The 288358-nt window shown below is 45.7% G+C and overlaps 1 protein-coding gene across 1 annotated transcript; it reads left to right on the top strand.

Annotated features, from left to right (window-relative positions):
• On the top strand, positions 47587–279216 carry GALNT10 (polypeptide N-acetylgalactosaminyltransferase 10). Its single transcript, XM_018050128.1, has 12 exons — positions 47587–47838; positions 151318–151420; positions 154582–154720; positions 180251–180417; positions 233037–233222; positions 237848–238031; positions 242682–242799; positions 259915–260022; positions 266317–266538; positions 269491–269607; positions 274563–274712; positions 275204–279216. Exons 1-12 carry the CDS (start codon positions 47680–47682, stop codon positions 275360–275362), a joined length of 1812 nt encoding a protein of 603 aa, XP_017905617.1. The 5' UTR covers positions 47587–47679; the 3' UTR covers positions 275363–279216.

The following is a 288358-nucleotide window of genomic DNA, read 5'->3' as shown; positions in this document are numbered from 1 at the left end:
AATAAGAGAAGACAGCAGGTTTCCCTTCAAGTGACTTAGGAAACTTCTCTCTTTACAGTACCAACAGGTGTACTTGACAGGAGGGCATCTCCTGGGGCTGCCTGGAGGGAGACTTGTCACCTCTTAGGGACCTACCATCATGTAGGGTGCTTCCCTTCCCTCTCTCTCTCTCTCTCTCACACACACACACACACATACACACATACATTCAATCAAACCCCTCCATTAGCTGTGTATAACCTCAATTCTAAACCAGAATAATATCATGGGGAATGTTCAGGCTCCAAGTAAATGGCCCAGGGCAGAAACCCCAGCCCTGCTGTTTCCCAGCTGGGCAGCCTTGGGCAAGGTCTTCAACCCTCTATGAGCTTCAGGCTTCTCATCTGTAACAAGGGAAATTCAGAGTACCTACATGATAAGGTTGTCAGTGAGGATTAAATGAAATGAGACACGTCAATAAAGCACATGTCAGTGCTCTTTAAATAGAAGTCACCACTATTATTGCTGTTGTTGTGTTATTATCCAGGAAAAAGTGGCTCTTGTGAAGACAAAGTCATAGCCTGCCTTATTTACCACTCTATCCCCATCACCTAGGACAATGTTTGGGATACAGTCAGTGCTCGGCAAACACGAGGAGAACCAAGTCACAATTACACTTCTTCTTGGAATTGTGGCTATTCTCTCCCTGTGTGATCTCAAGAGCAAACCCCCACCCCCCCGCCAGGCTCCCGAAGCACCTGGACACAAGAATTATCACAAGAGCTTCCTATGTGCCAGGCAACCAGGCTAAGGGTCTTATCCTACATTGATTTTCTTGTCTCCGCTCCCCTCACCTTCTGAATTCCTTGAGGAGAAAGACTAGGAGATCTAGCCCAGAACAGGTGCTTGACAAGCATTCTCTGAAAAAGAGGATGGTCGAGTAGCCCATTTTACATGTGGGAAAACTGAACCTCAAAGGGTTAACACGCTCATCTAGATCTGGAGGGGAGTCCTGAGACGGCCAGACCAGCACTGTGGGCCCCCCAACACTGATGACTCAGTGTGGACGGATCTGATGACTCAGTGTGGATGTGTCCACTGACACCCACCGATAGTGAGCTAATTTAGCCAGAGGAGGAGAGAGCTGAGTGCTCCTGCCTTAATTCCACAGACACTGCCTGATGGAGTGGGAGATTATCTGTGTCACCATGATGTGCTTTTCATTAAAGCTGGGCTCTGTCACAGGTAGTCTTTGAAATGTCAATTTTAATTAAAAGCCCAATCCTAATAAACACACCATAGATTAAACCCAGCCAGAACAGCTTACTGCTGGGTGAACCTCTCACGCTTCAGTAGACAAACTTGTCTCCAGTGAGATGGCTTGTTTGGGAACATCCAGTCCATCAGGCAGCTTCACTCAGAGAAGGGCCTTGGCCTTAGTCCTCAGCATCACTGACTCCAGGCTTCCAAAAACACAGCCTAGAGTGGAGCCAGCCGGATGCCGGTCCCAGATCAGCTGCTGATAGGGAGCTGATGCTCAGCCAAGTAGAATCAATCTTCTTACGTATGGTTTTCTTTTATTTAAAAGATCATTCACAAAATACCATATTCATAGATTTACTTTCTGTCATATAGCTGAATGTGTTAAGTGTTTGGAATTCCATTCTTACATTTAAAAGTCAACTGGATTGCCCAGAAGTTTAGATGAATTTGTTTTGTTCTTAATCTTTTCCACATTGAAGATGTAAGTAGGTCATCTGAAAGCATCAGGTTTGATTACAACCACATAATGCATGTCTTTCTTTAGGTAAGTATTGGTGTTACACAAATGGTTCTTATCTCAGAAGCAAAGATGACAGGTGGAAGGAAGGACAGGAGGCAGAGTTCTGTGAATTGCTGAGACCTGGGGACAAAGACAGAGAAGCTGAGGGTGGCTGCTAATGAGGAGCTATTTCCTAAGCACACTGCATAGGCCAGGCTGCCCCCAGCCCTCCAGTCTTGCTGGTAAGGGTCTCTCTTTTCCGGGGCTCTAGCCGAGCCCAAACTGCTCCCAGTGGGAAGAACTGGGACTCGGGTGCTGAAAATTTTGTTCTCACATAGGTCTCTGAGTTCAAAAACTGCTGCCTAGCTGCCCGGCCCTGGGTGAGAGCTGAACACTCTATGTGGGTGTGAACGTCCTGAAGCTGAGACCTGGTGACCTTGGGCCACCTACCTGTCACCTGACAGCTCTGCATAGTCAAATTCTCAATTCATCAAGTGAGAGAGTAAAGCGCCAGATTCTAGGCCCATTTTCATTCCAAAATTAAGGGACGGTGGGAAGCACAGTATCTCATTGTGACGTAACACTGGGGAACAGCTAAGCACAGAGAGTGAGGCAGGACCCACAGTGGGGTCCGAGAGGAAGCCATCGCACAGAGTCGAGCCCAGCACAGCACCACCCTCTGCGGCCCCCAAAGCACCTCTGTGCCCAGCAGAGAGGAAGCTAGACGGCAGTTCACTACATCCAGCCACAGAGGGGCCTCTAACACGGCTGGTGCCCGAGGGAGACCAGCTTGGACACAGCGCTGGAAGAGTGATAAAAACACGTGAGCATAGCGGGGCACTCAGCCTACCTCCTACATGCACTCCCCACCGACAGTTTACATCATTCTCTCAGGTTCTGCTGTTTGAAACGTGAGCCTGTTCCGCGTGAACAGACCATCTGGGAAGCGGGTAGTGGTAGTCAGGACTACCTATGAATAGTTATAGGAAGGAATAGTTATAGGAAGGAATCTGTAGAGATCAACAGATACTTTATCCTTGTTTTGAAAGCATGGTGTCCCAAACTCTGTGTGTTGATCACAGCTGACTAAAAACAAGGCGCTATCCAGCGTGGGACTTGCTTTCTTCCTTGGAAGCCACAGCAATACAGAACTTGACATGCAGGTCAGAAGAGAAGCACTGAGAAAAGGCAAAGGAAAAGGCCGGTGTGGCTGAAGTAAAAGGAGGAAGCAATGGAGAGAAATGAAGCAGCACTTCAACCCAGCGAACTCCCGCACGGCGGCCGCCTCTGTCCTTCTAGAGAAACACGTGTGCTGGAAGGAGACAGGAGTGAGAAGGAAAAAGGACAGAAGGAAAAGGGGAAAGGAGTGGCAGGGGGAGAAAAAGCACAAAACAGGCACTAGGTGGATGCAGCAAAGCCAAGAATGTACTAAAAGCCCCTTGTTAACTGCTGACATGCTCCGTGTCTCCGTTGTAAGAAAAGAGGACCAAGGTCAGGCACAGGAATGGTAGCTGCAGGACTGCTGGTCTGGGGGGCTAGCCAGGCTGTGGTCTCGCTCGAACGCCCCCCACGCCCTATTCCCTCTCCACCGCAAGCTCATTCTTGCTCCTTTGAAGGGACTCTGGGGATCATCCATCCAGCCCCTCTCATCCTACAGATGGGGAAGCCTAGTCCTAGAGAGAGGAATGGACAGAGTCCTGTTTGTAGCAGGAAACCAACCTCCCAGCTCCATGCCCTCCCCACTCATCACTAAGACATGGCCGACTGGTAGCTCTGCAACCTTGACCATCTCCATTTCCTTCTGAGCTTCAAGTTCCTTATCTATAAAATTGAAGGGGTTGGAATAGCAATGGTCCCAACCTTGACTGCACATTAGAATCACCGAGGGAGGTTTTAAAAATCTCAGTTCCTAGTTCACCTGAGACTAATTCATCAGAGCCTCTGGTGTGGGACTTGGACACTAGTGGTTTATAAAACTCTTCCAGTGATTCCAAAGTGTGTCCAGAACTGAGAACCAGTAGACTAGATAATCACTAAGTCTCTCTTTAGCGCCAACATTTTTATATGTTTAGAATTCCTCAGCCTGAAATCATCTGAGCATCACACACTCCCATGCTCTCCCCATATATCTACCCCACAACTGATTTGAGCAATTCCTTCTTATACTTCATGGGAGAGCTTAAATATGCCTTCGTTAGACAGGTGAGGAAGACGTTACTTGGGTTCTCCCCCTCTTATAGTCTGAACTGCACTTCATAGTAATTACATTTTGTGACTATCTTCTCCAAAAGCTGAGCCACGGCAGAATCTGTACAGTGTACAAACCTTAAGATTGTCCCTAATTATCCTCATCTCCTAGACCCACACCACCCCCTTGAGTCTGGTCAGAACCTGTGACAGACAATATGGCAAAGGTGATCAGCTATCAATTCTATCACATAACGTTATGTAAAATTGTCAAGTCTGACATGCTAGGAAACTGCCTCTCTTGCTGGCTTTGATGAAGTAAGTGCTTTGGGGAGGCCTACAACTTGCCAGGAACTGTGGCTCTTAGTCTTAGCCTACAGGGACCTGAGCCCTACCAGCAGCTATACGAGCTTGGAGATGGATTCTTGCCTAGTCAAACCTTTAGATGAGATCCCAATCCTGACTGACATCTTTATTGTAACCTTATAGATGATCCAGTTAACCTGTACCCAGGTTGCTGACCTCCAGAAACTCTTGAGACCACAAATGTGTTTTTTCCTTTTTTTTTAATTGTTAAAATTGTTGGCTGCTCTGGGTCTTCATTGAGGTGCACCATCTTCTCTTGTAGTGGAGCACAGGCTGTAGGGTAGTTGTGGCATGCAGGCTTAGTTGCCCTGTGACATGTGGGATCTTAGTACCCTGACTAGGAATCAAACTTATACCCCCTGCATTGGAAGGTAGAACCATTGGACCACCAAGGAAGTCCCAAATGTGTGTTATTTTAAGCTGCTAAGGTGGGGAAACAGTGGAAACAGTGACAGATGTTATTTTGAGGGGCTCCAAAATCACTGCAGATGGCGACTGCAGCTATCAAATTAAAAGACACGTGCTCCTTGGAAGAAAAGTTATGACCAACCTAGACAGCTTGTTAAAAACAGAGACGTTACTTTGCCAACAAAGGTCCACCTAGTCATGAAGTGAAGTGAAGTGAAGTCGCTCAGTCGTGTCTGACTCTTTGCGACCCCACGGATTGTAGCCTACCAGGCTTCTCAGTCCATGGGATTTTCTAGGCAAGAGTACTGGAGTGGGTTGCCATTTCCTTCTCCAGGGGATATTCCCAACTCAGGGATCGATCCCGGGTCTCCCGCATTGGAGGCAGACACTTTTAGCTATGGTTTTTCCAGTAGTCATGTATGGATGTGAGAGTTGGACTATAAAGTAAGCTGAGCACTGAAGAATGATGCTTTTGAACTGTGGTGCTGGAGAAGACTCTTGCAAGCCCCTTGGACTGCAAGGAGGTCCAACCAGTCCATCCTAAAGGAAATCAGTTCTGAATATTCATTGGAAGGACTGATGCTGAAGCTGAAACTCCAATACTTTAGCCACCTGATGGGAGGAGCTGACTCATTTGAGAAGACACTGATGCTGGGAAAGATTGCGGGCAGGAGGAGAAGGGGATGACAGAGGATGAGATGGTTGGCATCACCAACTCAATGGACATGAGTTTGAGTAAACTCCAGGAGTTGGTGATGGACAGGGAGGCCTGGCGTGCTGCAATCCGTGCTGCAAATCCATGGCATTCTGCAGAAAGTTGGACACAACTGAGAGACTGAACTGAACTGAAGTTGGTGGCATTATTGTTACGCAGTAGTAGATAATGTAGACACTGAGCCTAGTTGCCAACTATTCAATACTATGCCTTCGGCATCTAGCACAGCAGCTGATACATCTTGCTGTGCTTAGTCACTCAGTCATGTCTCATTCTTTGCGACCCCAGGGACTGTAGCCCACCAGGCTCCTCTGTCCATGGGATTCTCCAGGCAAGAATACTGGAGTGGATTGCCATGACTTCCTTCAGGGGATCTTCCCAACCCAGGGATGAAACCCAGGTCTCCTGCATTGCAGGCAGATTCCTTACTGTCTGAGCCACTAGGGAAGACTTACAAATATTTGACTAAGTAATTAATTAATCAGAATAATGACATTAAGTCTTTGAATCCAACGTTTGCCCAATCCTTTCTTCCTCCTGTGTGTGTGCCAAGTCGTGTCCAACTCTTTGCAACCCCATGGACTGTAGACTGCCAGGCTCCTCTGTCCATGGGATTCTCCAGGCAAGAATACTGGAGTGGCTTGCCATCTCCTCCTCTAGGGAATCTTCCCAACCCAGGGATCAAACCCAAGTCTGTTACTGTCTCCAGCACTGGCAGGCAGGTTCTTTACCACTAGCATCATCTGGGAAGCCCTTCCTCCTAGTAAGGAGCTAATAGCTCAAAATTCAAGGTCAGTGCCCCAGACAAGGGCTGAGCTCTCAAACCTTTCACTCTTAGGCAGGAGAGTGGGAAGCAAAGACTGTTATTATGATGATAACTGTGATCCAGACTTAATGAAATCAACATGTGGTTAAATAACTGTTTGCTGAGTGCAAATTGTTATTGATGGACCATTTCCTTTACCTGATAAATGCAGTATAGCACTCAAGCAAGGGAGCAATCATGGCTTTATTGATCCATAATCACTCCAAAGATACACAGGATGCCACTGGCTACAGTGGGCTGGCCTTTGGACCAAACTGGCCCTCAGTTACTGCCACACCAGGACCCTCCCACACAGCCTCAGCTTTCAGGCCTGCTCAGGTCAGCCTCTGAAAGTGGACTCCCAGAAGGCACAGTTCTGCCTGGGCATTGCCTGCTGCTTCTCCTGGTCTCAGCAGCAGAGACTTCTGAGAATGAAAAAGCAGAGAGCACAGCCATTTTCCCTGCTCAGGCTACCACCAGTCTCATGATGCTCTGGCCAGTCCCCCGACTTGGGCCAAACTCCATAGGCTCAGGCGTGGCTCTGTGGGGTTATCAGACTTCCTAGGGTCACTTGGGGAATCACTAATAGAGAATGAGACCGCATCACCAGGCGAGATCTCACTGGCCTCTGCTTGATTTCAGAGTGGCTTATCAGGAACACGGCTGGCTGGTACCTGATAAATTTTCAGTAAAGTGAATGTAACTAGGTCTTGAGAATTAGCTCAGGTACTCCACGGAGACACCTGGAAGCATGTTGCAGGTCCCCAGGGAAAGGGTAGAGGGAATTTCTTAGAGATGTTTTTTTCTTAGACTGGGGAGACAGTGATTGGTCAGAGGTCCCAGGCAGTGAAGGTTGTCAGGGCCTCTTCCCTCACCCTCACTTTTTGGTGTGGCTTTTCTCTCTCTTCCTGAGTGTCAATTTCCTCACCTACCTCTGATGATATCTCAGGTTGGTCCTTGTTCCCACCCACCCACCCAGAGTTCACAGCCCAAGTGCTGCGGATCCAAGTGACTATGTCCTTCCTCCTAACGACTGAACTTGCTGCAGGAGTCCTCCAACTGGGACAGGGCCCACCAGTAACGACAATAACAGCCTTAACAGAAGTTCTCATTTTACAGCCACTTAGCATATGCATTGTGCTTGACCCTTATGCTTGTGATCTCACTTCACACAACAATCAAAGAAACAACCCATTCCTATTTTATATTTCAGGAAACCGGGCTTTCCAAAGAGGTCTCAGGACTCCCCTGGTGGGTCCGCCTGTTAAAACTCCTCGCTTCCAATGCAGGGGACACAGGTTCAATCCCTGGTCAGGGAACTAAGAGCCCACATGCTGCATGGCACGGCCAAATAAATAATTTTTTTCTTTAAGTTGTCAAACTCTGCTCATGTCACACAACACACAGAAAAAGGACACTTCATGTCTCTCTATGGCTGACATTAATTTAAAACTTTCCAGTGTTCCCATGTCTTCACCTATAAAGTAAGTCTGGTTCACCAAGATCAAGGTGTAGGTTCTAGAAAAGCAAAAGGATGAAGACCAGGAAGGCAGATGCCTGCTTTTGTATTAAAACTGCCTTGCTGCGGTGACGCTGACAGGCCCAGAAAGCAAAAAGGAAAAAGCAAGTCCTTTCTCCCTCCTTCAGGCCTGCTAGTCTCCTTCTAGTGCCCTTTCTTGGTAGCTTCTAAGAGGGATCGAGGTGATGGAGAGGAAAGTAGCTTGCAGGGCCCCAGCCTTTGTATCACAAAATTGAGATTAGAGTCTGGGTTTAAACCATTGAGACAACAGCTTAATAAGCAGCACAGATGGGATTACCAAAAGATCAAGGTAGGGGTTACCTTACAGAAGGGAGATGGGGTATGCCTTGGATGACCTATTTAGGGATGGAGGAGAGCATCTTTCTAGGATGAATGCGATACGTTATTTCTTAATAGGGTTGATAACCAGCCACCATACTGTAACCTATATTCTTATACTTTGCTGTGGGTATGTTATTTTTCACCACTTGAAGTGCTGTAGAATTTTTTCTGCGGGTAACTTGGGGAGAAGAGTGTTGCTGTAGACTGGCAGGTCAGAACATGCCTTCCTGAAGAGGGGATATTTGAGCCTAGCTTGAATAATCAGAGGGAGCAGTCATGCCCAGAGCCATGCACAGCCTTCCAGGCAAAGGCAAGGAGATGCACCCTGCCGCTCAGAACACATCCCTGCTCAGTCCCAGCCTCCTGGAAAATGTCTCTAAGTGCAGAGAGGTGATTCTGGGACAGAGAAGCCAGCAGATGGACTGGCTCCAGAGAGTGTCCCTGAGGTTTCTGAACCAATTCCAGTCTGCGTTCCTGGAGCTGGCAGAGGCTTCCAGAAAGAACTGCAAGATCTCATCTCCACTGTCTGGTTTCCCTCTTTCCTTCCTAATTTCCTTCTTCCAGCCTTTCCGTTCTCACTGATGGCTTACTCTTCCATCCTTTCTCCCTTCGTCTCACACGTTCACTAAACACACAATCAGACACACCACCCATGTGTATAAATATACACACCCACACATCCACCTTCTATACCCACATTATTCATATCCACCCCCCCATACACACACACAACTGAAATACACATAACATATGCAGGTTCGTTCATACACATCTCAGACATATTCTTAGGCCTGCAGAGCGCTTTAAAGTTCAGCTGTCAAGTTCATTCACTCTGCGAGTCATAGTAGCTCCATTTTATTGGTGAAGAACTTGAGGCTCAGAGAGGTTCCAAAACATTTTTGAGGTCATGGAGCTGGGAAATAACAGAGTCTGGACTTGCACTCAGGTCTGCCTGACTCTGATTGAACTTCATCTTCACTCTGCTATCCCCATACGTGCAAACACACACACACACAGATGCATACTGCAAACATGTCCATGTTCATGCCTACCCGCACACCCAAACATGGAAAGAAAGTTCACTGACATGTTGCCAGTGGGTCTAAGGAAGGATCTGTCTTTTTGAAACGTTTCTGGCTTGTTTGGTGCCAAGGCTTTTAAATTGTATACAGCAGCTTCTCAGAGATACCCAGATGACTTGATTCCATATATTTGCTCTGACAGGTAGAAAGCAAAAGGTAGAGGTGAACATTGGTATTATGCGTTTGATTTTTGCAGCCCTTCCTGCCTTGCCTCAGATCGTCCTCCACAATAACCCTGTAGGTGGTCATGGGAGAAACTATTGTATGCTTTTTACAGGTGGGGAAACTGGGAATCAGAGTGTTTGAAGATAATCCAGGTGCCTCCAGCTCCTTAATAGTCAGAGGCCCCGTTTCCCTTTGATGCCCAGTAACCACAGTCCAAGCTCCCTTCTACCTTGCCTTCAGAAAGTCCACAGCGTATCTTCCCAGGTGATGTTGTGGATGCCCAGGAAGAATGCGCAAGCATTCTAGCCACCTCTCCTGGCTGTCCCATGTCACGTCCTACCTTGAGCAATTCTTTCCTCTGCTACATATCTCTGACTGCTCATAACCTTTGCTTTGGTTTTTTTAATTTTCTTATTTCTAAAGTAAGGACGCCAACCCTCCATTTATTCTCGAAGCACATCTCTTTGGATGCTTTTATGGCTATAAATAACAGAACACCCAACTCAAATAGGCTTAAACAATAAAGAACACTTTTTATCAGTTTTATAACCAGAAGTTCCAAAGGAGGGTAGTTCCAGGGTGAGTTAATTGGTGGCCCAGCAATATTATCAAGGTCCCAGGTTCTTCCCCCTTTCCCCATCTGCTATCCTTACGTATTTTGGTTTTGTTCCAGAGGGAACTGCGTTTTCCCCTGGGTCACATGTTGGCTGACACTATTCCAGGCATCCAGCAAAGTAGAGGTCTTTTATTCCTATGTCTCTTTGCGTCATTGGACAGAATTTTGTCACATGCAGCCATGAAATTGAAAGACGTTTACTCCTTGGAAGGAAAGTTATGACCAACCTAGATAGCATATTCAAAAGCAGGGACATTATTTTGCCAACTAAGGTCCATCTAGTCAAGGCTATGGTTTTTCCTGTGGTCCTGTATGGATATGAGAGTTGGACTGTGAAGAAGGCTGAGCACCGAAGAATTGATGCGTTTGAACTGTGGTGTTGGAGAAGACTCCTGAGAGTCCCTTGGACTACAAGGAGATCCAACCAGTCTGTTCTGAAGGAGATCAACCCTGGGATTTCTTTGGAAGGAATGATGCTAAAGCTGAAGCTCCAGTACTTTGGCCACCTCATGCGAAGAGTTGACTCATTGGAAAAGACTCTGATGCTGGGAGGGATTGGGGGCAGGAGGAGAAGGGGACGACCCAGGATGAGATGGCTGGATGGCATCACGGACTCGATGGACGTGAATCTGAGTGAACTCCAGGAGTTGGTGATGGACAGGGAGGCCTGGCGTGCTGCGATTCCTGCGGTCGCAGAGAGTTGGACACGACTGAGCGACTGAACTAGAACTAGAACTAGAACACACTCATAATTTGGATTATGATGATGGTTTCACACACTTGCACATGTACCGAAATTATCAAATTAACTATGAGCAATTTATCATATGACAATTATGCCTCAGAGTAGCTATTTCAGGGCTTCCCTGGTGGCTCAGATGGTAAAGAAGCTGCCTTCAAAAAAAAAAAATAAGAAGAAGAAGCTGCCCGCAATGCAGGAGACCGGGGTTCAGTCCCTGGGTTGGGAAGATCCCCTGGAGAAGGGAATGGCAATCCACTCCAGTATTCTTGCCTGGAGAATTCAATGGACATAGGAGCTTGGCAGGCTACAATCCATGGAGTCACAAAGTCAGACATGACTGAGTGACTAACACACATAGTTATTTCAAAACTATCTACTTAACTAATGAATCTATATTGCAATGAACTGAATGTTTGTGTCCCCCCACAGTTTATATGTTGGAATCCTAATTCTAATGTGATGGTATTTAGATGTGAGATATTTGAGAAATAGTTAGGTTAGCATGAGGGTGGAACCCTCATGAATGGAATTAGTGCCTTTGTAAGAAGAGGCCAGAGAGGCAGCTAGCTCCTTCTGCCAAGTGAAAATGCAATGAGAAATGGGCAGACTGCAACCTGGAAGAGAGCTCTCACCAGAATTCAAACATGCTGGCACCCTGATCTCACACTTTGAGCCTCCAGAGCTGTGAGAAATAAATTTTGTTATTTACAAGATACCCATTCTATGCTATTTTGTTATAGCAGCCTGAATTAAGACTTAGTTCCTATTGGTAAAAAAGTTAAAACGTAACATATAAAGCTAAAATATCCTTTTTCACTATCCCCCAGTCCTTCTAGGTATCAGACAAGTATGTATCTTCCCAGACCTTTTTCTTTGTATTTATAAACATAATGATATCCATCAGATCTGTATAGTCTCGCCTACTTCTTTGTTGTTATTGTTTTTACATAAAAGTCACATTGTTTAAGTATGTTGCAGCTTGTCTTTTTTTTTAACTTTTGTTTTATGTTGAAGTACTGTTGCTGTTGTTCAGTCACCAAGTCATGTCCAGCTCTCTGAGATCCCATGGACTGCAGCACACCATGCTCCCCTATCCTTCACTATCTCCTGGAGTTTGCACAGATTCATGTCCATCCATGAGTTGGTGATGCTATCTAACCATCCCATCCTCTGTTGCCCCCTTCTCCTCTTGCCCTCAATCTTTCCCAGCATCACGGTCTTTTCCAGTAAGTCAGCTCTTCACATCATGTGGCCAAAATATTGGAGCTTCAGCGTCAGCATCAGTCCTTCCAATGAATATTCAGGGTTGATTTCCTTTAGGTTTGACTGGTTTGATCTCCTTGAAGTCCAAGGAACTCTCAGGAGTCTTGTGATATTTATGGACATACAGTGAAGGGACTCAGCCATACATATGCATGTATCCATTCTCCCCCAAACCCCCCTCCCATCCAGGCTGCCACACAACACCAAGCAGAGTCCCCTGTGCTGTACAGCATGACCTTGTTGGTGATCTGTTTTAAATATTGCAGCTTTGTTGTTGTTGTTGTTGTTGTTTTTGACATAGTACTTCTTGGAGGTCTTTCTCAATCAGTATTTAGAGATTCACTTCATTCTTATTAACTTGCAAGATCCAAGTCTATCATAGATTATTCAGACATACCTCTTTGATGGACTTTAGTTAGTTCTCAACTTTTCACTACTTGAAACAATCCTGCAACAAGCATCCTTGGACCCCACTCTTTACACAGAGTCCCATGACATGGATCCCAGGGCAACCAGCTTTATACAATCTGAATTGCCTTCCAAAGTAGCTGCACCTACCAGCCGTGGTTAGAGCACACATTTCCCCATACACTCACCAACATTTGACATTATCAAAAAAATTTTTTTGCCATCAAACAGATAGAAAAAGATAAGTCCTTGTTTTGATTTGCATTTTGGGAGGAATTTTCTCAGAAAGATTCCTGAGTCCCATTCTTGGGAATTCTGACCTGAGGGTCAGGAATCTGTGGGACTTTCACCCTTCCCAGGTGATGCACAGAGAGGTTTGGGAAATAGTCCCTGAGGGCCAACAACATCCCTTTCAGCTCTGTTGTTGTCTGATGTTCAGACTCCTGCCTTCTCCTAAGCCCTTGGCATGTTTAGGCCCAGCGTCTACATTGCCTCTGCCACTTATGATGTTATTTTCTCCACAAGGGAAGATTTCTTAAGGCAGAGGAAGTTCTGTCAACTATGGCCATTTAGTGAGTTGGCTCTTGGAGCCATATTTCATATGTCCTCAGAGGAAATCCTACCTCTCAGAGAGAAGGAGCTGACATGTGCTAAGAATCTAATGGTTTCTGGGTAGACTAATTGGGCTTACTGGACACTTAACTTCCATGGGGTTATTTAAATCTCACAACAACCTTGGGAAGTATTACTGTCCCCATTTTACACAGGAGGGACCTAAAGTTCAGAGAGACTTAGTCATTTTCCAAAGGTCAGACAGCTACCAAGGGGCCCATGTCCCCGCTCTGCCGGGCTGCAGAGCCCGTGCTCTTTTCATCGTATTGCTTGCCTGCAAAGTGGGGCATCCTCGTTTATAGGACGCCCTAGGAGAAAGAGACCGTAAGTAGTCCGTGCCTCCTACCCACAGGTGCTCAGGATGCTGCTTACTTTGGTTCTCAGTTCTCACACCCTTCCTGCCTGAGCTACCCACGTTCCTTAACTTCTGGAGGTCTTGGGAAGGTGCAGATATTTCATGGAACAAGTATTATTTTCTCTTACTTAGCATGAAGTAGCTTGTTTGATCCGATCCTGGATAATTTGTTCCAGAAAACATGGACTGGAAAGAGATTGATTAAGTTTTACCTGAAATCACCCCTGGTGTTTTCATCTTCTGGGACTAACGTGGAAGAATGAAAATAGAAAAGTGACTTGTATCACTGGATTAAAATCGATCATTCAATTTCTTGAACATTTTTTTTTTAACACTGAGAAATTTTAAAAGAATATCATATACCAAATAGCCAAGTATCCACCATCTAAAAGTGACAAATTCAAAAAAATATTTGTCAAATTTCTTAAAAATAACATAAACAACTTATTGCTCATCTAAAGACAATTTAACTTCCTCCCCACCTCATCCTACCAGAAATTTGGATTGTTCCTGCCAAATCTATTTAACATTTTTAGCTGCAACATGTGTTAAGTCCGTGTATCATAAGCAAATTAAAAATAGAGTATACAAATGGTCTTATACTGCACCTTTTATTCTGCTCCATGCTTTTCTTCTTTTTCTGCTATACCACTGAGAACTCTTTAAAAGTTAAGAATCATGTCTTACTTAATTTCTGCATCCCTAGTGGCCTTTTACATTGTGGAGGCTCCATAAATCAGAAAGGAAAGAGGGAAGGAAGGAGGGAATGGAGGGAGAGGGAGAGGGAGGGAGGAAGGAAAGAAGGGTGGGTCAGACTCTTGAGTCAAAACCTCCTGTGTGGCTCCCAGTTAAATGTGAGGGTAATTAAAGAGGCATTCTAAGTCCTCTATACTGTGGTTTCCTGGCCCCTGAGAACAGTTCATGTCCCATTAGAGCTGGCCCCTCCTCCATCCTTTAAGCTGCTCATCATCTTATTCTCCCAGGAAGTCCCAGGCATGGCTTTGAGAAGCTCCAGGTCACACAGCCACCTCACATGCTCAGCTCCAGTGTGGTCCAACTCTTGCTGGTCATAAATCAACCAGCCAAGGCTGAAACCTGCATTGCTCTCTATCTCTCGAAAACCCTCAAGGATTTGCAGAATTAGCTGCCAGTTCAAACACTTGTCTTCCCTCCTTTCCTTCTCCTACTCTATCTTTGTCTCTGTCAACAACGGAGGGCCTTTCTGGATGAATGTCTCTGCCTCTCTGAGTGTCTTCCTCTATTTCTGATTCAAAATTATGCTGTGCTTCCTTTCTTGAGCTCCTGCCTCCACCTTCTTGCCCTTCCCCGTTCCATCCCCCAAGTCTAGCTGCAGTCATAGATCCAGGAGCCCAGCTGGGCCATAGATCTCTCCGTTACTGCTGTTCTCTCCCTCTGGCTTTTAAGAATGGTTTTTTATGGTGGCTTCTAGCACAAGCAGCTGTTGGAGCTTGTTTGAGAATACCTCCTGGAGCAGATGCTGTGGCAGTTCTTCAGATTCCTCTTTCTTCTGCAATCTGAGATGGATTGGGAAAGAACTCATTCATTCATTCATTAACCCATTAAACAAACATTTATTGAGCTCCTATTCTACACCAGCTCACTGGGGTAGACAATGGGAATATAATAGTAGGTAAAACAGCCCTGGTGTGCTACAGTTCATGGGGTTGCAAAGAATCGGACACAACTTAGCGACTGAACAACAACAAAAACAGCCCTATGGAATTTACAGTCTAATAGGAGAGGCAGGCATAAATTGAATAGCCATTTAAACACATAAATAATTTATACTAAATGGTGATCAATACTTTGAAAAAATAGCCCACAGTGTTCTAATAGTAGTTCATGTCTATCTGATGTTTATTATGAAACAGCCACTATTGTAAACATTTCACATACGTTTATCCTAACAAAAACATAGTCCTACTTTACATCTAATCAAACTGAGAACAAGGAGCTTAAACAGCTTGCTCATGGGCACACATGAGGATGTGTGACCATTCAAACATAACATGGGGATTGGGAAGCAAGAGGAGGAAAGCCTTCCCTGGCTCAGTTTCCCTCTGTAGAGGATTAGAATCTCCCTGGTGGCTCAAACAGTTAAGCGTCTGTCTACAATGCAGGAGACCTGGGTTCGATCCCTGGGTTAGGAAAATCCCCTGGAGAAGGAAATGGCAATCCACTCCAGTACTATTGTCTGGAAAATCCCATGGACAGAGGAGCCTGGTAGGCTACAGTCCATGGGGTTGCAAAGAGTCGGACACAACTGAGCGACTTCACTTTCACTTTTCCCAAGATCACATAGATGGTAGGAAGCAGAGAAAGGACTAGATTCTGGCCTCCTGAATCTCGGCCTAATCAGTTCTAAGGTCAAATAGGTTGGAATGTGAAAGTTAACTCTGTTGCTAAACTCTTAAGCCCCATGGGACTTCCCGGAAAAGTAAAGAGGAGTATGGGGGTGGGAAAGCTGTCGGGAATGCACTCCTTCTGCTAAGATGGACAGGTGGGGGCTTGAGCCTCTGACCCTGGGATGTACTTGTGGATGGTAAGCTCCTTGAAGGAAGGGCTGCCTTACTTTCTGCATTGTATCCCTGGAGCTTAACACATGCCTCAATCATTATTTATTGAAAAAACAAGTTGAATCAAATGTAATGAATTACATGAAAAAGATACAATAGATGGATGCTCCATATTTCTTCCAAGCTAGAGGTTTATAATTCCAACAACTTCATTTCTTTCTTCTCTCACTAATACCAGCCATCAGTGTAGAGATATTCTGCCAGGTATGTGGGTCAGTTTCTACCCTTTCCTTTCAATCTGCATATCCAAAATATATCCTCCTATTTAATAAAACTCCCTTTTTATTATTTTTTCAGTTTTTGGCTGATTCAATTAAGAGCTGAGTTTGATCTAGAAACCTTACCTCTCAAGTCCATTTTGAGAAAACAGCCCCCAGAATATTCATCTCTTTGAAGACATTTTATGAGTTTTGGAGCTGAGTAAAATGCTGACCACTTTCAGGATAATTACACTGGAGCAGACACATTGTCCCTGGAATCTGTTTCCCAGTCTGAGTAAACAGAGCCTGGTCCTTTTTATGCTCTTATAACATGCATTGCCTTGTTCTTCATTTTCCTCTCTGTCTGGAGTGCTGCCTGTGGGTTATTTAATTTCTGGACCAGAGAAAAGGGAAGGATTTATTTGGGAAAACATCTTTGCAGGACATTTGGCTCTGAGTGAGCCTTTGGCTGGGGGGCTGCACTTGGCTGATGCTCCCACCTTCAGCAGCTCTCTCTATTCCACAGGGAGGATGGGAAAGCCAAGAACTGCTCAGCAACCTCTTGAAACAGTGAAGAACCAAACAAACCCACCAACTCAAGGCTCCTTGCACATGTGTGCACATGCTCAGTTCAGTTCAGTCGCTCAGTCGTGTCTGACTCTTTGCGACCCCATGAATCGCAGCACGCCAGGCCTCCCTGTCCATCATCAACTCCCAGAGTTCATTCAGACTCACGTCCATCGAGTCCGTGATGCCATCCAGCCATCTCATCCTCTGTTGTCCCCTTCTCCTCCTGCCCCCAATCCATCCCAGCATCAGAGTCTTTTCCAATGAGTCAACTCTTCGCATGAGGTGGCCAAAGTATTGGAGTTTCAGTTTTTGCATCATTCCTTTCAAAGAAATCCCAGGGTTGATCTCCTTCAGAATGGACTGATTGGATCTCCTTGCAGTCCAAGGGACTCTCAAGAGTCTTCTCCAACACCACAGTTCAAAAGCATCAATTTTTAGGTGCTCAGCTTTCTTCACAGTCCAACTCTCACATCCATACATGACCATTGGAAAAACCATAGCCTTGACTAGACAGACCTTTGTTAGCAAAGTAATGTCTCTGCTTTAGAATATGCTATCTAGGTTGGTCATAACTTTTCTTCCAAGGAGTAAGCCTCTTTTAATTTCATGGCTGCAGTCACCATCTGCAGTGATTTTGGAGCCCAAAAAAATAAAGTCTGACACGGTTTCCACTGTACTGTTTCCACTGTTTCCCCATCTATTTCCCATGAAGTGATGGGACCAGATGCCATGGTCTTCGTTTTCTGAATGTTGAGCTTTAAGCCAACTTTTTCACTCTCCTCTTTCACTTTCATCAAGAGGCTTTTGAGTTCCTCTTCACTTTCTGCCATAAGGGTGGTGTCATCTGCATATCTGAGGTTATTGATATTTCTCCCAGCAATCTTGATTCCAGCCTGTGCTTCTTCCAGCCCAGCGTTTCTCATGATGTACTCTGCATATAAGTACTCTGTGCGATCCCATAGACGGCAGCCCACCAGGCTCCTCCGTCCACATCCAATTCTTCGACACCCCATGGCCTGCAGCAAGCCAGGCTCCTCTGTCCATGGGATTTTCCAGGCAAGAATACTGGGGTGGGTTGCCATTTCCTCCTCCAGGGGATCGTCCCAGCCCAGGGATCAAACACACGTCTTCTGCACTACAGGCAGTTTCTTTACCACTGAGCCACTGGGGAAGCACCAAGAGTCTTTAGCCTGAATCAATTAAAGCAATGCCCGCCATCGCATATTTCTTGTACGTGAAGTGTTGGACAAGGACATACATGTGGGATGCACAGTAATTTAAGTGGCAGAATCAGAACTAGAATACACATCCCCACTCTGCCACTTAAATTACCCAGTACTTGAGCTCTGGTGGCATCAGTTCTCTCATCTGTGAAATGTGAATAAAAATAGTATTTCTCTCAAATGCTTATATAAGAATAAAATCAGATAATACCTTCAGTGCCTACAATAAGTGTCTGACAGATAATGATGGAGATCTGTGACATGCAAAGTACTTTCACATTCATGCTTGCCCTTGACTACGTTTTTCTTGCTCTCCTAGTAGACGATCTTCATCAAAACCATGTTCTTCTCCTTTTTTTTAATTAGAATATAATTGCTTTTCAATGTTGTGTTCGTTTCTGCTGTACAATGAAGTGAATCAGCTACATGTATACGTATGTCCCCTTCCTCTGGGATCTCCGTCCCACCGCCCCCACCCCCATTCCACCACTCAAGTCATTGCAGAGCACTAAGCTAAACTCCCCATAATGTATAGCAGCTTCCCACTAGCTATCTGTTTTATACCTTGTAGTGTATACATGTCAATCCCAACTCACCCAATTGGGGTGTCACCCAATTCTCCCCACTCTCCCCTTCCTCCCATCATACAGAGTGAGGTAAGTCAGAGAGGGAAAAACAAATGTTGTATAGCAACATACATATGTGGAATCTAGAAAAATAGAACAGATGGACTTATTTTAAGAGCAGGAACAGAGATACAGATGTAGAGAACAGACAGGAAAACCGTGTTCTTCTGACCTTCAGTGTCTGTGTTCTTTTATTCTGGGCCACTCCAATGTTTGACTTGTTCTCTGTGACTCTCAGGACAAGGAGGTGGAAGCTACAGGAAGACAGCTTGGACTCAAAATAGGGATATTTATTTTTAATGGTCAGAGTATCTTGGAAAAAAAAAAATGACTGCCTCAAAAAAGGAGTGTGTTTCCTGTCTCTGGTGGCACCCAGGCAGAGGCGGTCCAGCCACCTGGAGAGGATGTTGTAAAGAGAATGGAGAAGTTAGACTTGGTGGCTTTCCAAGTCTGAGAGTCTGAGAGTCTCATCAGAACGGGAAGTGTCTACTTCTGCCAGCTCTCCACCCCCATCCTCCTCATTATTTTTCTGGGAACTCCCAGGAGGCTTGAGAGTTTTATTTGCAGATACAGCCCTCACACTTTAGTCTGTTTGACTTAAGATCCAGGTTTCAGACCTCTCTGGTGGTCCACTGGTTAAGACTCTGCACTTTCACTGCAGAGGGCACAGTTCAGTCCCTGGGTGGGGAAGGGAAAGTTCTACATGTTATGCAGTTTGGCCAAAAAAGAAAAAACAGATTTCTCTGAAATTTAAAAGGCTGAATTTTAGTACTATTTCTGCCTCCTATTCTCTCCATGATCTTGGGGTGGCGGGGGCGGGGGGCGGGTGGAAGTTCTGCAGTTTGTACCTGCCTAGCATCAACTCCCATTCTCTGGTTCCTCCACTTCCCTTTGGGGACCATACCTCCCTTACTCTTAGTCCATGGACTAAGTGAGATTGGACTCTAGTGAGATTATCTCATCTCCATGGTCAGCACATGACCCAAGTCTAACCGTGCAGTATTCCAGTTCCTCTTTGGCTATACTAATTAGCTAAGAATGGGCATCTTATTCAATTTGGAGCAATCCGAATCCATCTCAAGACTTCTGCTAGAATTGTTGAGAAATACTCTTTCCCTGGAGGTTGCTAAACTGGTAGCATGCAAGCCTGGATGTCTGGAGTCTCCACAGGGGCAGAGCCTGCCTGAAAATGCTGCTGCTGCTGCTGCTGCTAAGTCGCTTCAGTCGTGTCCGACTCTGTGTGACCCTATAGACGGCAGCCCACCAGGCTCCCCCGTCCCTGGGATTCTCCAGGCAAGAACACTGGAATGGGTTGCCATTTCCTTCTCCAATGCATGAAAGTGAAAGGTGAAAGTGAAGTCGTGTCCTACTCTTCGTAACCCCATGGACTGCAGCCTACCAGGCTCCTCCATCCCTGGGATTTTCCAGGCAAGAGTACTGGAGTGGGGTGCCTTTGCCTTCTCCACCTGAAAATGAACTCAACGCAAAGGAAAGCAAAGCTGGAAGGTAGTGAGAACAAATCCTGATGACATCGTTTGCATGCCTATATCTAGCAGTACCTACTTCGAGAGTTTTTCAGTTATGCTAGCCAATATATTTAGGTTATGCTTGGTTTTTAAATTTTTGGCTGCTGAGTTTGTTTATTTCTCAGGTACATTTGACTTGGATTCCTACCACCTGTAACCAAGAGTTCTAATGAGCACCAATCATAATGCACTGGGGTGAGGACGGAAGACTTCCTATAGAACGTGAGTCTGGAGCTACACTCTTCTCTTCGTCAAGGTAGACCTGGAAAAGTCCTTGGTGGTGGTGGTTGTTCAGTCTCCAAGTCGTGTCTGACACTTGTGACCCCATGGACTATATTCCACCATGTTCCTCTGTCCATGGATTTCCCAGGGAAGAATACTGGAGTGGGTTGCCATTTCCTTCTCCAGGGGATCTTCCCAACCCAAGGATCAAATCTGCATCTCCTGCTTGGCAAGTGGATTCTTTACCACTGAGCTACCTTGGAAGCCCAAAATCCTTGGTTAAGACCGCTAATTATTTCATGTATCACTCTATGCAGAGAGCCATCAGAATTTTAACCAAAGCCGTTAATACCTTAACTAGAGTGAAATCTGGGACCACTTCAATCACTGTGGACTGATGCTGAAGCCAAAACTCCAATAGTTTGGCCACCTGATGCGAAGAGCTGACTCGTTTGAAAAGACCCTGATTCTGGGAAAGGTTAAAAGCAGGAGGAGAAGGAGATGACAGAGGATAAGATGGTTGGATGGCATCACCGACTCAATGGACATGAGTTTGAGTAAACTCCAAGAGTTGGCAATGGACAGGGCGGCCTGGCGTGCTGCTGTCCATGGGGTTGCAGAGAGTCAGACACAACTAAGCGACTGAACTGAACTCAATCACTGTCAGTTATCTCTTATACTCCATATGCATAATTATCTCATATATGCATGCAAATATCCCTTCCCTCTTGAGCCCCCCTTTCCCCTCCTTCCCCATCCCACTGCTCTAGGTCATCACAGAGCCTTGAGCAGAGCTCCCTGAGCTGTACAGAAGCTTCTGGGGCGAATAGTTTTATGTTTAGGAACAGCTGAGGCTATGCACGTGGAACTCTGCAATGTTTATGGCACATAGTAGGTGCCCAATGTGTGGTCATCATTCCTAAAAACTGTTTTTCAAGATGGAAAGATGTAAGGGCCTAAAGAGACAGATTTAGGGCCCTCGAATTGGGGGAGGGGTCCTGTCCTAGCAGGAAACACTCCCCTTTGGCTCAGAGGTGTTGTGTCTCCAAGGACACCTGCGGAGCTCAGGTAGGAGGAATGCTTTCTGCTGGCTTCTGGAAAATAGGTGGGAAGACAGCTAGGCATGTTTAGATACCTGGAGAGCAAGTCTAGGCCCAGATGACACAGCTGGGGTGGGGGCTTTCATGGTGAATTGTCAGATGAGCAGATAAAGAAACTTGCTGCCCTCCCGTTCTCCCCGACTCCTCTTTCAGCTCCTTAACCACTGACATGTCAACACATCTGCTCAAACAAAGGACTGCCTGGGCCCCACTTTGAGGGGATGTACTTGGGGAGTGACCACATGCCCCAGGCCCCCAGAACCTGGCTGCCAAGGGTAACTTCTCCCCTTGTCCCCAGCTTAGCTGCTTTGCTGCTGGGGGCATCTGAAAATGGAGGGACAGCAGAATTTATCACTGTCCTAACTTGTCCATCTGTCTTCCGCTCAGAGGGTCCTGATGGGGGAGTTTCCCTGGGCCATGCTGAAGTGCACACGCATTCTTGACAGAGACACATGGCAGCGATTACACGCGGCGTTAGGCACAAGTCACTGCAGCTCAGCAGCTCCAAGTCCTCTCCTGAGCCCAGTCTCAAACTGCCTCCACAAACTTCTTGGCTTCTGACTTCTTTTCTAAACCACGTGTGGGGATGGGGAAGTGGGAGAGGCAGGAGTCAGGGGGTACAAGAGGCCTGAGACAGGGCTCTTCTTCCCAGAAAATTACATGGGATTTCCCTCTGTTGTCTCAGTTGAGTGGGACAGCCTAGAATGATCTTCCTCACCAGCTTTCTGTCTGAGGACACAAACAGATTCCTGCCATTCTCAAGCAGAAGACTTAAACCCAGATCACCCCGGGAAAGGGAGCATAGGGATACAGTATGAAGGACTAACAGAGCACTTCCTGATCTGAAAAAGAAGATGGACTCTCAGCGATTTTCATGGTCACAGAACCCCCTGTGCTAAGGTTTGAGTCCTTGCCTATTTCTGTCAGGTATTTATCCTGCTTTTTCTTGCACATTTTCCTTGATGGGGGCTGCTTCCCTGGTGGCTCAGAGGTTAAAGCGTCTGCCTGCAATGCAGGAGACCTGGGTTCGATCCCTGGGTTGGGAAGATCCCCTGGAGAAGGAAATGGCAATCCACTCCAGTATTCTTGCCCGGAGAATCCCACGGACAGAGGAGCCTGGTGGGCTACAGTCCATGGGGTTGCAAAGAGTCAGACATGACTGAGCAACTTCACTTCACTTCTCTTGCACATCTTCCTTGATGGGGGCTCACTATGTCTTAGGGTAGCTGATTCCGTTCTTGGGTAGCTTGGCTCTTAGAAAAGTGCTTATGATTAAAAAGGAACCTGTCTCCCAGAGGCTGCTCTTGCTTTGGGCTTTCTGTCTACTTTCTCAACCATGGTGTTTCTCCAAGAGTTGCCTCTTTTCTGAGACTCATCTGGGGAGCCCATTAAAATGCAGAAACCTGGGCCAACCCCTGACCTAGTGAATCAGAATCTCTGAGGCAGGAACCTAGGAACCTGCATTGATAAGAACAAGCCTGAGCTGTAAGATGAGCATCATGGGCCCTGAAATGAGTCGGAAGGGTACCCACATACACAGGATGTCCAAAGGGCAAGCTGGGAACCCAGAAGATAAACTTCTTCAACTTGTTGCACTTTGCCAAATGTGGGGTCAACTCGGGAGGAAGCCATACCAAAGGGGGATGAGCTAACCCAGGAAATCAGAAATAGCAGCTAACATTGAGCACCCACCTATACTAAAGGCTTTGGTGTAATCCCTCTGTGTGCAGGCATTCCAGGTACCTCCATTTAACAAGTAAGAAAGCTGAGGTTTAGAGAAGCGGCTTACCCAAGGAAACACAGGGAAGTGGCAGCATTGAGGTTTGTCTGATTCTGCAGCCCTGCCGACCATCTGACAACTTGATTGGGAACACCAGATCTAAACCTCCCAGGTCCGGGCCTCCTCCTTGATCTCAATGAGCAGACAAAGTTGTTGTCATTTAACTGTGGAACCTATTTTCACTCTCACCCCCTAGGAGGAGAAAAATCTCTCTAGGTGCTTTTGAGAGTTACTGGCCAGTCCTCAAAAAGGCAGGACTACCTGTGACTTCTAGGTTTTGATGCTGAACTTGGGGAAACAGCGCAGACCCTCAGGAGCAGTCCTGAGTCCTGGGGAGCTCACTTCACCCAGTCACTCCTACAGTCAAGCGCACCCCAAACATTTGCAGGGCCTGAGCAAGGGTCTAGATGAAGGCCCTCATAGCACGTCTGAATAATCAGAAGTTAGAAATTAAGGCAACAAATTAAAAAAAAAAAAGACGTGTTCTAACTTCCTGTCAGGACGAATATTTTTTCATTGTGGCCTAGAAGGCCAGGTTCAGACTTAGCATTTGAAGGAGATCCGCCCTGGAACTAGACCTCAGCCCTGCCTCCTGGAACAGTCCCCTTTCTCTTCCACACTTGATTCTGCCCCATGACCCAAAGGCCTCATATACATGTACGAAAACCACAGCCTGCACATCCCAGCTCTGTCCATGTGCCCTGCAAACAGCTGCACCTTGACCCGCTTTAGGCTGGGTAGAGTCATTGCGGGCAGCCTGCTCTAGTCCTGGCCCCTATTGGCTATCTCTGCTCCCTGAATCTATTTGCAGTAGGAGCCAATCATGGGGGCTGAGAAGGGAGGGGTCCCCTGCATTGGTGTGCCAGTCAGCCACCCGTGGGGCTGCAGTCCTTGCTCTCAGCCTGGCACCAGGCCTGGCAGAAGGGGCTGGAAGGCAGCCCCTCCCACAACAAATGAAGCCCAGGGCAAGGAAATGAAGCCTTGAGCTGTCACTCCAGCCTGCAAAGGACAGAGAAGGAGAGGGAGAGAGAAAAAGAGAATCTTACACTTTAGGCAGAGAAGGAGGTCACCTGGATCATGAGATCATATCTGCTTCACGCCTCACCTAAAATTTGCTTATTTCATCCTCTTATCTTTGGATTTTAAAAAGAATGTGTGAATCTCACTTGGGGATGATATCAGCTCCACTCCTATAGGTCAGTGCCCAGCAGCAGCTTCACCTGTCGTTAGACATGCCAGTCCAACCTACTGAATCAGAAACTCTGGAGGGGGACCCAACACTCTGTGCTTAATAAACCCTCCTGATGATTCTGATGCTCACTGAAGGCTGAAAACTACTGATGCAGGCCAAGAGAGTCAGTGATTGTTTCTGAGCAGAACAGTGATCCATGAGATCCTGTTCATCAAGCCGTATTCATTCAACAAACATTTATTGAGGTTCAAACAGTGTTAGGCACTGGGGATTCAAATACAGTCTCTGCCCTCAAATTGCTCACAGTCAAACTCAGGAGCAGGCTAGTAAACAGGTAGATACACTTGGATGTAATAAGTGCTAACCTAGGACAGATGGAGGAGGGTCAGATAAGACTTCTCAGAGGCACCTCTGTGGAAACTTGGGGAAGCAGGTACTGTCAGAGGCAGAGCAGAGCACAGTGAAGGGTTGCTGGCAACAAAGGCGCTCTCCTTGACAAAACTTTCTTCAGGCTCCTCTTAGCCCTCTTCTTGACCAGGCCATGACCTTGCCCCTCCCCCCGCACCTGTCTTTGGGCCACACAGCTCAGTCTTAGCAAAGGATCCCACTAAGTCATCCTCACACCCTTGAGATCTGATCAAATTCCTTATCCTTCACCGTTGATGTCTAAGCCCTCAGCCCGACTTTAGCAAGAATCTGGTTAGGCCAGTTTAGCCCTTTCCCTTGGTGTCTCCTCTTGGTAATTTTCCATCTATTGATCCCTTTGCTCTGCTTATTGTCTATAAATTTCCAGCTGTCTGTTGTATCATGAGTTGAACCCCAGCTCTCTCTCCTACTGCAACAGTCCTGAATAAAGTCTTCCTTATTAATTTAACAAGTGTCAGAATAAATTTTTCTTTGACCTTGGACAGGGCAGCAGAGACTCAGAGGAAGGAAAGAACATGACCCAGCTGTTCAGGCCCTCAGGATCCCACCATGTTAGAGCAGAGTGTGAGTGAGGAGGCCAAGGACCAACAAGGAGATGAGCCCAGGGAAGGAAACAGGGCCTTGGAAGGCTCTCCGAGAATTTGAGGTTTGTCCTGAAGGCAGTGGGAGGCAGGGGGAAGTTACACCCAGGAACGTGGCATGATTAGGCTTGCATTCTAGAAAGATGTCTCTGGCAGCTGCTTCATGGTTTGGGGAATGGTTTGGGGACCCCAAGCCTGGAACCCTGAGAGATCAGTGAGGAGACTGCTTACTGTCCTTGAATCAGAAACTCAGGCATCTGTATGTTTACAGATATGTGGTTGGTTAGCTACAGCCAGGGCTGAGAATCTCTGAGGTGGGAGGTGAAGAGAGCAGCCTTGGTGACAGATTGACAGGAGAGGGCAGAAGCAATGAAGAGGAAGGATGTGGAGCGGGTGAGTGGGATGTCCCCCAAAGTCAGTGGGAATCATCAGAGGTCACTCCACTTTCAGTAGGCAAATCATGAGCCTGAACAAGAGTGTTTAGGGTCTGAAATTCCAACCTCCTTTTCCCAGGTGCAAAAATAGTGCAGTGTTTTGAGGAGGCTAAACTTCCCATACGTGGACTGTTTGTTTTAAGGAGTTTGATTAAGATTCATTCTTTCACTCTTTCATTCATTCAAGAGATGCTTACTGAGTACCTACTCTGTGCTGGGTGCTGGGCTAGGTGCTGCGGATACAGCAGTGAGAAGGGATGGGCTCAATCTAGTGGGTGAAGCTGACCTCATACAAGTAATGACTCTAGTACAGGTAAAATCACAACTGTACTGAGTGCTATAGAGAGAAAGTCTTACAGAATCTACGATAGGGCATGTGACCCAGTCTGAGGGAATTGGAAGTCTTCCCTAAGACTGTGTGCTCTGTCCTGAGGTGCAAAAGATAAGTAAGAATTAGCCAGGCCAAGACTTCCCTGGTAGTCCAGGGACTAGGGCGCCATGCTCCTGGTGCAGGGGGCCCGGGTTCAGTCCCTGGCCAGGGCACCCCATCCTACATGCCACAGGAAAGATGAAAGACCTCGAGTGCCACAGCGAAGACCTGGTGCAGCCAAATAAATAAAAGAACTACCTAGGCCCATGGGGAGGGGGTGTTACAGGAAGAAGGACGGCATCAAAGGCCCGTGACAGGTGCTCTTTGGCTTCACCTGCTGGACTCTTCACAGGTATGCCGGCCCAGCTTCTCCAGTCTGTGCGAGAAGGTTCCCCAGGATGTAGCCCTTAACACCCCTTTCGGAAAGCCCACTATGGAACCGGTGCTAGCATAAAACTCCACGTTTCCCACAAGACGGGAGGATGGCCAGAGGCCTGCGTGAGTGCCCTGGTGGTCTCCAGCAAGCCAGCAGGACAGACCCAGCTGTGTCAGCCCAGACAAAGTTGCAGTGAGGTCATCCCTGTCTCAGCCGAGCTAGGGGAGGGGTGCTTCCTGACAGCTGCTCTGAAGACTGTTTCCCTCAATTTCCATTTTATAGCTCCTTGTTCCCTTGGTGGCTGGAGGCTGTGTCTCGAAAGAAGTCAGGCTGACATTGCCAGCTGTCATTATCATGCCCTTCCCCTGGCTGAGATTGTCTGGTCACTTTCCACTTTTGGTACTGAGTCTCTCTGTGTTTATTCACTGCACAGATACTTATCAAGCACCTGCTGGGTGCTACGGTGGATGAGACTGAATCAGAAGAAAATCTGGGATGGTCTTTCCATCACCCAACTCATAGATGACCCCACACAGCCCATCAACAAATGTTTGTAGAGTAGGGACAGGGGATTGAGGTTAATGAATATTATCAAAACCCCAAATTTACCCACAACAGAACTGAATATGGCAACATGTTCTATCCAAGATTTGTAGACAGAAGGAATAAGTGAGCTAAATTCTCATTAATCACACTAAGAAATCAATAAATACTGTCTAGAGTTGATAAATCAAGGAGCACAGGTAACAAAGCTTTGACAGGAACCGTCAGGGGATGATGAGTAAGAGCTTTCAGATGTCTGGAGCCCAACGTCCAGAGATGAAATTCCATTTCCATTGCTTCCCAGCTGTGTGACTTGGACAGATGACTTCTCTACACCTTACTTTTCCCACTCGTAAATTGGGCATAAGGTTGGTGCTTACCACACTGGGCTGTGGTAAGCACTTAGGGAAGCAATGTATATAAAATGTTTAGCACAGGGGCTTGGCACGTGGCAAGCACCCAATAAATGTTGCTGCTGCTGCTGCTGCTAAGTCGCTTCAGTCGTGTCCGACTCTGCAACCCCATAGAGGATGGCCCACCAGGCTCCCCCGTCCCTGGGATTCTCCAGGCAAGAACACTGGAGTGGGTTGCCATTTCCTTCTCCAATGCATGAAAGTGAAAAGTGAAAGTGAAGTCACTCAGCTGTGTCCAACTCTTTGTGACCCCGTGGACTGCAGCCTACCAGGCTCCTCCGTCCATGGGATTTTCCAGGCAAGAGTACTGGAGTGGGCAATAAATGTTAGCCAAAGCTAAAAGCAGAAAGAGTTTCAAAAACGTTGGTCTGTAGGGAATAGGACAAAGGTGGTAGTTGGTGCTGAGGGAGAGGGCAGTTAATGTTTATTATAAGTTCTCTGAAATTAAATTTTGTGACCATATGTGTACACCTCCTCAATGAATATAAAACTTTAAAATATTCATACAAACCAATACAGTATTGTAAAGTAAAATAAAGTAAAAAAAAAAATTAAAAAAATATTCATACAAACTGGGTGATTACTGTAGAAAGCTGGTCATTGACTGAACTTTTCTGCCTTGATTATCTGCTCATTCAAGCTCCTCCCACTCCTCCACCCAATTTTCAGCATCAGTTTCCCTCATCCCCACCCTTCCATGTTCCCTTGGTTTCTGTTTTTTCTCTGTTATCAGACTGTCACCCAATCTTTTTTTCCTTTTCTGAAAATTTATTTATTTTTAATTGAAGGCTAATTGCTTTATAATACTGTGTTGTTTTTGCCATACATCAACACAAATCAGCCTATCACCCACTCCTAACTGCTTTCCATAGCACTTGGTGTCAGTATTTGCTTGTGGCAGCTGCCATAACAAAATACCACAGAGTGGGTAGTTTAAACACAAAAGGTTCTTTTCTCATAGATCTGGAGATCTATGGCGCTGGTAGGTTTTGTTTCTGCTGAGGCCTCCCTCCTTCGCTTGCTTCTCTCTGTGTCCTCACATAGCCTTTCCTCTGCGCACATATCCTGGGTGTCTCTCTGAAGGTCCATGTTTTCTCTTCTAAGAAGGATACCCATCACATTGGATTTGGACTCACTCTAACAGCCTCATTTTAACTTAATTACCTCTTAAAAGGCCCTGTCTCCGAATACAGATTCTGAAGTACTGGGGAGTGAAGGCTTCAACTTGTGACTTTGGGGAGCATGCGATTCAGTCCATAACAATGTCTTCGAGCTCTTTGGCCCCCTGGGGCCCAGGAGCCTGATGCAATGCTATTATGAGGCCCAGAGCCAAATACTAGGTATATGTCTGGGATAGACAGACCCACCTGGGCTTGCAGACTGTGGCATCTACCACAAGGTGAATGATCCCAGGGGTTCCTAGAAATGTCCACATCCCTCTCCAAGCCCTTCACACCTATTCAGATGTGTGACCGCTCATCATGTGAAGGTCCTAGGACTCAAGGCACCGGGACTTCTCCTAGACTCTTTCACGACTGCTCTGTGACTGTGGACAAGTCACAGTCTTCCCTTTTCTGAGCCTGTGGACTTCCTTTTTCGGAGCCTGAATTCTCTCCTCAAGAAAATGAAGAAGTCGTTTGTCCTAAAACTCGAATTCTAACTCCTGCTCCTCCTTCCTCAATCTTCACAGTCTAGGAAGCCTGAGCACTTGTCTTCTGGTCTCTGAGACAGTGGTGTGTGTCCAACTCCACTGTCTAGAGACTCCTCTGCTCTTGGTGAGACAGGTGCCCTCCCAACCCCCCATTGCTGCAAGATCTGGAGGTTGCACCCAGCCTGCCTCTGTCTATCCTTCCTCTGGTTTTCCTCTGGGGGATGGGTGAGTGAGTGACCCAAACCTAACCAATGAGTCTCAGTCCTGGGATTTTTAATGAAGTTATTGAAAAAAAGAAGTCAGCTTCTCCTGGCATTGCTAGTTGTCAGGATAATATAAACTTAGAGCTCCCAGCAGGCACCCAGTCACCTGGAGAGAGTGAGTTGCCTGAGGGCAAAGAACCTATAAAGAAGAAGTGGAGTTGAGAAAATTTCTGTAGCTTCATGACACCCTTTAGACACCTGGATCTTGCTATATCTGAAGGCGAACTACCCTTGACTTTGAAACTAAATAAGGCAGCAAATTTCTTTCCTTCTTTTTAAAAAAATGTATTTATTTTTATTGAAGTATGCATGTATGTGTGCTAATTCACTTCAGTCATGTCTGATTTTTTGCAACCCTATGGACAGTAGCCCCCCAGGCTCTTCTGTCCGTGGGATTCTCCAGGCAAGAATACTGGAGCAGGTTACCACGCCCTCCTCCAAGGGATCTTCCCAACCCAACGATCAAACCTGAGTCTCTTATATCTCCTACATTGGTAGGTGTGTTTGGCCCCTGGGAAGCTGTGTTGAAGTATAGTTGATTTACAATGCTGTGTTAGTTTTAGGTGTATAGTAAAGTGATTCAGTTTATATACATATATAAATACACAGACACACACTTTTTCAGATTGTTTTTCATTATCAGTTATTAAAAGATACTGAGTAGAGTTCCCTGTGCTATACAGTAGATCCTTGCTGTTTATCTATTTTATTTTAATTTTTATATATAGTAGTGAAAAGGGAAAGTTTAGTCACTCAGTCGTGTCTGACTCTTTGCCACCCCATGGACTGTAGCCTACCAGGCTCCTCTGTCCATGGGATTTTCCAGGCAAGAGTACTGGAGTGGGTTGCCATTGCCTTCTCCAGAGGATCTTCCCACATTGTAGGCAGACGCTTTATCATGTGAGCCGCCAGGGAAGTCCTATATATAGTAGTACGTATATGTTAATCCCAAACTCCTAATTTATCCCTCCCTCTCCTTCCCCCTTCCCCTTTGGAGACCATAAGTTTGTTTACTATGTCTGTGAGTCTTTTTCTCTTTTGTAAATAAGTTCATTTATATCGTTTTGGGGGACTCCACATAAGTGATTTCTTATGATATTTGTCTTTGTCTGACTTACTTCATTCAGTATGACAATCTCTAGGTCAATCCATGTTGCTCCAAATGATATTATATCCCTCTTTTTTATGGCTATAATATTCCATAATAATATGACCACCATATTATGGTCATAATATTCCTTTAAGGGCTTCCCAAGTGGCTTAGTGGTAAAGAATCTGCCTGCCAATGCAGGAGACTCAGGGGATGAGGGTTCGATTCCTGCCTTGGGAAGATGCCCTGAAGTAGGAAATGGCAACCCATTCCAGTATTCTTGCCTGGAGAATTCCATGGACAGAGTAGCCTGGTGAGCTGCAGTCTATGGGGTCACAAAGAGTTGGACATGACTGAGCAACTGAGTGAAAACAATATTCCACGTCTTCTTTATCCATTCATCTGTCAATGGATATTTAGGTTGTTGCCATGTCTTGGCTATTATAAGTAGTGCTGCAATGAACTCTAGGGTACATGTATGTTTTCAAATTAGAGTTTTCATTTTTTCTGGATATATATCTTGCCTTCTTTTTCTTGTTATTTATTTGTTTATTGCCCATATCTTTTTTGAACTAATTTTTTGCCACTTTCTGAGGAAGAATCTTGTTCTTAAACATTGTTTACCTTCAAGAAAATTTTTCCCATGTTCTTTATTTTTCTTACCAAACTCTTACACAGCCTTCAGGATCCACTCAAAAATCACGTCCCTATGACCTCTGCTATGGCCACCAAGAAAAATGAGAGTTTCCCTCCTTTGCACCCTCACAGCAGCATGTACATTCCTCCAATAAAGCACCAATTTACATCAAGTTTTTGCATATTCAGATCCCTCTGTTTAAATGCTTGTTCGTCTTTGAACCCTCAGTGCCTGGATCCAGGGATGGCACACAGTTTGCATTTGATGAATGAGGGAATGAATGAGTGTGTAACCTGAATCCTTCTGCTGTGACATCAGCCTTCATTTTGGTTGCTCAGAAGAAATAGAAACCAATTTGTCACTCTGCTTTGCTCGGATTAGTCACAGTTTAATCAACTACAGAGTGGCGTGATGTATTTACTGAGTTAAGTAAATGTTTGGAAAAAAAAAAAACAATTCCAATTTTAATGCTGAATTGTCAATGCTTTTATACACTTACCCACCCACTCCCCTTGCTACTCACGTGTCTTGTACTTACTCTGGAGGCCACACAGTATAGTAGACTCGGAGGTCGGAGAGCTGCATTCTTGCGCCCAGTTTTCTCCAGGAATGTGTGGAACTCATTTTCGCCCTGAAGGAGCTGGACTAAATCAGGACTTGAAACTTCCAAGACTCACAAGAACTATAGTGTCGTCTTGGCCTCAGTGACCACTCAGCCCGTTTGTTATGGCCATATAGAAAGACAGGCCAAGTGATGCCAGAGCTTACAATTTTTCAGAGAAGTTGGGAGTCTAAGGTTTTTATATGAAATGAGTGCTTTAAAAATATGATGTAGACATAGGCTATGAAGATTCAGGTACTCTCAAACATTGCTGTTGGGAGTGCAAAAAGATTTGACCCCATATGGTGAGGAATTTGGCAATATCTTAGAAAACTACAGCTGCATTTACCCTTTGACCCAGCAAATCCTAATTCTAAGGATTTCCTCTGAAGATCCACCTCCACACTGCAGAATAAGGTAGACACATGGTTACTTATTATGATATTATTTTAATAGCCCCAAATTGAAAACAACTTCAAATCTCTTTTTGAGATTTGGGGACCTGTTGAACTTTGGCTTATTCACACGTACTGTGGAGTACTTTACAACTGGAAAAAAAGAATGGAATCTCTCTCTGTATTTACACAGCTAGACCTCCAGGATCATTTACATAATAAAAGCAAAGTGTAGCACCCTGTATAGAAAAGTGCTCTTCAAACTCAAATCCCCAGCTGAGGGAGAGAGTTTTTGCAAAACCCGCTGTACTGATTCTCTTCTAGCTCTCCCTGCACCTAGGGGTATGGGCTGTGTGTGTGTTTCTGCACTTGCGTGTGCCCCCATGGTAAGTGGCTGGGACCTGTTTACTGCAGATCCCCTACAGGGACAAGCACTGTCCAGAGGGCCACTGGCCAGACCAACGTTCCATTAGAGCAGCCTAGAGGAGTCATACAAGTGTAACGTTGCAGAAAGACTATTGGACTGGATTTCAACAGTATTAAGTTCTAATATCAATTTTGCCCCGAACCGCCATGAAGATCTTTCTCCTTCCTTCCACCAAATACAGTTGCTATTTGTATGTTCGTTTTTATAATGCCCTTTCTACCACATGCCTTGAGAACCCCATGAACAGTATGAAAAAGCAAAAAGATGGGACACTGAAAGACGAACTTCCCAGGTTGGTAGGTGCCGAAAATGCTACTGGAGATCAGTGGAGAAATAACTCCAGAAAGAAGGACGAGACAGAGCCAAAGCAAAAACAACACCCAGCTGTGGAGGTGATTGGTAATAGAAGCAAAGTCCGATGCTGTAAAGAGCAATATTGCATAGGAACCTGGAATGTTAGGTCCATGAATCAAGGCAAATTGAAAGTGGTCAAACAGGAGATGGCAAGAGTGAACATCGATATTCTATGAATCCGTGAACCGAAATGGACTGGAATGGGTGGATTTAACTCAGATGACCATTATACCTACTACTGCGGGCAAGAATCCCTTAGAAGAAATGGAGTAGCCATCATAGTCAACAAAAGAGTCTGAAATGCAGTACTTGGATGCAATCTCAAAAACAACAGAATGATCTCTGTTCATTTCCAAGGCAAACCATTCAATATCATGGTAACCCAAGTCTATGCCCTGACCAGTAATGCTGAAGAAGCTGAAATTGAATGGTTTTATGAAGAGCTACAAGACCTTCTAGAAATAACACCCCAAAAAAGATGTCCTTTTCATTATAGGGGACTGGAATGCAAAAGTAGGAAGTCAAGAAACATCTGGAGTAACAGGCAAATTTGGCCTTGGAATACGGAATGAAGCAGGGCAAAGGCTAATAGAGTTGCCAAGAGAAGGCACTGGTCATAGCAAACACCCTCTTCCAACATCACAAGAGAAGACTCTATACGTGGACATCACCAGAAGGTCAATACCAAAATCAGATTGTTATATTCTTTGCAGCCAAAGATGGAGAAGCTCTCTACAGTCAGCAAAAACAAGACTGGGAGCTGACTATGGCTCAGATCATGAACTCCTTATTGCCAAATTCAGACTTAAAGAAAGCAGGGAAAACCACTAGACCATTTAGGTGTGATCTAAATCAAATCCCTTACAATTATACAGTGGAAGTGACAAATAGATTCAAGGGAGTAGATCTGATAGAGTGCCTAAAGAAATATGAACAGAAGTTTGTGACATAGTATAGGAGGCAGTGATCAAGACCATCCCCAAGAAAAAGAAAGGCAAAAAGGCCTTACAAATAGCTGAGAAAAGAAGTGAAAAGCAAAGGAGAAAAGGAAAGATATACCTATTTGAGTTCAGAGTTCCAAAGAATAGCAAGGAGAGATAAGAAAGCCTTCCTCAGTGATCAGTGCAAAGAAATAGAGGAAAACAATAGAATGGGAAAGACATGGGATCTTGTCAAGAAAATAAGAGATGCCAAGGAAACTTTTCATGCAAACATGGGCACAATAAAGGACAGAAATGGTATGCACCTAGCCAAAGCAGAAGATATTAAGAAGAGGTGGCAAGAATACACAGAAGAACTGTACAGAAAAGATCTTCATGACCCAGATAATCACGATGGTGTGATCATTCACCTAGAGCCAGACATCCTGGAATGTGAAGTCAAGTGGGCCTTAGGAAGCATCACTATGAACAAAGCTAGTGGAGGTGATGGAATTCCAGTTGAGTTATTTCAAATCTAAAAGGTGGTGCTGTGAAAGTGCTGCACTCAATATGCCAGCAAATTTGGAAAACTCAGCAGTGGCCACAGGACAGGAAAAGGTCAGTTTTCATTCCAATCCCAAAGAAAGGCAATGCCAAAGAATGCTCAAACTACTGCACAATTGCACTCATCTCACACGCTAGTAAAGTAATGTTCAAAATTCTCCAAGCCAGGCTTCAACAGTACATGAACTGTGAACTTCCAGATGTTCAAGCTGGATTTGGAAAAGGCAGAGGAACCAGGGATCAAATTGCCAATATCCATTGGATTATCGAAAAAGCAAGAGAGTTCCAGAAAAACATCTATTTCTGCTTTATTGACTATACCAAAGCCTTTGATAGTGTGGATCACCACAAACTGTGGAAAATTCTGAAAGAGATGGGAATACCAGACCACCTAATCTGCCTTTTGAGAAATCTGTATGTAGGTCAGGAAGCAACAATTAGAACTGGACAGGGAACAACAGACTGATTCTAAATCAGGAAAGGAGTACATCAAGTCTGTATATTGTCACCCTGCTTATTTAACTTATATGCAGAGTACACCAAAGAAATGCTGGGCTGGAGGAACACAAGCTGGAATCAAGATTGCCAGGAGAAATATCAATAACCTCAGATATGCAGATGGCACCACCCTTATGGCAGAAAGTGAAGAGGAGCTAAAAAGTCTCTTGATGAAAGTGAAAGAGGAGAATGAAAAGGTTGGCTTAAAGCTCAACATTCAGAAAACTAAGATCATGGCATCTGGTCCCAACACTTCATGGCAAATAAATGAGAAACAGTGGAAACACTGTCAGACTTCATTTTGGGGGGCTCCAAAATCACTGCAAATGGTGACTACAACCACGAAATTAAAAGACGTTTGCTCCTTGGGAGAAAAGTTATGTCCAACCTAGACAGCATATTAAAAAGCAGAGACATTACTTTGTCAACAAAGGTCCATCTAGTCAAGGCTATGGTTTCTCCAGTAGTCATGTATGGATGTGGGAGTTGGACCATAAAGAAAGCTGAGCACTGAAGAATTGATGCTTTTGAACTGTGGTGTTGGAGAGGCTATTGAGAGTCCCTTTAACTGCAAGGAGATCCAACCAGTCCATCCTAAAGGAAATCAATCCTAAATATTCATTTGAAGGACTGATATTGAAGCTGAAACTCCAATACTTTGGCCACCTGATGTGAATAACTGACTCACTGGAAAAGACCTTGATTCTGGGAAAGATTGAAGGCAGGAGGATAAGGGGATGACAGAGGATGAGATGGTTGGATGGCATCACCAACTCAGTGGACATGAGTTTGAGTAGGCTCCGGGAGTTGGTGATGGACAGGGAGGCCTGGCACGCTGCAGTCCATGGGGTCACAAAGAGTCTTATATTACTGAGTGACTGAACTAAACCGAACTTCTACCACTAGACCATGAGTCCTGGGAGACCATGAATAATCTGTTTGCTCGCTTGTCAGAGTGCCTGGCATGTAGTAGGTTCTCAATAGTATCTACTGAATGAATGACTAAATAACAAAATGGATGATGGACGTAAAGAACTTAGCATAGTGCCCAGGCGTGGTTGTCTTTGATTACAGGCGGTGGCAGCTTACTTAATGTTAGAATAGTGATGCCTGTAAGTTGTATGACTTTAGGCAGGTTGGTTAAATCCCAAGTTGGTTTTCTCGTCTGTGTTATGGATACAGTGTTGTTTTGAGTATTAATAAGATAACATAGGCAAATCACTCAGGATATGGTTTGGCACATAAAAGATAATTAGCAATGGTTATTACTAGAGAGAAACAGTGCAAAATAAATTGAAGAGTCAGGCAAATCCCTAGATTAATGTTGAGATGCTTTAAAAGGCATTGTGCAGCCTTTCTTTGCAGCTTCCGCTGTCTTCTTACGTAGGCAGCCATTCATTCATTAAAATGTGCTGGTTGAACAGATACTATGCTGGGCACCATGCCAGCTGCTAAGAGTAGTAGCAAAAAAATGAGTAATTAACGAGTCTGAGTTTCTTTGGGGGTGATGAAAATATTCTAAAACTGATTATGGTGGTGGTTACACACAGCTCTATGAATATACTAAAATTCATTGAATTGGATACTTGAAGTGGGTAAATGAATTGAATGGCATGTGAATAATATCTCTGTAAAGCTGTTGTTGAAAAGACATGAACAGTAGATCTGTGTCTACCCTTTCCTATTTGGGCAGGTTATGTCACCTCTCTACTTCAAAATGGTAAAGAACCTGCCTGCAGTGCAGGAAAGGTGAAAGATAATGGGTTTAATCCCTGGGTCAGAAAGATCCCCTGGAGGAGGAAATGGCAATCCACTCCAGTATTCTTGCCTGGGAAATCCCATGGGTAGAGGAGCCTGGGGCTATACTCCATGAGGTCGCAAAGAGTCAGACATGACTGAGCATGCAGGGTGGAGGTCTGGAAAACAGGAATAATAAGTGAACCTAACTTGGAGAGTTTTGGTGAGAATTAAAAGAAAGAATGTAAAGTGCAAACTTAGAGTTGGGTATGTAACAAGAGAGCTCTGTCAATGTTAGCTAACAGGATACCCATCATCTTTATTAATATGTAAATACTGAAATAGAAATTACATGAGTAGAGTGGGGAAAATTACCCTAGTAGTATGGGCTCTTAGCTTTACTGCATGGCCTGGAGGTGAGAGGGTGGGGGGGGGGGAGGCTGGGGAGAGGGGGAGGCTGGTGGGGGGAGGGGTGGAGTCAGCGAGAAGGTAAGGGAGGAGCAGATAACATCTAATCTGGGGAAGAATCCATCCACACAAAAAGATGTAAAGGGCAGCCCTGGAAGAGGGAACAGCGTGAGCAAGGGCATGGGGGTGAGAGACCACAAAGTGAAGGTAAGGAACTACTAGCAGTTTTACACAGAGTTCAAGGCCAGCAGCTTGAACTTCACTGTGAAGACAATGGGGAGATCACCAGTGGCAAGCAACGTGACAAGCCTGTGTACCAGTATAATCACTACACTGGGAGTATGGACTTTTAAGAGATGCTGGACTGAAGTGGTGGTGGAGTTAGGCGACTACTGCAACCATTCAAGTGAGAGATGATAAGTGCTTTAACTTGGACTCTAAGATCACGGTATCAAGGCCTAGGCCCTTTTGATCATAAGGGACAGAGACTCACTCATAAATCCAAGGAAAGGCTATATATACATCAGGCAACCCCACAGAAGCCCTAGAGCAGGGATCTGGATCTGGGCAGGCATCCCAGAAACCTGGACTTGAACTAGGAAACCAGGAGCCAAGGCGGTTATCTTTCAAAATTAACTCTTCCAGCATCTCTGCTCCTCTGTCTTCCCTTTTAAAATTAATACACTTCTTGTGTTATTGATGGTTTCTGCTTTCCCATAACTTCTCATTGTGCCTGCCCCAATAGTAGTCTCCACCCCAGCGCCACCTGAACTTCCATCTTCAGGGACCATGACCAGCTGCCTTCTTCTCTTGTACCACTTGGTTTCAATTTCTAAGACTAAATCTGAAGGGCTATGCTCATCCTTTTGATTCAAGTCAGTCAAATCATGGTCCAAGGACCTGCCAATAAGTGAGGCTGGTGCACAAGGTAGAGAATTTGGCCATTTGAGATAGCAAAGCTCTGATCACAGATTCTTGCAGTCACCTGAAATATGTCTTATATAGTAGGCCTAGAGGGGAGGGGATACATTTAAAATTTATTAGGCAATAAAATCAGTGTTATTAGGTAATTGTTCGAATGTGGGAGGTGAGCTGGAGTGGAGGCAGGGACGAATGACATCAGGAGTTGGCCTGGGTAACTGGGTGATCTCTCAGCCCCACCTTCCTCTCTGGTGGTGGTGTCCTCAGGGTCTCAGGAAGCTTCTCCACTTGACTCAAAATCTCAGCAGAGAACGGATGATTATTCCAGGCTGGGAAATGTGAGGCACGTTTACCACGAGGACACTGGGAAGGGTATAGGGTAACAAGCGGAACAGTGCAATACTCTGTGACTAGAAACAGTGGTGTGCTGTCCGGGGCGGGGGGTGGGGGTGGGGGCGCGGGGTCGTTCTCAGAACCCAGAGAGGAGGCCTGCTGGACAAGTGTTGTGGCCTTTAGCGGTTTACACAGCCAGCCTCTGACATAATTCCAATAAGGAAGCTGGGGAAAGAAACACCCTTACCTGACTCCTCTCACTCCCTTAGGTATCCTGCCCTGGCTCCGCAAGGGTTGACCTAACAGAAAGATAGAGAGCAAGGAAGCCCACTCAGGTATGTTATATAGCCTCCTTGTGGTGGGGAGGAACAAGGGTAAGACATCCAGTCCACTCTTCATCATGGGTCAGGTAGGAACCACTACTTCTTGATAAAAGTCACAAAATCTAAACGGGATTGTTCTGCTTTGCCTTGGGTAGGTCAGGAATCCCTTCCTGGACCAATCACTGCAGTAGGAGCAGAGAGCATACTCTGATTGGCTAAGCCAGAAGCTAGGGGTGGAGTCAGCTCTGATTCAACCTCCCAGCTGAGTGGCAGAAAGGCAAATCCCCCAAGAATAATCAGGATGTTGTTAACTGACCAGATAAAAAGAACAGATGTTCACTTACTGCCCGTAACAACTCATTGAGGACTTCTGATCAAGGGTGGGAGGTGGGGGTGGGATGCGGAGAGCGGTAGTGTTCCTGTTGGACAGATTAGGGGAAGAGACCAGTGTGCCCTGCTGAATGAGTGAGCCTGGCACTAAGGGATGGAGCTGCCCCTCTCCATGTCCCAGTTCCCTAGCGGGAGCAAAAGCTAACATTCTGTGGCTCCAGGGCTCACCAGCAAGTTGTTAAGTATCAGGTTCAGCCTCTCATCAAGAGTGCAGATGTCACCGGTGAAGACCATCAAGTCTCCAAATACTTTTTTGACACGCACACACTGCGGCATGTATTTGTTTTTGGCGGTTCTGGGTCTCCTTTGCTGCGTGTGGGCTTTCTCTAGTTGCAGAGAGGGGGCTGCCCTCTAGTTGCAGTGCACAGGCTTCTCGTTGCCGGGGCTTCTCTTGTTGCAGAGCACCGGCTCTAGGTGCACGGGCTTCGGTGGTTGCAGCATGTGGGTTTAGCTGTTCTATGGCGTGTGGGATCTTCCTGCACCAGGGATCGAGCCCATGGCTCCTGCATTGACAGGTGGGTTCCTATCCACTGTGCCACCAGGGAAGTCCACGACCACCAAGTCTTGTCTTCTGAAATCATTCCTTGCAGTTAAAGACCTCTCTGGACTCACTGAAGTTTGCTGGAAGGTGCCACCTAGTGGAACATCCTATGACGTGCCACTTAGACCAAAGGAAACCTCTGAAGAGTTTTAGAGCCAAAAGTCAGGAGCACTGGTTTGCTCAAACTTGGTCACAGATTGGAATCACCTAGGAATAACTGAGTCCTACCCTCAGAGGTCCTGACTTAATCGGTCTGGGGTGCATGGTGGGCATCCAGAGTTTACAAACATCCCCAGATGATTTTATGTACAGCCAAAGTTAAGACCACTGGGTTATAGAATAGCCAATCTTTTATTTTAGAAACACCCACAGACAATGACACTTCTCCAAGAGCCTCAGACTTCTGGGAAGCCCCTTCCCACTGCATCCCACCACATCTCTGTAACTTGTGCAACTTTTTTCTTTTATGCAGAAATGAAAAGCAACTATAGAGGAAGCCCTGATATTTATTTTAGTGGCAGTGCTAGGAGGAGGATGGCTTCTTCCGCATCTGATATTTGCACCTGACCCTTCTGACTAATACTGTAAGATGTACCCCACAATGACGTAGGATATTTGCTCTTGATATGTATGGCCTTCTATTCTCTTTCTGATAATTGTATTATGTTATACTTGAGGCGCCTTCTACATCCACTGTCTTGATCCAATAGCATTCCTTTATAGTTGGCAGAATAGGTTTAATTGGCATCTCAGTGTGGAAATGACAAAGTAGGCTCCAAGCGAGAGACAGGCAATTTTCTGTCTAGAGGTCATTTCAAATAGGCTTCCTACAAACTCTTTCTTTTTATTCAAACCAGGAGCTGAAATGCCGCTAAATGCACACACTGAACTGAAGCACCATGTCTGGCTTCCCTTCTCCCATCCTTCCTTGCAAGACTGAATCCCAGAATTTTAGAATTGAAAAACACCTTAACAAGCATCTGGTTCAAGTGCTTTATTTAATGCAATCATATTCCGTATTTATTGAGACTGCTCTAATTCCTGCTACTACGCACACTCCTAGATCCATTCATGATAAACATGATGCTCAGAGGATTTGAGTGACAGTTCTGAAGCTGTAATGAGGGTAAGGGCAAAATCTGGACTGATCCAGGCTTATCAGAGCCATGTGGGGAAATTTCAACTGCAGGACTTGGGTTCTCTTGCTCTATATTTAGAAGTTTGAATTTGTTAAATGACCAGCCTGGTAGAGAGAGCAATTTGGGTTACTGACATCAGTGTTAATAAATTTTCTGAGTGCAGGTTTTAAAGAGGTGAATGTTTGATTGATGAATTGATTCATTTCCCAAATGTTTGTGGAGAACCTATTTGGGGTCAGGTACTGCATTAGGCATTGAGGGTAAGCTGGAGAGCAAAACAAACACAAGATGCTCCCTGTCCTCATGGGGCTCACAGTCCTGTGGAGGAGACAGATATCACCCTGTAACTGGAAACACTGACTGTTAAGGAAAGGCATTGCTAAGAGGTCACAGAACTGGGGAGCTTAGGCAGGTTTCTCTGAGAGTGTATGATGACCTTGACCATCTCACAGAAGAGGAGGGGCAAGAAGTCTTCAGATTTGCACACACGAGAAGTCCAACAATCAGAATTTCCTGTGTTTTTCTTAGAGTCAAGGAGACCTCTCTCTCACCAGTTTGGAAATTACATTATGGCGTCATGATTATCCTCATTTCACCTACGAGGAAACTGAGGCTCAGAGTAGCTAAGGCACTTGGCCAAGGTCAAACAGTATTAGAGGTAGACTGGTTATCACACTAACACCTCCTGACTTGCTGATCCATTCCATTTTCACACACCCGTAGCTCAGCCTAGGCCAGACGAACCTGAGGGTAGAATCCTTGACAAATGGGGTCAACCACATTAAGAAAGCCAAGGTGAGGCTGTCGAGAAGGAAAGGTTTTTGTATCCTCATAAGGAAGGCTGATGGCCTGCACCTATCTTGTCATCTCTCTTCCAACTGACCCTTTTTGCTGAAAGATGTCTGGGTATACTAAAAATCTACCTGTTGCTGATGACAAGTGGAAAACTGAAGAGTGAGCAAGACAATAAGCAAATCATAAAAATAAAGGAAAAAAAAAAGAAAAGGAAGTTAAGATGGGAAGATAGGAGGAAAGAGGAGACACTAACCACTCATCAGATGTGTGCGTTCAACCCTTTCTATGTGCCAGGCATGCAGGATGTGGGGATAGAGCAAGAATGAGCCATTGAAATCTCAGCCCCATGCAGCTGACATTCTATTTGGAGAAGCTCAGTAATAAACAAGTCAACAAGCAAATACATAAAACTATCACTCAGTGGGATATGCACAATGAAGAGAACGCAGCAAGATGTAAAGTGGAAGAGAACCATGTGCAGATTGATGGTGAGGGAGGGTCTCTGTGAGGAGGGAGGTCTTTAAGCTGAGATCTGAAAGCTGAGAGAGCGCAACGATGGGTGGAAGATCCAGGGAAAGAAAGGCAAAGGCTAGTTCAAAACCTTTGCAGCTGGAATGAGAATAAAGCTTTCAAGGACCAGAAGGAAGGTGGGTGTGGCTTGTTTGGAGTGAGTGGCAAGGAGCATGATGGATGAGGCGGGAAAGGCTAGGCCTGGAGGTGGAGGTTTTTGCCATGTAGCCAAAATTCTGTTCATTCTTCCTCAGTGTACCTCTGGATGCTGAACTTTTACTTTAACCACAGCTACTAGTCACATTAGACCAGGGTCTGTGGTAAGCCCTTTGTGCAAATTATCTCATTTAGTGCCTGTAATAGCACAGGAAAATCTGCTTGGTGTTATGTGGCAGCCTGGATAAGGGGGAAGTTTGAGAGAGAATGGATACATGTACGTGTATGGCTGAGTGCCTATGCTGCCCTCCTGAAACTATCTCAGCATTGTTAATCGTTTACACTAAAATATGAAATTAAAAGTTTAAAAAAATTAAGTTTTATTTTAAAAATTTTATTGAAATACAGTTGATTTACAATGTGTTAATTTCTGCTGTAAGCAAAGTGACTCAGTTATACATATATATACTTCTTTTCATATTCTTTCCATTTCGGTTTATCACAAGATACTGAATATATAATAGTCCCCTTTGCTATACAGTAGGATCTCTTTGTTTATCCATCCTATATATACCAGTTTGCATCTGTTAATCCCAAACTCCCGAGCCTTCCTTCTCCCACTCCACCTCCCCCTCAGCAACCATAAGTCTGTTCTCTTTGTGAGTCTGTTTCTGCTTTGAAAATATGTTCATTTGTGCTGTATTTTAGATTCCACATATAAGTGATATCATATGGTATCTGTCTCTTTCTTATTTCTCTTCGTATGATAATCTCTAGGTCCACCCACATTGCTGCAAATGGCATTATTTTGTTCTTTTTATGGCTGAGTAATATTCCATTGTATACCTGTATCACATCTTCCTTACCCATTCATCTGTCAATGGACATTTAGATTGTTTCCATGTCTTGGCTATTGTAAATAGTGCTGCTATGAACATAGGGGTGCATGTATCTCTTCAAATTATAGTTTTGTCTGGGTATGAAAGCAACATTTCTTGTTCAGTTTCAGTTGATGACTTGATCAGTTTCCCCAGGAAAACAGCCTTAGCTCATGTGCTGGTCAGATGTCTCCAATGGTATTGTCTTGGTGAGTATGATAAGGCCCTGAGAGGATCACTACCCTCACCCCCAGGCCCACCACCCATGCCTGGCACATCTTACATTGTGCTCAAAGAGTCCTGAAATTAGAGCTGGGTTTGTGGGCTAGAGTTTCTAATGAGGGCTGATCCAGCTGATGTGAAGCTTTGATCAACAAGTCACTCAGATAAGACGTAAGAAACAGCTCAAATCCAATTTTGTGCAGACTCCTTCTGGGAGCTAAAAGGGATGGGGAAGAGAGAGACACTGAAGATTTTCCCATCCATGACCTCAGGTGCTATACTTCACTCAGCTGGTGATTACTTACACCTACTGTGTTGCAGGCCTGAAGGAGCCACAGCTCAGCTCCCTGTGGTTGAACAGGAGTAAGAGCTGAAATCCAGGTGCCCTGGCTCTGCTAGCTCTGCTATGACCTGGGCAGAGGTGGGCACCCTTTGGGCAAATTCCTCTACTTGGCAGGAGCACTCATTTTCTGATTCACAAAAAGAGAAGTATGTGCTAATAGAGGCAGGGCATAACATAGAAGGACAAAAACTTACGAAGTTCCTTCTTGCTTGAAGCTTACATTCTAGTGAGGGAAATGAAAAATGATACCTGTTCTAAAGAAAAATCAAGCAAAAGGAGATGATGGAGGCACTTTCTGATATTTTAGATCAGCTAGTAAGGGAAGCGCTCTCTAAAGAACATTTGATTTATTCCCTGAGATGGGAGGGAGAAAACCATGTGCGAAGGTTTAGAGGAAAAGAAGCAATGGCCCAGCAATTTTGCAAAGGTCCTGAGACCATTATCAGCTTGGTGCATTTGAGGAATACAGTGATAAGACCAGTGTAACTAGAAGGGAAAGAGAGAGGGCAAAACCTAAAAATCAGGCCAAATCACGGAGAGCCTCATGGGATTCTAGCACTGTGCTGGGTGCTGTAGAGGTGTTTAAGTGTTGCAACATTGTGTTTCCCTCAATGGAAAAAACACAAAAATTTCCTTTTGTTTCCCAAAAGGAAATTCCACTTTTGTCAGAGAGGATGGAAATCCAATTACAGAAACATTGAACATCAGCTGCAGTGTAAAACCTATAGGGCTATTCAGAGCAGTATTGTTCACCATTGCCCACCCTTAGATGAATAGAAAAGCAAAATATGTGTATACATACAATAGGATATTATTCAAACTAAAAAGAAGGGTGAAATTCTGACACATGCTACAGCATGGATGAATCTTGAAAACATTATGATAAGTGAAATAAGCCAGACACGAAAGGTCAAATATGCTATGATTCCACTTATATGGAGTACCTAGAACAGGCAAATTCATAAAGACAGAAAGTAGAGTGGTGGGTGGTTACCAGGGGTTGAGGGGAGCAGGGTGAAGGATGGAAATTGGGGAGTTAGTATTCAGTAGATACAGAGTATCATGTTGGGAAGATGAAAATGGATGGAAGTGATGGCTGCAAAACAATGTGAATGTATTTAATGCCACCGAACGGTTAAAATGGTAAATTCTAAATTTTGTATATTTTTACCACAATAAACAAGGGCAGTAAATATTAAAAATCACCAGGTAGCTTAAAAAATATATAAATACTATTAAAATATAATCTTCCCTTTAAAAATTTCTTGAAGGATTGTAAACCTTGCCTGTGACAATGCCTGGGTTTGGTACCTTTCCTCTTCTTTGGAAGAAGGGCTGGGGATGGTTTTTCATTATCTGTTTAGTTTTTCTTTTTAATAGTTATTGTGTTATTCAAGATTCCTCTTTCTTCTTGATTTGTGTTTGCTAATGTATGTTTCCTGAGAAAAATATTGTCATCTAAGTTTTCATAGTTATTTGGCATAAATGTAATTTGTAACATTTTCTTACTATTTTACAATTACAATTGTGATTATTTTCATTTGGAAAAAAAAGAAAGTCACAGGGCTAGGATCTAGGGAAGGAAGAGTGGGTATTCCAGACAGAGGCAACAGCAAGTGCAAAAGCCTAGTGGCAGGAATGTGCCTGAGGCACTCTGAGGAACAGCAAGAAGCTCCATGGGCTGGGGCACAAGGAAGAGTAGAGGGTGGGGGCTGTTCATATGGCCTTGTAGGACGTTATAGCTCCTTCCAGAAATCCAGTGGAAGATGGGAAGCCATTAGAAGGATCTGAGCAGAGTATTGATCTATCTACCTGATCTTTATTAAATCAGGATCATTCTGGCTGCAGCCTTCTTTAATCTGAATCTCACTTGCAAACAACAATAAGAAAAGCACTTACCTCACAGAGTAACTGTGAGCAGTAAAGGCGGTAATGTTTGCTGAGGGTTTAACATGGTGACTGGAATAGAGTAAGCATTTCAGCATAAAGTAAGCACTACTGTGACAAGACCAAAGACAGCAGCCCCCTGAGGAGAAGTTTTGGAGGACTTCATGGAGGAGGTGGCTGTTCAACTAAACACAGGAGGGACAAGGTTTCCACCGACATAGATGGAGAAGAGGAGCAGGCTTTCTGGGTGGAAGCAACTGTGTGGGCCACAACACATGAAGGAAAGTAGCCAGCAGCTGGAAGGGCAGGACAGAGAGGAGAGAATGTTTGATGAGCTCTAGCAGATCAGAGCGGAGAAGGCAACGGCACCCCACTCTGGTGCTCTTGCCTGTAAAATCCCATGGACGGAGGAGCCTGGTAGGCTGCAGTTCACGGGGCTGCTAAGAGTCGGACACGACTGAGCGACTTCACTTTCACTTTTCACTTTCATGCATTGAAGAAGGAAATGGCAACCCACTCCAGTGTTCTTGCCTGGAGAATCCCTGGGACGGGGGAGCCTGGTGGGCTGCCGTCCATGGGGTCGCACAGAGTCGGACACGACTGAAGCGACTTAGCAGCAGCAGCAAGTCAGAGAGGCATGTGGCTCTACAGCCTAGGTGATGGGAGTTTTGAAGGTTTCCCAGCAAGTGTCAAGATCTGAGCTATGACTGCAGAAAACTGAATCCCCATCGCCCAGCCTGGAGCTGGAAGAACCGAGAGGCAGTCGTCAGGACGCCGGTCCAAGGCCGGGCCGGGGGAAGGGGCGTTGCTAGCAACTAACTAGGCACAAGGGTCTGCGACTGGGCTGGCGACCCGGAGGATCAACAGAACGCGTGTACCGGGGTGAGCGGGGGCGGGGGGGGGGCGGGAATGTTAAAAAGGAAGGCAACCAAGAGGGCGCGTCGTCCCTGGGCAGCAGAGAGGAAGCAATTTATTAAACGAAGAGCATTCTAGGAGCCACAGGCATCACCGTCGGAGTCCCGCTCCTCGGCCGGCCGGCTGCAGCGCCGAGGCGGCCCGACTTCCTCAGAGTACTTACCACAGCTATAGGCACATTCGCTCATCTAATGAAGTTACGTGTTTAATGTTTTAGCCCCCAGAAGTCAAGTCTACAGAATCTGTTTTCATTTCATCCCCGTGCCTGGCACAGTTTGCCGAGGAGCTGAACAGGAGATAGGAACCCACAAGAGGTTTGGAGAAAGGGCTCACTCGGTGAGCTGACAGCCCAGAGTGCGACTGGAGGGCATTCCAAGTCAAAGGAGGCTGATTTCGCGTGAGGAGAGGTCCTGCAGAGACGCTGCGGTCACACTTCCCCGCCGGTGTGCAGGGACCACAGACAGGTGGCGGGGTGGGTGAGGCTGCACTCCCCAGTCTACAGATGGCGTTCACACCTACCACCGGGAACTCGGGGGGAAGAAAACCAGGGTGCACAGAACCGTGCGCGTACAGAGCAGCGGCGGCCCCATTTCCCGCCTGGGAATACCGAGGCCGGGGGCAAAGGAGGTCCGCAGGTCCTCCTGGCCGAGCCTCGGGGTGGGACGCCACAGCTTGACTTCCAGAAGTGGAGTGTCCGGACTCCAGTACCATTCGCATATCCCCCGGGGAGCCCGAAAACTCTCGGCTGGAGTCCGGAGCTGAGGTGGCCGGGCGGGACTTTGGGGGTCCCCAGGAGCGCGTCCCACAGCGCGCACCAGTTAGCGCGCAACTCGCCAACTCCGGGACTTTTGCAAAGCTCCTGCGGGCGGGGGAGCCGCCGAGGAGCGGGCCGCACCATCGCGGTCCGAGAGGGGGGGGAGCGGGCCGCCTGGGCCTGTCGCACCCGGGCGGAACGGAAAGAGCAGCGAGAAGCCGCGGCCCAGGGCTCACGACTTTCGGCAGCAGACACTGAAGAGGTCGAGACGGGACACGCGGCTCGGCGAGGCTCGCGGGCGGCGGTGTCGGCGGAGCACCCCCTCCCCCCGGCGGCGACGCGGTGGCGGAGCCCGGCTCCCCGGCCGGCGAGCGGCGGAAGTGCCGCGGAGTTGGAGCGGGGCCGGCGCCGCGGTCGCTTCTCTTCGTAGAGCTGCTGCCGCCGCCGGGCGGACGGGCGGACGCGCGGAGCTGGGGGCGGCGCGGCGGGGCCGGCGGGGCGCGGCGGGGCTGACCGGCCCCGATGAGGCGGAAGGAGAAGCGGCTTCTGCAGGCGGTGGCGCTGGTCCTGGCGGCCCTGGTCCTTCTGCCCAACGTGGGGCTCTGGGCGCTGTACCGCGAGCGGCAGCCCGACGGCACCCCCGGGGGATCCGGAGCAGCGGCGGCCGCGGCCGCTGGACAGGTGAGTCCCCAGTTGCCATGGAGTTGGGAACACGCTCTCCTCTATTTCCCTTCCAGCCTTCGGTTGGTTCCTTCCTTCGCCGTCCGCTGTCTCCTCAGAGTCAGCGCCAGAGACTCCTCTGTTCTTCCCATTGTTTTAGATGGGAAAATTGAGGCTCAGAGAAGGGCAGGGATTGTCCCCGCTATTCAGAAACCGAACCAGAACTACAAACCAGGACTCCTGATGCCCACAGGTCACCATCCTCTTTTCTGTTCCATTTCTCAGCTCTTCCAGGATCTCTCCCTTTTGGAAGATCCTGTCTGCATCCCCGTATCCCAGATCTTTTCTGCCCCCCGCCCCCCACCTGCTGATCCAAGTGTTTCCTACTCCGGTCAGCTCCTTTCTTGTTTACTCATGTGCCCAAAGAGACCTCTGGACCTCCTTCCTCTCCACAGTATTCACCCTCCCAGCCTCCTTTCTTTCCCAGATCCTGTGGATTCCTTGGAAGATGCAAAGATCATGCTCTCCTTGGAGCTTCTGGCCCTGGAGGATGGGGGTGTTTGAGCTCCTGCTCTTTGAGGGACCTGCTGCCTTTGACTTTCTGGGCGTCCAGAAGTGGGAGCTGTGGTGGGAGGACCCCCCCGCACACACCAAATTCCTCAGAAGCTATTTGTGCCCAGGGCCCTGAGCATGGAACGTCAGATGCTTTCCCTGTCCCTTCTCAAAGTACTACCTGTGACCCCTTCTGAACTTGTCCAGGCTGATAGGTGTGGTGTTTTTTGTAGCCAAGACTGGGATTTTAATTATTTTTGCCTCCTCTGAACTCAGTTATGTACGTGTGTGTGTGTGTGTGTGAGAGAGAGAGAGAGACGAGTACATATAGACTGATAGCAAAAACTCTATCACATTACTCCTACTCTCCCAGCTCCTGGCTCAGTAGGTGCCAGTCAGGATATATATGCGTGAACTGTTTCCCACAGTGGGACATTGCAGTTTTTCTTGTGGGATTTGTTTTGTCCCATGGCAAGTAGATAATTTTGCATCAGGGTTGAACTTGACTGATGGTTGGCAGACAGGGGAAGAGACTGACTTTGGATGGTTTGCCCTTATCCTCCCAGGTTCAGGCTGCTGTCTTATGTACAGAGGGCTCTTTATGATAGGGCTGACCAATTTGAGGGCAGCCTATCATTTTGGTAATTGTTGCAAACCATCCTGGAGGACCTGGTTACTCCTTCTGGGAGATCTTCCTGTTTGGAAGCCAAAGCCCCAACTCCCTTCCTAAACCCCCAGTTCAAACCCTGACAGCTGACTTAGACCCCTCTCTCTTACCCATCTCCCTACCTGGGCTCCCCTTTCTCCATCTGTGAAATGTGGTCTCTGGTCCAGTGATACCATAAGTGAGTCAGTGTGGAGGACAACAGCCACTTCTGTTTTCCTTTCCTGAGGCAGGAGCCCTTTGTAGCATCCCTAGCTGTGAGGGCTCCATCCTGGACACAGCCCCAGATCAAGGGGGCATTGTCCTGCCCAAGTGCAAACTCTCCTTTGGAATAGCTGTAACCAGTTCTAAAATAGCTTCTGACATTCTGCCTCTGCCTGGAGAAAGCCCTCGTATTTCATCTGCTGTGGATGCCGGAGACGTCCTGATTTTCATTTTCTATAGACCCAGATGTGTAGAGAGAAGGTCAAGGTTAACTGCTGGTTTGGCCTGAGCTTTCAAAGTAAATTACTCTCTTGCACAAGAGGGGATTGATGGAGTAAGGCAGCCTTTGGGACAGAGAGAGGGGAGCAACAGCTGGGCGCTGCTTGGAGCCCGTAACTGAAATGGACAGAAAGGCTTATCTAGGAAGGTCTAGTTCTTGTTCGTTTCTTTTGCTTTAGAATATCATGAAGCGGGAGAGGAGCCAGAAGTGGAAAAGGGGTTTGGTGGTGATGGTACGTGATTATCTTTGCTTTAGAGGAAATACTGTGTCTCCTGGGAGCAGCAGAATGGAGCTGTTTCCCGAATGACCAGCTCTTCTAGGTGCTATAGGATTCGGCATTCGTCTGCTGCCTTTCAGGAACATTCTGCCAAGTTTCCACACAGCCCCTTTGTGTTTCACTCTCCTGCAGATGCACAGTGCTCGGCTTGGCCCCCAGTCCCTTTAAATGTCAGCTGGCCTGGAGAGAGGAGGCTGACTTCTCAGAGCACTGAGGTTCCATCTCACATCCCAGAAGGCTGGAACGTGCACAGACCACGTCAGGCTGCTATCTGAGGAATCTGGCATCTGGAGCACACACAGTTCTTTTGACAGAGCTGACCAGTTCTGAGCTCAGCTTGTCACTCTTATAATTGCTGAGAATCATCCCAGAGCACCTCACTGATCTTTCAGGTAGAAATAACTACAGAGGCTGTGGAGGGAAGTTGGACAACGGACTTTACCTGAATGAAAACTGTATTCCTTGTGGGTTTGGGGGAAATTTCTCTGATAGTAACATACATACTGTTTTAGTCATTTAACTCCTTGATTTCTCCACTGGATTAAAGAATACAGGATTTTGAACTCAGAGGGTTTATCATCTGCTAGAATGTAAGTCTACGTAACTCATACTTGCTTATGCTGGGTGTACCACTGGAGCCGGGTAGGGCAGTGAATTTGTAAAGGACACAAAATGCTTTAAGGATTTGAGCATTCCTTTGGTCAGACAGCTGGCTTCTTGGAAAGTTGCAAAACCAAGCAAGAAAAGTCAGTCTTGAAGCCATCTTCATTTTAATTTTGGGGGTGCCTCTCCTTCCTAGTCCCAGTCTGTTTAACATCTTGGTTTAATTCTCTGGTCTGTTTCACATTCCAGGCTTGGGAGCTGGCTATTAAAAACCTGTGTTAAAGAAATATGATGCAGTCCCTCCCCATTTCTGAGCCTTAATCTCTTATGAAAATGACTTCATTGGATAATAGCAGCTTGCAGTAGAAGTTGGGATAATGGAATACCAATGGGATAAGAAGGTGGGATAATGGAATACCAATGACTTTAATATTCAAATATCAAGAGTTTTTCCTTATTGTGTCAGAGCTGAACTTTATTCTTAGAACATTGAGAAATCAAAACTTCTCTCCTCCCCCTGCCTCCTTTTTTTGGCTTCCTGGTGGCAGAGCCTTACCCATCAGGAAGTGAAGGACCCTAGAAAGGTCACCAGGGAGTGATTTATTTCCCACAGAAGGGCTGGGATCCTTTAGATTGCTAATCCCTTCTCAGTCTGCTTGCCCAGCTGAAATCTGATGCTGCTGGGGAAGGGTTGTTGATTTACCTGAGCACATCTGACTTCCTGCATTCCTTTATCACCCTAGGCTTGCAGGTTCCCAAGGAGCCCAGCGGAGGAAGGTCTGGGAACAGAGGCCTGGGTTTTACTTCACTTTCTTGCCCTAAACTCTCTATGTGATCTCAGGAAAGTGGTTTAACCTCTCTGGGCCTTAGATTCTCCATCTGTGAAGTGAGGGTTTAGTTTCAGAAGGGGAAAGGTCAGTGTGTGCCAGAAGAGCATTTCCCCTTCCCTGGCCAGGGCAGACATTGCTAATCAGTCTCTTTTCCTCAAAGCCCAGACTTCGCCTCAACTGTTTCTAAATGCTGCAACTTAAGTGGAGTTAATGGCATGCTGAATCTCATCTGCAGTGGAAGGGATAGATACTTTGTTAGGTCTTTCCCAACTTCAGCATCCTGGCATTCTGTGAGTTTGTTTGGAAGCTTGTATTGGAAAGACCTGGTTAGTAGAAGTGTGTTTAAATAGGCCACTGTATCTAACTTGTGATGAGGTCACTGCTTTAGGGACATGTTCATACTCTAATGCCTTCTCTCAGATTGTGTTCAGCCTTTAATCTGTTGGCTCCAGTGACACGATAACAAATAATGAAATCAGGAATGAAAAAGCAGAGGCCCATTTAAAGGATAACCATCTTGCTTGCTAATTGTACCTTGTCCACGGTCAGCTCTTACACAGAGATGGCAGCAGGATCTCATCACTGAAAAAATGCCCTGAGGCAAACTTGGCAGCCAGAAGTATGTCCCATGGCAGCTGAGTGCTCATGAGGGTGTTTGCAGTGGGCTCTGAACTTTGCATATATCTGACTGTATGCCATATATGGGGCTTCCCAGGTGGTGCAGTGGTACAGACTCTGCCTGCCAATGCGGGAGACACAGAAGACTCGGATTTGATTCCTGGGTCAGGAAGATCCCCTGGAGGAGGAAATGGCAACCCACTCCAGTATCCTTGCCTGGAAAATTCCACAGATGGAAGAGCCTGGCAGGCTGCAGTCCATGGAGTTGCAATGAGTCGAACATCACTGAGCACACACACACACAGGCCATATACATGTCAGAGTCAGCAAGGGAAGAGCCGACGCCCCCAGGAGTCCTTCCTGCTTCACAGAGAACCTCTGTCCTCATGCCCAGGGAAGGAGGTAGCCTATACGTCCCTGAGTTCCTGTGGCTAAGGAGTGCTTCATGACCTCCCCTCCCAGAAATGTCTTAGAGTAGAAACCACATCCTCTTCTCGCACATAGCTAAAGCCTTGGCACATGAAAAATAGTCAGAACGTGTTTGCTAAATGATGTATGCATGTCAGAGCAGGAAGGGTGCTACAGAAGTTACCTAGTCCAAGCCCCGCCTATTGTAGGTACGGAAACTGAGGCCTGGGAGAGGGGCTGTCAGTTGCGAGAGGGAGGGATGCAGACAGCCCAGTTCTTCTCCGAGTTCTTTTCTAGTTCACCACGCTTATTTTTCCCCTTGACAAGGAAAAATTATTTTCTTAATACTTGATCCTTCTCTACGATTATATCCCTCTTGAGCCAAGATTATCAGTCTCAGTTTTGGAGGCCAGTACTTATTGAGACCAATTATCTGCTGGAACTTACTGGGTTGTAAGTATTTGTTTGGCTTTTTTGTTTTTTTGGAAATCTACTTTTGTAAATTTTCTTCCCAGATTTTTACAGTTTTAAAGTAAGTGAAATATATTAAATTTGAGGGTGGCAGTGGAGTCCAGCAGGGCAATAGAGGAGTTAAAAGGATGCGTAGCATGTGGCACCATTAGTGCTCCCATGGCAGACAGAGCCAGTCTTGTTTAAGAGCCATGCCAGGCTCTGTCAGTTGAAGGTAACAGAATGAATTAAGTCATGTGGGCTGAACCAAGTAAGGACCTATACTGCTTGTGTGCAGTCATGTCAACTCTGCAACCCTGTGGACTGTAGTCCTCCAGGCTCCTCCGTCCATGGGATTCTCCAGGCAGGAATACTGGAGTCGTTGCCATTTCCTCCTCCAGGGGATCTTCCCAACCCAGGGGTGGAACCCACGTCTCCAGTGTCTCCTGCATTGGCAGGCGGGTGGGTTCTTTACCACTAGCGCCACTTAATGGGATATATTAATTCCTGTCTTTGCAGTGGACTTCAGGTGTGGTGTGATCTAGAGGTTCACATTCTAGACTGAGCCCCCAAGGTAGCAAAGAAATGGTTGTAGCTCTATCTGACCTCATGTCCACACCTAGATCCTAGAAGAGAGTCTGTCTCTTCTGGTATCTTCTTTATAAGAGAGTAGAAACTTGTTTCCTGTACACTCTAGCAAGACTTCTTAGGTGTTATTGGCTCAATTTGGATGTAACCATGCATACTTGTCAGGAGGAAGGGCTCTGTTGAAGGACCTAACCTACTCTGGAGCTAGGGGTGGGGTCAGGCCACTCCAGTCACAGGAGGAGCAGTTTCTGGGGACAAGAATCTGGGTGTTCTTGTGGGGAGGAGGGGAAATAAAATCTAGGGATGAAGCCAACAATTGTCAACTCCAGAATCCTGCTGACACAGTGTCCCAGGCAGTCACTACTGGGGCATCAGATTTGGGCAGAACCTCGAGGCAGAGCCTCTTTGCCCTCTTGGACTCAGTTCTGACTACTGAACCTGCAGTCTGGAGGTCCCTGTTCTCATCCCAGCCCTGCCACCCCGGCTGAGACATTCCCTCTGCGGGTCTCAGTGTCCTCCTGGGAAAAGCTCCGGCGCAAATGCTTCCAGCATAATGTAAGTAGAGGGTTAAGACGAGGAGCAGTTAAAAGCTGCCTTTATTTAATCTTATGAGTTCTGCAGCCGCCTGCCTTTCCCCTCACAGAGCTGTCCTTCTCCCTCATCCCCCTGCCCCCCATTAAAAGGCAGTTCATTGAAAATTTCTCTCAAGCTGTAAAAGAACTTCTGTCTCTTCAGCTTCCACTTTTTTTTTCTCCTGGCCCTTCTTAGCTGGAGGAGGCGGAGTGTTCATACTTTGAAAGCTAGAGGAAGCTAAACAATTCCGCTTGCTGTGATGGGTGGGTGTGTATTTATGACTGTGTAGCTTTCTCTCCATGTGTCTCTCTCCTCTCTTATCTTTGGATGGTTCCTGTTTGCTGCCCTCTGCTGAGTATAGATAGTAGAGAGAAGGGGAAAAGCAGGCCCATTTTTTCCTTCCCTTGGGTTCTGAGAGAATTCTGAGCTTCAGATGCTAAATTGTCTTCAGATTTCTCAGATGGTAGAAACCACAGTATGAAATGACACCGACAACACGGTGATGATGTGGATGATAAAGAAGATAATAATGTTAATGATAATGATTAACAGCAGCTACTGTTTGTTTAGCACTTATTCTGCTAGATGTTAGACTAATAAACTCTTTACCTGTACATCTTGTTAAGTACTCACAGTTATAAACAGGTGGGAACCAGTGAAGGCATGGAGGCTCACAGAGGTGCAGATATTTGTCCAAGTATGCACAGCCTGTGGTTGTTGAACTGGTACTTGAGCCCATGAGTCTGTAACCCAGAGCTGAGGCCAATCAAATGCCCTGCTTTCCATGCCACCCCTCCACCCTGAGATCTGTGTAGAGGGGAGAGACCATGGCTCTCAGACTGAACTTCCTTGGTGGTGGAGGATGAGCCCACAAGGTCACTTGGTGACCTTGAAGAGGAGCCTTCACCCTACCCTGCTGAAGCCCCACTGGCAAAGTGACTTCCGAGTCCCCCTAGATTGAGATTCTGTGGGGCAATGGGTAGGGCTCTAGTTTTGGAGCTGCACTTCCTGATTCAGATCCCTACCCTTGGGCAAATCACTGGACCTCCATGCCAGGGATTCTTGGCCTGTACAGTGGGCATCATGTTAACTGTATAGGGGTGGGCATTCTGAGGGTTGGATGCATCACCGCAGGTGGAGCCCTGAGCACCAGGCCTGGTACAGAAAGCACTCAGTCAACGTGCTGCTGCTGCTACTTGTGGGCAGTGCCTGGTTCAGAGCAGGGGTCCATTCTTCGTGGCCTCCCTGTGGCAGAAGTAGGGAGGGATGCTTACATTATCATTGTGCGGAAGGTGGATAGGTGGTCGGCCTCATGGCACAGACTTCACCAGTGGAGCAGGGCCAGATGTGTCTCTAATTATTTAGGCGTGGGAGGAGGTCGTGCATGCACAGGCTGCTCTGTGTACCCCACTGCCTGACTCTTTGGAATCTGAAGTAATCATTGGCTGTGCCCACCTACTTCCTCATTTGGGAGAGAATACAGATCCTCTGCATCTATCTAGGTAATATTAGCCACTTCTAGGAAGCATTCTTTGGTTACTCCAGCCGCCAGGAGTTGCTCACCCTGCCTTAGTTCCTCTGAGCCTTGGCATTCTTTGCGCACTTAGACCAGAGGCCCTTCAAGGAAGGCATGGTCTTGTCTGTCTATCTGCTTCTCCCTCCCTGCCCCTATCCATGTGTTCCATGAGCCTCTGGACCTCCATGTACCTGCTCCCTTGCCTGTGACACCCTTCTTCCGTGCCACCTGGCCCCTAAACCTGCCTCACCCCTGCTGGGACAACTTTAGGAAGCAAGTCTCTCCTCTGAGCAAGTGTACCATGCAGCGCAGTCAGTGTTTTTGATCTGTCCAAACCATCTGCTTCTGAAAGCAGGAGCGAACCTCCATTCTAGTCACCCTCTCTTGATTGCCCTAAGTATTTGCTGAGGGACTGAGGAGCAGGCAGGTGAGTGAGTGATGTGTGCATGCTAGGTGACTGCTCGCCAGGTCCAGGAAGCCTGACCTCGGAGAACGGGTCTTTTGGAATTGCAGGGCGCTTCAGCATCCCCTAGGAGCCTGTTAACAGTGGAGGCTCCAGGGCCCATGCCCAAGGAGCCTGCTTGAGCCTGTCTGAGGTGGGCCAAGGAGCCTGTATTCACTAGGTCCTGCTGAGATACAGCAGGGAAATCTCTCCACCCACATCCCCAGCTTGTCAGCACCCCCAGAAGGTGGACCTTGCCTTCCTTCCCAGGTGCTCACTCCTCTCCTCCCAGGAACGCTTTGAACAGCTATTCCTGGGGAGTGCATTTATCTGCACTTTCTCTGAGTTGCCAGCCAGTTCTCCCTGAGGGACTCGGGTGTCTGTTAATAGAGGCACAGTGTCAAAGGCAGACAGCTTAGAGTCCGGGATTGGCATCTGGGATGAGCCATGCGCTTTGCAAATCACTTTGCAGTGAGGGGCAAGGACTCTCTGGGGGCACTAATGCTCCACTTTCCGTTAGTGCCTGTGATCTGCTGCCCTTCCAGGATGGGTGCTCTGCCATCCTGCTGTGGGGATGGGGTGAGATGCCCACAAAGGAGGCAGGTACTAAACTCAGGCCCTTCTGGGGAAGAGTCGCATCATGGAGACCCTCAGGGCCTCTCCCTTGATCTGGAGAGAGCATGCAATTGTGAACCAGCCCCCTGATCCCCAGGCCCAGCTCTCCTTGCTCTTAAAATGAGCACAACCAGCACCGCTTCCTCATGTCATGGTTATGATTAAATTACCTTAAAGATGAGAATATGAGCAGAGAGGTTCCGTGACACATCCGGGGCAGCAGAGCTGGGAAGTGATGGAAACAGGATTCCAGACCAGGTGTCTCCCCAGAGCAGAGCAGAGCGCACAGCCCGAGGCTTCTTCCTGCTGCCTCGCCACCCAGTGGACCTCTGATCCTGGGTGACTCCATCCTCTTCTCCAGACAGGAGGAGACCACAGAGGCAGGTTATCGTGAGAGCCCCACGAGCCTGGTTCTTGGGTCTCATGTTGGCTCTGGAGTGCTCTTCCATGAGCTGGATGCCTCCACGCAGGGTTGCAGCAGGTCCCACAGCCACCTGGGAGCCTCACTCCTGGGCAGCTTCCCCAAAAGCCTAGTTAACCAGAGTTGTGTGTTTGGGCTGGTCCACCTCCTGGAGGAGGAGAGGCCAGGGCCGCAGAGCAGAGGGGCCTGGCGGGGCTTTGGAGGAAGGGGTTTTTTAAAGGGAACAGGTTGGAAACATCTGGTGGCAGAGTGTGTGTGAAAATTACTTCCTGCTGCTGAAGCACATTGTATGCGTTCAACTGAAAACTGTAATTTTTGCATGTCTCCTCCTGAGTATTGATCAGTCCGCTGCTGACAGTTAAAATGTGTACGTGTATGCACGTCTATTTGTGAAATAACCAGTTTCTAAATTTGGCACCTAACTTTGGTGAAAAGTTAGTGACTCTGTGTTTTTGGGACACCAGGGGCTGTAGTTTGAATTCCTAGTTATTTTATTGGTAATAAACCTTAATGGCTGTCTCCTTCAGAGAACTTTTTACTTATTACTTTAGAATATAAAGTAATTATAAACTTATTACTTTATGTCACCTTTGTATTATATTACTTAAATAAAAAAGAAACACCTTACGTGGTGCTTTATTGGAGATTGCAAACTGGTGGCCTGTGGGCCACACGTAGCCTAAAGGTGTGTTTTGTGTGGTTAACCCAATGCTGGCCCATATATGGCTGTGTATCTCTATTTTTAAATGTTAGTAAGTTGTCAGTACCTAAAACATTGAAATACTTCACATTTTAAAAAATCTTCTTTTCGTGCTCTTAGGAAAGAACGGAAGAGTCTAGCATCACAAAAAGTGGCTGCATCTGGGTAGCAGCTGCCGCTCTAGACAGGCTCCAGCTCTTGAGTTGACTGCCGCCCCCACCACACTTTGTGATCTCAAACCTGGCTTCTTCACCTTTTCATGTAACTGCACTGGCCTCTGGGGGCATTTGAGTTTGGGAGCCCTGCTTTATAAAACTTGTGTTCAGTTTGTTCTCTGTCTCATGGTAGAGGCAGGATGGAGTTTATGGTACCCACTTGACAGATGAGACAGCTGCAGTTCAAAGAGCATAAGTGAGCAAGTAAGCTGAGGTTGGTCCTTCTGAGTGTAAACCTAATGCCCTTTCCAGAGGAGTGAAAATGTGGTTACTTGGAAATGTAAAATATAAGCCTTAGGCTCTTGAACAGACTCAGTTAAGCTTCTACCCGAATGACTCCAGCTCTGTGTGAGCCTATGAACCGCTTGCCTTGCCTCTGTCTCTCTAGCGGTTCTGAATTTGAGGTCCACCTGTCTAACGTAGTTCGTTCCAGCTGTGTCAGGGGCTGCCACTGGTTCATTAGAACTAATGTGAACACAGAGTCTACTGTGTTCTCTGCCTGTGTTTCTTGGCATGTTAGGGAACCCCAGTATGTACATTCCTGTTATAGGGGGTGTGTTAGGAGTTTGTGAAATGAGAGGAAAGACGCCTTTCCCAGCAGAAACAGCCTTTGGGAGGGGGGCCCTCAAAGGCATCCAGGGGCATTTCTGGAAAAGAGAGCCTATGTGAGGGCAGTTCACTGAATGCAGCCACCTGGGTCTCTGAGTAAAGAGGCCTCTACCCCAGAGGAGTGGCTGCAGCTCCGTCCAGTCTCTCCCTGCCCCGGCCCCTTTCAGGAACCTCCCTTAGTGGTTCTAGGTGGCTGCTGGTGGGGCGGTGGAGGGTGGAGGTTGGGGCCAGTCTGTGTGGTGGCCAGTCCTGGGCCGAGAGTTCGCTCTCTTTCTGCCCTGGCTCCACAGCGGTACTGGTAACCCCCATTAATCATTAGTCTCGCTGCCTGCTGTGCCCTGTGCCCGTCTTATCTCTCCACTGTACTGAGTGCTCTTCTTGTTGTTCAGTCAGGTGGATTCTTTACCACTGTGCCACCTGGGAAGCCGCTAAGTGCTCTTACTGTGGCCATTTTGCAGATGGCTAAACAGGGGCTCAGGAAGCATAAGTAACCTCTCAGGTATGCAGAGGAAACACATGGTGGGACCCAGACTCAGACTTCTGACTCTCAAACCTTGCTTAACTGCCTCTTAACTACCCCGTTTTATTGACGCCCGTGGCAAGTCATTTGACCTCTCTTGGCCCCCATTTCCTCACCTGTAAAGTGGGGATAATAGCTTCCTGGCAGGTGAGCCAAGGACAGGTACAAGAGCCTTGTCAGCTTTCATACCTGGAACTCTTCCTGTGCCTTTCCCTTTGGGCCATTGCCAGATCTTGCCATCTGCTGGGTTAGCTTTCCTGCTGGGAAGGCCAGAGTCAGCCCCACACATCTGGGGTGCACCTCCGCTGACCTCCCTGTCCCCAGCCTGGATTCTGGCTGGGCCACTGCTCTTCCCCTCCCCTGGCAGTGGGAGAGGCGGTGGAGCCCTGCCAGGAAATAGGGCACATTAAGAAGGCTGGCAGGTGCCAAGAGATATTAAAGGGACATTTGATTGTTTTCACCCTGTCAGGCTTTTGCTCTCTCTCTTTTCTTTGTAGCAGATAAGGGGACCACAAACCTGGGTGTGGATTTCTTCCCTTTGTGGTTGATGGGGGCTCTCTTTGACTTTGGGTGTGATACACCTCTTTCAGCCCCTCTGATTCTCAGCCCTCTCTTCTCTCTGTGTGTCTCTCTTCCTCTTCCCCTGCCCCCTCCCCAGCTGACCCCCTCTGCTTGTGTGGCTCTCTGAGCAAATACGATGAGATGAGACTGCAGAAGCCATCTGCCTACCACTGTGGAATCCACGATCCTAAGGGGGTCTGTTTTCATCTTGCTCCATCTCCCTCAACTGCATCCCTGCCAAATGGTCAGCCATCATTGGCTTGAACACCCCCAGTGATGGGAGCTCACTTCCTTTAGCTGAGCAGAGTCCTAGGTAATCTATTGCTGCTCAGGGTGGCCTCAGAGAATTTCTCGAGTGTCCACTACCCATCTTCGCAGGCGTCTCTCAAATCTTTCCTTTCCCAGAAAGTCTTCTCTGACCTTCCTGTTAGAATTAATCTCTGTCTCTTGGAAATGCGTATAGAATTTAATTTATACAACTTTAGCAGCATGGATGTTGTCGTGCTGTTTTGCCATTTCCCTAGGCAGAGGGAAGTTATACTGAAGGAGCTTTCCCAGCAGGACAGCCGAGAGGGCTTCCACTGGAAAGAACAGGTCCCAGAGAGCTGCCATGTGGGCCTAGGCCCCCTCCTGTCTCTAGAAGTTCCACCCCCAACTGTGGCCAGCGCATTTTATGTATTCTTGCAGTCCAGAGAATATTTTAGGCTTTACAGGCCATACAGTCTCTGCCACGTCTCCCCAGCCCTGTCATTTTAGTGTGAAAGCAGCTGAAGACAATATGTAAAGGAATGGACATACCAATAAAACTTTATTTGCAAAACCAGACAGCAGACTGGTTGGCAGGCCCTGGTTTGTTGACCCCTGTTCTGTTCTCTTTGTAGTGGAGGAAATGCCTTCAATTGCTGTGTGACCTTGGGCAGATCTTTTTCCAAGGACCCCCATCTCCCATTAAATGGATGAATGGACTCCTATGGGTTGAATCGTGTCCCCCACAAAAGACATGTTGGAACTCCAACCCCCAGACCCTCAGTATGTGACCTGCTTGGAAATAAGGTCATAGCAGATGTATTTGATTAAGATGAGGACATGCTGGAGCAGCATGGTCTAGTGTGACTATCTTGTGCAACTGACTGGTGTCCTGCTGTGAGGAGAGACACAGAGAGGGAAGACGGCTGTGTGGAGTCAGGGGCAGAGATGGGAGCTGTGCTGCCCTAAACCAAGGAGGCCTGGAGCTACCAGCAGTGGATGAGGCAGAGGCGCATCCACCCCTGGAGGCTTTGGAGGGAGTGTGGCCTTGCCAACACCTTGCTTTTGAGTTTGTAGCCTCATACTGACTGTATGAGACAGTCAGTTTCTTTTTTAAGCCACATAGTTTGAGGGAGTTCTTTATGGCAGCCCTGGGAGGACCATTTTCTCATCGGATTGTTTTATATGTGCCATGAGTGTGTTTGTGTGAAGATGGACAAAACACTGTTAGCAAAGGCAGAGATGACTGTCCTAATCTATTCCAGCTATTTCAACTCCTCTTTAGTTTATGAGGAAAACCCTTACTTCCTATGGAGGGTTAGCTTATTACCCTGTACATATGTATTCTTTAGCTAAAGCCATTCTCCTTGTTAAGAGATCAGCCTTTTTTTTTTTTTTAAGGGAAAAAAAACCCCACTTAGTCGTTAGCCTTGAATACCAATGAGTAAACATGTGTTACATTCTGCCTTTTACTTAACCGTATTCTTTCTTTTTTTTTTTTTTTTAGTTCCAACTACCCTGGTTTCAACAATTTATTTCTGTTTCTGGGCCCCCATTCTGTTGATTTGGGGGTGGGGGGCAGTATTACTATATGATAGGTACAGAAAACAGCCCCTGCCTGCAGAGCTCCTGGTCCGTAGGGAACACAGTTGGGTTCCCAGTGACGTGGTGCACAAGGTGGAGGAGCCTAAGCGCAGTGGGCGGAAGGGGTCAGCCTGGCATTGTGTGGTGCCAGGAGAAGGTCAGGAAGGATTTCTGAAAGGAGGTGACTTTTAGGGTGGCCCTGAGGAAGGCTAGGAATTTGGTGAAAGCACCCATGTTGGAATTGAAGTCTGTCAGGCGGCAGAGTCACCGACTCACCAGTAGAGAGTAACTGCAGGGAGTGACGGCTGAGTCACAGGGGCTCTGACTGGAAGGCAGGGCCTCAGGACGCGGGGAAGCTGGGGATAGAGTTTGCACAGACCACCTTGGCTGGATCCGAGGTGTGCCTCACAACGGTGAATGTGGCAATGGCAGAAGGCACCAGAGCCCAGAGCAGCAGGTGGAACTCTAATGGGAGTGGAGGGAGAATGAGTCCATTCACTCATCCACTACACCCTGCTGTGGGCCAGCCCCTGTGCCAGGAAGCGAGACCACTAACATGCATGACTCACAGCCCCCGAGCTGCAGACACTCATGATGATGACTCCTCTGCAGGCTGCTTTGGTAAGACACTGCCCCAAGCATTTTACATACATGATTGTTCTTAATCTCCACAGCAACTCAATGGCCAACATACTATAAACATCCCCATGTTATAGATGGGGACACTCAGCATCAAGGACGTGAAATGTTACACCCCAATCATACAGCTGGTCACTGACGGAGCTGTGGTTGGCCTGCAGGGTCCTGCACTTTCACCACTGTACCAGCTGCATCACTCAGGATCCAGTGGGATCTCGCTCTGGTAGCGCAGGTGCAGGGTTCTATGTGAGCACACAGGAAAGCCAGTTAACCCGGATGGGCAGGGGGGTCGAACAGGGAAGACTTCCTGCAGGAGGGCCTCATGACCTAAGTCTTTGAAGGCAGAGCGGGGCTGGGGAGGAGTGAGGAGCATGGGGGTTCCCAGCAGAGGGGAAACACAGCCAGAGCCTGGAGTGGGGAAAACCACGTGGTGTGTACAGGGTCTCCTGAGTTCAGTGTTGTTGGCCCCTAAAAATAAACCCAGGAATGGGCCTGGGAGAGGCTGGGATGCTTTTGGGGCCAGGTCCATAGGCTAGATTCCAAACAGTGGTTCCCAGAGATGTAAAAGGTGTTAGGCAGAGAAATCAGATAACCAGATTTGCTCTCTGATGAGTCCTGGAGATCTAGAGTTGAAAAAGACCGAGAAGTCATTTATGTCAGCCATTGTCAGATGTCTGCACGTGAGGCCAGGTGGGACAGGGAGCTCCCAGGATAGCACTGCAGGGCCAGAGCGCTCCAAGCACGGGACGAGACCCAGAAGGCTCATTCTGTGGTTCAGCTGGCTTTGGGGTCTTCATCCAACATGTCATGATCCAGCAGATTCTGACTGAATCCTGGAATATGCCCAGGCTGACTCTGTGCTAAACGCTTGACATTCCAGGAGGAAGGGTCAGAGTCTCTGCTCTGTGCCCCAGGACCTGTTGGGCCTCTGGCGGGTGGTTTCGGGGCTGGGTGGGGAGAGGATGCACAGTAGCCTTTGAGCTGATCTGTGTGATGTCCCCTCTCACCTCACTCCCTCCCCACCTCATCCACAGAATTATGAGGTCACAGATTTACCTGGGTTTGAATCCCAACTCTGCCCTTTACTACTTGTGAGACTTTGGGAAAGTTATTGAATCTCTTTGTTTTCCCTCCGTTAAAATTTTTATGTAAGTCCAGAATCTCTTAGCCTAACCTCTCTAAATGAGATGAATTTTAGAATTCACAACTATGTTAGCCAAGGTTCACTGAGAAGAGAGAGAACCCACCTGGTGATCTGCACACAGAACTTTAGTATAAAGAACTGTTCACTGAGACAGGAGACTGGAGTAGTGAAGGATAGGCTGTTGCGAAGTAAAGCAAGCTCTAAATGTGTTCTGAAGAATATGGGAGTAGCAGGTATAAGAGCATTCTCTAGCCTTGGCAGAGATAGAGTTCCCAAGGAAGCGCTCTCTCCTGGGCTGAGACAGAGCATTAAGGAAGGTCCTCCCCTTCCCTCACCCAACTTCCCCCTCTGCTGAGATCCTGACTTTGGGAGGGAACAGGTGTGCTTACTGAATTGCTGAGAAGGAGCTCTGGTGCCACACCGGTGAACTGTGCTGGGGGAGGCTCTTGGTGGTGGGGTAAGCAATTCATGGTGCGGTAAGCTGTTCTTGGTGAGGTGTCTCGTGGAGCACATTCAGCTACCAAACTGCCCAAGGGAGCAGGTGTTAAGGGGAAGCTGCTGGTCACTGAAGCTGGGTGATGGAGAACGTGTGCTTGCTACCGGAGCCTGGACAGAGGTCATCTGTCCAGTGGCCTGCCTCGCAAACACACCAAAACCAGGATGAAAACAAAAACAAAAAAGCCTTCCTCTTGCAATGTCTTTCTAGCCTCTACTGATCACTGTTAACAACATGTTATCTGCAAGGGAAAAATGTTTTTTTAAGGGTCCAGATCCTTTTTCACACAGCTGTCAAAGAAGGTAGATTTGAAGTCAAGAGGCAATAAATTGACCAGTGGCACAAGAATCTTTCTGAATTGGGACAGTTAATACAGTGCACACATTGGATTCTGTAATAGCCCCAGCAGGGTCTCTGGTTGCTCCTTATAATCATGATGTAATCCACCACCACCACCCCCGCCCCCCGCCCGCCACTGCCCCCAACCTCATCCCCTGCTGAGGCAAAAATGTAAGAATATTCACACTAAGTGAATAAATGAAGATTATTAAGTAGCCTCATGTCCATTCAGGTCAGGTTTTGTCATTAAACGAGTTACTAAAAAAGCTTTTGGATTCCGAAATCGAGGCTAAGGGATTGTTGACCCATATTATTTTCATTACCTTTCTCCACATAGCAGTCAGAGTGGTCTTTTGGAAATGTGAATTGTGCTACTTGCTCTCCTGGGACGTCAGTGGCTTCCTGTTCTGAGATACAGATTCTGGGCCCCTCTCCACCCTGCCACCTCCGCCCTCCGTTCTGCTGACCTTGAACAAGCCACACGTTCTCTTGCATAGAGCCTTTCCACACATCGTTCTCATTGCGTGTCTTTCGGTTAAACTACCCCACCACACACACGTACGCGCAAACGGCTTGGTTAACACGGCCCCACTTTGATATCTCAGCTTCACGTGTCCCAGCCTCAGGGGAGCTTTCTGATCCAAAACCCCCACCGCCACCTGCACACCCACCAACTCTCACTCTGCTGCTGCCGCTGCTAAGTCGCTTCAGTCGTGTCCGACTCTGTGCGACCCCATAGACGGCAGCCCACCAGGCTCCCCCGTCCCTAGGATTCTCCAGGCAAGAACACTGGAGTGGGTTGCCATTTCCTTCTCCAGTGCATGAAAGTGAAAAGTGAAAGTGAAGTCGCTCAGTCGTGTCTGACTCTTAGTGACCCCATGGACTGCAGGCTAGGCTCCTCCATCCATGGGATTTTCCAGGCAAGAGTACTGGAGTGGGGTGCAATTGCCTTATCCGGACTCTCACCCTACTCAAGAATTTTTTCCTTTAAAGCGTCTTAGTTTGTGATGATGAAAATAATGATTAGTGATTAACTAATATGTCTCCCTACTACACCACCTCATCCACCGTCTCCCTACTACTGTTACAATCTTGGACATGAGTTTGAGTAAACTCTGGGAGTTGGTGATGAACAGGGAGGCCTGGCACGCTGCAGCTCATGGGGGCACAAAGAGTCGGACACGACTGAGCCACTGAACTGACTGACTACACCATTAGCACCCTGAGGACAGTGGCTGTGTCTGTTTTCTCCCTCATTATTTTATCCCCTGTACTTTCACACAGTGCCTGACGTGACATGCGTGATCAGTGAGAAAATTAACAAGCAATCTTGGATTGGATCCTGAACTAGACAAAAATTGGCGTAAAGGGTATTATTTAGAATCAGTTGGCAAAATTTGGATATTGACAGTAGACAGTCCTGTTGTGTCAGTGTTAGATTTCCTGCTTTTGATGTCGTAAGTCATAGGATATACACACCAAAGAATTTAGGAATCAAGCATTCTTGTGTCTTCAAGTTTCTCTCAGATGTTTCAGGAAAAAATTATAGCTATGGATAGATGGGAAGAGGGGGAAAGCAAGGTAAGAGGAGGTGGGAAAGAGTGACCGCAAACATGGATGAAAGGTTCGTCGTGCATTTCCTCTCTGTGAATTGGAAAGTATTTGACAACAAAACGTTTTTTAAAATGTGGTGAATAGAAATTAACGAACATAAGGGCAAAGGGATGCTAGGAGGAGGACCCCCCCTCCCCGCAAGTGTGAAGGCCAGAGGGCAGGAGTGGGACTTGATCCCTTTAGGGAACTTTGAGGAGGATTTGTAGCTGGAGTGTGTGCTGGGGCTGAGGAAAGACCAGGTAGGGAGGGAGCTGGAGCTCTCATCTGGTCAGCCTGAGGGACTAGAGTGCTCAGCCCATCAGCCAGCCTTCCGTTGAGTGTCCACACCTTCCCCTCACCTCCCCCTTGACTTCCACGTGGTGATTACCGAGCAAAAGCCCGAAAGCATGAAACCTGGGTCTCCTATCTGATTTTTCTTTCAGTTTAGTAACAGTGAAGCTCTCATCCAAGTATGAGGATGATTCCTTCTCCCCTGAAACTGTGACTTTCCTGCTGTCTGCCTGTGTTGAACTCACCATGTGGTTCCTGTTTTGGTTTTATATTACCATATAAAGTGCGGTGGCTTAACACAACATTGATTACCTCACAGCCTCTGGGGTTCAGGAGTTTGGGCTTAGCTGAGTGGCTCTGGCTCACCAGGTTGCTGTCGAGATGACAGATGGGGCTGCAGTCCCATGAAGTCTTGACCGGGATTGAGAGGTTTGCTTCTGAGATGGCTCATTCACTGGCTGTTGAGGGGAGCCCTCAGTTCCTCCATGCCTGTACCTCTCCATAAGGAAGCTTGGGTATACTCTCTACATGTAAGCTTGCTTTTCCCAGAGCAGGTGATCTGAAAGAGAGAGAGCAAGCTGGAAGCCACGAACCTTCTATGACTTAGTCTGTGAAGTCACACGTTGTCACTGACACTTTATTCTCTTAGTGAGAGTGAGTCACTAAGTTCAGCCTACTTGCAAAGACAGGAGAATTAGTCCCCGCCTTTTGAGGGGAGGAGTGTGAAAGAAAACTATTGAACAGTTCCTGAAGGCCCTACTGTGTGCTTGGCATTGTAGGTGGTTGAAGGGATCCAAGGCATGGGTCATTCTGTCCTCTGGAAGATGTGCTCTGAAACTGGTGATAAGAACCAAGATATCCATGGCAGACCAAGTCAGAATTGATAGCAAAAGAGGGCCCTGGCGTGCTGCAATTCATGGGGTCGCAAAGAGTTGGACACAACTGAGCGACTGAACTGAGCTGAGCTGAACTGAGAGTCCGTTATAGCAGGTGACACCAGGCCTGGGCTTTCAGGGTGAACAGTCATTCCCTTGGTTCTTGACCCTGATGGTTGGCACCATTGTACGTGACAAAGAATACTGATGTGGCATTTGGTATTTTCACTATGATGGGCACTGGGCCAAGCAGGCCTGCCTTATAGCACATCTCCATTTGTGAACAGCATTCCTTGGAACTGTGAAAGGAGGCAGCCCTGATGCTGAGTGCTTCATTTATGTTATCTCATTTATTGCTGTGAACATTCTTACACCTTTACTGTTATTATTCCCATGTTACAGATGACAAGGGTAAAGTTTAGAGAGATTAAATGTCTGACTCTTTGCGACCCCATGGACTGTAGCCTACCAGGCTCCTCCATTCGTGGGATTTTCCAGGCAAGAATACTGGAGGGGGTTGCCGTTGCCTTTTCCAGGAGATCTTCCCCACCCAGGGATTGAACCCAGGTCTACAGCATTGCAGGCAGATGCTTTACCATCTGAGCCACCAGGGAAGTCTTCTCTAAGATCACACAGCTGTAAATGGCAGGGGGTTAAGACCACAGGCCCTGTAGGCTTAAATTCCAGCTCCCTTACTGTATAGCTTTAGAGCCTTAAGCAAAGGACTTTAACCTTCCCGTGTCTCAGTTACCTCATCTGTAATATGCATATAAAACTATTTAATGTCCTCCACTCAGTGCCTGGCGTGGGGTCAGTATTAGCTATCGCTGCTCTCATTATCAGCTCAGATAGGCAGCTGTGCTGTCCTCAAGTTCTCCCCATTAGTTTGTTATAAAGGGTTGAGATGAGAACCGCAAGTGGTAGCTACAGCCACCCCATCTTGTGCAGAGACGTGAATTTGAATGGAAAAACAACTTGTCCAGGCTGAACATGCCAGCAGGGCTTAAGTGACTGTTTCCAATTTCTGCTGTATTTCCAGGAGAAAGTGAATGCTTCAAGAGGGATACCTGCCCGTTGACTCCTCTGTGTCAGAGGAGGGCCAAGGGGTGGCCAAGCTGGGTTTAGAGGCTAAGCTAGAGTTGGCAACTTTCTTGGGAAGTGCTTTCCCTATTGAGAAGCAAGGAGCACTGTACTGGATCTGCTGCTGCCGCTGTGCGACCCCAGAGACGGCAGCCCACCAGGCTCCCCCGTCTCAGAGATTCTCCAGGCAAGAACACTGGAGTGGGTTGCCATTTCCTTCTCCAGTGCATGAAAATGAAAAGTGAAAGGGAAGTCGCTCAGTCGTGTCTTGACTCTTAGTGACCCCATGGACTGCAGGCTAGGCTCCTCCATCCGTGGGATTTTCCAGGCAAGAGTAGCGGAGTGGGGTGCCATTCCCTTCTCCGTATTGGATCTAGGGCAGGATAAAAGTCTGTGCTATGTGTCCATGAGCCATAATTGGCTAACCTAAACCTTTCTGGGGTCCAAGGGCCTCTTTTTCTAGATGAGCTTGGCAACCTCTCCCCTCCAGGGTTCTCTGTCAGCAAGAAGATGGAGAGGGTGTTTTGAAACCCTCCATACAACTCAGGTGCTAGCCTTTGGGACTCTTCATTCTCTTCCAAATGAGTCTGGAGGAACTGTGGCTACCCTAAGTACTTGGAATACAGAAAGGCTGTTTGATGGGAGTCACTCCCCCTACTACCCACAGCCTCTTTGCTAAAACATTCTGGAGAAAAATCAGTTTCAGTCTTAATTCTGAGGATCAAAACAGCTTCCAAACAAAATCAAGAACCAGGTGGATCTCTTTTTGAAAATCCAAACCTGATACTCAACCTAGGGGACATATCTTTTAGAATTAACCTTTTTTTCCTTCTTTAATGAATTGGCATTTGTCTTCTGTGCCAGTTCATTATGGAATTCATCCGAATGTTTCATTCACTGTGATCTCAGAAGCAGTGTGCACTCATGCAACACGCCCCTCCACCCACCCCGCCCCTTGGGAACAGCAGAACCTTTGAAAAAAAATCTTCCTCCTTTCATTGTCTCACTTTGGACTAAAGTGCTTCCTTTTTTGTAAACTTTAAAAAAGAGGCTAATTTTTTTCTTTTTAAAATTTGGATGTGCGTGAACCGATTTTTAGAAAGATTATTGCGCATCTCAGTGTATCCATCACCCCCCGGAGGCTCTGAGTGAGTCTCCTCTGAATCATCTGGTGGCGCAAAGTGATGGGCCGGGCGTCTGGAGGCTCCTCAGTGTCTCTCCATTTTCTCCTTGTTAAATTGTACTGCCGGTGAGATGAAAGGGGGAGAGGCTGAGGGAAGAGGAGGAGGAGGAAGGGAAATGTCAGCCAGGAGCCTGGGGCTGTCAGTGATTTCTGCTCCCCAGCTGTCTGACCGAGGAGCAATTACCTAAGCTCAGAGCCCCCATCCCATCTCTGAAATGGGGATAATGGGAGCAGTTGCTGTGTCTCAGGGCTGTGGCCATGATTACCTGAGAAAATGTATGTGAGGAAAATGGGTGATAAATGCCGTTATACTCCTGTTGATGCTGAAATAGGATTGTGTACATGTGTAACTTGTGTGGTTTAAAAATATATATATTTTAAGGGTTGGGTTTATTTGTAGAAGCAGAGTTTGAGTCGGAAGGGAACCTTAGGAGTCTTTCAGTAGGACGTCTCACCCTGGGGAGGCGTCCTCTCTGCAGCAGCCTTCGAAGGTAGTCATCTGGGCTTTGCGTGAATAGCTCCAGGGGCGTGGAGGCCACCACCTCTCGCTTTTCTTCGTTCTCTTCGTCACCCCAGTGCTTTCATTCTTCCAGATACAGGACAGACAAGTGATTCTTCTTTTCCCCTAGATAGACAGCAAAAGAATAATGTCACGGTTAAAAATGAATGAGCGTGCCGTGGCATGCATTATGCAGATCTGCCGTCTGTACATATGGCTGCTGCAGGTATATTCGCTGCTCTCTAAACCATTTGAATTGCTTGTTTGGGGGGATCTGGTGTTCTCTACCAGAAGCTTCTAAGTTATGAGGACTAAGCCTTGCAGCAGGGGGAGGAGCGAGCAAGGCCCCCTTTGCTTTGAATTCCATTCTTTTTTTCAGCTGGGGGTTCTTCTAGCTCTAGGGAGACGCAGGTTTATCTGAGGAGTACAGTGTGTGGCACTGACTGTTACCTTCTCTCCTTTCCCTCTTCACTTTTCCCTCTGAAATAGGAAGACAGGGAACACTTGGTGGATAGCCCCTTGGTCTCAGGCCTGCTTTTGGCATGAGTGTTTTCAGACCTTTCTGTTTAGGATGTAATGGTGAGGACGCAGGGGCCGAAGCTGGGACCACCTCAGAGCATCTCCAGCCAGCACTTTGCAAACTGTGGAAGTCCACCTGGGTGCTTCAGGGATTCGGTAAACATTGTTTCAAATTGTGTTGATTCTTTTTAAAGCTATGAAATATGGAAAAAAAATTAAAACCACTGATTTTTGTTTTATACTACCCTTTTTCATGTACAAGGTTACCAGCTTATTCTTCTAACATCTGTTTAATCAAAGAGAATCCTGACATTGTAGGGCAGATTGTGTTAAAAAAAAAAAAGTCATCTACTATCCATTACATCAGAAAAGTTTTCTCAACATTGGGCAACTAAAGTGAAACAAAAATGGTTCTTTGAGGCAGGTGTAAGCTGCAAGCTGTTGCCTCTTAACTCCTGAGGTCAAATTATTTGTATTGATCGAAACAACCTCATTTGTCCTCACTGATTAACTTCACAGTAAAAAAATGTTGTTAACTTAAAATTTTTTAATTTATGATAATAAAATGTAAATTCCTGCTGCTGCTGCTAAGTCGCTTCAGTCGTGTCCAATTCTGTGTGACCCCATAGACGGTAGCCCATCAGGCTCCCCCGTCTCTGGGATTCTCCAGGCAAGAACACTGGAGTGGGTTGCCGTTTCCTTCTCCAATGCATAAAAGTGAAAAGTGAAAGTGAAGTTGCTCAGTTGTGTCCGACTCTTAGCAATCCCATGGACTGCAGCCTACCAGGCTCCTCCGTCCATGGGATTTTCCAGGCAAGAGTACTGGAGTGGGGTGCCATTGCCTTCTCCGGTAAATTCCTGGCTTAGACTTTACTCACTGAAAACCCACCACCCTTTCAAAAAACATAGAACTGGCATCCTTTAGTATAGTTTGGGTTATCTTTTAGTCCATCATCACTTACTCATTAAATTGTGTCCCAGGTAGGTTGGATAACTACATGATACTTGCATTAGAAGACCTGCCTGTTGGCAGCTACATTTATATTTTCATGTTCATGTCCAGGCTACTCATTTTCACTTGTGTGTGGACCCTGGCAGATTTTTCCCTTCTAAATTTTGTTGACCTCTGAAAGAGAAAAATTCCCCTCTCCTGTCCTCATGGGTGAGAAATTCTTTCCTCTGTCCAGCACCAGGTGGTGAGGCTTTAGTTATAAGGATGTAACCTTTTACCTCCTATCTAGTTTCTTTCCCATGCACTCAGAGGCCTGTTGGGCAGTTTGCCCTTAAAAGTCACTCCAGCAGCCGTGGAGCCCCTAGGATGAGGACTAGATCCAGGCCTCCTGGAGGCTGAGCAGCCCCATTTCCTCCCTCTCCCTTCTCTCACCGGGTCACTTTCCCCACCTATCGGTCTGTGAGACCACCCTACTCTCACTCCTCTCCTTCCCAACCTTCGTGAACTACAGTGGCTCAGCATCCCGATGATGCTGACAGAGCCCACGGTTTGTCTGTTCTGAGGAAAATGAGGTTATCACCCAGCCTTCCTGCTCATGGGGTATGTGGCAGGGGCAGTGGGGGTAGAGGGCCTGCCACCTCTCCCCTTGGGGTTGGTATCTGTGCTCTTTAACCTTTCAGCACCCCAGCCCTGCTGATGGCATATCTGTCCCCCTCCTTTCTCATCCCAGAAAAGCAGGTAGGAGATGGAGAGAGTTCCAACTTGCCTTCTAAATAAATAAAATCAGTGAAAGTTCCCACCGCCCCACAGTCAGCGCATCCCTCCTTCCTCCCCCCACCCGGCCCCCGAAAACAGATCTGGTTAGGGGGCCTCTCCCTCCAATATCACCCGCTCCTCAAGCAAAACACAGCTCAGCAGGCATAAGAGCCTGGATGTGAATTTTGGCTCTGTCGTTTGTTACGGCTGTGTGAAACCTCAGGTAAGTTGCTTGATCTTTTTGAGCCTCAGTTTTCTCACTTGTGAAATGGAAATAGTTACCACCATCATAGACATGCTGAAGATCATTGTGAGACTATATAGTCAGGAGGGCTGTGCCTGGCCCTTTGTAAGGGCTCAAAAACAGCTGTTAACTTTTTGGTGATAGTTGGCCTCTGGAGCCTGTTTTCCTTTCTACTAACAAACTGCCCAGTTTTAATTTCCGTTTCACCCTGGATAGTAATGTTGTGGGTGAGGCTGGAAGAAAGGGAAGCATGCCATGGGCTTTGTCTCCTCTGCTCCTCCTGCTACCTCGCTTCCCTGTCCTGGCCGGGCCATCCTGTTCGATCAGGAGCAAGGCTGTCCCACCTCCCACAAGCAGAGAAGGATCTTTGGCTGTGCGCTGGCTGTGCATTCAGCCCTCTTGGAACAGGCGTTTTCAGCCAGTGTTTCCTAGCAGGCTCTGGATATCTTCTCCCTCCCCACCTTGTAGGTCCCGCTCTCATTTCAAAAGCCCTCCCAGGACTTCACGATGAAACACTTCCACCCTGGGCAAATCGTTTTCATTGAATTCTCCAGTTCACTGTCTCCAGCGCTGAAGAGAGACATTTTAATTAATTACAGTCCCCGTGGGCTCAGGGATCAATAGCATTAAAGAGCCGTGGGATGAATTCCTAGCCTCTGCTCTGTTTCCAGCTCTCTCACTGACCTTGCACCAATTGTTCCAGTCCTCTGGGTCTCCGTTTACACCCTTCTAAAATGGGAGTGCTTTTTCTCCTGGAGCACCGGGAGCCTCCAAAAAGGTGTGCTGAACGGAGGCTAGTAAACTGTAGAGTGCAGGCCACAAATAAATGATTACTGAGATTGTATGTATAGTTGTATCAAGGATGATTCTCTTCTGAGCCATTTCTAGAACTTTTTGGCTTTTGCTTCTTGATACCTCAAGCCCAGTTGGCAGTTTTCTGAGCCAGAGAGAAGCAAGAATCCCAGGCAGAATAAGGCAGGCAGGTGTGTAGAGAGGGTCCTGCTCTCCCAGCCCTAAGTTTCTCCTACAGGGAAGAGCTATCCTACTAGTGGGACCTGGGATAAGAAGCCAAAGTCTGGGATTTTCTGGAGTCCTGGTCCCTGACCATTCTGACAGTCACTGCTCTGGCCACTTCTGGCACCGAGCTGTCACAGTCACCAGCAAAAGCCTTGTTTATTCCAGCCTCTTCTTCCTGCACTGTATTCTACACACAGCAGCCAGGGTGATCTTTCTGACGACGTTCAAGTCTGGTCCTGTCCCTAACCCTGCTCTGAGCACTCCCACGGCTTCCCACAGTCTTCAGGATAAAATCCCCAGTTCTTGTTGTGGCGGCCCAGGCCCTGCCTCACCTGGCCCTGTCAGCTTCTCCCGTCACCATCTGCTCTCCCTCCTCCGACTCCCTGGGATCCAGCATAGCCCACCCAGTTCCCAGACACAAGTCCCCACCTGGCCCCCAGGCCTTGGACATGCTACTGATTGGAAATTCCGCTGAGATGTCACTTCTCCCAGCAGACTTCCCTGACCTCCCTGTTTTCTTCAGTCTGGGTAGGTTCCCCTGACACCCTGTGCTGGTAGATGTTGTGGCCCCATCTGTATCCCAGGACAGTCATCCCTTTCCTTGACAGTTTCCTTTCCCCTTGCCTACCCGCTCCTACCAGTGCATGAGTCCCTTGAGAGTTGTGCCTGTGTGACTTGCTGACTGCCATGACCCCGGCCCCTGGTATGCCTCCTGCCACAGAGTGCATGCCAAACGATAGAGTCAAGAGTCGACTTAGAATGTGACCATTGGATGAGAAATCTGGAGGAATGGGATCCCCTGGCCACTTGTCAGGCTCCATCTTCCTCACCCACCCCAGCCCAGATGTGGAATTTCTGTGGGTGTGCCAGAAATCTGCATGTTTAACAAAGCACACCCAGGTGCTTCGGATGCAAGTTTGAGGTCCTCCCAGTGATCTGGTCCAAGCCTTGCATTTTGCAAAACAGGAAAGTGAGATCCAGAGACAGATAGTGACTTCGACAAGATCTCAGTCCCCACCCCAGCCCTCCCTTGTCTCTCTCAGTTTCTCTCTCTCTCTCACACACACACAATTTCTAGGAGCTGAAGTAGGTCCAATACGTTTTTCACTCCCAAAATGCTGATCTTCAGGAAAGCCATGGGAAGCACACGAGAGGGAATTTTCATCTTTTGTCCCTGTTCTTGCCTTAGATCTAAACTAAGAAAACTTGGCATGTTTTTATTTTCTTTCCATAAAAAGTACTTACCTCAGAATATGGGCTACTTATTTTTAAAATTTGAAACAATTACTTTCACTCAAAGATGTGTGTAATTTTTTTAAAACATAGGAAATCCCTGAGGTTTCGTTTTTCCTTTTCAGAAGTGATTTGTAAGAGAGTACAGATTATCCTGCCTGATGCCATGACGTCTATTTTTATCCACGTGGGCATGCTGAGAGTGAACTGGAAGGACATATTTACTGTTGCTTAGAGTACCCGGTGACGCTGCCTCTCTTTAAAGCTCACTAGAGAGAAGCTGTGTAGCAGCAACATGTGTTTGTAATTCATTCGACCAGCTCATTAGGACAAAACGGGGAGGATGACTCCATCACGTGGGACAGATAAAGTGGAGTGTGTTCAGAGGAAAGCCCTGGAGACACCAGGGAATGAGGAAGGGCTAAAGAAGCTGGGCTTTCAGATTTTCATAGAAGAAACTGAGGCTGTCAATGCCTGAAGGGCTGGGATGGAGGGAGAGGGCATGAAAGAAAGCAGAACCCTGGCCGAGGGTGGGAAATCCTTCCACTGAGGATCGGGAAGGACTTTCCAGTAGTGAAATCCTGCCAGCTAGTGTCCTCAAAAGTAATGAGTTTTCACATCAAGAGAAATTTTCCAGGCTGGGGCTGTCTTACAGGCCTGTCACAGAGTATCTTGGCTGAGGGCTGGTCTGGACTAGATTAAGTCCAAGTCTCCTTCTTGCTGACTCAAGAGCAGATCCACTGCACACAGATCCACGCAGAGAGCCCAGTGAGGGAATGGTTCCCAGGTGGAGGCTGTGGGCAAGTGAGCAGGGGGCTCATTCTTCAGCTCTAGCTGCTTGCTTGGGAATGTGAGCCCCATGAGGCCAGATCTTCAGGTTTTTCAGGAAAAGACAGACATCTAGATTTTTTAGATGGACTCTCCTAAGTTTTAAATATCATGTGAGCCAAATAAAGCTATCTGTGCCTGCTGGGTCTGGGCCATGCCTTGTCAGTGTGACCCCTCTCTTCCAGGATTCTCAGAGTTGCATGAAGTTCAGTCTTTGGGGAACAGGTGGGTGTGAATTGAATGAGGAGAATAGGGTAAGGACTGTCTCTCCAGCCAGCAGATGGGGAAACCTGGACACCTGGAGTTTAAGGGGCTTCCAGAGAGAAGGCAATGGCACCCCACTCCAGTACTCTTGCCTGGAAAATCGCATGGACTGAGGAGCCTGTTAGGCTGCAGTCCATGGGATCGCTAAGAGTCGGACACGACTGAGCGAGTTCACTTTCACTTTTCACTTTCATGCATTGGCGAAGGAAATGGCAACCCACTCCAGTGTTCTTGCCTGGAGAATCCCAGGGATGGGGGAGCCTGGTGGGCTGCTGTCTCTGGGGTCGCACAGAGTGGGATACGACTGAAGCGACTTAGCAGCAGCAGCAGAGAGACCTAGGGCAGGGTAGTAAACGTGAGGACTAGAATTGGGTGAGGCAGGGTGAATGGGCACAGTGAGGAGTGCAGTTTCCTGTCTTGCCTATTCTGACGTTTCACTTCTAAGCTTTTCTCTTACAATAACATTTGATGAAGGGAGTGCTGGGAAAGTGACTGCTTCCTGAGGATAGAGCTGGAGCAGGGAATCCAGCCTCCCGGTGGCCCTTTCCTTCTTCCTGCATCCTCCACCGGCACCACACGCTTTAAGCTGACGGGAGTGGCGCCCCCTGGCGCCCCCTGGGGTTGTGCTGTGCTCAGTCTGCACATCTGTGCCTGGAGCCACCCGCAAACTGTGCTTCTCCTCTCCCTGGAGGTCTTTAGGCCTCCAGCCAGGGCTAAAATCTCCATTATAACTGCTTTGGGGTGAAGGCATCGGGGTACCCAGATATCTCTTTCGAAACACACAGGAAAAGAAGAAGGGCCACAGGAATGCACCCTGACATCTGTCTCAGGTTTGGAGTGCTGGACTGCCAGGGACTTGGGCACCGAATAAATTGGCTTTGCCATGAAGCCAACCTCAAAAAGCCAGTCGTATCCAAGCCACATTTATGGTGCTCCCCACTGCAATCCAAGGCCTGTCTGCCTCGCTTCCTGCCTCTCTTTATGCTGAGACAGCACTTTCAGGGGCCGCTTTCAGACCACCTTCAGGCTTTGCTCACTTGGCCAGTGAGTGACTGGCTTGCTTTATTTTGTTGTTGTTGTTGTCTTTCTTTTAATTAAAGTGTTTTAAGTATCGGTACTTTTTTCATACAAGTTTGTTGTATGAAGCACAGTAAACTGCCCACTTTAAAAGTGTATCACTTGATCAGTTTTAACATACATATATATCTATGAAACAATCACCACAATCATAATAAACATTTCTATCATCCCCCAACAGCTTCTCTGTGCCTCTTTTTAACCTGTCTCTCCCCCGTCTCCACGCAATCACTGACCTGTTTTCTTTCTCTCCAGATGAGCCTGCTTTTTCTAGAAATTTATGGAGAAGGACTTATACAGTTTGTGTTCCTTTTGCCTGGTGTTTTTTTTTTTTCCTTTCCTTTTTATTAAGCATGATGATACGGAAATTCATCCATGTTCTTGTGTGTATCCATGGCTTGTTCCTTTGTATTAATTACTGAGTAGTATTCCAGTGCATATTGTCATTTGTTTAATCCATTCACCTGTAGAGAGACGTTTGAGTTGTTTCTAGCTTTTGACTATTATAAATCTAGCTCTTTTTGTTTTGGGGGGGAGGGGCTTGTTTTTTTTTGCTTTAATTAATTTTTATTAGAGTACAGTTGCTTTACAGTGTTGTATTAGTCTCGACTGTACAGCAAAGTGAAGCAGCTACATGTATACATATATCCCCTCTTTTTTGACTTCCTTCCCATTCAGGTCACTACAGAACATTGAGTAGCATTCCCTCAGCTGTATAATAGGTTCTCATTAGTTACCTATTTTATGCAAAATATCAATAATGTATAAATGTCAATCTCAATCTCCCCATTCATCCCATTCCCTCCCAAATCTAGCTCTTTTGAACATTTGTGTACTTTGTGTGGATATGTAGTTTGTTTTCTTGAGTAAATACCTACAAAAGCAATAGAATGACTGTGTGGTGTGGCAGGTGTATGTTTAATTTGTTAAAAAAAAAACAACAAAAACAAAACTACCAAATAGTTTTCCAAAGTAGTTGTCCCATTTTCCATTCCCACATCACTGTATGAGAGTTCTAGTTGCTCAGCATCCTTGACAGCACCTGGAATGGTAGGTCTTTAATTTGAGCTCTTCTCGTGGTTGTGAAGAAATGAAATATGCTTTTCTCATGTGTAATTGGCTTGCTTTCATGAAGAACTTTTCTTCATGTGTTTTTCTGGCCATTTTGTGTCTTTTGTGAAATGTCTATTAAAATCTTTTGCCAGTTTTTAATTGGGTTGTCGAGTTTTAAGAGGGTTTTTAAAAAATATATATTCTGTAATACCAGTCTTTTATCTGATATATGTTTTGTGGATATATTCTCCCAGTCCTTGACTATGCCTTTTGCTTTCCTAATAAATGAAATTATCATCTAGTAAAATCTGGAGTATGTGAAGTTTCCAGGGATAAGAAAGACATTGAATTGTTAACAAATGCAGTAAATCCTAACAATTCTGCAGAACCTTAATGTGGTCCCAACATGAATGACAGCTTATTTAATATCACATCTGTTCTTTTCTTTTTAATAATTTTATTTATTTTTGGCTGTGCTGGGTCTTTGTTGCTGGGCGGGCTTTTCTCTAGTTGTGGTAAGGAGGGTGCTAATTTCTAGCTGAGGTGCATCAGCTTCTCATTGCACTGGTTCCTTTTGTTACAGAGCACAAGGCTTTAGAGCGTGGGCTCTGTAGTTGTGGCATGGGGGGCTTAATTACTCTGTGGCAAGTGGGATTTTCCCGGATCGAGGATCGAACCCATGTCTCCTGCATCGGCAGGCAGATTCTTTACCATTGAGCCACCAGGGAGCCCTATCATATCAATTCTTGATTTGGAAATTATTTTGCATAATTTGAAAAACTCTACCATACAAGGTACTAGAAGAGAGCAAAGGAAGGGCAGAAACTTCAAACATGGATACTCTTCTCAGGAGACGTATATCCATGGCAGAGGGGTATAACATGTGTTCTGATAATAATTATTGCTATATGCTATGTGCTTTAGGGGCATGGAAAATACACGTTAATGTTGGCAGTGATCAGGCGTGTTTTTTTTGTGGGTGTGAAAGTCTTAGCTAAACACAGATCCTCGGGCTCAGCCTGGCAGGGAAGTTACAGCTTAGCCACTACCAGCCACAAGAGGAAGTTGTGAGAATGTCATGGCTTTTTCCTTCATGTTTGTCACTAATCAGGTCCGTCATCTGCGTGGTTTTGTCTTTTGTCAGGCACACCTATAAACTAAACACCAAAACAGGAAAAAGAAAAAGAGCAAAGCTTAGTATGTTAGACTAAGAGACCCAGGTTCTATCCCTGGTTTGGGAAGATACCTTGGAGAAGGAAATGGCAACCCAGTCCAGTACTCTTGCCTAGAAAATTCCATGGATGGAGGAGCCTGGTAGGCTACAGTCCATGGGGTCTCAAAGAGTCAGACACGACTGAGTGACTTCACTTTCTTTCACTTTCATTTTAGTGGCATGCTCTCACTCAATCTTGAGAACAGTCCTCTGATACAGATTTTCCCCACTTTGCAGACAAAGAAACTGAAGCTTAGGAAAGTTAAGTAACTTAGCTAGTTCATACAGCTAGGATATGGCAGACCTGGATTTAATCCCAAGTCTATCTGACTCAAAAGTCTGTGTTCCTAACCTTAGGCTAATTTGCTTCCCAAATGGAGCGTAAGATAGGATGTGTTAAGAATCATCAGAGAGTTGTAAATAGAGTGTCGTAGAATAAGAAGTGAAAAATCTTCCTTTTGGCTCTGCACCAGAAAGCACCTTGGAACAGTTCACATTTGATTTGGGTCTTGAATAATGTCCCCAGCCTCTGTAACAAAGATGGTAGAATGACACTTGAAGGGAACAGTGTAAGACAAGACTCAAGAGGTGAGAACTGTCCTGGGATATGTTGACCAAAGCCTGCTAAGTCACTTCAGTCGTGTCCGACTCTGTGCGACCCTTGTAGAACACTGGAGTGGGTTGCCATTTCCTTCTCCAGTGCATGGAAGTGAAAAGTGAAAGTGAAGTTGCTCAGTCGTGTCCGACTCTTAGCAACCCCATGGACTGCAGCCTACCAGGCTCCTCCATCCATAGGATTTTCCAGGCAAGAGTACTGGAGTGGGGTGCCATTTCCTTCTCCAACTAAAGCCTAGTATTCTTCAAGAAGAATGTTGAGAGAAAGGTTTATAAACATCAGTCCGTAAAAGGCCTTGAAAATCAGGCTAAGGTGTTTTGAATTTGATTCTGAAGGCAGTTGTGACCATTGAATCATTTGAGCAGTAGGGTGGCAGGTAGTCTTTGCACGGCAGCCATGTATCACGATGGGATGACGTCTAGATGGACAAGGATGTAGAAGAAGGACTGAGAGCGGCTGAGGACCTTGTAGTCTCTACTGTAGGTACTGAGGGCTGCAACTAGGGGATTAGCAATAGAAATGGACAGGAAGGTATAATTACACAATTCCATACATGATCTTTATTCTATTAACTTTTCTATAAATCTGGGATTAATCTGACTCAGTCCCTCCTCCTTCTTCTTTGCCCATCTGTATCTTGGTACTTCATTGCTCCCAGACAGTGGCCAGGGAAAAGAGAGAAACTCGATTTGTCTTGTCTATAATTTGTTGGCTAATCTGATAAATGAAGTGGTGCCTGAGTGCCTAGAGAAGGCTGAAACTTTTGACCAAAGTGAAGTTTTATGTTGTTCATACATTCCTTTATTCATTCAGCTAACCGTGTTCATTCATTCACCATTCCAGTGTGTTTTGTCCTAAATCAAGTAGTTCTCCAGTTTTTAATGGCACTGACTGAGTGTCCTACGAATTTAACTCAATTCTGATACTTTTCTACCCAGAGTTAGTGTCGGATACCACAGGTTAAGGACTCAGTCCCACAACACTACCCCACTTCAGATGCCAATCACAAATCCAGGTTGTCATCTGTGCTTCTGGCTGGGTGTAAATCAGAGGTTCCCACAGCTCCTTGCTCTCATTCAATTAGTTTGCTAGAGCAGCTCACAGAACTCAGAGAAATGTTTACTTATATTTACCTTGATTATAAAGGATATTATAAAGGATACAGATGAATAGCCAGATGAAGAGGTATATAGGGTGAGGTCCAGAAGGGTCCTGAGAGGAACTAGGGTGAACCACCTTCCTCATGTCTGCCAACCCCTAGAAGCTCATCAAATCTTATTTAAAAGTTTTTGTAGACATTAATCTGTTGCACCCCTCTTCTCCTTCCCAGAGGTCCTTATGACCAGTCCCATCCTAGGACCATCTGGGGTGAGGGTGGGGGGTCACCTTATTAGCATAAACTCAAGTGTACTCAAAAGAGCTTCTTAGGAATGACGAACAGTCCTCTGACTCTGGAGAAATTCCAAAGGTTTTAAGAGCTTTGTGCCAGGAATCTGAAACAAAGACCAAATATACTTCTTATTATACCACAATCATACATTCATCCAAACATTTACTCATTTAGCAAACTCTCAGTCATTTGAGATATATATATATATAATTGGAGTATATTTGCTTTACAACGTGTTAGTTTCTGCTGCACAATGAAGTGAATCAGTTATATGTATACATACATCCCCTTCCTTTTGAACCTTCCTCCCACCTCCACTGTCAATCCCACCTCTCTAGGTCATCACAGAGCACTGAGCTGGGCCTCCTGTGCTTAACAGTGGGTTCCCACTAGCTACCTGGCTTCCCTGGTGGCTCAGATGGTAAAGAATCTGCCTGCAATATGGGAGACCTGGGTCCAGTCGCTGGGTTGGGAAGATCCCCTGGAGGAGGGTAGAGCAACCCACTCCAGTATTCCTGCCTGGAGAATCCCAGGGACGGGGGAGCCTGGTAGACTATAGTCCACGGGGTTGTGCAGAGTCACACACTACTGAGCAACTAAGCGCAGCACAGCACTGGCTGTTCTATACGGGTAGTGTATATATGTCAATCCTAATTTTTCAGTTCGTCCCCCCTCCCCTTCCTTACTGTGTCCGCGTATCTGTTCTCTATGTCTGTGTCTTATTCCTGCCCTGGAAATCAGCCATCTGATGTTTATTAAAGTGTCTAATATGAGCCAGATGCTATGATAGGTGGTGAAGATACAGTGGACAACACAGCCTCTGTCCACAAGAAGTCCATATTTTAGTGGAAAATTATTTCTGCCATCTTCCTCTGGGCTTTGTTATTATCTCACCTTTACATGTATTTCCCGCCTTCACCCCCATCTTTTCTTACCTTCTTTTGAATTTTTTTTTCTCAATTGTCTCACCTTTTCATGTTTTTTTTCTTCCCTGTGTTTTGTCTTGCCTTCTTTTGAATTTTTTTCTCATTTTATTTTGTTCTTCTCTTCTACCAAGAAAGTTCAGTGTTCTGTTTCCACACTTTGGTTAGTAAACCAAAAAATTTTAACCTGTATTTTGAGTCTAAAATTAATTGATATACTTACCCTACTTCCAGTCAATACAGGGATCTTAGTGAACCCAACTTTGATCACTGCCTTCTCTGACTTACCTGCTATGGGTGTCATTATTATTTTTAATTCTATAAGACTGTAATCTTATTGTTTATGCAAAACCTTCAAAATGGAATCCGTTTCCTTCTACCTGAAGCATATTCTTTTATTTTTTATTTATTTTTGTGGTTTTATTTATTTATTTTACTTTATTTTACTTTACAATACTGTATTGGTTTTGCCATACATCAACATGAATCCACCACAGGTGTACATGAGTTCCCAATCCTGAACCCCCCTCCCACCTCCCTCCCCATACCATCTCTCTGGGTCATCCCAGTGCACCAGCCCCAAGCATCCTGTATCCTGCATCGAACCTAGACTGGTGATTTGTTTCTTACATGATATTATACATGTTTCAATGCCATTCTCCCAAATAATCCCACCTTCTCCCCTCCTATAGAGTCCAAAAGTCTGTTCTATACATCTGTGTCTCTTTTGCTGTCTCGCATACAGGGTTATCGTTACCATCTTTCTAAATTCCATATATATGTGTTAGTATATTGTATTGGTATTTTTCTTTCTGGCTCACTTCACTCTGTATAATAGGCTCCAGTTTCATCCACCTCATTAGAATTGATTCAAATGTATTCTTTTTAATGGCTGAGTAATACTCCATTGTGTATATGTACCACAGCTTTCTTATCCATTCATCTGCTGATGGACATCTAGGTTGCTTCCATGTCCTGGCTATTATAAACAGTGCTGCGATGAACATTGGGGTACACGTGTCTCTTTCAGTTCTGGTTTCCTCCGTGTGTATGCCCAGCAGTGGGATTGCTGGGTCATAAGGCATATTCTTTTAAATTTAAATGAGGGTGTCTTGGTAGCAAATTCTAGGCTTTGCTTGGGAACATCTTTATTTTGCTCCTGTCCTTGCTGGGTATGTAATTCTGTTTGATAGTTGTTTACCCTCATGTATTTAAAACATATACTGACTTCTAGATTCTTTTACAGCTGTTGAGAAGTCAGGGGTCATATAATGATTATCCCTTTACATTAAAACTATCTTTTTCTGGCTGCTTTTCAGATTTTTGTCTCTTTTTGAGGTTCTGCAGTTCTGTATGATGTAGATTTTTAGAAACAGCTTTATTAAGATATAATTGGCATAGAGTAAATTGCACATGTTTAAAGTATATAATTTGGTAAGTTTTGACATGTGTATATACTTGTGAAACCATTACCACGTCAAGATAATGAACACATCCATCATTCCCCAAAGTTTCCTCTGTCCCCTTGTGTTTGTAAACCTTCCATCCTGTCCTTTTTCATCCTCTTCTGTTCCCCAGGCAACCACTGATCTGCTTCCTATCACTATAGACTAGTTTGTATTTTATACAATTTTGCACAAATGGAGTCATACAGTATATACTCCTTTTTAGTTTTTTGTTTTAAGCTGGCTTCTCTCACTGAGTATAATTATTTTGAGATTCATCCTGGTAGCATATATAATAGTTTTTTTTTCCCTTTTTATTTGATTGGTGATATTCCTTTGCATGTAAATGCTGCTGTTTATTTATCCATCTGTCTGTTAGTGGATAGTTGTGTTATTTCCACTTTGGGACTAGTACAGAGTTTTTGTGAACATTGATGTTCAAATCTTTGTGTAGGCATATGCTTTTATTTCTCTTAGATAAATATGTAGGAGTGGAATGGTTGGATTATATGTCAGTTGTATACTTTTGGCTCCCCCATATCCAAGGGTTCCACATCTGTGGATTTGATTCAACCAACTGGATTGAAAACAATTTTTAAAAAAAAATATTAGTAAGTTCTGAAAAGCATAACTTGAATTTGCCACAGGCCAGCAACTATTTATATAACATTTACATTGTTTTCAATATTAGGTATTATAAGTAATCTAGAGATAATTTAAAGTATAGGGGAGGATACTGTGCTATTTTGTATACAGAACTTGAGCATCCATGGATTTTGGTATCCTTAGGGAATCCTGGAACCAATTCCCCACAGATCCTGATGCTCTACTTTATTTAGTTTCATAAAAACTGTGGTGGTTGCATTTTAAGTTTCTAGCAGCCGTGTTTGAGAGTTTCAGATCAGTCTTTTCAATTTTCACGATTGTAATAGGTGAGTAATAGTATCTCATTGTGGTTTTAGTTTGTATTTCTTGGATAACTGGTGATGTTGAGGATCTTTTCATGTGCTTATCTGCCCTGTGTAGATCTTTTTGGTAATGTGTCTGTTTAAATCTTTTGCACATTCTTTTAAAAATGGGTTGTTTGATCTCTCATTATTGATCTTTGAGAGTTCTTTATATTTTGGATACGAGTTCTTTATCAGATATATAGTTTGCAGTATTTACTCCAATCTGTGGAAGGAGTGGTAGAAGTTTTAAATTTTTATCCAGTTAATCAGTTTTTTCCTTTGTAAATCATATTTTTATCATATCTAAGAAATATTTGCCTAACCCAAAGTCACAAAAGTTTTTTTTCTTAGATTTCCTTCTGGAAGATTTTTTTTTCCTAAATTTTAGGTTTTAAATTTAGAGCTGTGATCTATTTTGAGTTAATTTTTATATGTACTGTGAATATGAATCAGTCTTCCTCATCCTCCCCCCGAACCCTGCCCTGGCCCTCTCCCGGCCTCTCCTTTTACATATTGATGTCCAGTTGTTGGACTGTCATTTATTCACTTAATCACTTTTGCACTTTTGTCAAAAATTAGTGTTTCATATATGTGTAGGTCTGTGTCTGTACCTTCTATTCTGTTTCATTCATTCATTGTCTCTTTGTTTTTCTTTATGCCAGTACCACACTGCCTCGATTCTTGTCACTTTATAGTCTGTCTTGAAATCAGGTGTTAGTTTCCAACTTTGTTCTTTTTTAAAGTTTTTTTTATTTTTTATTTTGGCTATTCTAGGTACTTTGCATTTCTAGATGTGCTTTTTTTTTTAATGATAAATTCTCATTTATTGAAAGACATTCATTTGAGAAATAGAGAAGTAATTGTTAGGTAAGCATATATGGCACATGATTATGATTGAGGTCCACTAATTCGCATTTCTGAATTATACTTTCTGCTAGTTCCAGAGCATTGTATCATGCAGCAGTGGTAGGAAGCACTAAATTTTTAAAATGTCCTCCTCTTGATAAAGTACTGTAATGTCAGGAGCGGTTAGTAGTCATTGTCTACCATTTGAGGATGTGATACTCTGTAGTGTTAAGAAGTCAAGTCTAAGTCTAGGATATTTAGACTGATTATTTGTGATATACAAAACCTAGTTGTATAAATCCGGTGGTTGTACCTGGTTTGTGCCGTTGTGTTCAAATTATCCATCATTAATGGCTTGTCTTAAGCACAAAATCCTGAGCAACGGGACACCAGGTAATGAAGTAACATGGCAGCAGCACAGTCTGCTTCTGCACACTGCTCAGGAGGCCACGGGCTTCTCTGACGGCTCTTCTCTTGCTCCTGCAGCATCATTCCCTGTGTTGTCAGGTGCTTTAGCTGTGGTCAGTGTAGTCTGGGGGGTCACAGTGTGTCCAAACCCTTGATAGTGGCCCACGGGTGAGGGCGGCACTGAAGAGGCAACCAAGAGTGCATCTTGTGATGATGAGGATAACAAGCTTGTGTGTTCATTTTGATCTTGATCCTCAGGAAAAAACTTTTTCCTAGGATGTCCCATGACTGTCCTTCCAACATGTCTTACTTGTTCAGAAATATCATCCCTAATGTCTGAAACATCCCACATAGCAAGAAAGGAATCAAAGCATGAGCCCTCTTCTGCTTCTTGGACATACGGTTTATATGAGAAAGTGTAGTGATGAGTGATAGCAGCAAGGAACATCTCAATACAGATAATAAAGTCCTGGAGTCCTGTGGCCACAGCTTCTACCATTTGCCATTCCCATATATGCTTTTCAGAAATAACGCCAACTTTTACCAACAAAGCAATAACTACTGCTTGCCAAAAAGAAACAAACACTACCAGCTTTACACAAAGAAATTTGCCAACAGGTTGGATTGGAGTCAGCTCTTCCTTCAGCACTTTATAAAAGAGCAGGAGACAGTACATGGCGAACAACTGAGACATATTGTTTATGATAACCAAGTAAGTCCAAGCATTTGAAAAGCTAAAGTTCCCTTCATTATATATACCAAGTAAAGCAATGATGGTGGTGAATGGTCTGACAACTGTATATTGTAACACACCTAGTTTACATCTAAACAGCAGTACTTCTCCCATAGTCCATGGTGGACAGCAACACAAAGGAGGGAAATGTTTCTGCTGATCTTTGGCTTCAATGATTAATACCAGATTCGGATAGCAGTTAGTTAGATAATTGGTAAGGAATCCCATGAAGTTGTAAATGACATAAGCTTCATAACATTCTCTGCAGGTTTCCACATATATTGCAATGCTGGGATATTTCAAAGCTATCCAACTATCCAAACTGTATATGGGTACCATCCAAAGAATCCTTATTATGGGTTTCTGGAGTTCAGGTTGTGTATAATGCACTAAGTGTTGCAGTATCACCCAAAGCGAGATAGGTATAGTCAACAGCAAAAAGATCCCAGCAATAAACCAAGCCTTGGTGTGTATTCAACCTCCAGTTTCTGTAGTTCCCACACGCAGAGGGGAACCGCAACCACTATGGACAACAGGTAGAGAACCACCGCTAAAGGTCGAATCCACTGTCTCCAGTTCCTCCAGGTACAAGTGCAAGGCATGTTTCCGCATAAATCAGCTCCGAGTAGGAAGGAAAAGAAGCTCGAAGTAGATGGTAACACGGAGCCCTGTTCTTGGGCTGTTTTTTTGTCTCGCATATTACGGAAAAAGAGCCGACAAGCGACTCTACCAGCAGCTTGAACCGCCTCCTCGGCCCACGCTGCGCTTACTGTTGCTGCTGCCACAAACGCGGCCGCTCGCGGGGCTACCGGGGAGCAGTGCGGGCAACATTCTTTCTTCCCCACAAAGCATCGACCCAGTTCTTCCGCGGTGGAATCCCCGGCAGAGCCGCTGCCCTCACCTGGGGATTGCCCCGAACTCCGCCGGCACCATGGCCTCAAGGGGAGCGGCGCCGAAAGGGACCAGCCTGTAAAGACCCTGCACTCAGTTCCTTTCTGCCCCTAGATGTGCTTTAAAATCAGTTTTTGAATTAACTGTATAAGAGCATGCTGGGATTTTTATTGGGATTACATTGAATCCATTGGTCAGTTTTAGAAAAATGAACATTTTATCAATAGTTATTATTTTGCATATGTATAACTTTTTGAATTGAGTTTTATTTCCCTTAGCAACGTTTTATTGTGTCTTTACATCTTTTCAAATTTGTCCATAGAATTTAATAACTTTTGATATTCTCGTGAGTATTGTTTTAAAAATTTCAGTTCATTGCCAATATTTTGAAATACAATGTTTTTAATATATAGTCTCCTGCAAACTTGCTAAACTTACTTATTAGTTCTTACAGCTTTTTATGTAGGTTATATTAGATTTTCTACATACATAGTCATGTCCTTTGCAAGTCTTGTCAATCTAGGTGACTTTTATTTCTTTTTCTTATGTTATTACACTGGCTAGAATCTCCAGTACAGTTCTGAATGAAAGTTGTGAGAGTGAATATCATTATCTTGTTTCTGATCTTTGGCTGAAAGTATTTAGTCTTAATAGTGACATTATATATGACTTTAACTGTAGGTATTTTTGTAAATGCCATTTGTAAGATTTAGGAAATTCCTTTCCATTTCTAATTTCTAAAAAGTTTTTTTTTTTTTTTTTAATCAAGAAGCAGTATTGGATTTCTCAGAAACTTTTTCTGAGATGATTGAGATGATTATTTGTCATTTCTTTTTAAATTTGCTAATATATGAATTATATTTATAGATTTTGAATGCCAGCTTTGCATTCCTAGGATAAACTCCACTGGTCGTGATTTATTATACTTGTTATATATTGTTGGATTTGATTTGCTAAAATTATATTTCAAATTTTGATATCTTCTTTTAATGTCTTTTTTTCTGGCTTTGGTGTTAGTATATTTTTTAAAATCCTGCTTGGGCTTAGTCTTTCCGAATCTTGGATTATTGTCTTTTATCAGTTCAGGGAACTTCGCAACCATCATCTCTTCATTATTTCTATTGTCCCATTTTTCCTTTTCTCTTCTACTAGACCTGTAGACATTTTAAAGACTTTTCCACTCTATCTATCTTCCTTCTCTCATAACTCCTTCCATGTCTTCTTTTTTTTTTTTTCCTTTTTTCTCCCTCATTGCTCTATTCTGAAAAATTATCTTGGAGTTCTCTTCTAGTTAATCAGCTATTTAAACTAGTTAGGCTATTGTTTTACCTACCCATTTTTTTTTTAATTAAAAAAAATTTTTTTTCCTATTAGTATAGTTCTAACAGTTGTATTTGGATTTTTTTCAAATCTATTTATTCCTTTTTATAGTCTTTTGTTGTTTTTTCATATTTTAAATCCTTTTTATTTATTAAAGCATGTTAAATACATTCTCTGTCTGATAATTGATGGACTTTTTTGGTGGGTCTAATTTTGCTGTGTGTTTTTCTCACTGCTTTTCTGGTACTTCACTTCTTTGTGAGGTACTTTGTGACTTCCCTGGTGGCTCAAATGGTAAAGTGTCTGCCTACAATGCGGAAGACCCGGGTTCAATCCCTGGGTTGGGAAGATCGCCTGGAGAAGGAAATGGCAACCCACTCCAGTATTCTTGCCTGGAAAATCCCATGGACAGAGGAACCTCATAGGCTATGGGGTCACAAAGAGTCAGACACAACTGATTTCTATGCTAAGGATGTAGGGAGTTCTAGCTGGGTGTGCTTGGTGGTATAGAGTGGACCCCTATCCAACTCCCCACCTGGTGTGGACTCTGACTTTATCCTCTGTCCTGTGTTGTTAGAGGATGTGCAAATCAACACTGGTGTTAACCTGGTTCGGTAAATGCCCTCAAACAAAAACCAGTTTCACTTTTCTACCTCCCTCTGTATTCCCATTTTCATTTGATTTTTGGTTTCTGATTATTTCTTACTTTTTTGCAGACTTCAGTTCAGTTCAGTCACTCGGTTGTGTCCGACTCTTTGTGACCCCATGCATCGCAGCACGCCAGGCCACCCTGTCCATCACCAACTCCCGGAGTTCACTCAGACTCACATCCATTGAGTCAGTGATGCCATCCAGCCATCTCATCCTTGGTCGTCCCCTCTCCTCCTGCCCCCAATCCCTCCCAGCATCAGAGTCTTTTCCAATGAGTCAACTCTTCGCATGAGGTGGCCAAAGTACTGGAGTTTCAGCTTTAGCGTCATTCCTTCCAAAGAAATCCCAGGGCTGATCTCCTTCAGAATGGACTGGTTGGATCTCCTTGTAGTCCAAGGGACTCTCAAGAGTCTTCTCCAGCACCACAGTTCAAAAGCATCAATTCTTCGGTGCTCAGCCTTCTTCACAGTCCAACTCTCACATCCATACCTGACCACAGGAAAAACCATAGCCTTGACTGCTGCTGCTGCCGCTAAGTCGCTTCAGTCGTGTCTGACTCTGTGTGACCCCATAGACAGCAGCCACCAGCTTCCCCATCCCTGGGATTCTCCAGGCCAGGACACTGGAGTGGGCTGCCACTTCCTTCTCCAATGCATGAAAGTGAAACGTGAAAGTGAAGTCGCTCAGTCATGTCCGACTCTTAGCGACCCCATTGACTGCAGCCCACCAGGCTCGTCTGCCCATGGGATTTTCCAGGCAAGAGTACTGGAGTGGGGTGCCATTGCTCAGACAGACCTTAGTCGGCAAAGTAATGTCTCTGCTTTTCAATATGCTATCTAGGTTGGTCATAACTTTCTTCCAAGGAGTAAGCGTCTTTTAATTTGATGGCTACAGTCACCATCTGCAGTGATTTTGGAGCCCAAAAATATAAAGTCTGACACTGTTTTCACTGTTTCCCCATCTATTTCCCATGAAGTGATGGGACCAGATGCCATGAGCTTCGTTTTCTGAATGTTGAGCTTTAAGCCAACTTTTTCACTCTCCACTTTCACTTTCATCAAGAGGCTTTTTAGTTCCTCTTCACTTTCTGCCATACGGGTGGTGTCATCTGCATATCTGAGGTTATTGATATTTCTCCCAGCAATCTTGATTCCAGCTTGTGTTTCTTCCAGTCCAGCGTTTCTCATGATGTACTCTGCATAGAAGTTAAATAAGCAGGGTGACAATATACAGCCTTGACGTACTCCTTTTCCTATTTGGAACCAGTCTGTTGTTCCATGTCCAGTTCTAACTGTTGCTTCCTGACCTTCATACAGATTTCTCAAGAGGCAGGTCAGGTGGTCTGGTATTCCCATCTCTTTCAGAATTTTCCACAGTTTATTGTGATCCACACAGTCAAAGGCTTTAGCATAGTCAATAAAGCAGAAATCGATGTTTTTCTGGAACTCTCTTGCTTTTTCCATGATCCAGCAGATGTTGGCAATTTGATCTCTGGTTCCTCTGCCTTTTCTAAAACCAGCCTGAACATCTGGAAGTTCACGGTTCACATGTTGCTGAAGCCTGGCTTGGAGAATTACCAGTTATCTGCAATTATTCTTGCAGACTTACCAGTACATTTTAATAATATATGATTTTGTCTGTTTTGTTACTTTTTTGTTCTTTTTGGTTGTTTTCACTCAGTGGTTTGGTCAGAGTATCTAGTTCACCATACTCCTGGAAATGGAAGCTGGGTTTCAGACGTTTTTATTTTATGGCTGTTAGATGCTTCTCCTGTGGGATTAATTGCCTTGATGTCAGTTTTTGTTTTCATTTCCTTTGGTAAACTCTAGAAAACCAAAGGAGGAAGGGGTTTATTTTTCCTGTATTGTGATCTGTACGCTGTGGTGTTAAGACCATCTAATGACCCCCTGGGCTTTACATTTTCCTCTTTTACTAAATCATCTATACCAGCAGAGTTGAGGTTTCAGTTTGTTTTAGTGTGATTAAAATACCTGTACTCCACCACATCGGGAGTCAGCCCCTTATTATATCCTCTCATACTATTCTTCCTGAGGGCCTGCTGCTGACCAGCTTTGTGCACCTTAGGTTGCCTTCTCCTTGTTTGAACATGAGGGAAATGGGCTGGATCTGTAAGTCCCAGTTACTGGTCCATTGGTGTCTTCCAGTTGTTAAAGTTTTCACCAGTCCAAGGTAAAATGAAAAAGAAAATGGGGAGAGAGCAGTGAGTTTTATCAAAAAGCTCATTGTGGTGGCACTACTGGTAGAGAGCCCGCCTGCCAATGCAGGAGACATAAGAGACCCAGGCTTGATCCCTGGGTCAGGAAGATCTCCTGGAGGAGGACATGGCAACCCACTCCAGTATTCTTGCCTGGAGAATCCCATGGACAGAGAAGCCTGGTGGGTTACAGTCTATAGAGTTGCAAAGAGTTGGACATGACTGAAGCAACTTAGCACACATAAACACATCTTTTATTTTACTTTATGAAACCTATCGTAGTAAATGATAGATTAGTCATCTCTTTGGTTGGTTTGAATGCATTTATTGAACAGAACACAAAGCTGACAACACTAGGTCTCTTCCCACCTTTCTGGGATTGGGTGGGGGAATTTTTAAGTCCATCAAAATCATAAGTCAAGGAATTGCCAGGTTAGATGACTGAACAGCTTCATCTTTTCCGTTGTATTGAGGAGGAGAGAGATAATTTTCTTTTTCTTATTCGCTAAAACGTTAGGGTTTTGATTAATTTTGGGTTTTATTTTTTACCGTGGGCATATTAGAATAAGAGTTAAGCCTGTTCTCTGGAGAGAAAAGAGGTCATGGTGGGAGAGAACCTTGGTCCATCATCTCAAGGTCATGCACGTGTTTTCTAGGTCATGGTTTTGGTAGGAGCCTTGTTGCTAGCATCTCTCTCCTGTGTACACCTTTTAGCTCTCTGAGATACTGGTAAGTCCTCTGACACTTGCCTGCTTGCCTTTGCATTCCAGAATCCTAGAAACCCAGGTTTTTGTGCCTATCAGCTTTTCTGCACAAGATCTGGAAACTTTGGATTGTGGATTAGCTTCACCCCTGAGAGCCTGTTAATTCACATTCCCTTGCAGTATGTCAACTCAAAGAAATGCTGCAGGCATGGGCGGCTCTCTGCCCTCAGGGGAGGGAGTGCCAGAGCCAGAGGGTTCAGCAAACAGCCCAGTGACCTGTGAGAATATTTAAGGCAATGGGAAGAAACTAGAGGAGAAATATTTTAAGCAGATTTTTATAAAATGTGACAGTGTTCGAAAGCCAGGGTCTCTTCAAGGTCTAACTCCATCTCTCACTGCTGTATGGCTTTAGGCAAGCTGCTTAATTTCTCTGAACCTCCAGTTTTTATCCTTAATAGAAAAAAGAAGGTTGTTATCTGTCCTTCTACCTATATCTGATTGTTTTAAGATTATTTGGCTATTGAATGTAATTTGGTTATTATAAATGAGGTGCTGAGGATTGTGAAAATGGTCAGATGCCAATAAAATTTATTGATTTATCCAGTGCACTTATTATTAATACTAAATGCCTGCCATGTGCAAGGCATAGTTCCATAGAATGGGGGTGTGCTGCTTCAAAAACCACTCCCTGCTTTCAGGAAGCTTACATTCTAGTGGAAGAAACAGATGACAAACAAGCAAACATATTATAAGACAATAGTGATGGGTGGTGTGAGGAAAGTAACTGGTTGTTGTGAGAGAGTCAGGGGAGGGGGTTAGTGGAAGTTCTATGAAAAAGTGATGGTTAAGTGACCTGAAGTTTGGGAAGAAGGCAGGAGAAGAGTTCCAGGCAGAAGTACCAGCAAGGATAGGGGTCCTGAGGCCACAGAGAGCTGACTGACTTGAACACTGGAAAGACATACACGGGGCTAGAGGATCTACAGTTAATTTACAGATATATTCTAGATATTAAAAATCACTCCTAAAAATATCTTTAGAATGCAGAAGGGAAAATACTGTGTGGTAGAGTGCAGGCTGTGGAATCAGTTGCCCCTCGGGTTCTCATCAGCTCTGCCACTTAGAAGCTCTCTGACCTTGGACAAGTTACTCAGCCTTTCCAAGAAGCCTCAATTTCCTCATCTGTAAAATGAAGACAGTAAACCCTGAGCTCCATCCCTCAGAGGAGTGTTATGAAAATAAGATATTTTAGAGGAAATGATAAATATGAAAAAGCATGGAATGTTTAAAGAGCATTATTAGTGGGAGGGAGGGTGTCTTGCCTCCCGCCTGGCTCTCTGTATCCCGGGCTTGTGGGGTTTGGAAAACAGTCAACTCAGAGGCGATGTGCCTTGGTTGGGGCAAATCAGTACTAGCGTGCAGGTGGGAAGCCCGTTCCAGGGCTGTGTCCTTCGCGTGCTTCAGCAGTGGTATTACAAGGAAGTAAATGAATAATAAATGAAGGGCTCTGGAGTCAGGCTGCTCTGCAATTTTTCCGTGCCGAGGAAACTCAGCAGAAAGGACATGGCTTCACTGTGCTGTCCCTTCAAGGGGAGACCGGCTCTCTGCTGGTGGCCCCAGGGTAGCAAAGCCTCTGGTCTCTGAACACACTGTGTGGCCCCCAGGGTTGAAGGCCCTTAGTGGCTGGCAGTGGTGACAGAGCCAGAAAGCCTGTTCCAGGTAAAGGGAAGGCTTACGAGTGAAGGCTAAAAGTGCCGTGTGCAGACGTCAGAAGCACTGATGTAGAGAGTGCCACGTGGGCTTCTTTTTCTTTCTTGAGCACAAAAATGATGGTGTTTGCTCTGTGCCTGGCTTTGTCCTAAGCACTTCACATTGTGACTTCATGTCATTCAGAAACAAGTTTATGAAATAGCGTTACCCCCATTTTACACGAGGCTAGTCCTGGCTAGTAAATGGGATCTGAACCCTTGGAGTTGGCCATCAGAATCTGGCCACGTGGGCTGCGACCAGGGCAGTTGCCCAGGGCCCTGTGTTTAGAAACATCCCATGTTTAGAAGGGCCTCGCACTTGGGTCATTGCTCTGCTCTTGCCACCTTGAAATTCTTGTGGTTTCTTTTTTTGCTATATTCATTTAAATATTTGTTTATCTGTTTATTCATTTAGCTGGCCCTGTTTGAGGCATGTGGGGTCTTTAGTTGCAGCATGTGGGATCTAGTTCCCTGACCAGGAATTAAATCCAGTCTCCCTGCTGGGAACACGGAGTCTTAGCCACTGGATCACCAGTAAAGTCTCTTAATTTTCAACAAAGGTCTCCATGTTTTCATTTTGCCTTGAGCAAAGTATCATTAGTAATGTGCAGAGTCCATGCTCTTAGACTGTCACTGCATTATTCAGAATATTGAACAAGCTGCCTCATAAGGTAGCATGTTCCCCACCTTGGAGGTATTCAAGCAGAGGCTGAAGACCCTTTGGCAGGAATTCTTTAGAGGGGAACCTCAGTGCCAGATGGAAGGGGTGGGCGTGAGAGGTTGAGGTAGACAGCCTTTAGCATCTAAGCTCCTCTGAGCTCTGAGATTCTATGATTCTGTAACTTTCCTTTCTACAGCTTTATGAAAGTCAGAAAATAGAGGAAACAGGCCCTGAGGGAAATGATCTAATGCAAAGAATTTTGTGGAAAAGTGGAACAGTTCCCGAAGGAATGAAATTCGTGGAAGGACGCAGAACCTGGAGACGTGTCCTTAGACAGCTGGCGGTGGCCCTGGGCCACGATCTCCTCACAGCCCAGCACAGGGCTGCTTCTCATCCCCATGTCCCCGACCAGCTGCACATAAACCAGATAAGCGTGAAATGGGGGGCCCCTTGATCTTCCTGAGCCTGCGGAGTGCCCTGCGGGTCACAGGCCACCGCCGCAGCTGTGCACACTGCTTAGGGCAGCACAGATGGGCTGAATCTGACGCCGCAGTAACACCTGTCCTTGGGCTGCACTCTTCACGGAACTGCCGCCTGGAGACGGGAACACTGACTTGAACTGCGACTCAAGGGGGACCTTTGTGGGTGGCTTCCCCAGGATCCCTGGGGAGTGTGTGCGCGTGCATGTGTGCTTAACTGAGGGTGGCAGTGAGAACGGGAGGAACAAATGGCTTTCCAGATGCTCTCTCGTGGCTGAGCCCCTGCCTCTCAATTCTGAGACCCTGAGCAGGTTATCTCATCTCTCTGAGCCCATCTCTGCCTCCATAAGGGGACGTGAGAGGAGGCATGTCAGCCCTTGACTGGATCCACTTGATCTCAGCGGTTTCGTTAACACGATTTGTACAGTGCCTTTAAGTTTTCAAGGAGCTTTCCACATATGTGATCTCACCAGATTTTCCTAACAGCCAGAAATTTGTATGGCCTCATTTTATTGATCAAGGCATGGCGGCTACAGAGTCAGGCCTGGAAGTTCACAGTTGCATGGAAAAAGGGATCCTTTGTGTTCTCCAAAAGTCTGTCCTTCTGTCTCTTGTGCTGATGACAGGGCCCCATAATCTGACATTTACGTGGTCCCAGGCCTCCTTGAGTGCAGTGATGTTCAGGAACCCTCACTGTGCTCCATTCTGGGTCTGCTCTGGCTGGGAGGGGGGCTGGCAGGGTTACCTGGATCCCAAACTCTAAAGCTAAATCCCACGTGTTCACAGCTCCAGTCTGTCACTCACCAGCTTACTGCGCTGAGGCAAATGGCTTAACCTCTTGGAACCTGAACTATCACACATGTAAAATAAGGACCACCAAAGGCTTACCATACAAAGCTATTGTGAGAATTCAATGAAATAATCCACACAAGATGCTTAGCCCAGTACCTGACCCAGTACATCTTAGCTGTCATCTTTGCTATTATTATAATCATTAGCACTTTCACACTAAGCATCGCCATCTTCAGATGAGCTACTTTCCATATTTTGGCTGTTATAAATTAAGCATGTTTTTAATAAACTTGATTTTAGGCTTGAAGTAGTAGATTCTTCTGGTTTTCTTTTTAGCATCTGTTAGGAGCATTTTTTAAAAGCTCTGCCTGAATTCACGGGGAGCCCCTGTAAATCCACTTGAAAGCAGATCTCATCACTAAAAACCCACAAAACACCTTCTTGAGAATGGAGAAGTCAGGCCTTAATTTATGGCGTCCACTTCTCGCTGCCATTTGGCATCTTGCAAACTGCCACTGCCATTAGCTGTCACTTTTGAGTATTTATGATTTTGCAGTTGGAGCACTTTGATTCTCATAACAGAAACAGGGTCACATTTAGAAAATGTACCCTACGTGGAGCTGGAAAATGAGATCCCCCAGGGTGGCTGATGAATGGGGCTGCCCATGGCAGTGTGGCCTGCCAGCCCTGCTGAACTGTGCCCTTCCTGCACACCCTGATTGGATGCTGTCTTTGTCTCTGAGGCCTCAGCCTGCCAGGCCTGGACTTTCTGCTTGGTGGTGACCTGGGGCTGGGGCAAAAGACATGTAGTTAAGCACCAAACCGTTTTCCACGTGGTTGCCCTTCACAGTCTTGAGATTGGCAAAGACAGAGCTAGGGATTTGGCAGGAATTCCTCCATGGCACTAAACTGGTTCTTCACATCTAGGTAGTAGAGAGAGTTTCAGATATTTATTACAAGCAACGAAGAGTGAGTTAAGTGTGGCACCAACCAGCACACTACACTGGCAATAGGCAAGACACTGTCTCCTACTTCAGGCCTCAGTGTGTCTTGTGCTCAGTGGGAAGATTTGGTCTTGGTGAGCTCTGAGGACCATTCTTCTAGGCTGTTGGTTCCCTTGAGGTACTTGCTTGCCAGATTTTACAGGACTTTTGGGCAATAGAAGTTGAGGGTTTTCAGAGGAAGGAGGAGACCTCCGCTTAATTGCAAATTAAAAAAAAAAAAAATCAAAGGAATTTCCCTGGTGGTCCAGTGGCTAAGACTTCGTGCTCCCAATTCAGGAGACCTTGGTTCAATCCTTGGTCAGGGAACTAGATCCCACATGCCACAGCTGAGACCCAGGGCAGCCAAATAAATAAACATTAAAAAAAAAATCAAGATATTTACTGTGTATGAAGAAGAATACCACGTCCATCCTTCTGTGATACGTCAGCACACTTGTGAAAGCCTATCCACCAGGAGAATCTCCAAGACCTTGGACAGGTGTCTCCTCCTAGACTAATTTCTCCCCCTGTAAAATCCATCTAGGAGACCACATCACATTATTAAATCTCTGCGTCTTCTTAGGCTCCTCTTGGCTGGGATGGTTTTTCAGACTTTCCTTGTTTCTGGTGACCTTCACAGTTTCGAGTAGGAGTCGTGGTTGGGGATTTCATAGAACCTGTTGGAATTTATCTGATGTTTTTCTGATATTTAGATGGGGGTTATGAGGTTTTGAAAGGACAACCACCGAGACCTAAAGTTCCATTTTCATCACATATATCAAGAGCACATACTACCCACTTACCTCTGCTGACGTTGACCTTGACCACCTGGATGAGGGATGGTTTGTCAGATTTCTCCACTGTAAAGTTACTCCTTTTTTCCTCCTTTCTATGCAGTACTCTCAGGAAGGAGGTCACTGTGTTGTAGCCCTTGCCTTCCTCTTTTCGAATCATTCATTTGTTTCATTATGCTATTGACTTCTCCTTACGTGCCTGGTGCAGTGTTAGGAACCAGAGATAGGGAAGGATAGAGGACTGGGCCTCTACCCTCAGGGAATTTAGAGTCTAGAAGGCAAAGCGGAAGGTAGACTTGAAGTCACACACACTTGTGTGGTAAGTGCAGTGACAAGCTTCCACAGGAACACAAAGGAAGTCCCCGCACACCAGGCTTTCCTATTTTATGTTTCTGCACTTTAAGTGAATTTTCCAAATTGCCCTCCATCTCCTTCAACCGTAAAATCATTTAAGATTTTAACATTTAAGTTTAAAAAAAAAAAAAAAGAGGCCAGCTATTTCCTTTCCAGACTTATCCTGTGACTCCTGGATGTTATTTTTTTAAGCATCTGCATCACACTTTCCCTCTTGAAAGCATTTTTTAGTCATTAATTAGTAACCCACATTAATATGCAGATTGAATTAATCTATTTCAGGCAGAAGTTTGTCTTGAGGAAGCAAAATAGCTTAAGTGTTATTCCTCCCCACCTGCATTTCTCCCCTCCCCCGCCCTCTATCCCAATCATTATTAGGATTATTGCTGTGATTATTAAACACTGATGGGGCACTGCACGAGGCTGCCGCGCTTCCCAGAACTTGGGGGAGGGCACGTCCCTGTGCTCTGGACTCAGAGCTGTGCAGAGGCTGCCGTGGGGGATTCATTAGACTGAAATTGGCCTCATAAACAGTCATCCTCAGGATACGGTTTCAGCTCTCCTATTTCTATTTTAGTTGCACTAAGCTCAATTCCTGTTTGGCTCTGTTATTGTCTGAGAACGCTTTGCCCTTAAAAAAAAAAGTGACTTCTCCATAGTATACCTACCATTTATTGAGCTCTTACTATGTACCAGGAGCTCAGCACACCTTATATTCGATTCACAACAGCCTCCTGGAGGCAACTTTGTGGTTTTCCTACGTGTAGAGATGAGGTAACTTAGCCTAGTGAGCGGAGAAGGCAATGGCACCCCACTCCAGTACTCCTGCCTGGAAAATCCCATGGATGGAGGAGCGTAGTGGGCTACAGTCCAAGGGGTCGCTGAGTCGGACATGACTGAGCGACTTCACTTTCACTTTTCACTTTCATACATTGAAGAAAGAAATGGCAACCCACTCCAGTGTTCTTGCCTGGAGAATCCCAGGGACGGGGGAGCCTGGTGGGCTGCCATCTCTGGGGTCGCACAGAGTCGGACACGACTGAAGTGACTTAGCAGCAGCAGCAGCCTAATGAAATGAGACTCAAGGCTGGTAAAGTCAGAGGTGGGACTAGACCCTAGACTATATGGCTTCAAAGCCCTCCCTCTTCAGGCCTGCCTTTGGCCCTCCTTCAGGGCCTTCCGAGCCTCCCTCTCTGCCCACTTTTCATCCCTCTATCCCCATCACCATGTCCTCCCTTCTCTTCTCATGGTGTCAGGTGAAGAGGGCTTTCCAAGGGGGTTTCGTTTCTGCCTCTTTAGAACTCTTTGCGGGTTAGAGGCTGACTTCATCCCCACTACAGAAATGACACTGGCTCAGGACCCTTCTGCTTGCCCAGCTCAGAGTCACCATCCTGGGCAGGATACATCTCTGTCATCACCAGCCACCTGTGGAACACCACTTACTGGCCCCTGCTGGGATCGCAAGTATAAGTGTTCCCTCTTTGCTCTCAGTGTGCACATGTTCTATGGGGGCGGGGCGTGGGGCGTGGGGACACAGGACACCTGTGGTCCCAGGTGTCTCATTAATTGGGCCCTTGTTTCTGGCCCCGTGGTAACAGCTGTCTGTGCTTTAATAGGCAGTTACTACATGCCAGACCTGCTCAGAGACGGACATCCTTGACTCTTGTTCATTCCTCACATCCTCCCTAGGAGTGAGTTTGTGGGAATCCCCATAAAACAGGTAAGAAAATGGAAGCTCAGAGAAGATTGAATTGCTTAAAAGACAGATACTTGGGACATGGAAAAACTTTTGTCCAAACCCAGATCTAGCTGAATCCAGAGCTCCTTTTTAAGTTACCCTGACTGCTTCCCCTTTAGTACTGTGTGTGTGCGTGTGCAAGCTTATACTTACCTATATCAGGTACTGGACCAGGTCAGTAAAGAACATAATTATGAACAGGATGTGTCCCTATTGTTTTGGGTTGAATGTGAGCCTCCCCAGCACATAGAAGAAATATTCACCGATTGACTGAAAACAATCCTATTTTGTGGCTCAAGGACAGAGTCTGGGAAGTTGTGAAAAGTCCTGCAGGGGTAGCTGTCAGTATTTAGCTAGTAATCTCAAGTGTTGAGTCCAGCTTCATGGGTGAGGAAAGGGAAATTCAAGGCCAGGTATACCAAGGTGTATGAAACCAGCATGAAGACATTGTTTCACTGTGTGCAGTAGAGTTAGACTTGGAGTTGGGTCCCTTTGGCTACTTCCTAGCTGCATGACTGAAGCCAGATATAGCAGAGCCTCCACTGCCTCATTCATAATTTGGGGGAAGAATACCTGCTTTGCGAGATTGTGGAGATCAAACAAGATAATGCTCAGAAGGCATTTAACACAGCTTTCAGGGCAAAGTAGAGCTTAACTGCTCAGGAAATGGTTGGAGATGTTACTTCAGGGGGCTCTTTGCCAAGAATCTGAGCCCCACAGAGTTCTGTCTGACGGATGGTCTATTTCACACACATGTCATTCCCACTTATGACTGCGGTTCTTTCTGGAAATGCCCATGAAAAGAATGTTAGATGAGGCTCCTGTGGAGAGGCCCCACCCCAGCCCATTCCTGAGGAGTTGGGGCTTGGAGTTTGGCAATTCCTTGGAATGCTGGGCCTGAGCTGGGGAGCAGGGCTGCAGGCTTAGCCAGCCCAGAGTTCTTGGACGGTGGAAAGAGACATCTGGGGGGAGAGAGGGGATGCTGACCTGTATTTTGAATGCTGCAAAATGCAAATGAGCTCAAGCACAAAAGATAATCTCCAGTGATTATGGCCGTCCCCAGATCACCACAGTTATATTTTAGTATCTGTCCATTCACATTTCGTTATTGTTATGTGTCTTAGTTCAGGATGGCATAACAAAGTACCAAAGACTGGGTGGCTTATAAACAACAGAAAGTTTTTCTCAGAATTTCCCTGGTCCAGTGGTTAAGAATCCACCTTGCAATACAGGGAGTGCAGGTTTGATCCCTGGTCAGGGGATGTAAGATCCCACATGCCGTGGGGCAAAGAAGCCAGCGAACCACAACTAGAGAAAGCCCGTGCGCCGCAACAAAGACCCAGAGCTGCCAAAACAAGAAAGAAATCTTCTCTCACAGTTTAGGAGTCTGGAAGTCTTGAGATCAGGGTACTAGCATGATCGGGTCCTGATAAAAGGAGCCTCTTCCACATTGCAGACTGCCAACAGCTCATTGTATCCTCACAGAAAGAGAACCAATGTGATGGTATTTGGAGGAGGGGCCTTTGGTAGGTAATTAGGTCATGAGGTTGGAGCTCTCTTGAATGGGTTAGCGCCACTCTTGAGATGCATTTAGACAGCAACACTCCTTTCCTGAAGGACATTTGAGAAAGCATAACTTAATCATTTTGTCAAGTGCTCACTCTATGGCAGATGCTATTTAATGAATTAACTGTATTAACTGTTTTAATCCTCATAATGACCCCATAAGGTAGGCCTATTATCCGCCCCTGTTTTACAGATGAGGAAACTGAGACACAGTGGTTAAGCATTTTGCTCAAGGTCACACAGCTCCGAAACGCTAGAACCAGGAGTCTAGTCCAGACTCTCTGATTCTGGGTCGTGGATTACTTAACCATAAGTAACATTGCCTACTTTGGTTAAATCTCAAAGCGAGGGAGAGTTGTTTAGGTGGGAAAAGCATGGCCAACTCCAGGAGCACTTGGGTCCTCCTGGCACATAGTCCTAAGTTAAAGAGCACCTGGGTAAAAACAGGAGGAGTCAGATCATTTGTTCAGCAAACACAGTATCTCCCATCTGTCCCCTGTGTGAACTGCAGAGTGCTCAGGAGGGAGTGAGGGGGCAAGCAGGAGACGTCTCAGCTTTTCTAATTAGTGGCATTTAAATTTCTGAAATGCTCAAGCTCTGAGCTCTAAAGGGTGCTTAGGGAGCTTCTAGTCCACAGCCCTCGTTTTATAGACGAGCATCAGCGGCCCAAGCAGAGAAGGTGGTTGCCCAGCAAGTGAGTGGCTGTGCCAGGAACCAGAAGCCACATCTCCAGCTCAGGGCAGGACCATGCTGGCAAGCTCTTAGTTTCTGTTGCCACATTCCACACTGGAGGGGGGTGAGAAGGCTCATTTTCTGCTAAATGGGGGCTTTGCGCATCCTAGGAACTGAATGGCTGCCTAGTGATGGCTGGCTCTCATAGTTAGATACCCTGCATATGGCCTGCTTTATGCAATGCGTGATCACAGCCACATTTGTGTTGAGAGTCATTCCAACCTGCTTCATCAAGAGTTGGGATTCCAGCCCCTTAGAGGCTTTCCTGGGTTTGTTCTGTGAGCCCAGAGGGCAGTGCTGGGACTGGTGAGACTGGGGGAGTCCAGCACTTACCCATTTAATAAGTGAACTGAGAGACTAATGCCAGGGAGGTTGCCTGAGAAAGAGTGACAGTCCGGGAGACAGCAAGGACGGCAGATGTGGAAACGCATCCAGTAAGTGGAAGGGGTGCTATGAGAGAAGCAGGTGCCGCAGCCAGAGCAGGCACGAAGCAGTGGCAGTTGCTTCTGCTGGGACTGTGACTTCAAGGAGTCTGAGGCTCTGTGTTCCGTGTGGAAAGCTGAGTGTGGATTTGCCAGGCAGCTGGAGGCCGGCATCACTGGCTCAGAGAGGAGGGCATAGTGGTATGAAAAGGCCACAGTTTTTGTGTCCCCAGAGTGGTTAGGTGTAGAGCATGTGGTCAACTTGGGGGGAACCCCAGTGTAAGATAAGGAAGGGGTGCTGATGCCCAGGAGCTGGAACTCAACCCCACAGATAGTAGGGTCTTGGGAAGCTCATGAGGCAGAGAGAGTGGCTCATCTTTGCAAGCTAGAGAGCTCAATGGACCATAAGGGCAGAGAGCAGACTGGAAGCGGGACTGGAGGGAGACCCATCCGAAGACTCGTGTGGTGGTGCCAGGGCATGAGATGAGGACCAGAGCATACTGTGGCAGTAGGGCTGGACATGCAAGGACAGAGCAGAGGCCAGATGTGGGGGCATCAGAGAGGTGGAGTCGGCACGACTCAGTCATTAGAGGGACAAAATGATGTGGAGAAGAGCAGTGACCGTTGTGTGCATGGAGGGCTTAGCTGTGTGCCGGGCACAGTGCTCAGCACCCGACTTGGGTCATCTCATCTCAGCCTCACCACAGGCGTTGTCCCTGTAAAAACACTGTCCTCCCTTCGCAGCTGGGGAGCGGGCTCAGAAAGGTGAAGGCTTGGCTGCAGTGACATAGAGGACAGTCTCTGGCTGAGGTTTACACCCAGGCAGTCTGTTTTCAGCACCTGCTTTCATTATTCTGGACCACAGTTGGGGTTTCAGACTTCCGTTCCTGGGTGAATGTGGACACTGTCCTCTACTGCCTGCCGTAGAGAGGAGCTGGAAGGGGAGAGGGTGCCCTGGTCTTATTGTCCTGTGTTAGAAATGGAAGGGTTTCAGGCTCAGGGCTACAGATGAGGTGTCGAGAGGTATGCAGACACTGGGAATGGCTAAGCATGGTTTTGAAATAGTTCATTGTGGCTTTGGGCGTTACAGCTTTGCTTTCTTTCCAGTGCTAGGGGAAAGGCTCTGGACTGCAAGTCAGACTAGTTTAGTCTCTGCTGCTTTCCATCCACGGGACCCTAAGTAAGTCACTTCATGTCCTTGGGCCTGCACTGGCCCCCCTGCCCCACGCCCTGCCCCCTGCATAATGAGGTTGTTGGTCTGGTCCTCCTGTGTATGAAAGTCACCTGGAGGGCTTTTTCAAACAGATTTCTGGGGCCCACTCCTAGAGTTGTGATTGAATCAGACAGCTAGTAGGGCCTGAGAATTTGCATTCCTAATCGCTTTCTAGGAGCTGCTGGTGCTGCCGGAGTGGGGACTGCACTTTAATACCACTATCCTAGGTGCTGTCTCTGTCTCTTGAGTTTACAGCTCCATATCCGTGAGCAGGGACAAACTAGGCAAATGGACTCTCCCATGCTTATACCAAAGAACATTCAGTCCACAGCACAGAGCATCAAACCAGTGAAAGGGATGGCACTTTGAAATGACAACAGGGTACAGTACACCCTGCCTTTCCATCCTCTTCTACTCTCTTTTAACCCTTCCCCACTACCAGTGACCCCAAGTCGAGATCCTTCAAATAACTTGTTTCCTTGTGTGGTTTGGGGGAATGGATGGGTCAGTGGAAGAACCCTGCGTAGCAGCTATCATCAGAGCTAAGACATCTGCCCTGAGCAGCTGGTAGATGGAAAACACTCAGGATGGACATAAACTCCCCAGATCCTAGGGGCTCATCAGCTTGAGAGAACAAGCTTCTAATACAGTGGTTGTTGTTGTTCAGTTGCTAAGTCAGGTCCAGCTCTTTGCAATCTCGTGGACTGTAGCATGACAGGATTCTCTGTCCTTCACTATCTCCCAGACTTTGCTCAAACTCATGTCCATTGAGTTGATGATGCCATCCAACCACCTCATCCTCTGTTGCCCTCTTCTCCTCCTGCCTTCAGTCTTTGCCAGCATCAGGGTCTTTTTCAGTGAGTTGGCTCTTCACACCTAATAGGGTAGCCAACAAGCTGACCTTCCACCTTGGTTGACAGTGAACTATGGCCTGAGCTTTGCCACCAGGGCGAGGAAAAGAAAATCTCTTGTTTTCCCCCAGAATGCTCATTTTGGCCCCCTTGGACTTCAAGGGTATATAAGGGAATGTTTTGTTTTGTTTTTTCCCTGACCGCACAAGGCATGAGCAGCATCACCCATCTCTGTGACCCTGTGCCAGGAATCTGATGAAGAAATTCCAGGGAGACAAATGGAGATTACATGGAAATCAATCACGCGCAGCTGGTGTTCTCTGCAGGCAACTGTTCAGTTTTATTTCCTTTTCATTTTTCTCCTCATTCCCTGGGATCAGCTCCTTTAAGAGCTTGACACCAGCTAGACTTGTGTGATTAAGTGGTAAACTTAAGCTGGCTGCTGGAACCTTCTGCGTGTTTCTAGGAGATTGATGGTTCAGGGCAACCAACCAAGACTCAGGGTCATGATTCTTCTGGAACACTAAGAGCATGGGGACTGTTTAAAGGTACGTCTTGAAGTGAGCTTTTTTATGATTTCCCCTTACCATAATTTTGGTAATTAATTATTTTCCCCTTATTTATAATTTTGGCTGCTTTCAGCTATGCGTAATGATATGGAGTTTCATTATCTCATATAATAAGAACGCTAGCAGAAGGGCGACTGTGAGATAATTAATTAACTCACTGGCTTAGCAACATCATCTGAGATTTGTATTCTTGCCCATCTTTCTGCTTTGCCATACTCAGCATGTTCTCCAGAAGTTAAAATTCCTCATTGTCTCAAGATGGCTGCTGTAGCTCCAGCAGCACCTGTAGATGCAAAAAACTGCTGGATGGATAACTGGACAAAAAAATCAGAGTTCTGTTAGGAAGGAGGAGGGGGTTGGAGTGAGAAACAAGGTTCAGAAACATTTAATTAAGTACAGACATCTTATCCTGGCATAACGAAACTTATGCAGTATGCCCTTAACTTATATTTCCTAGTTTTGTTTCCTGCTGTTCTCTTTGTAGAGCCATTGGGCAGCCAAACAGGATGACCATGTGCTATTGCCAGAATTTGCCATACATCTCACTTCTACCTCCTTGTCTTTGCTTAGACTGTGTCCAATGTCTGGAATACACCTAGTCAGTGATCCCTGTCTCTCAGCACAAATCATGTCAAGGGATAGGTATAGAAGTGGAACCTTGGGATTTCCAACCTTGGTCTAGTGGTTAGGATTCCGTGCTTTCACTGCTGTGGCTCATCTTCAGTCCCTGGTTGGGAAACTGAGATTCCAAAAGATGTGCAGAGCTGCCAAAAAAAGAGAAAGAAATTGACTTTCTATTTTCCTTCCCATCCCTCTTTTAAAAGCAGTCTCTTTATTGCAAAATAAAATACAAGATACAGAAAACCACATACAAGAAACTGCAAACGTAATAAATTATTATAACTGTAAATCCCCTTGCAGCAACCACTTGCCAGAAAACAGAACATTGCCCGTCCCTCCAGAAACCCCTTCTTGTGTCCAGTTCAATCATTGTTCCCTCTCATTCCCTAATAGTGACTTTACTTTTACAGCAGTCACTTCCCTTCATTTAAAAAATAGGGTTATTACACCAGTGTGCATACCCAACAGTTTAGCAGTTTAGTATTACCCATTTTTAAATGTGAGATTTTTTGTTGTTGTTAACTTTTTATTTTGTACTGGGGTATAGCCGATTAAAAATGTGGTGAGTTTCAGGTGAAAAACGGAGGAACTCAGCCGTACATATTAAATGTGATGTTTTTGAAGTCTGTCTTAATCTACAGCTTTCCCCTTCAGTTCTTTCTTTTTCTAATAATTTCTCTGTTAGAACCCAGGCTGTTCAGGTTCCCAGCAGTATGGATTTGACTGACTGCACGTTTGTGGTTAAAGTTACCATGTTTCTCGGTTTTCCTTACTTTCTGTGAATCAGCAGCTCTATCCAGAGCTTCGATCAGCCTGTTGTTGATCCCTCTGGAAAGAATACATGTGATATTATGTTTCTTCATCAAGAAGCACACAATTTCTCTTGTTACAGTAAGTCCCCTACATACAAAAGAGTTCTGCTCCAAGAGCGCATTCATTAAATCTAACTTGTTCGTAAGTCCAACAAACTTAGCCTAAGTACCCAACTAACATGATCAGCTATATAGTATTGTTCTGTAATAGGTTTATAATACTTGTCACACAAATAATACATAAAAAACAAACGATAAGTAAAATGTCTTTAATCTTACAGTATAGCATGTTGAAAAGGCCAGTAGTAGTATAGTTCAATAGCTGGTACTCCTATAATAGCTGGTACTCCAGGAGTACCAGCTACACCACCACTGCTTTTATGCTTGCTTCTGGACATCCTGGGCTTGAAGTAAAGGTATTGTACTATTGTACTCTGTGCACAGCTGTACAGTGAAGCACACAAGAGCACAACCAGTTGTAGAGGATGCGTGCATGTGGCAGTCTATGCCAGACGCCTGAACTAACTTACGTGACTGGACATGCGAAACACACATCTTTGGAAGTTTGCAACTTGAAGGATTGTGTCTAGGGGACTTGCTGTATTCTAATTCTGTTGTCTCTTCTTCATTTATTTGGTGGGAGGCTCTTCAAGTTGGATCCTGAGTCTGTGACATACCCTTCTAATCTTTGATAGTAGCTTCTTTGCTCTCTGCTGTATAAGATGTTCCAGATTCATCTGGCATGTCTCCTCTCTTGGACCTAGAATTAGTAATATTTTAAGACCATAATAGAGGACTAGAGATGCCTTCCGACTCTGGACTTGCTCCTGATCTTTTCATTGGACAAGGTTGGATGATTATAAATGCATTTATATTTTATTTACATTTAAAGCTAAAATACCCCATGATGTATATATTTATGTTTTATTTTTTTTATTTTGGAGTCACACCATGCAGCATGCAGGATCTTAGTTCCACAACCAGGGATAGAACCCATGCTCCTTGCAGTGGAAGCACAGAGTCTTAACCATTGGACTGCTAGGGAAGTCCCTATATATGTTTAAATTCAAGATTTCAGAGTTTTTCCCTTTTTCTCTGTTACATCTGTTATCTCCTTCTTCACGTTAAAAACCCACGTTTTCAGTGATACAAGAGATAGTAAAATTAAGCTTTTTGTCATAAACACAACAATATCAGAACAATAATATTAATACCACTAAAACATGATTACTCAAAACACTAAAAAATCTTTTTTGCATATACTCTCCCCATTCTCTCCCCATTGTTTTTATAGTTGTCCTCTCTCTGTATTATACTACCCTATCCCTCTTGCTGCTGCTGCTGCTGCTAAGTCGCTTTAGTCGTGTCCGACTCTGTGTGACCCCATAGACGGCAGCCCACCGGGCTCCCCCATCCCTGGGATTCTCCAGGCAACACTGGAGTGGGTTGCCATTTCCTTCTCCAATGCATGAAAGTGAAAAGTGAAAGTGAAGTCGCTCAGTTGTGTCCGACTCTTAGCGACCCCATGGACTGCAGCCCACCAGGCTCCTCCGTCCATTGGATTTTCCAGGCAAGAGTAATGGGGTGGGGTGCCATTTCCTTCCCCGACCCTATTCCTCTTAACTTACACTTAATCTTAGTTCTGTGATAGTTCTTAGGTAGCTTGGTATTTAGTGTTCATAGAGAAGGAAATGGCAAACCAATCCAGCATTGTTGCCTGGAAAATCCCATGGACAGAGGAGCCTAGAAGGCTACAGTCCATGGGATCGCAAGAGTCAGACAAGGCTTAGCAACTAAGCCATCACCACCATCAGCCTGTGTATTGATACCTCTCTAGTCACATTGATTGTCTGAACCTTATTTCCTATTAGATTCCTTAGGGAGGGCTCATGGGAACAAAAACAATATTTCTTGAATTCTCAAATGTTGATAACGTTTATGCCTTTTACACTAGTCTCTTTTGCTAAGTTTAAAATTGTTGGTTCACGTTTTCTTGAGCACTTTGTGCCACTCCAGTTTCTTCTGGCATAAAGTGTTAACTTTTAGAAAGTTTGATAATAATCTAATTTCCTTTGTCATATAAGTATCTCGTCCCTTTTTCTTTCTTGAGTACCCGAAAGTATGCTCCCTTCCTTCCTCCCTTCCTCTCAGTAAATTTACTGGATTATACCTAAGTATTGTTGTCCTGGATTGATATTCTTAGTTATGCAGTTTGCTCTTTTAATATGTACTTTCAAGTCTTTTTTCTTAAGTTTTAGGAAATTTTTCTTGAGTTATACTTTTAGTATTTTTTCTGTTACCTTGTTTTGGTTTTTTTTTCCTTCAGAGACTCCTCTTATCTATATGTTAGATCTTTTTTGCCTCTCTTCATTATTTGTCACTTTCTCTTGACTGTCTTTTTAAAAATTTCTTCTGGAGTTAAAATTTTTTTCTTCTTACCTACTTAAGGCATTCACTCTTGTGGGATTTTTTGTTGATTTGTTCATTGTTTCTTCTAGTTTAATCTTCATTTCCAAAATGATTTCTTCTTTTATTGCTGATTCTTTCTGTGTTTAGTTACCTCATTTTTTGAGTCTTTCTAATTCTAGTATGTTGTTCTTTCATATCTTGGAGCATTTTGTTAATATTTTTTTAACTCACTTTTTAATACTAGGTTGCAGTTTTGATTTTTTTTTTTTTGAGCATTTTTTTAAGCATGCTTTCATTGCCCATAGGAATGCTATCCTGCTTTCTGTTTTTTTTTTTTTAAGATAATAATTTAGCATAATATTTGACATCAGTACTTTGCTGTTCATTTTTTTGGTGAAATTCATTTTCTTGAACTTTCATATTAAAAAATATGGTGGCTTGCTTTCTTAGCTATCCTGGCTCTGTTTCCCTCTCCCACTTTCATCTGAAACTCCTCTTTCCTTTATTGCCATTGCTCCTGTCCCGCCCAATTTGAGCTTGACTCAGCAGTTTCTCCTTAGTGAGCCATACTGCTCCAGCCCCATCAGACCTACATACTGTGGCCATCTTATGCTCGTATGTTATTGGATTGGGCAGAAGCCCTCCACATTTAGCTGCTGTTCTCACACTGGTGCATTGTTCTTTCCCAGCTGGCGTCTGTTGGTTGTTTGGTGTCCACTCGAGAACTAGCAGCCACTGTTCCCGTGGCTTCCATTTATCCTCCTATGCAGACACCAGTAACATGTAAGACTAGTGCTTATTGGTGACTTGTTCTTACTCATCTATTTGTATTTTAGGGTTCATGGGGATCCCTTGTGAGCTAATCTGGTTGTAATTGTTCATGGGTTTTGTTATCCATTTGCTTTGTGCAATAATTCCGGTTGTTGGCTTTTCCAGAGGCAGGAAAGTTGGGAGGGTACCAAGGCTAGGCCTTGTCAGTATCATAGTCTGGTCAATACCTTACCCTACAGGAAGCCTTTCTTCTTCTTTTTTAAAGAACAGCTTTATTAGGGAATACTTAAATAAACACACCATACCATAATAGTCACCATGTTCAAGGGTACATTTCAGTGGGTTTAGTATAGTCACAGAGTGGTGTATCCATCACCACTAAAGCTTACATTAACCTTTGTAACATTGCCTCTGGAGTGGGGAGGTTGACAAAGGAGGAGCTTGTTTCCCATGGGGATCAAACACAGATTCCTGAAGGGGTTCTGCAGGCCCCTTGTATAAGTGATATCTGGCTATAAAAGGGAATGTGGCAGGTTGGGGAGATTGTGGAAGTCCCTTCTCCCGTCTGATGGGGCATCTGCTGTCAACTCAGCTGCTGTCAAGAGTTACTGTGCTGGGTTGCCAGGTCTTCCGGTTACTCAAGAGAAGCTGGACATTTGGATCTTTGAGAGAACTTTCTGGATTTCTGGTAGCCGTCAACATATGCTTTATTTTTTAAAAGCACTGTGTGTTATCCCTTGTAGATTGGAGGTGACCTTAGGCCTTTAGTTTGAGACCTCTTTTGACTTTGTCTCATTTTATTTAATCTATTTTCATTTCTTAATTTGTGTCTTTCATCTACTTATTATTTCATATCACCAAGTGAGTGAGGTTTTCCTGTTGTGTCACAGAAGCCAGGCAAGAACCAGATAAGCCCCTAGAAGTTCCATTAGTCCAATGTAGCTGTGTTCTTAAATGTTAGGAGTAAACAGTCCCATGAGAGAGAGAGGGTTCGTTTAAATCTGATTCTCATGTTTGTCTTGGAACACCATCACGCTGTTGAATGAGATGGTGTGGTTTCCACCCTTGTTTCATAGTCAGCCTGATGTTTTTGATGCTAGCACTTCTGTGTGAGCTTCAGCATCTTGTCTTCCCAAACCCAGCTGCTCACACCATCCCCTCCCCTCTTACCTTGCACCCCAGCAGAAGAAGTGATTGTATGTGGTTAGGCAATGCCTTGCTGTTACACCTCTTACCTCTGTGGTTTTGATACTAACACCGTGAAGTTGTTACTCCCATTTTAGCTGTATAGGAACTGAGGCCCGGAGAGGTTTAGCCATTGCCCAGGCCTCTTATCTGGCCACTTACAGAGTCCTATAAGTGAATCCTGTCTGCTGATTTTCAAATCCTATCTGCTGCCTTCACAATCAATGTTCTGTTGACTTCTTTATGCTATCTTGCCCTTATGTCTGTACTTCTATCTGAGTGAAGCTGCCTGGCGCTAGCTTAAAGTTGAATTTTCAAGGTTAGCAAACCTCACTTCATCTCTACCTTCCTAATATTCTCTATTTTTAAAACACACTTGTATTAGGACTCTTTCAGTTGCGAGTGACAGAAACTCTTCTCACACCAGCTTAAACATAAAAGGGAATTTATTGGATTATGTAACTGAAAAGGCTGGGGATGCACTGCCTTCAGGCATGGCTGAAACCTGGGGCTTCCGTGTCTGTAGTAATCTGTATTTAATGTGGGCTGCTTCTCCTCAAACCTGCTCTCCCCATCATGGCGGCGAGAGGCCTCTGGCAGCTCCAGGCTTCTTCCCTGTAGCTGGGCAGGTCTAGCAGCAAGAGAAAGGCTCTTTCCTGATCCTTGTAGTCTTAGTCAATGAGCCGCCCTCCTGTGCCCACTGTGGCTATGACTTATCTCTAAAGCTTTCTTTGTAGTCTGGAGGATACCACACTCTGGTATATGGGTCAGGTCTTCACTTATGGAACTGAGGGAGAGGCCAGCCCCCTAAATCTCATGCAGACAGTGGGAGAAGACTGGTTCCCCAAGATCAGTGTAGGTTCTAGAAAACCAAAGGAATAAAGACTGGGAGGGCAGTTTCATGCTTTTATATTTAAAGCAGCAGATATTTTAATGTTCAGTAAGTGTCTTTTGGATGAAAAACCATTATCAACAAGAATTCTGACTTTCTGAGAAAGAAGGGCTGAGTACAGAATTTTAACAGCCCTTCAAAACAGGTAATCTGTTATGAGCAATTCAAATATTCTTTTTTAAAAAAAATAAAAGAGCCACTGGGACATTTGCCAAACCCACACCTTTCATAATAGAAAAAGAAAAGCAAGCTTTATTTTCTCATGCATAACTATTATAGGTACAATATAGATTTCCTAGGGTCTTAATACAGCTTCTTAGCAGAGCAGTGCTTCATTTACCTGGCATCATTAGGGAGTGAGGTTTTCTGGATGAGTGAGTTGTGCATATATGTTTGTGCTCTTAAGATTTAAATCTGTAAAAACATGTATATCTGTTTCTTAAAACAGAAGATACTGATATAATAAACATAAACGTTTTCTAAGCCATGTTGCTCCACGCTTCCAGAAGTTAGGGTATATGTCAGTAGGTATCAGAATAAGCACAGATTGAACATGACCTTTCTTTTTAGGACGTGATTTGATGGTGGTGGTGTGGGTCGGGGGGATGATAATACTTATATGGAAATAACCATGAGTACATCATGAAATAGAGGGCTAAATTCCTAGGAATTTTTCAGAGGAAACCTGAATTGATGTAATTGCTCTCCGATTTCTTCCTTCCCTCCCTATGTCTCCTTTTCTCTTGTTCATGTCCATGAGTCTTTAGGGAGAAGTAGACCTCTCATACGTTCAGAGGCTACTTAGGCTCTCTGCCTCTTCACCATTATTTGTGAGCTGCTTTTTTCTTTTTCAGTGTGTATCATCTTGAGCTGTTCTTCCTCACTGCTTGGTCTTGGGAATAATTGAGGATTGTCAGGGGAGATCAGAAAATCAAGCTTTTAAAAATGAATAACATTGAAATTCACACATATACCTAAATTAATAGACTTGGCAAGACAGGGGTTCTGTTATTTTTCTAGAAAATAAATCCAGGTGCTTTGGGACTTGTTCTGGAGGAGGAAATGACAACCCACTCTAGTATTCTTGCCTGGAAAATCCCATGGACAGAAGAGCCTGACGGGCTATAGTCCATAGGGTCACAGAGTCGGACACAGCTGAGCAACCAACACTTGTTCAGTGTGGACTCATCCTGGGAAGAGAGTGGTGATGTCTCTGAGACTCTGACCACCAGTGGCCTGGCTATTCATGACTATTCAAAACTCGTAGCTTTGATCATGAAGTTGAATTACTCTTGGTACCCAGCAAGGCCTGTCTGTATCATAGTTGATGACAAAAGTCCAAAAGCTCAATTATATTTCTCTTGGATGGTGGTTTGTAAACTTTATTTAGGGACTTCCCTGGTCCAGAGGTTAAGAATCTGCCTTCCAACGCAGGGGACATGGATTCGATCTTTGGTCGGGGAAGTAGATCTCACATGCCACAACCAAGACCTGAAACAACCAAATAAATCCGTAAATATCTTCAACTTTAGTTCAGAAACCTTATTTTACTCTTTATTTTGAAATAATTTTAGATTTACCAAAAAAATATTTGCAAGAATAACCCTTTGTACTCTTCACCCAGCTTCCCCTAATATTAACATCTTTCACAAACATAGAGTTATCTAGACCATGAAACAGTATTCACCAATCTACAGACCTTATTTGAACTTCGCCGATTTTTTTCCCCACTGTGGTCCTTTTTTCTGTTCCCAGATCGCACATTACATTTAGCTGTTAGGTCTTCATCGTCTCCTCCAATCTGTGGTGCTTCCTCAGTCTTTCCGTTTTTTTTGACCTTGACACTTTTGAAAAGGGTAGCCAATTATTTTGTAGACTGTCCCCCAATTTGGGTTTGTCTGATGTTTTCTCATGATTAGTTTGACACATTTGAGCAAAAGTACCATAGAAGTGACATGTGCTCTTCTCGGCGCATCCTATCGGAGGCATATGATGTCTTATTACCAGTGATATTAAGGTCATGTAGACCAGATTCCTCTAGGCTAAATTACTATTTCCCCCTTTGGAATTAATGAGCCTCTTGTAGGGAGATACTTTGAGATTATGTGAATACCCAATTTCGGATATTTTTCTTCAAAGGATGTTTTATGTGAAAGTCTAGCATAGATAATAAGTAGCAGTGACTTGTTTTTAAAGAGGTAAACATGGGTTGAGGGCAGCAGTGTCTTCCCTGTTCCCTCCCTAACTCAGTCTCTGAGCCACCTCTGTTGAGCCCCCAAGCATCTCTGGATGCCCTTTGAAACTCACGGCTCTGGACTGTGGTTTTTGGTTTTGAGTTTTTACGATGTGTATATACTGCTGTAAGCCACCGCACTCGGGATATTCTGCAAGACGATATTCTTTCAACATGGGAAGGATCAGCAGACATTTATGTTGCACCTCTGTGTACCAGTCTCTGTGCTAAATCGTGGGAGTAGAAAATTCATAAAACACAGTTCCTGCCCAGTAATCCTGCATCTTTTCTTTCAGAACAGAGGGGACTTTATAATATAGACTCAAGGAAGAAATGTGAAAGGAGGAAACAAATGAAAAATCGGCTTTTAAGTGGGGGAAATATACTAGAGGATTTGTGGTTTGTGTTTTGAGTGAGTGCAGAGGCTGCTTTGACCTAACTAGCCATCAGGTCTTGGTCAAAAGTATCTTTTCCCCTGAGCAGTGTATGTACTTTAGTGGGAAAAAGAGAGAGAGAGAGAAAGAAAGGCAGTTCCAACCACCCCAGCCCAATAAAAGAACCACCATTTGGTCCTTTGATTCATTTTCCCGTATTTGAAAGACTCCAAATTCCCGTCCTTCATGGATGAGGTGTTTTAGCTGTCCATAATTATGTTATTATTCCAGACACTGTCGGCACGCTTCTTGCTGAGGAAGAAGGATTAGGCCAAGGAGGCTGGAGCAAGCCTGCAGCCGTCATCTGCCCCATGCCTGGCAAGGGAGATTACGCCTCCGAAATGGAGGTTTCTGGCTGAGCCTTTGTTACTTAATTAGTCGCCTGTCTCTTTTCCCTCCATGACAGCGGCAGGATCCAGGACGCACCCTCTTTTAGACAAATGCAAATGCCTTTAACGAAGTTTTCTAATCATTCCTTTTCAACACATCTGAAAATTGTCAAAACCTCTCTAGTCACTGGCAATTCAAGGGTGGGAAATAAGTTTTAAAGGCCTGTGTTTCTCCAGGGAAGAAACTAGCAAATGCCATCTCTTTAAATTCTGTTTAACATGAAGTCTTTATTGACTACTCATGATGATTCTGCATAGTTTAATGCTCTTTTAAGTGAATATTATTTAGCTTCTTCACCAAGTCAATGTGGCCTTGTGGACTGGTAAATTTAGATGCTGATCACAACCAGAAGCCAGTGTATAAAATGGTTACAGTTTAATTAAGTGGTAATAGATCTTATGCAGTGTCAGGTTAAAGGGAATGTATAAATATTGCTTTATGAACCAGCTTCTGCAGACAGTAGACACCAGCCGCCCTCTTCCCTCTCTGTCTCATGGGATGAGTTACAGCATGGCCCTATTAACTGCATTAGAATGTGAGGTAGGGTGAAGGGGGTGACCCATTATTAAACAGCTGCATCCAGCCAATCAGCCTTAAAGAACTTGACTTCAGAGGTCAGTAAAGATTCCTGACACTGTTAATTTTATTTTATGAAGCACCATTAAAACACACCGACTCATGCCTTCTCTCTGGTTTTTGATGGAGAAAAGGAAGAGATGAACTTTTGAAGCTTCCTAATAGATTTGCACTAAAGAGCAAGCATTAGTTCAGCCTGTTCACCTCGTAAGCTGGGGACCTGGGAAACCGAGTCTCAGATGGAGAGGGACCCGGCTCTTGGCCCTGTCCACACCATCACGTGCTGCCGGTGAAGTCAAGGACCTCAGGGCATTTACTCAAAACCTGAAATCCCCGACTTCTGGGCGCTTCAGGAGATGAGGTCCTTAGGCATCAGAGTTCATTATTCCACAGCTTTGTGTTCAGCGCCAGGGGAAAAAGTGTCCCATTGCCCTTCTCTCACCAGCCAAGCAGGGCCCAGGCTAGAGCTGTCTTCTTCATACCTGAGGCACGTGACTTCCTCCACCTTGGTTGACCAGAGGGCCGTGGACTCAGAGTCATGCTGTCTGGTTCTCCCTGAGGAAAATCATGAGCGCAGGATAGCGGCTGTGTGTGGATTCCCCAGGACCTTTAACTTAGCAGCGCTCCTGTTTTGCCGTTGCTTATTTGTTGGTTTCTCCCGCACAACCGAAAGCTTGTGAGAATTCCTCCCTACTTGGCTGGTTATGGTGCCCCTGGAATGAGTGAAGGAACCCCAGATCTGTAAGTCTACACCTTCAAAATGGGAATGACTTGACCCCCGTCTACCCTCTGCAGGGACAAGCAAGGTGGCATATGCAGAAGAGCCATGAGGTGCCACAGAAATGGGAAGAGGAAGTTCATGGGAGTTACTGGCGGTCGTGCGACAGCACAGGCTATCACTGTATTGCTTTTAGCTCCTCCAGTTGAAAGACACCCCTCATGCGTTCTTCTCCCCCCACCTTATAGATGAGGGAGGGCTGCAGATAGGTTGAGTTACCTCCCAGCTTCATGCAGGGATTCCAAGGCTAAGCCGAGACCTGGCGCCAGGTTCCCTGACTCCATCCTCTCAGCTCAGTGCTCCAAGTCTTCATTCCTGCTGGAGAAGCTGTGGAGTATTTAATTAGCTAGTCTGTGATGTGCCGCATGTCAGAGCTCATTACTGTGGTGGGGCTGGTGGGTGTTCCTCTCCAGATCCCAGCCCCTGTTGTAGTTCAGCGGCCCCAGTTAACTCCAACACTCGAGGCAGCCCAGCTACGCAGGTGTCCTGGAAGGCCACTTGGAGGCAGGTGCCCTGATCCCCCAGCGCCCTGCGGATGTGTCCTCCTCCACCTCAGCCTGACCTGCTGCCCTTCCCCTGAGCTCCCTGTTGATGCCAAACAGGAGCCTTATGATTTTCGGAAACATTTCTCAGTTCAGAGGCACAAGATCGTTTTGCTCGGCCCTGAGCTGGGCTCTAGCCAGAAGTCCTAGCAGGCTGGTGTGGTTCTCTTCCCAGAGGCTAAGTGCTCAGTGCCCCAGGCTGTCAGTGCACCGGACAAGAGACAGGTGTGTCAGGATGCACCAAAACCAGGGGTGAATGAGTGCCTTCTCTGGACTGAATTCTGTTTTTATCCCTTTATTTTATTGTTAACACCAGGAAAGGCAAAAGGAGGTTGGGGAATTGGTCCAGATGAAAATCAAACGAAAGACATAGGAAGTAAACACAATGCAGAATTCATGATTCGATCTTGGTTTGAGGAGAAGGTGACTATACCGGCAGTTTGGATACAGCCAATGGCAAGTGTTGGTAGAGAAATTAGAACTTTTATTCAGTGCTGGTGAGACAGAAATGATACAGCTGCTTTGGGAAACAGTCTGCAGTTCCTCAGAGGTTAAACGTAGAGTTACCATATGACCTGGCAGTTCCACTCCTAGGTGTGTCTACCCAAGAGAAAGGAAAACTTACTTCCACACAAAAACTTGTACCCGAATGTTCATAGCAGCCTTATTCATAGTAGACAAAAGGTGGAAACAACTCAGATATCTGTGAAATTATGAATGGGTGTACAAAATTTGGTACATCCATACTATGGAATATTATTCAGTTATAAAAAGGAATGTGGTAATGAGCCATGCTAACTGAAAGAAGCCAGACACAAATGCAAAAAAAAAAGCGTAAGAGATTGGTGAGCAAATGTGGTCAAATGTTAATCATTAGTAAACATAAGTGAGAGATGTACTGATGTTCTTCTTACTATATCTTACAACTTTTCTGTTGAATTTGTTCAAACTATTATAGGTTGGCAAATAATATTTTTAAAAGGCAGGGTTGATGGAAATTTTAGAGCTCCCAGAGGCTGGGGTAACTCAGAAGGCTTTCAGACTGTCCTCCTTGACCCTTTGTCTGCATCCAGGATGAGGCTGAGCAAACAGTTGTCTCAGCCTTCCTTCCGGGGGAATGAACTACGTTTCTGAGCAGCACAGACCCCCACTTGACTGTTCTTAGGGAGTGCCCGAAACCCAGAACCAAATACTGTGGGCCCACATTTTTGTCTGTCAAAGGAGAGACTTTCTTTGGACTTCCCGTGGTCCAGAAAGGCGGCCAGGGGGGCCTCTGTGCACAGCTCCCTTCCTGACCTCGTTCTGAAGTGAAGCCGAGTTCTCGCTCTCTCCTCCGTGGGAAACACTAAATCACCAGCAAGCATGATTTCTGAAAAGGAGTTCTCAGTGAAGCTTTATAAACCTGACATGTTCTTTTCTTGTTGGCAGTATTTAAATTTAGGGAAGAATGTACGAAATCTTGTCAAGACTTTTGTTTCTTGTCCCACTCTCCCAAGTATGAAAACAATCAGCAGGGTCTCAGACAGTGTTTAGACTCAACCCTTCCAGAACAAATGGTGAGACCAGTCATCGAGAACGTCAGACCTGCAAGGGCCCATGGAGTTGCCTGATGTCTTCGAGGCCTTCCGCAAGCAAAACCCACCACTCTCCCACCTGGTGCCTGTCCAGGAAATAGAGTCCAAGTGCTTGCAAAAAAAAAAAAAAAAGCCTTTAAACCAACAACTGCTTTTACAGTCTGCATGCTGATTTTTCAATGTGCAGATTTGCTATGAATTTATAGAGTGTTTTGATTCTAAATTCACAATGTGCATCTTTAATGGTTCCAAGTTGGGATAATTTCATGCTGTTTATATCCTAGCAGCAATGGTTTATGCATATTTCCCAAGTTATTACCCTCCTAGGAGAAGAGTGAACAACCTCCTTTTACAAAAGACAGTCCCATATGTCCTGATTTAGTGCATTTCTCTTCAAAGATCATTTTGCACTGAGACGTGAGGAAAGCATGACAGCTGTTGGAGGCACCCACCCCACTTTGCAGTCAGGTGGATTTGTGGGTTTCCTAGACCTGCATACACAGCTCCCAGATGGCCCTGCATTTGAAAACCACCAGTAAGGCACTCTGCAGTCTCATGGACTGTTTCTGTTGAGACATTTTTCAACCTTATTTCTGCAGGGGAGGGGAGGTTGGGGAAAGTTGACCACCTCCGTCTACTCCCATCAGGAAAGAGCTTAGTTATTGTACAAGAGCCTTTAGAAAATGATCTGAGAATTTTCTTTTTGGGAATCCAGCCTGGGGAGGTAATCAGAAATGTGAGGCATATGGGATGTTTATTGAAACTGAAAATAAATTTTTATTATAGTAAAATACATGTAACATGAAAAAATTTTAATAGTGGAAAATTGGAAGCAATTAAACATCCAGCAGCAGGGGACATGATTCATGTATTAGAATATAATGCACCCTTTGAAAACATTTTCAAAGAACTTTTAATAACAGGAAATTTCTCTTGACACAGTGATAGGTGAAGAAAGCCAGTTCCAGATCTCCAATTAGGTCTTCAGATTTCAGACGTGTGCATTGAAACAAGATAAAATGGGTAACCACAAAATTATTAACAGTGGTTCTTATTGGCTAGTGGGATTGTAGGGGATTTTATTAATTTCTTTTATTTTGAGATTAATTGTAGATTTCACATGCTGTTGTAAAAATATTTCAGAAAGATATGTATTCCCTTTACCAAGTTTCCTATAAAGGATTTACATTTTTTTTTCTACTTTTCTCTTTTTCAAATAATCTACAGTCAGAAAACAAAGACATGCCTGAAAAATCTACAATTTTAGGGGAACATAAAATTAAAGACTGTTATTTTTAAAAAATGTACTCATCCTTCCAAAGAACCTTGCTCCCCTTTCTCTGTACCCACAGAGCCCTTTGCCTAGCCTTTTAGTTCACTGTAGATCTCAATACTTGCTAGTAGTGGAGTTAAGTGGATCTTTGCCTGTGTATAGGTTTTCATACTGTGAGTTTACGTCATAGAAACAAGGCATACCTTCTAGAAGTAACAGGTTTACTCAAACTCTTTGGAGCAGAGAGGACAGAAATGCAGTAATTTTATATTAAAGTTAAAATAAGACACCCAAATTAAAAAGTGGAAAGTAAGTTTTGATACTCGAGATGAATATTTAAGACAAAGTCAAGTTGCCATTTGAGAAGCACAGTTAGTAGCTGTTGAACAAATGCTTCTTGTATTCAGTTGTGCCCTCTGCTTCTCCCATTGACCTCTTGTCCCAGTGGGGGGTTATCAGGGAACACACAGCTCTGTGGGAAATCACCAGAGCAGTGAATGATTGGAGTCACTCTCCTTAACTGAGAAAAAAAAAAGGTATTCAGATGTTCTGTCTGCCCTAGATGTTCTGTTTGGCCTGTCTGGGCCAAATCTTGCTGGAACACACACTGCCAGGGAGTCGGGGACCTGAGGTTGGATTCTTGACCCCAGTGTTGACCTCTGTGGGAGCCTGGCAGGACATCACATCCCTGGGCCTCATTTTCCTTACCTGCAGAATGAGCTGTTGAGACCAGACCATTGATTGCTTAGGGCCCCATAACTCTTAAGATGCTGAGGTCAATCAGCCTGCAGCATATGACTTTGCCAAGCTTCCCAAACTCCTTCCACCTAACTGAAAATGCACACTGAACCTGTAAGGATTTTAGCATCCTCAGAAGTTAGTCTTCATTGATTGGAGTATTTCTCTGCTTCTTTGGTGAACCTTCCTGTCAACACTTTTCTTGTCAATTTTTAAAAAAGGATCTAGAGAAAGAAGGTTACAGGTACTGATTAAGAGACTATCCCTCTTTCCCCCACCACCCACTTCCTTTCCCCTAAAGATTATCTTAGGGATATCAAAAGCAATTTTTATAGGCAGGTTGATCTTTTATAGGAGATGTGTTTACCAAGCATGAAATTAACAATTTTGCACAGTGCCAAATAATTGCCTATAACATGGTGACTTTTGTAGTAAGTTTGCAGCTTAAGCAGTTATTAGCAAGGTCAGATGGTACGTGCAATAACACAATTAGCAGACCACATCACCAAAACAGAGTTAGCCAAGTTCCTTGTGAGGGAACACATTCCTCCTTCTGAGGGATTCACCCATGAAGTCATTTCAGATGTTGAGAACAGTACAGTCTGTTCACGTTGTTGTCCAGCAAACCCTACAGTGCTACAGGGCCATTCCACTCCTGGAGCTTCAGGCTCCTACAAACCTACATACAAGGCTACACTCCTAGAGGGGTGGAAGAGATTCACCAAGGAAGATCCAAGCACTTTATTGCTCACAAGAGGGTTTGCTTTACCTTAGACTAAAGAGAAGACTCTTGAGAGTCCCTTGGACTACAAGGAGATCCAACCAGTCCATCCTAAAGGAGACCATTCCTGGGTGTTCTTTGGAAGGAATGATGCTAAAGCTGAAACTCCAGTACTTTGGCCACCTCATGAGAAGAGTTGACTCATTGGAAAAGACTGTGATGCTGGGAGGGATTGGGGGCAGGAGGAGAAGGGGACGACAGAGGATGAGATGGCTGGATGGCATCACTGACTCGATGGACGTGAGTTTGAGTGAACTCCGGGAGTTGGTGATGGACAGGGAGGCCTGGCGTGCTGCAATTCATGGGGTCGCAAAGAGTCGGACACGACTGAGCGACTGAACTGAACTGAAACATCACATTAGAATTAGGGAGTACCCGATGGCTATTAAGCTCAATAAATGTTAGCCTCTCTGGGGAAGAGACAATAGTTCAGACACTTTTAAGCCAAATAGCTTGCACATCCCAGGAGCAGTTTAGGATATCCTTAAGTTCATAAAGATGGCAACAGAATATTAAGTTCCATTTAAGAAAATCCACTCAAGGAGGCATGTTGGTGTGTGACTTTTGGACATGCATTCCAACTGGTAGTGTTAAGTGATATACTAGATCAACCCTGAAACATCAGCATTGTAACCCCACAGAAATCTGTTTCCCACTTATGAGTTGCACTGCAGCCTAGTTGTTAGGAGCGTTCGAAAGGGAGTGGGAAGTTGGGGGAAGTGGAATTATTGAGAGAGTTTCAAGGAACTTGGCTAAATTTCATTTGGGAAAATATAAAGAGTCTGAGGTGCTCTATCTTTTTGTGGTTCAGATCTAGGTGCATGGAAAGAAGGAAACTCTCTCTTGCTTTTTGTTCACCCGACTGGCAGACTGTGTACTCTAAAACAAAGGGAGCAGATAACAGCTTGAGATGTGCTGTACTGCCTGGCTAGAGATCAGATTGCAAAAATAAAGGGTACAAAACTTGGAGACATACAGACCTGGGTTTACTACTTGCTACATCTTTGGCTTTGGGCAAGTTACTAAACCTTTGTAAAATCCTGGCTGCTGTCTGCAACTTGGAGATCATAATCGCATCTACCTCACAGGGGTTGTTTTGAGGATACAATGAGGTGATGCACTGAGAGGAGATTATTCCAGAGACCAGCACATAATATGCACCCATCATCCATCCACTCATTCCATTCATTCTGCTAAGATTACCGAGCATCTCTTATGTCTGCTGCTGTGCCAGGTGTAAGCAAGCCAGGTGTTTCAGTGAGCTCCTGCCCTTCTGGAGAGTATAACCCAGGCACAGATATGTGTGAATTAAATAATTACTGTAAATGAAGATCTCCTTACTAACCTAGTGCTCTGAAAGATGGGACTATCTGGTGTTCAGAAACCTAGACTAAGAAGTCAGGAAAAACTTCCTGGAGAAATGGCATCTGAGCTGAAACATGAAGTTCATTTGGTGGAGCAGGAACAGGGTGTGACAGGTGTCCTCAAGGAAATAGCTTGTGCGAAGGTCTCATGGTAGGAAAAGGGAGGTGCCTCTGGGGAACTCAGGAAAGTGACTAGAGCTCTGAGACCCAGGGAAGCGTGTGTAAGATGGGCAGGAGACATGGGCAGAGGCCAGGCCATGTAGAACCTTGTAAGGCTGTTACGGGGTTTGATTTCATCTGGGGGCTTCTCTGGTGGCTCAGATGGTAAAGAGTCTGCCTGCAGTGGGGGAGACCAGGGTTCAATCCCTGGGTTGGGAAGATCCCCTGAAGAAGGAAATGACAACCCACTCCAGTATTCTTACCTGGAAAATCCCATGGATGGAGGAGCCTGGCAGGCTACAGTCCATGGGGTCGCAAAGAGTTGGACACGAATGAGCGACTTCACTTTTTTTTCTTCTTCCTTTCATCTTAAGAGGCTTGGGATGCCACTGAAAGTTTTTAAGCAGGGGCTCAAAAACTGTTTAAGCTCCATATATGTTGGCTATTATTGTTCCTTTTCAGGAACTTTTATCCTACGTCCCAACGTTAGCTCTCTTACAGGATCCTGTGAATACATAATTTTATAAAGGCAACAAGACTGTTGATCCATCGGTGATCTGAGAGCAGGATTTGTAATATGCTAGAGCCACATGGTCCCAGTAGCATGTGCTTCCTCCTCTGGGTGGGACTGGAAGGGCACTAAGAGCAGCCGGTGACACTGTGAGAACCAGAGCAGGGCCGAGGTGGACATGGCCAGGACCAGACTCTGCAGGCTGAACTGGGTAGACTTACACTGCCCATTTCAGGCCGCCTCCAGGCCTCCGACAGTGCTGGATACAGACTCGCAGGGAGGACCATGGTGCCAGGCAGGGAGGCTAGCAAGGTGAAGCAAACTGGACATTGACCTTAGAGAGTCTGGGAGAGAGCTCAGGGCTGGATTGGCAGAGGGTAGGGGGCACTGGGCTCTGGGTCAAAAGACCAAGGGAGACTCCCAGGCCAAGATAGGCCCTTGTCTGAAGGAAGAAGAGTCTGGGCTCTGAAACTAGTATATAAAATCCAAGTGTTGGACCAGCATGAGGATGCGAAGTCCCCAGATGAGGGACCCAGGAATCCTACCCTTTCTCCTGCCAAAGGCTAGATTGATCCCCAAATCCAGGTGACTTGGCTGAGGCTCCTGGTAGTGATCGTGTGATCCCAACTCTCAGAACATACTATACATGTCCACCTGTGACTACATTTGATCCAGGGGGTTCTTGTCAGCTATCTGGTTCAAAACTGGAGCTCCTAGAAACTGCTGCCTAACAAAACTTGTGTTTCACATCTTTTGGCCTTTATCCACTCATCTATTTCCTGTGGTGGTTGAGGTAGGACAGTATGTTTTCCTTAGGCCTGACTTCTGTCTAGCTCCAATCTAGGTGTGAGACTGGATAACCAGTCATAGAATTACCCGAACTCAGCATCATTCGCCAGAGAACTAAGGCTGGACCAGACTGGAGAGGGCCTGGACCCACAGACTCAGCAGGCTTTTTAGAGATAAGAAGCAGATGGGTGGAACGATTTCCTCACTGGTTTTATGGGTGACCCAGCTCAGAAGATGGTGAGGACTGCCTGCATGCATCTGGCCCTTCATAGTGATTCTTTCATGTCCGTGGTCTCCTTTGAGTCTCCATTTGCTGATGGAGTGCCCTAGGCAGCTGTTATCCTCCCCCCGTTCAGATGAAGAAACTGAGGCCTGGTCGTCAAGGGCCACATGTGACGTCACAACTCCTGGAACATCAAGTGGCCAATTGGGTTTCAGCTACTGGGAGTGGCTTATGTTGCTCAGTCTGAGTCTTAAAAAAAGGGAGAAAAAAAATGAACTAGAGACTCGATGGAGAAACAGCAGCCTGGACAAATATTTAAACCCAGGAACTGAGGGCGGGGCTGGATGTAAAGTAGACAGTACTTCATGTGAGGTTAACAATGGAGTCAGGGGCTTTGGGGGATGATTTTGATGCATTCAGGCTTTCCAAGTTCAAGGGAATGAATGAGTGTGTTTTATGTCCATGTCCTTCTGGTGAGGAAGCTCAAGTTAATATGTCTATAAACTTTGCATTCTTGGAGCCCTGATATTTTGGGTTGGCCAAAACGTTCGTTTCTGGTTTTTCCATAAGATTACATGGAAAAATCAGAATGAACGTTTTGGTCAACCCAATATTTCAGACAATGGCCGCATAAGTGCCACATGTCCAGTCATCTGTGACTCCTTTAGGAAACTAAAATGCAGAATTGAAAGCCACACCTGCAGAGAGTTCTCAGCATTCAGGTCAGCTCACAAGGTATGTTCTTAGAAAACCAGCCCTCTGCAGGTGAAGACTGCCCTGCCTGCTCTGCCTCCTTCTCATGGGATTTTTAAAGGCTTGTGAGATGAAATGGGGCCCTTCCCATCTGAGACACCTATTTTCTCAGGTCTCACACCTGCCTTTTGAATTATCCAAGTAATGCATCTTATAATTATGGCCTGCCTGGCAGCACGTTTCTGCCTCCTGAGTGATAGTTGAAGTTTCTTGGCAAGTGAGTGCTGTCCACAACCAGCCTGTCTTTTCCTGCCCTGGTTCCTGGTGGCCCCTCTGTGGCCATCTTCCCACCTATACTGGCCTCCAGGGCTGTCTTCCCACAGGACTTCAGTCATTACACCAAGAAGGGTCCCCCAGAACATTTAAGACTTCTTGTCTGTCCCAGGGTTACAGGGAGGGCTGAGCTCCACTGCAAAGGAGCCATGCCAATCTGATTAATGAAGGTAAATAAGGGCGTGATTGGCAGTGGCTTAAGCGCCAGGCAGGTAACCTAGGTAACAGCAGGAGTCTGCACCTCCGCTGGCAAGTAACGTGGGATCAATTTCTTCATGCATCCATGGCCTTCTCTCATGCTCAGAGTCCAGTTCAGGAGCCTTGAGAAGGAGCTGGGCTGTTGGATAATGCAGGGAGGGGAATTGCTGATCGTCTGCTGGGTTTATCGTGGGTGTTCTGTCCTCTGAAGGAACATGATGTGAGCAGTGTAATTGGCAGACATAAAGTCAGAGGCCTCAAGGTCAAAGGCAGCTCCCAGCTTTCAGCTTGAGCCTTGGTTTAGCCAGCTCTGTGTTCCTATCCCAGCTGCCACTTCCTAATCACTTTCTTCACCTGTAAAATGGAATGCTACCTTCCAGGCTTGGTGTGAGAATAAGACCTGTAAATTGCCTAGCATAGCTTGTCCCGTAGGATGCCCTCTAAATGTTGGCCTTTTGGGTTTTTCTCTAGGAGAAAAAGAGGCTTGGGGTGCTCTGTCTTCTAATGCTCTCTTTACTACCAGGAAGGAAATGGGCTCAGCCTAGAGATGGGTCCAGAATGGGAGGCAGATAGGAAAGGGGGCCACAGATGGGCATTGCCAGGAGAACCCCTGAGGTGCAGGAAGCAGACATGAAGGTTGGGGGTTGGGGGCAGCTGCCTGAGGGTCAGGGAACCAGTGGAAATGTCAGCAGTGCACCTCGAGGGGCACTCAGGCTGTTGAGGGATCTCTTGAGGGCAAGGACAAGGATATATTGCTCCTTTTAGCACTTTGGTTTCAGCCAGAGTTCCCGTCCAGCAGCTCCGACAGCTTGCTGAACACACGCTTTTACAGGTGCTGTTCTTGACTTGAATGCAGGCCAGTTGAAAACATGATTTTGATTATTTTTCCATCATGTGAAACAAAGACCATGGGGAAATGTGATCACATGAAAAAGACATGAAATTTTCCTGTTCAGTGAGTGAGGCCAGAAGATGCATAATGTATGGTTTCAGAAGCTGTAAGTAGATTAGGGAGAGAGTTTGCAGTCTGGGAAACATTTAAGACTTTTATGCAAGTTATAAAGAAACAGAGGAATGCCAGGAGCTTAATGTCGAGCATATCCCCGGCAGAATAACCTCAAACAAGCCAACCTCAGGGGCTCAGTTTCCTTATTCAAAATTCTGGGAGGAATGCTCATAATATGGTTAATTGTGCTTACCTCTAGGGAGTGGGTCTTGGGTTTGGGAGTGGGAAGAGATGTTCATTTTTCATTGTATATCCTTTTGACTTTTTGAATCTTTCACTTTGTGCCTTTATTATTTTTATAATTACAAATCAAATTATAGGGTTTGTCTTTAAAAAATGCAATGAAGGGTTGGCTTGGATCATTGGTTTTCAGAGTTGTTTTTTAGCGGTAGAACCCTTGTCATATAAGCTTACACAGAAGCCTAATGAATGTAGGACAAAGAAGAAATTGGAGCCCTTCTTGCCAGGCCTCCCCTGCCCCCAGCTCCCAGTCGCTGCACCTCTAAGGGATCCATTGAACATAGTTTGGAAATAACAGGTCTAAATGATTTCTCTCAACGCCCCCTCTCCACAGTTCTATGCCCCCCTTCTGTTTAGTGATGAAGCTGGGGCATCCTAGCCCTAGGGTACAGGCTAGTGCTTTTTTTTTTTCTTTTTAACTTTATTATTTATTTTTTAATTGGAGGATAATTGCTTTACAATGTTATGTTGGTTTCTGCCACACAACAACTTAAATCAGTCATAATGATACATATGTCTCCTCCTTCTTGAGCCCTGCCCCTCACACCCACACCTACCCCACCTCTCTAGGTCATCACAGAACACCCACCTGGGCCCTCTGTGTTACATAGCAGCTTCCCACTAGCTATCTATTTTCACTGTGTAGCTGCAGGCACTCCCTGCCCCTCTGAGGAGTCTGCACCTGGGCAGGGCTTGGGGGGTTGGGACTGAGCTGTGCACAGACTGAGTGTCGCTCAGACTCTGGGGAACAGGAGACAGGTCACCCTTAGATGCACTGAAATGATAGAGAAATGTTGTTAACAGGTAGATTTTGCAGTTCTCACAGATAAGTCTGAACCTGGGGCTTTGATAGGCAGGATGCTAAGGAGATGGTCAAATGGTATCAGATGGGAGAAAACTCATTCACCAAGTGTGGTTAGGAAGGTAGACCCACTACTTGTTTACAGTCTGCACTTGGTGAGTTACTTAAGCTTCTCCGAGTCTCTTGCTGAATCTGTAAAAAGGGGAAGTACTTGTGCCTACTTTCTAGGACTGTCGAAAGAATAACATGCAATCGTAGGTCTCAGTGCCTTACGTAGTGCTGTGCACACAATAGGTGTTCAGTAAGTGTTGGCAATACTAATCGTCATCATCACCAAGTTCCTAGACAAGTCAGGAAAGGGCCTTCCTGTTTCTTCCCTTAAATCTGTAGCCTCTCAGTACCTCAGTTTCCTTACCTATAAATTAGAGATGCTCAGGAATTGCAGATCGGTAGCCCGCTGGAGCAAATCTAGTGTGCAAATTTTTGTTTATCCAGGTAATATGTTAAAAATAAGAAATAGTCTCCAGAAATCTGAATTATCCAGACTCTATTTTAAAAATCGAACATCTGTTTCATCGGCACTCATAGTCATCTGGTGCCAGGATGGCCATCGCCTCCCCTTACACAGGCAAGCATTGGTTCGCATTTTCACCAGACTCCATCCTCTCTGTCATCTTATACCTGGCCAGCCCTCTTCACCTTTTGGCAGTTGAGTGGGAAAAGCCTAGACTAGAAGGTTTCAGGAATTCTGTGCCTTTATCATGGCTCTGCCGCTTGTCCATCCCACAACGCTGAGTATATTCCTTCGTCTCCCTGGACCACATGTTGCCATCTATAAAATGAGTGAGTTGAGCTTCCAGTCTCGGCTTTCTTTGAGTGTTCTCTTTAGTCTATAAACTTTTACTGAATTCCTCCTATATCCAGGAATTTTACCAGGCATTTGGGAGGATGCAGAGATGACTAAGAACAGGTGTGGCCCAGAAATCTTTTACAGAGAGGCCACCCCAAGGGTGGACTGCAGAAAGGCGCCAGTGCACAGTGTGATAAACACAAGCATTGAAGATAAGCATTTAGAAACTTTTATGGCAATTGGACTTTGCCATGACAGCCAAGTATGTGCTCAGTGGATGGGTTTTGTTGAATATAAATCAGTTCACGTGTTGTCAGACTCACGGTGAGTTACAGGAGGCACAAGCTGCCTACTCATTCCAGCTACTATTACTGCTTAACAAACTGCTCCAACCCTTCATACGTTAAAACAACAGCAGTCATTTACTTGCTCACAAATCTACAATTTGAGGGAGGCTGGGCAGCACAGAGCACCTCCAGTCCACACAGTGCCTATAGGCTGTGCCAGGGCCAGCAGGTCCACTTCCAACCTGACCCACTCACGTGGCTAGCAGGCTGGTGCTGGCCAGTGCCTTTCCACAGGGGCACTTCTTCAAAGCAGCATAGCTGGGCTCCCCTGGCCAGTGTCGAAAGAGAACTGGGTGGAAGTGCATGGCCTTGCTATGATCTAGCCTCAGAAGTCACGTTGCATCTCTTCTGTCAGACTTCGTTGGCTGAAAGATTACAAAGTTCTGCCTAACTTCAGAGAGAGGGAACCTGGGTCCTTCCTCTTAAGGCACTTGTGGAAAGGTTCTAGAAGAACATGTGGGACATAAGATTTTGTTGCAACTGCCTTTGGAAAATATAATCAGCCACACTGTATGGAGGTGTATTCGTTTAATGAACACAAACTTAGTGTCTTCAAGTGATACACATTTATTAGCTCAAAGCTTTATAGGTCATGAGTCCAAGTTGATTCAACTGGGTTCTCTGCTCAGGGTCTTACGAGGCTGAAATCAAGGTGTTGCTAGTCTGGGCTCTTATCTGGAGACACTAGGAAGAATCAACTTCCAGGCTTATTCCAGTTGTTGGCAGATTCCGTTCCTTGTGATTATAGGGTTGCGGTCCCCACTTCTTGCTGCTGTAAGCCAAGAGTTGCTTTCTCCTCCTGGAAGCCACACACATGGCCCCTGGATCTTCAAAGCCAGCAATGCCATGTTGAATTCTTTTCACTCTTTTAATCACTTTGACTTCTTGTATTGCCAGATGGAGAAAACTCTTCCTTTTTGTGCAGCTAGATTATGTATGTCGTGCTGGATAATCTCCTTTTGCCATATAACAGAATGTAATCAGAAGAGTAATATCTCATCCTGTTCCCAGGTGCCACCCACACTCAAAGTGGAGGGGAGTATAAGAGGATGAGGGTGATTGGAAAGCATTCTTAGAATTCTGCCTACCACAGATGGCTTGGTTTTCAGTGAATTAGAAATTAAAACAAAGTGGTTCTTCATCACAGATAGTTTGAAAGCACTGGTGTAGAACCCGGTAGAGAGGAAGGACATGTATGCAAATGGATGTAATTTGAGACCTCAACGGCTAACTTCCAAAAGGAGAAGGGTACAGAGGTCAGTGGGAGGGAAGATTATTGTGTAAGTGGATGGGGACAGAATTAGAGTTTCTTGAGGATGTGGTATTTGAACTGAGCATTGTAAGATAGGTGTGATTGGGCTCTTTAAAAAATAGGGTGGCAGACTTCCCTGGTGGTCCAGTGTTAAGAATCTGCCTGCCAGTGCAGGGGACGTGGGTTCAATCCCTGGTCTGGGAAGATTCCACATGCTGTGGGACAACTAAGCCTGTGCACCACAACCGCTGAGCCCGCAAGCCGTAACAAGAGAAGCCATCCTGTTAGAAGTCTGCACACTGCAACTAGAGAGAGCCCTCACGAGCAAAGACTCAGTTCAGTTCAGTTCAATCGCTCAGTCGTGTCCGACTCTTTGCGACCCCATGAATCGCAGCACGCCAGGCCTCCCTGTCTATCACCAACTCCCTGAGTTCACTCAAACTCATGTCTATCGAGTCAGTGATGCCATCCAGCCATCTCATCCTGGGTCGTCACCTTCTCCTCCTGTCCCCAATCCCTCCCAGCATCAAAGTCTTTTCCAATGAGTCAACATCTTCAGCATGAGATGGCCAAAGTACAGGAGTTTCAGCTTTAGCATCATTCCTTCCAAAGAAATCCCAGGGCTGATCTCCTTCAGAATTGACGGGTTGGATCACCTTGCTAGTCCAAGGGACTCTCAAGAGTCTTCTCCATCACCACAGTTCAAAAGCATAAGTCTTCGGCACTCAGCCTTCTTCGCAGTCCAACTCTCACATCCATACATGACCACTGGAAAGACCATAGCCTTGACTAGCCGGACCTTAGTCGGCAAAGTAATGTCTCTGCTTTAGAATATGCTATCTAGGTTGGTCATAACTTTTCTTCCAAGGAGTAAGAGTCTTTTAATTTCATGGCTGCAGTCACCATCTGCAGTGATTTTGGAGCCCAAAAAAAATAAAGTCTGACACTGTTTCCACAGTGCACCCCCAAAATAAAGAGCAAATAAAATTTTTAAAAGTAAAGTGGGTACTTCTCTGACGGTCAGTTGGTTAAGACTCTGTGCTTCCATTTCAGGGGGCATGGGTTTGATCCCTGGTCAGAGAATTAAGATCCCACATGCCATGTGGAGTGGCAAAAAAAAAAAAAGTGGCAGGATTCCAACAATTCTATTTCCCTTTGGCACCTTTGGATGCAAACACAGAACTGAACTGAATCTTCTGAATCCTTGCTAAAGTAATTTTGTCTCTTCTCTGTGACCCCAAACAATATTGCATAACAAATTACCCCAAAGCTCAGTGACTTCAGGCAACATCATGCATTATTGCTTATAGGTCTACAGTTCAGCTGGGTGGTTTCTCTGGCCTTAGCTGGGCTCTCTCTTGCAACTCTGATCAGCCATGGTGGTGGTGGGGGGTGCGCTGGGTGGCTCTGCTGGCCTTGGCTGGACTCTCATAACTTTCAGGGTTGGCTGGCTGGCAGCTAGTCCTGTATAACCTCGATTTTCTTCACATATTTCTTCTTCCACCTGCCCTCACCTCCTTCTAGCATACTAGCCTGGCCCCATTCCCTGAGAGGAGACAGAGGAACAAAAAGAGGAGGAGAGCTCAGGTCTTAGAAGTTTAGACTCAAAACCAGCGCAGTCACTTCTGCCTCCTTCTTTTGTTCAAAGCAAGTCTCCAAGGCTTCCGAGATTCACAAGTTGGGGAAACAGACTCCATTTCTTGATGGAGGAGCCAGAGGATCCCATCGCAGAGGGTGTGGACACAAGGAGAGGTGGAGAACTGGAGCCACTTTTCCAGTCTATACCACACTCATCCTGAGAAGCCTTTCTAAATTTTCTAGATGAAAGCAACAAGAGCCCCCCTCCCAACTTCAGATCCATTGTTTCTCAAGCTAAACAAAGGCTCTTGGAGAAGTTTATATATGAAAGACCATTTGGAAAATGTAAAGTGGTCCATTAACCAGAATTATAAGAAGCTAGACTTCTAAAACAGTCTGCAGTCTTTATATGGATAGAAGACAAAACAGGAAGATTTCTGGGCAACCTTTTCACCTTCACCAGCCCATAGTTGTATTCATCTTTCAATGCCTAGCCCCAGTGCTCTCTGCAAAACTGCTCCCAGAACAATTATTTGGGGAGAACAATTCTTTTCCCAAATTGCAGCAGCAATTTTTAGAATTAAATGATTTCAAATCTGGCCTTTGACACAGACAAAAGCCATGTCTTTTATGATATTCCCTGAAGCACCTATCCTAAGGCCAACAAATAGTAGTTGCACAATAAATGATTATTAGATGAATGGATGGATGAGAAAACAGATGGATGGCAGATGCTTCAGCAGTTGACTGAAGCTTTCTTTTAGCAGAATCTGATATTATCATAGGCTTTTATTTCCTTCCTTCCAAATAAGCATGTCAACTTGAAATCTTTTGTAGTTGTTCCATGTCTACATGCTTTAAAGAAAAACCCAGAAAACTGATTGCAGAAGGGAGGAACCCTGTTGTGTTTTCCCTCATAAACCCTGTCATTATTAGCATAGCATTTCAAACTGAGGTCCGTGAGTTCCCAAGGATATTGATCGTTTTCTAGCTGTGGGGCGGGGAGTGAGGGGAGGACTTCTCATCACATACATTTGTGAAATGCTGAGTTAAACAGACAGCTTTCTTGTTTGTGAGTCTTCATAGCGTCTTTAATATGCTAATATACATCTAATGTATCTCCAAGAGAGCATTAGAATATGTAAGGATTGGAAATTGGAAGGATTACTTTTTTTGGGGGGGTCAGGGCAGGGATGCAGGGAGGAAGGAGATGTAATTTTTTCTTATTGTGATAATACATAACATAATATTTATCATTTTAACCATTTATAAAGGTACAATTCAGTGACATTAAATACATTCACGGTGCTGTATAACCATTACTGCTACACCCAAAACTTTTCATCATCCCCAACAATAACTCCATTTATACAAGAACAATACTTCCCCCCTCGCCGCCCCGGAGTGGCACATTACCTCTCTTCTGCATTCTGTCTCTGTGAGTTTGCCTATTCTAAGTGCCTGTTCTAAGAAATGCACAACATCAGAGTTGTGAGTCAAGTTTTATCTGGGGCAAAAAGAGGACTATAGACTGGGAAACAGCATCTCAGATAGCTCTAAGAAACTGCTCCGAAGCAGTAGGGGGAAAGGGCAGTATATATGTGATTTTGGTGAAGGGGGAGAACATGCAATCAAGCACACATTTTTGCAGAAAGTTTCTGCTAATCTAGTGAAGTGGAACAGATGTCACTGTTAATGATTTTAGTGCTTTTCTAGATATGAGGAGATACAAGAATTAGGCTTGTAAAATCTTCTGAAAATATTTAACTGTTTTCTGTTAACTATTTAACTGCCCCCTTCTGCCAGTTTTTCCTAGAGCACAGAGTACCTCATGATCTCCTGATCACTACCTTGACCTCCTTTCAGGATGTGTTGAAGGTCAGTGGCCGCAATGGCTATTGACTTCATCCTTGTAGAGGCAGATGGCAAGTAGCAATTTTTAGTTGGTACCTCATGTCAGTGGTATCATATAATGTGCGTCCCTTTATCTGTTGATGAAAACTTGACTTATTTCTACTTTATGACTGTGGTGAACAATGCTGCTATGAATATTTCATAACAATTATCTGTTTGAGTCCCTGCTTTCAGTTCTTTTGGATACATACCTAGGACTGGAATTGCTAGGTCATATGATACTTCCGTGTTTTCATTTTTGAGAAAGTCACCAAACTTTTCCACAGAGGCTGCACCATTTTAGGTTCCCTCTAGCAACGCATGAGGGTTCTAGTTTCTTTGTCAAAACTAATCTTCCATTTTTTAAAATTATAGCTCTCTTGGTAGTTGTAAAATGATATCTCCTTGTGGTTTTGATTTGCATTTCCCTAATAACTAATGATGTTGAGCTCTAAGAGTCTGTTATTCATTCTGAATATAACTCCTGTATTAAAAGCCTGTTTTGCAAGTGTATTCTCCCAGTCCATGGTTTGCTCTTTGAAGAATAAAGACTTCTAATTATAATGAATTTCAATTTACCCATCTTTGACATTGTTTGTATCCTATTTAAGAAAGCTTTCCCTTGCCTAAACTTAGGTCACTAAAATTTGCTCACATATTTTCATCTACAAATCTTGTAATTTGGCTGTTATATTTAGGCCTGTTATCCATTTTGAGTTGATTTTTGTGGATACTGTGAAGTAAGAGTTGAGGTTTAATTTTTGGCACTTGGATATCTGATTTTTGCCACTATTTGTTGATAAGATAATATTTTCCCTGTTGAATTTCTTTAGCACTTTTGCTCACAGTCAGCTGTCTGCACTCTCCACTCCATTCCCATTGATTGTGTCTTTCCTTACTCTAGAACCATACTCTCTTGGTCACTGTAGCCGTTGCAATTAGGACATACTAAATTCTCCAACACTGTTCCTTTTTTTATTTTTTAATCTTTTGGCTGTGCCATGGAGCATGTGGGATCTTAGTTCCCCAACCAGTTATCAAACCTGCACCCCTGCATTGGCAGCTCAGAGTCTGAACCACTGCACCACCACTTTTTAGAAAAAAGTTCCTTTTTTTCTAAATTGTTTTTGGCTATTCTTCTAGGTCTGTCCTTTGCATGTCAGTTTTACAAAGATTGCATTGAGTCCCTAGATCAATTTTGAGATGATTGACACATTAGCAATATCAAGTCTTCTAATCCATAAACATGATGTATCTCTCTATTTGTTTAGATCTTTGATTTCTTGGGGCTTCCCTGGTGGCTCAGCCAGTAAAGAATCTGCCTGCAATGTAGGAGACCCAGGTTTGATCCCTGGGTTGGGACGATCCCCTGAAGAAGGGAATAACTACCCACTTCAGTATTCTGGCCTGGAGAATCCCCATGGACAGAGGAGCCTGGCAGGCTATAGTCCATGGGCTCGCAAAGAGTCGAACATGACTGAGCAACTAACACTTGATTTCTCTCAGCATTGTGTTATAGTTTTCAGTGACAAGGTCTTGCTTAGCTTTGTTAAATTTATCCCTTAAGTATTTAATATTTTGATGCCTTTGTAAATGATATTTTTATTTCCATTTCTTTTTCATTGCTGATACTTAGCAATACAATTGACTTTCATTGTATCCTTTGACATTGCTTAACTCCCTAGTTCTGTTAATGCTTTTACAGATTCCTCAGGAATTTTTCAGTATAGATAATCATGTCATGGACAGATACTGTCAGAGAATGGAGACCTAAAAGACAAGGGACCTGCCTGCTGTCTCACTGTGCAGAGTTGGGGGTCTGCAACCTGGGTCTTCCGGACCCTCCTTCATGGCCCTCTCCACCACACACAGTTACTTCTCAGGAGAGTTCAGGTCTCAAGAGAAGAAGTTTATGTCATTTAAGATTAGATTTGAATGAAGTTTTTTACTGTCACTTAAAAGTCTGGAGGTTTACATTCCAAGGCTGGTTTGGCAGTTCTGCTCCATAAAACCCTCAGGAACGTAGGCTTTTTCCCCACAAATAGCTTCATCATCCCTAGGCCGTGGGCCTCCATCTCATGATCCTGTATGATGGTATTTGCATTCTAGATAGCACGGCAAAAGAATGAAGAGAAAAAAGGTACCCACTAGTGATTTCTCCAGGTGGATTCCATGAGTGACTGCACAGCACCTGCGCTCACATCTCCCTAGGTAGAACCCAGTCGGGTCACACTTAGCACAAGGATGTCTGGAAAATATCATCTTATCCTGAGCAATCATATCAGCTGAAGTTTCTGTCACAGTGGAAGAGAAAGGGAGCAGCTGCTGGGGGATATACAGCAATTTCTGCCACAACCTAAAGGTTAGGAATCCAGAAAGGAAATAATCTGAAAATTGTCGACAAAGAATTAGTCGATCTAAGAAAGAACTGGAAAATTTTATTCCAGCCAAATTTGAGGATTATAACCTGGAAAGAGCATCTCAGAAAGCTCTGAGAACTGTTCTGCCAGTTAGAAATCAAGGCAGAGTTATATAAGTTTTTTTTAAACTGAAGGGTGTACATTGACAGTTTACATAATCCGGATCTCAGCAGCATCCTGGTAGATCATGTGACCCCTTGCAAGATCAAGAAAGAATGTTATCTTTTAAGGAGTTGTCTTACTAATGCTGGGAGGATGTTGTTGTTTATGGCTGAGCAGGTATTCCTGCCCAAGTCGGGGGGTGGGGGTGGGGGGACGTTGGTCCATGCATGATCCGGATACACAGTGTGCAGTGTGGGGAAAGGGGAGGCCGAAGGACAGAGAAGATTTTTTATGTCTAAATTTTTCTTGTCTTGCTATAAAACATGAATTTCATTTCACAAAATGAAAAGAGAGAAAAGATGGAAGAGTTCAAAGTTGGTTGCATCTTTTACAAATTGTTTTAGGATCAGGTGAGCCAGCTCTCTGGCTCAGAGGTTAAAGCGTCTGCCTGGAATGCGGGAGACCTGGGTTCGATCCCTGGGTCGGGAAGATCCCCTGGAGAAGGAAATGGCAACCCACTCCAGTACTCTTGCTTGGAGAATCACATGGAGGGAGGAGCCTAGTGGGCTGCAGACCATGGGGTCGCAGAGAGTCGGACACGGACACGACTGAGCCACTTCACTTTCACTTTCACATTGACCTGAAGCCATTTCAGTTCAGTCACTCAGTCGTGTCCGACTCTTTGCGACCCCATGAATCGCAGCACACCAGGCCTCCCTGTCCATCACCAACTTCCAGAGTTCACTCAAACTCATGTCCATCGAGTCGGTGATGCCATCCAGCCATCTCATCCTCTGTCGTCCCCTTCTCCTCCTGCCCCCAATCCCTCCCAGCATCAGGGTCTTTTCCAATGAGTCAATTCTTCGCATGAGGTGGCCAAAGTATTGGAGCTTCAGCTTTAGCATCAGTTCTTCTGATGAACACCCAGGACTGATTTCCTTCAGAATGGACTGGTTGGATCTCCTTGCAGTCCAAGGGACTCTCAGGAGTCTTTTCCAACTCCATAGTTCAAAAGCATCAAGTCTTTGGCACTCAGCTTTCTTCACAGTCCAACTTCCACATCCATACATGACCACTTGAAAAACCACACAGCCTTGACTAGACGGACCTTAGTCGGCAAAGTAATGTCTCTGCTTTTGAATATGCTATCTAGGTTGGTCATAACTTTCCTTCCAAGGAGTAAGAGTCTTTTAATTTCCTGGCTGCAATCACCATCTGCAGTGATTTTGGAGCCAAAAAAAATAAAGTCTGACACTGTTTTCACTGTTTCCCCATCTATTTCCCATGAAGTGATGGGACCAGATGCCATGATCTTAGTTTTCTGAATGTTGAGCCTTAAGCCAACTTGTTCACTCTCGTCTTTCACTTTCATCAAGAGGCTTTTTAGTTCCTCTTCACTTTCTGCCATAAGCGTGGTGTCATCTGCATATCTGAGGTTATTGATATTTCTCCTGGCAATCTTGATTCCAGCTTGTGCTTCTTCGAGCCCAGCATTTCTCGTAATGTACTCTGTATGGAAGTTAAATAAGCAGGGTGACAATATACAGCCTTGATGTACTCCTTTTCCTATTTGGAACCAGTCTGTTGTTCCATGTCCAGTTCTAACTGTTGCTTCCTGACCTGCATACAGGTTTCTCAAGAGGCAGATCAGGTGGTCTGGTATTCCCTTCTCTTTCAGAATTTTCCACAGTTTATTGTGATCCATATAGTCAAAGGCTTTGGCATAGTCAATAAAGCAAAAATAGATATTTTTCTGGAACTCCCGTGCTTTTTTGATGATCCAGCGGATGTTGGCAATTTGATCTCTGGTTCCTCTGCCTTTTCTAAAACCAGCTTGAACATCTGGAAGTTCACAGTTCATGTATTGCTGAAGCATGGCATGGAGAATTTTGAGCATTACTTTACTTGCGTGTGAGATGAGTGCATTTGTGCAGTAGTTTGAGCATTCTTTGGCATTGCCTTTCTTTGGGGTTGAAATGCCGTTTAGTCAGAGGATAAACTTAACCCTCAGAACCCCTTATGGTATTAAGTCTTTGTAAATATATTAGTTCCTGGAGGACTAAGTGGCAACCCACTCCAGTATGTTTGCCTGGACAATTCCATGGACAGAAGAGTCTGGTGGGCTACAGTCCAGAGGTTGCAAAGAGTCAGACAATACTTGAGCATACACACAACTATATTAGACATGTCTAATCATGAATAACCTTCCTTCATCTAGAAAAGATAAAGCAAAAGATGTCTTCTCATTCCTTCAGTCAACAAAAATTGCTATCTCCTATGCTCACAGACCCCACAGTTGGAGGAAAGATAGGCAATAATGACATAAGCACCGGAATGAACGTGAAATCACAAAAGGGAGATAAGGAGCTATAGGAATGCGCTCAGGGATTCGGAGCTAGTCAGGGAGGTAGCGGAATGTTTGCCTGAGGGTTTGGGTCCATTTCTGTAGGAGAGGCTAATTTCATAGCAGAGTGGTGTGTTCTGAGAAAAGTAACCTTTGTACCATTGTGGTTATACCTTATGTACCCTCCCTGGGGCACTGTTTGAGTAAGAGATCCTTGTCTAAGAACAAGGATGCCAGAGTGAGAGTAGGATGGGGGTAGCGGAGGTGGGGTTACTGCTCTGGAAGTTTCAGAGTACTTTGTGGCTTAAATCCCACAAAGGATTCCTCAAAGAGAAACGGAGAAGACCAGGAGTTCAGAGATTTCAGGATGTCAGATGGAGGAGGCCAGGATCATAGCCCAGTCAGAGACTCTCCTTATGGGCCAGGAAGGAGCCCAAAGAATTTGGGGAGCCAGAAGGAATTTTCTAATAACTGTAGTCATCTGTATGGAGGAAGAAAGCTTCCCATCCGCTAAGTACCCAAGCCAATCTCAGGGCCCATCCATGTGCCATGACAAAGAGAGGGTTACCAGGTCCAGTGGACCATCAGTGGAGGCAGCATCTCACCTCCCACTTAGCAGTTAGATTCTGTGTGACTGAGGAATGGCACAGGGGAAGGCCCTAGCAATTGTGGGTGAAAGGAGGTCAGTGCCAGAGGAAAGGACAGCCATTGGTCATCTTCTGCTTCTCTGCTTCAAGCAGCAAGAGAGGAAATAGCAAGCAGGAAACAGCAAGAGAACCTGAAGAAATCACCCATCAGACTACAGCCTACCAAGTGTACTTGGGAATTACTCTTCCAGCTTACGCTAGGCATGGTGGATGGGTCCTGTCCTTTGGCCAACGCTGGTTGATTTGTAAGGGCCACTGGAGCACTGTGTTGAGAAGGATTCTCGGAGTCTGGGAACCATAAGGAAAAGTATGCCTTCATCCTAGTGTAATTATGAGGAAGAAATGGGATGATATATGTAAAAACGCTTTATAAATTGCAAAAGTGCTATCCAAATAATAACTAATAATCGTAGCTATGATTTTTAGTGCTTCCTAAATACCAAACACCGCCAAGAGCTTTACTTCTCACAATAACCTTTACAATAGATGCTGTTAATATCTCGCATTTTACAGTCGAGGAGCTGCAGCTTGGAAAAACAATGTAATATGCCTAAGGTCGCACAGCTAGTAAATGTAGAACCGTGACACAGGCCTCCGTGTTTCTGACTCCAAAGCAAGTTCTTTTATAGACTGTTTTGCTGTCTTTAAAATGTAGGAGATGATGATGATTAATGTTACTATTAATAGAACAGCTATTCTATTACTGGGAAAGATTGAGGGCAGGCACTAGAAGGGGGCGACAGAGGATGAGATGATTGGATGGCATCATTGAAACAATGTACATGAATCTGAGCAAACTCTGGGAGATGGAGGACAGGGAAACCTGGCTGCTGCAGTCCATGGGGTCGCAAAGAGTTGGATACAACTTAGCGACTAAACAACATTGTTTTACTTGGGGACTCAGCCCTAATTCCCCGGCTAACGGGAATGTGTTTGCAGCCATTTTTCAATCCCTGGAAGGGTTAGAACTTGCCTTCTGTTCAGTTTACCAATTTTGCCTTCCTTTCTCCTCACCCATCTCCATCCACTCTGCAGAGCAATGTAATAATGACCCCCTCTTATGCTCTACTCACCGAGCCTCTAAAAAGAGCAGTTTTTAAAGGGCTGACTGTGGTTGTTCAAGACCCCTGGTGAACAGGGTGCAGAAAGATGATTCACTTGTGTGCATTGTGCTTTCCTGAGAGCCGACCATCCTCCCTGCATCTTTTCAAGCTCAAGGATGCGGGAAGCAGCAGGCCAGTTTGTAGTAGGAACTATTAGCTGCGATAATGACATACATGGGGTGATTGGCAGTTTGCACAACACTTTTCATGTCATTTTTCCTTTCCAAGCCTCAGTTTTGCCATCTACAAAGTGGATGTAATGACAATAATAATACAGTAAAGTCTCATCTTTCGAAAGGGTTCAGTTCAGTCACTCAGTTGTGTCCGACTCTTTGCGACCCCATAGACTGCAGCATGCCAGGCCTCCCTGTCCATTACCAACTCCTGGAGCTTGCTCAGACTCATGTCCATGGAGTCGGTGATGCCATCCAACCATCTTATTCCCTGTTGTCCCCTTCTCCTCCAGCCTTCAATCTTTCCCAGCATCATGGTCTTTCCCAATAAGTCAGTTCTTCACATCAGATGGCCAAAGTATTGGAGCTTCAACCTCAGCACCAGTCCTTCCAATGAATATTCAGGACTGATTTCCTTTAGGATAGACTGGTTTGATCTCCTTGCAGCCCAAGGGACTCTCAAGAGTCTTCTCTAACACCACAGTTCAAAAGCATCAATTCTTTGGTGCTTTGCTTTCTTTGTGGTCCAATTCTCATATCCATACATGACTACTGGAAAAACCATAGCTTTGACTAGATGGACCTTTGTTGGTAATGTCTCTGCTTTTTAATATGCTGTCTAGGTTTATCATTGTTTTTCTTCCAAGGAGCAAGTGTCTTTTAATTTCATGGCTGCAGTCACCATCTGCAGTGATTTTGGAGCCCCCCAAAATATTCTGTCACCGTTTCCATTGTTTCCCCATCTATTTGCCATGAAGTGATGGGACCAGATGCCATGATCTTAATTTTTTGAATGTTGAGTTTTAAGTCAGAAAAGGGTTAGGTTTTAATAAACTCATCACTTAAGGTGGAATTAACATAAAATCAGAATCACCCTTGACAATTGTCTGTAGCATGTAAAGACAAACCACCTCTTAAAAGCCCAATTTAGGCAATTTCTCTTACAGTTTTAAAACCGATGACTTTTTCTCTGATTGAAGTCATCTTGGTGCCTTCTGAGGTAATGAAAATTCTTATCTCCCCAGAGTAGGTTCGCTCAGCACCACTGTGCTCACAGTATCAGAGGCCAGAGAGAACTGGACCCCAGGGGACACCATCCAGGGAATAGGCTTGTTGAGGAGGGGGTCAGGAAGATGGTCAGCCTACCCAGTTTGGATTTCTTTCTTTCTTTGGGACCACATGTCACTGAATTCCGAGGCTTTAAGTTTTATATACATATATTGTATCATATATATATATGTGTGTGTGTGTGTAATATATATATGATACAATATATATATGATACAGTTCCATTAGGTCTAATTTTCTGACTTGCTGTCTATGAACAGGATTAAAACTTGAAAATAACATGTGATGAAGCAGACACCAGGCTAGGTGAGGGGAGATCTGGACTCAAGACCCCAGCTCAGCCCTACCTATATTCATGGTATCGTGGGCCTATGGACCTTCAAGGTGAACTCATCACCCAAGTGTCCACGTCTTTAGGCTACATTTCTTTACTATAGACTTGTAGGACCTTCATGACTCTTAAAAAAAAAAAAAAAAATGTCCATCCCTGCTTATACCTTCCTGCCTAAGCTGGCAGCATCTCTGCCTATACCAGTGTGATGACAGTCTCCTCCCTGGGTGCCACCCTCCGCCTTGGCTGCTAGAGGGCTCTCCAAATGCACCGTGATCTTGCCGCCTCCTTCTGTAAAATACTTAATTTCCAAATGCTTCTGGGGAAGACAGAATCCTCCTTCCTGCCCACCTCTCATCCCCACCAGGCTTCCACTCTTTCTCTGTGCAACACATCCCCTGCTCTTCTTTTAGTCCCTCCTGTGTTTCATATTTGCCCGGCCACAGGGTCTCTGCACATCCATTGTCTGAAAAGCTCTGTTCTCTTCTCTCTGCTGAGTTAATCCTGCTTATACTCCATTCGTTTCCTCAGGGAAGCCTTTCCTGACTTTGCAGTCTGGATAAGACCTTCCTTATCTGATCTGAAAGAAATGGACTCTCTTTGCACCATATACCCTTCTTTTCTGCACAGGCCACTGTAGCTATTTAAATTTTTTTGTGGTTGTGGATTAAAGTCTGTATTCCCTGCGGCCCTACACACTACTGTAAGTTCTATGAGAGCAGGGCCCTTATCTGTCTTGCTCACAAATGTATTCTTTATATATAGTACAGAGCCTGGCATGTGCTTATATTCATCAAACATTTAAGTAAATGGATGGGTGGATGGGTGAGAGACCCAAACGAATATTATCCAATTATCAGTGTTGTTGTTTGTTTTCCCAGCGATTAACCCTTTGAAAACTTCCTCTGAAGACTATGATACAAGTTGCAATTTTTCTTTTAGAATGAAAGAGAAAAGTTACTGAAGGTTCCATGTGCCCTTTACATAATAGATATTATGAAGTATCTTGGCTCTTTTCTCTCTGCTATTTAAAAAGTCTTTTAATGAGCTTTCACACCCTCCATAGCAAATGACCTTTTCTAGAGCCATCAGTACAAAACAAAAGGGTGAATTAGATGGGTGGAATGCTTCTGCCTTTGGGAGTACAGGATCAGCCTTTTAAACACCATGGTTCCTGTTTGTGAATGACCTTGCCCTCTTAGGGAATGGGGCCTCATCCAGATTTCAGATTCTGACATCCTGGCGTTATGACCACAGGGTTTTGGGGGCCAGGAAAAATTGACAGACCCGATTACTGGGTGGAACAGCAGGATCGCCTGACGTGGCCAACTTGAACTCGTGGTTGCTGGGTTATAGTGTCTCCATCCATTCATAAACAGCACCCTTTAGGGGTGATTGCTTTCTCATACTTCCTGGTCCTGGTTGTAGTGAAAGGTAGATTTTCTCAGAGCAGCAGCTACTAGGTAAGGGCTAGGGCTAGGTCAGCTCATTTCAGTCTGTCTTGTGGAATGTCCAAGAGTGGTCCTCAGCCTACAGTGAGGGTACATTTCCTCTGAAAACAAAATCATCTTTCTCTGTGCATTCCTTCCAGGTAGAGAGGGATTCTGAGATTAACAGGTGGATAGGTAGTAGCATATTTTATTATTCTTCCTTGTTCAAAGATCTTTTGTGGCTCCCATCTGCCAAACAGCTCAAATGTAAGGCCCTCAGGTCCTGGTCCAGACTAACCCTAACCTGACTCTCTTTTTTCCTGACTCTCATATCATTCCCACCAGCCAAATCAGGGTCCTTGCCATTAAGGAAACAGACCCCTTGCTTTCTAACCTCTATCTCTGCACATCCTTCCCTTCCAGCTGGACTCTGTCCTCCCACTGCTACCAGTCAGAATCTTACCCATCCTATTAGGCAACTTTCAATTTTTGCAGGAATTTTTCCCTGATGGTCTTAGATAGAATTTAACTTTTGGCTCTTGTAAATACCTATAGAATTCATCTGTACAACTTCGAGGGCACTCACATGACAGGGTTGTGTGCTTTTTTCTTTCTTATATTCATCCTATTTGTTGAGGTGAAGAATGATTCTATTTCTCTTTATTTCCCCTGAACTGATGTCACAATTCTTTGGACATCAGTTCAGTTCAGTTGCTCAGTTGTGTCTCTTTGCAACCCCATGAATCACAGCACATCAGGCCTCCCTATCCATCACCAACTCCTGGAGTTCACTCAAACTCACGTCCATCGAGTCAGTGATGCCATCCAGCCATCTCATCCTCTGTCGTCCCCTTTTCCTCCTGCCTGCAATCCCTCCCAGCATCAAGGTCTTTTCAAATGAGTCAGCTCTTTGCATGAGGTGGCCAAAGTACTGGAGCTTCAGCTTTAGCATCATTCCCTCCAAAGAACATCCAGGGCTGGTCTCCCTTAGGATGGACTGGTTGGATCTCCTTGCAGTCAAAGGGATTCTCAAGAGTCTTCTCCAACACCACAGTTCAAAAGCATCAATTCTTCAGCGCTCAGCTTTCATCACAGTCCAACTCTCACATCCATACATGACCACTGGAAAAACCATAGCCTTGACTAGATGGACCTTTCTTGGCAGAGTAATGTCTCTGCTTTTCAATATGCTGTCTAGATTTGTCATAACTTTTCTTCCAGGGAGTAAGCATCTTTTAATTTCATGACTGCAGTCACCATCTGCAGTGATTTTGGAGCCAAAAAAAATAAAGTCTGACACTGTTTCCACTGTTTCCCCATCTATTTCCCATGAAGTGATGGGACCAGATGCCATGATCTTAGTTTTCTGAATGTTGAGCCTTAAGCCAACTTTTTCACTCTCTAATTTCACTTTCATCAAGAGGCTTTTTAGTTCCTCTTCACTTTCTGCCATAAGGGTGGTGTCATCTGCATATCTGAGGTTATTGATATTTCTCCCAGCAATCTTGATTCCAGCTTGTGCTTCTTCCAGTCCAGCGTTTCTCATGATGTACTCTGCATATAAGTTAAATAAGTAGGTCCTTAATTCTTTGGTGGAGTCATCCTCTTTTATGAGATGAATGAAGAAATAAAAACAGTTGACCTTATGTCCTCAAGACTCATGAAGAAAGTACATTTATCCAGTTATCCAAACTCCCTTGCTTAGAATCACTTTATGCTTTTGGATAAATGAAGTCCTACCTGGCCCTCTTTGAAGGATAACCTTGAAAGCATCCTTGAAGAGAATGCTCTGCTGTGTGTGTGTGTGTGTGTGTGTGTGTGTGTGTGTGTGTGTAAAGGTTATTAGAATAATCTACTTAGCAGATAAACAAATGTTTGGAATTATATAGAGTCGTTTAAGCCTCAAAGCAAAATTGTTTCGGCGCCTTTGTAGGGTTATTTGAGCAGGAGGTTGCAAGCGGGGAAACTCTCCTAAAATTTGCAGCAGAATCTAATCCATTGTAGTCCTCAGACCCTGGATGAAGCAGATGCCCTACTCAGTTTTCCTTTCAGCATTGCTGTTTTTGAGCACACAACTCTTTTTCCATTGTTTTGAAGACACCAACCAGCTGGGCCAGAGACATGAGCATCCTCTCTGAGCAGAAGTTGCCAAGTCTGCAGGGTCAGGATTAGAGTATGTGCTTTAACAGACCTTTCTCCCTGGGCAGGATACACTTGGCTCACTTCACCACCTTTCTTCCCACCCTCCAAAGGATGCCAGGCACACTAAGTAGTGATTAAACAAAAGATTAAAATTCCATTTGTGTGTGTGTGTATGTGTGGCTGTTTGAACATTAATCGATTCTTTCAGTGGAATGTTAAGTAAAAGCACGCAACTACCAGAAGCAGTTATTTAGAGCAGCCAGTCAAAATCCAGTTCCAATTTATTGTTTAATGTGATTTCCACAATCATTCTGCCAGCCTCCTCCACACACTCTCCCTCACCGTCCTTGCCCTCTGCTCCCTCCCAGCCCTTCTGCTTCCTGTAGTAAAAGGACATCTAGAAATAGCGGGGAAGGAAAATAGCAGAAGATGGTTGCTAAAGGAAAATAATCATAGCTTTTATAGACAAACCTGTGAGTCCGTAGAATTAAAATTGCCTCTGGACTGAAATCCAGACTATCTTTTTTGCGTAACATTAAGTGATGGCATTTCATAAGAATCGCTCTCTTTTAAGAAACACTGTTAGCGTTTTTTCTGGTTGCGAAAGGTCTGTGGCATTTGTTTCTGTTGTAGAATGCCGCTATTAACTAAGAACTTTCTTCTTTCCTCAAGAACAGTGAGTTTCCACATGGGCACATGACCTCCTGTTAATGAGGAAATTCTCTAAATCCTGTTATCAGCAGTAGCCAGTTGAATTGGCTCAGGTGTTCAATAGGTTTTCTCTGCAGGGCTCCCAGTTTTATTATTAGATTCCCATCCCTGTCCTTTCTCCCCCATACGTGGCCATCACATACACCAGATCATAAACTTTCTCCAGAAATAACCTATTAAAAGTTGCACTCCTTTACCGAGGGGGCCTAACTTTATGCCAGATACTGAGCTTGATGTGTTGTGTGGATGGGCTCAGTTCATTCTTTCAACAACCTGCACATTATTCTGATAGTTTTCCCTATTAACCAATCCAGGAAACTGGGGTCCATCTGCCCAGGGAGTAAATCCTAGGTTTTTCCAACTCTGGAGTCAGAATGCTCTGAGTCATCAACTAGACTTCCTGCCCCATTGATGAGCAATCGCTCATGCGCTCATACACCTGATACTTACTGAGGGCCTAGGTATTGACCTAGGAAAACACAGTGACAAATCAAAACAGACATGCCCCTGCCTTCAGGGAGCTCACAGTCTAACCCATGGGGAGAACAGCCAGATCTGGTTTGATCTTTGGGGCTGGCAAACTATGGGGTTTGGGGCAACTCTGTTCTACTCTTTTAGCCTCAGGTTTCATAACTGTGAGTGAGACAGCTGGATTTTGGCAAGTGGTTTTCCACCTTTACTGTGAATTACATGGAGATGTGTTTAAAGATCCATTGCTTCCTGGCCTCCTATGCTCAGATACTTTGATTTCATAGGTTCAGGGTGGGGTACGGGAAATTTTATATATAATGAAGGCTCAGGTCTCCAAAGAACCATCCTTTGAGAGCAACTGATCTGGCTCTAAGCCCATTAGCACCTGCATGGGATCTGTGTTGTTACACCTGTGTTCACAGTGCTTACCACAGTGTCTGGCACAAATATTTAGCAATATTTGGAATGATCTATCTGTGGGGTTTCTATGGGTGGATGTCAGAGACTTCTGATCACAATTTTCATTAAGGTTTCTGGATAAGATTCTAAGGGCCTCCTGGGCTCTGAATACTCAGTGGTTTTAGGATTGAAACCAACTCCTTCTTTGACAAAAGCTTAGACCTATTATGGGAAATCTTTTTAACATGTATATTAAAAAAATAAAAGTGAGGGGGGTGCTTCCCTGGTAGCTCAGCTGGTAAAGAATCAGCCTGCAATGCAGGACACCCTGGTTCAATTCCTGGGTTGGGAAGATCTGCTGGAGAAGGGATAGGCTACCCACCCCAGAATTCTTGGGCTTCCCTGGTAGCTCAGCTGGTAAAGAATCCACCTGCAATGCAGGAAACCAGGGTTTGATCCCTGGGTTGGGAAGATCCCCTGGAGAAGCGAAAGGCTACTCACTCCAGTATTGTGGCCTGGAGAATTCCATGGACTTTATATGCCATGGAGTCTTCAAAGAGTCGGACACGGCTGAGCAACTTTCACTTTCACTTTTCTTTCACTTTCATAGTAAAATTTGAGTTCTGTATCAAGATGATTTGATCAGATGTCAATTTATAGTAGAGCCTTAAAATCCGAAGCCTACCCACGTTCTATGTGTAAATTCTGAACATGCTTCCAATACACAGTTTGTGATTTTTCTTGGTTCACTTGAAAGTACTTTTTGGGCAGGTAGTGGTATCTTTATTTTCCAGGTAGGAAAGTGAAACTTGTCCAAGACCACACTGTAAGCTCTCTCCACTAAAATCCAGTGTGGGAATCAAAGAACATGGCTTTTATCCTCTGGCTTACTTATGTGCCCTTGGTTGGGTAGTTTGGTCCCTTTGGACCTCAGTTTTCCCACCTATAAGATAGAAAAAAGGTGGACTTACTGTTTCTGAGAGGCTTCATAGCTTGGATACTTGAGAACCTCCTTGTAACTACATGTTTAACTTGCCAAAGTCCCTATGTTGGCAAACTCTAAAGTCCTCTTAGTTTAGGGAAGAAGTAAGTAAAAACTAATGCTTCCCTGGTGACTCATCCAGCAAAAAATCCACCTATAATTCAGGAGTCCCAGGTTCAATCCCTGAGTCTGGACGATCCCCTGGAGAAGTGAATGGCAACCACTCCAGTATTCTTGCCTGGAGAATTCCATGGACAGAAGAGCCTGGCAGGCTACAGTCCATGGGGTTGCAAAGAGTTAGACATGACTAAGTGACTGTCACTTATCATCTAAGAACTGAGACCACCTAAAAAAGGCCATCTCTGGAGATCATTCCAGAGGGGCATGCATCATTAAGGCAAAGGCAGTGAGGTGGTGGAAGCTGTTAAGCATGAAACTCCCAGAATTTTGGAACCCTTATTCTGTACCCTGTCAGTTCTGCAGTTCACTGTTCATTCTGAGAATGAGATTCAGGGGAGTTGATCTCTGTGCAGTCACAGCTGTGAGATTCAGCCCGTACCCCCTTCCTAGGAACACAAGAAGACGTCCACAAACAGATAGAGGAGACAGTGTCCTTTCCAGGATCTTAGGCTCCTGAAATGTCTTTGCAAAGGTCACCTCACCCTTGCTACTCAAAATGTTTTTCGGGGATCAGCAGCATCACCCAGGAGCTTGTTAGAAATGCAGAGTCTCAGGCCCAGCCCAGACCTCATGTATCAGAATCCATGTTTAACAAGATACTCATGTGATTATACTGCACAGGAAAATCTGAGGAGCGCTAGCCCTAACTCCAATACTTTGGCCACCTGATGTGAAAAACTAACTCATTGGAAAAGACCCTGATACTGAGAAAGATTGAAGGCAGAAGAAGGGGACAACAGAGGATGAGATGGCTGGATGGCATCATCGAACTCTATGGACATGAGTTTGAATGAGCTTCGGGAGTTGGTGATGGACAGGGAGGCCTGGCGTGCTGCCGTCCTTGGGGTCACAAAGAGTCGGACACGACTGAGCAACTGGACTGAACTGAGCCCTAACTCTGTGTTCGACTCCCCTCCTTCACATCCTGATGAACAAGCAGGCACCCTGTTCCTGGCCTCCCCTAACATCTTATTCCAAGTGGGCCTGTTTCATCTTAAGACCAGCCCACCTTTTGGAATTCCCTCTGTGTTTTCGGCTAACCCCTCAGGCAATCAATAACTTCTGCCCTTGGCTCTCACACTAGCCTGAGGGCCTCATAGAACAAGATAAACTCTCCCGGGTTTCCCATGGCTTCTCATCTCCAAGGTCTCATAGAACACAGTTTCTTATCTTCCTCATGCATATCTGTATGTGGCAGCCCACTGCAAACTCACTGCAGCCAGGAAAATAACACAAATGAGAGATGAGAGCCAGGTCACATCACAGTCTTTGTGACCCCATGAACGGTAGCCCACCCACCAGGCTCCTGTGTCCATGGAATTTTCTAGGCAAGAATACTGAAGTGGGTTGCCATTTTCTCCAGAGGATCTTCCCGACCCAGAGATGATACTCACGTCTCCTACTTTGGCAAGCAAATTCTTTACCACTGAGCCCCCCTGGGAAGCCCTATTTTCCCCCACCCCCAACACTGGCAGTTAAAAAAAAAATCCTCAAAAACCACCAGATTGTGTTTGTCAGTGACCACGTCTAAGTTTTTTTTGTGACTTTCGATGATGAATATCTGCTCAACTAGTATATAATCACCCAGGTATGGTTTGACCAGCACAGACCAGGCAGGCTTATGACATCCTGAATTCTAGACTAGTAGTTCTCAAATGGGAGCGTGCATCAGAATCTCTTTGAGGACTTGTTAAAACCCAAGTCTCTGGGCCCCACACCCAGTTTCTGCTGCTGCTTCCTGGAGGAGGCTCATTTCTGATGAGTTCCCAACTGCTGTGAGTGCTGCTGGTTCACACTGTAAGAACCGCTTTAGATTGGTTCCTCCCATTAAGACAGCCTGGGTTTGCAGACCCTCTTTAGTTCCACCAGTGACCTAACATAGTCAATGAAGTTCTCAGTCTTTGGGTAGCAGAAGAGGGAAAAGGAATTGGGAGGGAGGGCTGGAGGAAAGATTGCTAACCAACCCTTGACTGACCAATCCTGACATCTAGAGGTAGAGTGCTTAACTTGGGCATATCCCTGTTCCATTCCAAGACTTAGTTTCCCTGTTTGTGAAATAAGGCAGTGGCCCCAGATCAGTTTTTGAGTTGATGTGTTTGCTTGTGTGGAGATTTGATGGTCAGTTTGTTTTTAGCAGAGGACCTTTAGAAATGAAATCTCACAGAGAACCCCGGTATAGAAACAGACAGATGCATTGCTGGTCTGGCTGAAGTGCAGGGGTCAAGCTCTTACTGTCAGTCTCTACCTTCTCAAGGCAGCACCAAGGTATCTCCTGCAGAAATGTGGCTCAATACAGTTGAAACCCCCGAAGGAACTTCCCACTCAGCTCCTGTGATTTCTAAGACCCTGAGAGCTGTTTGCAGGCATGTGACCTTTGTTTTTGCAGTTTTCTTTCCCTCTCTGACCATGACATGCGGCATGTCCACTTTCAGAATTTTCTTCCTGCAAGTCAGAGAGGTCTTCAGGAGAGGGAATGCCAAGGATTATCATCATTAGAGCTGTTGTAGGGATATTGAGCCCTTGTGGAAAATGTGCTAATGCGAGGATCAGCCAGAGACTTAATAAACAGGCATGAGGATGATTTCATTCCAGTGGCTTCTTGTTAGTGCTAATGTTCCAGCACACCATGCGTTCAGGGCCTTCGTAGGTAATTATACAGGAAATAGGACTAGTGGATCCTGCATGCCACAGTGGCATGAGCAGGTCTGCGGGTTTTTTTAAGGGCAAGGTCATGGGGAAAGCTGTTCTCATCTAGGTGAACATAGAAGATACAAACAGCAGTGTGGAGCAGTGTCACCTTGGAAAGACTCTTACTGAGCCCTGGGGCCTGACTCTTGGCGTGGGAAAGCATCTGGCACCTTTTGATGACCCCAGATGCTGGAATGCAGCCTCTGGGAAACTGCTTCCTTAACAGGCCCACCAGGACAGACTCCCCTCCTGGAACACATAATAAATGTCTTCAACTCCAGCCTCTGGGGGCTGCTCTTCTGTGTATTCCTGTTTTCTTTCAGTCGTCTGAGCACTTGTTCAGACCTTCCACATACATCTGCCAGCTGCTCCCCGTTTCTGGGTCCAGGCCTTCTTTGGGACTGCAGAGATGACCGTGACCCAGCTCTTCCTCCTGTGCTCCTTGAGCCCAGCCCACTCTGCCATGCTCCACCCGCCCAGGGTGTGCGCTCTGCCTGCCTCTCATTTCAGCTTATCTGAAGTCCAGCCCAAAGGCCCCAGTGTCCGTGAACCCTTCCCCAGTTCTCCCAGGTGGAAGTGAAGTCCTCTAGCTCTTTTTCAGAACCTCTCACCCCAGGTTCATTTCCTCTGCCTCATCCAGTGCAGAGCCACTAGGCAGCTGTGGCTGTTAAGCACTTGGAAGGAGGCTGAACTGAGATGCCCACAAGTGTGACATACACACTGGATTTTGAAGACTCAGTACACACACAAAAAGGAACATAGACTTAACCTCAACATTTGCTTCCACTGCCTGTTGAAATGATCTTACTTTAGATCACTGGTCCCCAACCTTTTTGGCACCAGGGACCAATTCTGTGGAAGACAGTTTTGCCACAGTTTTGGCAACCCCTGCTTTCGATGGCGTATATGGAGCTAAATGAAATACATTATCAAAACTCACTTCACCTGGTTTAAAAAAAGTAGAGTTACATATGTGGCTCATCTTGGTAGCTTACATTCTATTTCTGTTAGACAGCGTCATACCTACCGCATTCTCTCTTCTGTAAAAGGAGTATCTGTCCATCTGCCTTCTCTCCCACGGGTTTGTAAGTTCCAGGAGGGTGAGCACTGTGTGTCATCTTTCTGAACTATGCACACCTGGCTGGCACAAGTGGGCAGGAGTAACCGAGTTCTGAGGGAATTAATAAATGAACCACCGGTGGCAGACATTCATCCCTTAGGCCATGTACTTGCTGGGTCTCTTTGTTATTAAACTTATTTTCCCTTTTCTTCTTTTTCATAGTTTTTGTCTTTTTTTAAGGGCTCACACAATCAACCAAAGAAGAGCTTTTTCTTTGGAGATAGGCAGAAACTGAAGGACTGGCACGACAAAGAAGCCATCAAGAGGGATGCTCAGCGTGTAGGTACGAAGGGCAGGGCGTCCACGGGAGGGTCCCCTGGAGAGTGCTTGCACGCGTGTGTGTGTGTGTTTTATGGGGGCATCTAGACCTCCTGTTGACTCCCTGTCCATTTGCCATTATCCCTTCCCCTGGTTCCCAGGCCCAGCCCTCTCCCTTCCTTCACCTATTAGCTGACCCCTTTCTCCATTCACATCATCAGATCCACTGCTTTCAGGCCCTGAAACCTCTATGGTGATAGAAAATGTCTCCCTCCTGGAAGATTCGTTACCACTAAAATGAAGAGCAGTAAGAATAAGAACCCACGTTTACTGAACACCAACAGCAAAAAGGCCCACGATCCACACTTTGCACATTTTCTTGATGAAACCCCTAACCAACCTTTGTAGCTCATTTGATGAGAAGGAACCTGGAACTCAGAGAGGTGGGGTAATTTACCTGCAGACATTCAGTGAGATAGAGGCAAGCTTGAGACTTAAACCCAGGTCTGGAGGGCTGACTTGATCTCTCCCCAAGATCACAGGCACAAGGTTGACTGAAACTAGTGGGCTTCTGCTGAAGCTTTCTTCATCTGGTTAGCCTTTAGAACAGCTCCTGTTCCACTGCAGAGCTGGAATGGGTGAGATATACAGAAATCATGTGGAGAGTCGTCTCCAAAGGGCCTATCTAGGAGCCAGGAGAGCAGCTCTGACGCCACCTACCAGCCATCTGACCCTCAGATAAATTCCAGACTCCTGGAGCCTTGGTTTCGCCTCTGTCCTCAGGGCTCATGCTTCCACTTTGATAACCAAAGGGTAAATGTTGTGAAGGTGACAGATAAAGTATAGCTTTACAATACTGGAAAGAAATAGAAGGGATTTGTATTTTATTCATTTTTATATCAGAGGCACCCCAGCACCATTGATTTTCTTTTTGAAAATGTTACACTGTGACAAAACCAGATTACAAGAAGCTCTGAACAGAGCTGACATAGTAACTGGTGGTCAGGGAAATCCAAAGACACATCTGCCAGTGATTTAGAATGAAGGGTTGGAATGCTGCTTAGTTTAGGAAAGGAAACATTTGGAAAGAGCTAATTTCCCAGGCATGTATACCAGAATTATTAGAACATTGGGCTAACTAGCCAGAAAAGAGTAAGCAGTGGTGACATTATTAAGAATAACAGTAACCAGTCCAGGTTGAACACTCACTGTGTGCCAGGCATCTTGCCCTGCTGCTGCTGCTAAGTCACTTCAGTCGTGTCCGACTCTGTGTGACCCCATAGACGGCAGCCCACCAGGCTCCCCTGTCCCTGGGATTCTCCAGGGAAGAACATTGGAGTGGGTTGCCATTTCCTTTTCCAATACAGGAAAGTGAAAAGTAAAAGTGAAGTCCCTCAGTCGTTTCTGACCCTCAGAGACCCCATGGACTGCAGCCTTTTAGGCTCCTCCGTCCATGGGATTTTCCAGACAAGAGTATTGGAGTGGGTTGCCATTGCCTTCTCTGTCTTCCCCTGCATTCCCCCCTTAATCATCACACTGAACCTTTTCATCCCAGTGAACACTAAGGGAAAAACCCAAGACACAGAAAAGCTGAAGGCTCTCCCAAGATGATAGCCAGGAGCAGCAGGGCTGGGCTTCAAACTCCACTCAGTGCAGCTCCAGAGCCTGAACTCGGAATCATTCTCCTGCACTGCCCCCTCCACCAGAGCTTCCCTCCCCGCCCAAACAGATGCTTCTGCTCTTCTTTGTCTGCATGCAGCATTTGTGTCCCTTGTGTGATCATGCTGGGCACTGGCCAGCAGTGTCTTATCCCAGAGCCATACAAGTTACAGGCAGCAGAGTCCTCTCCATCGTCGGGCTGGATCAGAGAAGGCACTGCCACAGGCTCCACCTCTCTACTTGCACCTTCTCATCATGCTGATGTTGACATCATTTATTTTGCAAAGTAAACGGGATGTTGCTCAGGCCTTGGGCTCCAGAAGATGAGATGATTTTCAGTTAGCTGATTCTATTACCATTTCTTCCACACTGTTGCCAATGGCAGGTGCTTGGTCTATTATTGCAGGGGTTAGGGGACATCAGCACATACCATCTGCACCCCGGAAACCCAGAGAGTAATTTCCTGGAGCATCAGGGACTCTTTCCCCAGATGGCTTGTACAGAGAAAGGAAAGCTGGCACTGGACCCACCCAGATCCCCAACTAAGAGCCACACTTTCAGGCCTAGGCAAGGCAGATCATCATTAGTTTGCTGGCTTTAAAAAAAAAATCAAAGCATCTTTGATCATTTGTGGCAATTTTGATTTACATGTAAAGTTCAAGTCGCCTGGAGAGGAATCACAGTATTTCCTCACATGGTTAATAGGGTTTATCTTTACTGAAAATTCTTGGGTGTGCAGCCTCTCGTTTGACTTTCTCAGGATGGTGTGGGTACCAGACAGGAACAAACTACAGTTCTTAGAGCTAGTGTGACTGGCCCAAGGTGGGTCAGCTCCGAGGCAGGTGACCTGACCTCCAACCAGGTGGGCAGACTCCAGGGTAAGGGGTGTTTAGGGCTCCTGGCAGAGGGTGGGGGAAGCATGGGCATTGGAGCCCAGAGACTTAACTTTTATAACCTTTCTGAGTCCTGGTTTTTCTTTTTTATTGCATTATTTTACTTACTTATTATTTTTGGCTGCACTGGGTCTCTGCTGCCACACTGGACCCTCTCCAGCTGTGGCAAGTTGGGGCCACCTTCCAGCTGCAGTGTGGGGGCTTCTCGTTGCAGTGGCTTCTCTAGTGCCCTGGCTCTAGAGCACGCTGGCTTCAGCAGTGTGGCACGCAGGTCCGGTCACCCCATGGCATGTGGGATCCTCCTGGACCAGGGATCAAACCTGGGACCCTTGCACTGGCAGGCGGACTCCTTACCACTGGACCACCAGGGAAATCCCGAGTCCCGGCTTTTCTCTCTGTAGAATGAGGGCTCGCGTGTCTGCCTTGACAGCCTGTTGTGGAGGTCACAGGAGGACAGAGCTGCAGTGCATGACACAGCCGTGGCTGAGCCTCATTCCCTTCCCCTCTTTAGCCCTGCAGAATCTGGAGAAACACTCTGCATCAAGTGTAAAGTCTTGGTGATTTAAGCACGTTTTTCCTCTTCCCTTTCCCACTGCATTTAATTGGCAACCCTGATTTTGCTGTTTGCTCCTAGGAGATGGAGAACAAGGGAGGCCCTTCCCATTGACCTATGCTGAGCGAGTGGACCAGGCGTACCGAGAAAATGGATTTAACATTTACGTCAGCGATAAAATCTCCCTGAATCGCTCTCTCCCTGACATTCGGCACCCAAAGTGAGTGTAACTTTCTAATCTTCTGGGATCTAAGGATTTTTGCCCTTGACTCTCGTTGAGGATTAAAGAAACAGGTCCATAAAGCACTGCTGGAGGAGATTCCCTCTGTTATCCAGGGCCTTTGTGCACAGGTTCCTGTAACCAGATTCTCCTAGAATTTAGAGCTGGTGTGACCAAGGGACAGTATTGTCTCCCCTAAAGAGCTGGTCTCCTTCCTCTATTCATGCAGTGGAAACCAGGATCTCTGTATTTCCTCTTTGGACTCTGGCCCACATGGAAGTCCAGACATCACTTTGCAAGACAAGTGCAACAACAGTTTCAGCCCTCCCTCGCTCCACCTTCTGTGTGTGATGTTTTTATTTCTTTTTTTTTTAACTCTTTATTTCAGCTATCCTATGCACCTTTATGTCTGTGTCTCGGTTATAAGCTATCCCAAATCACTTTGAGAGCATACATGTCATCATGATTAAAAACATAACAGTGACTGCTAACTTTCTTTGAACACGTAGTACGTGTCCAAGCACTTGCGTCATGTCAGTTCCCTGCAATGTAGGCCCCGTGATGATGCCCATGTTTACAGATGAGGAAACTGAAGCTTAAAGGGGTACTGCAACTCATGTAGGGCCACACAGTGACTAAGAAGCTGAGTCAGTTCTTGAGCTCCAGTTCAACCAAAAATTCTACTCTGGATCTTAAGCCATCGTGCCTTTCACTTTTGAAAGGAGTATTGTGGTGGTCATGGTGACTTTCTAATAGAGCAGTATGTCTTAAAGTTGCTGTGCTTTAGAATCACGTGGAGGGCTATTAGTTGGAACACAAGATGTTGAGCCTCAACCCCATACTTCCTGATCCAGTGGATCTGGGTGGGAGCCCGAGACCTTCATTACTAGTAAGCTCCCATGTGGTGTTCATGGGGTCCACACCTTGGGGACCACTGCTAGCAGATTTCAGAATTACTTCCAAAACAAAAAGAGACAGACTTAGAGGATGAATTTACGGTTGCCAGGAGGGAAGGACAGGGAGAAGGGATAGTTAAGGAGTTTGGGATGGACTTGTACACGCTGCTCTATTTAAAATGGATAACCAATAAGGACCTACTCCATGGCGCAGGGAGTTCTGCTTAATGTTATGTGACGCCCTGGATGGGAGAGGAGTTTGGGGAGAATTGATACTTATGTATGTATGGCTGAGTCATTTCGCTGTTCACCTGAAACTATCACAACATTGTTAATCGGCTGTACCCGATTACAAAATTTAAAAAAAAAATTTTAATTTTTTTTTTCATGAAGGCTGTTAGGAGTAGCAGTGGAGCATAAACTATTTTGCTTGGGGACTACAAAATTAGAGGCCAGGGAAAGATAGTAACAGCTAACACTTATTAGATACTTACTGTATGCCAGGCATTGTTCTAAGGCAATGGTTCTCAAAGTGTGGTTGCCAGGCCAGCAGAGCTTGTTAGACATGCAAATTTCTGGATCCCAGCCCAGGTTTACTGAATCAAAAGCTCTGCGTAGGGGCTCAGCTATCAGTGTTTTAACAAGCCCTCTAGGGGATTCTGATGCAAAGCTCAAGTTTTATATATACATTCTTTTTTTAATATCCTTTTCATTGTGGTTTATCACAGGATATTTAATATAGTCCCCTGTGCTATATATTAGGACCTGTTGTTATCCATTCTAAATGTAATAGTCTTCATCTACCAACCCTAGAACCAACGGTACTTCAAGTACGTTAACTCAGCCAAACCTTCCCAAAACCCTGGGAGATAAGTACCTTTATTATCACCATTTTACACTTGAGGAATGAGGTCCAAAGAGTTAAATAGTTAGTATTGGATGACAGCTGGTAAAAGGTGGTGCCAGAACTTGCATGCAGAGAGTCTGACCTAGAATCTGAGTCATTAGGTCTTTCCACCTCTACGAGCTCCAATGGTAGAGTATAATAATAAAGAATCTTGGTAGTATGTTTGGCTACCTAAAAGTGCTTTTTGGCCCCTTACATCTTTCAGTCCCTGCAACATTACTTTAAGGTTGGCATTATTATTATCATCTCCACTGTATAGATGAGGAAAGCACACAACTAGGAATTTTCACAAAAAGTTGTGCTGCTTGCCCAGACCCGTAAGAGTTTGCAAGGATTTCTTACAGTGAGCGGAGGGAGTGAGGGGCCTTGCAGGGCTTGCCCGAGGGTTTGCAATTTGATTCATGGTCTTCACTATCAAGCCTGGGATTTTTTTCATGTAAGTCTGAAAATATAGTTCAGATATTTCGGATGTTGCTAGATTCAGAACTGTGACCTGACTCCGAGGGTCAAAAACTCAATTTATGTTTAGCCCCTTGCAGAGTTCAGTTTCTGCACTAATTTCATCTTTCTAAGTCTAGGAAGGTTCATATGGGAGCATTATACTCTCACCTCAGCCACTGCTCTGTGGTTCTGTAACTTTGGCTGTACCTGGGGTGGTTTTAAAAAATACAAAAACTGGTGCCCCAGCCCAACCACTGGAGTCTGAATTTCTGGAGGTATAGCCTGGCTCTCAGGATTTTCTAAAATCTCGGAATGTGATTCTCACATGTAGATAGGGTTGAGAACTGCTGGTGTGAAATAAGGAATATTTTTTTACAATGAGAGAGAAGTTTTCATCCACTCATTCATCTATTCATCTAGTAAATGGATATTCATGGTCTTCTGTGTACCAAGCCCTGTTCTTAATACCAGGAACACAATGCTAAATGAGGATGGCAGAAGCAGGTCGTTACACCACAGATGAGAACCAGTGATGGGGCGGGCATAGGGTGCTTTGGAACCCCAGAGGACACCCCCACCCTACACCAACCTTTGCAAGTCCTCATTGCAAGTAGAGAGCTAGGCAAGACAATGCACATTCTTTGACTTACGGGGTAAGTCTCTCAGCTGCTAGAGGGGAAGCCAGGGTGGGGATGTGCCCCTTGTCTCCCAGTGTAGTGCTATCTCCCAACAGCCACGAAAAAGAAAGGTCTTCCTACTCAAGGAGTCCCAGGACCCACAGAGAGGTTTGTGACTAGAATTCAGGAGGATCTATAAACTTGAGTGAAAACAACTTTGCATTTTTCTTTTCATGAACCTCTCACTGAAATCTAGTGCTCGCTTCAGTTATGAATGTAGGCAATGAAGCACCTATGATGTCGCCAAAAGAAATCATCTACTTTCCCATCGCTTTACAGATATCTTGAAATGTCACAGATACTCATCACTGCTTTGGGATGAAGGCAGATTTGAGAACTTCCACTTGATCTTGTCATCTCATGTGTTAGTAAAGAAGCACATTTATGACTGTATTTCAGATTTCTTTATTATTTTGATAACTGTATTTCAGCCTAACTGGTTTCCTTTACAAGCCCATTTATTTTATTTTATTCCTTGTAAACATTATTCTGAGAAGTGACCATGAGCTTCACCAGCCTGGCAGAGGGGTTCAGGATCTGAAAGGGACCCAGTTCTGGGTGGGTTTGATTTCTGCCTGAGGCTCCTCTTACCAGTCCACCCACCCAGCCAGATCCAAGTTATGGTGAAAGATGTCGCTAAATCCAGTGCTCTTGACACTCCCCACCCCCCCACCTTTTTTAGAATCTTGTCGTGGAAGCTGATTTTTCGTAAATGAGTTGACAGGTTTCTTGAAGAACTTTTTTCTTTTTCCAGGGAAGTGGAGTGGGCGGGGGATCTCTGCTGGAGTTTGACAGCAGAAATGTGCGAGGAAATTAGAGCAGTTGAGCAGCTCAGTCTCTCTGGTTTCTTTTAGCTTAAACAACTTCTCCGGCAGGAGCTGAGGTTTATGTTTGCCTTCTACTCCTTCAGACTGAATTTTGGCAACAGCATGTCAGGAACAGAATTGAGGGGTTGTTTGTTTGTGCCAGCCGCATTCACTTCCTCCAGAAGCTGCGTGGGGGACCGTACAGCCACGGAGAATGGAGACTGGGCGGTACAGCCCCACTGGCTGTGTTTGCACAGGGGAGGTAGCCAGCTGGCTCTGAGCGGGCCTGCCCTCTGCACCTCCTGCCACGGGAGCAGGAACAGAGAATGGCTGGTGGGCTGGCCCACTTTCCTTCTCCCCTGGGGGGGGGCCCTGGTAGCCTGTTTGGCAACTGCACATGGAGCCCCGTCCATGGCACAGAGCTGATGGCAATGGAGTCCCAACTGCTAGAAGCGTCCTGGGTCTAAAGATCCCTGGGCGAACCCTTCTGTTGGGTGATCAGCTTCTTCTGTGCACGGTGGGGATGAAAGCAGCCTACAGTCCTGACCTACCTTTTCCAGTCCATGAGTATAGCTTTCAGTAATGAATGAACTGAATGGCATCCTTGTTGTAATAAAAGGCCCAAGTCTACCAGGTTCCTGGTTCCATGCTCCTTTTTGCTTTTTGTTCAGTTAACATGGTTAGTTTATGGTTATGTGTTCAGTTTCTTCAAAAGAATTTATAAGCTCATATTGTTATAATAGGCCTGGATTCTATTGAGTGCCTTTACATCCCCAACAAGCTACAAAGGCAGCAAGGGAGGGAATTGTAGCCTGTTACCTTTGACATATGTTTATTAAATATTCTCTCTGAAAAAGATGATAACTTGCTGGCACAGGAAATTTGAGTCAATCACTGTTACTGCTACGGTAGTAGTAGAAGTAGCAGTAGTGATAATGCCCCATTATGAATGTACATGTAGACATAAAATTTATATTTAGGGGCCAAGATATAACAGGAACCAAGTTTACCTTCATGACTGAAACAATGAAAAGAAAACAAAAAGTATATATGAAATAATGGTTTTTAAAACTGTGGACTTCAGGCAATGAAGGATAGTAATCTCCAAGAGATGGGAAATAAATGAGAGAATCCTACGAGGACCTCACAACTTGTTTCCTAGACTTTCTAGGCCATGCTGCAGGGGGAGTCCCCAGGCAGAACCCTGAGGACTTCCTGAGTTGAAAAGATGGAGCTGAGGGTCCAGAGTTCACCAGACAAGGGACTGGAGAGGAGAGAGCTGTATGGAGACTGATCTGCAGAGATCTACAGATCCCTTGTACTGAGTAGATTGTACTGATGGCTGTGGGGAAACTGGGAAAGGAACCACCTGGGACTCTGGGAGCAAAGAGTGCTAGCTCTCACACTGGGCAGGAAATTGTGCCTCTTTTCTCCACTCAGACTGGAAAACCTTGTAATCTGTAACTCAGGGGGAACTGAATCTTGTACTTAGAAGAGTTTTGCATCAGTGGGCAATAATTAGCCCTCAACTGAACAGTGCTCTAGACCAGTCTGGGACAGAAATGGTATGGACCTAAAAGAAGCAGAAGATATTAAGAAAAGGTGTCAAGAATACACAGAAGAACTGTACAAAAAATATCTTCATGACCAAGATAATCACGATGGTATGAACACTCACCTAGAGCCAGACATCCTGGAATGTGAAGTCAAGTGGGCCTTAGAAAGCATCACTACAAACAAAGCTAGTGGAGGTGATAGAATTCCAGTGGAGCTCTTTCAAATCCTGAAAGGTGATGCTGTGAAAGTGTTGCACTCAATATGCCAGCAAATTTGGAAAACTCAGCAGTGGCCACAGGACTGGAAAAGGGCAGTTTTCATTCCAATCCCAAAGAAAGGCAATGCCAAAGAATGCTCAAACTACCGCACAAATGCACTCATCTCACACGCGAGTAAAGTAATGCTCAAAATTCTCCAAGACAGGCTTCAGCAGTACATGAACCGTGAACTTCCAGATGTTCAAGTTGGTTTTAGAAAAGGCAGAGGAACCAGAGATCAAATTGCCAACATCCACGGATCATGGAAAAAGCACGAGAGTTCCAGAAAAACATCGATTTCTGCTTTATTGACTACGCCAAAGCCTTTGACTGTGTGGATCACAATAAACTGTGGAAAATTCTTCAAGAGATGGGAATACCAGACCACCTGACCTGCCTCTTGAGAAACCTATATGCAGGTCAGGAAGCAACAGTTAGAAGCGGACATGGAACAGCAGATTGGTTCCAAATAGGAAAAGGAGTACGTCAAGGCTGTATATTGTCACCCTGCTTATTTAACTTCTATGCAGAGTACATCATGAGAAACGCTGGACTGGAAGAAACACAAGCTGGAATCAAGATTGCTGGGAGAAATATCAATAACCTCAGATATGCAGATGACACCACCCGTATGGCAGAAAGTGAAGAGGAACTAAAAAGCCTCTTGATGAGAGTGAAAGAGGAGAGTGAAAAAGTTGGCTTAAAGCTCCACATTCAGAAAACGAAGCTCATGGTATCTGGTCTCATCACTTCATGGGAAATAGATGGGGAAACAGTGGAAACAGTGTCAGACTTTATTTTGGGGGGCTCCCAAATTACTGCAGGTGGTCACTGCAGCCATGAAATTAAAAGACGCTCACTCCTTGGAAGAAAAGTTATGACCAACCTAGATAGTATATTCAAAAGCAGAGACATTACTTTGCCAACTAAGGTCCGTCTAGTCAAGGCTATGGTTTTTCCAGTGGTCATGTATGGATGTGAGAATCGGACTGTGAAGAAAGCTGAGCGCCGAAGAATTGATGCTTTTGAACTGTGGTGTTGGAGAAGACTCTTGGGTTCCTTGGACTGCAAGGAGATCTAACCAGTCCATTCTGAAGGAGATCAGCCCTGGGTGTTCTTTGGAAGGAATGATGCTGAAGCTGAAACTCCAGTACTTTGGCCACCTCATGTGAAGAGTTGACTCATTGGAAAAGACTCTGATGCTGGGAGGGATTCGGGGCAGGATGAAAAGGGGACGACCCAGGATGAGATGGCTGGATGGCATCACCGACTCTAAGGACGTGAGTTTGAGTGAACTCCGGAAGTTGGTGATGGACAGGGAGGCCTGGCGTGCTGTGATTCATGGGGTCGCAAAGAGTTGGAGCGACTGAACTGAACTGAACTGAGCTGACTGATGCCCCAAAAGGATCAAACTGTTTCCAAGTAACTTCCTCCCAGGACAAAGCTCGAGAAACTATAACAAAATATTCAGCACCAACCAAGGTAAAATATAATCAGAGGCTATAAGACGTGCAAAAAAGTAGAGAAAGATGGCCAATAATGAAGAAAATACTCATCAAAATTGACCCCAAGTTGACGCAGATTTTCGAATTATCAGAGGACACTAAAACACTTATTATAACAGTATTCCATGTGTTTGAAACATTAGGCCGTGAAGATGTAAAAAGAGTCAAATCTGGGCTTCCCTGTTGGCTCACTGTTAAGAACCTTTCTCCTGATGCAGGAGACGCGGCTTCGATCCCTGCTCTGAGAAGGTCTCATCAGCCATAGAGCAACTAAGCCTGTGCACTGCAGCTGTTGAGCCTGCGCTCTAGAGCCTGGGAGCCACAGCTGCTGAAGCCTACACACACAGAGCCCCTGCTCCACAGAAAGGGAAGCCGTCACTATGAGAATCCCAAGCACTGCAATTAAAGAGTAGCCCCCGCTTGCCGCAACTAGAGAAAAGCTCACGCAGCAACAGAGAATCAGCACGGCCGAAAATAAATGCATGAATGAATGATTTTTTTTAAAACACTCAAATTCTAGAAATGAAACTAGCAGTGTCTGAGATGAAAAATGCAATATATGGGATGAATGACAGAACAGATAGTTCACAAAAAAAAAAAAAATAGTGAACGTGAGGGAAAGAAATTACTCAGAATAAAAACTGTAGGAAAAACATTTTTTTAAGTGAAAAAAGCATTGATGAGTATTGATAACATTAAACAGTTGAATATTCATGTGATTGGAGTCCATGAAGAAGAAGAGGGAAATAATGGCCAGAAGTTCTCCGAAGAGAATGACAGCTATGAAATTGTGCATCTAAGAAGCTCAGTAAAAACTAATCTCAAAAAGCATGAATAAAAGAGCACCAAGACGTCATAGTAAAGTGATTGAAAATCAACAATAAAGAGAACAAAATTTAAAATAGCCAGAGAAATAAAACTTGTTCTAGGCAGAGGGCTAAAGATAAGAATGACAGAATTTTCACTGAAAACAGCAGAAGCAAAAGTATGGCATAGCAACTGTTTTAAAGTACTGAAAGGTAAAACTCTGACAACCTAAAATTCCCTACCCAGTGAAAATATAAAAATAAAGGCAAAATTAAAACTTTTCAGACATTAGAAAAAAGCTGAAAGGATTCATCAGAACAGTCTTATACTACAAGAAACGCTGAAGGATATTCTTTGACAGGGGAAGATATCAGATGGAAATAGGAGCCTTCATTCTCAAAGAATGATCACTGAAAATAATAACTATGAAGATATATATATATATATGCTATTTTTTCTTGCTGTTTAAATCTTAAAAAGATATCTGACTGTGTGAAAAAATAGCCTATTATTGTATTTAAGGTATAGATAAAAATGTACCACAATAAAGGTTAGAGGAAAGAAATGATAGTATACTGTTATAACATTCTCTGTACTATTTGTGATGTGGTATACTATCATTTGAAAATAGAATTTATAAGTTCAAAGCTTATACTATAAACCCTAAAGCAAGTACTAAAATGGCAAAAGCAAAGAGTTATAGCTAATAAGACAACAAAGGAGGTAAAATGGAATCATGAAAAATATTCAGTTAATCCAGAAGGCAGAAAAACAGAGAAGAAAGAGCAAATGTCAGAAAGGGAAAGTAGAAAGTAAGTACCAAGATGATGAACTTTTACCTAACCATATCAATAATCATGTTAAATAATCACATTAACTGTCAGATAGGAAAGCAAGATCCAAGTACATGCTGCCTGCAAGAAGCACACTGTAAAGATAAAGATACAAATAAATTAAAAGTGAAAAGATAGATAATATCTTCTGTGCTAAACTAGTAAAAGAAAACTGGAATTGCTATATATTAATACTAGTCAAATAGACTACAGAACAAAGACTATTACCGGGGATAAAGAAGGTCATTTCATAATAAAGGAATCATTCATCAAGAGGACATAGCAATCCTAAATGTTTAAGCATCTAATAAGAGAGTTTCAAAATACATGAAACAAAAAGTCGTAGAACTGCAAGGAGAAATAGACGTAGCCACAATTACGAAATTTCAATACTTCTCTCTCAATAACTGATGCAACAAGTAGACAGAGAACCAGCAAGGATACAGTAGACTTGAACAGCATTGTCAACCAGTTAATCCAGAAGGCAGTGTGACCCAGTTGACGTTTGTGGAACACTCCACTCAGTAGCGAAATACGTAATCTTTTCAAGTGCATAGAGAACATTTACCAAGATAGACTATATTCATGACCAGAAAACAAGTCTTCATAAATTTAAACGGGTTCACATGATACAAATTATGTTCTCTGACCATGGTGAAAATAAACGTTGAAACCAATAACAGAATATTCCCTTAGAATTTCTGAATGTTTGAAAGCTATATAATTCAGGAATAACAGATGGGTCAAAGAAGAAATCAAAAGGAAAATTAGAAAGTATTTTAAATTGAATGATAATGGAAACTGAATATATCTGAATTTATGAAATGTCACCAAAGTAGCATGTAAGAAGAAATTTGTAGCGTTAAATGCCTATTGGAAAAGAAGAATGGTCTCAAATGGATGACATCAGCTTCTACTTTAAAAACTAGAAAGAGTAAGTTAATCTGCAATAAACAGGAAAGGAAATGTTTTTAAAAGATCAAAGCAGAGATCAATGAAATAGAAATAGAAAACCAATAGAAAAAAAATCAATGAACCTAAAAGATGGTTCTTTGAGATGGTCAATTAAATTGATTGACATCTAACCAGACTGATAAGGGAAAAAAAGAAAGACACAAATTAACAATATCAATAATAAGAAAGGGGACATAACTACAGATTCTATTACTATTAAGAGAAAATAATATTCTAGACAACTTAATTCCTATAAATTCAGCAACTTTCAGATGAAATGACAAATTCCTTGAAAGACACAAACTACCAAAGCTTACTCAGAAAGAAGTAATTCATTTAAATAACCCTATATGGGAGCCTGGCAGGCCACAGTCCATGGGCTTGAAAGAGTGAGACGCAACTGAGCGACTAAATGACAATATCTAGTAAAGAAACTGGAATTATATTAAGAACCTTCCCACAAAGTAAACTCCGGGCCCAAATAGGTTCCATGGTGAATTCCACCTCCCGAAATTAAGAAACAATACAAATTCTACACAATTCTTCCAAAATATTAAAGAGGATGGAGTATATTTCAAGTCATTGTGGAACCAGCATTACCCTGATACTAAAACCAAACAAAGACAACACAAAAAAGAAAATTACAGACCAGTATCTCTCATTAACATAAATGTAAAAATCCTCAATGAAATATTAACAAACCAAACTCAATAATAGTTCAGAAGGATCAGTGTGATTGAGTGGGATTTATTCCAGGGATGCAAAGATGGTTCAACATCCACAAATCAATCAGTGTGATTCACATTAACAAAATGAAGGATAAAATCTGTATGATCATCTCAATAGATGCAAAAAAAGCATTTGACAAGATTCAGCACCGATTTATGATTAAAAAAAAAAAGATCTCAAAAGTGGGTATAAAAGGGATGTATCTCAACATAATAAAGGCCATATGTGACATGCGCAACTAATATCCTACTCAATAATGAAAAATAAAAAGCTATCTCTAAAATCAGGAACAAGGCAAAGATACCGCTTCTTGCCATTCTTATGCAGCATTGTATTAAAGCCCTAGATAGAGTAATTAGGCAAGGAAAAGAGATAAAAGTCATTCAGAATGGAAAGGAAGAAGTAAAACTGTCACTGTTTGCATATGACATTACTTTATGTATAGAAAACCCTAAACACTCCACCAAAAAATTAGAAACAATATAATTTAGTTAGAAATGAATTTGTTCTCATGGTTTGCTGACTGTTTTATTACCCACAACACCCAGGAGAGCTAGCGGCTTAGGTCCTATTGAGGGACCACCAGCTTCCTCCCATGATCATGTGGCCTTGATGTTGCTGGGGCTTGAGAACCAGGAAAGCCTGATGTTTATAAATATTCCCAGAAATAGACAGGGAATCTTCTGGAGTAGTGATGTGAGCCCAAGCAGGAAAGGCCAGGGATATAAAAGAGTTGAGGTTTCCTGGCCCAGAAAGCATCACCAGTTGTGCATTATCCTGGGGACCAAGGGAAGCTTTTGGCAGAGCTTCTGTGTTCTTGGGCTCCTGCTGCATAGACACCTCATGAAGGTATCTGGAGCTAATTAAATCAGGAATTTAAGGTAACCGTGTATGTGTGTTAGGGGCTCCTTTCTCACTCCTCCATCCCCAATCTGTATCCCACCTAAGATGCAGCCTGCTCCTATTCACTTATTTTGATATGATCAAATGTCTGTCCCTGCCTTGACGAGATCTCAAGGCTATTAGCCAATTAAAACTATCTCTGCAAGTCATTCATTCATTAGTTCAAATATTTATTGTGTGCCTACCATGTGTGCTTCTTGTGTAGGCAAGTCCTTGGGAAAAACAGCAATGAACAAAATAGGCTTTTATTTCCCATCCTAGACCTTACATTCTACTGGGCAGGGGAAGTCATAAACAAACAAATGAGCATACTAATTTTTCAGTGATATAGGAGAAGAAAGAAGCAAGGTAGGAAGTAGAGAAAGTGATGGGAATAAGGCGTATTTTATTTCAGTGGTCAGGGAATGCTTCGCTGATAAGGTAGCATATGAACATAGAAATGAAAAAGCGAGGGGCCTAGTAAAGCAGTTAACTGGGGGAAGAGTCCTGCAGGCAGAGGAAACAAGTACAAAGACCCTAAGACCATCATGCTTGGCTCTGGTGCCCAGTGAGCTGGGAAGAGAGTGATGAAAAGAAAGGCTGGAGGAGTGCCAGAGTCATGGTGAGGCTTTGTTGTTGTAGTTCAGTTGCTAAGTTGTTACAACTCTTTGTGACCCCATGGACTGCAGCACGCCAGGCTTCCCAGTCCTTCACCATCTCCTGGAGCTTGCTCAAACTCATGTCCATTGAGTTGGTGATGCCATCCAATCATCTCATCATCTGTCATCCCCTTCTCTCCTGCCCTCAATCTTTCCCAGCATCAGGGTCCTTTCCAGTGAGTTGGCTCTTTGCATCAGGTGGCCAGAGTATTGTAGCTTCAACTTTTGGTGGGGCTTTGGCTTTTACTGAAGTGATTAAGATGGGAAGCCTTGGATGGTTTTGAGCCAAGAGCACCGGGATCTGATTTTCATTTTCAAAGGATCTCTTTGGTTGCTATGTTAGAATAGACTGAGGCAGCCAAGGATAGTGACAGGAAGACCAGTTGGGGTGTATTACAGTGACAGTGACTCAGACCACAGTGGGAGTAGAGATTGCCAGTGGCCACTTTCTAAATGTACTTTGAAGATGAAGATGACATAGTTTACTTACAGACAGTATGGGTATAAGAAAAAGAAAGGAGTCAAGGATAGCACTGAGGCTTTTGGCCAGAGCGGCTGGGGAGATGGAGTTGCCATTTACAGACTGGAAAGGGCAGGCTTGGGGGAAAACCAAGATTTGTATTTCAGTCAAGGTTAAGATGTTCTTAAAACATCCAAATGAGGATGTCAAGTAGGCAGTTGAATAAATTGATGCCATTTGCATTGTGAAAAATGAAAATGGTGATGGGATCCTTTTCTGATTACACTATATATTACATTGTGGTTTTAATTAACTCACTTTCCTTGACTAGCAAGAAATGCCTGAGGCATAACAGATAGTAAATCTAAAAATGACCCAAGGTCAGCTGTGGTCTGTGCTGTGGTGTGCAGGGTGGGAGTTGGGATGGTGAGGGCGGTGCGCACTTTCCGCCATCTAAATACGATGGTTGTGAACAGCTGAAGTTTGTCTGTTCATATCCCTCTCTCATTCTCTACAGCGCCAGGAAGTATGGCAGGCCCTCTACACAACAGTGACAGGCTTGGAAGATATATTTAGTACGTATTAGCAGTTCTTCCCGTTCTTACCATGATTCGTGTGGTGGAGAAACCTCCCTTGACACTTTCGTAATGGGCTACTTAAATGTACGATTGGTGCCCCAGAGACGCTCAGGACAAGAGCGACCCGGAACCCCTAGTTTGCCAGGTAGTTAGCAAGGCAGTCGTGCTAGGAGGAGCAGCAGGAGTAGAAAGAGACTGTTAGCCTGAATGATTTGTGAGCCGGGAAAGGAAAAAGTTCAGGTTTCTCTGTAGCATCACTGATTCTTCAGGAAACTTCGGTCGTCTCTCCTCTGAAATTAAATTTCTCTCTTCTGAACAATAGTGTTCCTTCCATGACAACACTTATTGATCCATTAGACCTAATATTGGGATTTAAAGGTGCTCATACGTCTTAAGATGAAATGGCAGCCAATAACATTTCTCAAATTGACTTCTTTTCTGTAATTTTTAAAACAGAGCTCAGTGAATTCAGCCCTTGTGTTGAAATTACAGAGATAAATGGCTTACACCCAAAAATGGCTGCCTGTCAACTGAAAGTCAAATGGGCCTGTATCCCCTACGATTTATGCTGGGCGAAAACCACTCAACATCCATGTGAGCTGCTGTGTGGTTTGTGTTCTTTTATCATTTCTGCAAACGGATGCATTTTCTAAGTCTTCTTGAAATGGATGCTGCATCCTCCATGAATAATAACAACGCCTGCTGTTTATCCAAGTGCTTGTGTGCGAGGCTTGTGCTGAGGGCCCCACCAGCCTCTCAGCTCACCTGTACCCACTTTGAGGTTTGGGGTGATGATATTTTTCCTTCCTTTGTGTTTCAACATCATCTTGTCATTTACAAAAACTCTGTCACAACTCTTTCTGAGACTCTGGCCTCTCTGAAATCATGGGTGTCTAGAGGGGCTGTCTGGTCCATTTTACAGATGCATGTACTGAACCTCAGGGAAGGTGAGTTCTCTGCTCCAGTTCACATGGCCCATAGAAGGCACAGGAGACTCAAGCCTGGATCCTAGTCTGTGCTCCTTCTGCTAAGATTGAGATCCATTCCTCACGGGGAAGGAAGGAGACATTTTTAAATTCAAATACTTTGTGCATGAAGGTTCTAGGGCCGGGTGTAGTGAGCAAGGTTGGCTAGATAAATGGACGCAGCCCAGACACTACTCAAATTGCTGTTCACTCCCTCTGCTGAAGGTAACAGATGCTTGTCCAGGAGCAGATAAATTGCCCTCATGGAAAGTGGTTACAGAGATGGGTTTGATTTCTAAGTGGTATTGGCCTCGCAGGAATTTAAGGAAAAAGAGAATAATGACTGGAAGATAAAGGCAATTATCAATTCTCTCCCTTCATTAAGATGCTATCGAGGGCAGCATGATGATAAGGCAGGCAAAGCAGCTCATTTAGGAGCACTGTTACAGAGACTAGAACGGAACTCCCACCTGGTTATAAGCCTCCTTCTCCACACCTTTTTTGGGGGATGAATTCAACTGTACTGCTACCCACCCACCCACCTCCAACACGAAATCTGCCTGGTAGAGAATGTTAACAATTTAGCATTCTGTAGATTTTTTCATTTGCTTATGTAACATATGTAGACATAGCAAGAGCTTTGGGGGTTTTTGGTTTGGGGTTTTCCCCCCCACAAAAATGTGGTTACGCTATATGTATTTTATTCTACACATAACTTTTTCACTATGGTCACATCAACAAGACATTTCTAATAGCTGTGTAATATTACTCAGGATTCTCATCAATTCAACCATTCCTCTGTTGACAGGCTTACAGGTTGTTTCCATTCTGGAAACCTAGGCAGAAACATCCTTGAACATATTTCCTTCAGTTTGGTTCCTTCTTTTCTCCTTTCATGAATCATGAAGAATCTTGACATTAAAGCCTTTTCCTCCTTAACCATGTTCACCTGGCATTTGGCATCTAAGGGGAGGTGTGGTCCTTATGGTTTGTTATTTCATGCTGACAGTTCCAGGCCTCTTGACCTCACATACTGTATTGATAACGAGAGTTCCTCCTTCCTGCTGTCAGCCCATGTTTAAAGTCTGAGTGCTTGGTACACACTGCATGTTATATTTGCAGAAGGATCAGTTTTAGCATGTAGGAGAACTAAGTGAAGAAACGGTTGTATTTTGCTATGTACTTAAAAGAAATTTTTTTTGTTATTGTTGTTTTTACACCTATCTCGAAACAAGATATTATCTGAGCAAAGGGTTTTCCAAAATGTGAGTTCAAAGGGAGAAGCCAAAACTGCACAAACCAAGGTCTTTAAATATTGCTTGTATTTGAAGTCTCTGGGGCAGGTTCAGTTCAGTTCAGTTCATTCGCTCAGTCGTGTCCGACTCTTTGCGACTCCATGAATCACAGCCCGCCAGGCCTCCCTGTCCATCACTATCCTCTGGAGTTCACTCAGACTCATGTCCGTAGAGTCGGTGATGCCATCCAGCCATCTCATCCTCTGTCATCCCCTTCTCCTCCTGCCCCCAATCCCTCCTAGCATCAGGGTCTTTTCCAATGAGTCAACTCTTTGCGTGAGGTGGCCAAAGTATTGGAGTTTCAGCTTCACCATCAGTCCTTCCAATGAACACCCAGGACTGATCCTTTAGGATGGACTGGTTGGATCTCCTTGCAGTCCAAGGGACTCTCAAGAGTCTTCTCCAACACCACAGTTCAAAAGCATCAATTCTTCAGCGCTCAGCTTTCTTTATAGTCTAACTCTCGCATCCATACATGACCACTGGAAAAACCATAGTGTTGACTAGATGGAACTTTGTTGGCAAGGTAATATCTCTGCTTTTCAATATGCTATCTAGGTTGGTTATAACTTTCCTTCCAAGGAGTAAGCATCTTTTAATTTCCTGGCTACAATCACCATCTGCAGTGATTTTGGAGCCCCCCAAAATAAAGTCTGACACTGTTTCTACTGTTTCCCCATCCATTTGCCATGAAGTGATGGGACCAGATGCCATGATCTTCGTTTTCTGAATGTGGAGCTTTAAGCCAACTTTTTCACTCTCCACTTTCACTCTCATCAAGAGGCTTTTTAGTTCCTCTTCACTTTCTACCATACGGGTGGTGTCATCTGCATATCTGAGGTTATTGATATTTCTCCCGGCAATCTTGATTCCAGCTTGTGTTTCTTCCAGCCCAGCATTTCTCATGATGTACTCTGCATATAAGTTAAATAAGCAGAGTAACAATATACAGCCTTGACATACTCCTTTTCCTATTTGGAACCAGTCTGTTGTTCCATGTCTGCTTCTAATTGCTTCCTGACCTGCATATAGGTTTCTCCAGAGGCAGGTCAGGTGGTCTGGTATTCCCATCTCTTTCAGAATTTTCCATAGTTTATTGTGATCTACACAGTCAAAGGCTTTGGCATAGTCAATAAAGCAGAAATCGATGTTTTTCTGGAACTCTCTTGCTTTTTCCATGATCCAGCGGATGTTGGCAATTTGATCTCTGGTTCCTCTGCCTTTTCTAAAACCAACTTGAACATCTGGAAGTTCACAGTTCACGTATTGCTGAAGCCTGGCTTGGAGAATTTTGAGCATTACTTTACTCGCGTGTGAGATGAGTGCATTTGTGTGGTAGTTTGAGCATTCTTTAGCATTGCCTTTCTTTGGGATTGGAATGAAAACTGCCCTTTTCCAGTCCTGTGGCCACTGCTGAGTTTTCCAAATTTGCTGGCATATTGAGTGCAGCACTTTCACAGCATCATCTTTCAGGATTTGAAAGAGCTCCACTGGAATTCCATCACCTCCACTAGCTTTGTTCGTAGTGATGCTTTCTCAGTCCCACTTGACTTCACATTCCAGGATGTCTGGCTCTAGGTGAGTGATCACACCATTGTGATTATCTGGGTTGTGAAGCTCTTTTTTGTACAATTCTTCTGTGTATTCTTGCCACCTTTTCTTAATATCTTCTGCTTCTGTTAGGTCCATACCATTTCTGTCCTTTATTGAGCCCATCTTTGCATGAAATGTTCCTTGTTATCTCTAATTTTCTTGAAGAGATCTCTAGTCTTTCCCATTCTGTTGTTTTCTTCTATATCCTCTATTTCTGGGGCAGGTTAGGCAGGCACAAAACTGGTGGTGAACTGGTCATGCAGAGGTGCCTAATTAATACTAATAACCTTTGTGATTCTCTAAACTGTTGAGAGGAGGGAAGAGCAGGTGGGTGCAGCAAAGCCTGCCTTGAACAGAAAAGGACCTTTATAAAGTTGTCAGCCTCGGCACATGTTGTCGCACTTATTTTCCAGCTCCTCTGGTTCTAGCCAGACTGTGTTAAAGAGAAACACACCCCTGTCTTATCCCCCGCAGAGTGAGAGAGGAGGGCTGGGGAGCCAAGCCCCTGCTGCGGAGGGACGGCTTGCTGTCAGTGTGTTGGGAGAGGCCGCAGACCTGCGTTTGGAGGGATGATGAGGATGAAGGGCAGGAGCTTTGCACATTCTGCCCACTAAGACCCAGTTTCTTCCTTTTGTTCCAGAGCCTGGAGCTATTTATAACTTTCACAAAGCTTCTTGGGGGCTCCAGAGCCCATAAGACAAGTCTTTCTGAGACTGTTGTATTATAAGGGACTGTCTTCTACATACAAAGTAGAGAAGGGAGAATTTCAGAATTTTGAAGCTAAACCGTGTGCTGGAAAATGACCTACACTGTGGCCTCAGGGAGGTGGAAAATCAGTTTTCTGAGCCAGATGCTGTACCAGGTGCATTCACATATGGTATCTCTTTTATTCTTTGGGACACCCTTAATTAGGAAGGAGTTATATCCCTATTTTACCCATGTGGAAACAGGCTTAGGGAGGCCATGACCTTCGCAAAGTGACCCACTGCTAAGTAACTAAGGTGAGATTTGAACCCTGATTTGAGGGTCTCTTCAGCTTATGCCCCTTCCCTTACCACACCTGCAGTTTCCTCCACTATTTGATATACGGGTTTGCTGTCTCACTCTGTGACCCTAGGAGGGTCCCTCTCTCTTATGGGCCTCAGTTTCCTCATCTGCAAAACTAAGTGCAAACAGGATAAGATTCAGGCCCTTCCAACCTTCATAGTCAGTTCTTCTCATTGACTTTTCCCACTGAAGCTGTGCACATAGCCTGGGAGCAATGCCTTTGCCTTGTTCCTCAGTCCCAAAAGATGCTATCTTCTACCACCTCCAAAACATACAAATCAGCTCTCAGCAAGCCTCATCTAGACATCTGTTTGGTGGAGGAAGGCATGTTGGGTTAGGTGCCATGAGAAATGGCTGAAATGTTGCCTATTTCTAGAAGATTGTTTATCTAAGAGTACAAGCACTGGGAACTTTCAAACAATAGAGTTACTCCATAGGATTTTCTAAATGATCATTCCTTTAAAAAAAGACTCACCCTATAATCACTGAAGAACAGTTTGCTGTCTGTAGTGTGCAGAGCATAGTGATGGTGAAATGCTGTGGTCTACAGGTAATTTTCATGATGTCAGGTAGCCCAGTTGGCACAGTATTGATAAGGCATTGCTAATCATACAAAACAGTAACAGTGTGCCCCAGCAGTCTTAGTGTCCATGATCTGGAAGTCCAAATCTCCATATTAGCAATTTTTCTGGAGAAATTAGAAATCTTAATTCTAAAAGAGTCCATTTTTTTCAAAGTTATAAAGAAAAATTAAGAACACTTCATCTAGTTCTAGTACAATACTGGCTGCTTGTTTTTTACTCCAGGGAATAGTCTTTTTACCGGCTGCACAGTTACTCCAGTTAATGGGGACTCCTCTGCAAGGAGACAAGGGCAATAAAGGGAGGCGGGAATGTGGGAAAAGCCAGCTAGGCTCTCCAGGAGGAGCCGGGGAAGAAGGGAAGCGGGAAAGTGGGAAAAGCCAGCTAGGCTCTCCAGGAGGAGCCGGGGAAGAAGGGAGGCGGGAAAGTGGGAAAAGCCAGCTAGGCTCTCCAGGAGGAGCCGGGGAAGAAGGGAGGCGGGAATGTGGGAAAAGCCAGCTAGGCTCTCCAGGAGGAGCAGGGGAAGCTGTGGCACTGCCGCATCTCTCAGGGCCGGAAATAGGAAGGACTTTCTAAATCCAACCACCAGGTTTTCTAAGATCTCAGCAGCAGAAATTTCTGGATCCCTTTGTTAAGAAGCCTTAGTTTTTCTCCATATAGCTCTGTGTCTGCTCCTCTCATTATCTCTGGGACTGCCTTTCTATATGTCAAGGTTGTGTACCCAAGAAAGAGAATTTGATTGATCTGGTGAACCCCAGTTGGACACAGATTTCTTGCTAAACCATCAACCGCAGACAAGTCAATGGATTAGCTACCCTTGGGTCCAGGCTCTGCTTCTGCCTCTAGGCAGTGGATAGTGTCCAGTGTTAGGGAGTTAAATGTTTTTATTTTATTTTTAATTGGAGGATAATTACTTACAATGATGTATTGGTTTCTGCGATACATCCACATGAATCAACTATAGGTATACATATGTCCCCTCCGTCCTGAACCTCCCTGCCAGCCCTAACCCCATACCACCCCTCTGGGCTGTCATGGAGCACCGAGCTTGGGTTCCCCGCATCCTACAGCAGCTTCCCACTGACTGTGTATTTTACCTATGGTCGTGCACGTGTTTCTGTGCTGCTCTCTCAAACCCTCCTGCCCTCTCCTTCCCCAACTGTGTGCATAAGTGTTCTCTATGTCTATGTCTCCTTTGCTGCCCTGCAAATATATATATATATATTTTAATATAGTTCCCTTCAGAATGATTGCATTGTTCTTTTTCAAGGTTGACTTGAAGAAATTTTTGAAATGCTTCCCTTTGATTTTGATTTATTTTAATTCTAGTGCTCCAGCATTAAGCCCTGAGGGTGCATCTTAAGGGCCAGTATATTAGATTCTTCTTCATGCCCAAGGGCTCAGAAGCCTTTAGGGAATATTAAACTGGGGGCTGCTCAGTCATAGATGAGTCCTCTCACTGCCTCCCATTCCCCCGCCACAGCCGTCTGTCCAGGCCACTTTCTCCTAGTCAGTGAGTGAACCAAGTTCTCTTCCTGCAGCAGGAGAGAGGCTGCCCCCTTCAGGTCAGAGAGGATACCCTGGACGGGTTTCTGCTTCTGTCCTTCAGAAGCCATCCTGAGGTTCACAACAGATGCATGTGGCTGACGGCAGTTAGAGATTATTTAGCCACATAAGCAAGAGTCTTATATTGGGTTGGCAAAAAAATTCATTCGGTTTTAAGTAAAAATAAAAGACATATTTTTTATTTTCATCAAGAAGTGTACTGAACAACAGATTTCCTAACTGAACACACTTTTTGGCCAACCCAGTAGTTACAACTGACAGAAGCCTCACTCAAACTGATTGAAGAAAACACAGCGATTTGACTCGTATAACTGAAAAGGCCAGGCGTAGACCTTGGCTTCAGCCATCGCTGGATCTAGGTCCCTATGTGATGCCAGCAGGAACCTCTCTTGGCTGTTTTCTGTTCTGCTAGCTTCATTTTAACACAGGGAACAGTCTGTATGGTGGCCTCAGGCAGACCAGACTTCCATCCTTCCATGTTCATTTACAGAAAAAAAAAGCTTCCCTCTCTCCCAGCTGTCTCAGCCACAGTTTGTTCTGGTTTGTGAGTGCCCACCCCTCAAACAACCACGGGGCTTGGGAGCTGCAGTTGGCTGAGCCAGGCCCTCTTGCCCACCCTCAAGGCAAGACAAAGATTTCTCTTAAACCCTGTGGAATCACAGGGTGGAAGATTCCCCAAGGGAAATCAGGATGCCCTTACCAAAAGAAGGAGAAGGAATACAGAGCAGGCATGCCAGACTTACTCTTTGTCCAGCTCCCTTATCAACATAGGAGGACCTTGGGATCGGCGAGAAGTGACTCGGAATGTTGCATGGCAGAGCAGAAAGCGGAAGCCCGGACTTCAGTCTCCTACTTAGTGTCCTCAGCTTTTGTTTTTTAATCTCTTCATTCTTCTTTTTGTCTGTGCAATTAATAGTATACTATCCCTGTAAAAATATTTATGTACACAGGGCAGATGGCTTTAAATCTCGGCTCCAGCCACTACCAACTGTTTGACCTCTCTGCCTTGTTTCCTCCTCGTTGTAATGGGAATAGTGATATTCCCATCATTCCCATAATGATGCTCTACCTTGTAAGAGCATTGTGACAATTAAATAATTAATGCATATAAAGTGCTTACAACCTTGCCTGACATAATGAAAACGCTTAGCAGATACAGTCCATTATCATCATTGTCATCTTCTACCTTATTTTTAGCTGCTATCAGTACTCTATAGTTTGAATTTTTCATCATTTATTTAATATGTCCCCACTGATGGACGTTCACTTTGTTTCTACTCTCTTCGCCGATTCAGAGTGTGTTAGGGAACACCCCTGACCATGCCTCTTTGTTCTCATGCTGCGCATGTCTAACTAAACTTTGTCCTGTCAGGGTTGGGACCTCATTAGACTCAAATGACGGAAGAAGTGCTTGGGCAAGGGGTGGGCTATTTTGCACTCAGCTCATAGTTGTCACCCCCATTCCCCCTCTGTCTGCTGCAATCTGAGGAGAACTGGGGCTTCTCCCATGAACTCCCAGCAGGGAGGTGGCCTGTAGGCAAGTCTGTGGAACCACGTTTTCTGCGGGATCCTAGAGAGATTCATTTCAACATGTCACATAATTGGAAACGCACAGGGACCTCTTCCTCTATGGTGTCTTCTGAGCCCAGAAATACTGAGCCATGAGGGCACCACCATGATGTCGTGTGACGTAAGTGTCACATGTCCCTGCTTCGACCCTTCGTGAGGGCATCGCTCTGCCCTCTCCTGCTCCCAGGGGGCCTCTGTCCAGCATCTCAGGAGGCCACGCTATATCTGGGAGCCCCCGGGGACCTAGAGCCATCAAGTCAGTGTGCCGTGTGCCGTGCTGTAGAAACAAATATGTGTTCAGAGAAGAGCACTGAGGAAGACACGCCCTGAATGCTTCACGGAGGTCAGCCCCTGGTGTCAGGATGTTGCCGGCCTTAGCAATTGTCTTTTAGCCTTTCTGTGTTTTCCAGCTTCTCATTCTGAGCAGTTACCACTTTTGTCATCAGGAAAGATACTGTAAGCGTTATTTGAGGTACACACACTCTAGATTTGCGGTTTGGGCCCAAGTCACTCTCCTCTCCGGGCTCCATTCTCCCCAGGTGAAGAATGGGGTTAGCACTGCCCAGTTTCTCTCCCTCCCAGGGGGTGATACAGAGACAAGAGAAAGGAGGGTGTTCTGTAAACCCTCAGGCATGATGAACCAGGGGAAGGCAGAGATTCTTACTGTCTGATCAGAGCTAAAACCAGCCTCTTTGCATTGGGAGCAGTGCCCTGGCTTCCCCTTGCCAGAGACCACTCTCTGAACGCCATCAGGTGAAGGGTACTTCCTGTTTATCACACACAAAAGGACCGGGTGTCCTCTACCATCCAGCGTTGAGATCCTAAGACACAACACAGACAGGTCTTAAAGGGGACAAGTAAGGTGGGGACATCACAGGATGGCCTTCTCTCCTCCTCCCTGCGTTCCCCCTCTATCTGCTATGATCTGAGAAGAACTGGGGCTTCTCCCATGAACTCCCAGCAGGGAGGTGGCCTGTGGGCAAGTCTGTGGAACCACGTTTTCTGCGGGATCCTAGAGAGATTCATTTCAACATGTCACATAATTTTCTGTTTAAACGAAGAAACTCTACTAAACTGGAACCAAACTAATGATGAGTGCCCATGCCAAAATGCCGTTTTGTGTTTATTTAGTAAATAAATGAGTAAGTGAATAGAGGAAGGAGAAAAAGAGTAAACCACCCCTCCCCCCGCCAAAAAAAGCACATGGTCAAGTCTGAGCCTTTTTTTTAAGTTCTGAATAATCTTTGATTCCAAGATCGGGTTAAATTAGAAGTGAATTTCGTCTCTTATGGCTCTGTCTACTTCCTTTAGTATATGATGGTGTGTCTACCCATAGGCTGTGGGGCCCAACTCTGGGGTTCAAGAAAGCCAGGGCTCTCTGCTGAGTAATAGCTCTATTGTAGTTCTCTCCATGGACTCCAGAGGTTTATTACAGCTAACTCCCCTTCCAACCCTGCTTCAATCGAGTGAGCCTCCTGTGAAATTGGATGGAAGGCAGGAACTTTTGTAGAAAACTAGATCGCGCCTTTCTTGGCCACAGAGGACTCAGACAAATTAATGGAAAGGGCTTTTTAAGAACAGATGCTTTCCTTTATTGGTGAAGGCCAACATAATGAAGTTGAAGAAGGTTCCCCCAGAAGGCTGGCTGAAATGATCAAAGGGGTTAGAGAAGTGGGGGAAGGGGTGGAGGAAGGCTGTGTGGGGCCTCGATAAAAGCAGTCCAGCCAGAGGGATGAACAGGAAGAGGCATGAAACAAGTCCAGAGATTGCAAGCAGAAAGAAAGACTGACCTTTTCATCAAAACTGGACTGCCAGAATTAGGGGCACCCTGTCCATGCAGCTGAAACTGGGCTCACAGCCAAACACCACAAGGTCAGTCCTGCCCCGTCCCACCCCCTAGCTTCCCTTGATGCTTCTAGGAGAGGTAGGATTTAAAGCTAAGGAGACAGTTGACCCTGACCTGTTTTTTCCTCCCAACACTTCTTTCTGAAAATTATCAAACATACGGAAAGCTTGAAAGAATTGCACACAGGACACTCATGTTTCTACTGTCTAGATTCTGTGATTAACCTTCCTCTAATGATTTCATCACATACACATTCACCCCTCTCTCCATCCACCGGCCCCTTTGCTATCTATTTATTTCTTTATTTTTGGTCGTGCTGGGTTTTTGTGGCTGTGTGTGGGCTTTTACTAGTTGCAGTGAGCAGGGATATTCTGTAGCTGCGGTGTGTGGGCTTCTCATTGCAGTGGCTTCTCTTACTGTGGAGCACGGGCCCTAAGGCACACAGGCTCAGTAGTTGTGGTGCCCAGGCTTAGTTGCCTCACGCATATGAGATCTTCCCAGACCAGGGGCTGAACCCGTGTCTCCTGCATTGACAGGTGGATTCTTAACCACTGGACCACCAGTAAGTTGCAAGGAGATCCTGGCTTATTTAGACAGTGGATTGCAGTGGCATATGAAAGGAGATATTTTCTTGTTATGTTCATTGTCCCAGATGTCACAAGTTTCCCCAAAAAAACGTCTTAGCAGCCTTGTGTAAGCCCCTTGCATGGAGCCTTTTATGTCTGGGCTCCCAACTTCCACTTCTTGTGCCAGAGACCTGGCGCAACGTGGGTAGTTTTGTCATCCCCTCTGGGCCTGCCTGGTCTTCAGCTCCTCTTTTCTGGGCCCTGAGAAGATCTCTAATATCTCTATTGAACAATGAAAAGAAGTGAAAGATGAAAAGATCCTTAAATTTTCTATCATCATGTTGTTAGCAATAATATTGGTATTGTTTTTCTAAAACTATTGATATATTATAGGGAAAAATAGCCTAGTCATGTTGATGCTAAGAGCCCTGATTTTTAGCAAAAGAGTTAAACTGTAAAACCAGACAAAAGCCTAAGAAAACTCCAGACCAGTTTCCCTTATAAATATAGATGTAAAAATCCTCAACAAAATACTAGCAAACCAATATATAAGGATTATATAAGCAACATATAAGGATTATGCACCATGACTAGGTACAATTTTATTTATTTTTGACTGTGCTGCGTCTTCTTTGCTACACACTAGCACCCATGAAGAGGCTGCCAGAATGTTCTCATCAAATCAGGTCAAGCCTCTAGCTCTCACTACCAGTTTACAGGAGCCAGCGTGGGGCAGACAGAGGAACATGTTGAGAGACACCACAGCAATCCCGAAAGCAAAATGCAGACTGTGGAAAATACTCTAGGACAGATAACTGGGTTTCCTAAACAAAATAAATGGTAAGGGGAAAAGAGACTAGGAGACACATCAATTAAAGGCACTAGGTCAGCCTTGTCTTGATCCTTGTTTCTAACAACCAGCTTTAAAAAGATACAGAATAGTCAGGAAAGTTTGAACATCAGCTATATATTTTCTGATACTAAGTAACTATGTTAAATCCTTGGAGTGTTACCATGATATGAAAGGCCCATGGGAACAGGGCCTTCCACCCTCAGGCTTACCATAGAGCTGGTGGAGAGCAAAGGAACTCCAAGTTCCAAGTTCATGGATACGTGGTTTTTCCTCCATGGAGAAGAAGGTGCAAGGGGTGGGGAAAGAGGCAAGAGTGCTATGGAAGGGCTGTCCTCCACGTGGAATCATGAAGATGAACAACCATGTTGCTATCACAACTGAGGTATGAACAAGTTAGTGCGTGTAAACACCAAACCCCAGTGCTCCTTCACCACTGGGAGTTGTTTTATAACTGTTTATGTACAGAGCTAGGGGGATCTCGTGTGTGTATATATCTATGTGAGTGTACATGGGTGTGTGTATGTGTGCTGGGAGGCCAAGGAGAAGACAGTTCTGAAGTAACCGTGGTGTCCCCAGCTTTCACTCAGTCCCTAGGGGCTGGAGAGGAAGTAGGAATTGCAGTTAGCTGAACCATATGCCTGAGTTCTCCGGGCAGCGTGAGAGCTGAACCTGTCCTCTTCATCTCCTGTGTCTCCCTCTAGCTGCAAAAGCAAACGCTACCTGGAGACGCTCCCCAACACCAGCATCATCATCCCCTTCCACAATGAGGGCTGGTCCTCGCTCCTGCGCACCGTCCACAGCGTGCTGAACCGCTCACCCCCGGAGCTGATCGCCGAGATAGTGCTGGTGGACGACTTCAGTGACCGAGGTAGGGCCCCTTTCACCCAGCTTCCCACCTCCGTGCTCTGTTCAGTGACTTGCCGAAGGGATGGCAGGTTTTCCTTTCTTCAGCAGCACTCGCATATGGGCCATGTGTACTGATACTTGCTCCGTGCCAGGCCATGAACCTGCCACTGAACACACGTTATCTCAGTCTGGGGCTAACTTCATGGGACTAACTGAGATGTAGTTACCAGTCACCATGAAGTGGATTCTGTTTTGATTCTGTTTGTATCAGTGTAAAGCTAGTGGAGGTGATGGAATTCCAGTGGAGCTGTTTTAAATCCTGAAAGATGATGCTATGAAAGTGCTGCACTCAATATGCCAGCAAATTCGGAACACTCAGCAGTGGCCACAGGACTGGAAAAGGGCAGTTTTCATTCCAATCCCAAAGAAAGGCAATGCCAAAGAATGCTCAAACTGCCACACAATTGCACTCATCTCACACGTGAGTAAAGTAATGCTCAAAATTCTCCAAGCCAGACTTCAGCAATACATGAACTGTGAACTTCTAGATGTTCAAGCTGGTTTTAGAAAAGGCAGAGATCAAATTGCCAACATCTGCTGGATCATGGAGAAAGCAAGAAAGTTCCAGAAAAACATCTATTTCTGCTTTATTTACTATGCCAAAGCCTTTGACTGTGTGGATCACAATAAACTGTGGAAAATTCTTCAAGAGATGGGAATACCAGACCACCTGACCTGCCTCTTGAGAAACCTATATGCAAGTCAGGAAGCAATAGTTAGAACTGGACATGGAACAACAGACTGGTTCCAAATAGGAAAAGGAGTATGTCAAGGCTGTATATTGTCACCCTGCGTATTTAACTTCTATGCAGAGTACATCATGAGAAACGCTGGGCTGGAAGAAGCACAAGCTGGAATCAAGATTGCTGGGAGAAATATCAATAACCTCAGATATGCAGATGACACCACCCTTATGGCAGAAAGTGAAGAGGAACTAAAAAGCCTCTTGATGAAAGTGAAAGTGGAGAGTGAAAAAGTTGGCTTAAAGCTCAACATTCAGAAAACGAAGCTCATGGCATCTGGTCCCATCACTTCATGGGAAATAGATGGGGAAACAGTGGAAACAGTGTCAGACTTTATTTTTTTTGGCTCCAAAATCACTGCAGATGGTGATTGCAGCCAGGAAATTAAAAGACGCTTACTCCTTGGAAGGAAAGTTATGACCAACCTAGATAGCATATTGAAAAGCAGAGACATTACTTTGCCAACAAAGGTCTGTCTAGTCAAGGCTATGGTTTTTCCCATTGGTCATGTATGGATGTGAGAGTTGGACTGTGAAGAAAGCTGAGTGCTGAAGAATTGATGCTTTTGAACTGTGGTGTTGGAGAAGACTCTCGAGAGTCTCTTGGACTGCAAGGAGATCCAGCCAGTCTATCCTAAAGGAGCAGTCCTGGGTGTTCATTGGAAGGACTGATGGTGAAGCTGAAACTCCAATACTTTGGCCACATCATGCAAAGAGTTGACTCATTGGAAAAGACCCTGATGCTGGGAGGGTTTGGGAGCAGGAGGAGAAGGGGACAACAGAGGATGAGATGGCTGGATGGCATCACAGACTCGATGCACATGAGTTTGGGTGAACTCCGGGAGTTAGTGATGGACAGGGAGGCCTGGTGTGCTGCGATTCATGGGGTCCCAAAGAGTCAGACACGACTGAGCGACTGAACTGAACTGAACTGAAAAATGCGTTAAACTACAAGTAACAGAGAACTTTAGCTAACAGCTCAATAAAGGGATTTTTTCATTTATTCATTCATCTCATAAAGCAGTCCAGGGTTGGCATAGCTACTCAAATCTTTCATTGGAGAACAAGACTTATTCTGTCTTCCTGCTTCCTCATCCTCATCCTCATGGTCATAAAATGGGGGCTGTACTTCTGGGAAGTCTACCTTTCAGGCAAGAAGATGGAGGAAGGGCAAAGAGAACAAAACCTCTTCCTTTGAAGATTTTTGCCTTCTTATTCAGAATGCAAAGTCTCCCCAGTGTTTCTGAGCCAGAACTCAGACATTTGGGCACACATATCTGCAAGGGTGGCTGGGAAGGTGAGTGTTCTGATATTGGGCCTCTTTATGGTAGAGATAGGAAAAGAAGTGGATTAGAGAAGGCATCAGGTCAACCCACCTATAATATCTGCTACCCCGTTTTACAGATGTGAAAACTGAGACTCAAAGAGGTTATGTGACTTGCCCTTGGTTACAGAGCTCTTAGGTGGTGATATAGTGAACAAATCATGTCTTCCTGGCCCTAAACACATTGTCTTGGCCTCTGGACCACACTGTAGGGCCTCTTCACTGAGTCTCACCCATGGCTTTGTGAGACACAGAGAGGGAGCCGCAAATGAAATCTAAGAAGAATTTGTCCTCCAGCCAATGGTCTTAAGTTTATTCTTTGCATCAGAGCTTTTACCGCTTGCAGTAAAATTAAGCGAAGCCCTTTCCTTTTCTCACCTTTTAGTAGAGGCACTAATAAGTAGTGAAGAGGAGCCTAAGTACATTCTACGATAATCAAAACTTGAGTTTCTTGTGTCCCGTTTTAATACTGCATGCCTAATACTCGAACATATACACATCTTACATTCAGTTCTTATTATCTCTAATTCTCCCCTCACTCTTGACATACACTCATTCTCAGGGGACCCTTTACTTTTCCTTCTTTGATCTTATCACAGCAGAATTAAAATACCAATAAGCATAACATGTGAGCATTGTGTGTATAAACATGGACCTGTCGTGTGTTCACCCTACTGGACTCCACATTCTGGGAGCTGGGTCTACCTGGTCAGTCTTGTTCACCACATATTCTCAGCTCCTTAGGCATACAGTAGGTGCTTAATACATGCTTCATGCGTGAATTATCAGAGCTCCTTTATCTGTCTCTTAGCACTTCCACCATGGTTACAATAGCATCTATTATATGAGATTTATTTATGTCCCTGAAGTGAGGTCTGTGAGGTCACCTGCGGGTGTGTCTCCATGTCTCCGTAGCACCATTCTTTAGCAATAGTTTCAGCTTTGTTCCGGGCCCTGTCACTTACTTGCTCTGTGACCTTTATCTAGTCACTTAACCTCTCTGTGCTTCAGTTGCCACATCAATGAAATGGAATCTACCTCTTAGGTGGCCGTGACTATTAAATGGGCTAATATATGTGAGGTGGTTAGGATAGTACATGGCACCAAGTGAACATCAGAAATAAACTTTTCACCCTGGTATTATCGTTATTGTTGTCAACATTGTTTCTGACGGGTTTGTCAGAGGGGGAGTCAGGGGTAAATATATAGACATGAAAGTGCAGTCTCCCCCTTTCCATGGGTGAAAAAACACTTGGCAAGTGTGCTGTTGCCCCACCTTTAGCCTAAATTGTCTTCCCATCTATTCACCGTTTCAAGAACCACTTCTGTGGGCCAGAACCATGTATTATCTCATTTTGTCTTGATGACAACCCCTGAGGGAGGAGGCCCTGGCTTGGAGCATGTGCCTCTATGCAGGAAGGGGCCCAGGGATGCCTCAGGGAGCACTGTGAGGGCTGTGGAGAACCTTGCAGGTGCAGGTGGGGTTCACATACCTCTCCTGGCAGGGTCTGGATTTGATTTGTGAAAAACTGTTCACAAGAGGAGTGCCACTGCTTAAAAATGTGTGAACATCACAGCTGTGACTCAGCCTTTCCTTGTACAGATGGGAGGCTGAGTCCTGGAGCAGCGGACCGAGTTCACCAAGAGCACGTGGCCCGCTGGCTGCAGAGGAGGGATGGGAATCTGGGTTCCCCACACAGCCTTATGCCCCTCGCCTCACCTTCTGTGTGAAACACACTTGGGAAAGAAAAGGTAAATTTTATAAGAATGGCATTCACCAAGTGCATCTGTTTCTCCAGAGACCAAAAGTATTAATTGAATGCAGTACCATTCCCAAACCCTAGTAAGAGAGAGAACGAATACTGTCCCATTTCACAGATGGGAATGAGAACTGAGGCCCCTTGACTGTTGCCCTTTCATCTCAATGAATCCGGCTCAGAACCCAGAAGAGAACTCTTACCTCCCGCCCCTCAGTCCTGCACAGTAGCTGTCAGATTTTGCAACCTCCATTCTTCAGAAAAGCAATAATTCTTCTTATTTTAAGAGGAAATTCTCAAGGCAGCTTGGGAAGAAAACTTACTCAGCAGTGATTGCTTCAAAAATGAGATTTGGGAGAAACAATTTCAGCATTATAGAGAAGCCTGTCTAAAGTACAGCAAATATGGGCCATCGTGAAAGACAGATTTCTCTGGGCCACGTGAGCAGAGGCAGTTCTTTAGAGTTGAAATTCATAGATGCTAACTATGGGCTCGATTGGCGCTGCCTGGCAGAAGGCATTTTCCTCTGAAATGAGCCTCTTCCAGGATCCTCAGGGCAACTAATTGTAATTCAGCTGAGGGTCGAGACCTCGGGTAGGAGACAAAATTGGAGCAGATGAATTCTTGAAATAAGATCCAAAGCTTTGTGCAGACAGCACTGGGGACTAGAGCAAAGGCAGACTGGAATCATCCCGGCCTTGCTTGCGAATGGAGTGCTGTGGAATTTACAGGGGGCTCCAGAAGCTCCTCTAAGGTGGGCGCTTCCTTGAGGATTAGGAGGACACGGAGGTGCTTTTTCTCTAGTGGGAAAGAGAGGTCACGGGGGAGGGTGGCAGGCCTGCCTCCAGATTGCACTGCCCACATAGGAAATCTTTATTAGGAAAAACAAAAAGGGTCTTTGTTCATTTTTTTTTCCTTCTATTCTCCTTCCCCTTCTCATTTCCAAACAGTATTGGTTTTCCAGAAAAAATAGGATGTGTAGTCATGGAAGGCATTATTGTCTTTGGGTGAACTGTGGCCCTCCTGGAATGATGAGGCGCAGAAACAAAAGTCTGTGATATGGTCTCATTGGCATCATTTCCCCCAGCTCAGCTCCCCAGCAGCAAACAAAAGCATACACAGTACAGGGCTCCCTCAGAGGAGGTTCTTAAGCATTTGCGGAACTGCTGATGGATTGTTGGCAGTGACTGGTGCTGGAGGGCATATGGACACTGCAGGGCCCATTAGTGCGTGTGATAGAGACTCCCAAAACTGATACCAGGGTCCAAGGTCTTCTCTCCACCATGAGCTTTTCAACTCTTACCTGCGCTGTCACACCGGGCCAGTCCTGGTGTGATGCACATAAGGAGATCCATTTGCGCCGACCTGATTTACACTGCAGCGCCTCACTCTTGACACAGGCCCATGAGCGTCTGTCTAGTCCTCGTTTCTTGCCATCTCTCTCGCAGCCCTGGTTTGTTTCCAGGACCACCACAACCGTCAGGGTGGCCATTCCCCACTTTCACTGTATCGTTCAGGTTCTTTTCACCTTGAGTTTTCTGCTGCTCATTTTGTTGTTTCTGTACAGTTGTCCTGATCTCATTCATATTCATATATTCAGAAAATTCATGAAATGACTCTATGCTTGTCGCTGCAGTAGGTGCTGGGGCTACAATGAGAGTAAAATAGACATCTCTTCTAAGGCTCACACCCAGCAGGGCAGACAGACAGGGTAAGGGGCAATCGTAAGTTCATGGAACATGTGCCCCTTGGTGGAGGTCCAGGCGCTGTTGAACATGGAGAAGATCAGGGAAGAGTTCCTGGAGAAAATCCCAGCTAAACTCGATCCTAAGGGATGAGTAGATAATGCCCCTCAGGGTAGGGGAGTGAGGAAAATGTTCCAGGCAGAGGGAACAGCGTGAGCACAGGCTAGAAGTCAAGGTGGAAACGTGGAAAGTGCAGAAAGAGCCGTCTGTCACCTCCTCACCTGGAGGCAATTACTGTTAACACTTACGCTTCTCCCAGTGGTTATTTTTAAATAGGCCTTATTTTTTAGAGCAACTTTAGGTTCACGTCAAAATTAAGCTGAAAGCACAGAGAGTTCCCATCCACCCTTCCACCTGCTGAAAACATACCTGCAACATCCACTCCCTCATCAGTGCCCTACACCTGCATCAGAGGGGTAGATTTGTTACGATGGATGAGCTATGTCAACACATCATTATCACCCAAAGGCCATAGTTTATATTAAGGTGCATTCTTGGTATTATATATTCTGTGGGTTTGGATAAATCTATAATGACGTATATCTACCATTATAACATCACACAGAGTAGAGTAGTTCACTGCCCTAAAAATCCTCTGTGCTCTGCCTTTTCATCTCTCCCTCCCTCCTAACCCCTGGCACCCACTAACCTTTTTACTGTCTCCATAGTTTTGCCTTTTCTAGAATGTCTAATGCAATTGGAATCATACAGTATGCAGTCTGTTCAGATTAGTTTCTTTGACTTAGTAATATGCACTTAATGTCCCCCCGTGTCTTTTTATACCCTGTAGCTCATTTCTTTTTAGTGCTGAATAATAGTCTATTGTCTGAATATACCACCATTTATTTATCCATTCACCTGCTGAAGGGCATCTTGGTAGCTTCTAGGTTTGAGCAGTTATGAATTTGTGTTGTTGTTGTTGTTTAGTCACTCAGTCATGTTCAGCTCTTTGCACCCATAAACTGCAGAATGCCAAGCTTTCCTGTCCTTCACCATCTCCCAGAGCTTGCTCAAACATGTCCATTGAGTTGGTGATGCCATCCAGCCATCTCATCCTCTGTTGTCCCCTTCTCCTCCTGCCTTCAATCTTTCCCAGCATCAGGGTCTTTTCTAATGATTCGGCTCTTGGTATCAGGTGTCCAAAGCATTGGAGCTTCAGCATCAGTCCTTCCAATGAATATTCAGGGCTGATTTCCTTTAGGATTGACTGATTTAATCTCCTTGAGTCCAGGGGACTCTCAAGAGTCTTCTCCAACACCACAGCTCAAAAGCATCAATTCTTCGGCACTCAGCCTTCTTTATGGTCCAGCTCTCACATCCATATATGACTACTGGAAAAACCATCTTTGACAATGCAGACCTTTGTGGACAAAGTAATGTCTCAGCTTTTTAATATGCTATCTAGGATTGTCATGGCTTTTCTCCCAAGGAGTTAGCGTCTTTTAATTTCATGGCTGCAGTCACCATATTCAGTGATTTTAGAGCTCAAGAAAATAAAGTCTGTCACTGTTTCCATTGTTTCGCCATCTATTTGCCATGAAGTGATGGGGCCAGATGCATGATCTTCATTTTTCAAATGTTGAGTTTTAAGCCAGCTTTTCTGCTCTCCTCTTTCACCTTCATCAAGAGGCTCTTTAGTTCCTCTTCACTTTCTGCCTTAAGAGTGCCGTCATCTACATATCTGAGGTTATTGATATTTCTCCCAGCAGTCCTGATTCCAGCTTGTGCTTCATCCAGCCTGGCATTTTGCATGATGTACTCTGCATACAAGTTAACTGGACAGGGTGGCAATATAGAGCCTTGACGTACTCCTTTCCCAATTTGGGGCCAGTGCATTGTTCCATGTCCGGTTCTAACTGTTGCTTCTTGACCTGCATTCAGGTTTCACAGAAGGCAGATAGGTAAACATCATTGTATGGGTTTTTTGTGTGGACACAAGTTTTCAGCTTACTTATTAGTTAAATACCAAGGAAGGTGATTGCTGGATCATACGATAAGAATATGTTTAGTGCAGGAAATTGCTGAACTGTCTTCAAAGTGCATTCCCACAACAGTGAGGGTGAGTTCTTGCCCCACATCCTTGTCCACGTTTGGTTTTGGCAGTGGGTTGCATTGTTGCCATTCTCACAGGTGTGTAATGGTTTCTTACTGTTTAGATCTGCACTTCCTTGTGACATTTGCTATTGAACATATAATCTGTCATCTGAATGTCTTCGTTTTTTTGTTTGTTTGTTTGTTTTTTTACTTTATTTTACTTTACAATAATGTATTGGTTTTGCCATACATTGACATGAATCCGCCATGGGTGTACATGAGTTCCCAATCCTGAGCCCCCCTCCTGAATGTCTTCTTTGGTTCCCAGTTTCTGTTCAGTTCCATTTTCTTTTTCATACCCTCCCAACACCCCCACCCCACCTTCTTGCAGCCCAACTGAAGTAATCCATGTCAGTAGGTGTGTGCATCCTTTTGGACCACTCTGCTTCATGATACTGACACGTAGTAACGAAAACAAATATTTATTGAGCGTTTGTGCTCAGTGCATTCACCCACTCACCACCTCAGCACCCGCGTGGCTTCTGTCATACACAGTGAGAAAGCTACTGGCCTCCATGATCTTAAACCTCCTTTTTCTACTTAAAATGGGTGATATTTTATCCCCATTTTTCAGAAGAGAAAATTGAGGTACAGAGAGGTTAAGTAAATGGCCAGTCTGCTTAGATCAATGAGGCAGAGCTTTGGTTTACAACCATGTATCCTGGGAGGAAGAGAATGGGTACGTGTATGTGTATGGCTGATTTCCCTTGCTGTCCACCTGAAACTGTCTCCACATTGTTGAGTGGCTATACTCCAATATAAAATAAAAAGTTAAAATTTAAAAAATAGGATCTAAATAAAAAGGAAGAAGTTAAAAAAAATTTTTTTTAAACCATGCATTCTGATTCTAGAACTTTTGCCCTAATCTTCACCGGTTTCTTTTCTTCCCCTTTTAATAGGATCAGACTATATACATTGCTCTTCTTTTTGCCCCCATTAATGTATCACAGATATCCCTCATGCCAACAGCTATAGTGCTAACTCATCTGTTTTCTACTAGCTAGACAGTAATCCACAATGTGAAACTACATTCAGTTCCTTTACATCACGCTTTATGCAGTGGACATACAATCATGTTTCACTTTGTATCCAGGTTTCTTCCACTCAATTTTCTATAGTCATTTCCCATTTTCATTATAGAATGACTATCACATCTCTCCTCCTCTGAGTCAGTTCTGAGATAGAGACAGGGTTCACATAACCCCAGAATACCAGGTATACTGTTGGGAGAAGCTGATCCAGAGGGCACACATGGATCCGTCTCCACCATGCTCCTCCTGAGCTGACAGATGCAGGGACAGCTGAGCCGCAAGGAGCCACAGGCCTCCCTGGCAGGGCAGCTGGTGCCACAGGGGGTAGCATAAATTCACAGGATGTGTGGGCAGCCTAAGAGTTCATACTTTGGCCTGCCCCATGTCCCCTCTCCTAGCCACCCTAGAAGTGAAATATTGGGAAGCAGTTCCATCTTACAGATGACAAAACTGAGGCTTTGAGAGATTGGTAGGAGGTACCCTAGACTGCTTACCTGCCCTTGGAGGACACTGCTGGTTAATCATCCCATTTCATAGGAGGTATCCATCTTTCCCACAACGGACTCTATAACCTTTAGAACCACACTTCTCATGTATCAGTCTCAAGGGTGTCTTACCACGAAGAAAATCCACAGGTTTCTTATCCTCTTCTCCTTTCATATAACATCTTGAATGCTTCTCTCCCAGACTCCAAAGGAGAAAACTGCTAAGAAGATTAAAGCTGTTAGAGAATATCAATTATTTTATAATGAGGGAAATCTATAAATCTTTTGGTGGCTATCTGGCAAGAACACAGCATGCAGGAGTTGATATGTTTATGGGATATTTTATGCATCTTAAAAAAAATACACAGGATTTTATGAATCAAGCACTGTATAAATGATTTACTGGGATAGCAAAAAAAAAAAAATCAAATAAATAGCTCCGCTTGCCTCTGAAACATCAAAAGCTCTGATGTTTGGTAAAGAATGGTTCCTGTAGTGGAAAATAGCTGTGTTATATTTTCAGAAAGGTGATGCTTCTATTGAGGTGGGCAAGCCTTTTACATTTTAAAAAGTAGCCTCAGCAGAACTGTGCAAAATTGCTGATATTCTTCTGATTCTCTTGTGAGGATTAACGTCTAACCTTTTCCACTGTTTTGGTGTTTCCTTAAAAACGTAATGGGGGAGAAGCAAAACTCAACGAAGCAGGTGACTGGAGGTCCTTGGAATAAGATCTCCAAGCAGAGAGCCACAGAGCTGCCCCCTTCTGTCATCAGAAAGCTTCTGGGCCTCTCTGCCAGCTTAGGTCTGACATGAATTGTTATTTGCTCAGAGTCTAAAGGGAGACGAGATTTGAGGCTGAAATAAAAGTAAGAGGTTCCTTAGTACCTAACTATCAAGTGCAAACCAACCAAGTCCTTTTCCTGTCAGCTTCTTTCAGCTCAGTAAGTTGGGGGCTGAAAGGGCTGGGCTTGTCTGCCTCATAAAGGGGAAGAAGCAATAGCATCAATAGTAACAATGCTGCTTACACCTGGACAGCACCCCCCTGTGCCAGACACTGTAGTAAGCAATTTAAACATAGTATACATAATTTCATTGGGAGCCTCTTAGAAGCCAACATTTATTTGCCTAATGGGAAAATTCAGCTTTAGTAGAAAATTTAAATCTAAGTACAAGGAATTTACCTCCTTTCCATATCCCACTCCCTAAATAAAACAACTTTTAGCTAAAATCAACATCTTCTTGGTAAAGATATGAAGTGCTGAGTCATGACATTTGATACACATTCATATATCTAAGAAGTATGTTCTGCTATTTTCATTCACAATAAATGTAACTGGACAGGTCTGATATGCAGCTCTAGTTCCTCTGCTTGCTACTCAAAAGGTCAATACGCAGGAGACAAGTGCTGGTAGAAAAAGAAAAATTGCTTTATTCAGGAGGCCAGCAACCTGAGAAGGTGATAGACTAATGTCCTACGACTACCTTCAAGTTGATAGTTATGAGATAAAAGTTTTGAAGGCAGTGCGAGGGAGGGAACTGCAGGTACACAGTCAGCTCTTGGTCAGCTCATGCACAATTCTCGGATGGGTTGGCATCAAGATGAAGCTTCAAGCATCACCCCTCTTCTGGTTTCAACCGATCTGGTTGCGCTTGCAGTCAGCAGTTTTCTGGTGGGGATCTGTCTCCTGTAAAAACAACTTAGGAATGTGTGTCAGGTGTTTACCTTTCGGGGAACTGGGAGTTCAGTGACTCTGTGGTTGGTTTATAGTCTAAAGTGTCATCAGTTTCTTGGCCCAGCAAGTATTCTTACTTTCTACATCTTCATAAATCCTAATCATTAACTCCTGAGCCAGCCTTTTGGGACTTGGGAAGCGTGGGAGACCGTAACATTTCTACGAATAAGAGGCAGGTGGAGGACATGGTGGGGTGGAGGGGGTCTGTCCTAGGAAGGCCCATAGCATCCTGCTTGGCTCCGTAAATTTTAGCCAGCTCCTCTAAATAATATTGATTCTGGACTCTTGAGAGTCCCTTGGACTGCAAGGAGATCCAACCAGTCCATCCTAAAGGAGATCAGTCCTGGGTGTTCATTGGAAGGACTGATGTTGAAGCTGAAACTCCAGTACTTTGGCCACCTGATGTGAAGAGCTGACTCATTTGAAAAGACCCTGATGCTGGGAAAGATTGAGGGCAGGAGGAGAAGGGGACGACAGAGGACAAGATGGTTGGATGGCATCACCAACTCAATGGACATGGGTTTGGGTAGACTCCGGCAGTTGGTGATGGACAGGGAGGCCTGGCGTGCTGTGGTTCATGGGGTCGCAAAGAGTCGGACATGACTAAGCGACTGAACTGAACTGAGCAGGTTAATGAAGCAAATCAGGCAAAAAGTTAGCATTAACTCTAACCTGCTGCCCAACCAGACCCGTGACCAGCAGTGAAATAGACTCGTTGCCAAAAGATACTTAAAGCATTTCTTCCCAACTTCCTTGCAGAACTTACAGCCCCAAAGGTTCAGTCACGTCTTTATCAGGCAGTCACAGCTCCAGAGCCAATTTTGGTTTGATTTGAATCCAGAGGCACCTTCAGATCTGTAAACACCGGAGGCTTAAAATGTTACCAATTTTCATAGCCCAAAATAGGCAATGCTTGACAGTTCTGAAGATCAGGAAGGCCAGATCCACACATTTATATGTCTCTTATTTATTCCAAAAATTAAAAGATGATTGCAGCACTGTCAATCAATATCGTGTTTGTGGGCATTGAAGGCTTCATTTCTCTCTTTTCTTTTTTTATTCTCCTGCTTTCCTATCTCAAATAGAAGAATCTCATGAAAATGTAATTTTCGCATCATTGTATAGAATAAAGAAATAGGCATAGGAAGACCGTAGTAACATTCTTTCCTCTTGTGCTATTTAGGGATGTTGATTCCTGTAAAGTATTAACAGATGCAGACTGCCTTTTTCAACCTTTGGGATCCTCATATACACTCAGGTTCTTTCGATGAAAGACCAAACTACTTGCTCCTCCTGGAATGATAAAAAGAAATAATTTTATTTGTTTGCTTTGTAAATGCAGACCTCTTCAGAGATGCCCACATTGTTTATGAGCAGCCAGGAATCTCAAAACAACTAATAACTCCTACTGTCTATTGGAGTCCTCTGTTGTTGTGTCTGTTAATGGATGGAATTTATTGGGCATTGCTAATAATATGTAGTGAGGATGAAAACAGGTGGAATTATAAGGTTGTTTTCTGCCCAGTCTTCTCAGAAACTTTTAATTTTTTTGCCCGTGTGCCGTCATAATATATGGTCTAGAATATTCTAAATAATAGCTGCACTCCAGTCTCTGCTAATGGAAAACTCAAACTTTCAGTTACCTTCCCAGAAACCTCCACAGCATCCGGATGTGTTTTAACTAGGCTAGAGGAAAGACCAGCCCTGACCTTTCCCACAAAATATGTTTCTGCTGCCTTATGACAGAAGAAGTGGTACTTTAGCTCATGAGTGAATGAAGATGACCTGTAAATAGGCCTTCCTCCTGAGCAGAGTTGACTCTCGGTATTCTCTGCTGTAGACACAGACCCTGTCTTTCCGGCCTTTCGAGCTGAAGGAAGGCAGGGGTGTAGTCAGTTTGGTGGACTGCTCCTTGCCTACCATTCATTCCTTGTGATCCTGAAGGGACAGCCAGTCAGTAACACCACCCAGCCGTGATGAGGGCTCTGATCCACCTGGCCAGTGCTGTCCCATCCCCATGGCCACAGTGATTCATCCAGGGTGCTGGGCTGTGGTGCCAGCTGAGCCCCATTCCACCCCTGTCCTTTTCCCTCCCATGAGCCAGAACACTGTCTTCTTATGTGAACAAGCTGGGCCTGGGTTTCCATCACTCCCAGCCCCAAAGCTGTAACTACCACCCTCCCCCCCTTTCGTGGGTCAGGTGAGGATTAAGTGAGATAATGCAGGGCCCAGCGCATGGTCGGTGGTCAGTAATGGTCCTTGTTAGTAGTGATGCCTTTGTGGTGGTGGGAGTTACCATCGTTGTTCTCTGAAACAAAGACAATGAGCACTCAGCTACCCCCATCCACCTCAGAGTCTCCCTGTAGAGATTAGATGAAGTCAGAATGTGAAAGAGCCTAAAGAGCTAGAAAGTGCCAGAAAGACTTCCAGGAGGATACTGGTTGCCACAGAAAGAAACAGCCCTGAGAACTCTCCAGCCTGGTGGCCAAGGAGGCAAGTGACCTCAAAGGCAGGTAGCCCACACCTGGAGTGTGTCCCCCATGGTCTCTGGTTCCAACTAGGTTCAAGTAAGGCTTCTTAACTCTTATCCCTTTCAGCACCAACCAAGGAGCTTGTTAAAACACAATTTACCAGGGCCCACAAGCAGAGATCCTGATTCTGTGGTCCTGGGGTAGGCCCAATAATCTGCATTATTTTAAAAAATACTTATTTATTTATGGCTGCATTAGGTCTTAGTTGCAATACTCAGGCTCAGCAGTTGTGCATTGTGTGTGGGCTTAGTTGCCCCTCAGTATGTGGGATCTTAGTTCCCCGACCTGGAATCAAACTTGTGTCCCCTGCTTTGGAAGGCAAACTCTTAACCACTGGACCACCATGAAAGTCCCCTAACCTGCATTCTTAACAGGCACCTCAGATTATTTTGATAGAGTTGAAATGCTGCTCAGATTTGGAAAACACTGGAATATAGGAACAGAAGACTGTGGATCACAAATACATACTTTATGATACAGTTGGATGGTGACATCTTTGAATGTAGACCCTGGATTACCATAAGTGCAGAAAAGTTATGGCCCTTATGGGAGGAGCTAAGTTAAATGCCTTCAGCCTCAGTCAAACCCCTGTTTTTCAGGATGCCGTTCATAAATAATTGCCTCACTGTAACAGGTCTCTGGGGATTTATGGTCCCACATTTAATTTCAACTGCTGTTCATTAATCCTGATGATCTCACTTAAATTATTAAACAGTCATATTCCAATTTCGAGGGCACTAATTATATCCTTGAGAGGTTGTTATTATCTGCGTGATCACATGCACTCAGCCAATACCAGACTGTTTTCTCCCCACTCATCAGAATTTTATACTTTTTCAGGATTTTGTTAGTTGCTGAGTAGGTGTGTTTCAGATGGCAGGATCTCACTGCTGAGGAGTTAGGAGATATTAGAGCAGGGGTTCTCAAATTTTGGTGCACGTAAGGATCACCTGGAAAGTAGGTTTAGCATGAAGATTCCCGGGCCCTGCCCCAGTGAGAGAGTCCAGGTTCCTGGTCTGGGTGGAGCCTGGAATGAATGTGCCTCATATCCAGCTCTCTGGGGATTCTGATCCAGGAGGTCCAGGGACCACCCTGGGGAAACTGAAGCCCAGAGAAGAGACAGTTGTTCAAAGCCCTGCAGCAGAGCCACAAGCTATGTTTCTAGCCTGTTGTAAGGACCAAATGAGATAATAGATGGGAGAGCACTTTGGAAAGCCTTCAGCAGTCTATAAATACAAGGATGCACTATTATTTTCAAGCTGGAATGGCTTTGTGACAGAAATGGCTTGGTACTTTCTCTCTAAATTACCATAATCACCTGTTTGAGGCCCCAACCAAGCCCATAACTCTAAATTCACCAGGCATGGAATAAATTCCTTGAGAAATGTCCAATAAAATGTTTTCTGATGTGAGAATGTGCTTGTGTCCCTGCCTCGGGTCCTCAGTCATAAACTCCCTGCCTTTTCCGTGGCCGTCCTAACCAGCATCTCTAGTTTGGGGGTACCTGGCAAAAGCCCTGCTTTCCAGCACATAGATTTTGGCCTCTTCTGGGACAGTTAGATCTCAGCAGTGGACAGTTTGCCCCCAAAAGCTCTTCCTCCATAGGAGCTCGCTCATAACCACTTTCATGGCTTTGCATACAGAGAGTCCCAAATCAAGACACCCGGATTTTCGTTCTTTCAGCCCAGGGTCCTCGCTTCCTTATGTTGGCTGCAGTGGCCTCTAAGGCCTGGTCGGCAGTTCTGAGGGGCACCTCTGTGCCCCTGTGCCACCTCCGTCCTGCTGTGTCACAGTTAACTAGACAGCTCTCACAAAAGTTTCATCATGTGGAATTACATTCATCCTCCTCACCACACCCATCAGTGGGGTCTGCCTCTGCCCTGGCCTTCCCATGCGTCCCTCCAGGTTTCTGAAGACCCTGTGCGCATCTCTACCCCCAGGTTCCTTCCACTGCAAAATAAATTCCTTAAAAATGATGTAGAGTAAATTTAAGCACAGACACTCCAGTTCTATTCACATTTCAACCTTTATTTTAAAATATTTCTTCCACACTCCCACAGATCCTCTCAGCGAGCTCTCCACGTGTAAAACCTCGAGTTCGGGCTCTGCGAGTTACACACACATGTGCGTGTGCACACACACACACACACACACACACACACACACAGTCTATTGTTAAACCTGGAAAAAATCCAGTCCTGGAAAAAATCCAGTCTTTCCACTGATGAAAGACAGCCTCATGATCCCAGGCAGCATGACTGCAGAGTTCAGGGAATTCCTGCCCTGATTTTGGGAATCGTCACCCAGCCTGTGCATTCTAGATCTGAGAAAGGGAGGCACACCAGGCACTGTGGTTGAGTGACTAGTTCATGACTAAGTGCTGCTCCCAGTGTGGGAGCACCTGTTGCTGGCCTGACAACAGCCCCCACAGCTGTCTGGCACCTCCAGAAGTCAGGCACACAGTCAGATCCCACCAGTACAGCCAAGTATCCACCCCCATTTTAACATTTTGCTAATTGCTAACACAGTATATATACTACAGTCTTTCAACAGGGCTGAACAACAGTTCTAGTCATCTAACAAAGGCATTTTGCCTTATGACAATTTCTTTGGATGCTCGCCAGTATCTATAGCTAACTTAATTACACAAGCCCACCTTGGCAGTAGCAGGAATCAGTTTATGACCAACAACCTCTCTGCAGATATACCATAAAATTATTCATATGCAAATTATAGTTTTTAAAAACTAGATGCAAAATTTTAAGTTGTTTGGGCTTTGAATCCTTGGGTTCTAAACACCCTAGGTTAAGAGTCAGACAGTAAGGTGACGTTGAACTAGTACTTAACCTCTCTGTGCCTCACTGAGTGAAACTGGGCTACTTTCTTAAAGAGTTGGGTGGTAATTGAGATGTTGCCCACAGAGTGCTTGGAACAGAGACCGGCTCAGAATAACTGTGGGTTAACCATACCATGATCATTAACCTGGATGCCGTAACATCTCTTGATTATGAAACTCTCTGTGTTCATCTGTTCCTTCTTTTCTTTCATCTCCTTTGTATCTGCAGCTTAAGGACCCTAAAACTTAAACTGTCATTATTAGTATTAATAATAATGTTTAAAAATAGTAATACATCCAGTGTTTATTGTCATTTCATGTACACCAGAAAGTGCTAATTCATGATCTCGCTGAGTCCTAGGAAACTAGCATTATTGAGCTGATATTACAGATGATGAAACTGAGGATTAGACAAATTCAGTTCACACAGCAAGCAAGCGGCAGGGTCAGGGTCCAAACTCAGGTACATTTGGATCCAGAGTACTGTATTATTATCTGTTATCACCTCTGTGATGGTAGGAATAACATGGAAGGATTTCATGCTGTGTATTTGCCTATTTTACTTACAGATTCATTCACTCTAGACTCCCTGACTTTGAAAATCAGGGGGCAGGTTGACCTGGGATGGAATATCCACCTATCAGGAAATTGAATGAGAAACTGGACATTTTTCGGCCTTAATTCCCACATTTGATTTGCTGAGGAATTTTCCCCCTCTAAAGCAAAGTGTGATTTTCTTTCCGTTCAACCTTCATGCCGCTGGAAAGTTTTAAATTATTCAAGACATTGAAGGTTTATTATCTGCTGCAAGGCTGTAATGTAATTGCAAGGTATCATTTAAAGAGCTGTCTGTGTGTATGAACCACCTTCTTCTGAATACCTGCTCCTGCATAGAGCAAGAAGATATATATTTAAGAGTGGTGGTTTATAACTGCCTTAGATCAACCCTGTTATTCTTCCTCCACATCTCAAGCCCCAAAATAAATGTCTGGTAATGCACGGAACGTTAAAATCACTTGTGTATCATCTAGTGGTTTATTTCTCTTCTGTCATTTGCATCTTGATGGACAGCCATGTGTTTGAGGGATTCCGTTTTCATTAGTCTTTGATCACGTTGCCCATGTATAATACCAGTTTGGATATTAACCACCCCAATTAGAGAATGCCTTTCAAATATTATATCACCCCCAATCATGCTATTCGCACCATGTTCATCATAAAGATATAAATGCCAACTCCCATCTTATTCTCTTTTTTGACACCTGTTTCCATAAGAGAGGTGGTCTTTCCCAGTGTTAATCATCAGTAACAAAGAAAATACCTTCTTGTGGGGGTGGGTGGGGAAGATTTTTCCTCCCTAAATGTCTCATCAATTCAGTGGCATTATAGAGTAAAAAGTTCATCAAGTGACTTTTCCAGGTATTGATACGGAACAAATAGACCAGCCTTGGTTCCAGTCTTGCCAGTAAATAGCTTTGTGACCTTGAGCAAATTACATCATCTCTTTGGGCTTCAGTGTCTGCATCTATAAAGTATGGATGACTTCTCACATCCTGGCAAGCTTTAAATCCTAGAATTTTAGAATGACTTTTTTCACCCCTTCCAGAGAGTTTAGTTAGGATTTGATGCCTGATAGTTGTCTTAATGAGTATCAGCTATTAGATACAGCATTACCCTGAAGAACAGCTGAGGTCTGGAGAAGTATTTGCCCTTGCACAAAATGACCCTATGGCTCTGTTTTCAGAAACCCAGGTTTGGTATTTATATTTTTTTCTAAGTCTTCTCCATTGCTGTATGACTCTTAGATGATATTTACTTCTTGTCATCTCCACTGTGTCTGTCCCTAGGAGTCTTTTCCCCTTTTAATGTGCTGTCTCAAACAGCTTTGGAATAAAAAAATCAAGTTATTAAAGTTACTAGAATGTTATCTAAAATGGGGGTTAAATAGGTCCTAGGTGGGAGTGACTCAAGGCTCTCACCTAAGACATGATCCATGGGCTCCATGTTTAGTGGCCTCAGAGAGGGCCACTTAAATTCATATTTAATTCTAAATGGGAGTAATCAGGGAGGGCTTCCTAGAGGAGGTGTCATTGCCTAATGAAGGAGATACCCTGGTCGGAGGGAACTGCATAAGCCAAAGCACAGAGGCAAGATGGTCTCTCAGCAACAGATTGATAGTAGTGATTATGAGGAGATTGCCCTCTGAGTGAACAACCTCTGTGCTTCTCTGCTGAGTCAGGAGCTCAGTATTTCCCAGTCCCCACTGGGGCATAATCCGACAAAGGGTCCCATGTAGGAAATGCAGTCTGCAAGATTGTAATTGTTTTCCTGAGGACTCATCCTTTGTTTTTTCCTTTCTTCCTTATTTTTTTTAAAATTATGACAGTATGATAAAACATTTACAAGAGACTTGGAAAATACAGAACAAAGTTACATATAGTTCCACTATATATTACAATTATTTTTTTAAGGAGATAATAAGATTGTAATTTAAATTCTGAAATATCAGAACTTCAGACATTTTAAAAATTCCAGTATGTCAGTGTTTATGGGTCAGTGGGAACAGAGTGTGTGAAATCAGGTCTGGTGCAGATAATGCAGGATCTCAGGTCACCATGATTGTCAAATTAGACAAGAACCATAAGCCACAGTCCTTCCTGAATCCCTGCTGCTGACTGCTGCTGCTGCTAAGTCGCTTCAGTTGTGTCTGACTCTGTGCGACCCCATAGACGGCAGCCCACCAGGCTCCCCTTGTCCCTGGGATTCTCCAGGCAAGAACACTGGAGTGGGCCGCCATTTCCTTCTCCAATGCATGAAACTGAAAAGTGAAAGTGAAGTCGCTGAGTCATGTCTGACTGTTCGCGACCCTATGGACTGCAGCCTACCAGGCTCCTCCATCCACGGGATTTTTGTGCTAATACAGTAGCCACTAGACACATGTAACTATTCATATTTAAGTTAATTAAAATTCAATAAAAGTAAAAAATTCAGTTCCTCAGTCACACAAGTCGTATTTCAAGTGTTCAGTAGCCTCATGTGACTAGTGGCTGCTATATAGGGCAGCACACAGAACGGCAGCAGAGAATTCTATCAGATGGTGCCTCTAGATGGCCAAGTGTAAAGGATAGTCAACGTTTACCGCCACAGAGCAGGAGGTGGGGGAGGGGAGGGGGAGCAGGATGCAGAGCTTTGTACAAAAGGTTAGGATTTGCCCTATTCTTGGACTTCCCTGGTGGCTCAGGCAGTAAAGAACCTGCCTGCAATGCAAGAGATGTGGGTTTGACCCCTGGGTCGGGAGGATCCCCCGGAGAAGGAAATGGCTACCCATTCTAGTATTCTTGCCTGGGGAATCCCATGGATGGAGGATGGGCTACAGTCCATGGAGTTGTAAAGAGTCAAACAGGACTAAGCGACTAATACTCTTCACTTCAGCATGGCCAGGGCCTGTGCAGGATCCTGGTCCACAGTCTGTAGCTCAGAAGTCCTCTGTGACCCATGCAGGGAAATCAGTTTACCCCTCTCTGCTCCTTAAAAATACCCTTTGATATAGCAGTCCCATCTTAGAAGTTGTTCTCAGGAAACAATCAAAGATGTGCAAGTAGATGTATGGTCATGTGTATGTTCATGGCAGTGTTGTTTATATAGCAAAACTGTATGGAAATAGCCAACAGTGTGCTGGAAAAAGGTTACAACCAGCTGGGGTGAACATGAGGAGCCCTCATTTGTAGCATATGCTGATTTCTGTGCTGTAAAACTTCCTCTGTGGCTTATTTCAAACTACCAAAATAACAGAGTTGAGAACACTCACAGTTGCCTCTCATGAGTCTGCACAGCGCACTCAAGCACCCCACTGGCAAATAGCCTACATGTCTGAAAAGAGGTGACTGATTAAATAAATCATGGAAGAAAATGCTGTGAAGCCACTGAAATCAGTGGTTCTCAAATTGGAATGAGTGTCAGAATCACCAGGAGAGGTTGTTGAAACCTCATCGGCTGGACCCCACCCTTAAAAGAGTTTCTGATTCAGTCGGCCAAGACCTAGCTGAGAATTTGTATTTCTAGCAAGTTTCTGAGGAACACTTATCCTGCCGACCCTGAGTCACCTGGAGAACTACCATTATAGAAGAAAATTTGATGACATGATTGTCACAAAAAGATTCATTTTTTAAAATAAAAGTTATGTGAGCATGTATGTGTAATAATAATAATAATAACTACATTTATTGAGTTCTTAGAATGTGATAAACACCGTGCTATTTAACTTGCATTATCTTATTTAATCCTCTTATTTAACTATTCTACAAAGAAAGTAATGATAACATTATCCATATTTTATGTATGAAGAAACAGGCTTAAAGAAGCGAGGAATCTTCTCTGCAGTCACACATCTGAGAGAGGTGGGCCTGGAGTTTGAACTTAGAAGCTGACCTTGGGGTCTGCCCTTGGACCACTCTAGAATGCTGCCTGTGTGCTTTCACGCTTAGCTCATCTGTGGCCATACAACACTGAAACACAGCACACCACCTGTGGTTATTTCTAGATGAAGGCATCACAGGAGATTTCTGTGTTTTTCTCTGTACTTCCGTGTGTTCTCCAAATTGTCTCCAGGGCAATATTTTTGTAATCAGGAAAAGTATCCTACTTCAGTTCAGTCACTCAGTCATGTCCGACTCTTTGCGACCCCACGGATTGCAGCACGCCAGGCTTCCCTGTCTATCACTAACTCCCGAAGCTTGCTCAAACTCTTGTCCATTGAATTGGTGATGCCATCCAACCATCTCATCCTCTGTCATCCCCTTCTCCTCCTGCCTTCAATCTTGCCCTTGCACAAAATGCTCGCATCAGGGTCTTTTCTAATGAGTCAGTTCTTCGCATCAAGTGGCCAAAGTATTGGAGTTTCAGCTTCAGCATCAGTCCTTCCAATGAATATTCAGGACTGAGTTCCTTTAGGTAAACATAAATAAGAAAGGCCATTGTACCCAGGATTTGAGGTCTGTATGCCTTGCCCTGGCATCCTTTGAGTTGGGCACTTTGATTCATGGTCCTTCTTGTCTCTGCTCAGCCATCAGCATCTGTTCACCACTTGAGAGTTTATAAAGTTTCCACTTTGGGGAGCTGGCCTGATCCTCACAGCAAGCCTCTGGGTTAAGGTCTGACTGCTTCCATTTTATAAGTGAGTCACCTGAGGCTTATTAAAGTAAGGTGACTTGTCCAAGGTTACATACCTAAACAGAATAGTTTTCCCTTCAGTTATGGCTTGTTTATTTTCTGGTTTCTACTCCTACTTCACAGTGCAATCTAGTAGTTCCCATGTATTGAACACTTATATTATGTTAGGTATTTTACTTACAGAACTGCACTAACTTCACAGCAACCCTGGAAAGATGTTATTAGCACTTTATAGGAACGCTGTGCAGACTCAGAGAGGGTAAATGCCATGCACAAGGTTACAGAGGCAGTTTTATGATTCCAAAGCCCATTGATTCATTTGGAGAACATTTATAAAACACCTACTATGTAATATTTAGCAGATACCTGATACTGGCCATTCTTTGCCTGACTCTGCACCCAGCGCCCCTACCTGGCAGGGCTCAAGCGGGAAGGCTTACTTTGCAGCTCTGGGCTCAGATCACTCTTTTTTTTTCTTTTTTAGTCAATTAATTTATTTTTGGCTGCACTGGGTCTTCACTGCTGCTTGAAGACTTTCTCTAATTGCAGCGAGTGGGGATTACCCTTAGTTGCGATGCTCAGGCTTCTCATTGTGGTGGATTCTCCAGCTGCAGAGCACGGGCTCTAGAGTAGCAAGTCTAGTTGCCCCAAGGAATGTGGGATCTTCCCAGACCAGGGATTGAACTCATGTCCCCTGTGTTGGCGGGTGCATTCTTAAGTACTGGACCACCAGGGAAGTCCTCAGACCACTCTTAAGCACCCTGCACCCCTCCCAGCAGCTCTGGTGGGAACAGCTCTGAGTACTGACAGCCCCTCTCCATGTGGACACAAAGTCCCCTCTGTAGGGGTTTTTACCCGAGAAGCCTGGCTTTAGATTGAGTGCTTACTATGTGCCATACTCCGTGTAGGTGGTTTACACTCACATCACAATAATTTTTCAGAACAACACTATGAGGTGGGCTAGACGGATCTGCGTTTCTCACGTGCAAACCCTGAGGCTGGCAGAGGGGAAGTGACTTGCCCAACATCACACTGCTTGTCAGTGTAGAGCTGGGGGCTTCCTGGGGCTCGGCAGGCTGCTGCTCCTCACCACTGGTTTTTGCCATGACACTGCCCGCCCTGAGAGCCTTGTCTGTCATTCAGGCAGCAGAATGGAACTCGCCTTGGACCTGTCACTGACATGTGCCATTGTTTTCAGTATGCCAGTTACACAGCTGTTCATGCAGATCCCTGTTCAGTGGTACTTAATGCTAGGAAGGCTTGTCAGTGGCTGGTGTTCACTGGGTGAAACCCAGGTTGAATGGCAGAGACACCGGCAAGAGTGTGAATGATGGGTTGACCACTAGGTGCAGTGATGGAGAGCTCTGAGCCCTGCCAAGTGCCTAAACACGTCACTGCCGCCACCAAGCCACAGCTGCGCTCTCGTGATTTTCTGGCTATGTCGAGGGGCCAGACTTCCAGGTTTCCCTGGTGGTCTAGTGGTTAGGGCGTCACCTTCCAATGCAGGGGGTGTAGGTTCCATCCCTGGTTAAGGGGCTAAGATCCCGCCTGCCTTGTATCCAAAAAAACCAAAACGTACAACAGAAACAATGTTGCAACAAATTCAATAAAGACTTTAAAAAATGGTCCATATCAAAAAAGGGGTGGGGAGGCAGACTTCCATAGCAGCTCCTTCAGAAGTTTTGTTCACATTTTTGGGGTTGAAGAAGCCTTTGATTACACCAAAGATTTATATCAGGACATAGCTGTATATAGCAGGGAGGAAACTTCACAGGGCCCCCAGCTCAGGAAGGCAAAACTGTAAACTTTTTTAAGAGAATGAAATTTTCCTTTGTTGTAGGCACTGTGTCCTATGAAAGTGATGCTTGGACCCAGGGACCCTCACTGTCTCTGACCTACCACCTCCTCTCTGCTACCTGCCCCATCCCTGAACCCAGGCCTGGTTTTAGCTCTGGGGAGTGGTGAGGGCTGTGGATGCTCACTCAGCAGTTGTCCTTCCAAAAGGATTATTTGTAACAGGACCTTGGGTTTGCTGTCCTTATTTTTGTTTTCTGGGGTTGGTTATGGTTTCCATCTCCAGGGGCAGGAGGCCGTGGTGTTTGGGGTTTTGCTTTGTTAGCGGGGAGGAGTGGTGGTGGTGGCAGAGAGAGTGAAGCAGTGGTTAAGAGTAAGGAAGGGACAACTGTGACACTGCCACCACCACGAAAAGTCACCCTTCAGAAAAATGTTGTAATATTGTGATAAAAGTCACATACTATAAAACGTACTATTTTAACCATATTTAACTGCAGTTCAGTGGCACTAAGTACATTCACATTGTTGTGTTAACTCTCACCATCATCCGTCTCCCAAATTTTTCACCTTCCTAAACTGAAACTCTGTCCCCATTAGACACTAAGTCCCCATTCCCCCTCCCCATGTGGAATCTAGGTTCCCCAGCCAGGGCCCGAACCCATGTTCTCTGCATTGGCAGGCGTATTCTTAACCACTGGACCACAGGGAAGTCCTACCACTGTATTTTGTGACTTTATGAATCTGACTCTTCTAGGTACCTTGTATAAGTGGAATCAAACAGTGTTTGTTTGTACCTACTGTATATTGGAATGCATAAAAATAACCCTTTAAAAATATCCCACCACATATAACTTAATCATTAGCCAAATTCCAGGCCAAGGTTCTCACTGGGGAAGCACTTGCCATCCCACCCAGAGGAGTGGAACAGGGTTGCTGAGAGGCCTTTTCTCACTTCCAACCCCCCACCCACTTCCCAGAGGGAACTTGGCTGCAGGGGACTGTGGAGGCCCTAGGCTGGAGTGAGCAGCATCTCTCGGGAGTGCTGGGTGGATGAGAGAGTTGGAGGTTACTGAGCCCAGGCCATCTGTGCCTTTCCATGGCTCCACAGTCTGTGCTGGGCCCCTGCTGCCAACCAGGTTTCCGGTGGGATTTTAGGGTTAGCCTGATGAACCACAAGACACAGTCCCTACCCTGAGGGGCTGGGGTCTAAAGGCAGAAGTCTGTGCTCCCAGGAGAGAATGGGTAGGAGGTAGTGGGAGTGCAGAGGTGAGAGCGACTTCTTCCCACTCTCACCTTGTCCCCCTGGCAGACTGTTCACCCTTCTGGACCAAGCTCAGTCCTGTCCTCAGACAGGGCAGGGAGGATCCATACCTCTTCTCTGCCCAGCTCCTGAATCCCCCAGCTGGCATGCCACGCCTACCCCAGGATTTTATGGCAGCTCCCCTACTCCCTACATGTCTTAGTTACCTCTGCATCATGGGACGCTGTCCAATGCCAGGTGCATAGCGACATCATGAAATATCTGTGGAATTAACAGATATGAGTCAAACTTGGAATTAACAGGTTTTTGAATCGAAACCCACCAGTGCGCTCTCTCTCCTCGCATTCTCTTCTCTGGTACTGGGACACCATGGGTTGGGATGTGCGCTAAGCTGTGTGCATGCATTTTGTTGCTGATCGCTCTTAAAACAGCAGTGTAGTGAATGACTTTCTCTTATTTTACAAGTCAGAGCAAATGTATGGTTATTATTTGCCTTACTTAGCCCACTGTCCTCTAGAAAACAGGACCTGAGCTATGATTAAAGGATTGCAAGCCCAAGGCAGTGAGGGTGAGATTAAAAGGGGGGAATGAGTTAAAAGGAGAGGAGGAATGAATTAAAAGGAGAGGCTGTTACAGCTGTGGGTTCCACTGCACAGTGACCTCCAGCATGGGCCCGTGTGCCCTCCCAGTAGTGGTGGGGGCGTATTCTCCCAGGGTTACAAGGAACAACATCCTAGTGTAGTCTATGAACTAGAGAGAGAAGGGTAAATTTTTCTGCCTGGCTCTCTGTTATCTCCTGTTTCCCGTGGGGCCAGATTCAAACTAACTTCTAGCCCATTGGCAGTCATTCAGAAAGCTAGATTCCATTCCCCGCCGTGATTTATGTGTTTCATCTAAGTCTCCATGTGACCTGATGTGGGTGGGGTGGGGTGGGGAATCAGGAGAGAGAGAGAGAGAGAGGAGGGGAGGGGAGGCAGCCAGTATATCATTATGTCTCTGGCACTTGTACATTTGCTGCTAACACGCTTTCCTAGATGGGAGGACAAACGTGGCATCACAGCTCTGGGAGCTATCTGGGTGTGGGCCTCGCACGCAACCCTGGGTCTATCCATGTGGGCCTGTCACTTCATGAACGTCCTCAGTTATGTGTGTTACCATCTCAACTCCAAGTCCATCTGATAAGTCGGGCATTGTTTTTCCTTATCTCATTCTCATTTCCCTAACCAGATTGTTGAGTTGTTGTGATGCTGTTTGTATATCGTGCTGAATCATGACATGTGCGTGATGGATGTAGGACGCTCCTTTGAGACGTACTGAGCACATGCTGTCTGTCTGGCACTCTGTACGGCTGGGTTGGGACAGAGGAGGGCTGGGAGCTGCAGGTCAGGGTCACGTGTCTCCTCTCAAAGGGCAAGACCCAATGTGGCCAGGAGAGCAATACCCAGAACCCAGCCTGCCTGTCTGATCCCACACCCCCCAGGTTCCTCCTCTCTCCTCCTCATCACTCCCTTTCTGCCTCCTGGAATCCCTCGCCCCCACCAAGTCCAAGATGATCAGGTCCTCCCTTCTCTGAGGAGGCTTCTCTGATGTTCCAGCCCGGGGGGTTCCTCCCCAGGGCCCTGGAGCTTGCATGCCAAGCCTACACTGTGGACCCTTAGTGTCTGCTCCCTCCTGTTCTGGGCCTGGCATCTGCCCCTCTAGCTGGGAAATGAGCATTTGAAGGGCAGACGCACATTGGGGGTGGGCCTGCTCAGAAATGTTGTCCGCTGTGTGAACACCTGCTTGAAAACAATGTGTTTGAGGCAACAGCTATTATTGTGTGTCCAAGAGTGGATTTGGCAGTATCCTGACTTTTCATTCTAAGCAAGACTGTCCGACCCCTCACTCCTCTGCCTAGTGTTAGTTGGTTTGGTCCCAAGAGTTGATTTGGTGGTATCCTGACTTTTCTTTCTTTCTTTAATTAATTAATTTATATTTTATTGAAGGATAATTGCTTTACAGAATCTAATTTTCTTTCTGAGTGAGACTCTCTGACCCCCTCACACCGCCCCCCCACACCCCCTGCCTAGCATGAATAAGCTTGTTTGGTCCCATCATGCAGGTGAGGTCCCTGAAATTCAGAGGATAAGTGACAAACACATCACACCAACTCCAGACACCATCCCGCATTTCCACGCTCATTGTAATCCAGTGATGTTGGCTACATAGAAGTAGCCACATTTTAGAGACGAGGAAATGGAGGCCCAGAAAGGATAAATAAAGGCCTCAAGCAGAGTCACTCAGGCCTAGAACTGGGTCCTCCCCAGGGTTCACCCTGCCTCCCAGCCCCTCTCTCCTTCTCCAGTCTCAGATCCAGTGCTGTCCTCCGACATCCGGCTGTAGAACTTAGGGAGTCTTCATTTCCCGACAGTCTCTGTCCTGATGTTTTAAAAACAGAGATTCTTTAATAATTATTTTTATTTACTTGTTTACTTGGCTGCTCCAGGTCTTAGTTGCGGCATGCGGAATCTTCCATCTCTGTTGCAGCACGCGGGATCTTTAGTTGCAACATATGAACTCTCAGCTGCAGCACGTGGGATCTAGTTCCCTGATGAGCTGTCAAACCCAGGGAGTGCAGAGTCTTAGCCAGTGGACCCCCAGAGAAATCCCTGTTCTGATGTTTAGAGTAGGAATGGACTCTGAACTTGAATCCATGTCATCTTCTAGAGGAATCATAAAGGTATCTCCAGCTAAGAAGGTGACATCTGCATTTATAAAGCCTTCTGAGTGTGCCCACCCTTTCTCTTGCATATGCTGGAGAGCCTACAGCCATGCACATCTCTGGGTTGATGCCAAGGTTTGATGGCGAAACACTCCCACATTGCCCAGACTGCCCCTTGAGCTTATGCCTTCCCATCTATACGTGAGAGGAACTAGGTGCAGAACCCTTGAAACTTGAATCACCTAATGCTACTTTCAGGGAGAGCAGGGAGATCCGCAGGCAGGCACAGTGTAGGGTTCAGGGTGGAGCGGGGAGAGGGTCTGGGAGAGAAGTCCAGGGCTGGACCCGAGGGAGGGAGCCCAGCCTATTGGGAAGCGAGTCTTGTCACCAACTCACTAGTCACCCAGCAAGCCCTGCCCCTCCCTGGGTCACAGTTTCACCTTCTGTGAGGTGAGTATGGCCTGTATCTATGATTTTCCAAATTTTTTCTTCCTTCAGTAGTAAAACATGTTTTTTAAAAATTATGTTTTAAGTATACAGCATCCTAGTTCAACATCTTTACACTATCTATTTACACTCCACCACAGATCTAGTTACCATGGAAAATGTTTTTCAACAGCAACTTTACCCAAGAGCTTGACATGAAAATGATTTTTTTTCTTTTAAAAATTGTAAATAATTTTTACAATATTTTAAAGACAATAAAGTATTCTCCCCCTTAAAGGTAGGAGGATAACCTGGGTTCAACTCCAGAGCTCCAGGACCCACAAGTGAAAACCTCTGTGGTTTCTCAGCCCTGGGGCCCATGGGGAGGAGGGGCAGGTGGGAGGCATCCTAGATAAAGAGAAGTTTCAGAGGCTGAACTCACAAGGGCCCCCCTGTGCTTGAGATCAGTGATTCTCAAGGAGGGGTTCAGTAGATCCAAGAGTTGGGCAGGTTTTCATTTCCTTTTTCCTTTTGAGTTTTAATCAGTTAAACTATTATTTTGGCAACTATAAGGATACTTCTCTTTGCCATGAAAACTCACACTGAAAGTCAGAAACCTTGGTTTCCTTGGTTAGTATTTCTCAGATAAATCTTTGAGTATGTTTATGGGAGAGGCCTCTGTAATATTTTTCTTTCAAAAGGGACTGTTCATTACTTAAATTTGAGATGCACTAGCTCAGTTCATGCCAGAAAATCTGCCGAGTGAGCATATTTTGGCAGGGACGAGGGCGTAGTGTAAGAGAGCAGCCCAAGGAGGACAGGATGCAGACATGACTGCAGTACAGGGGTAAGTGCCAGGGGCAAAGGCTGCCAGTCAGTGTGCACACCTGGGCCTGCTCCTGTTAAATATCAACCCTAGCAAATCATCTGTAACCATACATATATTTTTCCCAGTGCTTAGAAGTACATAGATTCAGTTGTTAATCGTGGCCTGGGCAGTGGAATTACACATGGTTTTTATTGTCTCTTTATTCCTGATCCGTTAAACTCCTTTAGTGTTAGAGAACTCCATTTGGTAAATGACTGCTCCTTTGCTCTAAGTCATAAATTTCTAGCTTTGAAGAGTTTATGTTCCTTTCAAGGTGCTGGATACAGCCCCATAGACCTACTTGTTTAGCCTTCAAAGTATTTTTTTAAATCTGATTGAATTGCCATTATTTAGAAGTTGGGAAGATGCCCATTAAAATCTGGTACTCCAGGTCTCCTGATGTCATGTCTGGGCCCACATTCCCATATGACCCCAGCTGGATTTGTAGGTTTCCATCCGGTCCATTTCACACGCATCCCTCAGCTGCCTGGCCCCCATCTTCTCTCTATACTGGGCCCTTTAAACATTCTGTAGAGTCTGTTCCCAATGTGAGCCAAAGTGGGGACTTACATGAGGCCCAGGGTGCTCCAAAATTTAGGATTTAGGGGCAGTGACTGAGTTGGAAGAGATGGTTTTGAGACCCTTTTGTCCAGTGCTTTACATAAGATGAAAGGGGGAAATAGTGTTTGGGGAAGCCTCCTCTGACTGCATCCTCAGGAAGTACAGAACAGTGGACCAAAAGCATCGTGGAGATGTTGGTACTCCTACCTAGCAATTCATATTTCTGAAAAGGCCAAATGGAAAACAGTTTTTACCACCTTTCTCCTGAGATGACACTCACAGAACCCTGGCATGGAGTTGAATTTAGGACGGTAAGGTGCCCTCTGGCCTTGATGAAGTAGGAGAAATGGAATTTGAAGAATTGAAGGGATGGGGGGAGTGTCTTTAGAAGATATAAACTGGGGGAGTTGGGCTGAAAGGTAGAAGCCCTTTTTCCTGGCATTTGGTGTGACCACAGTAATAATAACTATGGCTAACAGCACTGATGCTCGGTCTGTCTCAGACCTGGGGCCTGCTGAGCACTCACACCCATGATCTTATTGCATCCTAACACCCTAAGAGAGGTGGTTCTGTATTATCCCCACTTCTCAGGTGAGGAAACAGAGGCTTAGAGAAGTGTAAGTGACACAGCAGCGCGGGTCTGTAGGAAAGCTAGATATCCGACCTGAGTCCGCCTGGATTTGGGGCCTGGCTCTCAGCCACTGTGCTGAATGTACTCCCACTCCTATCTGTGTGTCCCCTTCCATTTTCACCTCTGCCAGTAATAAGGACATTCTCATTGTCTGAATCTTTAAGCATCCTCTTATAGAAACAGTCGCCCCTGGCAAGCTGGAAAGAGGTGATTATCCCCAGGTAACAAGAAAGGGAGGAATCAAGGCCCAGAGAGGGAGAGCGACCCACACGGCTAATCCTAGCTCCTCAGAGCATCCCCAGGACACTGTGCCCCCCTGATTGTGACTGTGCTCTCCCCAACAGTCACAGCCCTTTAGAACTTGCTTCCTCAGGCCTCTGCCTCATGGGACGTGCGATCATCAGAGCTGGGTTTTTCCCCCCTGCTTTCTGCCTGTGTGCGTGAGTCGTGCCACCGGAGTCTTATTAATCATTCGGAGTTGAAGGTTACGAAGAAAAATATGCCAGAGTGTGACAGGCCATTAGTATTTGTGTTGTAAGGAAACCAGTAATCATCTTAATTGGTGCACACTTCGGGGCAGAGCCGGGCTCTGTTCTGAAGGCTTGTCTCCTCCATATACCATTAACACGTCAAAAGCCACAGAAACGTACCTCCCAAACCACTGCAGTCCGCAGAGGCAGCTTTCACCTCTGAAATTCAAGGCTGGTCAGATTAGGCCACCTTCTCCAGTCGGACCTGCTGGGCGGAGTCACCTGACCCTAGGAGAGATTTATGAGGCTGGTGGAGCAGCCCTGTCTCTGGGGAATTCAGGCCCAGTCCCGTCATTTAGATGGTGACCAGATTTCCCTCCTAAGACACAGGTGGCCCCTGAGGCCATGAGCAGCCTGGGAAAGGAACACTTACTGACTTACTCCTTTAGTGACCATCCCCGCCTCCAAATCCTGACAAGGTTCTGGCTTTTTTCTGAATATTTACTTCCCTTTAAAAACCATGCAAGCCCTCTCCTTCCTCACCTCCCTCACTAGAGACTCTTGGAGGGACGAGGCCCGGCTCTCTCTGACAGTCTTCCTTTTGTGTGTCACCCCAGGCCAAGATTTTGTCCAGCTCCACGTTTATCTACTTTGTATTATAATAAGAGTAGCTATCTTTCTAAATAATTATTTTATTATATCAAATATGTCATTTAAAAATCTACCCTCTCCTACCTCCACCCCACCCTGCTTCCCAAGAGTCTCACCATTCTATACAGGAGCTGCTGAAGGGGATTAAAAAAAAAAAAAAGGGAATTCCACTTCAGAGGGCAGTTTGGAAGTATCCAGAAAATTTTAATGTGCACATCCTATGACCTAGGAATTCCATTTCTCTGAGTCTGTTCTAGAGAAATAGTCACAAGGAACATATCAGGATGCTGATTGCAGACTCTTTATAATAACACCAAATTAGAAACAGCCTAAGTGCCCATCAGCAGAGCCATTTATTTATAAACACACACACACAAACAAAAGCAATACTTTATGTTTTCAATGTGTATGCATATGTCTGAGTAAACATATAGAAAAAGGCATGGAAGGACATACTCCAAACTGCTATCAGCAGTTACTTCTGAAACGGGGGAGTGAACCAGGATCAAGGCATAGCAAAAGAAATTTAAAAAAACTTTCTTTGCTTGCTTGTTTTTGTGCTGCTGCTGCTGCTGCTAAGTCGCTTCAGTCATGTCCGACTCCGTGCGACCCCATAGACAGCAGCCCACCAGGCTCCCCTTGTCCCTGGGATTCTCCAGGCAAGAACACTGGAGTGGGCCTCCATTTCCTTCTCCAATGCATGAAAGTGAAAAGTGAAAGTGAAGTCGCTCAGTCGTGTCCGACTCTTAGTGACCCCATGGACTGCAGCCCACCAGGCTCCTCCATCCATGGGATTTTCCAGGCAAGAGTACTGGAGTGGGGTGCCATTGCCTTCTCCGGCTTGTATTTGTAGTGTTTTTTTTTTTAAAAAAAAACAAGGAGAATATGTGTATTATTTCTCATTTAATTGAAAAATAATACTATCTTAAAGAAAAGAAAATGTTTGACCCAGCGGTTTATTTCCTGCAAAGTTTCTAGAGATTTTAGCATGTCCTCTTTCCAGGGTTACAGAAGATGAGGAGATTTGTCTTAATTCTTTAGAGGCTACATTTTCACTTCTTAGCACAGTCTCTATTTGATACTCATACATACTTAAGAAATGCCCCCTTTCAATTGAAAGATATCATGCATTACTTTAGAACTGTTTATTAAGAAGATTTGTCATTGGTGAGAACACAGTGGACTCTACATAGTGGTCTGGATACTTGACGGTTTAAGGCCCTGCTTCCTTTGCACGGATTCTTTCTTCCTAGTCTGTCTTTCCCCAGCTCACCACCCTAATGATTCCACTGAAACTCTATTTGGGAGACCTCCACTCTCTGTGGTCCCCTCCCCAACATTAATCCAGCTCTAGGGTGCTGCTGCTCCTCTTTGCACACGCCTGCACTATTAAAGGAAAGCATGGTGGCTAGGAGCACATGCTCTGCAGTCACACCAACCTGGATTCAAGTCCCTGCTCTGCCACTCTCTAGCCGCGTATAGGACCCTCCACCTCACCAAGCCTCAATTGCCTCATCTGTGAAATGGAGATGGCAGCCCCACCTTGTAGGACTATTGTGAATGTTAAATGAGATGATAAGAATGCTTGCAGGATGCTTGGCACTGTATCTGGTGCAGAATCACTCTCACCATGTGTCAGCTGTTGATATTATTCTTGTAGCAGAAATATATCTTCCTCAGTAGACCTGAGGCCTCAGCTCGGTTGTCTTGGCTTCTGATTTGCTCACGCCCTCCCTGGCAGATAACAGAGGTTCTGCTAAGTGTTATTTTGCACTGAACTGTGCAGTAAGGAATATGGAGGAATGGTGTTCCGGACCATGGGGATTTTCTATTAAGGGGACATGGAAGCCCCAGCAGATGTGAAATATTAAAAGAGGCCACCCAGACAGTGGGTTAATTGGTGGTATTTCATTTATTTTCTCAAATCTGATTTTCCACAATTTGCAAAATGACATGTATCCTTTTTTAAACATTTTCCCCTGCCTAGGGGAAGGCAGTGGTAACCCACAGGAACGGGACCACCAGTAGGGGAGAGGCAGGCCTGTGACAGACCCAGATAGAAAAGGCATTAAGGAGCCTGAGCCATTGCTGGCATGCCGCCAACCATGCCACCTGGCTTCTGGGGGGTGCCAGGTGTCCACGACTCTGCAACCCAGACAGCCATCTGGGTCTCTGTGTGGAAACAAACCCCTTACCAGGGTTGAGTGCCTCTCACCACAGCCAGCCTAGACCAGTGTTTCCTCTTTGGTCTTGAGCTTATGGTAGCCAGGATATAAGCAGTTCCTTCTGTTGGGCCCAGCAGCGAGCATTAGAGGTGTGTGTGTGTTTGTGTATGTATTTGAACACAAATTAACAAATCAGACTACATGCCTCGAACAACTCGTATACAACCAGAGGACTGGAACAATCTGTCCAGAGCTACTCTGAGTTCAGAATGCACAAACACCCAGCCCACCTTCCTCACACAGACCCACACTGTGGAGTTCCCTTGGAGACAGCATTCCAGTTTTCTGGCCCTTGACACATAAATAGAATATTGAAAGCAAAAGTTGCTCAACGGGGCAGGAAGAAAAAGTAGAGGGGCAGGTAAAATAGACCAGAAGTTATGAACAGAAAACCTCGTTCTCTCCATGCTGATTACTAAGTGCATCTCAGAAGGAGCCCCTGGGTTAAAGGAGCAGGTCCTCAGAGGTGGACCTTCACTACTCTTAGAGCCTTTTGTACAGGCAGGCCAGCTGTATTAGCAGGCATATCATCTTGGAACCATAGAATCAATCACATAATCCCAGAGCTGGAGGGGGCCTTCAAGGCCATGTCATCTTTCCCCAGCATCTGAATCTTTTCTGTGGTTTGCATAAGTTCAGCCTCTGAATTCTTCCAGTGATGGACAACTGCTGTCTTATGAACGATCTCATTCCTTTACTGGACACTCTCTTATTAGAAAGCTCTTTCCTTACTTTGAGCTGAACTCTCTGCAAATGTTGTCTTCTGGTTCCAATCTGTCCTTCTGAAGGCGGACAGCATGGGATCAGAGACAGGACCTGAGCTAGAGGCAGATAACCTGGTCTTCTCATCTACCTCTTGTTGACTTTGGGCTGGTCCTCCATCTTTCCCAGCCTCAGTCTCCCTGTCAGGCAAAATGGCGCTACTCCTCTCACCTGGGTCAATTGGCGGATCAAGCGAGACAGTAGGGAAAATGTCATGATAGATCTGCGTGTACTGATGTAGATAACTATGACATATTTGTTAAATGAAGGGAAAAAGACAGGCTTCAGAAGAAATAGGTAAATAAGCACAAAAACACTGGAAAATTGGGTGAGAAGTACCCCAAACTACTAAGAATGGCCTTCTCCTATGGATGAGACCAGAGAGACTTGTCATTCAGATGTTACCTTCCTCCATGATGGCTTAAAAAAATTATTTTTGGTTACCATGAATGCATCATATTTATAATGACAAAAGAAAATAGTGAAGACTTTTCCATTTTAGGAAGAAAAAGATAAAACATTCAGAACACTTGACATCCAAAAATGGAGTCCACCTGTATCAGTTGCAGTGTTTCTTTCCCTGTGGTCCACCTAAATCACTGACAGAATTCTGTGCAAGTGTCCACCTATAGAGAATGGCCTTAAACATCAGCCAAAAGAATCAGCTACGGCTTTAGGTCCTGCACCGACGTGCCTCCGGGCCTTTGCATCTGCCGCTCCCCCTACAGCACCTGGTAATCAACTGATGGGCGGTCACATCTGAAACACAACCATCTCACAAGCAGACTTGGATGTGATGGGCAGAGACATACCCTTCCGTTAAGGAAGGGGTGATACTTGAGTAGGAGTTTCATGAGTGGTTCTAATTTATCAGTTCACTGATAAATACCAACTCTGAAGATGGCTTCTGCTTCCTGATGCTATGTCCTATTTTTAGAGACTTGTGAGTGAATACCTGGATGACAGTCCCCTGAACATGCTTGATGTCTTCCCTTGGGTAACATGTTGAGTCATGTCATGGTGGCATGGATTTTAAAAAATAAAAGCCGCAAGTGGCAAGGAAAATACATCAAGCCAGGATCATTCACCAGATCTGTCAGTACATGCCACACTGCTGTGCAGGTGCTGTGAGGGACAGGAAAATAAATCACTCTCGGTCCTGCCCTCAAGAAGCTTGTTGCTGGGCAGAGAGGACACAAGTCCTGCACTTGTACGTGCATGGAAAGCAGAGCATGTGCTACACTCAGGGGCATCTGGAGAGCATCATTCACACGGATGCTGATTCAGGAGCACCTTGAACTGAGCCCAGAAGAAAGAATAGGATGCCCTGGGACAGAGAAGCAAAGAAGGATGCTCTGAGCTGCAGGATTCGCAAGAGTAAACGAACAAAGGCAAGGAAATTGGTCAAGTGGTAGCTGCAGAGAAAGGATCGGGTGAAGGGTTGAGGAGGGAGACAGATCCGGAAAGGTGGGCTCTGGACATTGCTAGGAAGCCTGAAATGTCACCAGATGACCTCAGTAGACCTGTGCTGTAGCTGCAGTGTGGATGGGAGGAGAGGAAAGGGATTAGAGGCCAAGATGACCAGGTCAGTCCCTGATGTGGAAGTCTCTGTGAGTAGCTGAAGATCCCACAGTTCCTCCTCCGGTGCTAGCCAGTGAGGAAGCAGGGAGGAGAGAGGCCTAGATGAGATATCTCAGGACCCTGCAAAGCAGAGATTTCCAGAGGTTGAGCTGGGATTTGGGGGGTGGGTTGGCAGTAGTTAGGGTGGTAAAGAAAGCTCTGACATATGCTCAGCTTTCTCTTCCTGCACACCGAGCAGGAAAATATCCCCCAGGGGAAGGCTTTTGCCCTTTAACGAATATGAAACTGACAGGTTGACACTGTGGTTAAAGTGGAAGGATTTTTTTTCTTCTTTAATAACACCTTAAATGATGAGCGTGGAAGCCGGCATCCGAAATGAAACACATGTTGCTCTCCAACACCTGACAACCTGACATAATTTAAGAGGAGCTACCAAGAACCCACAACTGAAATTGCCCATGAATCTGCTCCCCTGGATGGGCTCCAACTGGGTGAAAAAGTGGCGACGGCCAAGTCCAAGGGACCCAGCCTTCTGTTCTCGTGTGTAGCTGATTGGTGGGGAGTAGCTCTCAGAAAACAGGGAAGGCTGTAATTAACTTGATAGTGGTAGTTCCTGGTGTATTTTTATTCATCATCTGATTATTAAACAGATTTATGGCCCTACCCACCCAGTGAAAAGGGACCAATGCATTTAGTTGAAATTAAAAGTGCAGATAAGCTGCCTGTTTAGATAATAGCATCTCTTTTTTTAATAGATTACTCATCTTCTGTGAAATAGGAGAGAGGAGTTAATTTGTGTGATGAAGTGCTTTCTATTTCTGGGAGCTGGCTGGTGGATGTGATTGCTTAAGGAAGGAGTGTAATTCATTCTTAAAATCACCAAAAGCATGTTCAGGCCAAATACCTGTGCCCTGAGGAATGGAGTAATTTGTAATGTGATGCCAAGAAACAGAGGGCCTTGTGGTTTCAAGCAAATGTTTGGGGAAGGTGTACAATTTATCTTTAGGTTGGAGGTCAGATCTCCATTCATTCTCAGAAAAGTGCCAGAGAAACACAGCAGACCTCGGAGGTATTGGAGGTTTGATTCCAGACTACTGCAGTATAGTGGATATCACAATAAAGTGAGTCACACGCATTTTTTTGGTTTCCCAGTACATATAATAGTTATGTTTACACTATGGGATTCCCTGGTGGCTCAGAGGGTAAAGAGTCTGCCTGTAATGCAGGAAACCTGTTTGATCCCTAGGTCAGGAAGATCCCCTGGAGAAGAAAATGGCAACCCACTCCAGTATTCTTGCTTGGAAAATCCCATGGATGGAAGAGCCTGGTGGGCTACAGTCTATACAGTCATAAAGAGTGGGACTGAGCGACTTCACTTTCACTATACAGTAGTCTATTATAAAGTGTGAAATAGCAGTATGTCTAAAGAAAACAGTATATACCTTAATTTAAAAAATACTTTGTTACTAAAAAATGCTAACCATCATCTGAGTCTTGTGGGTCATATTAGTAACAGCAAAGATCACCAATCATAGATCTCCATTACAAAGATGGAAAGTGAAAAAGTTTGAAATATTGTAAGAATTACCAAATAGTAACACAGAGACACGAGGTGAAAAAATGTTGGAAAAATGGTAGATAGACTTGCTTGGCATAGAGTTGCCAACAAACCTTCAATATCTTTGAAGCTCAGTACAGCAAAGTGCAATAAAATGAGCTTTGCCTATAAACCTAACAAATTAAGCCACCAGACCAAGAGGCCACTGATTGCAAGGAATAGTAGAAAGAGACAGATTAAGGCTGGAATTCACAACACTAGCTGTGTGATCATGGGCAGTGACAGACCCTTCTTGAGTCTCAGTTTCCATATCTTTCAGATAGGATTAACCCTCATAGGGTGGCTGTCAAGAATGCGTGTGGGATGAAGCCAGCCAAGTACTTAGGACAGTGCCTGGCGCCTGGCAGGTGGAAGCCTGAGTCTGCTGCCCCAGGGCTCTGGCTTCTGCTCAGGGGCTCACTCTGTTTCCACTCTGAATTGAGAGCCCCCTGGAAGTATCCATGTGTGCAAAAATATTAGGAAGGGCTTTGGGTTTTACTGAACACTTGATGGACGAGGCAGAGGAGGGAGATTTACATCACAGATGCCATAGCCACCCACATACAACTCTTGTCATTGTGTTGTTTAGTTGTTAAGTCGTGTCAAACACTTTTGCAACCCCATGGACTGTAGCCAGCCAGCTCCTCCGTCTATGGGATTTCCCAGGCAAGAATACTAGAGTGGGGTTGCCATTTCCTTCTCCAGGGGATCTTCCTGACCCAGGGATCGAACACAGGTCTCCTGCACTGCGGGCAGATCCTTTCCCACTGAGCCACCTGGAAAGTGCACAGCTCTCATTCGATATCCCTCTTCTCCCACAGCCTCTGGTCCACACCACTGGGATGCTTTGCTCTCACTCTTCCCACCACACAACGCCCAGGCTCACTGATTGCCTTTTCCTCCTCCCAAAGGTTCTGCCCAGAAATGTATTGTGTTACTGGAACATGCCCGTGCACCTTTCACCCAACTTCTCTACCTCTCTTGCACACTGACACTTATAGCTTACACACATGCCTCCCCAAAGTGAACTCTATCCCCTCCCCAGGTATGCCGTGGTGCTGACTTTTCCAGAATATATGTATGTCAGGGGAAGATTTGCTTCTGGGGATTGGAACTTCATCAGAAGTTATCCAATGTTACAGGAAATCAAATCAATAACAGTGCAGCTTGTGGTACCTAAGTTGCCAGCCCACAGACCTGCCCTGGTCTGTAAGGTGAACCGATATGTGTTCAGTAAATGACACTTGGAACTGCAAGCACTTGGCTACTTCACTGTCTTCTTGTAGCCATTCCAGATATTTACATATTGAAACACATGTTACTTTATTATTTCTTCTCTGTATCACAGTTGGGGGATCATACAGAATTTTCCCCATTTAAGTGTTAAGCACATTGTGTTATTTATGAATTTTATTTTAGGATATTAAAGGGGGGCATACAGAACAACTGTCACATAAAGGGACGCTGAGTAGGAGAGGGTTGCTACTGCTGCTGCTGCTAAGTCACTTAGTCGTGTCCAACTCTGTGTGACCCCATAGACGGCAGCGCACCAGGCTCCCCCATCCCTGGGATTCTCCAGGCAAGAACACTGGAGTGGGTTGCCATTTCCTTCTCCAATGCATGAAACTGAAAAGTGAAAGTGAAGTCGCTCAGTCATGTCCAACCCTCAGCAACCACATGGACTGCAGCCTTCCAGGCTCCTCCGCCCATGGGATTTTCCAGGCAAGAGTACTGCCATTGCCTTCTCCATTGAAACCCCTGAATCAGAAGGTGAATCAGCCCAGTGTCGGCACCATGTTGGCTTTTGATAGTCTGGGCCCAGTTCCCACAAGTCTCCTGTGTCCTTGATCTTTTTAGCTGCTTGAGGCAGTAGGCCCATAGAATGCAAAAGCCCCATGTATGCATCTGCCTAGCAGCTCTTAGGGTGAGAGGAAAGACACCTAAAATGTGCTCTGTGAAGTTTTTGGTAGAAGAAGTTAGCCATTTGGGAGCAATGACTTTGTCCAGCCATGTGGTGTTCCAGAGGTCTCAAATCAACACACAGGAATTCTAGTCATGACCTACTGAAGTAAGCTATGCAGTAACTGTCCTGCTTATAGAACTAGACCCTCAGTACATTTTTATACATTCTTAGAAGTGTAATAACAATAACAACAGTGGGGTCTTTTACAAAGAGCACTAGCCTCAGGGGTCAGGGGCCATGGCCAAGGACCTCAGGTCAAGTGGTGCATCTTCTAACACTGTAGATTCCAGACTGTGCCCAGAGCCAGGGTTTTCCACACTTTGTTAGACTCATTGGAGAGTCATGAAATCACCATCTCCTGAAGTTCACTCAAATTCACATCCATCGAGGCAGTGATGCCATCCAACAATCTCATCCTCTGTCGTCCCCTTCTCCTCCTGCCTCCAATCCCTCCCAGCATCAGGGTCTTTTCCAATGAGTCAACTCTTTGCATGAGGTGGCCGAAGTAATGGAGTTTCAGCTTTAGCATCATTCCTTTCAAAGAACACCCAGGGCTGATCTCCTTTACAGGGTAATGCTATGTAAATAGTTGCCAGCACACAACAAATTCAAGTTTTGCTTTTCAGAACTTTCTGGATTTTTTTTTTTTTTTCTGAGTATTTTCAATCCATGGATGGATCCATCCCCAGATGCCGAAACCACAGACACAGCGGGTAACTGTATGGTCACAATCACCTAGGTTTATTTCCCTGGGGTCACCATCTGCGTTAAGTTAGATAATTGTCTCAAATGTTTACATGTATCGGAATCACTTGGAGAGCTTGTTAAATTCCAAATCAACAGGCCCCACCCATCTGATTCAGTTGGTCTGGAGTGAGGTCTAAGAATTGGCACTTCAAATAAGCTTCCAGATGTTGCTGCAGCCGTCTGGGGATCACACTTTTGAGAATCACCCTGTTGGATCAGCAGAAAGGAATGTGTCTGGCAGAGTTCCTGACACACAGCAGGAATACAGTAAATGCTTTCTTGATTAAACTGAGCTAGGGACTTCCCTGTCAGTCCAGTGGTTAAGACTTTATGCCCCCACTGCAGGGAGTATGAGTTCGATCCCTGGTCAGGAAACTGAGATCCTGCATGCTATGCCATGCAGCCAGTAAATAAACAAGTAAACTGAATTGAATTCTCTCTGGAAGAAAGGTCTGGACTAAGGGAGGGTTGCTTCACTACTTTTAGCTGTGCAGGAATGGCTGGGTGAGCAAATTGTAAGATTTTTAAATGTGTGAATTGTATGGTATGTGAATTTTATCTCAATAAAGCTATTATCAAGAAGCAGAGGAGGAAGGGGAAAAGAAAGAAATGATTGTTTTTGTTTTTTCAAAAACACACATCAAAAGTAACTGTTATGCCTTAGAATGTGTTATAAAAGACCTGTGTCAAAGGAGAATGAAAAAGGCCTTCTAGCTGAATTTGGAGGCCCCTTTCAGCTCTGCCACTCTCTGAACTTCCTCCAAGGACTCTGGGCCAGAAAAAAAAGTATGTCTCTCCTGAAGGGCTCATCTGCTTTCCTTTTACAAACAATAAACGATGCTTCAATGCCTATACATTTCCCCTACAAAAACCTATCCTGGTGCAAACATAGCTTTCCTTCCTGACCTCTCTTTTTAATTTTCTTGCTGTTTATATTTATTTGTCTGAAAGTTTTCCAAGTAAGTGAAAGCCTGGGGGTAGATGATAGGATGGAGGCTGTGGAATTGGGAAGTGGTATCAAACCACTCAGTCCTGAAGGAAATCAACCCTGAATATTCATTGGAAGGAGAGATGCTGAAGCTGAAGCTCCAATACTCTGGCCACCTGATGTGAAGAGCCGACTCATTGGAAAAGACCCTGATTCTGGGAAAGATTGAGGGCAGGAGGAGAAGAGGGCAACAGAGGATGAGATGGTTGGATGGCATCACCGACTCAATAGATATAAGTTTGAGCAAACTCTAGGAGATGGTGAAGGACAGGGAAGCCTGGCATGCTGCAGTCTGTGAGGTTGCAAAGAGTCAGACACGACTGAGCAACTGAACAACCACCATTACCACCCACCTGGCAGAACGGAGAGACCAGGGACTTGGCAGGGTAGCATCGCTTCATATGGTTAATAATGCCAGCTTTTGGATTAGAAACACCTGGCTGTTATCTACTAGTGTCTGGACATAGACTGGCCCAGAACTTTTCTGAGCCTGCTTCCCCTTCTGTAGCTCACAGGGCCTACCTTACAGAGTTGTTGTAAGAATGAAATGAGACGGTCTGTATAGGTAACAGCACTTAACACTGGGCCTAGGCACACAGTAAGCACCGAGCAGAACCCATGGCAGTGACAGCGGTGATAAAGATGAGGCCCTAACTCACGGTAACAATTGGCCTTTGGCTAGCAGCACCTGAGTGTCAAAACAAAACACAGGGAGATGGTTTTGCCTGCCGGGAGCCCTTCCCTATTCCAGATGGATTAGCAGTGCCTTAAAATACAGTGTCGAAGACTTAAAAGTGAATAAACCCATCCTGAAAACAGATGAGCTATGACACTTGAATAGCCAGAAGCCCAGCAGAGCTGAGATGTGACAAGACCCAGAACACCTTGAAGCCCCAGAAGCCAGGCCAAGTGTAGGGAAGGCAGCCTCTCTCGCCGTGGGCTCTGCACTATTGACAGCTCCGCCGAGGCCGGAGAACCAGCAGTGACACACGGGTCTGTCTGATGTGTGACGTGCTCCGTACTTGCCCTGTCCCCTTCCTCTTCCTCCTCGTACCCCCTCTCTTCCATCTTCTCCTCCTCCTTTGGGGCCCCACCCACAGGGCCCTGTGCCACAGGCTCGGCGTCCTGCCAGCACCGGGGACACGCCGAGCTCCTTTATCTTTGGTCCGCTCAGGAGTCTCTGCAAGACGTGATAGCACCAGAGATTGAAGCTCTGGATTCTACTTGGGAATTAATTTGATTACACACAGGAGTACAGCAAAGATTCCTGAACAAACTAAAACTGGATTTGAGTCCCGTCTTCACCACGTACATGGCAGGCTGTGTAACCTTGGACCAGAGACATCTTCTAAACTTGACTAACCTCATCTTGAAATGAGGATGATGAACCGTGACCTGCTTCCTTCACAGGGAAATCAAATCAGATCAAATCAAATCAAATCAAATGATGGAGGAGGAAAGCGTGTGGATTCAGCAGGGATTTGCAGATGCCTCTGGCCTCACCCCAGGCACGAAGGCCACACTGGTGAGCAGAGCTTGCTCCTCTGCCACCTTGAGTGGAGGGAGGCAGAGTCAGTCAGTGCACAGGGAGGGAACCATGACCTGAGCTCAGCAGCGGGAAGAGCAAGGTTCAGGGCTCTGGGCCCATCTGCCCTCAGGATCTGCTCTTGTCTAGGAGGTCAAGATGGAGAAGGCAATGGCACCCCACTCCAGTACTCTTGCCTGGAAAATCCCATGGACGGAGGAGCCTGGAAGGCTGCAGTCCATGGGATCGTGAAGAGTTCGACTCGACTGAGCGACTTCACTTTCACTTTTCAGTTTCATGCATTGGAGAAAGAAATGGCAACCCACTCCAGTGTTCTTGCCTGGAGAATCCCAGGGATGGGGGAGCCTGGTGGGCTGTCGTCTCTGGGGTCACACAGTTGGACACAACTGAAGTGACTTAGCAGCAGCAGCAGGAGGAGGTCAGGAGGGGCTTTAGTGAGGAGGTGTGACCCAAAATCTGAAGGATGAACAGGAGTTAACGAGGGGGACATGTGAAGAGGCTTGGACGTCAGCAATCCAAGCAGAGGGACTGGTTTGGACATAGACACTCAGGCAGAAAGGGTCATCAGGGGGTCTTTGGACGCCAAAAGAAGGTGACATTTGGGGGCTGTGACAAAGGAAGGGGAGGGTGAGGCTAGAGAGGGGGCAGGATCAGCCACACACAGCCTGTCATCCTTGGGAAGGATTGGAACCTTCTCCCCAGAGCCAGGGGGAGCCGTGGAAGGATTTTAAGCAAGAGTGCAAGGGTGCCAAGGTGCCATCTACCTCTTTTCCAAGAGGCCACATGACTGCTGCATGTAGACTAAAGCCAGACAGGGGGACAGCAGTCGTGGCTCCTTCAGTTGGCCACGGACCACAGCGGTCCAGACAAGGGACAGCAGTTGCCTGGATTGCAGCCATGTCCTTGCTGTGTGTCCCTGTTTCGATGCCAGTGTGTGAGACCTCAGCCTTCTGTCTCCATGTCCTCAGGCTGTAGCAACAAGGCACCACAGACCAGGCAGCTTTAAACAGCACACGCTTAATCTCTGACAGTCCTGGAGGCTAGAAGTCTGAGCTTACGGTATCAGTGGGGCACGCTCTCTCGGCAGGCTCTCACAGAGGACCCCTCCTCGCCTCTCCCTAGATCCCGTGTTGCCAGCAACCCTTGGTGTTTCTCGGCAAATAGGTGCATCGCTCCAGCCTGTGCCTCTGCGACCCTGTGGCCTTCTCCTTGTGTGCCCCAATTTCCTTCTTGTAAAGGATACCAGCCATTGGATGAGGGCCTGCCGTAAACCTATACGACCTCATCTCAACTTAATTACATCTGCAAAGATACTATCAGGTCATATTCGTAGGTTACTAGGGTTTAGGACTCCAGCATATCTTTTGGGGGTCAGCACTCAGCAACTTCTCATGCACAGCTTGCCAGATAGAACCATCCTCAGAATCATAAGTGCCCTTCAGAGCAGACAGGAGGGAGAGGCTCCATTCAACACAGGAGCCAGGAGGACTCCTGTTCCCAGGGAAATATGTGTGTTTCCAGGTGGGATACTCAGGGAGGACAGAGGGGGCACAAGCTCTGGGTTCTGATCATCACTCAGGCCTCAGCCACTGAGAGATGTCAGGCAAGCCTCCGCTTTCCTGAGCCTTGGTTTCTTCTCCAGTTGCCAGAATTGATGATACCTGCCCTGCCATGCTGCCTTTGTGATGGCTTTGGGGAGCCCGGTGAGATGACCAGCCTGCATTTTGTGAGAAAATACTGTGTGCCCAGCACTGAGATAACTCACTGGGTGTGTTCCTAGGAAAGGGACAGCTAGTCCAGAGGAAGCTGTAATATCCTTCTCTGTTAACCACTCCTCCACACAACTGCTACCTTTCCTCCTCTAAGAGCACAATGGTTATAAGCACAGACTCCATCAGCACCAGTATCATCCAGAGGATGGGTGGGGATGAAGCAAGAGAGGCTAGAAGTTCCAGAAGCTGAGTGATGGGTCCTTGGGGCTTCATTTTTCTATTCTACTTTTTAAAATATGTTTGAAATGGTACTTAATTTTTTAAAAAGTTCAACAAGGAAGCCTACATACAGACTCTTGAACCAGATTGCCCAGGTTAAAATCTGAGACCTGCCACTTACTGTGTATACCTGGGCAAAGTTACTAAACCTCTCAGCACCCATGAGTCCTCATCAGTAAAACAGGGATACTAGCCATGACCTGCCTTGTGGAATGTTTGTGAAGATTCCATGAGTAAATACATGCAGGGTGCTTGGGTTGGTGCCTGGCAAGGTGCATACTAAACATGTGGGGATCATTAGTTACAGAAATAATGGTCCCAAAGATCATTGTGTTGCTGATCCAAAGTCATCACCTTCAAGGGATCACACCATCAGCATTGCAAATCTTCTAATTCAGCGGAGTGGTCCCCAAACTTTTTGGCACCAGGGACCAGTTTTGTGGAAGACAGTTTTTCCACAGACCAGGATCAGAGTGGCGGGGTGATGGTTTGGAGATGATTCTCATAAGGAACACTCAACCTCGATCCCTTGCATGTGAGGTTCACAGGAGGATCTGAGCTCCTATGAGAATCTAATGCCACTCCCACTGATCTGACAGGAGGCCGAGCTCAGGCAGTAATGCAAACGAGGGGGACTAGCTGTAAATACAGATGAAGCTTAGCTTACGCACCTGCTACTTAACCTCCCGCTGTGTGGCCCGGTTCCTAGCAAGCCATGGACTGGTACTGGGGTTTGTGGAACCCTGTTCTAGCTCATACCTGCCACTTGGACTCTGTCTTGGTTTGGGTTTCCTGAAGCAGATCATGAGATGGGCTGTGAGTACAAGTGGTTAATTTGAGAGAGGCTTTCAGGAAACACCAGCAAGAGAGTGGGGAAGTGAGAAGAGGAAAGGGGAGGCAGCCAGGAAGGGCGCCTGAGATGGGCACCAGGACTGGCAACCACAGGGAGCCTACACAGAGCGCATGCTCAGAGTTATCCCACCTGAGGGGCGAGGGGGCTGGGGTGGTTGTCCACACACACCGTGGTCCTTGGCTGCGGTCCACCATGTGGATATAGACCCCCAGGCAGCATCAGGTGCTGGCAGGTGGGAGGCAGGCAGGGAGAGAACAAAATACTGAAGAGGTATGGGCAGAGCCCACAGAACCCACTTGTGAGCACTCTGTTCCATGCTCTGCAAACACCTGTTGATGGGGGCTCACCTTCAGGATCAACCTCACCCCTTGTTGGATAGCTCTGACTTATCCTTATATTAGGAATTGTTGTTCAGTCACTCAGTCGTGTCCAACTCTTTGCGAGCCCATGGACGGCAGCACGCCAGGCTTCCCTGTCCTTCACCATCTCCCAGAGTTTGCTCAAATTCATGTCCATTGAGTTGGTAATACCATCCAACCATCTCATCCTCTGTCATCCCCTTCTCCTGCCTTCAGTCTTTCCCAGCATCAGGGTCTTTTCCAGTAGGTTGGCTCTCCACGTCAGGTAGCCAAAGTACTGAAGCTTCAGCTTCAGCATCCATCCTTCCAATGAATATTCAGGGTTGATTTCCTTTAGGATTGATAATAAGGGCAAACGCAATTCTGTTTTGCTTTACAATCAGAGCAGCCCCTGGAATGGGCACGGCACTTCTGTGGCACAGGGCGGCTGCTGCCTTGCTGCTTCAGGCCAGACATCTCTCAGCCCTGGCATTGTCACACTAGCCATGATCTGGCCTCAGAGTCTTTCTTAACACTGCTTTAGCTACCCATTACAAACCTATGAGTATAGGCATTTCCGTGACGCCTGTTTGCAGTCCTTGCCCTAGGGTTTATGAAGCTAGAGGGAGCCTGAGGGGGAAGACTCACTATATGACTCTGGGCAAGGCATTTAATTTGCCCTAGCTGTTCCTCTCTGGGTAGAACAGAGGAGCTAACAGACTGGAGGTAGAGACAGGCTTTGATGTGGCTGGAAGAGCCAGCTCTCTTACTGTCAGATATGGGCTTTAGACCTTGGCTTCATCATTTATAAACTGTGTTCTTTGGGTAGGTCACACCACCCATTCTGAGACTCACAGTGTCTTTTCATACAAGACAGGACCATAGTACCCCCATTTGTAGTGGTGTTGTAAGCAACGGAGATTATATATAGAGAGAGGTCCATGTGTGAGCAGAGCCTCAGTAATTGTCCCCTGTAATTGTTATCATCATAACTATCATCATCCTCATCTAAAGTCCCTTCCAGCTTGAAAATTCTATGACTTTATGAGATGTCCTCATCCAAGAAGATGGCATGGTAAAATAAGGCAACAGTCCTGATTTTGTGTAAATGTTCTTTCTAATACGGACAGGAGGAACATAATTGCCCCTAAATAATTGCACCAACTTTGCCACAAGCTGTCAGAAGGCCTTAATTGGTCCATCTGTAATGACTGCAGCCATCTGCGTGCAGGGTGATTTAGCGGTGGGTCTCTGCTGGAGCAGGGCCCTCATGATTAGAGCCGGACGGGGCCATATATCTCCCTCTGATGGGAGTAGTGGTGTGTGGTGTAGGAGATTAGCTCATCCTCATGTTAACGACCGACCAGTTGAACCTAGCCAAGAAGAAGCGCTAGTCACAAGACAACGACTATGGATTTTTTTTTTTTTTTTAAGGTAGTGTTCCTGCCCTAATAGCAGCCTATCTGGAGCGTGATCGTGCCTCTTGCTATCATGTCTCGCTTCCCAAGAAAGTCTCTTTTGGAAAGATTTAGTCCCTCAATTAGGGCGAATTGATTTCTGCTCTCTACAGAGCCACTGTTCCAAAGAGAAGTGGGGAAGGGCAGGAGGAGCCATATTAATCTTTGTGAGCAAGCGAGAGGCAACCTGGAGTGTTTTTCAGCCTTGCAGCCTGGGGTTGTATCTGGAGTTAATCTTTCCTCTGTGTATCTTTTAATTGTTCCGACTTGCAGGGTGCCAGACAACACAACACAAAACACCCCTCATCTCTAGTCCTTACGTTTCTAAAGACTTAAATCAAGTGCCTGGAGCAGTGTTTCCCCAAGTGCACCAGCACGAAAGTGATTTTAAGTAGGACCTAAGATGATCTCAGGTGGCTCTGAGACTTTGCATTCAGTAACATTGATTCATGGGGAGAGTACATTTTCTCTTTTCAGATCTCTCTTTCATTTCCTCTGATTACCTCCGATGGAAGGTCTTGGCTGGTTACCCTTATCTCCTTTCTTTACGAAAAGGGAGGCGAGATCTGGCTGAAATCTAGTAACATCACTTTATCCTTATTAGTTTGGCTTTTTTAATTCATTAGCTCTTTATCACAAATGGTACCGATTTTCTACTTATAGTGTTTAATGTTTCCTTTTAAAATAAAATTAATTAAATAAAATTGTTAGCTTGAAAAAAAGTGAGTTGATTTAAAAAATGAAAATCTTAAAGACGTTGTTGTAAGGTAGGTGGAAGTGGCAAAAATCATGCCGGTAATATGATGATGAGAGATGGGGAAAACACAGCTAGAGAGAGGGAAAGCCTCCTGTTTCTACGGCGAACCCAGCAGTGTCCTGGCTGTATGACCTGGGGCAAGTTTCTAAGCTTCTCCAAGGATCAGTTTTCTCATCTGTCAGATGGCGAGACTTGTGATGCAGAGTCAGTTCAGTCACTCAGTCGTGTCCGACTCTTTGCGACCCCATGAACCACAGCATGCCAGGCCTCCCTGTCCATCACCAAGTCCCGGAGTCCACCCAAACCCATGTCCATCGAGTCAGTGATGCCATCCAACCATCTCATCCTCTGTTGTCCCCTTCTCCTCCTGCCCCCAATCCCTCCCACCATCAAGGTCCTTTCAAATGAGTCAGCTCTTGGCATGAGGTGGCCAAAGTATTGGAGTTTCAGCTTCAGCATCAGTCCTTCCAATGAACACCCAGGACTGATCTCCTTTAGGATGGACTGGTTGGATCTCCTTGCAGTCCAAGGGACTTTCAAGAGTCTTCTCCAACAGCACAGTTCAAAAGCATCAATTCTTCGGCGCTCAGCTTTCTTTATAGTCTAACTCTCACATCCATATATGACCACTGGAAAAACCATAGCCTTGACTAGACGGACCTTAGTCACAAAGTAATGTCTCTGCTTTTGAATATGCTGTCTAGGTTGGACATAACTTTCCTTCCAAGGAGTAAGCGTCTTTTAATTTCCTGGCTGCAATCACCATCTGCAGTGATTTTGGAGCCCCCAAAAATAAAGTCTGACACTATTTCCACTGTTTCCCCATCTATTTGCCATGAAGTGATGGGACCAGATGCCATGATCTTAGTTTTCTGAATGTTGAGCTTTAAGCCAACTTTTTCACTCTCCTCTTTCACTTTCATCAAAAGGCTCTTTAGTTCCTCTTCACTTTCTGCCGTAAAGGTGGTGTCATCTGCATATCTGAGGTTATTGATATTTCTCCCGGCAATCTTGATTCCAGCTTGTGCTTCCTCCAGCCCAGCATTTCTCATGATGTACTCTGCATATAAGTTAAATAAGCAGGGTGACAATATACAGCCTTGATGTACTCCTTTTCCTATTTGGACCCAGTCTGTTGTTCCATGTCCACTTCTTACTGTCGCTTCCTGACCTGCATACAGATTTCTCAAGAGGCAGGTCAGGTGGTCTAGTATGTCCATCTCTTTTCAGAATTTTCCACAGTTTATTGTGATCCACACAGTCAAAGGCTTTGGCATAGTCAATAAAGCAGAAATCGATGTTTTTCTGGAACTCTCTTGCTTTTTCCATGATCCAGCAGATATTGGCAGTTTGATCTCTGGTTCCTCTGCCTTTTCTAAAACCAGCTTGGACATCTGGAATTTCACGGTTCAGATACTGCTGAAGCCTGGCTTGGAGAATTTTGAGCATTACTTTACTAGTGTGTGAGATGAGTGCAATTTTGCAGTAGTCTGAGCTTCTTTGGGATTGGAATGAAAACTGACCTTTTCCAGTCCAGTGCTGAGTTTTCCAAATTTGCTGGCATACTGAGTGCAGCACTTTCACAGCATTGATGCAGAGTACGAGTTTATGAATCAAGGGAGATAAAATATGTGAAGCTTCTTCAGAAATCATAATTTGCTTTCCCAGTGAAAACTTCATTTTTATACAGGGTTAGAAAAATCAAAGGCTCAGAGGGTTTTGAATCAAGCAGTTAAGGGGCCCTGGCTTTACTGTTAACTGTGGCACCTTCCCCTCTCTGGACTTAATTTCTGTCTATAAAATAAGGAGACTGAACTACTCCAGTGCTCTCTAGGCTGGCTGTGCATCAAAATTATCTGAGGGTCAAGTAAAACCAAAGATCCTGATGGCTGCCTTCAGTCTCCCAGGAGGATCCAGGCAACTGTATTTACAGTCAGCTCACAGGTGATCTGGCCACATCCCCTAAATCAGGGGGACCTGCCCAGCTCTAAGCCCTGGTGGAGTGAATTCAGAGCAAGATTGTCTGACTTTCTTGATCCAGCATACTCTTTTTTAAGGCTCATTCATATCATTGCCGTAGCTCAGTCTTCCTTATTGCTGAATAGTATTTTCCCTGAATGGATATACTGCATTTGATTTATCTATTCTTTAGTTGATGTGTATTTGGATGATTTGATTTTCACTTTGGGGGTATTATGAATGTTGCTGCTATGAACATTAGTGTACAACTTTTCGTGTGGATATATATGTTTTGGTTTTTTTTGGTTTTAATTATTTATTTATTTTTGGCTGCACTGGGTCTTTGTTGCAGCACTGGGGCTTTCTCTAGTTGCGGTGAGCAGGATCTGCTCCCTAGTTGCAGTGCATGAGCTTCTCATTGCGGTGGCTTCTCTTGTAGTGCAGCACAGGCTCTAGGGCACACAGGCTTCAGTAGTTGTGGCACATGGGCTTAGTTACTCCATGGCTTATGAAATCTTCCTGGACCAGGGGTCAAATCCATGCCCCTGCCTTGGCAGGCAGATTCTTAACCATCGGGCCACCAGGGAGGTCCAATATATGTTTTCATTTCTCTTGGAAATACACCTAGAAGTAGAATTGCTGGATTATATGGTAACTGTGTTCAATTGTTTGAGGAACTGCCAGACCGTTTTCCAAAGTGGCTGCACCATTTTATTACACTCCTATCGACAGTATATGAGAATTCTTATTTCTCTACATCCTTATCAATACTTGTTATTATGTTCCTTTTTCATCATAGCCATCCTAGTGGATGTGAAGTATTAATAGTATTTCATTAAGATTTTGATCTGTATTTCCCTGGTGACTAATGATGTTGAGCATCTTTTCATGTGTTTGGCCATTTCTGTATCTTTTTTCGCGAAGTACCTATTCATATCCTTTGCCCATTTTAAAGAATTGCTGTAAAATCCACATGACATAAGGTTAACCATGTTAAAATATATAATATTCATGGTAAAGTACATGATTCGTTGGCATTTAGCATGTTCGTAATGTTGTGCAACCATCACCTTTATCTAGTTTCAAAATATTTTTGTCATCCCCCCAAAGGAAACCCCATACTTATTAAGTAGTCACTCCTCATTCCCCTCCACTCCAGTTCACGGTAATCACTGATCTGCTTTCCCGGTCTGGATTTACCTAATCTGGAATTTCGTACGAGTGGAATGCTGTAATATGTGATCTTTTGTGTCTGGCCTCCTTTACTTAATATAATGATTTCTAGGTTCATGCACGTTGTGGCATGTATCAGCACTTCATTTCTTGTTATATGGATATATTCCATCTTTGTTTACCTATCTGTGAAATAATGGAAATTTGGGTTATTGTTGCCATTTGGCTGTTGTGAACAATGTTGCTGTGAATGTTCAAGTAATCAATAGATTCTTAGCTGTGCTGGATTCCTTGATCCCTTGCATTTCCATAAATTGTTGTATCAGCTTGTCAGTTGTCAGTTTCTACAAAGAAGCCAGCTGTGGGTTTTGATCACATTGAATTTGTAGATCAACATAGGAGGTATTGCCATCTTAACAACATTAGGTCATCTGATCCATGAACATTGACTATCTTTCCATTTATTTTGATTGTTCATTTCTTTCAACAATGTTTTGTAGTTTTCAGAGTATACAGTTTGTACTTACTTTGTTAAATTGTAAGTGGTATTTTTACCATTTTAATTGAATTTTCAAATTGCTTTCTTATTTGCTAGCCTGTAGAAATACAGTTGATTTTTAAATGCTGATCTATGTCCTGAAATCTTTCTAAGTTTACCTGTTCTAGTTTTTTTGTAGATTGCTGAAGATTTTCTGTGTAAGCAATCATTTCATCTATAGCCTTTCCAATCTTTATGCCTTTTCTTTGTCTTACCAATTGCACTGACTAGGAATTCTAGAATAGTGCTAAAGTAGAAAGAAAATGGAAAGCCTTTCTCCTGATCACAAGAGCAAAGCATTCAATATTTTACCATTAAATATGATATAAACTATAGGTTCTTTGTAGCATACTAGTTTTCATAAAGGGGCCTAACCCTGGTTAAAATCAAGAGACACTCATGTTAAAGCTGGCATTTTTAGTAGAAAGAGAATGTCTTTGAGATTTATTTATAACAGCTTTTCCAGGCATGGGCCAGAAGCCAGCCTACATTAGAATAAGCAAAAAGAGGAATTGGTTGTCATATGTAATAAGAACAACTCAGAGTCTATCTGCTTCAGGCACAGGACGATCTGGAGAATCAAAATGTTATCAGGATAACGTCTCTCTTCATCTCTTCACTGTCTTTTTACTTGTTGACTTCAGTCTCAGCAGATCCTCCCAGCATCTCTCATCACCTCATTTTGCTAAAGATGTCAGGAGCAGCTCCAGACTTAAAGCCAACCAACCTAGTAACTCTAGTAAGAAGAACAGGCCTCATTGTTCAATAGTTCTGAAAAAAAATTCTCAGGATTCATTGTTTGGACCAACTCAGGTCACATGTCCATCCCTGAACCAGTCACTGTGGCCAAGGGAATGGAATGCCCTGATTGGCCAGGCCCAAGCCACACGCTCCTCCCCCTGGGAACTAGGAGATGAGGCCAAACCCACCCAAGTCTGGAGGACTGAGAATGGGAGGGAAAAGGTAGTTTCCCCCAAAAAAGAATCAAAGTATTGTTGCCAGAAAAATGAGGGAGTTGGTCCAAGCCAGACATAAATCACAGCTGCCAACTCTGTCATACAGAAGTTCTCTCTGTGTTGCAAGTCTGGCACTAACACTGACCCTCTTTAAACTTCAGGCCCCGCCCCTTTGCGGTACACAGGTGGTGCTTCCTGCCCTTGTTGGCCCCATCTGAGAGAACCAATAAGACAGTGTACCAGAAATCTGTCTAAACTGTAAAGAAGGGGTCACAAGAACGATTACTCAGCAATTGTTCTTACCCACCTGTCCATCTTATCTCTACTCTCTGTCTTGCAGAACACCTGAAGAAACCACTTGAAGACTACATGGCCCTTTTCCCCAGCGTGAGGATTCTCCGAACCAAGAAACGGGAAGGACTGATCAGGACCCGAATGCTGGGAGCCTCAGCTGCAACTGGGGATGTCATCACATTCTTGGACTCACACTGTGAAGCCAATGTCAACTGGCTCCCCCCCTTGCTCGGTAAGGGAGGCTTGCAAGGTGAAGTAGGCGGCCTGGAGTGCACCAGTGGCCACCGGCCCCACCTTCTGCAGGGAGTCACCTACAGGGCTTCCCTTGCCTGCCTGAGATGCACCCAGCACTGTGCCAGGTGCCACAAGGGTGTCAGATATTCAGGGGTGCTCAAAGTGACCTTACGAATCCATGCAGTCCTGCCCCTTCATTTTACAGAGGAGGAAGCTGGGACTTTGAGAGGGGAAGTGACTTTCCCAGAGTCATAAAGCACGTTAGTGTTAGTGATATGACTGCTTCTCCCAGGTTACTTCAGGTGTTACTGGAAAGCAAGCCAAGACTGCCTACTGCTAAGAACTAAATCTTAGCAGTAGGCATCTTGATGTGATGATGTAAGGGACATCATCAAATCAACTCAGAACAGTGGTTGTTCATTGCGTTGCTACTATGAGCCAAGAAAGCTGTAAGCTTTATCTCCAGGCCTCACAAAACCACGCCAGGTCAAAAGTGTCCCCTTTTTATATTAGAAGAGACTGAAGTTCTGAGATAATGAATGACTCGCTAGTTCCCTTGGGCAAAAAGTGTCAAAGTCCCCATCTATCTGACTCCAAAGTGTATCCTCTTTCAGGATTCCACACTGTCTGCCTAAGTTCATTTGCTCCTCGGGGAGTTTCTGACAGCTGTCAGGGAAGGAGTCCAGACAGAGGGCAGCATGATCCAGGAGTCCATTCATACAACTTTGTGGGCAGGAGGGAGACCTGAAGCCAGGCTGCCAGGCAGTGAGGTGCCTCATAGCTGGTTGAAGAACCAGGTCTGAATCTAGGGGTACTGAGCTTTGAGGAAGGCAGTGAGCTGCTGCTAACAGGTAGATGCTGAAGAGGAAATCCCCTAGTGGGGCTGGTGGTCAGGTGAGGAACAGGGATAGAGACAGATTGGGGAACATCTGTCAGTCCAGAGAGAAAAGTGAAAGCCTCAAAAATAGGTGAGTATGGGATTTCCCTGGTGGTTCAGTGGCTAAGGCCTTTATACTCCCAATGCAAGAGACCCGGGTTCGATCCCTGCCCAAGTCAAGGAACTAGATCCCACATGCTGAAATTAAAAGATCCTGTGTGCCAAGTCCTGCATGCAACAACTAAAACCAGCCAAATAAATAAATAAAATTAATTTGCAGGGCAGCAGCGGAGACGCAGACATACACAACAGACTTGTGGACACAGTGGGCAAGGGAGAGGGCGGGACGAATGCAGAGAGCAGCCTCGACACCTACACCCTCCCATAGGCAACACAGACAGCCAGTGGGGATTACTGTATGACACGGGGAGCTCAACCCAGTGCTCTGTGACAGCCTAGACAAGGAAAAGAAAAAAAATAGAGGGATATGTTCTCCATAAGAGAAAGCATAGAGAGCAAAGAGGACTCAAGATTAGGGCAAGCTTGAGCATGTATCAGAATCACCTACAAGATTTGGTAAAACACAGAGTGCTGGGCCCGGCTCCAGGGTTGTTGGTTTGGGAGTTCGGGGTGGGGCCTGAGGAGTTGCATTCCAGACAATCCCCTGGGTGATGCCAGTGCTGCTGGTCCAGGGACTACACTTCAGGGAGCACTAGTTAGGCCCCCGTTCAGAATTGAGGACAGAAAGCAAATCCTACACAGATTAATGGGATAACCCAGTATATTTGTTTCCTAACACAGATCAACATGAAACTTTGGTATGAGATTATATGCTTATGGCCCCAAGGGTCCAGGATCCTACTGGGTTAAGACATAACCCAGATTTTTCTGAAAAACTCTTTATTTCATTAAACCCAGAGGTCTAGATCGGCCTCTCATGACTGAAAGAGAACAAAAAAGAAGAAAAACTCATTCTAAATACCCTAATTTATAGTCTTGAAGGAACATCCCATTTGGTGGGTCATTCAGTGACTCATAAAGAGAATGAAGTGGTAGGCATGATGCTGAGCTTGTGGTCTAAATAGCCTTAACTCTGTTTCTATGGAAATATATGGGGGTAATTTTCATAATCTACAGGCGTACATGGAAGAAATATTCTTCCTTTTTTTTTCCTTTTTCCAATAGAAATGTGAACCAGTGGTGTATTTGTAAAAGTCTGTCCCTGCTAATATGAACAGCTGATATAGCCCACCTTGGCTTTTGTGTCTGAAGCCATAAACATGCACTGTTCACTCTGCCGTCTTTGGAGAGTAGGCATTTCTGAGCCTGAGAAGGATTTAGCCCTCCCTTCCCCAAAGGAAAGCCACACTTGATCATCATTTTCTTCATTTCTGTCATCACCATCATCAGCAGCATCATGCCTCTGCAAGTCCCTTATCTTTTTAGGCCACAGCTGCGTTTGAAGGTGACAGTTATATGGTAAAGGAGACAGGCCAGGCATTATTATCCACATAGAGCAAGTAGGAAAACTGAAGGGCAGAAAGAATGAGGCTCCTGCTTCTGAGCTGCTCTCAGCAATCCTGGGCACAGAGGATGTCGGCACAGAGGAGGTCACCTGCTAGGCTAAGCCTCTTGGCCATCATCCTGCTTGGTCTTCACAGAGACCCCACATGGTAGGTGCTGTCTTCCTCCATTCTGTCAGCCAGGAAACTGGGATTCAGAGGCACCAGATAACCTTTTCCAAGGTTATACTGTTCACACGTGGCAAAACCAGGGTTTGAACCTGGGCACCCTATCTCCAGGTGAGGACTGCACCATGGAATGCTGCCTGTCTGATGCCGCCGCCTTGACCTCACACCTCCCACAATGAGCCGGCATCCAGCAGAGCCTTGTTTTCTCAACCCACATCCTCCCTGGAAGGGAGGTCCCTCGCACAGCCATGAAGAATTAGGAAGGGAAGTGAGAGTCACTCAATCATATCCAACTCTTTGCGACCCCATGGGCTATGCAGTCCATGGAATTCTGCCGGCCAGAATACTAGAGGGGGTAGCATTTCCTTTCTCCAGGGGAGCTTCCCAACCCAGAGATTGAACCCAGGTCTCCTGCATTGTAGGCAGATTCTTAACCAGCTGAGCTACAAGGGAAGCCCAAGAATACTAGAGTAGGTAGCCTTTGCCTTCTCCACTGGATCTTCCAGACCCAGGAATTGAACCGGGGTCTCCTGCATTGCAGGTGGATTCTTTACCAACTGAGCTATCAGGGAAGCCCTGTTAGGGAGAAAGGGCCCTTCCCTAGATCTTTCCCCAGGAAGATTCTTCAGCTTCCTTAAAAATTCCTAGGGAGCCTTCCACAGGGCAGATCCAAGCTCCATCCCAAGAGATCCTGATTCAGTGGACCTGGGGCAGGCCAGCCCTGGGAGGTTGGGGGAGAACACTTAAACATACCCTGCGTGCTTCTGACACTGTTGCTTCCAGATCTGTTCATGGGGACACAGTGTCAAAAGCACCATTTTTCACTTTTATGACCGTGTGCCACAGTTAGAAATACACTGGGGATCTGTCAGTCCATTACACAAATGCACGCACTGATGCAATATGACTGAAATATTTCCAAAACTGTGCTTTCCGTCATCACCTAGAATACATCCTGATATTCAGTGATTCAGTGTTCTTTTTTCTTCATTACAAATACACACACATACAATTTCATGACCCACCTATGGATTGTGTGTTGCTGTTTAGAAAAAGACAAAACTTCCACTTTTCCTCCTGGAAGAAAAGTCTACTGTATAACTCAATGAATGAAGCCTGGGCCCTAGGCAGCTGCCAGTCTACCCTGGCCCTACCAAACTCCCCATTCCAAGCCTTGAACTTGATCCCTGGCCTAAGCAGCAAGGCAGCCCAGCACAGCCCACTTGCGCCTCATAGCAGATCATCTGCCCCAGTCACTGGCTGTAGTCAGGGCTTCTTGGCAGAAGGCTCACTAGAGGGCAAACAGTGTTATAGAGTCTGCATCTTTCTGGCTTGAAAGGGACTTAGAGCCATTTTGAGGTTAAGACCCCCATTTGCCACCTTGGATCACCTTACAGGCAGAATTCCTGCATGGCCGAGGTCCACCATGCCTTGCTTGCCCTGAGGAGCTCATGGGATAGTTCTCTCACTCATCAGTAGTTCTGACTGTTGGGAAAGGTGAACTGGCCTCTCTCGCAAGGACCATTTGTTCTCCGATGGCAGCCAGGAGGTGTTGGGGAGCTTCAGGGACAGGCAGTCTGCCATGAGGGGTAAGTGCTGGGGTGCCTGGATGCTGGGCCACAAGTCAAGTTAGGAATCAGAATGGGGAGCCTGGCAGGGCCAGAACAGGGTCCTTCCCAGAAAGAAATTAATCTCTTTCCGTAACAGTGCTGAGCATTATGGGCACCTGTGCTAAATGTCTTCAAACGTTACTGTATCCAGTACTCCTGCGACCAGAGCCTCTTCTCCCCATTTCACAGAGGAGCACACTGAGGCTCGGAATGTTATTTATGTTGCTGACCCAAGAACCCATCGTGGATGGCAGGGTGGGCTGGGAGCCCTGGTCCATCTTACCTAAAGCTTGCACTCTTTCTTCCTCGTGGAGTGTCAAACTCAAGTATTCAGAGAAATCACCCAGGAAACATGTTAGAACTGTGAGCAAGTTGCAGAGCAGGATCGTGCACGTAGCTGCTTTCCCATCTGGCCTCCCTAACAGGCATCTCTTGGCTTCTTCAGACCGCATCGCTCGGAACCGCAAGACCATCGTGTGCCCAATGATCGATGTGATTGACCACGATGACTTCCGGTACGAGACGCAGGCGGGGGATGCCATGCGGGGCGCCTTTGACTGGGAGATGTACTATAAGCGGATCCCCATCCCTCCAGAACTGCAGAAAGCTGACCCCAGCGACCCATTTGAGTAAGTATGAGTTACCCAGGCCAGTCCCAGTGGCTGACCCCAGGGACCCCTCCTAATGCACACAGAACTCAGGATCGCCACCTCCCCCAAAAGTCCAGTGTAGGGAGGTGGCGCAGACCTCCCCAGCCAGAAGCACAATCCCTCCCAGTTTGTCACAGAGCTTTGGCTCATGGACCACCAAGCTGGTCACTTCTTTGCCTACCCCAAGACTGGCAGCCAGGGTGGCAAGCCTAGCGCCCAGTTGTCATCATCATCATCCCCGCTGTCATTGTCATTGTCACCACCGTGTTGGTGGTGTTCAGTCGCTAAGCTGTGTCTGACTCTCTGCAACCCCGTGGACTGCAGCATACCAGGCTTCCCTGTCATTCACCATCTCCCGGAGTTTGTTCAGACTCATATCTATTGAGTCGGTGATGCCATCCAACCATCTTATCTTCTGTCACCCGCTTCTCCTTCTGCCCTCAATCTTTCCCAGCATCAGAGTCTATTCCAATGAATTGACTCTTCGCATCAGGTGGCCAAAATATTGGAGTTTCAGCTCCAGCATCTGTCCTTCCAATGAAGGTTCAGGGTTGATTTCCTTTAGGGTTGACTGGTTTGATCTCTTGCAGTCCAAGGGACTCTCGAGAGTCTTCTCCAGCACCACAAGTCACCACCATTTACCGCACATTTTCTCAGTGCCAGGTGCAGTGCTGAGCACACTACACACTGATCCTTTTAACCCCAACAGCCATGTGTAGTAAAAAGTATCATCCATGTTTTCCACATGGCGACACCAGGGCTGTCCAGGTCCCACAGCTGTGAAAGGGCAAAGGCTTAATGCCATGCAGGTCTGGCTGCCTCTGAAGCCAACTTTCCCATCCATCAGTTACAGCCTCTTGGAAGTATCAGGGAGGTAACAGTTTGTCCTCCAGTGGAAGACTGGGAGCACAGGACTGGACGCATCACATCCTGGAATGTGAGCACTGGAGGGAACCAACAGGTCATGGGCTCCAAGCCCTTGCAGAAGAGGAGACTCGGGCCCCAGGGCAGGGAGGGGCTTCCCTGGGCACACCGTGTGCTAGTGGCTAAGCCTGAAACAGAGCCCAGTCCCTCTCTGGTCCCCCGAGCTCCAGAAGGGTCTTTCTGACTGAGGGAGTCAGTCAGCTCACCATCCCAGCTGTCACATGAGCCCCTCTAGCTCTCCTGCCAGAGGTGTGGGAAGGTGCCTGGGCATGAAGCCCAAGTCCAGCCTTTCCTGCTGGGTTAGTTTCCTGATCAGTTTTCTAATTATCACTGCAGTAATAACTTACCACAGCTTACTGGTTCATCAAAACAGCACAGATTCATTCTCATCAAGTTCTGGTGGTCAGAAGTCTGAAAGGGTCCTCCTGGACTAAATCACAGTATCGGCTGTGCCGCGTTTCCTTGAGATGCTCCAGGAAGGGACCCATTCCCATGCCCTTTCCAGCTCCCAGAGGCTGCTCTAGAGAACTCCTGGATGCTGGGAAACATTGAAGACAAAAATAAAATAAATCTTTAAAAAATCCAAATTATAAAAAGGAGGAGAAAGAAGTGTGAGGAGGCAGAAGACGAGAAAGAGGAAGAAGGAGAAGAACCACCACCACCCGGGCTGTCCCGAGTCCAGTAACACCAGAGTCTCTGGGTGGGGATCCAGCCATCCGCTACTAGGTGATGCTGACACGTGGACAGAGTTGAGCACCACTGGCCCAGATGCTTCCCAAGGGACACTCCATCCTTTGTACCCTCCAGTTCCTTCCATAAGTCTCTCTTCTGTAGGCGACAAAGACATCCTGGTCATTTTCTGCACTCCTCCCTACAGTGCCCAGCAGGTGGGCACGCCACAGGCACAGTGCCATGTCATGATATTTGAAAGACACTGGCTTCGGTGGCAGCTCATCCACATACAAACTACACGCCCTTGAGCAGAGTATAGAGCATTTCTGAATTTCAAATTTCTCCTTGTGAAAAGAGGGCTAGTAATAGGGCTTTGTGAGAGCTGGAGATAGTGTTGATGAGGTGAGTGGCACCCACTGGACGCTCAGGACTGTTGTAATTATTACTGTTGAATACGGCCAGGCTGGAGAATATTGTTGAAACAGACCAGGCTGGAGAAGAGGCCTCCCTCTGGAGGCGAAGCCCTTGAGCATCCAAAATGCCTACAGCTAATATCCTGCCTTTTCCACGGCTCCTGCTGCTGGCATCCACCCAAAATGATATTTTTGTGCAGTCTTAGGTTTGATTTTCCATGAAGCGCTGAGTCAAAACCACTCTCTGCCCCTCCAGGCATTACAGCTCCAGCCAGAAAAACCCAAACCCCACAACCTTCATAAGACAGAAGAAAGCTAACACTAATAACACCTTACTTTCCTACAGGACTGAATACTTTCAAAACTATAGCAGCAGTGTGAGCTAGGGAGAGTAGCTGTATGTCCTTGTGTAGATGGGGAAACGGGCTCAGAGAGGTTAAGTCAGTGCTGCCCTGGAGAGAAAAAGTGAACTCACGTATGTGCTTCTCAGTGTCCTCAAAGCCACATTTAAAAAAGGGAAGGAGAAGCAGATAAAATTCATTTTACTACTCCATTTTATTTAGCCCAGTATGTTTAAAATGTTCTCATTTTAACTTGTGACCAACACTTTGAAACTATTAATGAGATCTTTTCTGTTCTTTTTCTTCATATTAAGTCCAGGAACTCCAGTGTGTATCTCACACTGCCAGCACCTCCCAGTTCAGACTGGCCACACTTCGAGTGTCAGTAGCCACGTGTGGCCCCCATACTGGGCAGCACAGGGTTGTGGGGTTATACTCTGTCCCAGATCCTGCCGCAGGTTAGGGAGAGCTGAAGTTGGAGTGAGAGTTTTCCTTGTTTCTGATCCCAAGTCCTATTCACTCATCGCCTACTTCTGGATTATTCCTTCCCAAGAGGAAGCAGTGTATTGTAGCCACATGGGGTGTGGCTTCAGCACAGATTGGAAGCTCAGATCCCAGAGGTGCTGCTTGGTAGCTGTGGAGCCTTGAGCACGTCACCTGTCAGTACTCTGGTTTCTGTGTGCATAAAATGGGGTAATGATAACAGGGCCTCATGAGGTCAACGTGAGGTATAAATTCATTTTAGTAATAAATTAGTTCAGTGCAGCAGTGGGCAAATCCGAGCCCTAGAATGATCTGGGGAATCCCTCCTGAGGGTCCCCTCCTGTGCTGTCCAGGCCCGTCCGCTGCAGGAAGCCTGGCGAGGCGAGTGGGGCACTTCAGTGCTTTCCTAATCAGTCCACTTCCCTGAGCATGCGGTTCCCAAGGCCAGGAGGGTTGTGGAGGCTGCTCTTGGAATGGTTTTTCTTTATGTGCGTGCATGCCAGGTCGCTCAGTCATGTCTGACTCTTTGTGAGCCGATGGACTGTAGCCTGCCAGGCTCCTCCATCCATGGGATTTCCTAGACAAGAATACTGGAGTGGTTGCCATTTCCTTCTCCAGGGAATCTTCTTGACCCAGGGATTGAACCCATGTCTCCTATATTGGCGGGCAGATTCTTTACCACTGTGCCACCTGGGAAACCCAGTTTTCTTTTTTTTTATTTTTTGAGGGTTTGAAGTTGGAGCCAGACATGAGCACAACCACTCAGAGAGGTTTTCATGCAGTAAATGCTGGTGGCCCCTCCCAGGGGAACTGGGGGAGGTCACACCCCATGACTGATCATCTCAGTTCCTGGATTCATGGTTTTTCCTCCTTTCTCTCCCCCAGCTCCACTTTGTCCATACCCACTTCAAATGCCACCCCTCTGAGCACTCTTCCTTGACTCTTGCTCCAGCCTCTCTCCTCACCCCCAAAATATGTAGGCAGAGGCCCCCTCCTTTCCTGTAGTGCTGGTTGCACCTCCCAGAGGCCCTTGGTACACCCAGGCCTGGCTTCTGCACCCTCCCATCCTGAGGTGACCACCCTGCTACACTGACATCCCCTGCAGATTCAACCTGACCCTGATTTACCTCCAGATTCTTCCAGCATCTGCTCCTCAGCTGGCACTCAGTAAATAAACTAATGAGTGAATGAATGAGTAGAGGAATCTTATCCCAGTTTAACTGTAAGAACAAGGACTGTGGCTTCTTTTGTAAACTCTCAGCAGAAAAGCATGCCTATGCTGGGCTTGGAAAGTAAGAATCATCAAATCACCTCATCCAAACACACAGAACCTAAGCTCCATCCCCCAGAAATTGTTGTATAGGTCTGGGGTCAGCCCCAGGAAGCTGTGTTTTCATCTCTCTAAGGCATTCTATAGCCTAGACAGGCTTAGAAAGACCTAATCCAGACCATTTAACCAGTGGGAGAACTGGAGGTAGAGAGAGACATGGAGATATATAGAAATATGATGGAGCTACAAGGCCCACAGAGGGAAAACCCTATGATTCCATTCCACAAGTATTCTTAGGGGTTAACCATGTGAAGGAATCTGGGGTCCACTGGTTAAAACATAGCATTTATGAAGAAGGAAGAAAGCCAGGGGCTGCACTCAGAAGAGCTTTGGATTCCCTGCTGGACGCGAGGGCTATGTTGATGGAGCAGTGAGAAATGGCATCCCTGGGAAAACAGCAGCATCCAAGAGCGGGATACACACCGCCAGGACGTCCACTCTTCACACCACCTCCTTCTTCCCGCAGGTCTCCCGTGATGGCCGGTGGACTGTTCGCCGTGGATCGGAAGTGGTTCTGGGAGCTAGGCGGGTATGACCCAGGCTTGGAGATCTGGGGAGGGGAGCAGTACGAGATCTCCTTCAAGGTAAGCCAGCCCCTGGAAAAACCCCCGGTCCTGGCAGGTTGCCTGCCTAGCAGTGTCTGAGCCTGGGGAGACTGTGGAGGCCTCAGGTTCTGCAGCCCATCTGCTCAATGTTTGCATCATCCCTTCTTAGATGATAGTGTTGGAATAGGACAGGCCTCACTTCACAGAAGAGATGGTGTGTCTCCCATTGAGATGCCCAGCACACCAGCAGAGGGAAAGAGAGCGCGAGACAGTCGAGCAGGACACATAGGCTAGTGGGAAGCTTTGCTCTGAGAACGATCCCCCGGCCTCACGGAGGCCAGCTTGTGCTTAGTGGTTTCTGGCCACCTGTCTCAAGTTTTCCCTTTGTGCCTCTCCCTGCTGGAGTTTGCTCTCCAGAAACCAGGGGCTAGGAGCTTGAGCTGTGGCGTCAGAAAAGCCTGGGCTCCAGTCCCAACATCACTACTCAGTGGCAGTGTGACTTTGGGCAAGTTAGATTACCTCTCTGAGCTTCCTTTCCTCATCTAAGAGAATAATAAGACTACCTTCCTTACAGAACTTTTGTGAAGATCAAATGAGATAATATCTAGAAAATGGTTAGCACCCAACCTGGGGACACAGCCACCAATTAATAACTGATAGAAATTATTAAGGGACTTCACTTTCACGTTTCATGCATTGGAGAAGGAAATGGCAACCCACTCCAATGTTCCTGCCTGGAGAATCCCAGGGACTGGAGAGCCTGGTGGGCTGCTGCCTATGGGGTCGCACAGAGTCGGACACGACAGAAGCGACTTAGCAGCAGCAACAGCAGCAGAAATTATTAAAGAGTTGGAGAATAAATGTTTTCTATAACCTATTAGACCAATCCATGGGCTGTAGAATCTCTGATATTGGTAATAAAGGAGACAATGCTTACTAGTTAAGTACCCAAACTTCTGAGGCCAACTTCTGCCCCTTTTTGTTGGATTTTTGTATTGATCAGAAGTGAAGAATGAAGGCTTTGTCCATCTGTAGGGAAGACTATCTTGTCTTGTGCCCCTGTGGTCGGCTAGGGCCTGGTTCTAACACCCCTGGAACCCTTGGTAACATATATCCCCAGCCCGTGAGGAATGGCCAGCAGCATTACTGGGCTGAGTCCTGTGAATGCACAACCCTGATGTCCACCGAGTCTAGCATCTACTTCCTAGGCAAAGGACCATTGTCACACACACAACAATTAAGGCTTTGGTGCTGGGGTTAGATTGCCCGGGTCAGATTGTAGCTCTGCTGCTTTGTACCAACTGTGTGATCTTGGACAAAGAGACTTTATCCATCTGAACCTCAGTTTCTACTTCCATAAAATGGGTATAGTGACCCTCTATTCTTTACAGGGTTGTTGAGAGGATTAAATAAGACCATTCTTGTTAGGTGCTTCTCAATAAATATCCTAAAATAATGAAATAATAAATAATGAAAAATTGTTTTTATTATTGTCATTGTCACTGCCACTCAGTTCAGAACTGGGGGGCGTTAATTCTTCGGCCACCTGATGCAAAGAACTGACTTATTGGAAAAGACTCTGATGCTAGGAAAGATTGAAGGCAGGAAGAAAAGGGGATGAGAGAGGATGAGATGGTTGGATGGCATCACCGACTCAGTGGACATGAGTTTGAGTAAGCTGCGGGAGTTGGTGATGGACAGGAAAGCCTGGCATGCTGCAGTCCATGGGGTTGCAAAGAGTCAGACACAACTGAGCGACTGAACTGAACTGAGCAAGAAAATAACCTGGAGTTCTCCTGAAACATTATTTTGGTTTGAAAAACAGTCTTTTTCCATTTTACCTTCAGATTTCTGAAGTTATTTCCCATAAGGGAACCAGCACTTTAAATAAAACTAATATTAAAATCGAGGGGTGACATTAAAAATATTTAGCAATAATGATGGCACCAGCCTGAGTGATGCCAGCTGTCAAAAAGCATCCATCCACTCTGGTGTGCAGCAACTCAGGTGCAGCCTGGATCAGAGCTGGCAGGACCCTGTACAGAACCCTTCACACGTGTTTTCTTATTTAATCCTTACAACAGCCCTAGGAGGGTGGTATCATTATTATACCCATTTCACAGGGAGGCAAGTGGAGTACAGACCAAGGTCCCACACAGTTAGAACTAACAGAACCAGGACATGAACCCAGGCCTGCCTGACAGCAGGGTCCGCGCTCTGACCTGCTGTGTTGTACAGGCCTCTGCCGGGACATGAGAGCACTTGAGAGGAAAATTAGCCTGGGAGGTTTCTCTGCAATCTCTTACTTCCTTCTCAGTTTTTGCCTCCTCCTGGGGGCAGTTAACCCCCTCTTGGGGTTAATTTACTAGGCGACTCTACAACCTCTCAGTGAATTGAATTAGTAAACAGCCTAAGTCAAAAATAGTTTTGCTCTCCCAACCAACTCTGATCCATCAGTAGAGGCTGCCCCTTACTGTGTGAATATATATTGTGAGGCTACATTCAGAAAAGAAGTGGTGATTGATTAGTGATGTCTGCCATGGATGCAGGTTTGGTGGGTGACAGCATGTATGTCATTTATAGTATCTCTGCTGCTGCTGCTGCTGCTGCTGCTGCTGCTGCTGCTGCTGCTAAGTCGCTTCAGTCGTGTCTGATTCTGTGCGACTCCATAGACGGCAGCCCAGGGATGGGAGCCTGGTGGGCTGCCGTCTATGGGGTCGCACAGAGTCAGACATGACTGAAGCGTCTCTAGCCGATGCAATTTGGTTTTCCAAATGCCACATCCTTACAGGTACAGTAGAATCACACATAAGGCATCAGAAGAGTTTTAACTTCACAGTTCCTCAGTTTACCAGTTAAACAAACCTAACTTATGAAGTTTGTTCCCATAAATGGACACATCAGAGTTCTGAGTTCTCAGAATATGAACTTCAACAGTGTAATAATCTTTGTTTGTTGTATCCCAAGAACCAAAAGGATTGCCTGACCCCCTTCAGAAAGTCTGTGGAGAGTGGTGATGGTAGAGAAAGGAGCACAAAGGAATTTCTGAACCCAAGTGATCTCATTCTGTGCCTTTCAAAGACCCATCTGATGAGGCTCCTCAGGGAATTATGGCAGAACAAATGGCATTCTCCCCCCACGGTTTATTTACAAAAGACTCAGTAATGGGTGATGAAGTCTCTCATCCAGGAGGGGGAGGGAGGCTGGCTCCTGTTTCCAGTTGATCCACTCCAGAGAGGAAATGAGACTGTGTGGTGAGGAGTCCCCCAGGTCTGGGAGGGACCTTTCTCCCTCGGCTTTCTCTCTCAGGCTGTGGAGCTGGCAGCAGCCCCTCTGCCAGCACGCTGCCTCCCGGGCAGGCTTGCCCACAACACTGAGGGCACATGGGGGCCCAGTGGTCTGCCTGAAATGCCGGCTGTTCAGTTTCAGCCAGAACAGGGCATTTACGAAGGGCCAAATGGCCTCTGATTAATCTCTGCTGGCCCCCTTTTCTTCTTGGTGACAGAGAAGAGAGACTGGTCTGAAAGGCATGAGTGTATTTTCAGAAATTAAGATAAATTGATACATGCCATCACGGCTGATGGATTAATAATTTGGCTCCAATTTCAGACCAGGCCATCTATCCTGATGGGAAAATCCTAGAAAAGATGTTCCGAAGGCTCTGAAATTTCTGGAAGAGTCATTGACTCTTTCCTTCTTCTTCTTTTCTCTCTTAGTCAACACCTTTTGTTTCTAAAAGGCACAGTCATTATGAGAGTTCTTCTGCCTGGCAGTTATACTCTTCCCAGTTCTGATGGTCAGATAATTCTTTAACCCTGTAGCATGGCCTGCAGCCACCTCCACGAGTGGCTGACCATTCCTTGCTTTCTTTCTACCCTCCTCCCCAGTGCATTAGTCTGGACTCTTAGTAACAGATAACCAATATCCTGGTCAATCTGGCTTAAGCAAAAAAAGGTCAGAATTGATTGGCCCACACAACTGAAATTCCAGGGTAGATCCTCCAGGTCCAGCTGGATCCAGAGACTAACCCATCTCATCTAGGCTCCATCTCCCTTAGTTCCTCAGCTCTGCTTTTATCTGAGTTGGCTTCCCTCTCGGGCAAGCTTTCTCTCGTGGAAATACCCAGCAGCCCAGTGGGAAGAGTTTCTGTTTCCCATCATTCCTATAGTAAGTCCCCAAGTCAGGTCTCATTGACCTTCTGGTTCCTTGCTCATCCCTGGGCAGTATTCTGATTGGTCAGCTGCTGTCTCAGTCTAATTGGTCACATGCCCATCCCAGAATCAGGAAGGTGGGATGAGCTGGTTCCCCAAAGAAAAGTCTAGGCACTGTGTGCAGAATAGAGGTGGGACAGGGCAAACCACAGAGGTCCACCTTACCCAGCCATATGGGATGCTCACAAGCCCCAGGCTCTCATGCTTTGCCATCTTTAGGGGCATGCACTGTTCATTCTTCCTAAAGCGCCCTTCCTTAGTCTGGCCAACCCACACTCATCCTTCTGGGCTCAGCCTATCTTATGCCTCCTCTTAGCCTTACCTGAGCTCCCTGTGATGATTAAGGGCCACCCCAGTGTTGCTCCCAGCATGTCTCTGAATTCCTCCCACTGACATGACCCAAAGATTGACGTGTCTCCCCAACTACACTCTGAGCTCCCTGGAGGCAGGGAGGGAGTCTTATTCATCTCTGTACCCTAGTTCCTGGCCCATCATAGGTGTTTTAAATACCTGTTAGTGGCATCAATTCCTATCTGATATACTTTCTTCATCCTGCCCTTCCCAGGCTGACATCTCCATCTTTGGATACTGATGGTGTGATGAGAAAGGTACTCAGTGAGAAAGCAGGGCACTGGCTTCTCATCTCTGCCACTTATCCACCTGGAGACAGGGCCAGTCACTTGACCTCTCTGGCTCTCCCATCCCACATGATACTGATAGAGTTTTCCTTCCTACCCAAGATAGACTCAAATAAGATGCTGCAGAGAAAGCCTTTGGCCTTACACAAGCACGAGTGTGGTTTGGATTAGAGGTGGTGGTGGTAGGATGAGCCAGAAGGGGACTGCACAGCATCCTCAGGAGGCTGAGGTTAGAATGTCTTCAACTCTGAGCTCCTGGAGAAGAGAAGTGTCCACAGGACCACGTGGCTGAGCTGGTATGAGAAAGACATTGGCTTTGGGGCAATGAAAGTGGGCATGTCTTTTTTTAGCAATTCGGCAAAATCTGTTACGTTTCAAAGCAAGCACATTCATTGACCCAAAATTCCACCCTCAGGAGTTTAGCCGAGAGAGACAGAGCAAAGACTGAGGCAGGAGCTATCTGTTGAAGTGTTACTTACCAGAGGGGAAGACTGAACATGACCTTTAGTGTGAGTCCTCAAGGGATATGTAAGTTAGAGCACATCCCAGCAGTGAAATATTATATTAAAAAAGTTCAGTTCAGTCGGATCCAACTCTTTGCGACCACATGAATCAGAGCATGCCAGGCCTCCCTGTCCATCACCAACTCCCGGAGTTCACTCAAACTCATGTCCATCGAGTCAGTGATGCCAGCCAGCCATCTCATCCTCTGTCGTCCCCTTCTCCTCCTGCCCCCAATCCCTCCCAGCATCAAGGTATTTTCAAATGAGTCAGCTCTTGGCATGAGGTGGCCAAAGTATTGGAGTTTCAGCTTCAGCATCCATCCTTCCAGTGAACACCCAGGACTGATCTCCTTTAGGATGGACTGGTTGGATCTCCTTGCAGTCCAAGGGACTCTCAAGAGTCTTCTCCAAAACCACAGTTCAAAAGCATCAATTCTTCGGCACTCAGCTTTCCTCACAGTCCAACTCTCACATCCATACATGACCACTGGAAAAACCATAGCCTTGACTACACAGACCTTTGTTGGCAAGGTAATATCTCTGCTTTTGAATATGCTATCTAGGTTGGTCATAACTTTCCTTCCAAGGAGTAAGCGTCTTTTAATCTCATGGCTGCAGTCACCATCTGCAGTGATTTTGGAGCCTAAAAAAAAAAGTCTGACACTGTTTCTACTGTTTCCCCATTTATTTCCCATGAAATGATGGGACCAGATGCCATGATCTTCATTTTCTGAATGTTGAGCTTTAAGCCAACTTTTTCACTCTCCTCTTTCACTTTCATCAAGAGGCTTTTTAGTTCCTCTTCACTTTCTGCCACAAGGGTGGTGCCCTCTGCATATCTGAGGTTATTGATATTTCTCTCAGAAATCTTGATTCCAGCTTGTGCTTCTTCCAGCCCAGCGTTTCTCATGATGTACTCTGCATAGAAGTTAAATAAGCAGGGTGACAATATACAGCCTTGATGTACTCCTTTTCCTATTTGGAACCAGTCTGTTGTTCCATGTCCAGTTCTAACTGTTGCTTCCTCACCTGCATATAGGTTTCTCAAGAGGCAGATTAGGTGGTCTGGTGTTCCCATCTCTTTCAGAATTTTCCACAGTTCATTGTGATCCACACAGTCAAAGGCTTTGGCATAGTCAAGAAAGCAGAAATCGATGTTTTTCTGGAACTCTCTTGCTTGTTCCATGATCCAGCGGATGTTGGCAATTTGATCTCTGGTTCCTTTGCCTTTTCTAAAACCAGCTTGAACATCTGGAAGTTCACCGTTCACGTATTGCTGAAGCCTGGCTTGGAGAATTTTGAGCATTACTTTACTCGCGTGTGAGATGAGGAGTGCAGTTGTGCAGTAGTTTGAGCATTCTTTGGCATTGTCTTTCTTTGGGATTGGGATGAAAACTGACCTTTTCCAGTCCTGTGGCCACTGCTGAGTTTTCCAAATTTGCTGACATATGGAGTGCAGCACTTTCACAGCATCATCTTTCAGAATTTGAAAGAGCTCCACTGGAATTCCATCACCTCCACTAGCTTTGTTCGTAGTGATGCTTTCTAAGGCCCACTTGACTTCACATTCCAGGATGTCTGGCTCTAGGTGAGTGATCACACCATCGTGATTATCTGGATCATGAAGCTCTTTTCTGTACAGTTCTTCTGTGTATTCTTGCCACCTCTTCTTAATATCTTCTGCTTCTGTTAGGTCCATACCATTTCTGTCCTTTATCGAGCCCATCTTTGCATGAAATGTTCCCTTGGTATCTTTAATTTTCTTGAAGAGATCTCTAGTCTTTCCCATTCTGTTGTTTTCCTCTATTTCTTTGCATTGATCGCTGAGGAAGGCTTTCTTATCTTTCTTTGCTATTCTTTGGAACTCTGCATTCAGATGCTTATATCTTTCCTTTTCTCCTTTGCTTTTCGCTTCTCTTCTTTTCACAGCTATTTGTAAGGCCTCCTCAGACAGCCATTTTGCTTTTTTGCATTTCTTTTTCATGGGGATGGTCTTGATCCCTGTCTCCTGTACAGTGTCACGAACCTCTGTCCATAGTTCATCAGGCACTCTATCTATCAGATCTAGGCCCTTAAATCTATTTCTCACTTCCACTGTATAATCATAAGGGATTTGATTTAGGTCATACCTGAATGGTCTAGTGGTTTTCCCTACTTTCTTCAGTTTCAGTCTGAATTTGGCAATAAGGAATTCATGATCTGAACCACAGTCAGCTCCCGGTCTTGTTTTTGCTGGCTGTATAGAGCTTCTCCATCTTTGGCTGCAAAGAATATAATCAGTCTGATTTAAGTGTTGACCATCTGGTGATGTCCATGTGTAGAGTCTTCTCTTGCATTGTTGGAAGAGGGTGTTTGCTATGACCAGTGCGTTCTCTTAGCAAGACTCTATTAGCCTTTGCCCTGCTTCATTCCGTACTCCAAGGCCAAATTTGCCTGTTACTCCAGGTGTTTCTTGACGTCCTACTTTTGCGTTCCAGTCCCCTCTAATGAAAAGGACATCTTTTTTGGGTGTTAGTTCTAAAAGGTTTTGTAGGTCTTCATAGAACCATTCAACTTCAGCTCATTAAAAAAAAGTTAGATGCACCCAAAATTAAATTTTTAAAGATGTGAAAATTTGTGATTATATATATATAATATATAGTCTCAAATGTTTAATATTCAAAATGTGACTAATGCAGGGCCCTGGTAGCTCAGTGGTAAAGACTCTGCCTGCCAATGCAGGGGACACGGCTTCACTCCCTGTCCAGGGAGATCCCAGATGCTGAGGGACAACTCAGCCCTGCTTAAGCCCTCACCCCTAAAGCCTGGGCTTCATAACAGAATCCACTGCAATAAGAAGCCTACACAACATCATGAAGAGAAGCCCCTCCTTGCCACAACTAGAGAAAGTGTGCACGCAGCAACGAAGACCCAGTGCAGCCATAAACAAATGTATCTTTTTTTTTAATGTGGCAAATGCAAACAAACAAACAAAAAACTGAGAAGAGTATCATTACACCAGCTGAAGTTTACTGAGCACTCACAGCATCGCATGGTCGGAGCAGGGTTTCCAGCCTTGCCCTCTGACTTCAGACCGAGCCTCTGCCCTGCTGTCCTCTGACCTCTGGTGCCTCAAAGGTTTCCCATCCCCTTGGGGTATCTGGGGTGGAAGGGCCACAGTGAGGCTGTCCCTTCCTACCCATGTGTTTCTGCAGCATTGAATGTGTTTATCATCACACATATCACTTCTAGAATCAGGAGAGAAATTAAGATTTAACAATAAGGAAAAACTGTTATTTTTTCAACCCTCTCGGCCCACCCCTCCGCACATACCTCCCAGTGCTTTGTTAGGGCCGTTTGCCAGTTCAGGAAGGAGTTTCCCCCAAGTGAGGCCTACAGAGAAGGGAGTCACAGTAAGGAGCTCCTAGGGAAGGATGGAGCCTCCTGAGTACAGGGTCCACTCCAGGAGGCAGAGGCAGCAGCCCCCTGCTCTGGGAGAGTGAGATGGAGGCCTTCTGAGGGCCTCTTGGGGCAGGATCAGCTGAGCAAGGGAGTGACAGAGAGCCACACGAGGGGACCAGGAAAGCCTTGTTCCCAGAGGGAAACCCACACGTCTGAACAGAGGCAGGAGGCCTCAGCAGTGGGGTCTGCTTAGTCCAACACTGATACAGTTACCAAAGGCCAAGCCAGTCCCAGACTGCCTTGTGCAGATTTAGACAACTCCCAGACCTTGCTTCCATAGAGCTCACAGCATCATCAGGAGGATTAAGTGAAACACAGTGTATGAAAAGAAAGCAGAATACACAGCAGAAACTGGTGAGGGGTAGGGGCTGTGACCTGGTGCCCGAGTGCTGGAAGGTGGCAGAGCCAGGGCCGAACTCCAAATGTCCCGACTCTTGGCCCAGCACTTATCTCACTCCACCGGGAGGGAGGGGGCAGCCTAGAGCAGGGCCCCAGAAGTCAGAACCAACCCCAAGGGGGTTAAGTTGCCACCCGGGAGGGCGTTTGGGGCCCCCACACAGGTGCCAGCCTGCCATCACCTCTCCCAGCCCTTGCACCGCCCTGTCCAGCCCCCACTGACTCAGACCAGGTGCAGCATTGCTGCCGGGAACCCAGCGCTGGCCCCTTTCTTCGCGGGATTATCTGCAGCGTTTGCCTCCTGGCCATGTGTACCCAGACTTTCTAAGAGCTGTCTGCTGGGAACAGGGAGGCATTCTGCCCCTGACTTTGAGCAGCCATTTGAGATTCCATGAACGTCTCTGTCTGTGGGCACCTGCCTCCAGGAAAAAGGCTCGGAGGCTCAAGGGTTGCCTGTGGTACATCACTCCTTAACCAGCACACAGCCATCTCTTCCTGCTTCAGTCTTTTATCACTAAAAATGGCAATAATAACTTCTTCAGAAGTTATAAAAACTAAATGGCATAAAACATTTGTTTGGCCTAGAGACAGACAAAAAGAAGGCAGTCAGTGAGTGGTAGCTGTTTGGATCAAAACCTTCATGTTAAAAAAGGAGGCAGAACAGTCCAGGGATAAAGTACACTGGCTTTGGAATCACACCACCTGTGTTCTGGTACAAGCTCCATCAGCTACTGGCTGTGTGACTTTGGGAAAGTGACTTAACCTCTCTGGATTTCTTCATCTGTAAAGTGGCAATAGAATGACCCTTACTTCATAGGGTGGGTATGAGCACAATATTAGTCAAAGTGTGTTAAAAGCCTAGCTCAGCTCCTGTTGCATTATAAATAATCAATTATGATAGCTGTTAATGTCAGCATTGTGGTCAGTATGTGTGGGCTGTGGTTGCAGGAAGACAGGAGTTGGGGACGCTTTGAGGCTGGCGAGACAGAGGCCAGAGACCTTGGCTTCAGGACCAGCTCTGAAATGAACTCCCGGTGAGACCTGGGACAGCTCATCTGCCCTTTGGGCTGAACCTTTATTTCCTCACTGAAAGGACACAAATAACCCCAAACTCACAGCGCTGTCTAAAGGCATAGTGTGAACTGGCATTACCACCATCTGAGAAGGGCTCTCTTAATCCAGCATAAGCTCGTTCTCAAAGTGTGGTCGCCAGCCCAGCAGCACCAGCATCACCAGGAACTTGTTAGACATGTAAATTCCCAGACTCCACACAGACTTGCTGAGTCAGACATTGTAGGAATGGGGCCCAGCAGTCTGTGTTTTAGCAAGCTCCCCCGGTGATTCTGATGCTCACTCAGGATTGAAAATCATGGCTGTAATGAGTCGGTGAGGTCTTACAGAGTGGAGGCTCAGGCTGGGGTGTGAAAAGACCCCACGTTGGTTGGCAGGGTGGCTCACAGGTACCAACACCTTCACCCCACTTTCAAGGCTCAATATAATCAGGCCCATCTTTGGCTGCCAGTTTCTGTTTCATCTCTTCCAGCAGGGTTTTAGAGCAAGGCTGACCAGCCTATGTGTGAATGAATGAATGTTTGTACTGGGTTGCATTGTTCATGGAAAGGAAACCACACGCACCCAACAGAGAAACATGAGTGCCCTGCAGCTGACTCCCACAGCATCCAGGGTGTGTGGAAGGGTCAGAGGTGACTGGAACAGGGGCAGAGGCCTTGACTGCAAGCCTAGGGTGACCGCTTTGTCCTGCAAACAATATGAGTACCAAGAGGGGTCTTTGTGGAAGACCATGACAGGGTTAGGACTAGGCCTGAGGAAGATCAAAGGTACAGTCTCAAACCTGCCTAGTTCTGGGTGCCCCCACCCTGGATTCCACTCTGGGCTCTGCCACTTAAGAGCTGCGGAGCCCTGGGGAAGGTGCTGGAGCTCGCCAGCCTCGCTTTCCTCATGTGTGAGAGGCACGGCAGTACCTCCCTCACTGGGTGGTTGTGAGATGGCTCTGTATCAAATGTGAGCCAAAACCTAACAGATCCTGCAACTTAATTCATTTATTAAGAAAAAAAAAAAGCTCTAATGTAAGGCGGCCACCCCCCATTTTTTGGCCAAGTTGACTATAAACACCTCAGGATATCACTGAAACAATCAGATATTCAGTTTATTAATTTAGACCCACATATGCTTAAAAGTATATTTTTGATATATAAAATAATATTGGGCTTCCTTCATAGCTCAGTTGGTAAAGAATCCACCTGCAATGCAGGAGACCTGGGTTCTATCCTTGGGTTGGGAAGATCCCCTGGAGAAGGGAAAGGCTACCCACTCCAGTAAAATAATATATTAACCTAGAAATAAATTTAAATGGATTTTTAAAAACTAAAGTTGGGCTTTTTTCCTCCTCTTTTACCAACTGAACCTGGTAACCATTATAAGCATCTAAAACTAACATGAGTGAGATCCTTTCCTGCTGGTAAGACTTCCTAAAACAGTATCTTGTTGTTCAGAACAACCTAATATGTCCAAAATAGTATGAACTTCTGGAAGACATGGATCCAATGTCATTCCTTCTTTCCTGAGAGAAGTTGCGTGGCATATATGTGGCGTGCCCCACCAGTAGAGCCAGCTGCCATGTGCCCAGGTGACAGCATTGAGTTTGCTCGGAGTCCTGTGTGCCTCAGAATTATCTCATTCCAGGCTCGTCACAGCCCTAGGAGGGAAGCACAGTAATTCACCCCATCCATATTGCAGATGAGGAAACTGAGCCTTTCAGATTCACAAAACTTGCTTAAGAGCCAGAACCGAGCTCATCACTGCTACCCTTTGTTCTTCCTAAGCTCACAGATAATGCGGAATAATTGGTAACAATTATTCTTTTAATTGCGTATTAATGCAGCAGCTCCCAAGCACTAGTGAATAGGGTTTGGACTTCACTGGGATCCTCAGCCGAGCTGCCAATAGCAAAGCCATGGCTGGCTGATGGCTTCTCCCTTCCATGGGCAGGTAGGATGCCCATCGATTCCCGATTGGTTTCTAGGCAGCTATTCCCTTGAGTGAGAGGTCTCTTCTCACCCGAGCTCGCTGGCGGATCCCCTCTGCAGGGCGGCCCCTCTGCCACGTGGCCTCCAGGGCCCATTGTGTCTTCCTGATGCTCATCACCACTCATTTCTTTCCTCCTCAGTTTAGGAGATAAGAGCGAGTAATTGTCTTTTATAGACACTGTAATGAAGCCTGTCATCACACAAAAGAAGTTTGCTAATAAAATAAATCAAAGCAGCAATGAAAATGAATGGGGAGCAAGCTTTTACAATTAGATTTGTACTTGTCTAGTGGCATGGTGCTTCCAGGGAGAAGACTGGTGCAGAAGAAACGGCACCAAGAAACAAGCTGGCAGAGTGTGTTCAGAAATTCCCTACGGTGGAACTGGGCTCCCTGCGCAGGCACAGGAGCAGAGGCTAGGGAGGGCACGGAGAGGAAGGGAGACAAGAAACAAGAAGGCTGATGCAGAGACGGGCTGCAAGATGTCTTCTCAGCGGCCCATCTTTGTCCCCATCCAAATATGACAGGGTCCTGGCCAAATGCGGGTGACCTGCAGAGCCTCTCCCCTCTGCCCCCAGCGGGGCTCTTCTCCTGCCACTGTGTTACCTGGGGGAGAGAAGAACCCCTCGGGCAGCCAGGCCCGGTGACTATGCCCCACCCGCCTGGCCCTGTCATTCTCCTGGTCAGTTTCAGGGTCTGCCACCAAGTCAGTCAGAAAAACATCATCTCTTTGAGCTTCACTTTCTCCATCTGGGAAATTGGGCCATAGGATATTAAAAAAAAAAAAAAATGGTGTTGGGTGTATCATTTCAAGGCAGTGGTATTTCTCATCCTTTCGCAAAGAGAAGTGAGTAACACTCATCAGGTTTGCTGTGGCCAGGCATCAAGCTGAGTGCTCTTCACGGCTTGTCTCAGGCCATCTCGGCAGCCTTGCAAGGTAGCAGTGACTCTCATCCCCCAGGTCACATGGCTGCACTGGTGGCGCTGGCATTAGAAAAGAGTGCCTGCTCATACCACCCCCTCGCTGTGGTTGTTGTGGGCCTTGGGTGGCTGCTGTCCTCTGCTGTAAAGGGAGGGAGATGGGGGGCCTGGAGGTACACAGGTAGGTGCCCTGGGCCAGGGGCTGAACCTGGAGTCCATCTCCCCTGCTCAGAGCAAGTCAGGATATAAGTCGATGCCTCTAGCTTTTAACATGTCCCTAGATGGAAAGTCCCCTGCAGTCTCGGGATCCTGCCAGATAACCACAGGGGGGTGGTGCCCGCTGCGTATGGTGTGTTCTGAGTGGCCAGAGTGTGGTTTGTTTGGTTTTTCTAGGATTTATTTATTTTAATTTTTGGCTGTGGTGGGTCTTCATTGCTGCGTGTGGCCTTGCTCTAATTATGGCAAGCTGGGGCTACTCATTTGTCTTTGCAAAAGGATGAGAAATACAGTTGCCTTGAAACGATGCAGTATTTGCCCTTTCACCCAACACCGTCGTGTTTTTTATTTTCATATATCCTGTGGCCCGATTTCCCAAATGGAGAAAAGAGATCTCTTTGGAGCTCAAAGAGATGACGTCGTTTTTCTGACTGGCTTGGTGGCAGAAGCTGACACTGAAGCCACGCCACGGAAGTGGCTTCTCTTGTTGCAGAGCGCAGGCTGGAGGCACACGGGCTCAGTAGTGTGGGCTCTCGGGCTCTGGAGCTCTGGCTCAGTAGCTGCGGTGCAGTCTTTGCTGTTCTGCAGCACGTGAGATCTTCCTGGACCAGGGATCGGACCAGTGTCCCTTGCATTGCAAGGCGGATTCTTAACCACTGGACCACCAGGCAAGCTCCAGAGGGAGTCCTGAGGGGTGAGATGTACCCAGAGCTGCTCAGACCGCTCAGGTGCTCCCAGGGAACTCGGCAGTTGGCAGCAGCTTTCACTGAAAGGTATGCATCTCTCGGAAGGCAGTTTGCATTCTGACTCAGCTGTCAGTGAGTCAGGTCTAGGGCAGGGAAGCCATCGTCCAAAACCAGGACTCCTCCTGGGCTCCAGACATCCTGGGAATCTGAGGGCATTTTGGCTGCCTCAGACCTCTCAGTAGATCAAGGTCACCCTCAGGAACCTTCAGGCTGATGGCCAGCGTGGTCAGGGCCAAAGAATCCTGAGGTCACAGCACAGAGAAGGATCTGGAAATCCATCTGCAAACAGGAAGGCTCCTTGCCAGGCAAAGCCGGAGACACAGCCTTGTTAGCTAATGCAAGTTTAATATGGAGTCGAGAGAGCTGGATGCCAGCCTAGTCAACTGCCCAGAAGACATTCAAAATAGAACAGGGGAAGGCGTGCCCCACCTGCTCCGTGCCGCTCCGCCTCCCGCAAGGTTGGGGCAGCCCAGCGACCCGGGCAGTATCCACCAGACAAAAGCATTGCTTCCACATCAGTCACTCTGTATAAAGGAAGAGTTATTGTTATTGGATGCTGGCGCCTGATCAATATCTCCTGCTTTGAAAATAAACTTCTTGGCTTGGCCTTGACATTAATCTACCATCAGGAGCCCATTATCTTGAGACCAATGTTCTGTTCTATTGACTTGCTCGATTTTTTTTTCTCCCCCAAGATCAGAATATAATTGCATTTCTCCAAGCAGCATTTCCACTAATTGCAGCCTCATATGTGCCTATCCCCTCATGGGATATGACTATTTCCTTCCCAGGGAGGCTTTCCCTGACAGGTGGGGGTAATGCAGCATATCCCATCTGTCTGTCTGATGGGTCTGTCCAGTTACCTTGCTTTGGCTTCTGTAGAGTGCACATCACCGTCTGAAAGCCCCTGTATTAGGTACCTACTGCCACAGGAAAAAATAATCTCAAAGCAGCAGTAGACAGTTATTATCTCAAAGTCGTGGAGAGTCAAGGATTTGGGAGTGGCTAAGTGAGACAGTTCTGCCTGGGTCTGTCATGCAGTTGTGTCAGCCAGGGCTGCAGTCATCTGAAGGCTTGACTGGGGCTGGAGGATCCACTTCTGAGCTGGCTTATTCACGTGGTGGGCAAGTCAGGACTCTTAGCAGAAGACCTCAGCTCCTCACAACCTATGCCTCTCCACAGGGCTGTTTGAGGGTCCTCACAATGTGGCTGCTGGCTGCCCCAAAGCAAGTGATCCCAGGGAGCAAGGTGGAAGCCACAGTGTCCTTCATGGCCATCATTTCTGTAGCATCTTGTTGGTTACACAGTCCTCATCTGGCTCTTTTGGGAGGGAACTGCCTAAGGGTGCAAATACTGGGACACAGCGGTCACTGGGGGGCATCTCCAAGGCTGGCCACCACACTCCACCTCTGTGAGAGCAGGGGCCTTGGCCAACTTACTCACTGCTGTGCGTGCCCAGCACAGTGTTTGGCATGCAGCAAGCACTCCTCAAATAGTAGCCGAATGGATGAACCCATCATTGCAGTATCTCACACCACTGTGACTAGGTGCCAGGTCTTGTGGTAAGCTCCTCACCCAAAATACCTCATCCCCTGAGCCTACCTCATTTCATTCTTTACGGATGAGGAAACTGAGCCTCAGAGAAGTTAGGTGCCATCATCCAAGTCACAAAGCTGGATAGTGATTGAGTCAGGAATTGAACCCAGGACCGCCAGAAGGGGGTCTGTTTAGGCTGGGCCTCTAAGAGGGTTAACTATACTTGTTAAGAATTCTCATATTTTGCCATCAGACCAAAGTTCCTACTCAGGGGATCTCTGTGATGCCGGTTATGGAGGGACACTCAGGAGCAGCACCAGCTCCCACACTGCAGGCAGCAGTGCCCAGCTGCACAGCTTAGCAAGCCAGCCTGCAGGGAAGTCAGGGCAGGGAGAAAGGTGACTGCTCAGGATGACCCAGAAAGAGGTTTACAGGCCTAAAAGGGAACTCCAGCAGCCAATGCCAAAGTCAGCAAATACACAGCCTAGTTCCCTGCCAGCACAAAGTGCAGAGTAATCATCACAGTCCTTCCAAAAGAGCCCTCCATGCCCCCTTATAATTCTGACACTTATCCAGAGCTCAGACTCTGGAGTCACCTCAATTCAGTTCTGTTCAGTCACTCAGTCATGTCCAACTCTTTGCGACCCCGTGGATCGCAGCATGCCAGACCTCCCTGTCCGTCACCAACTCCTGGAGTTTACTTAAACTCATGTCCATTGAGTCAGTGATGCCATCCAACCATCTCACCCTCTGTCGTCCCCTTCTGTCTTCAGTCTTTCCCAGCATCAGGGTCTTTTCCAATGAGTCAGTTCTTTACATCAGGTGGCCAAAGTATTGGAGTTTCAGATTCAGCATCAGTCCTTCCAGTGAATACTCAGGATTTCCTTTAGGATGGACTGGTTGGATCTCCTTGCCGTCCAAGGGACTCTCAAGAGTTTTTTCCAACACCACAATTCAAAAGCATCAATTCTTCAGCTCTCAGCTTTCTTCGGAGTCAGCTCAAACTGGGATTAAATTTCTGGCTCTACCACATACGTTGAGTCTGAGTGAACTCCGGAGTTGGTGATGGACAGGGAGGCCTGGCGTGCTGCAATTCATGGGGTCGCAAAGAGTCAGACATGACTGAGCGACTGAACTGAACTGAACCACATACTAACCCTGTGACCTCAGAGAGGTTTCTTAGCTTCTCTGAGCCTCAGTTTCTTAATCAGTAAAATGGAGCTCCATTACTGCCTAATGTTATGGGTTTTCTGATGAGGCTTCCGTGAAGCTGTGCGTGTGAAGCTCACTGCAGAGTGTTTGGCCTGGAGTCAGCACTCGAAGCCCTGAGCGGTTTTTGCTCTTGTCATCACTGTGTTTTCCTACATCCCTGGTTCTGTGAATGGGGGCTTCAGGACACAGTCCAAGCTGATGCTTTCTAGGGATGCACGAAGGAACGCTGGCCTTTGAGGAGGCTGTGAACTGGGGGCGGAAATACAATCTCTCACTTCTCATCCCGCAGGTGTGGATGTGTGGAGGTCGCATGGAGGACATTCCCTGCTCCAGGGTGGGCCATATCTACAGGAAGTACGTGCCCTACAAGGTGCCTGCTGGAGTCAGCCTGGCCCGGGTAAGCTGGTAGCTTCCCTAGTGGGTGAGAGGTTGGCCTATGACCATCAGCAGATCAGAGGCACCCCATGCCCGAGACCTAGTGGTCCCCAGGTGTGAGGATGTGTGCCATCCCCACCCTCCAAGGAATTTCCTCACGGTCCAGCGGTTGAGACTCCAAGCTTTCACTGCTAAGGGCATAGCTTCAAGCCCTGGTTGGGTAACTAAAATCTCACAAGCCGCACAGCACAGCCAAAATAAATAAATAAGTGAAAAAATTTAAAAACTTAAAGCCCTGCTTAATCACTTATTAGCTCTGTAACCTTGGGAGGCTTGCTCTTAAGCTCTATTTACTCCTCTGCTTCAAGGAAGTTCATTTTTTCCAACTCTTAGCATGGCCAGAAGAATTAAGGAAATAATTCAGTTTGCCAAAGTGTGACCAGGGAGGTGATTTTAGGTGGTAGACATAGGAACATTTTTATTTCCATGTGTTGCAATTTATTGTGGATTAGTGTAGGAAATTCATGATTTCACAGACATTGTGACTTAGGACAAAGCTAAAGTTGGTGCCAAGTTAGACTAGTGGTGATTTAAAGAAACATGTTGGATAAAATTTTATATAGGAAGAGCAACATGTTTGAGAAAGACTGAGATGGTACTTAGAGTTTCTCAGGTGGCACTAGTGATAAAGAACCCACCTGCCAATGCAGGAGACATAAGACATGGGTTCGATCCCTGGGTTGGGAAGATCCCCTGGAGGAGGGCATGGCAACCCACTCCAGTATTCTTGCCTGGAGAATCCCCATGGACAGAGGAGCCTGGTGGGCCACAGTTCATAAGGTCACAAAGAGTTGGACACAACTGAAGCAACTGAGCACGTACATGCATGGGATGGTATTTGAAAGGTCTGGGCACAGTGGTGGTTAATAAATGTTAGTGTCCTCTCCTCATCCCCTCTCCATTTTCATGCCAAAAATTCTATGTTAAACTGTTTTATTACCTTAAAATGGTTTATATCCATCATCACTCTAATTAGTGGCCATTATCTACAAATGGAAATAGCCAGAAATTTTTATTTATTTTGTATTATTAATATTTCACTAAGCCTTGGAAGAAAAGTTATGACCAACCTAGACAGCATATTGAAAAGCAGAGACAGTACTTTGCCGACTAAGGTCCGTCTAGTCAAGGCTATGGTTTTTCCAGCGGTCATGTATGGATGTGAGAGTTGGACTGTGAAGAAGGCTGAGCGCCGAAGAATTGATGCTTTTGAACTGTGGTGCTGGAGAAGACTCTTGAGAGTCCCTTGGACTGCAAGGAGATCCAACCAGTCCATTCTGAAGGAGATCAGCCCTGGGATTTCTTTGGAAGGAATCATGCTAAAGCTGAAACTCCAGTACTTTGGCCACCTCACGAGAAGAGTTGACTCATTTGAAAAGACCTTGATGCTGGGAGGGATTGGGGGCAGGAGGAGAAGGGGACGACAGAGGATGAGATGGCTGGATGGCATCACGGACTCAATGGACGTGAGTCTGAGTGAACTCTGGGAGTTGGTGATGGACAGGGAGGCCTGGCGTGCTGCGATTCATGGGGTCGCAAAGAGTCGGACACGACTGAGCGACTGAACTGAACTGAAGCCGTAATAATAAATTTTAAAATATTAAGAGTCTTGAAAAAAATCAAGATGACAGCAAAAGAACAATGAAAGCTGGGGTGGGGGGGGGGGGTGCGGATCTCAGACGGTAAAGAGAGCCAGGAGGCTTGGGGGATCTGGAAGGGGCACAGTATAGCTTTGCCTCTTGGAGACCCCCACCCTAACCCTGAAGATCCCTAACAGAGCCCCCCTTTGCCAGCCTGTTTGGCTTCAGTCCACACTGCCTCCTGCCCAGGCCACTGCCTCTCCCTCCCTTGTCACCTGACAATCAGCGATGTGCAAAATTGCAGCCCAGGTCGAAAAAGCCCTTGTTCTGCAACTTACAAGGAAGACCAAGACAGTCAGAGCGGCAGTAGTCTTCCCGGATGCTGGGCCGGGCTACTATAGGGACCGGTGACGGAAAAGCGAGCCAGCAGTGCCCTCTAGTGGTTGACGATTCCAACGACAACCACACCAGCTATCCCTGCTTGGGACAGCCGGGTCCCATGCAGGTGTGAGTTCTAGTTCTGCAGGAGAGGCAGAAATCGCGTTTCCTCTGAAATACTGTTGGCAATTCCAGAAGAAGGTGCCAGGCAGAAAGACCCCAGAGTCTCTCAGTAAGCCCAAGAGTGCGACTCTTTCAGCTCCTGGGGACTGTGGGACCATTGAGACACCTCAGACCCCTAAGAAGGACCACTCCCAAACTATCCTTTGCCTGACCAGAGCTGTCATGCCAATATGACTCACCTGGGAAAGACACACCATCACTCCCTGTTTATTGATCCATGGAGGAACAAAAACTTCCTGTGAGCCGGGCCTTGTTCAAAGTTGGCATCTTACATATTTACCTTGCTTAGTTCTCACTTGTTCCCACTCCAGTGTCCTTGCCTGGAGAATCCCAGGGACAGGGGAGCCTGGTGGGCTGCCGTCTATGGAGTCGCACAGAGTCGGACACGACTGAAGTGACTTAGTAGTAGTAGTAGTAGTAGTAGTAGTAGTAGTAGTTAGAGATGAGGACAGTGAAATGTAAAGACACAAAGTAACTCGAGCCAGAGTTCACGCCCACTTAGGTCTGACTGCAGAGAAGGCTATGGCACCCCACTCCAGTATTCTTGCCTGGAAAATCCCATGGGTGGAGGAGCCTGGTAGGCTGCAGTCCATGGGGTCACTAAGAGTAGGACATGACTGAGCGACTTCACTTTCACTTTTCACTTTCATGTATTGGAGAAGGAAATGGCAACCCACTCCAATGTTCTTGCCTGGAGAATCCCAGGGATGGCGGAGCCTGGTGGGCTGCCATCTATGGGGTCGCACAGAGTCGGACACAACTGAAGCGACTTAGCAGTAGCTGTAGGTCTGACTGGTGCCTGGCACAGAGTGATTATCATTTAAATAGTGATTGCTATTGTTATTACCAGTATGTGTTGGCATCAGTATTAACAAGGCTGGGAAGTTGATTTCAATGTCTTATCTGACTTCTGTGTTGTAACATTTCAGCTTCTTTTTTTCAGCTGTCACTACTGAGTCAATCTATTGGCTTTAAACCAGTTAGCAATCTGCGTGGTGCCAATGTAGGCTGGTAGGACCAAAGGTGCCTCAATCAAGGTCTCCTGACTTTTTATCACAGTATCTAACTATTTTTGCTTAGTTCCAGATCATAATTTACATGTTTTCTCAGTGTTTTATCAACCAGATCCTTCTAGAGCATTATCTCCTAGAACATCATATTGATAGATTTGAGAAGAGATATTCTGAAAGCCCCAAGACAGCCAGATAAAGAGGAAAATCAAAATCTTACTAAAGGTGTACAGACTTGGAAGGCCAAAGAGACAGACAGCAGTAGAGCAGCAATTCAGGGAGAACGAAGTGGCCACCAGCTTGCCTGCCTTAAGAACCAGTAACCAGTCAGTTTGTTCACTAAATTTGCTAATATCCTTCTCACCTGTGCCTCTGGCCAAGAGGTCTTTGGGAAAACAGTAACAGAAACCCATTCAAGCCCGATGAAACAAAAGTTGACTTTTGTTTAGAGACTTATTCCAAGATTCTGCGCAAAGCTCTGTGATCCAAGCATAAGAAAAGCAAGAGGAGCCTCAGGTAGGACTGGAACCCAGAACTAGAAAGGTGTTGTTCAGTCACTAAGTCGTGTCCAACTCTGCAACCCCATGGACTGTAGCCCACCAAGCTCCTCTGTCTATGGGATTTCCCAGGCAAGAATATTGGAATGGGTTGCCATTGCCTTCTCCAAGAGATCTTCCCAACGAGGGATCAAAGGAGGGTGCTCGATCCCTAGGCTGGGAAGATCCCCTGGAGAAGGGAATAGCTAGCCACTCCAGTATTCTGGCCTGGAGAATTCCATGGACTACACTCCATGGGGTCACAAAGAGTCGGACACGACTGAGCAACTTTCACTTTAGCCCACTAAAATCTCAGAGTCCTTTTCATGACTCTAGCAAGGGGAGAAGTAATAGACATAAATGTAAAGGTCCTTACTTTGGTCCAGTAACTGTACCAAAGCTCAAGATCTGGGAGAAATGACTTACTAAGCCGTCTGGAAAATATAATACTCATTAAAATAGTAATTTAAGTATCAGTTAAAATTAGAATATTATTTGGTTTGATCCTTTAAAAAGAACACTGGTGAATTTCAGCACCTTTCCTTGGTCAGTTTAGCCATCCTTACCTGTGGTTGGAGATGGTCCCTCATCAGATAATCAGTGAGCCACAGGACCTGGGTGGAAGACCAGGAAAAGGAGAGTGTTCACATGTGCTGGCCCCTTTAGGCCTTCAGCTTCCTCTCAACATGGTTGCTTTTTATTGTTGTTATTTTGGGGGGTTTTTTAGCAGAAGGTCAGGGGGACTGCACTGCATGGCTTGTGGGATCTTAGTTCCCCACCAAGGATTGAACATGGGCCCTCAGGACTGAGAGCGTGGAGTCCTAACCACCAAACTGCCAGGGAACTCCCAGGACACAGTTTTAAATTAAACCCAGCCTCTGCCGTGCAAGGGCTTGGCAGGGATAACAACGTTCTTGAATTGATTGCTGACCCACTGTCAACCTCTTCAGCACTCAAAATAAAAACGAGGCAGCAGCAAGAAATTTTGTAGTTTCCTACTCCCAAACTCAGAGCCAGCAAAACTGAGGAGTTTTAGCTTCAATACCAAGATTTCCCTTCTCCTTACTCAGCAGTCAGCAAAGTATTTTTGTGTGACCTATGAGCTAAGAATAGTTTTTACATTTTTAAGTAGCTTAGGGGAAAAAATATCAAAAGAATAATAATATTTTGTGACACGTGAAAAATCAAATTTCAGTGTCCATAAAGTTTGATCGGAACACAACCACACCCATTCATTTATGCAGTGTCTAGGGCTGCTTTATAGCAACATCAGAGCTGAAACCACATGGTCTGCAATGCCTAAAATGTTTACTGTCTGGCCCTTTACAGAAAACATTTGCCAACTGCAACCTTACCTTCTGCTTCTAGGGCAGTCACTTACATTGAAGTGTGTGCGACTGATGTGCTAACTCACTTTTATTCTTCAGAAGGAAATCTGGATTACAGAAGGGGGAAAATGATATGATAAAGCCTAGAGAATAAAATGGGAGGGGAGCGGTATCCTGGCAACAGCCTGGGCTTGGAGGAAGATGTTTAAGAGCAGGGAAGTTCCCCTGAACTCTGATGTTTTGCTCTTCCAAGCCAAGTAAGAGGTTGTCAGCACGTGGAATCTACACTGCCGGGGGAGTGAGAGATTTTCATCACAGTTACACAGAAGAATTCACTTTTCCTTTCTCTTCCAGTCTACTCATAAACAGGATATTTCCTCACCTCTTGCTGCTTTGACTTGCGAGTAATATGGTTGTCATTCTTTTTATTATCTTTGTGCTTCGTAATAAAGTGGCAGCAACCTTAACACCTCAAAGGATTGTTAAAAATTCTAGCTGCTGAGGGAATTTTACCTCCTGGTTGCAAGTTGTAATTCATTTTTACCAGTCAACTTGGGCAGAACTCTTAGTTGAATGTGACAAAAACCCAACTCAAATTGGGTTAAGCAGAAAGCCAAGTTACTGACCCATGTAAATGGAAAGCTCTGTGCTAGTTCTGGCTTCAGACAAGGCTGGATTCTGGAACTAAAAGAATAATGTCTTCCTGGCTCTAACCCTCAGCTCTGCCTCATCCCTCAAGGTTAGGGATGACCTAACCTTGGACGGGGTTTTCAAATGGCCCAGCAAATCTCCCTGGAATCTTACCCATCGGCTCTTACCCAGCAATGCTTCCAGATTTTGATTGGCTTGACCGAGGTCACATGCTCATTCCTGACCAATCCCTATGTCCCCACTATCTATATTCCCATTGGCCAGGCTGGGTCACGTGGCTCTCCTTCCGCCATCTGAAATAAAAGGCAAGGGTGGGTCCCCAAATTCAGTGGGAGGCAATCTCTAGGAAGGAAGGGGCACAAGGTGGTCAAGAAAACCAGCAGCAGTGTATTTACTCAACCGTAAGCTATAGAGCCCTTAAAATGTTGATTTAAAAAATGGAAATACTGAAGGTTTAAAAACACAGTGTGGCTACAGTCCTTGATAGAACATAAAATAAGAAAGGTTGACCTCAACCTCACAGACCCTTTGCACCCCCTGCCCTCCTTGACCCTACGGAGAGCCTGACCCTTGCACCTGCCGGTCTCCAGAACCTGAAGCGAGTGGCGGAGGTGTGGATGGACGAGTACGCGGAGCACATCTACCAGCGCCGGCCGGAGTACCGCCACCTCTCCGCTGGGGACGTGACTGCCCAGAAAAAGCTCCGTAGCTCCCTGAACTGCAAGAGTTTCAAGTGGTTTATGACCAAGATCGCCTGGGATCTGCCCCAATTCTACCCACCCGTGGAGCCCCCGGCCGCAGCCTGGGGTGAGGTGAGTGTGAAGGCTAGGCCCCGCCGCATAAATAGGTCTCGAGTCAAAATGCACGTGCCGGCTCCACAATTTAGAGAAAAAAGTAACAACACTGTAAATCAACTATATTTCAATAAAAATTAAAATAAAAAAGCAGCGTCATCTAGAAAGTGCCAGTAGAGGTATAACCTATAAAACTTGCTCCTTTGTTTCGCTGGTCTCTCTTCTTAGCCTTGGGGTGGTGGTTTTTGTGTGTTCGCTATTTAATGTTACAAGTAGAAAAAAATTAAACCTTTAAATTATTAGCATGAAGTTTACTATTCATCTTTATATTCTGCTGTGCGGGTTTTAAAGGCAAACACAACATTCAATTTGTGCACAACTGGTGAAATTTCACAATCCATATTTCAGACCTCACCCATGCATATGTGTTTCTTACCAGAGTTGTGGAAACACAGCACAGAACTAACTCAGCTGTATTTATTTCACTTCTTGATAATGTACACATCCTGTCAACATCTTACTGATGAGTGAGAAAGAGCTGAAGGAAAAGGAACTCTAGGTTGCCCCCTCCTTCCCTTTGCTTGTGTGCTATTTGCTGCTGAAGTAGTTGGGTCATCCAGGGAATTAACGCACAAAAGAAAGGACATAGACTTCCTTGGGGGTCCAATGGTTAAGAATCTGCCTGCCAACGCCAGGGACTCGGTTTTGATCCCTGGTCTGGGAAGGTTCCACATGCTGCAGGGCAACTAAGACCTCGTGACCCAACTACTGCAGCCCAGGGACCCTAGAGCCTGTGCTCTGAAACAAGAGAAGCCACCCCAATGAGAAGCCTGCACACTGCAACGAAGACCCAGTGCAGCCGGAAAGAAAGGACGCAATAGGGTTTCCCAGTCCCTCCTGTGTCCTGGACACGTTCCTTGATGAAGCTGAAGCCGGTTCTGGTTGAAAAGGAGGATGTAGCCTCTGGGACAGGCCAGCACCCCCGCTTAGTCACAGCTGTGACACCCTCAGCCCCTGCTTGCTTTGAGTGTTGCTGAGTTTCCATGCCTATGGGGGACCCAGGGACTCTGTGCTGCAGGCACTCAGAGATGCTGTATGTGAGCTCTGCAGAGAGGAACAGCAGGTGCTCATAGAGTCTGTGTCACCTCTGCCTGTGTGCATACTCTGTTATCCCATGAAATTTCACTTACAGGCCCAAAGGTAAAATTATTAGGACATTTAAGACAGTGACAGCAGAGCTTTAAGCCAAACATAGACTCTGAGTAAGGAAGCCTGTGCCGCTGCCCTTCTCACACACCCAAGAAGCTGGTCCTGCTGGAGGGGGCAGACAGTCCACCACATCCCGGCTCCTGGGTCTCTGGCAGAGAGGACCACTCAGAGATGGGTATAAGGGGATTTGTGGAGGGGGCACATACATATTGGGGCTCCTTCTGTTGTAAGTGACAGAGTCCATTCTAAGGTGGAAAGGGGGTGACTGCTTTTCATAGAAATCTTGGGTAGCTGTGGCTTTAACTGTGAACTCCTGGATCCAGGGGGTTCAAATGATGTCAGTCTCTTTTTTTCCTACTTAACTGCTTCCTTGTGTGTTGTCCTCATGCCAAAAGTAGCAAGATGGCTCCCGGAAACCTTAGGCTGCGAGAGCCCCAGCTTGGCCAACCTAGCAGGAAGTGAACACCTCTTTCCCAGTAGAGTCAGTAAAGGTCCAGGATTGAAGTCTTACTCTCGGATCTGCATGAATCACTGTGGCCTTTGGAGGAAGAGGGGACAAGGGTAGGGTGGATGTTCTGGCCACGGGATGGGCCACAACACCCAGGAGAGAAGTGTGTTGGCATGCAGACGCACCAGGTGTCACTTGTTCAGCCAATTAGAGGGACCTTTCCCCGCTAAGCCCTCTGCCAGCACCACCCTCGCCACCGACACCAGCGCGAGTTTTCTAGATGAGGTGCCTCTTGATTTCCCTCGTGAAGCTCTTCATTTCTTTGCCACCTCATTGGCTTTCTCCCCCGTGTTAGTTCAGGTCCTCCGGGAAGCAGGCACCAGGAGGGGATTAGGCGAGCAAGAAACTTACTGGGGCATCGCCTGAGAGAAGTGAGAAGGGAGGTAAGGAGAGCTGCCAGACTGGCAGGCTGCCCTCTGGAAGAGGAGAGGAAAAGAAGGAGAGCGGCGGGGAGGAAGCCCCAGCTGCAAGTGAGGCTTTGAGGAAGTCTGGCTGTGTTAATGAGCAGTCTTCAGGCGAATCACCTGCCAGAGGAGTCCGCCTCCCCGGGGGACAGGCCTGCCTCTCTCCCAGGGGAGCGTGGCGGGTGCAGCTCACAGCAGCGGGGTGGCGAGACTGCCTGTAGCTGGGCACTGGAGCGGGCCTTTCCCTGGCCCCTGCATCACACGAGCAGCCGCATCTGTGAGGTGGGAGCTAAGCGATGTGACGCCAGCAGCTAGCATAGTGGCCTGCCTGCCATCCATGCTGGCTGACCAGCGCAGGCTGAGGCCCCTGCACTCACAGGGCGTCCTCAGCTTCCTTAGTGAGACTCTGTTCCTCTTTGGAGCCTCCCATTCACCTGCCCTAAGGCCCGAGAGCAAAGACCCCACACCTTTTCTAAAGTGGTCTTCAACGTATAGCCTCTACATCACCTGGAATGAGGGTAAAATTTGATTCCTGGACCTGCTGGGTCAAATTCTCTGGGAGAGGAGGCAGGAGTCCTCCTCTTCACACCCCCTCCCCTCCAGGCCCCAGCCCCACCCCTGGACTCTATACGCTCTAATTCAAAGCAAGGTTGAGTGGCGCTGCTCTCCGTGTTCCCTTATTAACAGGTTCTGTCCTGCCCACCAGTCCGGTGCGAACTTCATTAGGAGAATTCGGAGTTCAGCCCACTGATATCCTCTACCTTGCCTCCCTCCTCCCGCCCCAGCAGGGGCCCCACTGGATATCTTCAAGCACCTCACTGGTCCTCTCTTTGCTTCCTTCTCATCCAGATCCGCAATGTGGGCACAGGGCTGTGTGCAGACACGAAGCATGGGGCCCTGGGCTCCCCACTGAGGCTAGAAAGCTGCATCCGGGGCCGCGGGGAGGCCGCCTGGAACAACATGCAGGTAGGGGCTGTTCCTCGGACTGGCTGCCAGGTTCCCTGTGCCGTCATAAGCCTGCAGTGCTCATGTGGTGGGCTGGCAGGGAGAGGCCCAGGCAATGATGAGGGACAGGTCAGCGCAAGGGACATGTTATACGAGCCTACTGGACACTTTGGAAAGAGGAATCCTGCACTTCAGTCTGGACTGTTGGTTACAAGTGACAGACACTTGGCCCGAATGGCTGTCAACAGAGTTTCTGGCTCATGTCACTGAAGTCTAGATGATGTCATCAGAGTCTCTCCAGGGCCCCAGCTCTGCTTCCCTCGGCTTCATTCTTAGGCTGACTTGTCTTCCCAAGCGGTGGCAGAGGTAACCACCAGCAGCTCTAGGCGGCCAGCCACCCGGTGAAAAGGCATGTCCCTTCCAAGAGTTCCAGAAAAGCCCTGGGGCCCTCACATGCTGGGTTTCCTGACCCAGCAATGATGGAGGTATGACACAGTCCTCTTAGTGACCTGGGTCATGGGCCCCTCCTGGGGCCTAGGGTATGGTCATCCTCACTCGAAAAATAGGGTGACACAGGGGAGAGGGTTGGTCCCCAAAGGATCTCCCAAAGGGTATAATCCGAAGAGTGAGGAGTACAAGCCCACAATGTAGGACATGCCTCTCACAGGAAACTGCACATAGCTTCCCCTCGTCCCTTCCCAGGTTCACCCCATTGTTAACTCACACGGCATCCATTGAATCTTGTTTCAAAGACGCATGGTTTATAGTCTCCCTGCTATGGATTTTCTGGCATTTGGAAAGTGTACACTGATATAAGCCTACAAGGCGGGTCCTCTGTAAAAACAGAACTCAGGAGGGCTGCGCAGCATACACACTGAGAATGCACAGCACCACCTCCTCTCAGCGTACACACTGAGCATGCACGGTGCCAGCCTCCGGAATGTGTGATGCCCTCCCCCATCCTTTCTTGAAAACCATTCTTACTAGATAATGGCTGTCATTGACTAAGGGCTCCCAGGTGGCACTAGTGGTAAAGAATCTGCCTGCCAGCGCAGGAGATGCAAGAGACTCAGGGTCAGGAAGATTCCCTGGAGGAGGGCGTGACAACCCACTCCAGTATTCTTGCCTGGAGAATTCCATCGACAGAGGACCCTGACGGGACAGTCCATGGAGTCACAACAAGGCGGACACAACTGAGCAAGTATGCCCACATGCTCATCAGTTAATTCTTCTGAATTCTCCACAGCCCTGTATGGCTGCTCCTTGATCCTGGGGCTACAAGAGAGACCAGGAGAAATACAGGGCCTGGATAGAACAGGCCTAGGCAGCTCAGCTTCAGAACAACTCCCCTTGCGGTGGAGAGTCCACATGAAGACAGGATTCACTCAGACTAACTGCAGAATGTGCCTGGGGTGTGGGTATGCTGGCCTCCACCGTGAGGCAGGGAGCGTAGCAGCCCAGTTGCCCCACTGGGATCTGTGTCCCGTGGAGCCCACAGCCACTCTGAGTGATGAGCTCTAGTGAGCCAGAAAAGGAAGAAATGCAAGTCTAAGCTACAGCTCCTGACCTGGAGGAGGCCTGGGAAGTCAACATTCAGGGAGCAGTAACTGGCTAACCCCACCACCACCACCACTGCAATGCGCACCTCTGGCCAAGATGGAATAACAAGGACTTGGTTTACCCTTCTACCCAAAGCATCCAAAGAAATGGACAAAATATGTGAAACAACTGTTTTCAGGAGAGCCGATGTCAACCCTTGAAAGACAGTGACCCTTGGAAGACAGGGAGCCGACAAGCATGATGGTTGTCCTGGCTTCCTTCCTTGAGAGAGTTCCCAGTCCACAAGTCAGGAGGGGGAAGCCCGGGGGAGCCAGGCACATGCCCTGAGTTGAGGAGGCAGCGCAGAGAGTGCAGGAGGTCAAGGTGGCTAGAATTCACAAAATGGAATCCTGGAGGCTTGGAGAAAGCTGGACATGGATAATGTCTGAGATTTACAGAGGGCCCCCTGCATATTCAGCAGAGTACTGGTGTGTGTGAAGAAACTCCTGGGGCTGGACAAAGAACCACCTGAGAGGATTCATGTGGAAAGATGGACGGGACCTAGACTAGCCAAAAAAATGTTCAAAAGAAATACAAAGTTAAAGGACTGATTTCAACATATATTGTTAAAGTGTCACTGATTAAAGCAGTGCCATATTGATGTAAAGAGAGAATAGAGACTCCAAAAATAGATCGATGCATGTATGGACAGCACACTCTTAAAGATGTTCAAGGGAAATTAATTCAGTGCAAAAAATTTTTGCACTATATTTTTAACAAATAGTGCATATCCATGTGCAAAAAGTTTTTTCAATAAATACATTATACTATATATAAAAATTAACTCAAAAATGGGTCATTGACTTAAACATAAAACTGAAACCAAAATACTTTAGAAGAAAACACAGGCAAAAGTGTTCCTTGGTAACCCAAGCAATGATTTCTTAGATACAACACCAAAAAAGAATTGATGAAACAAAAAAATTGATAGATTGGACTTCTTCAAAATAGAAAATTCTGTTCTTAAAAGACACCATTGAAAAAATAGGAAGATGAGCCACAGACTAAGAGAACATGTTTACAAAGCATATATCTGATAACAACTTTAAATGTTTGTGAGTGAGTGAGAGTCGCTCAGTCGTGTCTGACTCTTTGCGAACCCATGGACTATACAGTCCATGGAGTTCTCCAGGCCAGAATACTGGATGGGTAGCCAATCCCTTCTCCAGATGTTCCCAACCGAGGGTTAGAACCCAGATCTCCCATATTGCAGGCGGATTCTTTACCAGTTGAGCCACCAGGGAAATGTTTAGAGTATAAAATTTCTCAAAACTCAGTAAGAAAAGCAATGCAGTTTAAAAATGGGCAAAAGATGTGTAGAGATTTTAGTGAAGAAGTCGTATTGGTCAGCAAAGAAGCATATCAAAAATGCTTAACTTAATAGTTATTAGAGAAATGGAAATTAAAATTATAACCTGTCAGAAAGACCAACCATACCAAGGGTTGGCAAGGATGTAGATGAATTGGAACCATACACTGCTGGTAAGAATGTGACTGGTACAACCACTTTGGAAAACAGTTGGGTAGTTTCTTGGAAAGTTACACATTGATGTATCTTGTGATCCAGCCATCCCTCTTCAAGGGGTTCATCCAAGAGAGAAGAAATTATGTCCATGTCCTTACAATGGCTTGTACACACGTGTTCATAGCAGCTCTAAGACTCTTGAGAGTCCCTTGGACTACAAAGAGATCCAACCAGTCCATCCTAAAGGAGATCAGTCCTGAGTGTTCATTGGAAGGACTGATGTTGAAGCTGAAACTCCAAAACTTTGGCTGCCTGATTTGAAGAGCTGACTCATTTGAAAAGACCTTGATGCTGGGAAAGATTGAAGGCAGGAGGAGAAGGGGACGACAGAGGATGAGATGGTTGGATGGCATCACTGACTCAATGGACATGAGTTTGGGTAAACTCCGGGAGTTGGTAATGGACAGGGAGGCCTGGCATGCTGTGATCCATGGGGTCACAAAGAGTCAGACATGACTGAGCGACTGAAGTGAACTATTTGAAAACACCAAAACTAGAAACAACCCCGGAGAAGGCAAAGGCACCCCACTCCAGTACTCTTGCCTGGAAAATCCCGTGGACGGAGGATCCTGGTAGACTGCAGTCCATGGGGTCGCTAAGATTAGTCAGACACAACTGAGCGACTTCACTTTCACTTTTCACTTTCATGCATTGGAGAAGGAAATGGCAACCCACACCAGTGTTCTTGCCTGGAGAATCCCAGGGACAGCGGAGCCTGGTGGGCTGCCGTCTATGGGGTCACGCACAGTCGGACACGACTGAAGCAACTTAGCAACAGCAGCAGCAGAAACCACCCACATGTTCAACAACAGGTATATCAAGTACCATGCAGTGAATGAATATAGCTTGCCAATAACAAGGAATGAACTGTTGATAAATGCTGTTGTTAGAACATGATTAAATCTCAACACAATTGTGTTAAGAAATCAAAAAAAAAATCCATACTGTCTGATTCTTCTTATATAAAATTCTAGAAATTGTGAGCACCTCTTTCATGAAAAACGAAGGCGTTTCCTAGGGGCGTGGGGAGGGATAGAAGGAAAAGATCACACAGGGCAGGAGGGTACCTTTAGGGTGATGGATATGTTCACTACCTTGATGACAGTGATGATGATGGCAGTTTGACAGGTATAAGCTATGTCAAAATGTTTCAAGCTGAGCACTTAAAATGTGTGCAGTTTATTGCATGCCAATTATTCAGTAAAGCTCCTGGGGAAAAAAAGAACGTTTATCAGCCTATATAATATGTGAACCTGGTTTGGATCTTAATTCAAACAGACTGACTCTGAAAAGAAATGTGTAAGGCAATCTGAAAACGTATGAACTTGAGCTGTTTGATGACACTGAGAACCTTGTGGTCGCTTTTCACTGTTATCAGGGCACTTACTGAAGTCATGACACCTGACATGGTAAGATGTCCAGAATTTGCTTCAAAAGGATGTGGGGGTGGGGGATATGGTGCAGAGGCAGCGCTAACAAGATTCGTTGTGATTTAGTAATCATTGAAGCTGGGTCGTTGGGACAGGTGTCATCAGTATACTTTTTATATATAATATTTTTTTATTTTACCCTAAATATCAAAATTATCATTTCAACATGTAATTGAAGGTATTTTCTCCTTTAAACGCAGCTTTATTTTTGGGGTGAGACTACCTTTTGCTTTAACCAATGAAAATCTTGCAGTTGTCACTTGTTGTAAAATAGACACTGAATTTTGGAGATGTGAGGATAAATATTTTTATATCAGTATGCAGTTTTCTGAACCCCTGTGTTTAAAATTTCCTGCAATTGCAAAAGAAGAGACCCCCAGCTTTGCTTTGCTGCCCACATCACGGCGCCCCTATGCATGCAGGTGTTCACCTTCACCTGGAGAGAAGACATCCGACCCGGAGACCCCCAGCACACCAAGAAGTCCTGCTTTGATGCCGTCTCCCACACCAGCCCCGTCACCCTCTACGACTGCCACGGCATGAAGGGCAACCAGCTGTGGAAGTACCGCAAAGTAAGACAGGGTGTGGAGGGGAGCCTGCTTGACTTAAAAAAAAAAAAGTGTGCCTCCCCTCTTCTCTCCAGAGCCCCCTCCCTCATGCCTTTGTTACACAAACTTCCCTGACTCTCCTGTCATCAAGAGAAATCAGAAATCCAGCTTTAATATCTTTTTTTTTTCTTTTTCTATTATTTTTAATTTTTTTTAAATTCAGCTTTAGAATCTTAAATGTTGGCAACTGAGTCTTTTTTTTTTTTTTTAAACCACCTTGAGAGCAAATGAAATTTAGTCCCAGCCCAGAAGTGGCATACATCAGTTTTGTCCTCATCCCAGCGGGCACTGCTCAGGCACATGGCAGCCTCAAGGGAGGTGGGCAGTGTCCACTGTGTGGTGGGGAGGAGAGCCAGGCAGGCCGGCGAGCCCCAGCCCCATCCCCTCGCTGGTATCACTGCTGCTTGGGCTCATTTCCCCATCACGGCCCGGCTGACCACCTGCCTGTTTCACAGGACCAGACCTTATACCACCCCGTCAGCGGCAGTTGCATGGACTGCAGTGAAAGTGACCACAGGATCTTCATGAACACCTGCAACCCCTCCTCTCCCACCCAGCAGTGGCTGTTTGAACACACCAACTCCACAGTCTTGGAAAAATTCAATAGCAACTGAGCCCTCAGGTTGCCACAGTGAGCCTGGCGGGGTCCCCTCCAGCACTCCCTGCAGCCTCCCTCTCCAGAGGAAGGCGGGGCTGCCAGGGCTCCCCCATTCTGTACAAGGTGCTGGCCAGCCAGGTCAAGGCAGAGGGGGCTCTTGAAGCTGGCCTGGGTGTCCACCCAGCCCTGCAGGCCCCAAATGGTGGAGGCATGGAGAACAGACCCCACAAGAGGCCCCACTCCAGAGCAGAGCCCGCTGCACCCCTGGCGGCGGTGTGGAAACCCAGGAGAGCCTTTTCACCCCATCACCACGTTCCCTTGAGCAGTATGTGGAAGGAATGCCAGGGTAGCCCTCGGCCACCCGAAACAGAGTCCTCCAAGCCTGCCTGACATTCAGCTGGCTCATCCATGATGGTCCTTTAGCAAGAGAGAGGCAAGTTGTGTCTGTAGGCGCCAACTTTAAGCAACAGTGCCACTCATCAGCAACAGAAGGACAAGAGTCTTTCTCGGGGCCATTGGGTTCAGCCTTTTCATTTTGGCCCCAGCTTGGGATAACTGCAGTTACTCCCCGGCATCTGTTCCCTGTCCTGACCCAAGGAGATGCAGTTAGAAGCCGTGCCTGGGGCCCTCCGAGTATTCAGTGCTGGCCACTGGCCAGCTGTCAGGTGGGGCAGAAGCGTGGCCCTCCTGTGCCACCGTGGACAGCCCTGGTGTCTGCCCTGGCTCTCGGGGTGCTCAAGATGCCCAGATCAGTGCTCTCCAGGCTCAAGGACAGTCCGGCCACCAGCTCTTCAGGACTGGGTTTCAGAGGGCCTTGAGTCTGTGGCACAGGCATAGTAGAAGACCTCCAAACTAGAAATTCTGCTTGAATTTCCCCCATCAGCGCTTCCATCTCTCTCCCTTCTCCCTCCCTCGGGCAGCTGCCTGTCTCTACAGAAGAGCAGAGGTGTGATGTGCTGGCCTCACAAAGTCTGGAGGCCGCTGAGGTGGACCGCGGGCAGGTTGCCTAGCCCCGACTCCTTGTGGTTCTGGTTCTCATATCGAATTCTAGAATTTTTAAAGAACTGTGTACTTGAGTCACAAACTAGAGTACCACATAGGATTCTGGTATTCTAGCATCCAATATGGATTTCTGGAATGCTGTGATTGAAGGAACCAGTCAACTGTAAAACCTTCAAGGCAGCCCCTAGCCTAGAAACAATCTGTGAAGTCCAAGGTTGGTGGTGTTGGGGGATAGGTGGGGGATCCCACGTCCATCCGCTCATACCAGAGACCTGGGTGTGACACAGTCCTCAGCCCAGGCCAGAAGCTGTGCCAGCCCCGCCACGGTCACGGCTGCAGTGAACACCCCAGTGTCCCACAAACAGATATGCAGTCTGCTCCATGACGGCCCTCTGTATTTACCTTTTGCTTTGTTAATTATGTGTCAGACTCCCAGAGGGCTCCAAACTAATAGGAAGTGTTTCTCTAACCAGCCTGCCACCCACTGAGTCAGAAATGGAAATTGCAGTCTACAGCCCGTTGCTCCCGCCAGCTAGCCCAGGAAGTCTTTAAATCGGTGTTCAGTTAGAGTCAGGCTTCTCGATTGTGTTATTTGCCAGTGAAATAACTGAGACATAAATCTGGGAGCAGAGCCACGGATCTGCCTTTGAGATGCTGGCTGATCTCGTCAGTTATCTGAGGAGGGAAGTGAACTCTTCCAGCCACCACCACCCCGATGAAGCGTGCAGCAGGCAAAGCGTCACTTCCACCTTCTGCCTCAGCACGGCTCCCACTCTGGCCACCTGTCTGCAGGAGAGGCAGCCCCGTGCTTACAAAGCTTGCTTGTCCGTCCCTGGTGTCTTTTCCAAGTGAGTGCTATACCTTTTAGCAGTGGCCCTCTTTAGGAAGGAGTCAAAAGATGCGGCCCCTTCCAGAATCTCGGAAAGCAAGAGTGTTGTAATTTGGGAGAATTGAGGTAGGATTCATCATCAGAAAGTAATGCAGCGTTATTAAAATGAAAACTGTGCCTTTTAAAAAGAAAAACATGCAAACGTACAGCCAATCCCTAAACTTGAATCATTTCCTAGTGCCTTGCTAGATGTAAAGGGGCAGGGTCGGGGTGGGGGGGACATTTTTAGTGATGTGTGCAATCCCTGTTGGATGAGTGTGTGTTTCCTAATGTCTGATTTCAAGCAGGAGGCGTTGGGCCTAGAGCAGGATCTGAAACAGCAGTGCCCACCAAGGGCCAGAGGGCCAGGTGTTATTGCATTCAATGAGAGTAACACCCTGAATTTAAAGGGCGACTGGATGGCTCTTTTAATCCATGGCCAAGAAGGGTCTCAGCCACTCCTGGGAGGGGGGCCTGTTTGGAAGCCACGGCTGCAGCCCCCACCCCACCCCCAGCAATTAGGTTTGCAATAGGTCCCACTCCAGCAGGTGACACTGTTCTTGGCAAGCCCAGGGCGCATGTGGAAAGCAGGAGCAGCGGCAAGCAGTCTTCATGTGTCCGCTTTTCTGTCCTTTGGTTCTCCTTTTGAGGCTGGTTTTGCGCCCTCAACAAGGAATGGGCAGATCCTCTGAGCACTCTGACATTTGCAATTGCTGAACCCACGTCTGTGGGTGCTGAGACTTGACAAAGCCTGTAATCAGGGAAGGAGGGAGAGAAGTCCATTAACAGACCAACCAATCACACATAGTAGCCATTCATTGTTTTGTCTTCATTTTGGAAAACTACATGTCTCAAGGATCCATGAGACTGTGGAGGTGCTGTCAGCCAGGTGATGGGTGAGAATGTGGACTCCTTCTCCTCTAAAGCCTTTCTTCTGAGCATGAGGTCACAAAACAGGGTGTGGCTATACAAAGAATCACAGCTGTGTGGCCCCAGCAGCCTTTCCAAAGGGGGACTACAGGAACATTTCAGAACGCAAAGAGTGTCTTCCCAGTAGGTTCAAGGCCGTAGAGCAGATGCTAAGTGTGCGGGCATGTGTGAGAAAAGCCATTCCACCTTGTGCTTCCAGCTGGAGCTTTCAACTTTTAAGACCATCCAGGAGCTATCAGTTCCCCATTTTTGGAAGAAATAGCTCAGAGTCAGAAAGGAGTACATCTACAGAAGAGATCTGATGGGGGATGCAACCTCAGGACCTGAGGAGAAAGAATGATTCTTTCTGGAGATGTAGAATATGGATTCCCAGAGTCCACATTATATTCACCACCTGTCGAATTTCTTTTTAAGAAATAGCTGATGTCCTTGAAGATGGCTCCATATTTTGTGTATGCATCTCTATGTTTCTAATCTCTGAAGTTTCAAAGGAGCGGCAAAGCACTTTACAGAAGTAACTCAGAAATCCGGACACCTTGCTTCAGAGATCCCTGGTTTGCACAGGTTGGGTGATCTCTGTCATTCGTAGGAGGCAATGCAACTTTGATTAAGTTTTCTGAGGATTTCTAAGTATGGGAGAAGGGTAAGGAGTGGGTACTGTCCTGGAATTCTTTTCTGCTTTCAACTGATGCTTTTTTTTTTTTAATTCAAGTAATACTTTAGTTCTAACTGGATCTTGTGCCAAAGCCCATTGTCACCTCTGGGGTGGGAGTTGCACCTACATTCCAAGCAACAAGGTCCTCTTAAAGTTTGCTCCCAAAATGGCTTTGATTCAGCCGTGCTGGCCCACAGGGCTGGGTTCCTGCTGTGTTTCAGACTTGAAGGAGGATCCCAGAGGGACTACACGCAGGGAATATCTGACAGGTCGGATGTGGGAATCCATAGAGAAAGCTCGAGACCACCAGCCTCTCATCTCCTGCCTGGAAAAGTGAGCCTTTGTGAAGACCTGACTTACCATGTACAACTGCGATTGTGACTGTTGTTGAGTAAACCTCCAGACTTTTCTCTAATGTGGTCTCTGGCTAATTCCTTGTCTGCGCCTTTCTCCAGTCCTTCGTTCCCTGTGTATTCATTGAGCACCCACCCACCCGGTGCCTCCGCTGGGTCCTGGATAAATTCCCTACCACCATCATTCTAAGGAGGAAGGCGCACCGCAGACAGCTCACCACGATGATTTCAGATGTGAATAGGCCCATGGAGGTTATAAAACAAGGTATTTTAGAGACGGGGGTGGGGATCAACATGAAGCAGGGTAGTCAGGGAATGCCTCTGGGAGAGCTGAATGACAAGAAGAAGGGTGTATGAGCCAAAAGGCAGTTTGGGGAGGAGCATTCTGGGCAAAGGGAACGGCCAGTGCAGAGATCCTGAGGCAGGAAGGAGTTCCTGTGTTGGAGGCAGGGAAGGAGGTGAGCTCACAGACTTAGCCCAGGTAGCGCACAAAGAATCTTACAGACTACACCCAGGAGGGGAGGGTTTCAATGACAACATGAAACCAGCTTAGCTCATTTCTTGCGCTCACCCATGAGCCACAAGTCCCTGCATACCAAAGCATTATGAGGGTTGGATTATCAAAGCTTTTGAGAGTTGGATTACATAATACCGTGTGCTGGAAAGAACCCTGGCTGGCCCTGCTGTGCAAGGTGAGATCTTATGCAAATCCTGCCCCCTAGCTAGGTCCCAGTTTTACACAGCGAAGGGAGTTTTCCCATGGTGCTTCCTGCTCTGCCTGTTCTGCTACAGTTGACTCTTGGTGTGGAGCTGGAGACAGAAGCTACCCTGGTGCTGTCATTCAGAGCCCACTAGAGGGCGCTGTGGACCGTGGCTTGGCGAAGGTTCCTTTACAGACCCGGGATCTGATTACGGGCCACTGTGCAGATTTGAGCCCTGGAGCAAGAAAGTCGAATCTGTCTTTCATAACTTGCATTTCTTGTTTGTTTGAAAATCTTTTATAAACACCCATAAATTATAAATGTTTTAATGGTGTCTTTAAAGAATTTACTAGGAAATAAAGTGGGGGCTTCCGTGGTAGCTCAGACAGTAAATAAACCACCTGCCTGCAATGCACAAGAAACAGGTTCGATCCCTGGGTCAGGAAGATTCCCTGGAGAAGGGGATGGCAACTGACTCCAGTATTCTCACCTGGAGAATTTCACAGACGGAGAAACATAAGTCGGCTACAGTCCACAGGATCACAGAGTCGGACACGACTGAGCGACTAACACTTTCACTTCACTTTTTTTTTTTTTCCCCCAAAGGAGAGAACATTCCATGTGTAGGGGCAACCTGACCAAACACCCTGTGTAGGATCATGACAGGTATGAAGGTCTGTGAGGCTGGAACAGAGTGAGAGAGAGAGGAGATGAGGAGGCAAACCACGCCAGACCCTCTGGGGCCCTGTGGGCCGTGTTCCAGGGTCTCTGATCTTTATTACAAAGGCAGCAGGAACCATTAAAGATTTGGGGCAGAGAGAGCATAAACGGTGCCCTTGAACTGAAGTCTAGAGCCAGGAATGAGTTGCTCAAGGTGCTGGGCACATACTAGGACCTGGAGCCTGCAGAATGGCAAATCCAGGGCACCTGGCCCTCACGTGTCTCATCCATTTCAGCTCCTCGTCCTCCCAGCCCTACACGAGAGCAGAGAATCCAAGGTAGGTAGAGCACGTAGCCACACACAGTGGGAGCTCCTTTGTGTTGTTGCATGCTTACTGGGAAATAGATCAGAGAATGTGGCAATTCGCTCAAAGGTTTGCATCCTTTTTTTCCTCCTTGTGTGATTGGGGTTGGGGCTTTGGGGCCTGGCACTTAGTAAGGGTTCAATAAGTACTTGACAAATGGACGAATGGATGAATAGTTTCAAATTACACTCATAGCCCACAGACCCTAGGGTGAGTTCTGTCTGTTGTATGCTGTGTGTCCCTGAGCAAGTCTCTTCTCCCTGGGCCTCAGGTTCTCCTTATAGCCATGAGAAGAAGGGGAGCAAGGTAAATATAGGTCAGCCTGGAACCTTCTAGTCCTCTAGATCTTGCATCTCATATTTTGAAATGGCCCAGATCTTGTTAGGGATTTATTTTCCAAGTTCACCCAGGAAATGGGGTCCCCTCCCGGTTTTCTTAGTGGTGTCTCCTATCCTCAGGTTTCTGGGTTTCTGGTGGAGTGGGCCCAGGAGTCGGCATCCAAAGCTGGCTTTCTGCAGCTGCTCACAGTTCTGCCAATCTCTGGCCTCAGGCAGCTGCCTCCTCTTTTGTTCCAGGCTTAGCATACCTGGCTTACTGGATGGTGCTCAGGGCAGTCTGCAGCTCTTTGCCTTCAAGTCTGACTTGGTCTGGGGCTGGCATAGTGACAGCCCTGGGCGCACTTCACACCCACTCTCACAACAGAACGCCACAGAAACAAAGGAACACCGTGAGCCCTCAGAAAAAGCAGGTTTCTTAGCAACTTTTACAGCCTTTGTTCGTGAGCTCCTTGGAACTGAAGCAGCGTCTGATCTCCTGCCAGCTCCTGCCTGGGGATGGGGAGAAGGGGATGGTGGGCCTGCCTTTGCTGGAGCTGGGAGCTCAGCTCCCCCACCATTGCCCTGTCAGTCAGCCTGGGAGGCAGAGACCTAAATGCCAAATTTGTCCAGGTTCTAAGAAAAGTCCTCACCATGGTTTCTACACAGCTGCCGAATTCAGCCAGCAAACATGTACTGAAACGTATTCTGTGGGCTTTTGATGGCCCCTGGTCTGTGCTCAGAGTAGTAAATCCCAGCTCTGTCCTTGGCCCGGGAAAAACAGAGGTGAATAAGGGACCACCTGCAACCTCTCACATCTCTTGATAAGAACAAACAAGGACCCAGGCAGGTGAGGGAAAAAATACTTGACTCCAACTGCACTGTCTACATGTTGCAGCTTCCACTGGGACCTTAGTTCCCTGACCAGGAATCGAACCTGCACCCCCTGCATTGAAAGTGTGGAGTCTTAAACCACTGGACCACTAGGGAAAGTCCCCTTGCTGCAATCTTGAGGTCACTTGTAGACACATGCATGTGTAGAGTGGTGAAAGATTGGAGTCGCCCAACATGCATGTTCCCAACTGAGGTCAATTCAGCTCTCACACCATTAACAAGGGTCCTTTCTTACCGTCTTACATTTTTGTGCTTTTGTGGGTGGTTTTGGTTTTAAGATGCCCTTCAACCATTGTGCTGAAGTGCTTGCAGCAGAGGGACCAGTGGGGGCTGGAGATAGAAAAGCCTTGGCCTGTGTGGGCACCGGAGCCCTGTTGGGAGGTATGCAAGCCCACAGTACATGTTTCAGTACATCTTTGTTGATTGAATTCTGCAGCTAACATAGTTTACTACAGGCCTTTAAAATAAAACTTCTCAGCCAGGTCCCAAAGCTCCTTTGGAGCTGGCCCTTGGATGCTTCTCCAGCACCTCCCAGCAGGGCTCAGGTGCCCACACAGGCCAAGGCTTTCCCATCTCCAGATGCCACTGGTCCCTCTGCTTGGAATGTTCTTCACCTGCTCGGCAGCTTCTTTTCCCCCTTTGGGTCTCAGCTCAGCTGTCAGAGGCCTCACTCAAGAGGCCTCTCTATCGAGAACAGACACATGCCTGTCATTCACTCTTTCTCAGCACCTCTGTAGCTCCCCTTCTCTTATCCTAACAAAACAGCCCATTCCCATGATGCACAGGAGTTTTATAAATAAAATTTATAATAAAGTTGCTGCAGATGCCAAATGAGTGAATACAGAACTACCAGTCCCAGGGGAAGCACAGGGTCAGGTTCCTCCAGCCTCTGGTCACCACACTGTCATCACGCCATCAATGCATAACCTGTTCTGTGCGCGTTTCTATTTAAAGACACCTCATTTCAAATAGATCATTAATTCATTCACGTTGAACTCACAGCCAACAACAGCACTATAACTCAAGCTGCAGTGAAACTTATCTAACATATATCTTTTCTCCATGAGGCACAACCCTGCCTTCTGTGCTTAGGAACACAAGACAGCACCTCAACACTATACTTACAGGACACCTAAAAACCAAAATCACCAACAAAAGCACAAAAATGTAAAAAATGTGGCACGGAATAATAGCAAGAAGGACTCTTGTTTACAGTGTGAGAGCTCAATTGACCACAGCTGGGAACATGCATGTTGAGCAACTCCAATTTTTTACCACTTTACACATAAACATGTGCACAAGTGACCTCAAAACTGCAGCAAGGGGACTTTCCCTAGCAGTCCAGTGGTTAAGACTCCACACTTGCAATGCAGGGGCGCAGGTTCGATCCCTGGTCAGGGAACTAAGATCCTACATGCCTTGGGGCACAGCCACATTAACTAATTAATTAAAGTAGCCTTTAAAACATGCCCCAAGTATCAGTTTTGAGCTTATATTTTAGTGAGTAGAAGAATTTTCAAACAAGAAACTAGTGAATGAGGATTATTTTGATTGTCATTTTATTCATTTGTTTGGGTGTTTGATGTCTTTCTTCTTCACTGGACTTCAGGAGGGTAAGGCTTTTTCTGTACTGGTCACCATTTTATCCCCAGCTCTTAGCAGAACTGATGCGGACTTTGGAAATTGTTGAGCCATGATGAACCAAATACTTCCCCCTGGAATTTTAGTTTTGTGAGCTTTATTAACACTCGTTATTTATTTCAGCATTAGTTGTGTATTTAGTTAAGGCCAAAATGAAACTACTTTCTAGGGCTTTTTTCTGATCACATTCACAGAAGATTGATAAATCAAAAGTTGATTTTTTTTTTAATGGGCATTAGAATTTTCCAGTGAGCCAAATAATTATATGCAGTCTACTAGTCTCGATTGAATTATTCCTTAGAAACTTGCTTGGTGACCCGTATTGAAGAAAGAAGTGGAGACGGCTAAGGGAACATTTGCCTTCCCTATGACAGAGTATACACAGCCCCCTAAGTCCATACATAAATTCACTTCTGAAAATGTGACTAACGTCAAAAGTCAAACAACAAATGTACTCTGTCAACAGAGCACATCTGTTCCTAGGTAATAAAATGTGGTATAACACTGCCAATTACACCTGCATTTTTGGACACAATCTTGGGTGATATATATTCAGTCTTGGCTAATATATCTTCAGTTTGATTGTTTCCCTTCACAAATCAAAAAACAGGCTTAAGAATATTTAGTGGAGGCTAAGATGTATCCCTTTCAACAAATCTAATTATTTCTGTATCAATTATAAAGAGTTAATAGTATCCTTTTTTCCTTTTTAAAACAGCTTTATTGAGCTTTAATTCACCCATTTAGAGTACAGAACTCAATGTTCTTAGTATATTCACAAGGTTATGAAGCCATTACCACTTCCTAGTTCCAGAACACTTGTCCCCCTAGAAAGAAACCCTTTACCCATGGGCAATCACTCCCCTCCAACACTCAACCCCCTAAGTCCCTGAGCCGCTGGCAACCACTAAATCTTACTGTCTCTATGGATTTACCTTTTCCAGACATTTCACATAAATGGAATCATGAAATATGTGACCATTTGTGTTTGGCTTTCCCTTAGCATGTTTTCAAGGTTGGTACATATTGTAATGTGTATCAGTACTTGATTCCTCTTTATAGATGTCTGGGTAGACCACATTTTCTTTATCTGTTCATCAGTTGATAGGTTTTTGGGGTGTTTCCACGTTTTGGGCCATATGAATAACACTGCTATGAACATTCATGTACAGGTTTCTGTGCAGATATATGCATTTATTTCTCAGGTAGATACCTAAAAGTGGAATCGCTAGGTCGTATGGTAATTCTGTGTTTAACATTTTGAGGAACTGCTGAACTGTTTTCCACAGTGGCATCACCATTTTGCATTTATACCAACAGATGCATGTTGCAGTTTCTTCAGATCCTCACCAGCATTTGCTGTGGTCCATCTTATTGACTGTAGCCATTCTAGTAGGTGTGAAGCAATATTTTAGTGTGGCTTTTATTTACTTTTCCCTAACAAGTAGTGAAGAAGAACTAAAGAGCCTCTTGATGAAAGTGAAAAAGGAGAGTGAAAAAGTTGGCTTAAAGCTCAACATTCAGAAAACGAAGATCATGGCATCCAGTCCCATCACTTCATGGCAAATAGATGGGGAAAAAGTGGCTGACTTTATTTTTCTGGGCTCCAAAATCATTGCAGATGGTGACTGCAGCCATGAAATTAAACGACGCTTACTCCTTGGAAGGAAACTTATGACCAACCTAGACAGCATATTAAAAAGCAGTAGCAGTATATTACTTACTTTGTCAACCGAGGTCCATGTAGTCAAGGCTATGGTTCTTCCAGTGGTCATGTATAGATGTGAGAGTTGTACTATAAAGAAAGCTGGGCACTGAAGAATTGATGCTTTTGAACTGTGGTGTTGGAGAAGACTCTTGAGAGTCCCTTGGACTGCAAGGAGATCCAACCAGTCCATCCTAAAGGAGATCAGTCCTGGGTGTTCATTGGAAGGTCTGATATTGAAGCTGAAACTCCAATACTTTGGCCACCTGATGCGATGCTGAGAAAGATTGAGGGCAGGAGGAGAAGGGGACAACAGAGGATGAGATGGTTAGATGGCATCACCGACTCAATGGACATGGGTTTGGGTGGACTCCGGGAGTTGGTGATGGACAGGGAGGCCTGGCGTGCTGCAGTTCATGGGGTCACAAAGAGTTGGATATGACTGAGTGACTGAACTGAACTGAACAATTAGTGATGCTGAGCATCTTTTCATGTGCTTATTGGTCATTTGTATACCCTCTTTGGAGAAATATCTATTCAAACCCTTTGTCCACTTTTTAATTGGCTTGTCCTTTTATTATTGAGTTGTTATATATTCTATATACAAGCTCTTTGTATATGTAACTTATGAACATTTTCTCTCATTCTGTGGATTTGTTGCTCTCACTTGGTAAGAAACATGTCACATCACTACTGTTAGTACTTTCATTTTTCCATTCACAGCATTTTATGAGATTAAGATGCAATAAAATAATCAAAATTTCCCAATTATTGCTGGGTAGATGGATATGGAGACCACCCACGTAGAAGCCAAACAGTTGGCAAATAAGAAGTGCCACCCTGCCACCTTGTCATATGATGTCTCCTTCCCTAACATGCAAAAACCTGAGCTCAGTAGGAAGCTTAGAGGTGTTAGCATGTAATATATGAAATAATGACTGCTGCTTATTGAGCACTTACTATGTGCTAGACATAGTGCTTCTGAGTAAGGAGTCCTTGCTCTTATCCACAATACCAAGAGCTGCACTCAAGTGCCAGACTGCAGACCATGGCCAGAGTCACAGAAGATCTCATGGGTGCAATGAGGAAAATGAGGCTAAATTTATACCATTTCGGGGGCTTCCATGGTGGCTCAGTGGTAGAGAATCCACCTGCCAATGCAGGAGCCATAGGAGACTCGAGTTCAGTCCCTGGGTCAGGAAGATCCCCTGGAGAAGGAAATGGCAATCCACTTCCATATTCTTGCCTGGGAAATCCCATGGACAGACAAGCCTGGTGGGTTATAGTCCATAAGGTCGCAAAAAGTCAGACACAACTGAACACGAGCACAATTCCATTTAGATGACTGGCTTTTGAGATTCTTCTTACTTTTTTGGTATTCTATATTGTCTACTAATAGTACCAAAAGAGGTATTTGTCTTACTATTATTATATATGAAATATAGTCACATGCTAAAATATCCAGCTAGGGACAATTGTTATTAACTTCAACTTCTTTCTGCCTTTCCTCCCTTGACCAGCAATCTCCACAGAAGCAACCACAATTACTAGTTTCTTGTGTATCCTTCATATACATGTGTGTGTATGTATGTGTAAAATTTTCTTGAAATACAAATGGAACTTCTACTCTATATACTGTTTGTATTTTTTTCACTTAATACATATCTTGATATAGTTGAATACTGAAAAAATATTGACTGATTCTCTACTCTGCTAGCCACCAGAATTGGAGAATTAGTGTTGCAGGCAGGGGAGAAACAGCAACAAATGATCCAGGAGTTGTTCCTGCCTTCATGGAGTTTATACTGAATGAGGAGAGACAGTCACACAACAAAAATAATAAAAGAGATTAATTACATGTTGTGATGAATGCTATAATAAGACACTGAATAAAGAATAGTGATCAGCAGGGGAAAACCAACTGCTCTTAATCAGGACAGACTCTCTAGGAAGATGACGTTTATATTAAAATTTGAAGGATGGAGCCTTCAAATAGAGGAGCAGGCGGAACAGCATTTCAGGCAGAGGGAACTGCCAATTCAAAGCCCTCAAGGTAGGAAGGAGCTTGGCTTATTTGAGGAGCTTAAAGAATAACAGAGCTGAGGAATGAGGAGCAGGGCAAAGAGATGGCAGCTTCCCAGGATGCACTGGGAAGCTGGTGAGGGGCCTTAAGGAGGGTGTGGCACGGTCTAGGTTTCCTACCTAGAGAATGAGTGATTTAGGTACAGGCCAGTGAAACATTCCAGGCAAAAGATCGTGCTGGGCTGGGCTGAGCTGCTGGCTGTAGAAAATGAAGGGGAGAATTCTGAATATCTGTTGGAAATAGAAGAAAATGCCTTGATGATGGGTTGGCTTGAAGTAGAGGGAGAGGGAGGGAGAGTCAAGGATGATGTCGGTTAGAGTTTATGGATTTGGGTGTCAGAAAAAGTTAACTTGAACATTGTGGTCTGCAATGCCTCTAAAGCATTCCAAGCAAAGAGCTGAATGTTGTTATCTGGAATTCAGAAGAGAGGTCTCAGCTAGAACTATAAAATTGAGGGTTACTCATCTGCTATTTTAAATACCTGGGGGTAGGTTTGGGTATGGAAAAGAATGTTAGTTGCCCATTTAAAAACCTAGCTTTTCTTAAAGACTTTAAGTTCAACTTATGAACCTTGCTATTCTATTATAATCTAGTAAACTTTTTGTATAAAGATAAGAACACTTTCACTTGTTCTGTGATTACTATTCTTAAGTTTAGTAGATTCAGTCCTCCTTAAACATTGAACAGACTTACAGCCTTAATCAAATTTCCTTAGACATTTCCAATTACAATTACTAATTTAATATGCCTGATTTTCTCAAACATTTGAAATGGCCAACAGGGTAGACTTACAAATCTAAAAAGCCAGATATTTCTAAGCACTTAAGCAAATGTTGTAAAT

This window comes from Capra hircus, chromosome 7 (genome assembly GCF_001704415.2).
Source record: "Capra hircus breed San Clemente chromosome 7, ASM170441v1, whole genome shotgun sequence".
In the NCBI taxonomy this organism is placed as follows: domain Eukaryota; kingdom Metazoa; phylum Chordata; class Mammalia; order Artiodactyla; family Bovidae; genus Capra; species Capra hircus.
Note: the sequence above shows the minus strand (reverse complement) of the source record. Positions and strands in the feature narration are given on the sequence as shown.

Excerpts from the sequence above, each read along its gene's own strand:
- GALNT10 (XM_018050128.1), top strand. The coding sequence starts at position 47,680 with ATGAGGCGGAAGGAGAAGCGGCTTCTGCAGGCGGTGGCGCTGGTCCTG. Across the intron at positions 151,421-154,581 it reads GAGGGATGCTCAGCGTGTAG|GAGATGGAGAACAAGGGAGG; the intron begins GTACGAAGGGCA and ends GTTTGCTCCTAG. Across the intron at positions 260,023-266,316 it reads CTGGAGTCAGCCTGGCCCGG|AACCTGAAGCGAGTGGCGGA; the intron begins GTAAGCTGGTAG and ends GCCGGTCTCCAG.